The 288358-nt window shown below is 41.2% G+C and overlaps 5 protein-coding genes across 10 annotated transcripts; 3 read left to right on the top strand and 2 right to left on the bottom strand.

The window, feature by feature from the left end:
• Positions 1 to 1581: 1581 nt before the first annotated feature.
• CFAP74 (cilia and flagella associated protein 74) lies at positions 1582 to 41517 on the bottom strand. Its single transcript, XM_068414947.1, has 40 exons — positions 41459 to 41517; positions 40029 to 40179; positions 38913 to 39003; positions 38183 to 38329; positions 37324 to 37422; positions 35915 to 36019; positions 34655 to 34828; positions 33995 to 34105; positions 32696 to 32798; positions 31802 to 31959; positions 30506 to 30716; positions 29421 to 29606; positions 28073 to 28246; positions 27589 to 27707; positions 26165 to 26231; positions 25602 to 25691; positions 24469 to 24642; positions 23463 to 23622; positions 22015 to 22127; positions 21290 to 21412; positions 20031 to 20152; positions 17167 to 17295; positions 14527 to 14614; positions 13736 to 13909; positions 13397 to 13530; positions 12497 to 12773; positions 11899 to 12006; positions 11054 to 11208; positions 9735 to 9869; positions 9224 to 9333; positions 8788 to 8843; positions 7947 to 8066; positions 7512 to 7664; positions 6691 to 6820; positions 6002 to 6156; positions 4808 to 4946; positions 3888 to 4015; positions 3250 to 3384; positions 1914 to 2037; positions 1582 to 1627 (listed from the first exon to the last, which is right to left on the bottom strand). The coding sequence occupies exons 2-39, from the start codon at positions 40150 to 40152 to the stop codon at positions 1924 to 1926; spliced, it is 5091 nt and encodes a 1696-aa protein (XP_068271048.1). The 5' UTR covers positions 40153 to 40179; positions 41459 to 41517; the 3' UTR covers positions 1582 to 1627; positions 1914 to 1923.
• A 6999-nt stretch (positions 41518 to 48516) lies between these two features.
• Positions 48517 to 63668, top strand: GABRD (gamma-aminobutyric acid type A receptor subunit delta). Of its 3 annotated transcripts, none has more exons than XM_068414777.1 (9): positions 48517 to 49261; positions 54784 to 54896; positions 55350 to 55417; positions 55859 to 56079; positions 56899 to 56981; positions 58536 to 58673; positions 59548 to 59703; positions 60303 to 60514; positions 61274 to 63668. In XM_068414777.1, exons 1-9 carry the CDS (start codon positions 49194 to 49196, stop codon positions 61571 to 61573), a joined length of 1359 nt encoding a protein of 452 aa, XP_068270878.1. In that variant the 5' UTR covers positions 48517 to 49193; the 3' UTR covers positions 61574 to 63668. The 3 variants fall into 3 exon arrangements, with proteins under 3 accessions (XP_068270878.1, XP_068270879.1, XP_068270880.1); XM_068414778.1 differs by having other exon boundaries at positions 59551 to 59703; XM_068414779.1 differs by lacking the exon at positions 54784 to 54896.
• Positions 63669 to 72735: 9067 nt separating this feature from the next.
• Positions 72736 to 118164, top strand: PRKCZ (protein kinase C zeta). 2 transcript variants are annotated; one of them, XM_068414283.1, is made up of 19 exons: positions 72736 to 72883; positions 74247 to 74451; positions 77783 to 77904; positions 80538 to 80627; positions 81027 to 81077; positions 94997 to 95082; positions 98061 to 98192; positions 98882 to 98963; positions 99656 to 99708; positions 101684 to 101872; positions 104820 to 104917; positions 109084 to 109170; positions 109876 to 110011; positions 110672 to 110759; positions 111494 to 111613; positions 112548 to 112627; positions 113216 to 113305; positions 114206 to 114321; positions 114989 to 118164. In XM_068414283.1, exons 2-19 carry the CDS (start codon positions 74381 to 74383, stop codon positions 115074 to 115076), a joined length of 1779 nt encoding a protein of 592 aa, XP_068270384.1. In that variant the 5' UTR covers positions 72736 to 72883; positions 74247 to 74380; the 3' UTR covers positions 115077 to 118164. The 2 variants fall into 2 exon arrangements, with proteins under 2 accessions (XP_068270384.1, XP_068270383.1); XM_068414282.1 differs by lacking the exon at positions 72736 to 72883 and adding an exon at positions 73136 to 73393.
• FAAP20 (FA core complex associated protein 20) lies at positions 117296 to 122859 on the bottom strand. The gene is made up of 4 exons (XM_068414284.1): positions 122689 to 122859; positions 121661 to 121808; positions 120333 to 120961; positions 117296 to 119142 (listed from the first exon to the last, which is right to left on the bottom strand). The coding sequence occupies exons 1-4, from the start codon at positions 122790 to 122792 to the stop codon at positions 119070 to 119072; spliced, it is 954 nt and encodes a 317-aa protein (XP_068270385.1). The 5' UTR covers positions 122793 to 122859; the 3' UTR covers positions 117296 to 119069.
• Positions 122860 to 152744: 29885 nt separating this feature from the next.
• On the top strand, positions 152745 to 258750 carry SKI (SKI proto-oncogene). Of its 3 annotated transcripts, XM_068414962.1 has the most exons (8): positions 152745 to 153408; positions 153520 to 154441; positions 248239 to 248364; positions 248863 to 248978; positions 250734 to 251011; positions 251476 to 251777; positions 254088 to 254318; positions 257830 to 258750. In XM_068414962.1, exons 2-8 carry the CDS (start codon positions 153530 to 153532, stop codon positions 258016 to 258018), a joined length of 2154 nt encoding a protein of 717 aa, XP_068271063.1. In that variant the 5' UTR covers positions 152745 to 153408; positions 153520 to 153529; the 3' UTR covers positions 258019 to 258750. The 3 variants fall into 3 exon arrangements, with proteins under 3 accessions (XP_068271063.1, XP_068271062.1, XP_068271064.1); XM_068414961.1 differs by having other exon boundaries at positions 152745 to 154441; XM_068414963.1 differs by having other exon boundaries at positions 152745 to 154441; positions 250737 to 251011.
• Positions 258751 to 288358: the final 29608 nt, after the last annotated feature.

Here is a 288358-nt window from a genome sequence, read left to right on the forward strand (position 1 = left end):
ATGAGTCTTTCAGATTCAGTATCCAAGAAAATACCATTGGTTGGACCAGCTAGTCCTGGCGTATACACCTTCTTTCTGCTTACGAAGCCACCTTCTTATTCTCGCAAGCAACCTCTGCGTTTTTTTCCACATTGTCACAGTCTTTCCATGTATTCTTTATTTTTTTTTTTTTTTTTTTTTTTTACACTTTTTTTAATCCTTTGGATGCTTTTTCACAGTACCTGACCTCTACGAAGTAGAAGATTCCTGGTTTGTTGTTTCCTGGTAGATAATTTTACACTTATTTTCAGCACATTATATGGCTATGAGAGTCTGGAGACTAATTTATTCTCAGCCATTACTTTTCAGTTTTCAAGAGTGAAATCCAAAGGCTCCTCACATAACAGATGCCCCCAAATTAACTGCACAAAATAAACTTTACGCTTCAACATACTGTGCCCTTCCTTGCATTCTGAAAACTTCTCTATCATTAGGTAACTGGCAACAGTGCAGTATTATTTGCAGCAGTTTCATTTTATGTAGTGGTATTTAATCTTCCTTTTAGGGCTGCAAGGACTATAAGAGAATCATCACACAAACTGCATTGTCCTCAACTCCAACCCAACTGCCCCAGCTGTGCCAGCAGACACACTCAGTGCCTCCCTTGCCAAGGCAGAGCTGTCTCTTGCTAGCACTGCCTCCTCCCTCCCGGCTCCTGCCTCCTCCCACCGTGACTGTTTATTGCTTCGGCATCTCTAGTGCTTTAGACTGAAGAGTTAAGTAACTCCACAGCCACTTGATCCATTGTTAAATGAGAACAGATCTGAATGGAGTGAGCATACTGTCTGGAAAAACAAGGAATCCCTTTTCATCAGCTCTATAAGCATCCTCTATAAAAGGGGGCAGCTCGTTAAAATTGTGACAATTGCTTTCCTGCTTTTCCCTGCAGTCCAACTAGCTTGACACATTTTACCTTAGGGGTGTTTACAAACAGTCTGTCTCTATTTTCTTACTGCATCATCTAAATAAGCAATTTTGACAGCTACACAGGGCCAAAAGGCAATAAGCCTTTGCAGTGGTGGTGAGGGAATTTTGTCACAGACTTACTGTGGTTCAAGAAAGAGAGTGACATAATATTTAAAATATTATCCATGTTTCTAGATGTCTGCTAACTTCCTGGTCCCTTCATCCTCCGTAGCGTAGTGCCTCTCTACTTTTCTCTTCCCTGAACTAGCTACTACTTCCCGACAGAAGTTATACCCGCAGGGCACCCCGATTTCCCCACCAACAGGCAGAAATCTACTCTTAGTCTGAATTCAGAGAAAAGCAAATGTAGACACACAAAGTTCCTGGACAGCCATGATGTAGGGCAAATGTCAAACCATATCCAGCAATGCAGTGGACAGCGTGGTCACTATTTCCTCCTTGACCATGTGTCATCAGGAAGATTTCGTAGTGTATTGTAAAAATGACTGCTCAAACGATTTGAAGGAGACTGGAATAAGCAGCTTTATTGTGGTCTTAAGAAGGAAAAACACAAGGATTTTCCAAATCTATTAAAAATGCATCCAAAATTGGAAAAAGATATGTTGTTTGACACTCACCCATGTAGAAGTAAAAAAGATACTCCTCCTGAGGGAATGCCCACCTGTGGAAGACACTGTGATTCACAGCAGATGTATCGACTTGGCCCCTCATTAATTCTTTCTTCTACCACAAGATTATTGTCACAGAGTCAGCTTGAAAATGAAACTAGTGGAACCAGAGTTTGCATAGAATTTTGTGGGGAAAAAAGCAGAAATATTTCATGTCGCCTCCCTTCCCGCTTCCCTGCTCCCCTCACATATTTGCAACAATCTCAAAATCTTTCCATGTTTCAACCGAGATCCACTGATTTCCCAGTAACATAAGCCTCCATCTTCCCTTCTGTTTACCTTGGGTCCCTCACTCCGTGGGAGTATCTGCAGACACAACTTTTGCCACGAAGAGGATTCGGTAAGATTCCTTAATGTTACCTTTTAAGGTCAGGAGGGCTGTCAGAAGCAGAGGGTCATCCGCCTACAAAAAATCCACACATAAACCCAACCTTTTTTTTGTACACAGAACAGATTAGTTGATCAAGTTCTAAACTATGTATTTTACATCTCAGTTGTAAGATGTACCAGTTATAGCTATAGATCACCTCCCTTCCCACTGTGTGGGCCCTTTTATATTTCCACACAATGCTCACACTGCAGTAAGTGAAGTAGCAATGACTAAGCATTCTGTCATCTCCAGAGTGCTACAGATATCGTCACCACATTACAGCCATGACAACTGGGCACAGCAGCAACAGAGTACGCTGCAGTGAGGGCTGGGAAAGAAATGGATCCTGCTAGCCACCAGTTAGTGTTAAATCTTGTGTAACAACCAGTGGTTACCAAGAGGCACGATGTCAACCTGATACATCATGGCAGGAACTCTACTGCCTTCTTTCTGCACATGATAGCAGCAATCTTTTAATTTTGGAACAAGCTACTCATTCTGCCATCCCACACACAGCTCACAACAGAAAGCAGGGGAGTAAATTCTTTCAGTCTCCATGAGTGCCCAAGAGGATGAATCAGGAAGGGCAATCACAGCCCTGTTGAGCTGTTTGGACCTCGTACCTAGACTCTGCCATACAAAAAGGCGGACGTAGCCAGGGGAACAGGGTTCATAAAGCAATTCATAAAGTGGAAAATCAAAACGGCCCCACTGACTTCCAGGAACAAACCAAAGGAAAGGCAGCCCACAGCCAAAAGAAGCGTGAACACTGCAGCAGAATGATCCCTGTAACCTTAGTTCTGTGTCAGCAGGACTGCAGGTTTTCTTGCACAGGGGCATTAAAAAGCTCGCTTCAGTGGGATCAAAGCTGTTTAAACAGCAGCAGCATTTTTGGCCTTTTGGTGCTAAATAACGTAGTGACCTGTAAGAAGTTATTCTAGGCTCTGCAAGATGCAAGTGACTAATGCTTGTTCTTTTCATCACACAGATGAAGGTAAGTCTGTGGTGAGGCAGCAAGCCTCCAAATCACACATATTGCTCCTGGCTTTTATTCTCACATCAGTGGTTATACCAGCCTATGCTCGCTTTGGTAGCTACATGTGTTCCATCATCCTAAGGTGTCAAAGGAACCTGTACTGCTCATGTCTTCAAGATCAGCTTTTCTATCGCTCCTACAAGTCGGTGAAAGCAGCTGCCACCCACTTCCAGGTCAAGCCCCAGCATGCTGTAGCAACTGTAACTTACAGGGAAGTCAGCAGGTGGCACCCAAGAAACACTGATGCATTTTACTTGACCACGCTGAACCGATCCCTTCACAGGTTCAATGGTGAATCCCTTCTGCTGCAGCAGTCGCAGGCTGTCAAAACTGAACTCCATCTTCTGTGAGAGACACACACAACACCCTCGTTACAGCCAGTTCTGCTGCTTCACACACAATCACTGTTCATTAAAGGCTGCATTGCCCAGATGCTGTACGTGGGCCTACTGCGTGCCAAAGCGCTTCTGCCCTTTGACACTGCAAGTATCCATCTTGTTCATTGTGTCAAGTTGTCACAAAATACTGTACTGAAATCACAGGATCAGACTTGTAATTCAGCTCTGTGCCGAAACTTCTGTATTTCAGAATTAGGGAAGCAAGCTGCTAAATTAATTTTGTTGCTGACTTAATATGGTAGTGCTAATTCCTCATATTAGCACCTGAAAAATAATATTTTCTTTTCAAACACTGATGCTTTTATAACATAAAGTTTATCAGAACCCCTGAAAGCTGTATTTTTTAATTTATAGACTGAATTTTTGACAGAAAGAAATAGCAGCCATTTGTACATGGTCAGTATTTCTTATAGCATCTGTCATAAAACTGCAGTTTTTATTTTCTTCACCTTCTTCGATGCAGACTGAGCTGTCTGTATAGCTCCAATTTTCAGTTCTGTCATTGCGGGCACTGCAGAACTCTCTCCCTCCTTGTGCTCCAGAATGAGGAGAATGGACTTCACTGGTTCTTGTAGCTCTGTACACATACGAATCAAACTTCGAGACAGTCGAAACTGAGCGTTATCAGTTTGGAACAAGCATAAATCACACCAGGATGGTTCAGAACAAAGTGATGTCGTGGCAAATTCATGAGTTGGCATAGATAAGGAGATCCTTCTTACAGAGTTAGTGAAGAAAAAGGAGGTTTTGCATTATTTGCAATTGCAAAGTGTAGTTGTTAATTGTTTATCAGGTTTCATGCTCATTTTCTAGCCCCATGGCACATACATTGTGTGTACTATATTCCTACTTGTGTACGGTATGTGCTTGGATTTATTTATAGCTCAGGAGCTAGGAACTGTTTATATACTGTCTCTGAACACAGATCCTGTCCAAAGAACTTAAGGAAGGGTAAATTCAAACCCCTGAAAGTGTGTCTGTTTCATAACAGCGCGATCGGGACAGTCCAGGATAAGTTATTCTATATGAAATAATTCTATAAACATTCAGTACAAGTCAGAGAAGTGGAAGAAAGCAAATACATCTTAATAGTTTGTAGTAGTATTAAATTATAATAATTTTTTGCAAGGTAAGTTGCAAAGATGAAGATCGTCATTAAGATATAACTGCATTAAAATCAAGAGAAAAATCTTTCCTTAAGAGAAAGTTTCCTGCATTTTTGTGTTATGAATATAGGCTATACCATAATGCTTACTTGTTCTGATTCTGGAAAAGTTATCTTTAATTTACTTTTTCTTAAAGGAAGAGGAACATGCCCGTGTCTTATCAATCACTGCACTGTAATAGAGTGCAAGTGGTAGCACATTACCTCCTTTTAGGGCTTCCAACAACGACGCAGGTAACGTTAGAGCCAAGGACTCGACGGGCACATCTAGGGGAACTCCCCCTTCCACAAACATTGGATGATCTCTTGCTGCACCCTTTAGCTGGATCACGTGTACTATTTTCTAGATAAGACAAGAATGCTTCAAATGCAGGTTACAGCTGAAGTACCGATGTAACTGGAGTACTGACAACAGCATCAGTTCCATAGAAATGATTACATCACCTGCCTGTATAAATGCCCAGAGGCCCCGTACTCTAATGCAAGAACCCTGCATCTCCCCCTTGTCTTGTCCACTCAGGCACTTCTGGTTTAAACCACCTTTCATTCTGGGCAGCGTGCCTCAGGAGGGGACTGGGCAAACTATTTATACTAAAGCCACTAAAAGAGGCAAAACTTATCTGCTACCAAACCTGGCTAAAGTTTGTGAACTAGGACCAGTCTCCATTCATCTTCAGTCTATCCCGATTTGCATTCTTAACTGCAATTCCAAAGATAGTCTGGAGATACAAAACTTGCAAGGAGAGAAGTAGAACTTATTTGCTCACTACCAGTTTCTGCTCTGTGCTCGCAGTGCCTGGTGATGGTCATTAGTTGGCAGCTTCATTAACTTTTGGTCAGTCTCTTTTGGAACAGCATAAGGCCACCTGCTATGCTGCCAGACTGTGTATCCTGACTTGGGCTCCATCTAAGCTCAACTGCTGCTCTACAGATGGAAACCTCCTTCCTCACGCTGAGTGACTGCCGAAGCAGCTCCCTGGCACTCGGTGCACCCGTCAGTTTGCACCGTGCACGTGTAGCTCTGCTCTCCACCACCATTAAATGCTTCTTGTGGAGAACCCCCTTGGAGCTGCACTCAGCAGTGTGGCTGCAGCCTAGCTCCCATCACCTCTCATTTACACAGTGCAGACAGCTGGGTAGAAGACAGGACTGAATCCCAAGTCACTACTGTTATGAATTAATAACTGAATATTTATAGCCTAAAAAACAGTCAGTGGGCCCCAAACCTGCCATCTCTTACCTATATCAGTTAATCTAATAAAGATAATACTTCTGCCTACAAATGCTGTCCACTAGATACAATTGTTTGAAACCCTTACTAAGACCCATGCTGACAAAAATCACTGCAGGTCATATTTAGACTTTCATTTCATAATGCAGGTATCTTGACTGTCTCACCTGGCCAAAGAGCACAACCTCCAGACGGTCAGAATAGTACGAACTTTCATGATCAGGACTGAAAGTAACAACAAAATCCTGACTCTTCCCAGCAAGAATTTCTCCTTCTGTCGGAAGGATGCTGAACACACTTAAGCCATTATAGTTCTGTGTTCCTGGTAAATAAAAATGAGGATACAAATAAGAAAGGAGAACACCTCCATTTTACTACTTTGTATATTTTAAACCTATTTAATTTTTTGTTGGGACAGCAAATAAGACCTGATACATGGTTTTGCAGCAAAACAGGGTGTTAGAAATACCAGATAAATCCATCTATCAGTTTAATGCATTAATCTCCAGAAGAAACCTCACCAAACCCTTTCTATATTCTAACGTATTTTTACAGAGATGGACATCCCTGAATATAATAATTAATATTCAATTACTGTGTGGGTTTATTTAGATTCAAACACTCATATCTTCTTACTTGTGGATATTTGCTCAGGCTGCATAAATTTACAGCTCCCCATATTGAAAGAATTAGTACAGCTCCTACTGGGGAAACAAAGTGATGTCTTTAATTTCAGTGGTGTGATGCCCCAGGTTTTGACAGTTGTGTAGATCTAACAGGACAAAGTAATGCTGCTTTATACTTCCTGAGTCTTTAACAAAAGGAAAAGAAAGAGAAAAGAAAAAAACAGGTTTACCAACAAACTCTGTTCTTTGCAAAGAGGATGTAATAAAGGATGGAAGTCTCTGCTGATCCTCGTCCCTTGTTGATGAAAGCGAATCTAGTTGTATGGAGTATTGCAGGGTCAGCATGGAAGTGTTCTGTATCTAATGACATTAATTCACACAACAGCATTTTCATTAGGAAAATTGATTCTGAAGCCTGTAGGATCCACAGTTTGTGACTGGCTGAATTTACTTTGCAGCATTACTGCACTACTGTGTACCCAGACACCACCGAAAGCATGTTATTGCCATCCATAATGTGCCATGTCAGCCCCTGCCCTCCACCAACAGGAACCAGGCTCCTTTTAAGGGTCTTGCAGCAAGTAATGTATTTTAGTTATTAACATGCCTAGACAAAATCTGAGAGGAGAAAAAATATGCCTAGATCTTGGCCTGTTTCTGAGTCAGAATAAAGAAAGAGGGCAAATATTTGTAATGCTGGTAAAAGCAAAGCCATTTCTGACTTCACATCCCTCTGCATACTGGCTAGATCTACGGAGATCACACAGGCCAGTTCTCTTTTTCTGTTCTCAAGGGTACTGGATCTCGATTTTTTTCTATAGGCTGCAGGCAAGACAGAAGCGGCTAAGACCCTCCCCACACTGCTTTGTACCTTTGGCCTGAAACTGCCTCAGCGTCAAATCCCTCTGCCAGACGTGCTTTTACAGCTATGCTCTTTTGCCTACAGCTTGCCACTCAGCCTTACGTTCTGCCAGACTAGAAACTACAGACCTCCTCTTCCTCCTCACAAACATTGCTGCTGTGCTGTCTGGTTCAGCATAGAGGGATTTACCTGGAACGGGGCAGTCGCCTTCTCTCCGGCTATGACGTATCCCATATTGAGTACTTCTCCCACGGAGCAGACAGTTGATGGCACCACCCCATGACCAGTGAGACTTAGGGTTAGGCTGGATTTTGCCGTCTGGATGTCCAGCACTTCAGAAAACTGCCAAGAGGATGTCTGCATTAGCCCATGTGCTGAAGGAAAACACCCCCCACCCCTCCGACTGACCCCCCTCCCACAAATGGGCTGAATTTATTAAATTACTGCTGAATTTCTGGATTTAGTGCATAGACAAAGATCCAAATGTTGGGAGGGGCTATGCACAGCCAATGAAGTTATTATTATACAGCCTCATCCCAGTCAGTAATATGGGTATATTACACAGACCGTTACTTCTCCCCATCTCTCCTCTTTTGCCCCATCACTGTTGTATCTCTTACTCACCCGTTTATTCTCATTTGGACAAAAAGAGATGATGAGGGTTTTATTTTCACCTGGCTCAAGCATTACATCTGGTCTGACCAACCGGAAGGGACCATTGGGATTCAGAACTGAGAATCCTAGCTGAAATAGGGCAACTCAAGGAAAAAAGTTTATAAACAAAGACTGGGGAAAAAAATATAAGCACAGATTCTAATTATTGTTCAGACCAAAGATATATAAACCAACCAGCTATGAGCTTTTTCAGAGATCCATAACTAAGAAAAGAAGAACTAATACAATTATTTTTCCCACAGAATTCAAATAGCTGCAAGATCCTTTTCCAGTTAATAAGATCTCTGTGTAACTCCATTTTCACATTTTGCCTGGAATGGGTCATTAACACCCTAAGATCCAGGACGTGCCTTCTCCTATATTATCCCACACAGCTTAACCCAGACGAGCCAGTGCAGTAGCCTCTTCTTACACGGTATTCAGAAATTCAGAGCAGCATTGTGCAAAAATAGAGTTGTTGGTTCTGTTTCACACGAACATCACACTGAACTGAAACTAGCTTTGTCATCAGTGCCTTGTACTCTTTAGAAAGTGGTTAAGTGCTTCTCAAGTTGGGGTCTATGCAGAATTATTTCCAGTTAAAAGGGTGGAATAGAATTAGCTTTCCAGTAGGTCACCTAGGCTCGTCCAATATACTCTTCACATCATCTCCTGCCTCACTCTGAAAGATGTGTATGTCTGAAACCTGCTTTCTCCTCCTTGCTTTAGTGTCAAACAGCTCCTCCAGATAAAGACTCACATTAAACAGAAGCGGAATGGCAGATTAACTTACATTTCCAAACAAGGATACTTGCAGCTTCTCCGAGGAGATATTTTGTATTGTGATTTGCTTCATCATTCTGTAGTCTGACAGGAATGAAAACATTTCAAAAAGGGATGATGCTCACTCACACACTACCATTCCTGCTTTTTACTCATGCTTCTACCTGGACCAAACATTCATTCCATTTCTACAGCTAATACGTTAGTCAAAGCTCACCAAAATACTTTCAAATTTGGACAGTCACTTGTAGAGCTCCCAGTTCTATGTTTCAGGATCAAATCTGCTTTTTACATGCCTCAGCTGGCCAGATAGGCTCCTAATTTTCCACCTAAGTACCTATTACAGGGCTAATTTCTATATTGACTTTTGAAAATCAACTAAACAATGTAAAAGAAAATGCAAAACTATGCTCAGAAAAAATTAACGTCAGAAAAAATTCAAAACTTGAATTGAATTTTCATACCTACTGCAACATCACCAAAATCTACTGTGTTTCTTCCATTATCTGAAGTGACCACAACAGATGGTGCTACAGCTGGACAGTGCAACTCCAAATACAAGGTGTTGTAAGGGCTAGAGAGATAGTAAAAAGATATTTGCTCTTCGATCATACAGAAGTAAAAACTATTGTCAGAAATAGTTCTTATTCTGTTCATATCACAGGATATCATTAAATTGGTATTTCAAAACAATACATAATCTTTGGTGGTGGCTTTTTTGTGTATGCCTAAGCAGAAACATGAACTACATCTGGCTTAAATTTTTCATACAATTATTCTTTAAGCTGCTTTGATATTCATGTGTTTGATTCTTAACCAACTAGCAGGTTGTAAGCATGAGTTTCTACCAGTGACCTATGAAGTAATGAAGATCAGAAAACAAATTTCCTCCCCAGATGAATGAATTCACATGCCCACCATTTCCCTGTCACATTTTTGAACCATCGTGAACTGCCCGTATCTAATTGCAGATACCTGTAGCTCAGGTTTTCAGAGCCTTTCTTTTCATCGAACTGTCCACTTGCAACAAAGCATGGTATGATGTATTTTTCAAACCTCCCACTGAAATTCCTCATCAGGAATGCCCGGGCTGCCATATAAGCATCAGAACTAGAAAATCCAGGAATAAGAATCATCTTAGTAAGTGAGAAAGCAAGGAAAAAAAAAAAATCAAATAGATATTTACTGAGCTATTTGTGTTCACCGCTTCTTAGTCATACAATCAAAATTTGAACATAACAGTGAAACTAAGCAACTGTCTTGATGCACAGTAATGGACCCGCCCTAAGTGGTTTGCTTTTCTTGAAAAAAGAGAATAAAAATTATAAACCTAGATAACAGATGTTAAACTAAAGATCGCAAAACCCTCAATACGATTTCCTTACACTGAATACATTAAGTATTCCAGTGTCTTCCAGTACTCCTGCATCATTTCAATGATATGTAAACACACACGATCACATTTCTCTAATGCAATATGCCAAGCAATACTTCATAATGGGAGTTTTCAAATATAAATTTTATTTTTATGACCTGTACTGAAATTATTAAAAAATTATAATTAATGGATTGCAATGAACATGGGATTTTAGTCAAAAATGTCTAACATCCAGTACAGCCAAATGCCTGGTGTTTAAGCATGTATTTACTTCCAAACACTTCTGAATTCCTCGGATTAGGCAGAAGTGTGGTTCTAGAAAGTTGAATTATATGCTAACCAAGGGACCTCAAGTATCAGATTTTGCATCCAAGTATCCAAATTTCTAGGGAGCACACGCTGTTAATGTTAATTCTCACTGAGGCACACATATTGTAAAATGACTATTTAAAATGCACATTTTACAGAATTCATTACATTTCCAGGACTGAAGATGACCACGACTAATATGATGGCCTGTGTAAGCCCTCCAAAAAGAAAAAAAACCAAGCCCATGGATATGGGCTGTCAGATGGTCTCTTGGTAACTAAGTAGTTCAGCTTTCTAGTTGCCCTTTAAAATAACACCCTTGCTGGCTCAGCCAAATTTCCCCACACAGCCACATCTCCTGCTTTCTGATACATTCTTTGAAGTCTTCAATCCCTCTGATGCATAAAGGGATTCTTTGCCTTACATGAGAGGGCACAGCTGTGTGGCTTAAAAGCAGTCCTAATTTTGGAAACAGCCCTCACAACATAGCTAAAGCTATTTCTTCTCTACAGTTTTCTTTCTTGTCTACCAATAGGTTTTAGTAGATTTATTAAACTACTTAAAGAGAATGTTGTCTATGTAGTACAAGGTGCTTTTGCTGACTTACTCAGGCTTTAACTCTTCGGATTCTGGTTGTTCAGAACTCTGTAGAGAAGTCCGGTGTTTACTGCCTCCATCCGTTACAAGCTGTCTGGAAGACTTCCGTCTGGTAAGGGAAATGCTTGATTTCTTTCCCTCTCTCTTTTCATCTTTCTTCCTTTTCTGCAAATACACAGAGACATTATACGCTGAGGGTGATCACTGGTAATCCAACCAAGACATCAGTCTACAAATACCCAGTCCCTGGTCCAAGAATAGAGAACGTAAGAGGTGACAGAGTGCATGAAACAAGGTAACAGCAGTAGGGTTATGGTAACAAGCCATAGACACATTAGTTATTACATACATTTCTAATAATGTAAAATTAAGTTGAAATGGACATACTCTACCCCAGCTTAAAAAAAGAGTTCCTCTATTGGAGCAGATGAGTAAAAGACTGTATCTCTCATGGGAATTTAACCTATTTATCTCATAATTAAAGACAACCATAGGTGCTCACATAAATTAACTGACCCACAGCATTGCATATAAAGTCCATGTATGCTGTAAATCTGCAAGAAGTGTAGAAACTTTTTTTTTTTAAGAGTACTTGCAGTGAGCATTTGCAAGAAAATCCTCTAGGAATGCTTTTGAAATTGTTAGCATGAAATTAAATTATTGCTTAGTGAACAGACTACACATTAAGTGCAACGGTACAGTCGCACTCTTGTCCTTTACAGGCAGGTCTTACATGGATCATGAGTTGGGGCTTCATTAACATGCAAATAATTTTATGATAAAAATACCATCCAGAGAAACAAATATCTGGAAGCAACAGACCAACAGCATGTGCTGGTTCTTAGCATTCCTTACTTGTATTTCTGCCTCTGTCACAGATGCTCGGCAAAGCCTCCGAACTGCCTCTTCTCTGATTAGCTGATCTGACAGTGTTGGTCTGAAGGACACTTGAATCAAGCTTTTCTGGGAGTGAGAGCATACACAAGAAGGATGAGCAAAATTCAGCCCTCGTACATGTGTTATACCTACAAAGCTCAATAGGAGCATATAGAGGACAGCAAAAAATTAACAAATAAAACACAATTTTTTTCCAAGTGAATAAGATGATCCTAAGGATAAGGTCACTTGCAGCTTTTTTTGGAAGTCTGCTATGTCACAGTGGGCTGGTTTTACATGGCCAATATTTTTGATATTTAAACATTCTTCAAACAAATCATAATGATGACACTGGGGAAAGAACATTTGGGGTGAAAACTCCCATAAAGCATTAGCCAGATATGATGGTTAACCCCTCATGTCTGATTTAAAACATTATTTCAAACAATACAAAATATTGCGGCTAATATTCTAATAATGATTTACATTTTGAGCTTCATTTACAAGTGACAGCATTTGCAGGGATGTAGATGATCAAAAAATTTGGCAGGACACTTGACGTTTAAAGTGAATTTACCTTCCCAGGCAACACAGTTCCAACAGAAGGTGTGATTGTCACTGGACAGTCTTCTGGCACGCAGAATTCAAATGAAGTGGGTCCAACCGGGGCAACTTCCCCATTGCCAATTCTTGGGACAGCGTGAGTAAAGTGGTTGGTGCTCACATGGGAATTCATCACATACAGTATTGCTGTAGACACACTATCTAAAGCTGTTGCAGCAAACTGAACGAAGGAATGAGACAATTCAAGAGGTGGGTGGACTCCAACTGCTTTGCATGACAGCTTGAATTGTCTAAAAATAAACATATGATAAATTGTCTCAGCATAAAATAGTCTCTTAATCAGCCTGGAAAATAGGGAACTAATCCTGTAGTCCCTATTTAAGCAGAATTTCAAGCTTGCAATGGGAATTTTGCCTAAAGATGAACAATAATACTATCTATTTTTAATGCACAATTGGCTAGAGTCCCTACTTGAATTCTTCCTCTGTGAACTTCTGGAAATACATCCAGTCAAATCAAAGTTTATGCCATCATTATTTTAGTGGCATTAGCTTAATGTATGAAGAATTTTTAGAACAAAAAAAAAAATCCTTCAGTCATTCTGCTGAAAACGCAAGCAGAACATCCCAGGTTAAGATGACGTGGGGCAAACTTGCAGCTTGTGACAAGGATAAGTTTCATGTGGGATAAGAAAAATCATCTCAGTAAAGACAGACATGTAAATGAGGGATGAAACTAACAGGCATTGAGCCACTCCTGTCAACTGGAGAATTCCTACCTGCCTCATGTTTTTATCCTAGCCTTACCTCTTCAAAGTAGGCAGGGATTTAACTTCTGAACTAGCTTAACAGCGGAAATCCAGTGTGATTTAGACTTCTAGATTACCTACGACTCAATCAGTTTCTTAACATACCTATTAATCTCTGTCTTGCATGTTAGTTCAAAGCTGTACTCTTTGGCCTTGTTAGCTTTAAAGATTACGTCCAACGTCAGGCTTTCAAGGGGAAGAAGAATTCCAAGTCCGTCGTTGGGTTGAATTTCAACAAACTTCAAAATGGCAGGATAAGAAATTATTGTTATTAAAATAAGAAGTTATTAGTTAAGTTATCAAATTATCAAATAAATTAAGGCATTATTGTCAAGATAAGAAAATTTTGTTACTAAATGATTTACTTACACTCACATTGAAACATGTTTTCATAATAATTAAATACATTTTGATACAAGAGATGCGTGTGGGATAACTACGTACCTCTGGAAGTCCCACAAATCCAAACTCTTGTGGCAAGATGGATTTGTTTGTCAGCGTGATATTTGCCTGCACAGCTTCATAGATTGTGCAGTATCCAAAATTGATTTGTGCTGGACTGATTTCCAAATCAGAAGTAGTAACAATTGCATGGACAGTAAAATTAACTTTTTTAGCCTGAAACAAACGCAAGAGCACAGGATGAAAACCTCCATCTGTAGCGTTGTAAGGACAGGATTTAAGTGAAAAGCCATCCAAAGAGATAACTGCAGAAAAGTTATTCTGCTCTATTCCTTGACAATAACATGTAAATGTGACATATCTATCTTGAACTTCAGCCTCATTGTTCTCCAAAAATAAGCAATAGGAAATGTCGCTTTGATAAGCAAAACTTAAAATAAAAATCCGTATCTCCAATTCCACATGCTAGAACGGAATCACACCTGCATCTCCAGGAGATGTGAACTCTAAGAATATGCTACATCTGCAGTACAGATCAGAATAAAAAGATTGCACTATGGTATCTGATAACTCTGGTACCAAATAAACTACTAGGGAACAGATGAGCACTAACTGGAAAGGATTTAACTTTCTCTATTGTAAACACCCTGACAAGAAGAAACTATCAAATCTGTGTTATCACTTTAAGCACCCTTTACTATTATCATAGGACTTCAACTAGTAAAGAACTAATCTAAGATTAGGGATCATTAAGTGAACATTCACTAAAACAATTTACATCTATTGTCAGTCTGATAACCAGCATAAAAAAAAAAAAAAAAAAAATCACTAACCTTATCCACAATCAATATTGTCAGTGGAACTTCCAGAACTCTCGTCTCTTCATTAAAATAGCTCCCTGCATCTTCAGGAAGAGAGTGCCTAGCAATTAAAAAGTACATTCAGTTTAACAGGAGTTTAACAGAGTTATGCACAGGGGCCTGCATCCATTTATCCTTTTTTAAAATGCCATCCAGTCATTTAAAATTCTGAAAAATTTAAAGCTTCTGTTATAATCAATATAATCCTTCTGCATCTGCTGCAACCACAGCACGTAACCAACCCAACCTAGGCAATTGTTTCCTTTTGACACTAATGATAGTTAATTACCAGCCAGTTCAAGGCAGAACCAACTGTATCACAAAGCACGGAGACATAAATACAGTGAAACAAACTTGGAGACCAATAGTATCTGATTATACACCAGATCAGTAATTTATAAGAACTATGCAGGTTTTCTGTCGCCGAAGCATCTTGCTATCACAAGCTCAATTTCAGAGCTCCAGGCCAAGCCAATACACAAGCTCTAGCATTTTCAGCTCTGCTGGTCTATTTGTAGTGTCTTACAGCTTCAGAGTGAATTGCTTCTTCTCAGGTCTCCACAGTGATAATGGTCCTACTACTACTACTGGAATTACATGCAATTTTTTAATGTATTGTTACAGAATAGCTAATGAATAAATAGCACCCACTCAGTCACCATGGTGATCTGAAATCTTGCTGGCTGTTATTTTGCAAGTCTGAAATGTGACTTTAGAAGGTGATGTTCAAAGGTATTGCTAACTTGTTTAAAGATAGGAACTGGAGTTAAATACAAGGTAGGAATAAAGTATCAGCTTCACTTGTCACAGGACATTAGAATAGCAGAAGAAATTCATGTATTACAAAATAATCCAGAGGGAAAAAAAATAACTGTAACTGTACATACACAGTGAGGGACTCTAAATTAGCTGTTATGCCTTGGGGAAAAGATACTGAAATCCTTCAGATAGTTCTCTGAAAATGGCATCTTCATGCTTAAAAGCAATTAAAGAGAAGCATAAAAGACAAATCAGATTTAGACTGCCAGCATCTGCAGGACTAGTTCCAAATGCAGAAAAACAAAGAGATGTGGTATTGGGGAATTCTGAAAGTCAGCAGATTAGAGAACTCGCCTTCAAATAAACAGAAAATGTCTGCTTCAAACACCGAGAAACTTATGAGTATTGTAACATCTGACCAGGCATTTCAGTGTGCACAGAATACTCAGGAGAGCTTCCCGAGCCTGCAGTCATCTATCTGTTCACTCAGTGTTGCTGAAGGAGCGTTTCTTTCTTCTGAGAAAACCAAGCTTATAATACTGAGTCAATGAGGAGGCATGTACAGAGATGTGTCACTAGCCCAGGACTTCACAGCAGCTTGTGGCAAGCTCATCTTTCTCTCATGCACACACTCCCCCTGTGCATTAGGTGTTTTCAAACTGATCTGTATACTGAAACAGCCAGATACTTGTTTTGTGTGTCAGAAGTGCCTTAATCTCGTCAAGTCTCCTTTCTGAAGCTTCCCCATTTTCCAAAGGCATATTAATGTCCTAAATCCAAGCTATGCTTCTATCCACTCAGTAACTGTAACAGTGCTTTACAGCATCTCAAGTTTAGGAACTGAAAATGTCATCTTAATGGTTACTGTTGTAATCTGACAGGATTTGAGATGTTGGAAGAACTGTAAATACTTTCAGTTCTTTGCATACTAACCTGGGGAAAATTTCAAAATCAGTGAATAGACTCTCAATTGAGAATCCAGAGATGCTGAGCACATCAGTGAAAATCCAAATATCCATCAGTCTATCAATGGGACTAGATAACCTATATAAAAAAAAAGCAGCAGGTGTGCAGCAGCAATTAGTGCAGAAGCTTCCAAAGTATTTGGCTGTACACCAGAATTAAGATCTATATAATTTAATTTATATTTGAAAAGAAATGTCCTGCTAAATTCTTTGATGAGGTAAATAAAATTAACAGTGGTCAACAGAGGCCCTTGTATTTCAGTTTTTAAAAACTGGAATTATTTGTTTCCTATAACCAAGTTATGTTTGCATATGTAGACGTATCATGAAATGGAGAAGAGAAACTTGCTGGAATAAGGCTTTTAGCAGCTTAGAAGATGTTATATAAAATGCCACTTGAAATTCAGTATCAATACATTCATATTTTGGAGAAAAACATAGACAGGTAGGAGAGATCTGAACAGGAAGCCCAACCGCTCTTACCTTAATTAGCAAGCACAGGAGTTCTTGGCCAGAAATTATTTAAATCAGTGATCCATGAAGTAGCCACCTGCCTAGATAACCTCTCTGTTGTATAAGAATAGCTTCCCCACGGAAACGGGAGCAGCCTACCAGGAACGCAACTGCTAAGGCTTTCACACTGCTGCTGTCACCACAGGAGAAGCATTTCCTCACAGGTATGTGATCCAAGTTAATTTCCTTCTTGAGCATCTGGCAACTCTTAAGGGGGAGAGAGGGGGGAGACTAGGACTGCAGTGACACCAGCAGTGTGAAGTCCAGCCTGTGACAGTGTGAAGGAAGAAAAAGCTTTGACCTGCTCAGGTTTTCCACCAACAGCCTCCTACAGATATTGTCTTAAATACCGAAAAGATTAATGTTGTTAGGTTACCTGGGCAGAAACTTCAGTTGCACGCTGAAGGATGACTGAGCTTGAATGTAACCTGTTTTTGGAAGCAGCTCCATGTGCTTACTCAGTTCTTTGCACACTTCAAACTTCAAACGCAGCGTGGTTTTTGCTCTGCAAACAGATCAGACATGCTTAGGTGGCTTTGAGTCTACCCGTACTGCCATCTCCACAACATTTCTCTTGGAGTTTGGTCTCCCCTGCCTTGCATCTCTACTCTACATTACAATTATAACTGTTCCAAGCTTCCTTTGAAAATGATGGGCATGTAAAACTGCTACAGCAAAATCACACAGTTGTATTTTCTTTTAAGATAAGTATAGAAAACAAGATTTTGGAAGCTCTGCAAGTGAACCCAGCTGTATTTCAAGCAATGTACACAGCTGATTGGAATATAATTATCAAAGTGCAGCACAGTGGTAAGTCAGGTCAGGGGAAAGTCAAAGCCAAATTATTGTGAAATACCAGCCAATTATTTGCTCCTAACATATATTGCCTCTATCTGAATCAATAGGAATGACTCACATCATGTTTGGGACTCCTAATTGGTCCTAGCTGCAGCACAGAACCCACTCAAAATGGAAAAGGAGTAGCTTTTTTGTAATGCTGGATCTAGGTTATGTAACAATTGGTGGTGGGTGGGATGCAACAAAGAAAAACCTGTTATTCTCTCTGCGAAACAGAAAAATGAAGCCCAGTGACCCCTCAGTGGGGCCAAGGATACCTAGATGCTGCTTAAGCAGCTAACAAGCACTTAATGTCCCAGCCTGCAATCAGAAGAACCGAAAGAATGAAGCTGGAAAAGCATAATACACCTGAAACATCAACATGTACCCAGTTTGTGAATTCTATTCATCCTCATTATCATCATAATTATCTCAAAACCTTCAATACCAAAAATTAAGCTTGTACAGGCAGGAAAGAAACTCGGCGGGAGGGCGGCTGTCTTATGCCAGAAACCATAGTGAAATCTTTTAAATAGATGTGAATTCACAGGTCTCTTGAAACTTCTCCTCTAACAGCAGAGATTCTCCAGGGCTAGAAGTCATAGTGTGGCTGAGCTGGTACTGCCAGTTCCTCTGCTAATCTTTGATCAATTTTCCCTATGAATGGCATTTTGGAAGCCAGGAAACACCTCTGTTTACAGAATTCTGGCCATACTATAATACAGCGATAGCCACAAACCATACCCTGCTTTGGAATTTTATGCCTATGTGCAAAATTGCCAAGCAGTTTACAAATATTTCAGCTTGTCATTTTCCTTCTCTTGGACTGGTTTACAAGCTGTCAGTCCAGATGGTCTGCTCTAAATCAACAGCTATAGCATGTGGTACTGGGAGCCTGGAATGATTTCTGACTGTTGACAATCTAAGAGAACTATCTACTACTTCATTAAATCAGTGCAGGCTATAACCTGCCAAAGAAATTACTTTTCAAAGTGATTTATATTGGACAGGATTCTGATAAGACTCTTTCACCCTTTATGCTGCTTATTTATGCTTCCTGATTACCGAAAAAACCCCAAAACAAAACCCAAACCGAAAACAAAACCAGTACTAACATTTTGCAACCCTACCGAGCTTGCTGGGGCACTCAAGTGCCAGAGCTATCTATCTAACTTGAAAACTTGATCTTCTACTTATGCTACAGACTACAATGTCTACTTTTGCAGGATAGGAAGTTGAGACATGATATTCCTGCACATGAAATACATGAAATTTGGGCTGAAATTCAAAGTATAACAAAGACAGGTTTTGCTAACTATGGAGAACTGGGTGATAAAGACTTGGTTTGCCAAGGTGCTAAGGACAGTATACTACATATTAAGTGCTCTTAATTTAGTGAAACTTGGCAAAGACTCGGGAGGATTTTTCCCTCAGTGAAGAAGTTTTGCCCTAAGCAATTTGACAGCTTCTATCTTTGGGATCCCTTTGAAATCTTAAGTTTTCATTAGAAGAGTTATTCTGCTTCTATACTTAGAAGTTTTATCCCTGGGTTATCTAGACCAAGTAAAATCACTTACATAACAACTTGTGCTTGTCATATCTGTAAGCTGAATTTCTGAGATAACAGCTTTACTCATTTCTTTCCAACTGTGAAGAATCTCTGCAGTCTGTAATTCTGGTAAGAGGTTTAGAATGGATGCCTTCTACAGAACCAATCTCTCCCCCACCCTCCCACAAACCCACCCCAATCCTATTCAAATAGAATCTAAGAAATGCAAATTGTTAAAATAAGCATTCAGTAGTGACTGCATTAGATAGAGGGAAGACACCCAGCACCTGAAGACAATTAAGAGAGTAAAAGTTCATTTAACCACTCTCTAATAACATGAAATCTCTGGGAGCCTATGAGCTACCTATGAGGTAAAATAGCTGAGAAATGACAAAATATTCTTTCATAAAATTTCCTGGCTGAATCAACGATACCCAATGCGCACTTAATTTGAGACACACTTATCTCCCTAATGTTTAGTGTGCAAATTCCACACGATGAACCTCTCTGGGGCTGCTGTTCCCTAAGGACTTTACAGTCATACCACAGGTCAGACACAATACAGGGAATCCTGTAGGAGGGGAAAGGCAGCTGTTAACCCAGATGCTTCATTGCTACGGCTGGTCTTGGGAGTCCGGGACAGCGGGATACCCCAGTCCAATCTCCACAGCACTGTGAACTCAGAGGGCTTGTAACCAGGATGTCCTGAATGCCAAGGAGAACAACAAACTGTTCTTCAGCTTCCTATGATGGCAAGATGGGTCTGGCAAAATGGAACCCCAAGACATCACCTAGTGACTTAAGATCTCATTATTCAGCCACAGAAGGCAGCTGACAATGAAGGGGTAGCTCACCTGCTTCGAATGACAATGCAGTCCTGATAAAGTCGGTCATACATACAGATCTTGAAATCAATGTTGGGATTGAGCACCCAAACCGGCATGTCAAGAGAAACTCCAATGGCACTAAAGCACAGCTGTTAATACATAAATCAAGAGTGTAATTATTTTTGTTAGTCTCAAATTCTTACTGATCTACACAGAGCAAGAATTTCTGCTATAGCCTACAGCTGAGTAAAATATTTTATTATTCATATTGCAACAGGTGCTTTAATTAGGCAAAGCTAGGAAAATAATTTGTAAAAATAAAACCTAGGTGTTATCCTTCCCAGAAGAAAAAAGAATTATACTTTGGTTTGGATTCTTTGACAGAGAACATGAAGGAATAGCATGCTGCCCGTGATATTGAAAAGAAATATTTGAAGTGCATCCTACTTAAGTGAATGTGCCACAATTCAGAAACTCAAGAGACTGCAGCTTGTTTAGCCAGCAAAGAAACACACTAATGGCAGCACAGTGCCGCACTTCCTATAATGACCTTAGGTCTGACATCAGTGACCACACAGCTCAGACCTGGATAAAATGATCCCAAAAGAGATGGCACCCACAGGAGCCTGCAGCAGGCACCTGCAGCTCCGTCTGTAGACTGCTCCATCTGCAGACCGCAGGGAGAGCCAAGACTGGCCCACTGAGCTGCTTGGAAGTTTTTCTTTATTTTTCTGGCAAGCTTCTGTGAACTGTTCCCAGGCAGAATTTGGCTTCCAATAAAGTGTGGAATCAAAATATGCTGAAGTGGTGACTAAAGTTGTCATCTCTTCTAGCTTTCACACATCAGCTTCACTACTGCATGCTAAGTCATTCCAATTCTGATATATCAGAAAGAAAATAAACTGCATGGGTTGGGAACAGAGAGGAATACTTTTCTAATTGTTTCCAGGACATTAGATGTTTTCCAGTACGATGTCTGATAAAATGGGAATATCAGGATTATTTGCATAGAAATTTAAGAGAATCAACAGGTTTAATGACCATATTGCATCAGAAAAAATGGCCACGATTTACAAAGTTACCTCCCATCAAACCACAGAATACATAATCACACAGTACCTCGTTATTTCTTATAGTGTTCATAAACGTATCTGTCCTCTACCTCCTTCTCCTATTTCTAATACGGGATTCTGAGCTCTCTTAATTCTTGGGAAGAGCAGAAGTAGGAGGATTTCAAACTCTTTTTCTACAGTGTTTTGAAGCAAGTCTTGCACAAAATCACTCACTGGTTTGCAGTCTGAGTTGTCAAACACGATCTCAAACTCTGCCCGCACATCCCCAGGGACAGCTGGCACAAAGAGAACCTGGAGTTTGACTGAGCTGAAGGGTCCAATTTCACCTTCAGTAACCTAAACAAGAAATAACGTTTTTAATTAAAATCTGACTGTATTACTGTAGTTGGCTATAAATTGCATTGAAATAAAGAAGCAGTATATACTCATACTATACAAAACTCTATTACACCTAGTTTGTAACTAGATCAAATGCACTATGGAAGGGAAAAATCAGTATCAGTAGCTCTCTAGGAGGTCTGTTGTGGGGAAAAGACTTGGCATGACACATGGTTTCACAACCAGGCATGGTCAGAATCTTTCCAAGAGCCTCGTTTTACTGCCAGACTGTATAGATAGTGCTGTTTACCAAAGCGTTTCCATTGTATATTGGTGCACATGTAACTAAAACGTGGAGGAGCTGCCTTGTGCTACCAAAGATCTGCTCTACTGATTGCAGCATTAAGTCCACCTGCCTTCTGTACGCATAGGTAGAACCCATAAATGCAAGTATGAACTAGTAGCTGGACTCTCATACTCAGATTTTTTAATATGGCTCAAGTTTGACATTTCCCAGCCATACTTCCTGCCCCATCTTTTGTGTTGTTACTAGACTGTGCACAGTCAGTACAGTCACTGCACTAGTGAAAGTCTTGTCTGTATCTCAGGATACTCATTACCTTTCCAAGCATAATCTCAACTGGTGTTTCTTCAGGAGAAAGTTCCACTAAATTATGTGCATTTTCTGTGTCTAGATCTGATCTGGAATCTAATACATCTTGACCAAGTTGTTCTGTGGAAAAAAAAAAACACAAAGAAACCCCCACAAAATGCTGGATGTGGGTATCTATTCCCTGAACAAAAATATCCAACAGAGCAGAAGTACATTGAGTTTGGTCAATATTGCAAACCCAATAATGTACACCAATGATGGGGAAATAGACATGCTAGAAGGACATTTCTGTTTGGCCATACAAGTTTGCCCCAGTCCAGAAGTCTGCCCTAGGCACCTGAGCCCTCCAGTGCAGAACACCACCACTGATGTTTCAGTAGGATGAAGTATGTATATCAGAGATTGTTACGTCAAGGGATGAAAACTCAGCTGAAAGCGTGAACTGGGCTTTAAGAACAATTTCAGTGGGACAAAGCAATGCTGTCAGCAGGACCCACAAAGCAAGTGGAAGTGCTGCTTCACTTTACTTTCAAAACATCTGCAATAATAAGTACCTTTTAATTAAACAGTCTCCCACTAGGGCTTCAAAGTGCCTTAAATAAAGCATCACAAGAGAGATGTCGTTAACTCTGGACTGTATGGCAGTAATCAGCTGGCACCCATATGCTTCACATTAACCAGGAAAAACATCAAGGTGGCATGAGATATGTTAGTGTGCCAAAGCAAGGGACAGACATAGTTGGTCTTTTTTTTTTTTTTTAAGGTCTGAAAACATCTTTAAAGGTATGTGTTCTGTGCAGACAGCTACTGTGATTTATGGAATCATTCCATTTCACAATACAGATCATAGATGTGAAAAGAAAAACCACCCACAACCTTCTCATGGAACTTTTAGTTTCCTGCAATTGGAATTATCAATATCCAGAAGAAATATTAAAGAATACAGATAATAAAGAAATTAAGGAAGTCTTTCTTCTACAAGACTGGATTTTGTTAAGCACATAGTAAACATTAGGAATGAGATGGAAAATGTCTAAGAAGGTTCATCTTTCTGCTTCCTTGTTCCTAGAATTACAGACTATAAAAATAAACCTGTCACATGGATTTCTATTCTGAGAAGTGGGTATTCAGTTGCTGAGACAAGAATGATAACAATTTTGTGGTTTCTGTGAGCTAGTTGGCTTCTGTATTCTTCTGAGACTGAATTGCTGATCGCTAATGAGAAGTGAGATTCTCTGCTGCATTTGATATAATGGTGTCAGTACATTATTTTTAGTCATTTTTTTGTGAGGCAGCATACAAAGAAATGTAACATTACTACTAGAATGATGAACTCCTTAATTTACTGAGTAACTCTGCAAACTTCATTCCACAGTTCATTACAGGCAGCTCCACAAATGGATAACGCTTAGCCTGGGAACCTGCACTGCCAGTTTTCTACAACAGTCATCTCACCTGTGGGAGTCTCAGGCCTCTGCTGCTCCACCTCTGCTACGCAGTAGGTCATTCCTTCACTAGCATCAGGACAAATTTCTTCCTTCTTTTCAACTACAGATGCCACAGCACTATCGCTGACTTTCTTTTCAGGGACACAGTCACTGAAATCTTGAGTAACCTATTAGAAAACACAGAAAAAGCATGTTCTACTGTGGCTGTTCATCTAGCTTGCACCAGCTCCGATTTTATCAAGCAGCTGCAAACCAGACTTGTATTTTCTTGCAACTGTTCCACATTAAAAATGGAGAAATGTGTTGCACTCTCTAAAAACCGCACGTTCTACTAGACATTTATCAATGAGCAGATTTAATTTTTGCTGGCTGCCTAAAACAGGTAAATAATATAATGGGAGCAATACAACACAGTGTTAGTTACTTTACAATTAACAGAACTAACATTTTCTAGTGGAAACACAGGCAGTTCTATGTCAAAACTAAGTCTGCTAAAACTAGACTTCTGTTTATTACACACCTACAAAACATAGAATACAGAAGGAAAACCATGGATACAGATGGTGTTATTTCACAAATTCTTTATTTGAACCACGCTTTTAATGTAAGGATAGTATGAGAGTTGAAAACCACAGCAAACAGCTCAGCACTGTACGTACTATCTAAGGTAGTGTTTCAAAAGAGAGGTCAACCCTTTTCTTTGAACTTAAAACTGGGTTTCTTATTTTCAAGAATCTTATCATAAACGACTAAAATGTTAAAGCAAATTATCATTGTTGGTTCCCCTCTACCCCCTCCCCCATAACTGTTTTTAAATTTGTCTTGTGATATTTGGGGGTCTAACAGATTATATTAAGACATGCCAACCCAAACATAAACAAACGACTAAAACTGAGACCAGATGATCTTCCAAAGTCCCCTCCAACCTGAGCTGTTCTATGATCTGTATGATTCTACCGCACTTCACAAAGCAGAATGTTTCTATCAATTCAGGGAAATGCTTTTGAACCTACCATTCCTCCAGGAGAAGAGCTTGCTGTCGCTCTACATGTACTGCTGTCACTTGCTGACGTCTGAACTTTGAATCTTGTTCCCAAAGCCCCACTGTTTGTCAGATTGATGGTCCGTGAAATTGTCTCTCCCACCACATGGCTGCCAAAGTCAATGAGCTCTTTATCTAGTGCCAGCTGGGAGAAGACAAACCATTAATTACTACTGTCCTAGATAGTCAGTAATGTCAATTGAACAGCATCCACCTTTTCACGAACAGGACTTTAAAGTTCTTATTATCGTTTCAAAGATGGTATCAAATAACATGAACTGTGAGTATCCTTCTGCCTTCCTGTAGAAGCCAACTCATTAAAACAATGTCTTGTTAAACTGAGCCCCTTCCATTTCAGTCCACTATAGGACAATGGGAAAAACAGGTTAAATTATGTTCATTGTAGCAGCTTGCATAAGTCTTCAGGGAGTTACTCTGGAAGGAGGTAATATTTACATACCAGTTCAACAGTGTTGCTCTTGTGTTACAGTACAATGGTTTTACTAGCATCAAGCTAAGAAGCAAGCAGCATTTAGCATCATATAGTGACTACATACCAGTTCATAACACAACCTGTCTTGTTTCTTTCAGCTACCATGGTTTGCAACCAGTTTAAAAAGTAATACACTACTTCATATAGCATTCTTAATGACTTTGTGACTGGGTGTATGATAACAAAAGGCTTGTAATTCAAGTTCAAGCATCAAAAAGACAAAGACAACTTGGTTGCTTGCTAGTCTGGGGCAGGATTTCCAAAAATTACAAGCAGAAAAAGATAGCTCATTTCCAGCCACCCTGTCTCTTCCCTCCAGTCACAAAGTAACATTGTGTCATCCACTTCTAAAACAGAACTACTTCAGTTAATTCCACTCAAGTTAAAGTTACAGTTCAGGGTTAAGTAAATCCATCGAGGTAATTTTGTATAAATCTCAGTGTAATCTGGGAAGCTAAGGAATGAATCATTTTCTGGAAAGAGACTCTCCATTCAAAAGGAAAAAAAGAAAGAAATATAAATACCTCTTGCTAAATATTTTCAATAATGTTATCTCACATTTTCCATTACTGTTGTTATACAGACTCTGAACATACTTAAAAGTCACTTACAATGCATCTCTTGGTTGTACATTTCAGAGGAACAGAAAAAGAACCTGTCTGTGCCATAAACATGACTTCTCCTTCCAGAGTTTCATTTATCTAGAAAACAAACAAAAAAAAACCCCAACCAAGTAATCTGCAAAGATTTAGCCTATGTAGTCTGATGAAAAATATTTTCACTCATTCTTTGAATAATTCATAATAATGAACATATTAAAATGTATCTCTACAGATTCTGCATTTCCACTTTAAAACAGTCTTTGGTAGCCGCTTGTGTAACTTCAGCTATGCAATGCTATCAATCTTTTCATTTGGAGCAAGTTTTGAAACATACTCCAAGAATCCTCAGGGACAGGCATTTTTCTAAAACCTGCCCTTCAAATATGCCCTATTACAATTTAACAGAGCTTGAACACACACACAGTTGTCCAAGTACAACAGCACCTTTTCTAGAAATGTAGTTTGTTTTCTCGATAACAGTTAAGAAATTAAATTAATATTTTTTAAAATCAGACTAGTGGATCATACTAGGCTTCTCATCATTATGTAACTTAGCACTCAGGTGCACTTACCATTGGCTTAAATGTTACCACAACTTCACAGGACATTCCAGCAGCCATTTTGCCAGGTGGGTCAAAACTATGGAGATAATTAACATAAAACTCCAAATTAAAGCTATGCATGAAGCATCCAGCTCCTATTCTGGTAACAATGGCAGATGTTCTTTAATTGTTTTTCCCCACTTGGATTAATTACTTAGAAAAGTCAGAATGAGTGACAGATTAATGAAAAGCTACAGAGCCCTGCTGCGATTGTAAAACCACAAAGGCTGATTCTTTATTAATGTTTTACTCAGAAAGTCTTGAAGTGCTTTTAAAAGGCAAGAATTATTGCCTTCATGCTACAGACAAAGAGGCTGTAGCCAAGCAGATGAAGCTGAGACTTCACTTCATCATCAAGAACAGGGTGGACCAATCACCTGTTCAAACAATTAGACTTCTCCCATTACCCATTTGGAGTGTTGCTCTGTAACATCTCCCCTCTCCAAATGGGAAATGAAGAGGAAATAAAAAAAAAAGAAGGTAGCTGCAAATGCTTAGAGGATGTGTTGCTTGCTGCAAACTGTACCAAAATTATCTTGAATAGAAACTGCCACTCATTTCAGTGCCTCATTTCATGGTCTCTGTGATGCAAGCAAAATGCCCATCAGAGGACAAGAAATCTCACAGCTGCACTCGAAATGAAATTAAGGCACTACTGGGGACCTGTTCTGCCTGACAGAAACAGAAAGGAAGCGAGACAAAATAGATCACTAAATGTTGTTAGCCAGGGGAATACCTGAGCAAACTGAAACACAGAACATACACATTACTCACAATTTTATCCAAACAAAATTAAACCCAAACAAAAGCAAGATGAAATATTTTCAAAGGGAAACACTGTTTGGAATTCAGGAGCTTAATCCACCACAATCACTTTTTTTTTTGTTTCACAGAGTTCCAAGTAAATATATTATTTTTTCTTGACTTCATTTTTTAAATAAAGGCAAGCTGTGAAAAGTAGTATTTTATATTTACATATAGGTTTGCCTAGGCTTAAAGGCCCTTATGGTGGCCTAGGAAGAAGCTCGGGTCCTCTTTCACTTCTTTGTACCAACTAAGAGATCCTTTCCCCTTTTCAAAGGGTCTGACGTTTTTGAAAAAAGCTTTCTCCTCGTTCAGGGCCGGCAGTTACCACAGGTCTCTCCTGCTTTCCACAGGGTAGGGACTGGTCCCTTGCTATCACCACTGCAGAAACCAATGACGTGCAGCTCAGGCTCACTGAGCCTTTTACTCCTCAGCTGAGACACAGTTCCTTCCCTCATCTCACAAGAATGGAATATAATGATTTAGATGTATTTACTGAAATCTGTTTAACTTGCTACAGAATTTGGTTACATCTCCTGTTGTGGTACAAAGGTAAAACAAGCAACTAGGCTACAGTTAATTTTACTTACTGAACACTGATGATGTCCTTGAGGCATTCACTGATCCCCACTAGCCTGCAGAGATTAACACCGTAGGATGCATTTATCAAAACTATCTTCTTTTTGTAGATTTGACCAACATCAAAATCCTTGGAATACCAAACACGTGTGAATTACAGGAAGTAGCATTTACACATGGAATGACAAAAACAACAAGATGTTTCATCATTTGCTCACCTTTCTGACAGTATTTAAATTCCCCCAGGTAACGGAAGTATTTTAGAACTTAGACCTAAGTAGTAAAACTAAATTATTTAATCTGACTATAACTTACCTAAGCAATTGCTAGAGAAAAAGGCAAGTACTGTTTCAGGTTTGACTAAAGACCTATTAAAGACAACAAGAATTCTTTGTTTTCTTCCTAGTGCAACAAAATTTTGATCAAGACATCGGTATACACCTACAGTAGGTACATACATCATCTGTATAGATCCTGTGCAGAATGGCCACTAACCTTGAAGTGAATGCAACTTGGTTTACTATAGAAAGTACATCCCTTACGTTCAGGACCAGACACTATTTGCTTGTGCAAAATTCCAGTTTGGAATTCCTCCATTTTTTTCTCACAAATGTCTTTTTTCACTGCCCTTGTAGCCAGCTGCTTTGGATCCATTTCTTCTTTGGAAACCTAATAAGGAACATCAGTAAAAAACACCATGATCTAAGTAATTGTGATCACAGAATCCGTAGCCCAAAGTACAAAAGTCTGTGAACGGAATCCTTTAGTACCTGGCCAGCCTTTGGCTGCTCCTCTCCAGATCAAACTCAGCCTCCCAACTTCTATATGAAGAATTTAATTTGTTCTCAGCTGTCTGTTCTGTAGCTGATCATCACCCCACACTATGACATAGTGTTTTTAATGGCACTATTAGCTCTTCTGCACTTGAAGAGGTTTTTCCCCTCAACTTCTTAAATAAATACTCATTCAGAAAAAAAAACAGCTAACTTCACTGGAACATTTCAGTTATGCTGCAGTGCTTCTTAATGCAAGTATACGAATATGTATATGCAAGTATACCTTGGAATAACATTCAAGATCTTAACTACATTATTCCACTCTAAGACTGTATTATTTACTTCTGTTTAGAGTATAGGATACTACTGCTTTGCTAGAAGATATGCTTCTCTCTGCCTAGTATGATATGACAAAAGTTGTTTCCACATAAAGCAATCCATGCTGCCAACTCAACAGAAAGTCATGTTTAGTTTTCTTTAAACTCAAACAAGTGAACACGATGTGATGGATGCCTGCACACATCTCTGAACTAAAACTGAAGACTTGTTTTCTCTTTAAGAGAACAAACACGGCAAGAATAGTGTCAAACAGCAGTTACTCTGATGATATCCTCACACTTGAATCTCTACATCTACGTAATAAAGTCTGCATTTCAACTGCAAAGTAGATAATTACTGTTTTAAGCAAGGTTCCTAAACCAGCGCTTGCCAGTGTCATTACTTCACTTCTGAAGTCATTACTTCCACATTTGAAAATACTGATTTATGTTTTCCCTTTCCCAGTCTTCCAGAATGTGACCAAATTCTCGAACTGCGAGATGACTTTGTGAAGCCAGCAATGAAATCCATTCTGCTGACACTGAACAATTTTGGACTGATAAAGTCCAGTACTTTATCTACACTACTAGAGAGACAAATGAAACTTTTCTAATCCATTAAGATACTTTTATGGGTACTGTCAAAATTTTGTAACGACCAACTTTACCACGAGTCAATTACAAAAGGATCTCATCCACATATTTTTTTTCTTCTTTTCTATTTCTAATAAGAGATATCACAACATTTACCTTGTGCAAGTCACATTCCTGACTCTGAAGTCCTGGGAACTCTGGTTCTACTAGGGTCTCATCGCTCTCTTTCTCATCTTCACCACTTTCACAGAGCACATCATGGGGTATTTTTTCAGAAATCTCTCCTTCAGAAGCAGGTCTCTCACCAGCTGAGGAAGAAGCTGATGGAGAATACCACGACTTCTGTGAAAGAACATAAGTTTTGAAGATATAGTTAAAAATTACTAGAGGACAGTTACTTCAACAGTTAACAGTTTCTGAGGAGATCTTTTAATACAAAAATGACAGGTCTATAAAGCTCAGAGGCCAAAGATGACAGCTTAGATTGATCTCTTAAGACACTGAATACAGACAAAATCTTATGTTAAAAGCACCTATGTGACATTAACTCTATCCTATAAGAAGCTAGACACTAGTCCTCAGGCATGAGAACACTGGCTGTTGTTTGTGAATGTTCTGGGTGTCACAGGATAGCCAAGGACTTTGTCGTTTTGTTGCAGTATGACTATTTCTACCAACACCTCTCCCCCACCCCTTTTCTTTTAAATACCTAAAGATTGCATGATGCCACTAGTTCCATCAGGGAACTCAATTCACCTCCATTTTCCAGGCCAGTACCCCCTGGAATACTGCACAGATAAAAAAAAACATTCAGGAAGCTTATGTCTAGAAAGAACCAGTGTCTCCTTTCTAAGACAGTGGAAACATTTCCCTTGTGCTGACAAACTGATCCGATTCCTTACTCAGGGATGAAGGTAATTAGACAGGAAGTGAGGGCACTTTGCGTAGTCTTTGATGCCTGTTGCGATTCATGTGTTTGAAAAATCACCTCTTCTTACAAGTGCCCTTAAAAAACCCCCCACACCAAACAGGACAATGTCTTTATTCATACAAGGGTCAACGATCAAGAAAAGGGAGATGAACAGTCATGAAGAAATCTAATGGAGAAATTACTCCCCGCTATGCTGTACTGTCTGGTATTTGGTTGTAGCCTGTGCTATTCACAGGAAAATAATTCACTGCCCTGCACCTTTGACAAAAAAATAAATTTACATACAGTTCATTCTTAGGCCTTTGTTTACCTGTGATATTGCTGCAGCTGAAGGCTTGCAGGTCTTCTCAATATATCGCCATGTTCTCATTCTCCGCAGTACAGAATCCTCAAGTTTACCACCACGCTTAAATGCCTTCGTACAGGACTGACTTTTTTTCTGCTTGTGAACAGAAGCTTTTTCTCGCAAAATTTTAGATACAATCTCAATTTTTCTTGATTTTTGCCGCTCTCTAAATGCTCTGTAATCCAATGTTGTAAGAAATATTAAACCAACCATGGCTGTTTACTAATAATATTAACTACAGTTCAGTTTCTTTTGAGCCTTTAAGCTAAACGGCAAGTCTTTAAATTGGGTGCAGTGGTAATTTGTGTCAAGACACCAGGGGATTCAGAGGCTATTTATACATTTTTGTGGACTAAATATACTCAATTACAATGTTCTAGAAGCTGAGGAGTTGACAAAGCACACCAGTCACTGCTACTGAAAAAGTTTTAAAATAATTTTCCTAACCTAGTTAGCTATTTAAAGAAAACTGCGTATCTGAGATCCAGTGGATTTAATAAAGGGAGGAAGAATGGTTAAAAGTAAGGACCTAAGTACTGAACTTGGAGGATATGAATTCAAAGGCATGTATGACAACAAACTCCATGACACACTGGGCAGCATGACAAAAGTGACAGTATATCATTTAATCTCAGTTTTAATACCAGCAGTTTAATACACAATTTTCTGCAACAAATATTACTCACACCAATGATGGCTTTTAATGTAGACTTTCACCTCTTCAACTAATATATAAATAAGTGGTTAAAAACAATACTTAAGCTTTGCACTGGAGCAGATGAGATACAGGCACATTCCTACCAACTTTACTACAAAGGCAGAGGAGTAATTTCAATCGAAAAAAGCACAAAGGAGAGTACCGTGCTTCTGACCTTACTGCAGTGAAATCTTCCAGAGACTCTCTTAAAAGCCTACAAAAGCGATTCGATTTGTACAGGGACAGTGCTCAGGAAACGCAGAAGTACAGTTGCTTCAGGCACCCAGTTTAGGTTCACTGAATTTCCCTCCTGGAGTAGTTTTATCTTTGCACTAATCATAGAACATGGGCTCCTGAGTTTGGTTCTCTGAATAATACCTAAGCTAGAAGTTCAAGTCACTTAAACTATACAAATACCACACATACGGCGTATGAGAATGAGTTCACTCCCTTGAGACAGCATCACAGATGTTATGGCTTCAGAATCTGATTAAGAGCTCCCATATACTCCCGCATGAGCATCAGTAAGCGGCTGAGAGTTTGATACAGGTATGAATACTTACCGTTTCTCTTTTTCATGCTCTAGCAGTTGTTTATGGAGAAAAATTTCCTTGGCAACATTGCCTCCTTCTGCCAGAACAGCTTCCCTCATTTTCATCTCCCGCTGCTTTGCCTTAAAGGCCATTGCCTTGTTCCAAACCTGGAGAGTTTGGATTTTTTCCTATGAAGCCATACAAACCATAGTCACATATTTGATTCACATATTAAAGAACATAAAAGAGAATCTAGTGTTGGTCCCTTTATCTAAGTATAAATTTGTGGTAGATTTCTCTGAAGTAGAACTTATTGTTTTTAATATACACAGTAGTCACGGGGTGCTGAGATGCAGAAAGCTCTGACTACGTCAGAGCTACTTCTTCACCCTTCTAGCCTGCCCTTGAAATGCTACTCAATGGAGCAATGTCAAAAGACACAGTTTGAATCAAATCAGTGTTAATTTAAGATCATTCCTTCAGATTCTACAGAACAGAAGAGCAAAGTAGCATAGCTCAGAAATTCTTAATTTACATTATTTAAATTCTTAAGTAATGTTTTTTCTTCCATATGTTTTCTCCATATGAAATACTTCTGCACTGGGATCCAAATAACTGGAAATACTTTGGCCAAGTTTTCCAAGAACTTATTTGTAGCATGCATTATTTTCAAGAGTTACCCTACCAGAACAACCAGGTTGTTGACAGAATAAACTCTGTAAGTAGAACTGTCAAAATCTGCCCATACAAATCTAATACCATTACTCCTATAGTTAAATTCTCCCCAGTTTCAAGAGGGGTTTGGTCAGTGATCTGACAGCATCACGCAACAACTCCACAATGAAAACCAAAATTCCTTTCATTAAACCCAAGCAGTCCGACAAGTCCATTTCTCCGTTCCCCGTCTAAGCACCGCAGCAGTACCCTGTTGGAGGTGATGCTGTTTTTCAGGGAGAGCACAGCTTGTATCCTTCTCTCCATATGCTCCCGAGTTTGCGCTTCTTCCTTTGCAGTTTTTTCATGAATTCTGTAAGCAAAGTACAATCTTTCAGGCTCATATCCTGGAAAGCTTTTAGTATTAGAATGTTTAACCTGACAAGGAGGAATTCTCAATGTCACCATTCTCCCTGTAAGCCTCTGTGTTTACTATGCACAGGGTGGGGGTAAAGCAGAACAGTTGGAAGCCTCCTCTGTACACGGCACCGCTCAAGTTACAGGTGCCAACAGGCTTTCAACTAGTTTGCTCAATAACTTTTTTTAAAATTTTGAATATGAAGAATGTGTTCCACATTATGACATATGTCTAGTTGCTAAAATAAAGCAACAATTCAGGTGTTGCTCACATAACCGATATCTAAACAATTACATAGTGAACTTTACATGAACCACTTGTACCCACACTAAAAATAAACCCTACAAACTCTATGTGGGCATGAATCAAGTCTGAAAGTATTCCAGCTAATATAAAAAATTAGAAAAAAATTAGTAAGAACAATATATTTGACACATTACTCAGAGCAGGGCGGGGGAATCTATTTGGTTGTTTGTTCTTAATTACTATAAGTTTTCACATGCCATCTAATGAAAAATAAACCAACACAGAAACAGTACAATTATTTCAATCATTTTTTTCAATTAAGTCCTAATATACGAGTAAAAGTAAGTAACAAATGTTCAGTTTCTTTAGTAGCAAAATAATTCAACACCACAGTAATCATATAAACATAAACCTGTTTAATTTCCCATCAACCAAAGAACAGGAGCATAAAGAAATGGCCTATCAACCAATTTTACCAGACAGCCAGAAAGCTTTTTTACCACATTTCAGAGGGAATATAGAACGGCAGAGTGCAAGTTTCAAACCTGGAATGTAGTTATACTACTTCAAACTACTTCAGCTAATGACACACACACGTACAAAATGTTTCAAATCATTATTAGTGCCTACAAACAGTCAGACCCCTCTGCATCCCATCAAAAAGACAGTCCCTTCAGTGCCAGGGACTCTGAAGACCACACTAGGACAGTATGTGGATTTTCTTCTTTCCAGGTCCCTCTGTGCCACGTAAGACTGGAATGCTTCACAGCACTGGTACTGTGGCAGAAGATTCCCAGTGTAATGGAAGACACATCCAGCAGAAAAATGATTATTTTTCAAAGACTAAAGGATAAAGTATTGTACACCAGAGCATGTACAGTGACAGAAAAGGAGTGAACAATAACCTTGCCATGCTTTTTCTGAGGAAGCATACTGCTTTTTCATGGTTCCTTTTGGCATCTTCAAGCATTTTTTTTTGCCTTTCTTCACATTCTTTCCGGGCTTTCTCTTCTTTTCTACAAAACAGGGAAACCAACAGTTGCAGCAGGACTAAGGAAACCCTGATTCCAATACAATGACCTCTAAGGGTGGGGTTGGGGAGTCTATTAATATGTGCTGAAAGGAGGACATTAGTCTTTCTCCCCCCCTCCCTGTACAGTCTCTTGTTTTCATAAAGCCTACAGACAAATTGATAAACTGTTGCCCCCTTTCTCTCCAAGAAATCTTGATGTACTTTATCCTAAGTTCAGAAAGTCCTGGAGGCCAACAACAATGTAGACACATGCAGTTAGTCTGATCTAATAAACTTCATTTTCCTAAACAAAAAGCATTCACAGTTTTTGTCTTTAGCAAGTTTATTTTCATAGATCATAAATCTTTACCTGCATAACTGCAAGACTGTGAGCAATTCTTATTTAAATTCCATTTCCTCATAAAAAATATTCCTGAAGCAACACCCAATACCACTCATATTTGAATTAGCTAATCTTCTCAACACCTGAAATAGTGAATTGGCTAAAAATAATACAGAGAAAGGAAGCAGAGTCTGACTTATAGGCGCTTACTTTTCTCTAGACCACTGATTTGCTTCTGCTTGCAGTGCTGCTGTTTTTTCCTTCCAGATCCGTACTCTGGCTCGTTCTTGGTATTGCATCTCCAGCTCCTCCTCAACTTTTTCAAGGTGTTCACGAAGGATATCACGTTTTCCCTGCTCAGTTTCTATCTGCCACATCTCAAGCCTTTAAAACAAAGTGTGAGCTGTTTTCACTGATATACTGACATTCTTTCACTTACTTAAGGCTATTGAGTAGGTAAGGCTCTACGGTAAAAATGAAAATCTAGCCATTTTTATTTTTTTCTTTTAAATTATGGTGTAAATCATACCCTGTTACTGACACAGGTACTGTACCTTTCAGACTAAGACTCATATATAATAGCATATCTCATTTTAAAGACGTCAAAAACATCAGTCAAAAAAAAAAAAGTTAAAAAAATAAAGCTCAAGGTTCTGTTTCTCAAATTCACATTTACCCAGAAGAAAAATATGAAAAACCAAGAAAAACCAAGAAAAATAGCTTTTTCTTCAACAGTAAATAACTTCAGGGACAGGCCATAGCTTTTATTCTTCTACATTTTGCTGAAGGAATTTAGGTATTAGTTAATCACTTGGTTAATCACATCTATAAGTTGTGTTCTTCCTTTGATGTGATGCATTAGTAGTCGTACCTCTGGTGCCAAAAGATAAACACACTCGCCTGTTGCCTTCTGCAAAAGACAGTTTTATTCTGTCTTATATAAATAAATAATTTAGTATGTGTGAGCAACCAATTACAAGTAGCAATATTAGCTTAGCATAAGAATACACCGTACCACTACAGTGTCTCCATCCTTCTCAGTTTCAATCTTTTCCTTTATGCCCTATAAAAATCACTCAGAGGCATAAATTAGAAGTGTTTATGCTCATTCAGAGATCAGTATCACAGACAAGTCTACTTCATTCCAGCTTATTTTCCATTTAAAATGAGACCTGTTTAGGTCCACAATGTATGCACAACTCCAGATAAAAATCAAAACTTCATTTCTGTGTGCAAAACTACCTCAGGAGCTGAGCCACAGCAACCACTTTCCTAAGCAATAAACTGCTCAGGCTAAAAGTTGCTCTCGAGATCCTTTGCCTTACAGTCAACCTCACATGACCTCAAATTATGTAGTTCAGTATTTACAAGCAACTTCTGTAGTGATTAACTTTTGAATCCATTAAACAGCATATGAAGACCATAATAAAGATTGACTCCCATGACACCGTTTTCTCATCCCTCACTTACATTTTTTCTTGTAGTGTCAAAGCAATTTTCAACTCAAAATCCTTCTCTTTCTCCAGTTCAGTGCACAGTCGTCTGTGCACTGCCTGAAGGCGATACAAGGCTGCACTGTTAACATTAAAAAGAAACAATTAGAAAGAAATTGGAACTAAAAAAGGTTAAAAAAAAATCCCCCCCCCCCCCCCCGAAGATCAGCAACAATAAAAAATAGCTTTGAGGCTGAGATTTATGTATCAGAATTCCATTAATTTATGCAGTCTCTGATTTAGCTTTTTAAGTGCCCATTCTTCGTGCAAAGGCGTAGCTGTCTTTAAACTATCACACACTGGTTGAAATTTACACAGGAATATATTTTTCAAAAGCACTGACCAGTAGCTTAGTGTCACTACTCGCTTCCCAAGCTGATAAAAGTAGTATTATTAATGAAGATAAGCTTAGGCAAACCTAGAGAACCTCGACTGATTTTGCTTTTAAAATGGCATTACGATATTCCAGGTACTTTGTCTACAATGGCAACGTTGCCAACAGCTTTTCTGTCTTTGGTGGGTTTTGTTACTGTCTCTTTGAGATCCTGCTCAGGGAGTACTAGCACCCATCACAGGAGTCTCATTAGCATTCAACTCACCAGTTTTGGTTAGGCAGCTATTCCATTTTGGCATCTAACCTACCTTTATCATTCTAATACTAACTTGAAGATTAACACAGGTCATAAAATGCAGCTGCGAAGTTTGTTCACAATACACTGGCTCCTGGACACAAGCCACCCACTTCTTTCTATTTAAACCAAATCGAAGAGTACAGTAAATTGCCTCCCACTTTATAGCAGGAGTGTTTCAGAACAGCTCCTGTATGCAGGACTACTCCTGAAAGGCATTCATGAACTTCACAACATAAAACAAACAGCAAAAGAAATGGCATATATATATAAATTCTGATTGTAATAGTTACCAGAAGCAAAACCATGACCTCTAAAACTGCCATAGCACCTTGGTGTTGGTTCATCACACTGAACAGAAGTGATTGAGACCCTGATGAACACAATTGACAGCAGTGGGCTAGGCTGATTTAATAACCTGTTGTGGTTATATTTTAAAATACATGCCTCTTTCCTGTCCACTCCTAAGTTTCTACCTCTTTCTGCACTGATTTACCTAGCAGAATATTACCTCTAGACCAGAAAGCATAGAGATCAAGGATTCCCAAGCCAATGCACCATTATTCTTTACTTCAAAAGGAGGAATTATTGCTGAAAATAAGTGATCTATTAACATCTTTAATGTATGTGCTTGAAAATTCCATCAACTGTTCAACAACATGAAGAGACGGAAACAGGGGAGTTTATCTAATTAATTACACAGATCAGCATAGTGGATGCCTGTAATCTTTGATATCCAGAAATACTCTCTACCTACACATTGCCAGCCTCCTTCTCTTTCTCCATTTCAATGTCTACATGCTCCAGCTGCTTTGCCAGCATCTCGATCTGCAGCTGACAGCTACTCAGCTTGTCTCTGCAACAAACAAACAGATTCTTTATATTTTGTAAGTTCTTTACTCTTTCCCATGAAACTCTTCCTTTTGGGGGCAAGATTCACAGCCAGGATTCCTTCAACCCTCCCAACTCCCCCCCACCATCCCACTTTTTCTTTTAAGCCCTTATTATGAGGTTCTTCAGAAGCCCTTGTTAATGTCAAGCATTTTCTCCAAAAATCCAGAAAAAACGAACAAGAGTTTATTCCAACTTCATCCAGAGTTCAGCTGTTATCAAAAATAACAGCAGAAATGGCATCTTTTTACATTCTTCAGATATATTTGCTGCTAAAGAACATCTTTGTGACTTTAACACAGCAAAACACCCACAGCAGGTGCTTATCTTACAGTAACTTCACCGATTCTAATGTAGCATTTCCACCAGTTAAGAAAATGTTTACAATGAATTTTCCACTTGATGTTTCCAACTGACTGTTGAACCAGCAGGATCGTGCAGACATCACTGAAAGGAATTAGCATCTAATTCTCCCAAACCAAACATCTCTTCTTTAACATTCATTATTGTGTTTCATTTTTTCAAGTATGTAATTAATTTGTAAAGAATTGAAGATCAAGGATACAAGTGTTTGGGGATATATTGAATATATTATATTAAACAAGTGTTTGCATCACGTAACTGTAATGAAAAAATTCTATAAACTCTAACATTTATAATAGATGCAGTATCCCAGTATTTGATGGTGATTTATGCTGATGGATTATGTTTGCTTAAACACTAACCTGGCTCTTTGGACCACAAATTCCTTTTCTTTGGCTATGTCATTGAGCTCTTTTAGTTTCCTCTGTGTGGTTAATATGTAAATTCTGTCGGTATACTTCATAGCCTGATTATTATTAGTGTTGCCCAAATAGTGTTCCAAGCTTTCCCTTTGAATTGAAACACACAATTAACAATGAAAACATAACGAGAAACTTAAAAGTTCTGCGAAGTTTGTAGGTCATCCAGCTATGCATTTGGGGGTTGCTTTCTGTTTTACTCTTATTCTAGCAGAATGGTTACAAACATGACCAGTATAAATAAGGAAAAAAATGAACATAATCTGTACAAAAGTTTACATACATGCACTTAAGCCAAGATTTTTAGACTTGGATATCTAACGTTGAACGTTTATAACCACATTTAATGCATTAATTATATGTCTTTGTTTTGAAATGCCTGTGGCTCCTCTTGATTGAGGAGCCAATTAGCCCACATTAATGTGGTGCAATCAGTGTTATACGTACACACCTGCAATGGCTTCAGAGTAAGAAGTGTCCAGAGTCTGTCTTTATCTTACTCAGCTCATTGTTTTAGCAGCAGTAACCAATTGAATTTATTTTTTGTGGAAAGGTCTATATTGCCTATGACTAACTTGACAAGAAATGCATGGTCAAATTAACCAAACCTTCTCTTGAAAAGGTAAGTTAAAGGAAATTACTGTTAGAACTGGTAACAAAACAAGTTATTTACGTGCTAGAATCAGATTTGTTTCCAGCTCCTTCACAAGCATCCTTGTTTTCCATCTTGCCATCGTGAGCCAGCTCTTCTTCGAGCTTGTATTCTAACAGATATCAAACCAAGAGTTTAATAAAGATACTTCCAACTTCAAAATGCAAAGCTCTAGTACACTTGCTGTCAAGTCAAAACATGGAGAATCAGAGATAACATTTCATAGCATTACTGCAGCGTATATTAAAGAAATATGGCAAAGCACACAGGACTACTACTGCAAACCAAAACAGGGAAATGGTCTCTGCCACAGAAGTGTCACCAACAATCCAGTGGATGTGGAAAAAAAAGAAAAAAAAGACAAAACCAGGGTGGGGGGCAGGGGGAAGGCTAACGTATCGACAGGTTTTGGCCAACAGTCTAATATATTTATTTTACACTACCTTATCCTACTGTACTGTGAAGACAGAAATTTTTTTAAGTATTTATGTGATCAAGAAAATGACAATGAGAGAAGAAGAGCCTAAGAACTCTTTTTAACATAAAGATCAGTATTCGCCACTACACCATACATGATACTCTGTAAAAGGTAGTTATGTTGCCTCACATACTATACTGAAACATACTTTTGGACACAATTAGAGAAACCAGCTGCCTATTAAGAGGTATCTGGTGCCAGTTTAGGTGCCTTAGGATATCCAACATCTTCATAGAGTTGAATCTGTGGAAGACCTGTGCCATTCTGGAGCCAGATGAGAGTCTAGAGCCCTTCAACTGGCACTAGATGCCAATGTACGAGCAACTGAATCAAGTCTGTGCAGTGACATATTAGCTTTTCACTATCAATAACTCTGAATCAAAATGCCTTACACAGGTAAAAAGTAGAGAATTTACTGCTACAGAAAGAATGGGTTAATGGTTGGACTCGATGATCTTAAAGGTCCTTTCCAACTAAAACAATTCTATGGTTTGGATTAGTTACAGCTGTGTAGATAATGCTAGAGAACACCTACCGGAACCATTGCACTTCCCTGAAATATCATCCTACCCCAGAACTGTACTGTTCCCATCCACTAAACTAGCAGACACATCAATGTCAGGTTTTTGTAAGTTATCACAACAATTCATCATTTTCACCTTCGCAGGGCTCTTTCACATCAGAGAACTGATCAGCTGTGTCTTCTTTTTCTTCCTCTTCCAGAAATGGTACAAGAGATTTTTGCTCTTCTTCATTACTAAAACTGATCTCGTTATCTTCCATACTGACAGTTCTTTCAAAACAACCAGGCTAAGAAAGAGAAGAGTGCATGTTTTATACATATAATCTCCAAGAACGTGCACTAGTGGTGACTGTTTCTTGAGATGAATTAATAGCACGTAGTAAATACTTAATGCATGTGAAATAACTTGATACAATCACACACATTTGTACTAGTCACACATTTTGAGTTTCAACTTTAATAAATCTCCCATAGAGAAGAAAGGACACTGTCAATTATTTATTTTTTTAATAACAATCAGTTCAATAATAAAACAAACCTTCTGAATGTATTTTATCCACTTAGGCAACCACTTCACCCAGAATAATTAGGGAACAAGTCGAACAAATGCTACTTGCTCTTGCATCTTACACAGTTCTCCCATGTTAAGTAAACTGTTCTCAAATGTTGATACAATTTACTGAGTTCATTAAATACTATATGCCAAATGGAATGAGCTATTTCCACATGGTTGAGCATTTCATCAAGGTCTTACTCATACAGAGATTTTTATGTGTGATTAATTTGAATGAAGTTGGTGGCTCAGATTTGAGTGCATTTATGTAAATCCTTTTGCAGACCTCAAAAACATAGACCAGAAGAGAGTATCTATGTTCTGTAGTTAAGGAATGGAGGAAATACACCATGGAATCCGAAGTACAGAACAGACTAAATGATAAGAACCACCTTAATGCCAAGACAGAATTCCTACACTGGGCTATAGTTGATTTAAGGATGGTAGTGGCACAAAAAAGTAACACAAACATAAATCGAGCCGCCAACACACCAGCAGTAGCCCAAATACTTTCTGTTAAGCCACTTCATTGTCAAGAGGTGCAACTCAAACCTCAACACAACAGAGCGTTGGGTAAATCAGGCCAAAATCTACAGCACGGCAGGAGGCCCCAAGGCCTTCTCCAAGGAAGCCACAACCCCGACAGCGAAAGGCGCACCGCTTCCCCAGCCGGCACGTCCAGAGCGCCACCGGACACCGGACCCTCGCGCTGTGTGAACGCCATCTCCACACCGGACTCACGCCGTATCCCAGCGACACCACGCGCAACCACAACCGCCGGCAGCCCGCCCAGCGCCGCTCTGCGAACAGCCGCCCCAGGGTCAGCCCGCCAAGCGGGCCGGGGCGGGGCCAGCCGGCGGCCCACAGCGCTGCCCCCGCCCGGGGCGACGAGACGCCGTCACGGGAACCACGACACCTCCGGCGGGGGCAGAACGCGCCGGGCTGGGCCGACGGGCCGTTCCCGCGACCCCCGTCCCTCCGCGCGCCCGGCCCGGCCCGGCCCACAGCCTCACCGCCTCCTCTCCCCGCGGCTGCGCCCGGCGGCCGTTGGACCCGCTGCCACGGCAACGGAGCAAACCACCGCGAGAGCGCGGCGGGGGGGCCGGAGGGAGAGGGCCCGCTGCAGGAGCGCGGCGCTGATTGCGCGGCTCGCCGTGCCCCCCCGCCCCGCGGGGTGGTGCGTGCCGCGGCGGGCGGTGCCGCGTGCTCCGGCGGGGCGGGAGGAGCCGCCCGCCCTCAGGCCGCGCCTCACAGGGGCGGGTTTGGCGTGAGCAATTCCTGGTGCTAAACTCTCGCTGCTAAATTTGTACCCTTGTAAGTACGGCGAATTACAAGATGTAGGGCGGGTATTCATGGGTTTGTTCAAGCCAATGAATTACAAAGATTTGAACCAGCTGAGCCGTTGATCAGGTTTTTTTTCCTGCTTGATAATTATTTTATTTTTAGTAGCGTAAGTTAAAATATGAACTACTATGAAACACAACGTCTTCCCGGTTTTGATTGGCAAGAATGTTTTATAAATTTTTGTGAGCTTTTGACACGTTCTCTAATAGATAAAATGATGACAGACTTTTAAAATACGGTGGCGTTAACATTTCTGTTGCGTTAATGTGAATAGTTCCACAGGGTGACACCCGTTCAGCCTCTCTTGGGCACCTAGCTCGGGTGATTTCGGGTAAATCAGGGAAATTTTCAGTGAAATTTCAGCTCACTATTTGTTCTACATACATTTATAAATTTTAAACAAGTTGGTGGCATTATGATTTAAAAAAAGCGTCGTAAAGGTTTGAGGTTAGAGTGCACACCCTTCAGAATACTGGAGGTTTCTGAGTTTCCATCCAGAGTGAAGCTGTCTTAAACGTCTTTTCAGAAATAAGCCTGTACTATTCTGACAATCAGATTTCACCATTAGTTACTAATTAAAGGTTATTACAGCAAAAATCATGTGTACTGATCATGCGGCCCATTTATAATGTCACATTCTGAATGCTTCCCCTGGCTTCAGCAGAAACTACAGCCTTTGAGGTTCCTTGTAGCACTTTAATAATCGTTACAAGTACACACAAAATCACTAAATGAGGAAGTATTTAGATGATATTTCAGTAATTTACATAGTAAAGCTAAATGTCTGTATTTGGAAAATGTGTCTCAGTTGGAATACTCTGTTCTTCAGAGGATCTTCTGAACCTGCCTGTTTGCTACCATGTGTTCAGTTTCCAAATTTGAGCTCTTAATTGGTAATTAACTGGGTTTCCTTTCTATTCTACTCCATGTATTACCTTGATAACGTTAAGGAACAGTGCAGTTAGATTCACTGAAAAGCAGATTCTTGTCCCCTATTCTTGGCACTAGGCCTAAATGACATGCTAAATCAGCTATTCAAAGATTCAAAGTGATGCAGTTATTAAAATATTGGGACATCATTCTTTAAGCAGATACCGAAATAAACACTGATCTGTACAGAGAGACGGAAGGCATTCTCAGACTTATTTAACTGAAAATGTTCCTCAATCATAAGCAATATTTCTGTAGTTTTTTATAGTTGCTATGAGAAGTAAGGTCTGGTTTTTGGATACATTTTGATGGATATAAGCACGTGCTGCTAATTAAGTATTTATTTCCACTGGTACCCACTGTATAGAGTATGTGTTACTCACAGTGACCAATTCATTGTCCTACACTTATGCTATAGGTCCTCATTCTTCAGAAATATATGGACATTCTTAGCTCTATAGACAGAGGAATCTTGATTTTATGGCATCTATCCATATTACATAAAACAAATTACATACAGACACTTGCAGGATTAAAGCTACAAGATGTAGGCTAAAAATATGCAGTGATTAACTGTATAGCTCTCTCTGCAGCTCTAGAATAGATGTAACTGTTGTTAACTCTGAACGCGCTGGTTCTCACACTCCTGTAGTCAGGATGTAAAAGATCCAAGCCCCTTTTCTTCCCTCAAGAAAACACTTGTAAGAACACCGGGTAATATCACTGATTTTCAGTTTCTTGTGATATTTTTATTCAGGGTATTTATTAGTCCCAGTTTATAACTGTTTGGACAATTTTCGTAACAACCACCACAAAAAAAGATAACTGTAGTTTTAGCAATAAATAAATATGAGTTTAACCTCTAAGTTTCCTAAAAACCTTATTACTACTTGAGTCAAAAAAGAATAGCGGATTTGTAACTTTGGTGTAAACCATAATGGATTATAACCACTGCTGCAGCCAGAGACGTAGCATTGGCGATGATTAGAAATGGATCATCATTCGGTGGGAAATGTTGGCGTAGTGTTCACTCTGAACTGGAACAAAGTTCAAGTTGCTAATCCAGTTTAAGACAGAAAAAACAGCTGTTTTGTTATTACAGCTTTACAACAGCCCCATTCTAATCAGCACCAGTCATTTCAGAGTGCACGCTACCGGTTACATCTGACTGCGTGATTTCATGGCCACTGGTCATGCTTTTGTGTCACGTGAATAATTTGTCACTAGGGAAAGGCAATCTAGATTTTTATCTCCCACATAGATGTGAGAAGAGAGAAGATATCTGCAGTTCCTTTGAAGATGCTAAATTATGGCTCCCAGACAAGTTCATATCTCCCAATCCACAATTTATGTCTATCAGCTAAAAGGCAGTGAATCCATTACAGCTTTAAGCTCCAGGAGATTTACAAAAAGGCATTGGTTGATGCTACTCTTCTAGATTTTGTAAGCACTGACCACCAGTGACAGATCTCTAAGAAACTGGGTAGCGGAGTGAGCATGGTAAATGAAAATCCTGCTGGTTTCTTACTGTGAAGTTAAATTTAGAGGCATTTCAGTGAAGTTACTTCAGTACCACCTCATGATCAACTTGAGACTCAGTAGAACTGGGCAGTTCAGTTTGCTATATGGTTACACGCTGCGCTTCCACAGGCAGTTGGTATTTCTTTTCTGAACGTTTCCAAGGTGACAGTAGCTCATACATGGAGCTTTCTAGCTTTTAGGCAGGAAAACATGCCAATAATGGAATCTTAATTTTTGCAGTGTGGTTCATATCAGATTACATAAAACAACTTCTCTGCCCCTGTTCTATGATACGGATCAACGTTTGGGGCAAAACATTGATAAGCATCTTACCAATGAGCCATCCTTCCAGATGTAGTGAGAAAGAATGAGAGGGGCATTTGCTATCAGAGCACTCCACAGAGGAATGAGCAGGGATGACATCAGCTGGGAGTGCACCACTGGGAGCAACACATCTGGAGGCAGGCAGTTATCTCCAGCCCTGGAGCTAGCCCTGGCTCAGGGGCAAAGTGGGGAGTTTCATCCCAAATCTGCTCCACAGAGAAAAGAAAGAGGGCAAAGTGTCTGGCCACACTGCGCTCTATGATTATAAAAAAGAACTAGAAGGAGACTGAGGGAGGAACTGGATATTCTACAGAACATTTGAAAAATAAAAACTAGATTTCTCATCCAGCACTTTAGGTGAAAGGAAAATTAATGTTGTAGTTATACTGATATTAATTAAATACAGACACATTTGTGTTGGGGCCATGGGACATTCGTACAGTGCAAGTACAATACAACCTCTGAAATAAGCTGTTTATTCCCACCATGTGATTTCTAGTCATATTCCCAAATCTCATTTATAAAATTAGGTGTATGTGTGTAATTTATATATTTGGAGACATTTGGCGACGTTGCCACAACAGTCTTTCACGAGCTGTTCATGTGGAATCGTGGGAGAGTGAAACTAATTATCCGTGTGGTACATTTTTTGCCTCTAAAAATTATATGTGACAATATGGCATCTTTGCTGACAGTAAAACCACCTGTCCTGTCTAGAAAATGATCTGTTAGGAATATCAGGTAATGCAGTGCAACTGTAAAGTAAATTTAAATAATGTCCTTTTGATATGCTCTCAAAATCCTGAGGTAATAAAGGACTATGAAAACTTGTTATTTGGCCCAAATCACTGAGCATATTTCTCTTCGATCCCATCAAATTATGCTCTCCAATAAATTATTTTACAGTAGCAGTTAGAAAAGTGTGTGACTATGATTAGGAAAAAGTCACACCTGTCAGAAAAATACTTCACAGCTTTTACAACGTGGGTTTCTGGTTTTAATTATAGTAAAATATTACTTAAAAGTTGTGACCTTTGCTTACTACTTCAGAAAGGGTAAATACTTCAGAAATTAGTAATTGTTAATATAGTAGTAATAACAACTAATGATTTAATAAATAATAATGCTTAAATTTTATTTACTTGTAAAATTGTGCAGATGTGGGCAGAGCCCATCAACTTTTGATAGACTGCCATGGTCAGACAGTATGGAAATCCAGATCTGCTGTAGCTTGATGTGCACAACAGCAAAGGTGAAAGTTTGTTCCAAAGCGTGTGACTGACCTGACAACCTGGTCAGGTTGGAGACGGTGTGATCCCGTGTGGTCTCTGATGATCCATCGGGGCTCCACATGCAATGTCAGATCATCGGATGGGTATTTTCCTAAAAGCTAGTGCCTGCAGCCATAGGGTTTGAGGAGAGGTGGTAATTTAGTAGAGTCACAAAAAGGCTTAAGAAAAATTTAGTAGCATGGGCCATCTTTTTAAGAACATTTGACAGTTCCAAGCCAGTAGCTAAAGGAAAGCTTTAATCATTTTCAAGAGGATTAGATGCGAAAGATTTGGGGAGCTTATTTATTTTGTTTTGTTTTGATGTTTTAATAGCAATTTTAATTGTTTTTTAATCTATGTCTTGAGCAATTTTAATCTGTCATTGACTGTAAAGAGTTTGGGATATTCTGGTAGAATTGTAGGAAATTAAATATATTGTTGATCATTATTGTTTTAACCCCTCTCTTCCCCTTGGCTAGTAGGAATTAATTTTGAGTGGGAGTGTACATATACATGTGTATACATGTAACAGCCTGTTTTGCTTAAATACATATTTGTGTGCAGAATCAACTGCAAACAAGGCTGAATGACCTAGCATTTGTCCTTCTTCCATATAATATAGAGGATGTAATTAAGGCCCACATACATCAAATGTAATTTATTTATTTGAGAGAAATTACACATTTATTTTAGGATTCTGTGGGTATGGATCTTAGAACATCTCTTTTTCTGAAGAACAGACACAAAGGGGTAGCTAAATCAGTCCCGTGAAAATACCATGAGATTTTGTTAGACCCAGGCACTGTTATGGTGGTGGTGGAAGACTCCCCGTATATATATCTTTCACTCATGACGATATGATTAATCCAAATCTATAGTATAAAACCTTGATCATTCGAGATTATTTCAGCAATTGGATAAATATCCTTATGCAATGCCCAGCGAAATGAATGGGACAGTTAATTTTTGCCAGCAATAATCAGAACCTTGATAATATACCTTGAAAAAAAAATATTAAAATCCTGAGGCTAAACATACTCCCATCACAATTGCACTGACGATTTTGTGGGCACTCACCTTATTGGTTTTGGCTGTAGAGCTGCTGAAAAAGGACTTTTTCATGGGATCAAATTAAGTGCTGAAAGTGTAGTTGTTGTAGAAACACAATGCTATTGGTAGTGATTCTTTGAGAGCATTGCCATTGTATTTTGACTTGTCTTAACGGTCAGATTTGTAGCAACGTCTGTCCCATTAGAGCGTACGTTGCCATGATGTACTTACACCAACATACGAATACACACACACACATATATGTGTTACACATGTATAAAATACACATACACACACACTCATTCTAAATGTACGAATTCCCTTGGCTGATTTTTGCTATTTTTACAGATGTACACTGAAGACATAGAAAACTGTTCTTTTTTAGTAGTAAATTAGATGAGAGCTGTCTAGCCAGAGAAAAACTATACCAAGGAAGTCTCAGAGTAGGTCCATAGCTCATTGGAACACCATCCTTAAGAGTAGGAAAAATATGAAAAAATGTCAACTGAAAATATCCTGAAAGGTGTAACTCTGCTTTGTTATACAGAGAGACAAAATCATTCAGTTCTGTATGTCATCCTGTAAATTCCATTAAAAATCTTCTGGTTTCCCTCCTCCAAAAAAGCAGTATTCTTGCAGCAATCCAACTACTTGAGTTTAAATTTAGGTCTTTTCCTCCTTAGCATGCATTAGCTGCAGGCATGGCCATTGAGATGTGCAGAGGAAGGAAAAGATCAGAAAGAAAATAAACCCCACATCATTCTTACACGTTTATGACATATGATCTTGTCTGTGCACGTATGTATGTTTGTGTATGTGTTGTGTACATCTGTGCACAATCTGTAGATCATCTGTACACGTAGTCTCCTCCTGGATCCCACGGGGCTGTTAGTCACCTGCCACCCCTCAGCTGCCATTTGAAACACTGGTATTAAACAATAATACAAAATTAAGCATACAAAAAGATAAATTGAACACTTTACCCCCAGTGCATCCTTTCATTTAAGGTGTCTGCACATTCATTTTTTGCTTTACGATACAATTTCTTTAAAATGTCTCCTTCACAGTGTTTCCTTTGTGGGTTGGTTTTAAAAATGTCATTCTGGATTGAACAGCACCAAAAAGCAGAGGAGGCGGAGGAGGAGAGAAGAAAAGAGAGAATATGGAGGAGAAAACCGAGTTTGACCTGCAAGCACAGAGGAAACCAACCTCCCGACAAGCCTCCTGGCCGGGCTGCCCTGCCGGCCCTCCTGCTGGGGGACACGTTCCGTAGGAGCAAGCAGAGGTCCCCGGAGTCTGCAGGGCACCGGAGATGGGAACGAGTACGGCGTTACCGAGCGCTCCCGGTGCCAGCCCCCGAGCAGCCGTGGGACGGGGCGGTGCAAAGGCAGTTTCCCAGCTCCGCGCTTGCTGAAGGCACCTGGAGCGTTTCACTTCAGAGAAGCCCCTTAAGCACCTGAGCGCGACGAGGCAGAAGTTTGGCGAACCTTGGCTCTGCCCCTTTGGGTTTGTACCGCCAGCTGGGGACAGCTTTGAACAGCGAAGGGGTGGCAGTTACCTCGCACCAGAGCCCCCCCTATTTATATTCCCTCTTCCCTTGGAAAGCTGCTCCAAGACGGGCTGCAGCTGCGGTCGCCCCGGAGTTGTGCAGCCGGGATTGGCACGGGGAGGAGCGGGGGGCGGCAGCTCCCGGCCGCGCTCCCTCCCTGCCGTTCAATGCCCTTTGCGGTGCCGGTCCGCCCGCTCCTCGCCTCCCTCCGGGCTCACCCGGGCCGCCTGCGCCCCAGGGCTAAATCCCCTTTGCCCTTACCTCGGGCTGCCTCTCCCTCCTTCGCCCCGTGATGATTTGCACAGGACATGTCTAGTATCTCCGGAGCACTTTTAGTTTGCTCCCCCCTCGCGCTCGGTGGGATTAATGGATCATTTTGGAGGTTAATCGATCATTTTGGAGGTTATTTTCAGCAACCAGCCTTGCACCCGGGAGGACCGGCCGGAGGAAGAGCCGGGCGCTCCTGAAGCAGCCGCGGAGGAACGGCAGAGCCGGGCAGCGGGGCCGGGGGGGTGAGCCGCGGAGCCCCGCGGAGGAGGGCTGCCCGGCTACCTGCTCCCTGTTTCTGGCTGCCTGCACCGCTCCCGGGCACTGTGGAGATTGTGGGGGCTGCTGCTGCTGAGCAACAATACATTGCTTTAAACTAAGCCTCAACTTGTCACAGCAAGCGAGGATGGCAACACTCCTGGAGCTTTGGAGCTGCCAAGAGAGCCGGGGAACCTGGGTTTTGTTTGCCACTGACTAATAAATGGGAGTAAAATGGAATTTCTTACCTGGGTTTTTCCTGCCTTGGTTCTACTGTGCACCCAACAGCACAGGTGTATCAGGTAAGAAAACACCTTTTCATTCTTTCTTAGACTGGCCTTAGACAGACGTTCTTTCGGTGTGGCTGGGGTGAAAAATGCCAGGTCTGGCTGTAGCTGTTACTCTTTCCCCTGCCCGCAGCTCCTGCTCCCACTTTTGCCCAGGGACGCTCTCCATTTAAGGGCTACGACTGTCTGAGTGAGCGTTCAGTAGAAAAAGGGGGCTTGACTCAAGAGTTTCCTCAATGTGCCCCATAATTTTCCCCCCCCCTTCTTTTTCTAGCAGAAGATGCACTTATGCCAGTTGAGCAGCAGTTTCTTGGGTTAATCAAGGGGTGTGTTTTTAACAGGATGCCTGTGGAAGCCTTTTCCCGGGGGCATTTATCCTAAATTGGGGGCAATCACTTTTTGTAATGGCACTGCACATCCCAGCACAGCCTCATCCCCTAGAACAGCTCTGTAGGGGGCCTGCTTGAACATGAAACTCTTCCAGAAAACCAGCACAACCAGTGGGGTGCTAACTGAACATCTTTCCTTAGGGCCTCCATAGGCACAATTAAAAAGCCCAAAATACAGACATTCCTTTCTAAGGGGTCTCTTAAGTCTCCTGAACTTGAGATAAGAGGAAGAGACTGGCAGAGCTCTTAGAAAAAACATTTGAAGAACGCCAACCATTTCTTAAAATAATAAATTGTAAGAATATGTTTGCAATTCTCAGTCCCATTTATTCTGAAGGTGTTAGCTAGGCAACCAGCTATGTTCTCTATATATTCTCTACAGATCTGGAGGCTGTATGTGAAGAAAGCTTGCCATGATTATGCAATGAAAATAGAAGGGGGAGTAAAAAAGAACTTGCCGCATGTAAAAACATGCCTACATCATCCAGAGCAGAGATGGCTGGGGTATTAAAGGGGTCTTCCTACTTCTACATTATTGACATTATTAATAGCTTCAGAGGAGTATAAGCAGCAAAGTGATAATTGTAGTAAGACATAACATTGCTGCTATAGTTTTTGGAATTAATTAGTGAGATCTGATTTGTTCACTGGGAAGGAAAGGATCTTGCATTAGAGGAAGTGTCAAGTCAACTGCTCTTATTCAGGACTGACATAATGATCTATCCTGTGACCTTGAATCTGTTACCCAGAGTCAGACCCTGACACTCATGCTCTGAAGCAATCCAGTGTTACAGTGAAAGCAGAGAAAATACTGCTTATGACCTAAGGGCATCAGGACCTTGCCCATAATTTCAATGATCCCGTGTCTCTATCTGCACTTGGGCTGGCATTAAGTATTTTGGTTGAAAAGTGGAGTCTGAGCACAAAAGAAGGAAAAAAAAAGAATTTTAAGGAAGAGTCAGCCTTCTCAGCCTCTGTCTTCAGGGTCTGTTTCTAGGCACAGCAGCTGCCAGGATATGTGCAACCTGTAATTTTTTGGATAAATTGTTTTATATTTGGATTAATTACCTAGTTACTTGACTTTCTTCCTCCAGTTACACAATAGTGATGAGTTGTTTGTCAGAAATAGATGTACTTGTGGCAGAGAGTCAGGCAAGGCAAATTCTGGCTTGTGAAATTCCAGCTGTTCAGTTTGTAGTAGTTTTCCAAATATGCCAAAGTGTAAGAGGTTCAATGGCCAAAGAAAGCTGCTCTGTTCAGTGTGACAGTTTTCTGGAGGTTCAGGATTTAGCATGGCTATGGCAGAACATTGTTTAATCTTGTAAAAAGTGCGTAACCTTGCTTACATGTGTACTTTTGGTGAGTTAAACAGAACTAAACCAAAATTTTATGCTTGCATCAGTAAAATTACTCACACGTAGATGATCTATGAAATAATTGCCCTTGTAGGGGCCCAGGAAGCACATTAACTTACTTATTCTTGTTCCCCGGAGCTCTGTAATATGGTATTACATACAATTATTTTTGGTAAGAGTTGCTTTTATGAAGAGCAGTGTTTTATTAATACTGTGGGTTTATAATAATGGGCAAAACTGCCAACAGGTACATTTTATTGCTCTGATTTTGTTTTCTGAATGTAATGTGATCCCTGGTTACGATGACAGGCCATCCAACACCAAGGTCTATGGACTGTATATTGACAGGTGTAAGCAAAAACACATTCAGAAAAGGAAGAACGTTTCAGCGAGTTCTGAACTCAGTGGTATGACATGAGCCTTCCCAAAGGCAAAGCTACCTACTGAAATAATGTTAAGGTTGGCAGAGGAGAGAAGTGGGGAATACATGTCGCCTGCTTCCTCATAGCAGTTTGGAATATCCTTTCAGGGTGCTTAGAGAGCTGTATTGGAAGCAATTCCTCTGTCATGTGCTATTTGGCTGAAGTCAATGAGCCAAATTCAACCTGAGTCAGCACATCCTACTTATGCCAGTGCTGTTTGCAGGTAAACATTTTTAAAAAGTAGTATTTTTTGCTCTGCTTGAGGCAGTGATTAGTGGCAAGAAATCTGGCATTTATATGATTGACAGCTGTTTGGGACAAAGACTGTAGCTTCCACTATTTTATCAGAGTTTGATATGCTGTGGATGCTGCAATAATAAATGTGTCATAATGAATGAGATCATCTGCTGAAATACATTTAGTGAAATATTTCTTCATTTGCTTGGGAAAGAGTACTATTGATAGGAGTTTGGGGATGTATGTCCATACTTTGTAATTCTTTACTGAAAGAGATTTTAATTCTCTGAATAAAAATAGATATATCTTTTATATTTAAGATTCTACTATGTTAAATGACTTTTACACATTTGCATAGAATTGTCCTTCTGTTGTGTGTCTCCCTCAGCCTTTTACTTCTATTCATGGAAACAGAGCAGCTTTAACACGTGAATATATGCAAAGAGTGGTCCATTTTCTGTAGCTTAAAACTCACAGAGAGGAAATAAGGGCTTTTATGTTCAAAAGGTTGCCATGAATTAAGCCTAATGCTTTTTCAATTACATTTCAAAATACAAAACATATTTACAGTGAGCTTCACTTAGAGTCAGGAATGGCAGATGGGAAGGATACACATACTGCTCTGGATAATCCTGGACTTTGACAGAGGCCAGACCGTTCACTGACCTTGCAGGATATTCCTCATCTTTTTCTCAAAAAAAAGTTTTCTTGAGTGGTAATGACATCTGGGACATTTGCCCCCAAAAGATTATCTCAAAGAAAATGAAATGTACTCCATCCCAGTCCTCAGTATCAGTCACACTGGTATTTCCATCTACCAGGTTAAAAGATTCATGTAGCGACTATGTCACAGTCCCCAAAAGAATCAGGTTAGAGTTAAAGAAGAAACAGGAGATGCAAAAATGATTTTCCACTTCTTACTGCCATACACGTTTGTCAAAGGTTAGTGCGCTCTCCCTAGCCAGTGTGACCTAAAATCGGTATCTCATCGGCCACTGACTTAAAGATGCTGCTGAGCTTTTGGCACTGCTGTGCAAAAATAATATTGCTAATGTTATCTCTTGTCCAGCTGCTGTGGTGCACCCATTCTCAAGGAACATATAGATTGCCTCTTTCCTTGGTGTAATTTAAATACTTACCAGAGTTTTTCTAGTAATAGTGATTTACTAGAAAATAATAGTGCCAGGTTTATCGCTGGTGATTTCCTCTCCCCTTTGTCTAGTGTGCAAGAGAACTAACTCTTCTTTCCATGGTTTAAACAGCAGTAATCTGTTTTCTACTGCTAACAACTGAAGTTCTCACAATGCTTAAACTGCAGATATGGACAGAAGCAAATATATTCCCCAGAATACCTGCTTGAAATGAGATGTGTACAGTCAGAGTGTGCATGAAAAACCATCTTCTTCAGCTTTAGATTTGGGAATAATTCCAGAGTTATATTAGTGCACATGACTATGCTGCCATTCAGTCAGCCAGGCACCCCACTCTGGCCTGGCGCAAAGTAAAGATAAGCTTTTTGATGAGCTCTTATGCCCCTTGAATTTTACAAATAAATAGCTTAATTTTACAAAGTCCTTGTCTTACTAAAACAAGCTTTACAGCAGCTTATGTTAGGAAGTGAAGTTGCTGATTCAACTAATAGTAGTTTCTTTTCTTTTCATCTTTACTGCTTACACTATGAAAAGTTAATCCCTTCCAATGTGTCTTTTCTAGCTGGTCTTCCTTTTTCAGGTACAGTAAATTAATATTTTAGGCCATATATAATCCCAACTGCTTATCAGGGATGACTGAAATTCTCCCACCGTCCTTCTTGTAACTTTAAAGCACTGGATGTGAGGTACAGAAGCCTAGAGGAATGGCTCAAAGGAGTTGAGTGCTCAGTCACCCTCACAGGGAAAAAGTGTTTCCTGATGTTCAAGCAGAACCTCCTGTTTCAGTTTGTGCCCGTTGCCTCAGGTCCGGTCACTGGGCACCAGTGCAAGGAGCCTGGCTCTGCCTTCTTGATACCTTCCCTTCATGTATTTACACACATTGATAAGATCCCCCCTGAGCCTTCTCTTCTCCAGGCTAAACAGTCCCAGCTCTCTCAGCTTTTCCTCATATCAGAGGTGTTCTAGTCCCTTAATTGTCTGCATGAAAAAAGCCTAATATTAGCAAAGGCTTTTGGTAACTCAGTGGTATCTGTTTGCAAATAAAACTGTAGGTTATTCTGATTCATATATTCTCTTTGAGTATCTAAGAGCCATTCTGTGAGCACCACAGTAGTGTGTGAGGATGGCAGGAACTGAGTAAGAGTAATTTTGTTGCCCATTTCAAAGAAATTTAAAAATGAACCAGTAATATAAACATCAGCAAAGTAAATCTAGCCATAAAATTATTTCAGCTGTAATACTTTAATAACCCCCACTGGTATTAAGTGTATATAGCTCCGCTAACTTCAACACGTTTGTTACACTGATGATCTGACCCTAAGGCTTTATTAATAATAGAAACAAGATTCATTTTAATTGTGTCATGGATATTTAAGTAAAATTCCCTCTGGATTGTAATCTGCTTAAAACACACGGTAAGCTACAGCCCACAGTTTTTAACCCAACTTTTCACAGTATCAAAGATGTTAAATCCAAATTCCAGCTGTGTAATTTTTACTGTTTTCCCATCACATTTGACAACATACCAGCCTTCTCGATCTCAGCTGTTCCACAGTGGTACTAGGAGCTGTCACAGCTGCTGTGTCCTGCTACCCAGAGAGCTGCATTTCAGCAGCCACAGATGCATTTTATGCAGTATACAAAGTATACAAAGTATCTTGGGTTCCCTCATGTTTTCTTTACATTTCTAAACCTTTTTTTTCCTACTTTTTTTTTTTTTGGAAAAAAGAAAGCCTTAAAAAAGTGTGTGCTTATATTTCAGAAAGAGGCCATGCTCTTGCCTGAAATATGTTTTGATTTAAACAGCAGCATCTGAAATGGTTTTCCTATCTATACACAATATTCTTCCACTAAATTAACGATAGAGCTGATTATACTGTACGTGGTTTCTGGTGTAAAAGAAGTCAATGTCTTCCATTTTCTGCTCTTTTTCTGTTTGTAAACATGGCCAAGTTTTAAAAGATACTTATTCTCTTTACCTAGAGCTATGAATGACATCGGAGATTACATAGGTTCCAACATCGAAATATCCTGGTTACCCAACCTGGATGACTTAATGAAAGGGTATGCACGTAATTTCAGGCCTGGGATTGGAGGTGAGACCTTGAGAGTAATGTCTCTTTTGTTTCTTACAATCCTTCTACCCTTTGATGTTTATGTGAACTTCATCCTTCACATGATTAAAAGGCTGTGGTTGTCTACTACTTGGATACTGGAAATAATAACAATCCAATTCTGCATTTGAAGTGATGCTGTCTGAAACTAGATGATGTGGTTTCCAGAAGGGATTCCATATTTTTCAGTAGTTGTGATTGTATCTCATGTCCTTTATCACTGAAGTGAGGTGTTCTGTTGGAAATTGAGGATGCAATCTGTAAAAGATTCAAATCTCTTGCTCTAAGGTAGATTTTACTTGGAAAGTGTACTTTATCATGGAAAACACTTCTATGAATTCACTCTATATGAAAGAATTAACAGTCTTGCGTCATCTATATTTTTATAGGTACTATGATGATGTAAATCACCCCATTCAAACATTTTTTTCTCAGGTCCTCCTGTTAACGTTGCTCTTGCAATTGAAGTAGCCAGCATTGACCACATCTCAGAAGTAAACATGGTACGTCATCAGTTAAACCTACCGAGTTGTGAACGTACGTAGTGCAATGGCAGAAAGTGGAGAAAACTAACTAGAGAGACGGTTGATCCCCAGCATGTTTGGAGTGGAGAAATTACCACAAGAAGATACTGCAAAGAACAAACATTGTATTTTAAGACACAGGAGAGTCTCTTCTGGCAGACATTGGCCATCACAGGAATCTAGCCATGTATAAGCCACCGAAGTTCTTACTACCGTTAGCAAGGTTGGATCTGTGCAGCACTTACTAACAGAAAGCCTAATTTTAAGCATTAACTCCAGCTTCTGCTCAAATTCCTTTTCACCACAGACACTTCCAAAAGAAGCTAAGGGAACGATTGCTTGTGAGATGCTCCTCTTTTTTATGTAAAGACTTTGTGTTTGTTTAGCATCACTTTTTAATTGCGATTTCTCTTGTCACAGGAATATACCATGACGGTATTTTTGCACCAGAGCTGGCGGGATGACCGTCTGTCTTACAACCACACCAATGAAACTTTGGGCTTAGACAGCCGGTTTGTGGACAAGCTCTGGTTGCCAGATACTTTCATAGTAAATGCCAAGTCTGCCTGGTTCCATGATGTGACTGTGGAAAACAAACTTATCAGGCTGCAGCCAGATGGAGTCATTTTATACAGCATCAGGTGAGTGAGGAAGAGTGCAAGTGTACTCTGTCACGTATTAACTTTTTGGACAGACTATAAAGTAATCACTCAGTTTTCCTAGGATGATTTCCTAAAATAATTCTTAATTTAAACCAGAAGAAATACTGGTGACCCCCATCAGAGATCCCTTTGCTTTACAAGGAATACACTGCCAGGAAGGTATCTTTGGCAACACTAACACATTTACCATTCTATAATCACTGATCGCTTTCAGAATGTCCTTAATGGGAGATGAGCATCTCATAACTACTTGGTCACCAGGAAAGGAGATGCTGAATACAGAGCAAAGATTCTGTTCTCCACTCTCTCACTGTGTTCCAAGGGAACTACGAGCCTGATTTAGGCTCAACTTCGCCATCTTTCAAACAGAGAAAATAGCGTTGTTCCTCACTTTGGAAGAGTGTTCTGGTTAGAATTCAGTAACTGTATTTAAAGTTATTTGTGTAGTGTTCTAAAAATTGAGTGTGCACCTTTGAAATTTTAAATCCAAAGTCATCCTTAGGGTATTGGTAGTGATCTTGGGGACAGTGGAAGGGAGTAGATTTGACTCAGAAAAGTCCTTTTTGTCATCAGAAGTAGCAGAAGTGTCCTCTGACATTAGACAAGTCATTTGACCTTTCTTCAATTTTTCCCCACCTTTGGGTTTCCCACAGGCTTAGTAAAGACAATAGCCATGAGGATTTTGAAAATAGTTTCCTATATTAGTATTAAGGTCTCAAAGTTTTCCATTTAGTCTGAGTTCTGAGGAAAAGGCTCTATTTGAATGCAACTAACTGCTGTTCACGTTGCTTGGAACAGGATTACCTCAACGGTGGCCTGTGACATGGACCTGTCCAAGTATCCAATGGACGAGCAAGAATGCATGTTGGATTTGGAGAGCTGTAAGGGCTGAGTACAGTGTTTCATACAATCTGTATTTTGTTTAAAGCCTGCATATATGGTACTTAGCGTGCTGGAGTTTGCTGGAATGATTCTGCTTTAGTCAGTGATGTAAGGGGTGCCTTAGGAGTTGGAAATAAAGGGTACAAACAGGAATCCCTTCATTCTCTGTGTTGGGCATTAGACTATGGACTTCTCAATACCAGCTCAGCTCTGATCCAATTCAAAACTACAGGATTTAATTTAAGGAAGATGAACAACCTGTCCTGCTGTCAGATGTCTGGAACTTTGTGCTTCACGTAAAACCTAGTGCAACTGTGACAGTCACTGGCATTCCTGAGGTTTGCATCAAACCCAGTGAGAGTAAGTAGAGAAGCCCACAGGCAAAATCTGATGTGCTAATTATTCTTTATGAGAAAACAGGAAAAAGAAAGAATTCCCTGCTTTTACTGAATGCCATTGTGACTAACCCTTACACAGCTCTTTAGCTTGCCTAGGGATTCCTGTATCTGCTACACAGAAATCAATCAGAGTACTGCATGGATCGGCTTCAGTTCATTTGTACTCACAAAGGAGGGTGAAGAATGAATTTATATTTTGTCCAACCTATATTTTATCTGTGATCAGCATGTAATTCCCATGACCATTAATAGTCTTGAATGAAATTCACCACTGACACAAGCAGGGGCCACCACCCAATCAATGGCAATGAATCCAGCCTTTTGTGGCTTTTATATCAAGGAGTCTGCAGGTCCTGAGGGTTACAGAGATTTGTGAATAGCAGTTTCTGAGCACATTCACTGGCCTATTGATGCAAGCTTCTCTTTTTTAGCAATGACTGTTTTCTAGGCGATTAACCACAATACCATTTTATCCTGTCAAAAAATAGCAATCTACAGTTTTACTTATGTAATCACCAAATGCAGAGGCAGCAGACAGTGAACCAGCAATCAGTTCTCTCTCCCAGCAAGTTCTGCGGGGAGTTTTGGTCGTGGTTGAATTTTTTAATTGAATTTGAGGATTTTGATTTCCATGAAAAAAACATGTAGAAATAAAGCCTCTTTAAACAAATGAATGGTTTAGCAGTACAGAATTACACTCTGATCTCTCTTCACTACGATAGGCATAGGTAGATTAGATTTAGTAGTTATTTTCTTTTACAAACAGAAGTTTCTGTGACTCTGAGATTCAAGCACAGTGCAGGGGTAAGTAGGCTAGTTTGGGTGCTACAGTAACAGGTACTCTACTTTAACTGAGCATGCAAATGAGCTTTTTGAGAGATAATTTGAATATTTCTCATGACACTGGAGTGCCTTGTTCCAGACCACATATTGCTAGTCAGTGTGAATCAACTTGGATTATTCTCCCTGTTGGAAAGCTACCCCAGGGTCACACTGGCAACACTGATGTTGCCAGGACAGACTGAATCACAGCGTGTTTGCAATGGGACTGATGCAAATCAGTGTATCAGAGGAATCAGAGGACTTCCATGATGAGTCCTCTCAGTTCTTAATTTCTTCCTCAAACTTTGTGTTTATTCACCTTTCTTTTGGCAGATGGCTACTCTTCAGAGGACATCGTCTACCACTGGTCAGAAAACCAGGAGGAGATCCATGGGCTGGATAAACTGCAGCTTGCTCAGTTCACAATTACCAATTACCAGTTCACAACAGAAATTATGAACTTCAAATCTGGTAACGGGATCTGTCTTCAGTTCAGGGACAGTGTCTGACTTCTTCCTGCATAGGGAAACCTCCTATATCTATAATAGAAAGTCCTTCTTCTTAACTAACTAATTTAAGAATCTGTCAGGTTTCTTGTAAGAGTTTTCTTTAGCTTACACTTGCAAAAAATGCCAACCTTTGCTGAGCTTTCAGGTAGACACTGCAGCATATTATGTCCTTTAGCTCTGTATGTTTGACAAAATACTTCATGGAGTAGCCAGACAGCACTTGATAAAAAACACTTGAGGTAGAGCTCACATTTTCGTGACCTAATTTGCAACTTTGGATAAAGAAAAATTTCCATTAGCCCTGATGTTATGAGGCTTATGATGTACAGTCAGATCATTCTAATTCTATCCAGTAGAAGTCACTGGTGTGTATGTGTATCACTGGGTTTATTGCAATGTTTGTAAAAGACTGGAGTAATTTCTTTCCTGCTGATTTTTCATCCTCTTTCATGTATTCAGATTCTCATTTATGCTGCACATCTCCTCTAAGCTCTTTTTTTGAGTTTGAAATTAACTTGGCCTTTTAAAAAATCTAAATTTAGTATCTGGAGGACTTTCTACAGCAGATGATACGACAGTACACATTTTGAAGCAATACTGTTATTCGAGAAGAGTCATGATTTTATTTTCAGATCTGGCATTGATATGACCCAAGACAAATCATTTGACCTATTCTTAGCTAACAGATGAGAACTGCGGTACCTCGTGCCTTGTCCCAAAGATGTTTAAGAATGTAGATCTGTGTCATTACAGGAAATGTTATTCTGAATATCAGTTTAACTGTAATTCATACAGTCATACAGTCAGAATCTTTCTGTGACTGCTCTTTTTCCCAGCAGGTCAGTTTCCCAGGCTCAGTCTCCACTTCCACCTTCGGCGAAATCGAGGAGTTTACATCATTCAGTCTTATGTTCCTTCCATCTTACTAGTGGCCATGTCGTGGGTGTCCTTCTGGATCAGTCAGTCAGCGGTGCCTGCCAGAGTGTCACTAGGTAAAACGGGTACTTTGGGCAGCTAATGGGGAGGGGTGCGCTGAAGTTGTAATTATGCTCTCTAATAATCCTCATTTTCCATGAAGGTGCATTTATGAATACTACGTTTACATTGGCAGAAGAGAAGGTCCTTTAAAAGATTTCCTTCATGTTTTAATTTCTGTCATGCTATTGGAGCAGCTGCCTCAGCAAAGAACAGAAAATAACCATCTAAGGATGGTTAAAAGCAATAGTGAATGTGAGGCAGATGTGTAAAATAATTGATTTGAAGGAACTAGGACAGTGACAAAAAAATGTTCCTAGAGCTTGTGGATCTGTTTGCCTGAGTAAGGGTTGCAAGTCCAGATGCAAAAGTTTTTGAGGGTTAAGTCCTCTGCTTTTGTTTGTCCTGATCTAGAACCAAACCAAGGATAACATGTTCAAAGCTGCCTTAGTCATACAAATGCAGTTTTTTACAAGCTCCCCTGTTTTGAAAATCAGAAGCCACACTGTTAAGGGGCTTCTACTGTGAAAATATTCCTCAGCTTCAGATTAGTAAATACACTTCTTATAGTGTATGCTGCGAAACCTAACGTCAATTTTCTCACACTACACTGCAGGTATAACTACTGTCCTTACTATGACTACACTGATGGTCAGTGCCCGATCTTCACTTCCACGAGCATCTGCCATCAAGGCACTTGATGTTTACTTCTGGATTTGCTATGTGTTTGTCTTCGCTGCACTGGTAGAATATGCATTTGCACACTTCAATGCTGACTACATGAAAAAGCAAAAGAACAAGATAAAGGCGAGAAGGCAGAGTGGAGAGGTCAGTGAGCGTAATACTGTGAGTAACTTTGCAAAAACAATCACCCTGCGTTACGACCTTTTCCTACTAGGGAAAAAATTCTTCTACTCCTTTTAGGAAAAAAAATTCCTGGTTAATTCTTTTGTCACATGAATACGACAAGCATCCAACTGCAACTGGTAATTTCCCCTTGCATCATAGTTAGCACTAAAGACAACATATTCTTATATGGTTTGTTGCTGTATTTAAGATAGGAAATGGAGAATAAGAGAAAATGAGTATGAAGAGAAGCAAAGTATGTCTTGAGCCAGACTTGTCCAGGCCTACATATTTTTTAATTGTCTGGCACCCTGGGTATTATTTATCATTACTATTACTTCATTTTATTAAGCTGTAGCAGATACAATTGATCCATATTAATTTTCTGTCCCACCTCCACGTTCTCTCAGATTTGACAAGAGCCTGAGAACTGCCTTTGGCTTTGGCCACAGAACAGGATAACTGTCTCCTTAAAGTCAGTCAATTATTTTCAGTCAGGAAGGCCTAAGCGTGCTGTCTCAATGGTGCCCCGGTAATTCAGAGCATGTAAAATTACAACCAGAATTTAGATGTGGTAGCACAGTCTTTCAGCAGTCCTTCTGCCAAAGAAGTGATAAATACCATTCAGCATTTATGGATCTCATAGGTATTTCACCATGTCAGTATCATGGCTAGCTTGGATGAAGGACGCTGCCTTTGCCCTGTAAATTGCTATTACAGGTTCTCCTCTTTCCTTTGCAGATCAACGTGAAGAATGCCATTGTTCTCTTTTCCCTTTCCATAGCCGGTGTGAACCAGGAACTGGCCATTTCCAACAGGCAGCACCGAGTTCCCAGAAACCTGCCTGGATCGTATGGCACAATAGAAATAGAAACTGGAGAGGCAAAACAGCATCAATTAATGAAACTGGATAAAAAGAGTGGTCTGAAGTCCCTCTTTAAGCCCATTGATGCTGACACCATTGATATATATGCCCGAGCCGTGTTCCCGGCAGCCTTTGCAGCAGTCAATGTTATATACTGGGTTGCATACACAATGTAAAGAAAAAATAAAAAAGACAATTCACGTGAGGAGCTACAAATTGAACAATACCTACAGACTAGAAACTGTATTGATCCACCTCTTCTCACAATGTTTTCCAATGAGCTCGAGACATTTATGAAGTCAAGAAAGTCCTGCAATCAGTTCCTACTAAACGCAGCAGTTTATTACCAGTCTGATTTGGTACAGTAATAACTGTACTCTGCCAAACAATCCCAGCTCCTTTTTTCCTGTATTATCATGAGACAATTTTTCGTATGTACATACTTGCAGCAGAAGTTTAAATCTTAAATTACCGTGGTTTCCCTCCACTTTAAGGGTTGATCAGTAAGGAAGATTTGGCTTTTCACACTCGGATAATTTCCTTTTTTGTAATGGAAGAGCTAATTCCTCACTTCTACACATGAGTGATTTTCTGCAGCTGGCCTTCTGTGGGATGTCTAAGTTTAACAGTAGTGGTAAAGTTGGAGTTTTTAATCATAAGAATCTCATGAACAAAGTAAAAGGGAATAGAGGGGAGTGGAGGCTTTTTCTTAAATTATTGTCTTGGATAAAGTATTGAAAACATTTCAATGCTCCTAGTCACAGCATGAAATAAAATGTACTACATAAAATTCTACTGAATTGTTAATAATGACTGTATTACGTTTGAGATCTAAGCTAATGGAAGTTTAAACACTTAAACACAGTAATGTGTAATAGGCCCAAAAATAGACAAAAGTGATTCAGAAACACAGGGAAAGCTCAAGCTTTCTGTGTTGGATTGGGAAAAATTTTAAAGGTGCTTGATAATGAAGGAACTCACACTCCATTTTCAGGAAGGACTTTAGAATTCATTCTGTTAATTTTCAGTGAGAGTCTACCATGTGTGCCTCTGAAAATATCCTTTTTGCATCTGTCCCTAAATAGCTGAGGATTTTTTGGAGGATTTTGTTGCCTTGAAAGTGAGAGGTTGTTTCAAATATAGAGACTGACACAAAAGAAAATATGAAATGAGAGAGGGAGGGAAAGAAGGAAGCAAAGCAAATGGCTGAAAGCTACGATGGAAGGGAGCATGGGAAGGTGCGAAATTAAACAACCCAAAAATGTAGATAAGAGAAGAATTGCGCGGGGCTTTGAAGATGGGGATCTTGAATGTAGTGGCTGATGATTAATAGTTGCGATTGCAATAAGGATGGAACAAGCATTTGATCACAGTGGAGTGTGCACACATTCCTCCTGCCTTACTTATCTGTGACATATGGTTTGATTTCATATGACCAGCACTGAAAGATAAGAGCATTTTAACACAGATCTATAAATTAAATTAAGATTTGTTCAATATCACTAAAGTAAGAGAATGCTCTGAAGAAAAAATAATGATCCTGAACTGAGCTATAACAGAAAATGTGCTCCCATCATAAGTCAGGCTTAGGTTCACCTCAATCTTTACATTCTGTTATAACGGAAAAATCTATCTGCCAACAGTATGCTGGAAAACGCAAACGGACATCAAGCTGTAATCGTCCCACAAAGTTCTCACCAGTTTAGCCCTGGACTGAGACACCTGGATTCTGCTCCAAGATCTTGCCACTGACTTGTTGGGGAGTCTTAGTTAAGTCATTTCACTGCATCATCTGCAAAATTGATATAATGATACTGATTTCTTTCCTATATCTTTGAGTTTTACAGAAGAAAAACCCTTCAGGAGAGACAGAAACTCTTATCCTCCGACTAGGTAAGTGCATCCAACTAGTAATTATGTGGTGCTATTTACCATAGTTTCTGAGACTCTCACATAATTAAAGCAAAGTATCACTCAACTTTCACCTTATCCAGAAAGCTAATGAAATTCTGCATCTCCTTCAATACGTGCAGGTAATCAGGCTTCTCTTTTTTTCTTCTGCTTCTTGTCTTTCTATTTTGTTCTTCTTGGTGTTTGTTCCTGATGTTGATGAAATGCTACATTACAGAAATACACCTTTTTTTTCCTAAGTGCATTTTTGGTCATAATCACTTTCTCCCAAAGGAAGTTCAACCCCTCCTGCTCTCTTCTGAATCACTCTTACTGTTTTATATAATGATTAAGTGCAGAGTGGAATAAAACCAGCAGAAACATGACTTTACAATGCCTTTTCCTTACTAAGTTGTTGCTTTTTCCATGGATCCTGGGTCAGATCCTTGACATATCTTCCCTTTCTACCTCTCCTTTCATCTTAAAACTGAGCTTTTTCAATTTATACCCGTTCTAATTCCTGTCTGGCCTCAGAAGCCAGAGAAGTTTAAATGTAACTCTGGGATGATGCACTTTCATAGGCAAGGCAAGGTGGTAGGCAAGTCTGAAATACTCTGCGCAGCACTTTGAATCACCACAACAGTACTACACCCGGTAGAAAGGCCATAGTGCCTTATTCTTCCAAAAAAATACATCAGAAATAATCTTTGTTTTTAAATCAGTAGACTAACTACTTCTGTGAAAGCAGAATCTAACCTTTCTGCATCCTGATGGTTTCTCTAGCTATTAGTTTGTTAGATTGCCTGTCAGGGTTAGTATCTACTGCTAAGAGTGAAATTACTAACTAAACCAGCTGAAGGAATACTCGCAGCAAGTTCCAGTGGAGTGTAAATCATAAGAGAATAATCCATGATTTTGGAATTAAAGTTATTAAAGAGCAGAGAACAAAGCATTGACGTAGTCCCTCTAGTGTGCAGTGGCTGGTTATTTAGCGTAATTAGCAAGAAGGCGGCTACAGATATTACAAAGGCAGTGTCTAATCTAATTACTTCAGCAGTAATAGCTTGTAATTGTGCACCTGACATAACTCCTTACACTGAAGCCAACTGAGCAATCACATGGGGTTACTGGACAAAATTAGTCGCTTCTCCATCTGGGAAGCAGTCCTAGGCTGCATGCCCCGCTGACTTCCTCAAGAGATTTATTCAATGAATTTTTCTGTAGTTTTCTGCAGACCTTCAAGGCGCACAGCTCATTTGTGACTGATCAAAGTAAAAGGTGGCAACAATCTTTTCTTCAAAAAAACCCAAAGCCAGAATGTTAGACTATCACAATGCTGTAGGCAGAAGCATAAATAAAGGGGGGAAAAATCTCAGAACATTGCAGGCAGTCAGAACTGTGCCCTGTGAGCACACATATGGCAGTTGTGTCCGCTCCAGGCACGAGGTGGCTCAGAGGGGAGAACAGGTGCTTCAGCTCCTGCCCGTGCACTTGCACGAGTAGCACAAGACAAAACACCTCCATCATGAAGAGGTGGATTTTCTTAGATCTGTTTCCACAGCCAGAAATAGCAAAGTCAGATGCCATCAAAATTCTTTAAGGAGAAACTTCAGTATAGGAGTATGGTGTAATGGTTGGAGTTTTGCATAAATTTGAATCTTCTCTACTTTTGGGTGTGCTTTACTTTTTTTTTTTCATTTGAAATCATCATACTTAAAAATCATCAGACATTAATACTTTAGACGTATTAATGTCTAAAGGAAATGCCCTATTCAACTCTAATTTCATGATGCCCATAATAAACAGAAAGAAACTAAATTTGATGTCAGTTGAACGCTGACTTTGGATGGGTTGTGCTAGCATCAAGGGGGATGGGGGGGAAGTATGTAACAAATCAGAAAGCCCTTTTTCTGTGCTGTAACTGAAAGCATTCGTATTCCTTTCAGCAATTTAGAGTACTGCTCTATGGACTGACGTGTCTGTGAGAAAAAGAGTGGGATATGTGTTAATGTAATCATGCTAAATGTGGGGTGTTAATAAAATGTAGATATACAGAAATTGGAGCTTCTATAAACGGACAAAATAGACATTCGAACTATTGAGCTGGAAGATAAAATGCAGTAGAAGGAAAATCAAAATAACCTCAGAGATTTCAGCCCATAATGAAATCCTGCCTATTCAGTGCCCAAGGGCTTGTAAAACTCTACTTGGGCCTTGACAACAGAAGAGAAAGTACCATTCTGTACTTGTGAGTGCTTTCTGTGGGGCACTTATGCAGACTACTGTATTTATGTTAAAAAATAGCTCTTGCTGCCTCAAGAGGTTGAAAAGAATCAGAAAGCACAAGACGAAGAAGAGCAAGATACTGCATGATGTGTTTGAAAGTAATGCTGGCAGTGATAGCACTATTAAGAGGTTAATATACAGAAATGTCTGTCCTGTTTCTGGGTAAAAATGAAAGCATTTATCCAAGTTAAAGTAAGAGCTCTCACATCAGTTCTTAGCTGGTTTGCTAATCCAATAGATAATGTAGTGAAACCAATTTAACTCAATGAGGCTTCTGCTGTTGGTACAACAGAACACTTAAAACGATTGCTCTGATTTTAAATACTCAGAGTCATTAACCTAAGCAAGCACTTCACATTCGGAGGAGAACAGCACCCCTGCGTATTTGTCTGTGAAGTAGAATAGATAACAAAAAGCTTATTGAAAGTTACTGAGAATATTTTCATTAAAAAAAAGTCTGAAGCAACTCCCTCGTGCCCTCTTTATTATAGCAACTTAAAACACTTGCAATGGTTGAAAGCTTGTTTGTTGTTATAATAATACTGCGTGCAATATATGTTACAAACATACATAGCTAATTCTTCTGAATGAAAACTGAAGGAAAATTTGGCAATGAACAAGTCTATTTGGATGGATTTGGTAGCTGAAATGAGAAAGGCGTTGTCTCTTTCTGCCTTCATAGCTTGTGTCTTAAATGAAATGTCTTTGAGGATCTAAGCCCATCATTACATAATGCATTAGAGATCTGCTCTCTCCTTTTACCAGCTTTATGTCATGGCTATTCCTCTTTATGTCATGGCTATTCCTTTTACTAAGTCCTGCACAGTAAAAACAAATCTGAGAAGACAGTCAAACCCAGGCTGTCAGAAAATATAGGACCAACAGAAGTACTCAGATATTATTGGGAGTTCACTGTTCCGCAAAAAGATTGGCCCAAAAAAAGAAATCCAAATATCCCTCATTTCTGAGGTATCTGAAACCTCCAGATTCACCTAGAGCACTCTAGATTTAGGACCAACCAACACATAGGACTAATTCCACTGAACGAAAGATCCCTCTAGCCCGGTGTCCAGTCTCCACTTTTTGGTATAAAGTCTGTCATGGAGTTGCTGAGTACGTGCATCTTTTACTGAGATCAGTATTGGGTAAGCAATCTGAATGAGAAGGACACTGGGAATTACCTCTGCTAGCCCAAATATCACAAAACTCTCAATTTTCATGCATTGGTTTACCAGACAGGGCAAGGAGGACATTTTTGTTTACAGAGTAATAAATAATTGGCCAGCTTTAAGGGTAGGTATGTGGAACAGGCATAGCTGGAAGTAGCAAAATAATATATAGGCCATAGAGTTATTCCAGTATTACAATTACTACAGTCTTAAGATTAAATAAAGATTGAGTGATGAAATACAGAGTAATCTGTAAAACATCTGGTGTAATATTCCATCCAGACTGTTCTTCCTTTATTGCTACATTTCTTTCAGGGTTAGACAAACACAAAAGATCTATTTCTGTACATCTTAAACTTACCACGTTTTTCTAGATATATTTAAGATTATCCTACGCTCATCTTTCCAGGTTGTGTGTGCAACTTTTACATATACAAGCTCATATGTGTATGAGGATAAAAAGACAGAAGGATTCTAGATATTGTTTATAAACTATAGTGCATATAGTATTTTAAAATTGAACCTGTATTTTATAAAGAAGAAACATTTAATATGTCAGCTATGATTATTCTCAGGTTGCCTACAATGGTTGTTCTGTGCATGCTTATTGAAGGATCCATCAGGCACTTCTTGGATTTGGAGTATCTTGAATTAAGAATGCCTGTCTTTCAATCAAACTGAATGCTGGCTGGGCCAATAATGAGAACTTAGGACAGCACAATTAAGTCTGGTCCAGGGAAAGCAATAAAAAGAGGATTCTTGAGGAACCAAGGTGAAAACTTGGTTTTCACCAAGTTAAGGGTTAAGTCTTTTTTGTTTAAAATTACCACCATTTTCTTCCATCCTCTGAAATGACAACTGCATGTCTTCAATGGTAGAAGCATCCATTTTCTTTCTTCCACAGTTTCTTTCACTGTTACCTTTCAGAAGAGGGATCGTTGCTTTGTAAAGGATCAGGACCAGGTTATGCAGCAAGAAGAAAGGAGCTCCTGTGATTTACAGTGTGTGGTTGCTGGTGAACACATACAAAAGGAAAGTGGGCAAAAATTGTGTCTACAGAGACAGGTTGTTTAAATATCCTGAAAAAATAAATACAGAAGCATAGAGGTTTGATTTTATTTGCTTTTAAACATATGTAGCTTGGGCTACCCATAGAATTCTTTATTCTCCTGGCTAATGTGGTGTCAACAAAAGAGAGTTGGCTTCTGGGTGCTTCTATCTTATATAAGACAGACAAGTAAGGGAGGTGTTGACTTAAAATAGTCTTGAAACATTATTCATTTTGTCTATTTTAACATGGGCTAGAAAAACACTAATATTCAGTCTAGCAAGAAAATCTGCAAAGAATTACCATGGTGATTTCTGATGTTACGTAGGATGTATACTTTACTCCAGTTTATGTTAAAATATATTAATGCTTTGCCTTATAATTTTTATTCAGACTTAGTGGCATTTGGCCCAAATTCATTCCCACTGGATTCAATGATTTCACTGCTGTTGACTACAACAGAAACTATAGCTTGTCTCTTGCTTGGCAAAAAAAAAGAGTAAGTAGGCCTGCATGTGTGCACGTGTTGCTGGTTTGACCTGCTAAAGACAACATTCTGTGGGGATGCATTTTCGTTCTAGAGTGACACAGAACTGGTTAGTCACATTGCACATATATTTGAAGACAGCAGCCGTCTCTTTCCATTTATCTGTTGTTTAGTTCATAGTCTGAAATCATCATTCTAATCCCTACTAAATCTTTAAAACCTTGGAAAGTTGACCGGTCCTAATGAAGATCTTAAGTCTAGCTGAAGATCTTAAGTCACTAATTCAAGTAATAACAGGATACCTGTCTTCTCATTCTACTGAGGTAAAACTAGTACTAATTGACCCTTTTTTTCCAACAATTGTCTTTAAGAACTAATTATTATAATGATGTCTTAATTGAAGCATTTAGGAGGGAGAAAAGGAGAAGGATTTTTTTTGGTCAACCTTGTCAGAAACATACAACTACTTTGTGGATAGAGCAGTTAAAAAAATAAAAAGTAATTTCAGCAAAGAAAAGGTGGAAAAATCTGTGAGTCCTGCCACCCCATCATCAGGTTTAAAAACTTACAAGTCTATATCTTTTTGTCTAAATTTGTAAGAACTTTGTACATAATCTATTCTGTGAGGAGTCCGTATAGTGCAATGATTCTTCAACAACCTTCAGAAGTAGGAACATTCCCAATAGTTGTGGTCATTGAAGCAATGAAGGTCCTAGCTGAGTCACTCGCTAATTAATATCTTGTTTCAGACCACTCTTCATCTGATTTTACAACACTTTCTCCATTAACTGAATGTTTTAATGTGGTAAATATCCCAATGCCCATGTTGCATAAGTGCTTCATAAATATTTAAAGAGTTGCCCCACTTGTGACTTGTTTTAACCAAGAGTATTGTTCACAAGAATAAGCCACCACATTTGTTTACTAACTCAACTGCAAGAACTTCATATGCTGAAATACAAAATATGGCTTACTGCATTCTACTAAGAAAAAACATTCTTTTTAATGGCTATAAATTGGCTTTTATGCAACCAAAACACCCAGCACCATCTTCAAATCTCTCTCCCATTGTTTGTAGCCTGGATTCACAGACTCACTTTTTTTGGGTCTGTACTTATCTTTACAATACCAACTTGTACATACTCCTTTCTTTCTTTCTTTCCGCAGCAGCTGTTGCTGGCAGAATAACAATAGGTTAATATAAAGCACGAGCACTCTCACAGATCTGTACATCAAAATGTGAAAAAAAGAACTGCTGAGATTGTTTGCAAAGGGAGATTGGAGCTATTTGGAAAAGTTAAAATGCTTTTCCATTAGACAAATGCATCTATCCGTAGATCAGAAAGAGACAAACACACAGTGGAAACAATAGGCACAAGAGTTAAAATATAATAAAATTCAATATGCACAATCAGTTTCAGAGGCAGCAGGTACCTTCCAAAACCATGCATTACTTACAGGTCTTAAGCAGGATGAGTAAAGACAAGATAAAATTTGTTTCTGTTTCTTGGTTATGCTGAAGGCCAGCTTGAAGAGAAAACGGTTCCCTCTGACCTAAAAACAGAAAAAGAGTGTACATTGTTAGTTTTTTCTCCTGGTTTTGTAGGTATTTGTGCCAAAATGCCAGTTACAAGTACTACATCTGCGGTATCAAATTATTTTTACAGTATTTACCAAGCTACATAACTTTTCAATCCAGAAACATTCTCATTTCCTCCTGGCTGTAGTGTATAAAATTATATTTGACAATTAGTTGTTTCTTTTGAGTGATGCATGTAAAGAAAATGCTCTGAGATATTTTGGAATATTATTCCTTTCACTGAAAAGGTTAAAAGACACTACTTTCTTCATGTGAAGCCTGGAATAAATCATTTTGGTTTCACTCTGTGGATTCAGTGAGGTATTTAGGTGCTTCATTTTTTTAAGCACCTAAAAATTTAGGGCAAATTGTTCTCTGAATACCCACTAAGTAGCAAATGTTTTTTTGAATTTTAAAAAGGAAAATACAGCTAGAAAACCCTTGTGCTGGAGTGAGATTAACAGACATTAATACATACGTCTGGTGCCTAGAGCAGTACTTTGGATTAATGCTATCATTAACCCCAAATAATTTTTTTCCCTTTAAACCAATTTTTAAAGAACAGTTCTCAACAGCCTGTAGCATTAAAATAAAGAACTAGCACTTAGAAGAATTGTATATACAACTGTGTTTCCCAGACAGTTGCCTAGGAATATCTTGCCATCTGCTGGAAATGTGCGGATATACATGCTTAAATCAGGCTTCAAAGTTACTGTCAGAGACAATCGTACAATGAAATAACGAAGGAGACATGAAGTTCGAAAACCAGCACTCTGGATGTTCATAACTTTTAGCCAAAACGACAATTCAATAACGATGTCACATCAGACTACTAGGCTGCAGCAGTTGAAATACCAACACTAGATTCCTTAGCAAATTGGCGTTCTCTACTGCCACTCAAATTTCAAGCACTGAAAATGTACCTAATCTTCAGTTCTCAGTAAGTTGTGCTAGGAAAAAATAACCATAATAAACCCACAAAACCTCAAATCACAGTTGTGAAGAACTGCACCCCCTTTTATCTCCCAACCTAACAACTCAAGGAGCTGAAGTCGTCTAATTGACATGACAGGGAGATCAAAGTCTAGCTTGCCCTGAAAGAGTTATGTTTGAGGACATATCTTACATAATGTTCTCCATTTTAAGCAGAGCAAATCTGGAACACATGTAGATTTAAGGGCCCGTTTTGAAACCATATTGATATCTCCCACTAAGATAAAATCAACAGCGGATACACAAATAATTCAGATTAAAGACTGATAAATGAAACCATTTGGTGCATTTCCCTGCTGTCAGGGAAAACATCTAGACTGAGGGGAATAAGTTTTGCCACTTTACTGCTACTTAAACTAGTGTTAACTGTTATTTATTTGGATTTTGGAAGATTGCAGAAACACCAAAAGAAGGCTCAGGGCTACACTGATGCAAACTCACCAACACATACACACCCACAAACCCCCATAGAGATATTGTGAAAGTGCTAAACGGTGTCTAAAAAGAACCTGATGTAGGTGTATACGAGGGAGTAGCAGGAGACTAAGGACTGATTTTTTTTTTCAAAATACAGATTATGACTGCTCAACTCCAGGTAGTAAAAAAAAAAATCTAATCGTTGTGACACCTCGGTTTGGTTTATTTTTCAAATTAGGTGGGTTAGTGTTGCCCAATGGGAGATATAAATAGATCAACAAAAGGCCCAAGGCAAAGTTTTTGCTTGTGTAGATTATTTGCTTGGAAAATCGTTTTAAGAAACACACGGCAAAGAGCCGTTGGCCGGTAAAAGGAGCATTTCCACTAGGGGACACTCCGAGTTCACTATCCCACGGCTTCAGCTCAAGAACAGGGAAAGCCGCGGTCTCCTTTATACAGGAGACGGCTTTGCTTCAATCATAGCTGATTCACAGTTTGAAATCAAAAGTATCATTAGAAAAAAAAACCACTTTATAAAGCTAAGGGCATTAACCACTTCACAGACATGCTCTTGTGAAATTGTGGTCAATTCAACAACACCGCTACAACGTATTCCCTTGGCTTTCCTCTGCCCTCTGCTCTGGCCACTCGGAACTCTAGTATCGTTTATCTTTGGTACTTTATTTCCTCTTTATTATCTTGGCCGCGGTTGTCCGGCTTTAACAGTTTTGAATGAAACCTCTTAAGGCTGGAGGCTGTGTTTACCCTCACGGGAAATCATCCTCCTGTGGCAGTGAGGTGAAGCAATTCTGACAGCTTCTGTGCGGCAGCCAGGCCACCGGGTCGGGGGTGGGTGCTGGCGGGGTGTCCTTTGGGGGGCGGGCTGGTTTTGTGTCAGGGCGGGGGCTTTTTTGGAGGGCGAGCGAGAGCCTGTGGGCGACCACGGCAAAGACCCCCCCGGCTCCGCCCGCCCTCCCCTCAGGCCTCCCCGGGCGGCACCGCCGCCGCTCCCGGGCTCCGCCCCACGCCTCAGCCCCGCCCCGGCCCAGCCCTGTGCCGGCCCCGCGCCCCCTGCAGCCCGCCCGGCGCGGGGCGCCGCTTACAGGGCAGCCCAGGGGAGCCCGCCGGTGCCACCGCGCTCCTCCCGCCGAGGGCGAGCCCCCGCCAGAGGCCTGCGGCAGTCGGGACAGCTCACTACCTCTCCAGAGGGCTCCGGGGCGGGCAGAGGCGCAAGCTCGCTGCCCCCACAGCGCGGTAACGGCGGCAGCCGCCTCTCCTCTCAGGCCTGGGGCCTCCTTCCGCCACGGCGCTGCCGCGTCTCGGGGCGCGAAGGCGCCGCACGGGCACGGCGAGGCACCGACACTGTCCGGCGGGGCCAAGGCGAATCGCGGCAGCGGCGCGACCCCGGAGCGCGGGCGGCAGCGGCCCCGCCCGGGCGGGAAGGGGAGCGCGGCCCGCCGGCCCCTGCCCGCTGCTCCCGGCCCCCCGCACCTGTCACCTCAGCCGCCACCCTCACGGGAGCGGCGCGCTTGCCGCTGGCTTCTCCGATTGGCTGCAGGTGTTCTCCTGCCGCTTCCTCGCTGGCTTTTGATTGGCTGAGACGCTCCTCCTCCCCAGGTAACGGTTCCAGGTCTATGATTGGTCGCGGGTGGGCGGCATCCTTTTGGGGATTGGCTCCAGGTGAGTCGGAGCTCGCTATTGGCTGACAGGTAGTGTAGGAGGTGTTCTATTGGCTGTGGGCGCTAACCTTCTTAGTCCGCCATGTTCGGCGCGGTGGCGCCGTTGCCACTAGAGCCGGCGGGAGAGGGGGGCTGAGGGGGGCAGCGGGCCGGGGCTGAGGGGAGCCGGGGGCTTCTGCCGCCGCGCGCCGCCTGCGCTGCCGCCGCTCTCCCCCGGGGACCCGCCGGCAGGGAGGGCGGGGAGGAGCCCAAGTCCTACCGCAACTTCCTCGCGGGACTTTGAGCAACTTCGGGCCGTGGAGGTGTAGCCGAGCGCCGCTGGGACGCGGGCGGAGGCGCGGGCCCCGGGTAGGGCGTCCCCTCAGCTCCGGGGCGTCCCCTGCTCTCGGCGGGCTCGCGGAGCAGGCGGGAAGCGGGACCGCGGTGGGAGCTCCCTCGGTCGGAGCAGGTAGGAGGAAGCGGCAGCCCCGAAGGCGTTGGGGGGGGGGGCCGGGGGGAGCCCACTCCACGCGCTGTCCCCGCCGTCCCGGCACGGAGCGCGACAGCAGCCGGCAAAGTCCCGGCGCGACCTCGTCCCGGGCGACAGTGTCGCCTCCCGGTCGCTCCCCACCCGCGTTGCGCCCAGCCCGTGTCTCCGGGCGCTGAGGGGTCCCTGGGGCCGGGCGGGAAGGGGCTGCGTGTTCCTCCTCACCCCCCCGGCAGAGGCAGGGTCGGGGGGCCGGAGTCTGGAGGCTCTCCCCGGTGCCCATGGCCCCGCTTCCCCGGCCAGCGGGGTTGGGGAGCTGTCTGAAAATACCTCTGTGTGTGAGGGAGGGTGGTGGTGATCCCGAATAAACAGGATGTTTGTCAGCCTCCAGTCGTCAAGGTGACTTAAATTGCCCCTTGGAGTTCCTCTCCTGCTGTTCTTGGGTAAATTTCTAACCAACATTAATTGATTCCAGTCTTCCATGTATACAAAAACTATTTTGAATTAAAATACTCTTTGAAAGAAAAGAGCCAGAAGCTGTGTTGATGAATAAGTAAAGATTTCTTTGGAGTATTTTTGGCCAAGAGGGAACTGCTGGATGTTTTATTTAAAAACATCCTTAAATGTTTGGGATATTTCTGTAAGACTAAATTGTACAGCGTATTTTTAACTGATCTCGTTTAATTTCTGTGCGGGTCAATGGTCTTGTATGTTTTCCTTTTGATTTTGTGCTGTTCTATGTATAACTATTTGCATTTGTAAAATTTGACATAACTTGTTTGTTTAGTAGAGTGTGTGTATATTCATCTGTATTCTGGTTTTTCTTTCTATGCAGCTGGATTGAAAATCATCTGGAGAAGAAACGTGTATTTCACATCTGAAGCTGATTCAGAATTAAATGAGTTATCTGCCTTGAATGAACTTATTTCTATATATTTATAATCTCATTTAGACTGCTAAATACAGACCATGCCTAGCAGAATGGGCTCAAAAATTGATTTGAACAAAGACTTCATCAGAGTAAAAACACATTATAGTGGGTAAGTCAGCATGTTCTCTCATATGTGTTGTGTCTTGTCTAATTTTGAAGTGTGTTGAGCAGGAGTTCGTAGTCTGACCTAGTGATAGAGTAAACAGGGCATTGGTGGATTTGTAATTAATGTCAGATCAGGGAGGTAAACTTCTGGGCTATTAAAACACCAACCAGACTCCTGCAGCATGCTGATTGTGGAAAAGAGTTGATAGCTTATTTTTTTGTCTCGAAAGAAGGGAAAGTGTGCAAAACGAGCGTACAGTTGTGCTGGGTTGATGTGTTATTGATTTCTGTTTTGTTACAAGTGTTCCTGGTCACGGACAGGTGTAGATCCATCTCTTGCATCCAGATGCAGTTATAGATGTGTGTTAACTGCTTTGTGAACTCCGAATGAAAGATTTGTACCATACATTTGCCTTTACTAATGATTATTTTCTGCTCCATAGTTTTATCCTATACCTCTGAACCATGTCGTACATAGGCTTAGATTGAAGAGAACATCTGAACTTCAGATACTTGTGTGAGGCACTTCTCTGAGATGCACGGATGTGCGTGCTTCCCTGAAACAGCAACGGGAGAGCTGCCTTAGCTCTGTAAGGGAGGGCACTATACACACAGAGAACTTGGTGTGAACAATTTGGGATAGCTTCCTGGCAGATAGTGTTGATGTAAAGTGAAAGGAGTGTGTCTGTAGGGCATGTCTGCGCAGAAATGGAGGAGATGATAATACTTGTGGATTTGTAATCTCACTGTGATGTTTGCTTGTTTAATGCTATTCTCACTTGAGGCAGACCAAATAATCTGTCAATTTACAAAACAAGAGTTCCAAACTCAACGAATTTTTTTTTTTGTTCTACTGATCAAATTCTGTGAGTAAGAGCTGACTATTTCTGGCATTATAGACTGTGTAACTGATTATCTGAATATCTCCTTTAAAGTACTACACTCATCTTTTGAATAAATTTGATAAACTGCAGGAAATCATTGATGCTGGACAACTTCAGATTTAAGGACAAGCTCATTCAGGTAGCTGCTAAAAAAAATTAAAATAAAATAATAGTACAATATATAATTTTGAAATCCCAGTTAAAAATCTAAGCATGAGGAAGTTCTAAAACACGTGAATGTTGAGTCTGTCTCTGTGGAGTCCTAGTATCTTAGGTATTCGTGTTTCTGGGTGTGACAGAGTTCCTAACATAGCATAGTATAAATAACTGCATAAGTAGATTGCAAAAGAAAGTAAACTTGTGTAATTCCTATTTCATTATTACAGTTACTTAGTTTATCTGGTTTTTACCTGGTTACTTGAAATCACTTCATTTGAATAAATCAGTGATGCAGTATCGTTTGCTTTATGTTACCTTGGTTCTAAATGATGACACATTTATCTATCAATGTGAATGATTCTCTTCCTGTAACTGCTCATATGTAGTTACTGGTCGTTAGTTCTTCATATTACTTTGTAGTGTCCAGTTTCAGATACCTGACAAAAAAAAGTGTCCTGTCATATTCTTTAGCGTTAAACAATGAATTATTTTCATTTATATGTACCCCGATTGCCTAATGTGGCTATATAGACATTAACATTAAACACAGTAAATCTCAAAGGAACATGGATATAATTGGGATAATAATAATTTGAATAAATCTCATTAATGTTTGCAAATGCAATAGGTGCTATGTAGCATACTTCAGCTGTGGTTTGTCCAACATGAAGTTTATTAATTTACATGTAGAATGGCAGTGTCATCTGTTATAATAATTTTAACAAGTCCAGAGTTACTGTAGATACTCCTTGATTTCATGAGTAGCTTGCAGTGGTGGTGCATTAAATAATGAGCTGCATTTGTTAGTGACCTTGTCTTGGTGCAAGGCATTGCACCAGACCTCAAACACTACTTTGAGAACTGGTTTCTTACTTTTGTAAGTGCATAAAATAGGACTTTCTTGACAGGGGGATGTTCCTAAACTCGGCCTCACCTGACAGCTCTCAGTATTGTACAATAATATGGTTTTACAAGTTGGCAGTTAACATACATACGTCTTTTTCCATTGTTATTATGAAGAATTATTAAGTTTCTGTTCTTTGAGAACTTTACAAATGGTAGATTAAAGGCACACATGAAAAGGTAGCAGTGCTTTTAATCTGAAAGTGAAACGTAGTATAGTTCTTTAAAATAGTTGTTTTAGAGCTTTGCTTACTGTAATTTTTCTCAGCAAAGGCAAAATGCAAAGTCAGTGCATATAATTTAAAATGTAAGTAATAGAATTTAAGATTCTTAGTTCAGTGTAGTACCTTTCAGCTTCTGGTTGAAAGACTTAAGTAGGCAAAACATGTAATATAACGTGTTCTCTAAAATGACTTGTAACACAGTATGAAAATAGGAACACTCATTCATACTGGGAACCTTCTGGTATACTTCATTAAACTAAGAAGGCAAAGAATTGAATATGCTGGTAGCCATTAACTACAGAACTGTTTCCTGCTTAGCCCCTAGAAGGGTTTGAAAGCAGAGATGACTTAAGTACATCTCCTCTTTCTTCCTGCACTTGTTTAATCAGCTGGTTTCCTTGAGTCTGTCATTTGAAAAATATTTAGAAAACAGGAGGAAGTCTAGTTTGTATCCTCAGATTTTGATTTGCCTAATATTTTCTTTTTTCTTTTTTTTAAAAAATCTTCTGCTTTGACAGTACCGTGTGGGCTTTCCTTATACCAAGAGTTACTCTCACAAATGCCTGAGCATACTGTATGGTTCACATTAGCAGAGTTCAATATTGGGTTCATGTTCTCCAAACACTATAAAGGTAGAGCACAAGAATGCAGGATTTGAGTAAGATTTTATCTGATTTTTTTTCTTGTAATGATACCTTTTGAGAATTCACCTAATCAAAGCTTTCTTTCTAACAGTGTAGCAGATGTGAGCAAAAAACTACATTTTAAAAGGATTTTACGGTAATTGAGATTTTACTTATCCTGGTACTTCTTCCATCAGGAGATAAGATTAGATTCTTACAAATATTATGGGTTTTTTTACAACACTTAAAATGCTGACAGGTATAATAAAGGAACTTGACTCGCCCAAATAAACATGCATTAAAGATAGATCATTAACACAGTTAGTTCCTCCATACTGAAGTATTTTTAAGAAGTTAAACATGGTGAGATGTGATTCTGTTGGCTTCTGGCAACTCATTTACATTAGTGGGAGCATTTTAGATGAGGGATGCTGATTCTGTAAGTATCATTTTGCAGCTTAGAGTCTATGGATGGAATTGTTGGAATATGCAGGCTAATGCAGATATTTTCTGACAAAAGGTTCTGATTTCGTCTCGTGCAGGGACATCCTGATAACAAACTTGGATGCGTCAATGAGCTACGATGAACTTTGTGATGAAGTGCATGAGATGTGTAATTTACAACAGGAACAGCCAATTACCCTCAAGTGGATTGATGATGAAGGTATTGTACTGAAATACTACTTAGGTGTTCTTGGGTTTATTGTTGGTTGTGGTACAAAGAAGGGGCGTTGAGGAAACTGTCTAAACAAGTTTCATATTGTGGGGTTGCTTTTTGTTTCTAAATACCCTGTCTTACAAAGCAAAGAGCTTGGAGAAGTGAGCCTCAAAACATCAAGCTTGTGCTGCACTTGAACTCACTTCTGTAGAATTGAAGGCTTTGTAGAACTTTAGTATTTTACTATTCCATACTTACATGCTGAATGCAAAGTTTGTTTTAATTTCAGACTTTCATAGGCCTAATGCCATACTCCTCAAAAGTCTCAATTTCAAATTCTTGGAAAGATCACTTTGATTTAACCCTGTCAGCTTCCTGAATGACACAGGCATTTGTGTCTTCTGAATTGGGATTTGTCTCTTGAATGAGTATGCTTCTGAGAAGCAGTGCAATTGTGGTATCAGGAGACTGGTTTTAACTCTTCTGGGATTTTTGTATTTTGTGCAAGGTCGGTGCTAAGAATGCCAGTAATGGTAATTGGCTTTCTTTTTCTATGTTGATTATCCCTGGCAGCTGCATGATTGTCACTGATTGTAGTGACCAAAGAGCCGAAGAAAATGAATTTTCTGTTGGGCTTTTTTAGTGTTTATGTTTTTGACAAGATCCAAGTGTTTAAACTGTAATTCACTTATAATAAAACCCCATAAACATATAAGAAATGTGGATTGTTGATTTGCAGTACAAATAATTCTTTTGTCTTTCATGTTGCATTATTGCAGTGTTTATAGATCATCAAGAGCAGTGGCCTTCAAAGAGGGGTAGGTGCACCCTGGGGTGCATCTTTTTTAAAAAGAAGAATATTTTAAAAAAAAAAGAAATTAAGCTTTACTTGATTTAGTATGTGGATCAGCACTGGTGGTGTCACTTGTCCCATATGTAATATGGTCACGTGTCATATATGGTGGGCAAGGTGTGCTGAGGGAAGAGGGGATGTTCCACAAAGTTGTAAGGGTTGAGAGTGACACCCTCGCTCCTTTGCTCCCTTTCAGTGTATCGTGACGTACTGCAGTTTACACGTGCCTGGTTAAGTGGATTTATGGATTAATTATCTAGTTTTAACTAAAATAACCCTCACGAGGTAATGCTAATAATGTGAGCACAAGCAGACAACAAGAAAATGGTGGAGCTGATGTTTCTCTTACTCCTAAGTATGAACTCTGTCAGCCACACCACAGAGTAAAAACAATGACTATCTAATCAGATCTGACAAGAAGTCAGTCAAAAAGATTCAAAATTGTTAAGAACAGTATTTGAAATATATATTTACATCCACTATTTGTAATGATGATCCTTGCCCTAAGTGTATGTTGTGTTTTGGGATAATAATGATAGTATGAAGACATCATGATTAGCAAGACAGTTAAAAACTAAGTATCCAGAGGAAGAAGACAAACGTCTACCTCTTTTTTTCACTGATGTTTTAAGTCTTGGGATACTCAATTTGGTACTTCGCAAAACTTCACAACGCACTTCTTTCATTTGGATCTAGGTATCTTTGTGAGGTATCTTTTTTTAAGCTATGACACCATTAAAACCTAGGATTGAAATAAATGGGGCTTAGAACCAGACCTTTGAGTTACTGTATCATCAAATGTTAAATGAAGGTTTTCAAAAGTCATGAAGCATGTTCAATCACATAGCTTTCACTAAAAATATTTTAAATTAATTTTTAATATTTTGAGAGGTAAGTTTTTGTACCATTAATAAAAATACTAAAATTTTTGTTGTATTTATGTCATCCTTTTACAATTCCTATCTTTATGTATGTTTTTATAATATATATGATTTAGAAATGTACATATTGCGGGTTTGTGCTCAAAAATGATGGGATGTGCTGTCAAAAAAGTGTAGAGATTACTAATCTTAGAGGTTATCATGGGCTGTTAAAACAGTATTTCTGTCTACCAGAGAGGTATTCTGGTATTGTCTTCCAATTTAGATGTTTAAGTAAAAGTGTCCTCCCTTAACCTGATTAGGATTTATACCTTGGAAAGGTCATCTTCTGATAGGTAGGTCTCAGTAATGCGTGTGTTCTGGCTTAGCTTCCAGTTCTCCCAAGAAGCTTTTCCAGTGCCTTGTTTCTCTGGCACCGACAAATTAATTCAGTGTTTTTTTTATGGAACATCACCAATGTATCACATGATTAGTGCCAAATCCTCCTGAAGTCCCTTCTGTTAGCTGAGCAGGGCCATCTTTGGGCTATCGCTCCTTCAGAGCTTCAGAGAAATAGTTTTTTATTTTCACTGCTTCAAGGCTAGTACCCATACCACAGGTAGTCTTTAGTCTTCCAAATCTTACTATTTAATAATGTTTTGGGGGTACTGTTGACTGAATACTTGCATTCCTGCATATTTTCTTAATATAAACCTAATGGTATATGTCACATTAAATAGTAATAAGGTGTGGACAAGGCAAAAAAAATGTGTTGATATGTTTTGGCTTTGATCAAAATGCCAGCTTAATATCAAATGATTGACAGAAGAGCAATCCTGGAAGTTAGTGCATTTCTTACTGACTAATTGAAATTCTCCACTTAATTCTTCAGTCATAAATTTGCCTATGTGTTACTTTTTTGTTAGGTGACCCGTGTACCATCTCATCTCAGATGGAACTGGAAGAAGCCTTCCGTTTGTATTGTCAAAACAGAGACGAAGGGCTGATTATTCATGGCAAGTATTACACAGTTCAAGAACCTGTGTGCATTTGTTGATAATTCTAACAGCTTCTTAAATGTGAGACTGGAACAACTCCTTTGCGTGTCAAATAACATCATTATTTATGCAGCTGGTGCCCTATAGTTTGATGTTGTAAGGAAGAAGTGTTCTTCTGGTGCTGGAGCCCAAAGCTGGAACTGTACAGTAGGTTTTGAGGGGGCTTTGAGTTCTAAACTGCACAGATTTATTAATGCTGTAGTCAAGTATAAGATCTTGCTGGTATGGACCCAATTTTGATTGTTATTTCTCACACAGAATTATTTAAAGGCTTCTTTTTGTAAATATATTCAAGAATCAAGGAAAAAGTACTCCTGAGAATCTTCTCACTTAAAAAATCTAATGTTTCTGTTTTAGTTTTCCCAAGTATTCCAGAGAAACCCGGCATGCCTTGTCCAGGAGAAGACAGTGAGTACTAAAATGTTATAAAATTTTAGCTTAATTTTTCCAGTCACATGGAAAAGAAATAGATCAAAAGATTTTCATAAGCTATGTATCCATGGGGCCTGCATGGAAATCTGGTATTGTGGCCTAGTTGTAACTGTTTTCAAATTGTTTTACAACAGACCTATTAAATTGTATTGGTGCTTATTTAGCATAAACTAATGCCTTCAGTGCTATTGCTTGTTCATTAAAAGCATACAACAAACATCTGCATTGCACTTAGACTGTATGGAAATGTTATTGATAGTGGTGATACAGTTTATTTAAGGGACTACTTATTTTGACAGACTAAAATAGTCCTTTGTTCAGAAAATATTTAGCATGTTTCAAATTCTTGGTTTAGTTTGTGGCTTTATCACTGTAGTTACATTCATAGGAAATCCTTTTAAAAAATGAGAATATTACATGTGCATTTCTCTAGAGCATCATGCTTACACTATAAAGGAGCTTGGGAGTTTGCCTCAGGTTATTTCCAGAGACAAGTAAACAATCACTCTTCCAAAATGGGCCTCTACTTAAATTAGCAGTCTCTAAGTGTGGACTTCTAGTTTGTTACAGAACTGTAGACAGTTTGAAATGGAGTTTTTAAACAAAACTATTGAATTGCTAAATAATTCAATTTGCAATATATTGCTCAGACTTGTTCATATTAGGTCACGGAGTGACTGTTTCTAATAGTATGTGATCTTCTGAATCGCAGATATTTTTGTGCTGAATTTCTGTAGAATTGTAGGTTTTTCTTCCCAGTTCCCAATAATGCTTTGGAAGAAGAGTGCAGAAATCATAGTGAATGTTTTGCATTTATGTTGAAATCTAATAATATCATTGCTAGCTGTCCTGGACCTTTGTGAAATTGATATGACTTTGAGATTGCACCAGCCAGCAAAGCTTGAAATAAGTGCGTGTAATCCATTAATGGAATAAACCACGTGTCTAATATTTCAGTTCTATTTGCATTCCTTAAGAAAAGTTATTTTCGTGCTTGAAGAACCTGCCTTCTTGTATTGGTGTGATGCTGTCTGCAAGATAGAATTTGCAGCCTCCAGCATCTGAACTGATACTGTCTCTCTATTCCTTTTGCTCCTCCATCTCTGTACCTTTTTTTTTTCTGTGCCAGCCCCAACTCCCACTGTACATGTACGGCTGCTGTCGTAGAAGCAGCACCTTTTCCCTTCAGCAGGAGAGTTAAGCCATCCCCCCAGAGCAGAACGGTAGTGCTGCTGTGTGGGTGAGGTGGCAGGATTTCTAAAACATCTTGTGTCTCTTCCCAGACACTGAATGTCACCTCTCACAGGCGTTTCTAGCATCTGCTGACCTGGAGCCTTGGATACTTTATCACAATGTTTCCTGATAAAGATGGCAGACTTTTAGGCCAGTCTTTTGTATATAAAAATATTTTTTCTTTTTTTAGTAGATTAGGTGTTCTTCTGCAATTAATATTAAACAATGTTTCTGAAACGTTTAGGTGTGCATTTCTCTTCTGTGCTTACAAGGGATAGCCTTCCTGACACAAAGCGTGGTGTCTGATTGGCAGCTTCATAACTTATAGTCTCTGCTTATTTACACTGGCAGATCTTGATCTGATCTGTCACTCCTGGTGCTGCAGTGCATTGTGTAACAAAGCATGTTCCGCCGAACAATTTCTACCCATTTGTAGGACTTCCCTAATGGAATTGCCGGTTTTATCAGAGAAATACTTGTTTTTGTGACATCAGCTCCTTGACATCCATGCCATGTTTTAGTTTGTGCCTCAGCTGCTAGCTACAGCCTCTCAAGGGAGCCAGTACCACCCGTGCCTGGATACATGAGGCAGAGATGTGAAAGGGAGAGACGGGGGTAACCAGTCTTCCATTAAATATTTGCTCTTAATGTTCGGGCTGATCCTGCCTATTGTCCTTGGTGTCTAATGGTATTCAAACAGCGGCATCAGTGGAATAAAGGGAAAATGTTTCATTTCATACCTACTACATTGTAAAGCGTAAAGAATTACATGCTGAAGAAGCTAAAGAATAAAACCCAGTGAGTAATGCATGCTTTTTCTATAGATTTTATGTGTCATCATTGTGGTTGCTGTTATGAATTGAGGCCATTGATGCAGTATGTGTGTACGTGTGGTGCAGTAGATAATAGAACTCAGCATTTTGGTTATGATACAGTCGCTTTGCCTGCCACCCTCCTTTGCAGCCATAGATTGTTACAAATGCAGAGATTCCTGCTGCCTCTTGTGCGGAGGGATGTGGCTGAGAGACCTCTCGGAAACGCTGTGAAAATTGCATTGAAAGGACTCTTGGGGAATGTATTTTAGGAGGAAAAGAACAGAAGAGTGAGTGATGCTGCTGCTGCTAACGAGGGAGATTAATGAAAGAAATGTATCCAAAAAACCCTGACGGTATGTGTTCAGGGCCTGTTTATTGTAAGATTGCTGATGTAAAGATTAACTATTTAGAAGCATCATTTTCTAAGGCCTTTTTGTTGAGCTGTTTAGTGGGTTGTCTTAGATGGATGTGTTTTTATTGTGACTTATTTTGAATTAAGGTTTACTTAGTTTCTAATATTGACAGAATAAACCGTACTAGTACACTTCTGCATTTTCACATCTGAACAAATAGATACGTGTATTTAATGTTAAAATTCAGCTTGGATTTGGGTAGCTAGGGCTAACAAATTTTAGGCTTGTTTTGCTGTTGGCTTCATTAAATAGAAGAATGCAGACTAGGAAACCTTTGAATAATTTCACAAAAGAGAATGAATGTGTTTTTAATGTATAACTACTTATGGCATTAGTATGACAGCAGACTAATGTTTTTATTAGCTAATATTTCTGGAGGATTTTGCTGCCTTATTTTTTTTGGTAATGATTACACTGTGTTGTGGATGTCTCTTCTGCTCTTTGTTTATCTGCTCAGTATTTTAGCATTAAGTGTTTGGACTTGATTTTTCCTAAGCCATCTTTCTTGAAAATTTTATTATAGGGTTGAGTAAAGATATCTTACTAACCTAATTATTGTTGTGAGCTATTTTATTTTAGGTATAGATATTTGGATTTGCTTTATGTTCTGCCTGATACTACAAAACAGCTCTAAAAGGCTGCTTGCTACAGTAGCGTGGCCTGTAAATATTTTTCTAGCTCATAAGGCAGGTTTTTCCCTTCGTTTGTTACTGTATTGGCAGCAGTGATTAGGTTATTCAGAGCACGTGAGCCAATTTCATACCCCAATGAAGAAAGGAACTATTGCGACCACTGAGACTATTCTAAAGACATAGATTGGATTGCACTGGGTAATTAGGCAATTTTGAAACTGCTGGTAACCCTCTCCTGGTTTTTAGTAATTCAACTGAAAGAGGGTAAAATTGTACTGTTTTTAATGCAAGTTATATTGTTGCTTAGGAATGGAAAATAGCTGTGTCATAGTTTCTCAAGAATACCTGAAATCTCTTCCTCTGTGTAACTGTGTACCCTGTTTATTTCATACGTGGCATATTTGAAAAATGTACATGCAGATTATGAGACAGTGTAAGTTACAGAAGACAGAATTGTCGTTAAAGGTCTGTTTTGCTTATAATCATTTAATGTTTTTAATTCTAAAATAATTTCAACATTTTTCTTAGCTATGAAACATCCAACGAAGAATAAAAAGCTAGGCCTCCCTTTTGATAACTGAGGCATGAAATTATAAGGCATGCATCTGATTGTGGGGTATGATCCCTTACTCTAAGATACTGGATGTCTTAGCAGATATTGATATACCAGTAAGTAAATTATAAACTAAAAATACAATGGAATAAGGAATGCTTGGGCTAGTTTTTAAGGTGTCATAACAAATAGCCTGTGTTCTTTTTTTTTTATTTATTTATTGTGCCCCCCTCTCTTAGGTATTGCTCGGAATGTAGTATAATCATGCAGGAAAGATGTCACCTGGTTCTAGAAAACTTCTCTTGAGTGTAATGTCTAGCTCCATCCCCCTGTGTTATCTCCCATACTTCCAATCTATCTGCTTCCCACTAAGCTGGTAAATCCACTTTGGATATAGAGGCATTTGGCATAACTAAATTGGCAAGAAGGTGATGAAGCTTTTTGTTTTGTTGGAATTAGTGGGCATCTGTTAAACCTTTGTTAGGCCTGTCTGTTTTGGTAGCTTGAAAGAGCTATTTAGTGTGTAACCTTGATATGGTTATGATATGGTCAAGGTTAATGATATATTATGGTACTTTGGATTCTGTGTAATGCGTTTTAAAACTAGTTGCTCTATGCAAGTTATGGTTTTTGATGTTTAACTGAGCCACAGAAATAGCAACAGAGGCCTGCAGGGCAGATAAACGGGCTCTTCAGCATTGATCTCTTGGGTTTTTGAGTTGCTGTGTGAGAAACCAGATTTTGTGAGAGATTTCAGGTGCTGCTAATCTGAAATGGAGAACACTTCAGAAGTGAAGCCTTGTAGGACTAAGTAGTGCTAGCAGTTGGTTAGCCGCTGAGGGCTCACTGTCAGTACAAGTCTGGATGGTAAATAAATCTGAAGTAAAAAAGCAAAAAGCAGCTAACTTCAGGCATGCTGAAAGGGCGGTTTTCAGAAGAGGCATGTGAGAGTCCTGATCATCACTGTCAGTGCAAGAGTTAAGTGTTGAACAGACTGTGCAGTTCTGTCCTTAAACCACAGGGGGAAGGTAGTGACTTGAGTAGTGGAAAAATGAAAAGCTGAGATTCTCAATATTGACTAGAAAGCACCTTGTTTGTAATTCTGAAGGTCCTTTACTAGTTCTTCTGCATCTGTGAGTGCTTGTCCTTGAACTATTAGCTGGGGAGTTATTTAAAAGGAAACCAGAAACTATTTGAAGGCAAAACTTCAAGATTTTAGTATGGTCCTCATTATTTCTACAATAACATGCTCATTCTAATAATAATAGTAATGCTATTATATTCCTCTTCCAATAATTCAGGTTATCATCTACTGTGTTCTTCAGTAAAGCAGGTACAGATGCCCCGTGACTGGCACAGGTCTCCATGTTCTTTAGATCACCAACTCTGATAAAAACTATTCTTACCCACAGGGATTGCAAAGAAAGGAAAACCTGAGGCAGGCAGTGATAAAATTGATATTGTAGAGCCTGAACCAATAGGTCTGGGATTGGAACTGATCCATTAATTTCAAGGTACAATCATTGTTTTCAACAATAGCACTACAAGCTATCTCAATGTTACTTTAAACTTGTTAGAAGGAATAGCTATCATCAAATGATTTTACACAGCAGATCTCGTATTATACACAGATAATGGAGAGCACAGGAGAAATCAGAAGGGGTTTAGGTGGGAAGCAGCGTTTAAATTTTGCAGATCTGGTATAATTACCTTATTTTTTTCCGTGGGGTGAGTTGAAAGCCCCCTTCCAAAAGCTGAAAGACAAATACCATCATTAGTTTGAAAAATTCAAACATGCTTTCTTCTAACATGTTAAACATTATACCTTTCCATTAACGGACTAGATGACAGAGCAGGTATGTATCTTTCAGCTTGCTTTCCTCCTAATACGAAGCAGAAGAAGGTACTGTGAGGTACAAATGAGTCAAAACTGAAAAGTGACAGATCTGGAGAGTTAGTCCTGCTGCAAGGTAATAGTGTGCTCTGTCACACTGAGGTACTGCCTGCTTTTGTGGGTATAATATTTGCAGATGACTGATTAAATTGGAAAGAATTCAGAGAAATATGCTCAAGAGTCTTGATTTCTTAGGAAAGATAAAGCACACCTTTATGAAGTAATAGCTAAACTGAGTTTCTGTCATTCTATGAATACTGGAATAATGTAAACATTGGGAAGGGAAGTGGAACTGGTTTAGAGTGGATTGTAAGCTGAAGTAAAGGAATGATGCTGTGAAGCAAAACAGCTTGACTCAGAAAATGTGTCCTAACACTCAAGACTGTAGGAACCGAATAATGGTGTCAAGGGCATCGTGAAGGCCACCTTAAAAAGCCTTTATGAATTTGACATAAATGTTAAATCCTCTTTGGATAGCTGGTGGGTTTTCTGAACAGTTTTGCATTTTTAGTGTGATGTAATCAAATAGGTGTGATACCTATCACTGGAGGGCAAATCAAGTACTTTGATGTACACTGGAAAACTTGAGAAATAACATCAGTTGAATAGAAATGGTAATAATAATCTAAAAAAGAGGAACTCCATGCTTTTCATGAGAAGTAGGCAGGAACAGCCTGTGGTAAATGCATTGCTTAAGTTGGGGGAGTTTGGCTAATTTTAATTTCCATCATGCAGGTTACTGGTAACATAAAGTAGAACCAAATTCCTGCAGGAAACTTCATTGAGTTGCTCCTCATTTCCAGATTGTATAGAAGACAGAGGCTTTCTGTTACCAGGCTTTTATTTGTAATAGTAAGTAGTGCTTCATGTATGTACTAAGACATAGAAGTTTATTAAAAAAAAAAAGTGGCCTGCAAAGTGGATGCAGATGTAGCCTAGAAAAGAGGAATGTGTTCTGCTTCAGTAATCTGGGCTTTGTTGCATTAAGTGCTTACTAAATACAAATTATAGAGGTTTAGTTGAAGCTGTAAAATTTGTAAATGTGAAAAATGAGCAATGTGTGGATAAAAATATACCTAAATAAAGGTGTCAGTTTATTAGTTCAGGTAAGCAGAATACGGCTCAGGGATCTCTGTTGCATAAATGGAGTTTAATAGTATGGAAATGCTTCATCTCCTGCTGAAGTTGTTTTGCTACAGATTGCTTAAATATTCAAAACTTCATTTTGATCTACTTCAGTACTAAGTTAGGTAAATTAAAGAAATAATTTAAATAAGCACTGGTTCAGTACTGTTTCAGCTTGAGTAAAAAAACAGTTTAATGCAGATCTTAATTCATGTTAATAGAACATTAAATTCAGTTTTCATTATAGTAACTCTTTTAATGAAAGTTATTTTTGTTGTGGGAGAATATATGATGCAGTCATCAAAAGAAGCCTTTTGGACTTTTATTAACAATGCAATGCAAGCTTGGTTTTGTGGTGCATGTAACCACTGCGGTTTTGTAACCAGAGCAGCCAACCACACATCATGAAGGGTGTCAAGTTTAGAACTGCAGAGAAGGCCAAGTGACAGCAGGGAAAATATGAACTTTTTTCTTTCCTAAACAAAAATGCTAATCACCTTCAGAAGTGTGTATCCACCACCAGTTGTCTTTGTCCCTTTTCATAACATGTTCTTTCCAATTAGAGCAATAAATGTAGCATCCTTTTATTCTGTGTTTGGGACAGCCTTGCAAAACGCATACGTGTCAGCGAGACGCCGAGGACGTAGAACAGAGCGTGATCACTGACGTGGGCAGAGCGCCTCGTAACGAGGACATCCTCACTGCTGGAGTAGCATCCAGTCACTGAATTTAGGGAGGAGTTCTTGAGTAACGCTGTGTGCTCTGCTGTGTTATTTTCAAGTACGTCTGATAAATTAAACATAAAATCATAAAATTCTGGTTTTGGATTGCAAAATTGGGATCTTTGTAGACAAGCCATGACCCTTGCATAGAAAAATGTGTTTGAGTTCTGTGTTATTTCTTTGACAAGCAGTAAGAAGAAGCCTTGTGAAGTTATGAAGTCTCTTTTGGACGCTGAAAGCATAAATACCTTCAGCCACTTTAAAGTATTTTAAACAATCATATTTTTCATATATATCTGCAATCTTAAATTCTTGAGGTTTTTGGTTAAGAAGGATTTTTAAATAATGCTAGTAAAATAATGCTGTCTTCTATTATTTTGTCCTGTAATGCTGTCATATTTTGGCAATTAGTTCCGTAATAATTACCCTACTTCCAAAGAAAATGAAAATTTAAGTTCATTAGTGTATGCTCGAAAGACTACAAGAACTTCTGTAGACCCTGTATACTGGTCAGTGTATCATATATTTAAAATAAATCAACACTTTTCAGCAAACAACTGTCTTGATGCACGCATACCAAATTTGTTTTCACTTAATTGACAAACATTTTTGCTTTGACTAGATAATAATATATGTGTAAACTCTGGGCTGTTAGTCACTGAGTTGTATTCTTAACAGTTCTTAGTGATTAGTTAATAAATGGTCAGTCTCACAAGTGAAAAGAGAATTCAGATTCTGTGACTGACTTCAGTTGGCGTTCTAGAATTCAGTGTGGAAGCAGAGGGATCACCCAAACTTGATAGAACTTCTCCACCAGGCGCATCTCTGAGGCCTCATCCACAATATCTCTGATTGATCAGTCCCTCTGTTGGTCACATGTAAAGGGAACTTTTAAGGACAACTGATGTATTGTCTGAACATTTTATTTATTATATTTCTGTGAATATAAGATGGTATTATTTTTTTGTTTGAAAGCGAAAGCCTATATTTTTAAAAATAGTTTTACATCCCTTTGTTTCTTAATTTTCTCATGTATTTTGAATGCAATTGGTATTTTTAATTACAAGGCAATCCAGATTTTCTAATTGTCATTCAGAATGAGCTTTTTAACTTGGCGACCAAGAAGGAACATAAGGCATTAACAGGTGTGATGGATCTAAAGGGGCCTACAGCACCAGTGCAGCAGAGACTTTTCCAAGATGAGATGTTAGCTCTGTTTTTATTGGGTGGCATTCTGGTCGTAAATGGGACTTATCTCCTTGCAGTGGCATGGAGCCATTTTAACAGAAAAATATGAATATGAGCAACCAAGAGATCATGCATGAGGGAACAATGTGTATGGAGGACAGGTTTTCCACCTAGCAGCCCAGAAGTGGGAGCCAGTTGATGCCTTTCTAAATCAGTGGGGAATAGGATATTCAAACAGTATTCTAGCTGTGTTGCAATAAATGTAAATATTTCTGTTCTGGGAGATACAGTTTGATTTCCTTGTTGGTTCTGTGCTGATGCTCTCTGTAGTACACTTTCTTTGTCATTATTGCCATCTTAATTGTGCTTTATTTTTTTTTTTGTAGAGGTTGATCTGACTTTGTAGTTAATTTTAATGTCTGAAAAAGAAAAGGATGGGGATACAGTTCCCCAACTGCTAATCAATTTTAAATTAAATTAAATAAAAAATAAAATGCATCTTCTGACCATTTTAATAACTGCAAGAGGTGAAAGCACTTAATACCTATATATTGCTAAGGATACTCTCTTTTCCTTTTCTAACTTCTGAAAAGGAATGACAATTGTACATAGCAGCTTATTCATAATAAAAAGAAGGGCCAATTAACATCCCATACAATGTATGTCTGTTACATGCTTCAGAAAGCAGTTTTATTGTTTCAATTTAACTATTTGGGACATATTAAGGAAAAGATATGTGAAACAACATGTTATTGAAGTTCTTTAGAATATACTTTCCCAAAATTTGCTCTATCTTTATATGTAATTATTTTTATATGTTATCTTTTTATCTAATTCAGAGTCTATCTGAAATACTAATATCAATTTCCTACTTGTAATTCATGAGTTGGTTTTGAAAGAATGCTCACTTGTCTGCTCAGCAAAACATTAAAAGAACAAAACAAAAACTGGGCATTCTCATACTGTCCAGCTGGCAGGCAATGTAATTGGCCTGTAAACAAGTTGCATTAATCTCTGAGAAGTGATCTGCAGCAATAGCAAATTATCTCTGTGCTTAGTATAGTAAAAGATTTCATTATAGTTTGATCACATAAAAGCAGACTTTGGAATTGCATTTGTAAATCCAAATGCAGAGGAAATAATTGGTTTTGTGGCCATCTTACTGCCATTCATTGGTGTAAACCAGACTTTTCAGACAACTGGTGAATTCTCTTACATATTCTGGAAAATATAAGCATCTCTCAACTTTCAGATGGAAAAATAGTATTTTGGGCTTGGGAGCAGGTGAGGCCTGTCTCTTAAATGGTTTCTCTTCTCCAGTGCTGGGAAAGTGTGTTGTCATTTGAATAATAATTGTGCCGCCTTCTCTTTCTCCCTTCTTTACCAAGTTACATTTTCAAAGACAAGGTTCATGTCCCTTCTGCTACGTTCTGAGGAGGTCATTGAATTGGGGGAGTATCTTCTGTAGATGACTTAATTTGGAATGAACACTGAACAACAGACAAATTGCTTATCCATTTATATCCACAATTAATTTTTTCTTAAAAGTTTTTTCTAAAATATTTTTTAAAAGATGAAAAAAAAACAACCCTAGGGGAATGTCTTTGAAGGAACAATATTAAATATATTTGCAAGGTTCATTGTGCATTACTGTTAGTGATGTAGTTGCACAGCTTGACAACAGAGGGAAGAATTGCACAGCAGTACCAGTCAGTTGTTTCACACTGCTTTTTACGCAGAGACAGCTGGTTAATTTTGTTGCAGGCATTCAGTTTGAGTATTTTTATTTCCCTTGTAATCTTAACTTGAAAACCAGTCTCTCTTACCTCCCAATTTTCCAATCTTGGAAGTAGATAAAGTTCAATACATTCATTGTAATTAGAATATATATTTGTTTCCCCAATAAAAATATTATCCCTTTTAGCAGCTTAAAATATCTTTTGAGTTTTCCTCTAAACTTATTCACATACAAAATAAATATTCAGAAAAGTTCTTTGTTACGCAAAGGCTTGTCTTTAATATCCCTCAGAGAGGAAAGATTACTTTGTTTAATTAGGGGTATGGTATCTCCTTCAGCCTCCAAGCAGCTAACTCGAGGTCCTTTATGAGTTAACTGATGTGTACTGTAAAATAAATGAAAAAGCCCTTTTCATTAAACACAGTAATTAAATACTCATGCTTTTGTGATGGCATTCCTTTTTCCTCTCTTGTACTGTGGAGCCTAGAACTGGACACTGTATTTGAGGTGTGGCCCCACCAGTGCTGAGCAGAGAGTAAGGATCACCTCCCCTGACCTGCTGGCAATGTTCTTCCTCACGCAGCCCAGGACCCCTTAGCTCACGTGGGAGTGTTGCTGGCTCGTGTTCAACTTGGTGCCCACCAGGTCCTTTTCTTCAAAGCTGCTTTCCAGCTGGCCGGCCCCTAGCATACACTGGTGCGTGGGGTTGTTCCTCCCTGGGTGCAGGACTTTGCACTTCCCCTTGAACTTCATAAGGTTCCTGCCTGCTCAGTTCTCCAGGGGTTGAGGTCTCTGCAGCACAAGCATGTGGTGTGTCAGCTACTCATGTCAGTGTTGTACCGTCAGTGAACTTGCTGAGGGTTTGCTCTGCCCCATCCAGACCACTAATGAGGATGCTGAGCAGGGTTGGAGCCAGCATTGTCCCCTGGGGTACCCTGATAGTCACGGGGCTCCAACTAGACTTTGTGTCACAGAATGAATATGGATTACAAAAATGAATGCTGTTGTTGATAATACTAAGAACATGTTATTCTGTCATATAAATTTACCCTTATTGTATAACAATAATAATAGAACTTGTGATATCAAGGCGTGTCTTACAATGATCCCTGTTTTCTCTTTTTTTTTTAACCTTGGCCCCTTTTGGAGATGGGGACTAGGACCTGATTTGCCTCAGTCCCTACGGCGAGCCAGTGGCAGTCACAGTGGTAAATTGTAGGGGTTCCTGCTTTTTAAAGCTATGCTCAGTTTTTGTTAGACTGTTGCCTCACAAGTATATGATACAAAGCCCTGTCTTTGATTTAATATTTATCATTAATTAGGGAAGTGACTTGCTCCTTTATTTACAGACTTCATCAGCACAAGCTGCTTGTTAACTTACCATTCACTTAATATTCCTCATGGCAGTGATAAGCTAATGTTCAGAACACAGATGTATTGGGTTGCCTCCATATGGTGCTTTGTCTAATGAATCAATTAGCTATTTTGGAAAAAATCCTTGTGAAGCTTCTTTTCTCTTAGTGAAAAGTAATCCTACAAATGGTGGAACAGTTCTTCATTGATGCTTGTGTTTGAGCATAATTTTAGACAAAAACTTTGCAGTAGTTTTGCTAGGTTCTCATTTAGGCTTTCTTTGCACTCGGGAAAAGGAGGGGGTTTGTTTGCTTTAAAGTTTCTATTTGGAGGATTTTGAAGAGCCACTGGAGTCAAACATGTCAAGTGACACACCTCTATTCTAGGAACTGTATCTTTGCCACTTCTAGGGCGTGCAGTCTTTCAGCTCCTTTGAGAAGTTGGTGTAGATACATAAAACTTAACTGTTTAAAACTTGAGAGACAAACATTAAAGATGAAAAATTAGGATGGTTTTGTGTTAACTTCTGAGGATTGTAGATATACAGTTTAATACCTTGTCAGAATGTAGCAATGTTTTATCAATCAAGTCTATCAAAGTTTTTATATTAAATGTTCTTTGCTGCATTGTCTGGTGCATTTTACTTAACGTTACTATTTTTTTCTGCATACAATATTGGTTGTTACAGATTGTTTCACTTGTGTTAGACTGATTAAAGGACAGCTTGAACAGCTAACATAATACTGGTCTCAGTTTAAAAACAAACAAACCAACCCACCCAACACAACCCCCCTCCCTGTTCAGCTTCCTGACTGAGATTCTTACCGAGAAGTTGTGACTTTTCTAAAAGAGAAAAATAAAGCAATATGATAGACCCTGGTAAGGGGGCAGGGAAGAAGTGAGGATCACTTTATAGGGACCAAATACAATTGTTTTGGTTGGCAGAACCAGTGTACCTAGGTACCAGATACAGCATCTATGGAGCCATCCATGAGATATCATAAAAGTGTGTATTTTACTCTTGTCCTCTCAGATGGAGTTATTTGTACTTCTGTGCTGTGTAGTTCTCTATTCCCTATTCCAAGTAAGAGGATATTACAACACCCATAAAAACACTGTAAAATACTTTTCCTGGAAAAGTTTAAGGGGATGTGTCAGACTTGTCTCACTGTCTAAAATACGCTTGTTAACTTTAAATATTACAGTAAACTTTGAGAATTCCTAAATTTGAATCTAATAGGTATAATTAGAACTAATCATTCAGCAAAGAAAATCTTGCCTAATCTGACTTCTTAAAAATTTTTTTAGCCCCTTGATAGCAGGAGTATTGTCAGTTTTAAGATCACTGCTGAATTTTCTGCTTAACTCACCCCCCTCTTCTTTCCCCCCTGGACTCCCCACTCCACCCAGTACCCACTCGCATTGCCTGCTGTGGAAAGCTCGTGACGTGGGTATGTGGCAGGGCTTGGCTGTGTCACCAGTACAGCTGTGGGCAGCTCTAAATAGGACTTGTGTCCGTTTTTCAACACTTAGTATTAAATGATAAATTCTCTAATTAGCCAGTCACACAAATTGCACATATGTATGTGAAAAGTGACAACGAAAGTAATTTGGAGTAGATGCTAGGTGCTGTCGTGTGGCCTCTTGAAAAGTCTGGCTTGAACAGATTAAATATTTCTTGTTGTTATGTTTAGAATATATTAGAAATAATCGCAGACCTGCACTTGAACTGTTTCCCTAAGAGAAGAAATATTTTGGGTAATGTTTAATGGCAAGATAAAAATTAGGTCGAATAATGTAACTCAAGACTTGTAATGTCTTTAATATTGCATATCGAAAGCATCGTTAGCACCAAACATCCTGTATGTGTTTACACGTGAAGGTGATGTGTTGAGATAAATTTCCCAGAGGAAGCTGTTTCTTTACCAGTTATCTGTCCCTCTCACCTGAGCCTGAACAGCAAGCAGCCAAGAAACTGTAACAAGATTATGATCATGTGAGGAAAAAGAGACAGGGATGGAGAAAAGGGAGAGGCAGTGGTGAAAGCACATCCTGCAGAAGCTGTCATTTACGGCTGCCTTTAAAAAAAAAAAATCAGCAGGGATTTTAGCTGTGCGTTGATATTCAGAAAAGCGAGGTTGTTTTGAGCCACAACTTGCTTAACATAACGTGTCTGGTATCGCTGTGCTGCCATGCTGCTGCTTTACACCTTTCTGATTTCTTTCCTAGAATCAATCTACCGACGGGGAGCCAGAAGATGGAGGAAGCTGTACCGAGTGAATGGGCATTTGTTTCAAGCCAAACGTTTTAACAGAGTGAGTACTGTTGTATAAAACGTTGGGTTTGGTACTGTTCTGTGGTAATTGTTTTCTCAGTCTGCGCTTATTCTGTATCTGAGTGTTGAAAAGAAAGGGAAAGCAAGATGCTTATTCATGTGACTTCTCAGTCCATACGGTGTTATTCAGGTCATAACAATGAGAAAAACTTGGAAGTCTTTGAATCTGGGGTGGAGTTATTAATATATGATTGGTGGAAATTATTTATTTTTAAAGTCTGTAAAAAAAATGGGTTTTGTGACTATTTAAACTGATGCATACTTAAAGCAGCTTTTCTCCTCTCCCCTCTTTATGTGATTTTGATTCCTTGTTAGCATAATCTTTTACCTTCAGTACTTTTTGTCATACTTAAAGATTAGAGCTCTTGATGTTAGCTTTAACTGTTTTAAACCTGAGGTACTGCATAATCTAATTAAGAAAAAAAAAATCTGTTTTATTAGCTAAAATACAACTGCATTCAGAATCTGACTTAATCCACACAAGCCAGTGTAGCTTTAAGGCTGAGACTCCTCCTTCACTTATCCCTTTATGCCAAGTATTGCAGCATGTATACAAATGTATTACACACTTTGGGGGATTCCATACAAAACTGAGTACAGCGAGGTGAGTTAAGTTTTTGATTCAGCAGTAACATTTTTTTTTTAAGAAATTAGCATTATATTTTTTTCTAATGTTCCCCACCCCAAAACTGCATTGAAAGAAGGAAAAGCCCCTTAAAACTCAGTATCATATCACTGGATATGTGAAAAATAAAGTCATACATCTGAATTATAACATGCATTTGTATAATGTGGTGTACAGACTCAATTTTTTTAAATTTATAGTGTGAAACATATACTTTTGTGCTTATTTGCTACATAGTTAAAACATATTTCTTTGAAACATTGTGAGTGCATACCCGCCACATTAATAATCCATAATGTTATAGATAATGATGTTTTAATTGAAATTAGGCAAGTAGTGAATATACACATAAAGATTTTGAACCTCATTAGCATGCCCATTTGTCAACAATCCTAAACGAGACTACTTTGTTACAACTGTCTGTATACAGATGAAATCATAAAAAAGCCAGAACACAAACCAGATCCAACTGAAGTTAGTATTAAAGTTGACATAAGCTGTAAAATGTGACATTAAAATGTATAAATTAATAATAAATTATGGTCATATATGCATGTGTATTACTAAATTAGATACCAACTTTTAATGTTGACTGAATTTTTAAGACTTGAGTATTACCTTATGAATTCATTCCTATTTCCAAACAACCTTTTAAAACTTTTTCAGGTAATTCAGGTAAATGAACACATGCAAGAATCTAAACTTTAACCTTGTTGAATATAATGGTTAACTCTTTGTTATTCCTGTGTTTGTGTGCCCTTTGGGGAGGTATGAGAGGGTTACCTGTATTGCTGAAGGAGTTTGGGAGCTGCCCTACATCCTTTTTTTTCCCTTGCTTCCCTGCATCTGCCTGAAGCAAATGAGGTTATGTTCTTGTATGTCGTTTCCAGCACCTAAGATGCTTTATTTAGTCTTAATATTACTGCTGCCAAACCTATACAAGAATACTGAAGGAAGTCTGGTGGAGCAGGAATTTTGAAAGAAGTGGCTATAGATGTCCAAGGCTTCCTCTGTTATTAGGCAGAATTTTTTCTGTGTGGCTGTTTTTGGTGTTTGTTTGTTTTTTTCCCTGGGCAATGTGGTTTGGGTTCCTCCTGACCAAGGAGGACTGGCTGTACAGATGAATGGGATGTAGTAAAGGTTGGTTTTCTACAACTATCAAAATATGAGGAGGGCAATACAGAAAATATTTTTTAAATATGGTCCATTCTTTGATACTTACCCCTCCCCATACTGCTAGTAAGGAGTTATAGTAGCTTAACGCTTTTGGGCAGGACACCGTGTGTGATTCATTAGTCTGAGGATCTGAGTAACCGCACTCTAACTTGCAGTTTGCTGGGAGGAACAGACTTCCACTGTTCTGGGGCTTTGGGACAGTTACAGAGTTCTGCCTAAGCCTGAAACAGAGGATGAGTGCAGGACTTCATGTGAGGCTTGCAGGATGATGGGCAATGTCTTAGCCTGTTACAGTAATTACTGGAGAAAATTTGCAGAGGGAATAATGAGTAAGTCTTGTGTTGGCAACCTGTGCACTGTGTGGAGGGATAACTCAGGCTGGGTGACTTCCTGGCATGTAAGAATCTCAGATTGCTATTTGGCACTTTGGGTAAAGTGGATAAAATGACCACAGCACACATTCTCTGGAAAAATTATTTAAAGACCTGCCCTGTTACAGTCAGCAGTAGGATGTCTGGCTTCGTAGTTTGTGCTCGTTTTGATTTAATTTATTCAGATGCCATTTTGTTGCGTGTATAAAAAAGGCCATATATTTTTGATATTAAGTAGTGCAACCAATAGAGGTTTTACATCAGACTTGATAGGTAAGAGTTTTATTTATGCAAAGTTTCTACTGGTGTTCTGCCACTGTTAAAGTATATAGGTGCAGATATGGAATATCTTCATACTTTAACTTGTCTTTTGTAACATTTTGTGCCAGTGTTCTCCAAAGCTGTGCGTTTGGGTGCTTTTTATGCATAATTGTCTAGTACAGATTCCTGTGGGTTTTCTTTGGGTTTGTCAGAACCTGAAATTCAAAATATACTTATTGTCTAAGAATGATTTGCTAATGTCAGGCTGTAATGTCTTCCATATGCTTGAGAGCTTTGTTTTCTTAACATTCATTAAAAAAGGACTGCATTTAGCTGAATTCTGAGTATGAAGTGTGACCTTCAGTTATTTGGGAAACCCTGTATATACTAAAAGAATTAATATTGAGTATCTGTTAGGAGGTGACTGGGATGAGTTCTTGTAGGGTGGATTCTTGCTGCTAGATAACTACTTGCCTACAGAAAGAAATTGATAACTGAACTGATAATATGCATTCTGGCTTTTAGAGAGCGTACTGTGGCCAGTGCAGTGAAAGGATATGGGGTCTCGGAAGGCAAGGCTACAAGTGTATCAACTGCAAATTGTTGGTCCATAAACGTTGTCATATACTTGTTCCACTGACCTGCAAAAGGCATATGGTAAGTTTGTGTTCTGTATAAAGCTGAGATGTTCTGTTGTGTCCTGTGCTGCTGTTTGTGGATGTGCATCCTAAGTAATTAAATGCTGTGCGTGGTTGTAGATTTATAACACTTGGTGGTGTTTGGTTTTCAGTTTCTGAAATGTCTGTGGAGGACAAGCCTTTGGGTTGTGAGCAGTAGAGACAAAGTGAGAAAAGGAAACTTGTGATATGATTTAAGCGTGAGCAAGCTGGAGTTTGACTTCTCCAGTAGACATATTGTGTTTTACAGATGGATAAAGAGTTGTCATTGACAGTCTTGGTGTTTGTTCCTTCTAGTCTATGGGAATGTTTTAAGAACTAAGGTGCTTGTGTGGTTTTTGTACTACTGCTTGCAAAAAGGCTCGTTGCTTTCATGTTCTTGCCATCTCAGTTTCTCCAGTACTGTTCTCATTCTCTCTGTTCCCTTCATATATTCCAGTGACAACTCTAGTGTCTTTCCTAAGCTTTCCTACCTTTTGGTAGGCTGGTTTTATAATGCATTAGAAAATATTAATATTTGTAAATACTTCCTACAAAATCCAGTTTTTTTTCTGGAAGGTACAAACGTAAGGTTCTCATTATGTTGTAGTTATATGGCAAGACATACTCACTGAAAAGGGCCTGCATAAACCAATGTGTTTTTCCTCTGTAACTTGTGTATTTTGCAAGGATTCGGTCATGCCTTCCCAGGAGCCTCAGTTAGATGATAAAAACGAGGAAGTTGACCTCCCTGCAGAAGAAACTGATGGAAGTGAGTACTTGCCTGTTAAGTTGGAATTGATGTGGTTCCCCCTTTGGAGGGCCAGTTTCTACTCTACCCATTTGGGTTTTTTAAAGTTTGCTTTGGATTAGCTCTAGTTTAGTCCCAGGGACTCAATTACAGTAAACATATTTCTGAAGCATATCATCTGGTTCATTTCATCCTGAATTCATACGCTCTGAAACCATTGCAGAATGTGAAGTTAAGCACAGAGCAATTAGCAACAACAGATTTACTTTTTAAAATAAACAGAAAACCTGCACTTCAGATCCAATGATGCTAATATAAGTGCACCCTCAGACTTTAAGTATTTCTTAATTTTGTGCAATTTGGAGTACTCTTTCTAGGTTAATATTTTTGGTGATTTAACCTGTCTGGTTTTAAGGGCCCATTTATCACACCCATTCTCCAAAATGACTCTGGCCTTTGTCAGTCAGATACTATTATGAGCTCAAAGGTTCATTGGTGAGTTTCTTACCATCTCCAAGTTGGTTGTTTCTGCAGTGCCCTTAGGATCTGCTCTCAGGATTACAAGAATAAAGTGGAAAAATTTGATCAACTGTCCCATTGTATTTAAAGCAAACGCTGACCCTAAGCTACTAAATCCTCTTTCCATTTATCAATTTTAAAAATCATTTCTAATGAAGGCCCTAACCACGCTGCTTGTTTGATTTCTTTTCCAGTTCCCTACATTCCTTCAAACCGGAAACATGACAACATTAAAGATGACTCTGAGGTATGTTTTAAAAATACTTTTGTAATTCACACTTACACATTCTTAATCATACAACTTCTTATATAATAGCTAATTATTGGTCCTGTTTTTTTCTACTGCCTTTTAAAAAAAGAAGTCTGGGTTTTCTTTCTGAAAACTGATGGTTTTTTAAGCATTTTTGTTGGATTTCTCAGATTTCTTCTGTATATAGCTCTTGTTATCCCAATCACGATGTGAGAGACTTTTTTCTTTTTTTTTCCTCCTCTCCATTCACGTTGGAACAACAGTGATGGAGCAGAGGGTTTGACTTTGTTGGTCCTTGCAACAAATGGTGGCTTTGACATTGTCTTGTCTGCTCTCTCTAATGGATGTACACCCTTTATCACCCTCAGGCTACCTCTACAGGCCATCATTATGAGAGTTGGTTCAGTCTGATAATACATTAACTATCCAGCTCTCTGAGATGTTTCATATAAGTAATACCTAAAAAATTATAGATGGCTCCTGTGGAAATACAAGTAGAATAACATACACTTAAACTGTAGATGGTCTGACACAATCTCTGCATGCCAAGAATGTTATTCCCTTAAAGGAGTTTGAAAAATCCCAATACACTTTAATTCTAAAGGACTTTAAGACATTTCTTTTAAAAATGCTTCTGGCATATTTAATAAATAGGATGCACTCTGCAGAACACTAGGAGTTAGCTTGATATCCCACTTTTAACAAGCCTGCACCTTTTTTTCCTCTACCCCCACTACAATACTTGTCACTACCATTATTTCACACTTGAGTAGTTCCTGCTCTTGGGTAGGTGACTGCCTTACTTTCAGTCACGCATCTTTAGATTTTTATCTCAAATTCAGAGATGGAAGGGTATAAATTCAAAACACATCAAGAGAATTTTAATTGCTGTCCAGAATTGCAGCTTCTGCTATGGTTAGTGCTCAGGTAGATACTGTTTGTGTTTAAATTTTGATAGGTGCTGTTTGCTCAGCTGTCCTGAATTGTGCTGCTCTGATATTCCCACCTTGCTTTTGAGCTTTACTGAAATAATTCAAGGTATCCTACAGAGAGGAAGTGCCATTCTGGGAGCTTTGTTGACTAGAATCTTTAAGCTTAAAGCAAGCTCTTCTAATAGCAGTCAATCCTAGATCAAGATTCTTTATATAAGTACTTTCCATAGTTCAGCAGAATGCTGATCTGTCTACAAGTACAGCAGTATGAGGTCAGATAAAAATAGGCCACAGAAGTGTGTCAAAGCATTGTATATATTGGTGAAAGATGAAATGTCAAAGTACATGCTACATTTGTCTAGTTCAACTGCTTGATCTTCAGTCTTGCATGTTCAAATCTAATACCAGCAAACAGTCAAGAGAAATTGTATCTTTTTAAATAATGAATTTTAAAATAACATTCTTCATAGTGGAATATTTCCTGCAAATTCTCACATTTGAGAAATTGGCATCTGCTTCAGTATGTTCCCAGGCACCTATTAGAAATCTTCATTTTCATTAACACTGTAGTGAACTTGATACCAAGACAGGTATATTCATTAGCAAATTATTGTCTTCTTTTCAAATAGCCTTTATTAATTAGTACTAAAATATCTGTCAGAATATGAAAGATGCTTTTCACTTAGTGCAAAGATAATTCCCCATGGTTTGCGGTTCAAGAATTTAAATAAAACTTCATTTCTCAAGGCATTGCCTTCTGTTTTCCAGTAGGGAATATTTAAATGATTCATTGAATGAACTCTGCCTTCAAAAACACCGTACCTTTTAGTAGAGCAAAACCAACAGCAACCAAACATTTCTGAACAAATGTTACAATAATATGAACAAATATGTTACAATCAGCTGTTCAGATCTGTGTGCCAGTGACAACGGCCAGCAAACTCAGCCAGTTCTGTCCAGTGGTTAAAGACCTCTTTGCTTTAATAGTTACTTGATATGAAAATTTCTTCTGTTTCTAGCATCTGTTTCTTTTTATACAGGATCTCAAACCAGTCATTGACGGAATGGATGGAATTAAGATTTCTCAGGGGCTTGGACTGCAGGACTTTGATTTAATCAGAGTTATCGGACGCGGAAGTTATGCCAAAGTTCTTTTAGTTCGGTTAAAAAAGAATGATCAAATTTATGCTATGAAAGTAGTGAAAAAGGAATTGGTCCATGATGATGAGGTAAAAGTCTGTGTTAATTGCATTCTGCTACATGTTGTAAAAACTTACTGTGCTTTAACAAAAACCATTCAACTAAGAAAGCAGCTAAGGTTTTAGACAACATTTCTGTGATAGAAGTTTTACTGACTTTTGAACTCATTTGTCATCAACTGTCTGCATGAAGCACCAAGATTAAATCTGAGAGAAATGTCCCTTATTTTAATAGCAGTTAACAATTATTAATAGTCTTAGTAGAATGCCTGTGAAAAATATTCCAAGCTGGATGTGCTAATCTGTAAGTGATGAGATAAATAGGGCAGAATTTGGCCACTTAATTTTGAAAGAAGACAAAGATGTTTTCCAAGGCAAATGAATGTAGCTGTGAGTGTCTGCGTTTTAGAATAGGAGCTGAAACTGTGTTCTTACAGTCACGATCACAGAGCCTATATGCAAGTGACACAGTACTCTGGGATATTTTTTCCACGGGTTTATGCTACTACCATTCGAGGTCACTATAGTTTAACTGGCTTGTAAAAAAAATTCTGTCTGCCACAGAAATCAGTGCTGCATTTATTAATTAATTTCAAAATCCTGTTGAAATTTTTTTAATACAGGATCTCAAATGCACAAGTTGGGGGGCAGGGGATTAAAAAAAAAACCCCAACCCTTCATCTTTTTCCTATAATATTCACACTTCTTGAAAGGTATAGATTTTATATCCATTCTATTTTTTTTTTGTAAATGTGATGAACCAATCACAGCAAGCAAGGAAGGCAGATTTGAACCACCTACAATGCCACTAGACTGGAACCTGCCGTGTTCAGTAATGGAACAGGGGATGAGGTAACTGGAATGCATGTGGTCAGACCACAGCCCTGATAGAGCAACTGGTACCTGACAGAAGGATAACGAGTGTTGTCAGGTCCCAGCTTTAGTGGAACGCTGCAGTGTGACGTGCTCATGCAGGAGTGGCAGAGTGTATGACAGGGTACGTAAAGTATGATGCCATTAAATATTTGAAGAGTAAAGAAGTACTGTGTCATCCTTGGGGGTGGAATCCCAAACTCTAATAAAATAAAATAAAGAGGTGGACAATTGGTCTCACCTCATAGGAAACTCCTTATATAGCTGTTTTTACAATAGAAAGTGAATTTTTCAAACAGAATGCAATTTTTAAGATGATGATGTTATATTAATTTTGTGCTGTTAGGAAGACTGGATTTCTTGAAAGTAGGATGTTAGGAAAAAACCAAAACACATTGTTTTAAGTACTATTTGTGTTGGTAGTTTCAATCAGTTTTTCTGGCTGCCTAGCGAGAGGCTAGGGTTAGGAGAGTAAAGTTCTTAAATACTTTGACTTGCTCATTTGAGTTTTGTGTGGTTTATTTACTGTTTCCTTTTTAACATGTATTTTTCCAGGAAGGTAGAAGCTAAAGGAAAGTATTAGTTAAGGAGCTATGCAGTAGTTCCTGAGAATCAAAGGTAGATGAGAAAAGTCTTTCTTGAATAGTGGCTCTCACAGATAATCACATAGAATAGTGAGCTAATTGGTTTTTCTTTTCTGTAAGATAGGCTAATGAAATTCTGGGATTGATAGGAAATTCACTGAATTCTGAGAATGCATGAGATATTGCAAGTACTGGAAATTTCACCTAGTAAGTCTTTCATGGAGAAAGAAAATTAATTACATAGCAAGTATCAGTACATTTAAATCAGGTAGTGCTTTCCAGTAATGGTTGATCTTGGAGAGAAATAAAGATTCTTTTCTAAATGAGACTGAAGGAAATCAAATACCTGGGCTTCTGCTGTTAAATTTTCTAAGCTTAATCTTTCCAACAGTAGTGCAGTAGTATACTACTAATGTACTAGTACACAAGTGCAATAAAGCAGGGGTTAGCTTAAAGACTCTTAGAGCAGCTCATTCAGTAAAAACAAAAAGAAGTGGTCATGTTTATTGTTTTATTCAAAATTGGATTTTTGGCTCATTTTTGGACCCAAGTTTACCCTTTCAAGGTGATGCATCTTCAGGAGTGTCTGAACACAAAACCTAACAGATTTATTTAATTTCATGGTGACATTTCTTGATTTCCTTTGAGACTTTAGTTTCATTAATGATCCTTAACAGGAAGGCTGGTTTCTCAGTATCTTTGTTGTCTCCAGACTGGTGGGAAAGCTGGAAGTATTTGTTGGAAATGGAGAATTTTTAGAACAATTATATTTCTAGTTTGCTGGCAGGGTGCAGTGTTTGCAGGGTGGAACATGATCGGTGTATTGCACGAAGAGTGAATATCTACTGCTAAAACTAGTTGTCCGTAAGGTTTAAATTTAGTATGGTTATACGAAACATTAAATGCTTTGTTATTATGGATCTGAGTTTTGCAGTACTGTGCTCGTATCATTCAAATTTTGATAGGTTTTTATTATGTGGTGTTGCACCGGGTATGCAGGACTTCTCCTGTTGAGGTATTAAAGGCAGGCTGTGATACTTTTAAGAATGATTTTGGTTCGACAAACTAATCAGGTTTTGGTAGTTTCATTGAATTAATTTTGAGTTTCAGATGAGAAAATGAAGTTCAGGTTATTTGAACTTTTTAAAAGCTGGCGATTCACATTGTGTGTGTTACTGGCATGAGTTGCTTCAGCAGCCTTAGGATCATTTACCTAAGATAATTGAATTCATTTCTGTGAAGCAGTATGAGCAGTGTATCAAATATTGCAGATGTATGATATTTTGTAATGGCTTAAATTTTGTGCAGACCTTTCTAAATGGTTAAGAAACTTCTGAATATATAATTGAATTAAAATGTTTTATAACTTCCTCCAGATTTTAGGGGGGTTTGTCTTTCTGAAGAACTTATGTAACAATGACGGTAATGTAAGGGAGAATAGATGTTCACAATTTCTTTTCTGGGAATGCCCACAGTAGTTATCCAGCAGGAGTTCTGATTGTTCAATTACTCTATTTCAGGATATTGATTGGGTACAGACAGAGAAACATGTGTTTGAACAGGCATCCAGTAACCCATTCCTAGTTGGTTTACATTCATGCTTTCAAACAACGAGTCGGTAAGAAAGATCTGAAATTATTTTGTTTTGAAACTCTTGATCGTTGTACTAACTGCTTCTCATAAAGCAAACATAACCACTGCCATCACACAGTCAGTAATTCTTGGAAGGAGGCACTAATATTGTCAGGGACTCACTGCTACGACAAAGCCAGTTCTAGCATGGTAGCTTAGCCAGCGTGGTGTGGAGAAAGGTCTGGATCTGAAGGGAGAAGACAAATGAGAACGTGGAGGAACCGTGCGCTGTCTGCCTGAGCACGGGCCGTGTGGCTTCGGGAAGGGGAGGATGGTAGCAGGGTAGAACAGAGCTTTGTGAGAGTCCATAATCCCTGATTCTGCTGAGGAGGGCCGAGTCAGTGCTCAGAGGGCCAAACTGGAGTTCTCTGTTCTTCAAAATAGCATCAGAGTTGGCCTGCTCAGTAATAATAGTTTTTAATACTAACTTAAAAGCCTACATGTGTATGAAGTATTTTTTACCTATATGAGGCTTATGAGCCCTTAGCTCATATTAATGATGTGATTTCATTTGAAAAAGTGCTTAATAAACTCTTAGCTACTTTGAAATACCAGTTCTTTGTCCTTGTGTGCACAATCCGAAGTCGATTATTTGCTGCTTATTTTGCAATTGGAATGTGAAGGAAACCAAGGAGAACTTCTATGCCCATGCTTATGTATGTCACTGGGGAATTCGGATGTGTGGTGGTTTTGTGGTGGTTTGGGGTTTGTTTTTGTTTTGTTTTCACGGGCACCTGTTCACTGTTACCCTTTTATAAGGCCCAGTGCCATACGTAGTGTAATCAGCAGATAAAAGTCATTCTGTCTGGCTTATTTGAATGGCATGCAGTGCAGAGTGCAAACTGTTTTAAGAAGTTTTCATGGATTATCTAGTCATTTATCCTTAAGAGTAATCACTTGTTCATTACAATGTGTATTATCAATTTTTAAAATACAAAGGCACGCACTGTACCATTTCTTCAGTCCCCAAACTTGAAACCCCTTAATGGTTATAGTCACAAGAAACAGCATTTTCCTAGCAGGAAAAACATAGGATAAAGGAAGTAAAGCAGCTGTAGGAGGAGCATTCTGAAGGCACATGGACTAGGGAGTATTTTGGAGCAGGGAAAAAGAATGATCTCAAAGGTGACTGGCTAAGGATTTGACCAAAAGAAATCTGTCTTGCAGTAAGGAAAAAAAAAATAAATCTTTAGACGATCTTAAACTTTCTGTATTCCGTAGTATCTTCAGGAGTCCTGTTTTTCCAGCCTAGCTTCTCCTTGCAGGGAAACCGTAGTTTTATGTTTATAACTCCAGCCATTTGCCACGGGTATAGCCATAATGTCAGGAATTCCCCATTTGGTTATAGCTGTAATGTTATAAAATCACAATTATGACCTTATTACAGGAACAAAGAGAAGCACGAAACTGATTTAAAGTGAATAAATTAATCAACATTAGATTGTGTTAACTGGCCCAAAATAAACAAGTTGTAATATGAGTACAGTTTGTGTATAAGGGTACTAATGGGAGGAGAAGTTCCAAAGGAACATGTTCTTTCTCTTAAAAATAATTTAAAATAAATTTTTAAGATAAAAGAAGTGTGTACTTAAAAAAAGATGCTAATTGATGCTAAATGTAGCTGTTTACATAGTTTCAAATACTAGTGATTTGTTTTATTATCGTAATAAAATATGTGCCTTGGGCTTGCCCAGAGTTGCCAGGCAAGTGTCTTCCAAGGATGGCAACGATCTGAAACCTCCATCCTGCAAAACTGTTGGTGTTTGAGTAAATCCTTCTAAACCCAGCAAGGACAGCCAGTACTCACACACTTCTGTGCTTGAACATGACATGACACAAGCAACTTTCCATTGCAGGTTCTGAATGGTGATAAAGCATTAGAAGCTTCTAAATAGGATAGGAAAGTTGGAAAAAAAAATATCAGGAATGCTGTAATAAACTACTTGTGGCATTGCTATCTATTTTTTAATTGTTTATTTAATTTTAGTTTAGTGATTATATTCTTGTGGGGAGGCCACTGAAAGACTTGCAAGCTGGGAAGCTGGGTTGTGTCCAATAATTTTCCCTGGTTTACCTTTTAAGTTTTTAATTAAGTGTTTCAAATGAAGAATCCCTTTTAAAGGAAAAAAAAAATCATCTTTAATTGTTACCAGTTAGAATGGTCTGAGAGACTGGAGCATGTGTTTTCCAAACGGAATGTTTTCCAGTGTGTGAATATATGAAAAGGAGTTTTCAACTCATGGAAAATTAGGTGTATAAAGAAATACTGTCTCCTGGGACAGCCACAACCTTCATAAGAAACTCTCTCAGCGTGTTTCTGTCCTGTAGGTCTCTCTGACCGTGGCAGCATTGCCTGGATCATATTTTCCCAAGGATTAAACCTTTCCTGCAAACCGTAATAGAAGTCTTTTTATATGGCTGATTCCACCTAGATTTCTTTCCCCTACTGACTTCTCTTGTTTGTTTTGAGAAGACTGTTTCAAAAACTTGTTCTACAGAAGAACTCGTAGGCCTTGATGCCGCAGCCTTTCTGTGCCCAGATCTCCCATGTAGAGAATATCCTACGTAGAGAGGAGCACGAGTGGGTCCATTACACTTCTTTTAATTCAAGTTTTTCTACAGATACAGGTCTTGACAAAGTCAAGGGAGGGTGGGATTTCATTATCTGTCCAGCTAGCTCACCAAATTTAGTTTTCATCTGTGATAAATAATGGACATATGTAAATTGAGTCTCTCAGTCCTCAAATTCTTTAGTCTCAGTTTATCTATACAAATAAAATGGAACATTTTTTTTTTTTTTTCTTCTGGGAATGACAGTATGTTTCTTAACAGCATATCAGGAAGGGTGCAGTGATGATCATAGGGTTTAACAGAAATAATTTTGTATGTGTATATTAATAATATGGTAGATCATGTAACTTTAATCGGAAAAAGATTGTTGTGTCCTATGCTATTCAGATAAAACTTACATTTTTTGGAAGTAAATTTGGGTTATGTCCTTCTAAGTGAGTCTTTTGTCATCTTGCTTTCAATAGATCTGTTTGAGCATTTCAGGAACTGAACCAGCACAAATACCAAGCTTCATAGTTATATATTTAATTAATATCACAAATCCTACAAAACACATTGATCTGTGTAATGTTGCCAGATACTCATTAATTATTGTAAAAGATGAAGTAATTTTTAAAAGACAGTGACCTTTTAGTGGCAAAACTATATCAAAAATACAAATGGGAAGTCTCAGATTTTGTCCATGCAGAAACCTTGTTGACTTAGGTGTATATAAACTACATTCACCTACAAAGCTGTTCGGATTTGATGCTGCAGCTTTGCTATTAAAAAACCAATATTAGTCAAGCAGAGTAATAACAATTTAATAATTATTACATCAGGGAAATCTGTGTCAGATTGCTGATTGACTACTCTTTAGTAAGAAAGGTTTGAACGTAAATTGATGCATCTTTTAAAGTATTGTTTCGTTTTAAAACCTCTATTTTAAATATCAGCATTGTTTCGGGCAGGCTTTTTTTTTAGTCAATCACACGATGTGATTCAAAGCAGCGCATTCACTGAGCAAATTTTATACTGTGGAATTTTGTTCCATAAAAGTCAAAAGAATCAACGTCACTGAATAAGAGATAGTCGTGTAACTGTGTTGTTGTTATTATATCTTTTTGCAAAGGAATGACAATTTTACCATTTTTGGATAAACTTTCATTTTTGCCATGTGTCATCTCCTAGCATACTTCCATGGTGTTGCTGTTATTTCTAAATAACTTTTTAAAAAGTCTGTATATCGTTATATGCTTAGGAGTGTGTTTTTCATCTATCGCCGAGTGAGTACCTCATGTGAGGCAAATGCTGTTGTCTTCTGTACTGTTTAATAGTTCTGCAGGTTTCACACCAAATAGTAGCCTGTTGTATGCAGCTGCCTCTGCTTTACGTTTAGTCTGTCTTTTAAATAAAGGATGTGATCCTGCATAATAGGGATCAATAAGTACTCTCTTTTTTTCTCTTAGTTTCTGTAACTATAAGAAATCTAGAAGTCTAATTCAAGAGTGGAAGTGAAAATGGCTCAAATTGGAAGGATAAGAATAGTTTTTCTTCTTGAGAGTTTCCTTGGAATCCATTAATTGTATTATATACTTTCAGATTGTTTCTTGTCATAGAGTATGTAAATGGGGGAGATCTTATGTTTCATATGCAACGGCAAAGAAAACTTCCTGAAGAACATGCAAGGTATTTGACTAACACGGTTACAGTGGGGGGTTTGTGTTGTAGCTGGTTGATGTTGTATGAAATGCTTTCCAAACTTTATTGCATAAAAGAATATGAATAGCAATGAAAGAATGAAAGGTTGATAAGTCTTAAGTTTACAATGTACTGACCTGGGAAGAAATGTTCATTTTATCTTTTTGAAGGTTATGTCTTTTTTTTTTAAGGAAAGCAAGCATTTGATGAGTAGTAACAGTTATTTACTTTTGTTTATTGCTTCATACTTAGGTAATGCTGCTTTGATCTGTTGATAGAAGATGTAACTATTCTACTTATTTTGATCTTGAGTTGAATTAATATAGTGTTGATAGGAGAATACAAACAATCTATTTTACATGGCTTTGCACTATGTAAAGTCTCATCATAACTTAAGGTGAAAATACAGATCTCCTATGTCGTACTTGGAATTCTCAGAAAAAAATCTGTAGGATAAAGAATAAATATTTTCTTAATTAGTAGAATGAAAAAAATAATTTCCCATATTTAATTTAAGGAAGGGTTGTACAATAGGAGATCAGTGTCTTTATTCATAAGTGTGCCTTCTTTTTGTAACGCTGTTGATAGAGAAAAGCTGACTGTAAAGTGATGTTTTAAGAACAGTTTTTTTTAATTGTACTAGCTTTGGTACAATCTTAATGCTAATATGTATTTTCTCCTTTTTAATTTCAGGTTTTATGCTGCTGAAATTTGTATTGCTCTAAACTTCCTGCACGAGAGAGGCATAATCTACAGAGATTTAAAACTAGACAATGTTCTTTTAGATGCAGAGGGTCATATCAAACTAACAGATTATGGCATGTGCAAGGTAGGACTTTTCTTACCTTTCTTTTGTCACTTTGTCATTCAGTAATATATCTCTCTGGTCATGCTTCTAAGTCAAATACCGCATCCAGTGATATTAAGAGAAAACTGAGCCAAGTTATCCTTATTTTAGTGCTAGTGTTACTGAGCCCAGTGGTTGTGGAATGGGAACTTTATTCTGAAAAATGACTGTTGGAAGAATAGAACCACATTTGTAATTTTTTCCTTTGTGTATTTCAAGTTATGTGGGTCATTTTTGGGGACAGAAGTTTGGCCTGTTGGCCAAGTTAATTTCTTTTACCTATTTAAGTTTCCTATGTGACCCAAGTTAGAAAATTTATCTTTAAGACAAGTATGTTTTTAAAAGGGTCTTTTCCATCTCTTAGTAACTGTGCTTCTGTGAATGTGAATGCAAAATTTGCATTTGCAAAATGTTGTTACAAATGTGTTGTGATTCAGTTTTAATCAATTGATTTGCTGAAGATAAGTTGTAAAGTCACAAGCTAGCTTTGAGCACTGTGAGTATTTATTTTCCTCTAGTGTTGCCTTTTTTGAAAGGAAGGTCTTTAGACACCCTGAGTAACTTGGCTTTCTAAGTCTAATTAAGGGAAATTCCTGGAGAAGGAGGTCAGCTTTTAATTTATGAAATGATTTATGCATGTAGGAAGGTTTGGGCCCTGGTGACACTACAAGCACTTTCTGTGGAACACCAAATTATATTGCACCAGAGATCCTCAGAGGAGAAGAATATGGTAAGCTGTGACTAAACAATTTGTAGTTACAATAAATCACAGAGCAAAATTCTAATTGTAGGTTGGCTCAAATACAATTATTTTTACATTTCCAGATTTTTGTGCCATTATATGTTGAGAAAATTGAATGCATATTGTAGAGTTTAATTTTTTTCTGAAATAAGATTATTTTTTTCTCTTGCAATCACTCATTTCAGCTTCTTTTAAGTCATACTTTAACCTGAAAAATAACTCTTAAATGATACTGTAGCAAAACCAAATCCACTCCTTGAAGAACTTGACATCCCAGCTACTCTTGTCCTCCAGACAAGGTTACAGAATGCTATAACAAAAAGTTATTGCTTATGCAAAAGTCAAAAGTTTAATAGTCTTTTTAGCCAGTGGTGGTAGTTCTGAACTGATCTGATCAATAGGTTGAACCTGTCATTTAGTTATAAGATACTATAATGTTCGACTTTTTAAAAAAAAATCTGAAAATTTCCATCTTAAATACACTGAATTTTCACTGAAGCATTGCTGTCTGGCAGCCGCCTGCAAACTCCTACAGATCACCTTTTGTAATCCCAGCCTCAAGCCTCATCCAGTGATAGTGTAAGTCGTGATGGCTGTGGCTTCAGTGGAAGTAGAGAATTTCAGTGCTTTGTAGAACCAGGCCATTAATCTTCATTTATATGACAAACAACACCTGAATTCAAGGTGTCCTGGCTGAAAATCTGCTCTGCAATTATTTACAGGGTTCAGTGTGGACTGGTGGGCTCTCGGTGTGTTGATGTTTGAAATGATGGCAGGAAGGTCTCCGTTTGATATTATTACTGACAATCCAGACATGAACACTGAAGATTACCTCTTCCAAGGTATAGTCATCTTGATTTTTTTCTTTTATTTTTTTCCTTCTTGGGGGAGAAATAATGAAAATTAGCAGTTCTAGTAGGACAGTTAAATTTTCCTTTTCCATTGTTATCCCATAGCTGCCTGTAGATCAAGGGCCCCAGTATTTCCAGTTCTTCATCCCAGGAATTGATTTTGTTGAACTCAGATAAAATGGTCTGCAATTAGGAAGCCTTCTTCAGACAACAAAATATTTTTTTTAAAAATGTCCACAGTTCAGAAAGACAGAAATTGTCTGCAGTGGTATCTCTGTTGGAAAGCAGTCCACCGGCCAAGAATTCATTTTAAAATTCAGTGCTACGTGAGAGGATAGGAGATCTTCCTTGACAGAAACCAACCAACCTGTAGTTTTGCTCCAGATAACTTTTAATTATTTTTTTTACTTCTGATGAAATTAATATAAGTATTCAGCTTTACCTTTTGGGAATAGTTATGTACGAATTTTCCTAAACCAAAGTAGTAATACTTGCCATATTTATCACAGTAGAAACCCTGTAACAGTTTGGGGAGTTGCGAAGTTGCCTGCTCCCTAATATGCAGAACCATTCTTTAAACTAGTTACTGCAATTATGTAACAGGATCTGCCCTGGTCTTCTGGACAACCCTAATGTTAAATCAATCACTTCTCATATAGTGAGGACACTGAAAAGGTTTTATTCCCTGTTTATACTACAAACAGTAGAAAAAGATAATGAAGCTAACAATTCTTTTAGGAAGTCTTGACATGTCAGTATAACAGTGCCTTGAATTACTCTAGCTCCTTTTGTTTGCATTATTTTAATTACCATATATTCCCATTTTCCAAATAGTAACATATTTAAATAATACAGTGTTTGTATTGAAATCATGGTCAATGTCATAAACCAAAAAACAATATTGCTGTTTTTAAACCTGTAACAGTTATTCTTGAGAAGCCAATCCGGATTCCAAGGTTTCTTTCTGTCAAGGCTTCCCATGTGTTAAAAGGATTTTTAAACAAGGTAAATAACATTCTCTTATTTTTAGCATCTAAGATCTGGAAGTCAGAGCTTCCCGTTGAAAGCAATACAGTTAAGAAGTTAATCTGCTTACTATTAAGAAAATCTATAAAACCTTGGTATCCTGTATGTTAAAAAAACCCACTTCTTACTTGCTAATTTACTGAGGGAATTCCATAGCATGGATTTGATTTAAAAGCCTGCACCTAGTGGAAAAAAAAAATAACTATAGGCTTGTTTATAAACTCTTCTGTAATACTTACTACTCATTTAATTAAGCTGATTGAAATCCATAGAACCATTATCATTTTTTGATGGAGAAAAGAAGGATATGAATTGTACACTACTAGATAAATCTAGATTTTTTTTTTTTTATTTTAAGAAGTTGTAAAAATAATTTTAAAATGAAATTCCAAACAAACTTCATTAAAAAAAAAAAAAAAAAGAAAAGCTCTTGATAGCCATAATAGGTGTATCTTAGCAGCAGTTTGCGTAGTACTAGGGAATGCTGGAGTCATCTATGTGGGCTTTTGACTAACTGGACTGTAACTGGCTCAGGGTGTGTGATACGAGTTTCTGTGTTCTCCGCAGGACCCCAAAGAAAGGCTTGGTTGTCAGCCCCAGACAGGATTTTCTGATATCAAGTCTCATACGTTTTTCCGCAGCATAGACTGGGATCTGGTAAAAATAATTACTTCTGTTTCTGTGTGTTCAAAAGGAAAATTCTCGTAGTTTATTAAATGTGCAAATAAGGAATTTGATTGAATCCACAGGTTTTTTTAAAAGCTTCTGTTACTTGGTAATTGTGCCTACTTCTGTCTTCATCGTAGGAAACCATCACAGAAATGACGTTGTTACGTTTATTGACACTTGAGCAATAAAACAATTAAGTCAGGAACACCGTCTTAACCAGCATTACATTTTTTAATACCTAGTTGAACAGTGGAAAAATATGCACATACTATTTTCCTAGTCCTAGGAAGGCTACAGGAAGTGTAGGAACAGGCAGGCAGCAGTGCCTGTAATAACATGAGAGAGGTTCAGTGGAGGAGAGAAAACGGCACGATTACATTTTTCCTTTGAAGCCTGCTGTTCAGACTTTTACAAGAGGGAACGTTAGAGGAGCTTATAAAAGGGAAAAATAAGTTACATTCTTGGAAAGCATCTTGGCTTGAATGGAAAGCTTCTAGAGTATGTTCTCTGTTTAAAAACTGTTGAGCCAGATGTATATAGCAACAGTATTTTTCTTAATATATAGGGCAAGAGACTTGGGAAACAGCTTTTCTATAGTCTTGAACTTAAAATTTTATTAATTTCTGGTAATTTTTGAACTTACTGTCTTTAAAATACAGCAGTAGGGTAAACAAGATGGGCATATACCATTTAGTGTCAAAACCTACTAGTCTGAAACTTAATGTCAGATTGTATTTAATGTGTTTATATTTCCACCAATATTAAACTCAACTATAGTGACTTTGGCTCTGGAGTACATTCATGCTGATGTGTGTTGATGTTCTTAGGGGATTTTGTAAATATTCAATATTTTAATTTTTCCCCTCTCCCATTATATTTTTTTCTCAGCTGGAAAAGAAGCAAGCGACCCCTCCATTTCAGCCTCAGATCACAGACGATTACGGTTTGGATAACTTTGATACACAGTTCACCAGCGAACCTGTGCAGCTAACCCCAGATGATGAGTATGCTTTTCTTTTTCCCCAAATACAATTGTATATTAAGAGATTAATTTATAGATTACTTGAAAATTACTAAGAGACTATGTACTTAGCATTAGAACATAGTCAAGTTAATTTGAAATTCTTTATATCCTACATATCTTGCATAACTTATACTTCTTAGATATTAGAAGACTGCCTGGTATTCTAATAAAAGTTCAGACTACAGTATTGCTGTGCTGTTAAGTGTGCATACAATACGTATTTTTAAAAAAGTATTAGCTTTGTGCTTGACTCTTTCATAGTATTTATCTTACATATAACATGAGCAGCCCTTGCTGACAGCAAAATACCTGTTTCTTATTTGTAAATCGGTATTATAAAACAAGTCATTTATTATATGATTCTTTTTGGGCCCTGTCAGTATGCATGTCGCCTAACTGGAAGGGGAGCAGAAACTTTTTATCAGATGTCTCAAAATTTCCAGTTGTGTTGCTTTAGATATTGGGATATAATGTTAAGTATTTGTATGTTCTGAGACTTATTTTTTCGCATTTATTGTTGCTTCTGTACAACTTCATACCCATACATTTCTGTAAGGTATGTTGTTGTTGTTTGAAGAAAAAGTACAGCAACAACAATAGTATTTGCGATTGATAAAAGTAAATCAAGGCTTTCATTTGTTTTTCAGAGATATAATAAAGCGAATAGATCAGTCAGAATTTGAAGGATTTGAATATATTAATCCATTGTTGCTGTCAACAGAAGAAACGGTATGAAGGAATGACATCTTCGTTGTGGACAGTGTGAATGACCTTTAAATTTATCCTTAACTACAGTATATGCATGCAAGGCTGGGGACTGTCAGATTTTGGATGGAGACCAATGATTTAAAAAAAATTGCTGCTGAATATCAAAGAAGAGAAATAATGATTCCGGTGGGTGTCTTCTGCCACTTAGTGATCCGTAACGCCTGGGCACTGACAGAACTGGCTTCATTAATGAAGGAATTTGCATTTTGTGCCTGTTTCATGAAGGATTGAAACGTTCATTGCATCCCTGGAAAAGGAGATTCTGAAAAACTTTGAGATCTACACACTTTCTACAAACACTTGATGCAATGAGCTGCCAATTGAAGAATATTACAGTGTAACATCCTGAAGAATAAAATATATTACGGTGGTGTTGAAGCTTATTTTTGATGCCTTTTTTCACAAGTGGTACCTGTCTAAACGTCTCAGATATATTTAAAAGGAGTTGTGTTTTATTAGCAATCAAAACATAAATTTGGGTACAAGATTTAAGTGCCTAAATGGATAAACTGCATTGAAGAATTATTACATATTTGGAACGTTCTTAAACCTGGTAAGTTCTGCTTGTTAATATTAAGTAACCATTTACGTATGAAACCTACAGTTCATAGCTGCAGCCTGATGTTCATTTGCATCTTTATCGAATTTGAAATGCAGAGTGACTCAGCAATATTAATTCCAAATTAGAATTTACAGGATCAATTTAAAAATCTGTGGTTTTAAGCTCCAAATTTACCAAAATGTATAGATTGAAGAAAACTAAATTTGCACACAAGGGATCTGAAATTCTGAAAGTACTTAAGCAGTGCCTACACCTACAATGATGTTGTGTTGTATATTAGATTTTTGAAAAGTATTTTTATCAACAATACAATTATTCAGAAGTAGAGCAAAAGCTTAATAAAGCGTAGCCTTAAAGTTTAAATAGTAAATCTCGAATAACCATAATATAAAATACACTTTCCTGATAAAGCACACCTCCTACTTACTATAAACTGTCTGCTTACAGTTACTCAGTGTATATTAATAACTAATCATTCTACCTAAGAGAATGGGATGTTTTGGTAAAATGATTTGCATCAAAGTAGAAAATTCTTTTTAATGGAAGAAAAATGAATACCTAAGAAATTGGATAAAGCAAAAAATAACTATCAAATCCCTTCAGGTGGAAGTGGGGTGGGATGGGGCGGGCAGGGAAAGGGTATATTACATCAAAAAGTTTAACAATTTATCAGCTTGGAAAAGCTCCCGCCACCGTGTTTGAGGATTGGTGAGTGTGCACTGCTGTCGGGAGCTTCAGATGCTTGTGAAGATCTACCTGCCTCTGCAGGTAACAGCAGCAGAGGCAGTGTTTCTTTTTGCTAGATTTTGGTTTAACTATATTGTGTGGGTTGTAGAGATAAGAAAAAAAAAAATCATGTGGGAAGGAAAAAATGAGAAACCCTGTGCCATGACATCTCACCTAATTTGGTGTAAAATGCAGGATAAATTACAACACTCTCACTTTCTTTACATTAACATATGGTTTTCTCAGGGTACAGCATTGCATTCGGTGCTGAACATGACATCTTTCGGATTCACATCCAAGTCATGAGGTGCTAGGACGAGACTGCCAAAACATTGTTTAAAATTTTCAATTAATCATTGATTAACAATCTACATTTTGTATCCCCTCATTAGCCACAATTATGCAGACCTGTGGTTATTTAGTTACATGAATCCCATTCAGATTTAAGTTGTGGGTTTCTCTCTGTCGGACTGTAGCTTTTCATATTAAGCAAAATGTGTTTTAATCAGCATTAAATAATTTAACCTGTTAGAAGTACTTGCCTCAAATGCCTGGACTTTAGATACTTTATTAAGGAAACATTGACATTTTAAATGTAATCTGACATTTTTTAATTACTCCTTTTTTCCCTTCTCCCTGGCAACTACTTTATTTACCCTGAATACTTTTTCTTTCAGTGTTTTCAACTCCCCTGGTAATAAAAGTAATCAATAGTTGTCAAGAGTGACTGCAGGCAGCTCATGAATGGAAATATGACAGGTTAAGCTGTCCTTTGACATGCCAGGGCATAGGACTTTAAAATGGAAATATTAGAAACTTGGGTTGGGGGTTTTTTTTAACCTTTTTTCTAGGTTTCAGAACATTTTGGGAGGGAGGGAAGGAAGAACAGAAAGACACATTTGCTAAACATTGTAAAGACTACTTGATTTTATTTAAAATTTTACAGGCATTTACAATGTTGCTGTGTTGCCAAATAGTTTGCTGGATACGAGTTTGGTTGCTCATGTGCAAGTGTTTGAATAATGTTCTGTTCATGATGAAGGGGAAATTTTTTATATAAAGTACTTGTTTTATAAATAAAAGAAAATGAAGGATGTAATTAAATGTGTGGTTTGGAAAAAAAAAATCCTAATATATTACAAATGGATCTGGTAATGATATATAGTTGTCTTATTTGAAATAGTAAATGAAAATTCTAGCTAATTTAATGATTGTAAAACAGTAAATATGTTCTTGTAGTTTTGTATAATTAATTAGTTGGGATCTTTGCTGACCAGTTTTAATTGTGCAGAAGATGGTATACTAATCCATAACAGCTAAGATCATTTATATTCTTGCACATCTATTAAAGACTTTAATGAAAAATTTAATAGACTGTTATTATTTATCAGTCAACTGAGCTATGTCCAACTTGCACTTTTTAAAGAGACCCCATTGTAAATTAAATCCATAAGATTCTTCCTGTGTTTGGATACTGTACTCTGTGTTTATTCTGTATCTTTGGATCACCTGAACTGTGTGTTTTTGAGGTCCAGGGCACAGGTTTGTTGAGATAGACCATTCGGGTACTGAAGACTGTTAAGCTGAGCTGCACTCTTCCCTGTGTGCGAAGGCAGCTGTGATCAAAACAGCTGGAACAGGTCAAGTGTCCTCCTCTTGTGTGTGGCCCTTTGACAGGGAACTGGTTGGGATGGTAACGTGGTGACTGGAGACACATGGTGCACTGCATGGACAAGATCCCCTGTTCAGTGAACAGTGACCTGTGCCTGGGGGAAGTGAACAACCTGCTCTGGCTTATTTCAGCCCTTCCACTTGTTGTTAAACTATTGCTGAATGTCATTTATTGTCATTCATTGATGGTTTCTAAGGGGGAGGGTGGGGAACTGATACAAAAAGCAGCTGTTTCAGATGACTGACTACACAAAATCTTGCTTTGCATTTCAGTATTGTGAAACTGGCAGGAGAAATGTTCCTTCTGGAGCCTAGTTGAGACTAGTCATGTTAATCAAGTGGATGCTGACTGAGAAACCTACAAAGTAAGGTTATGAATTTAGCTGTGTTCCTTCAGGAAGGTAAAAAAAAACCCCACACCCTTTATTTGGTCTGGGTTGTGTTTCCTTTTAACATAGATCTACTCACAGAATCAACTGTACAGTCATAAGTTCTTGGATATTAAAATCATGAAAAATGGTAAGCTTGAATGACTTTTTAATTAAGCTTATTTTCACAGATTACCTGTTTAGAAAAAAAAAAAGGTCAGTAAACTTTTGGATTAAGTAATAGTTCTCTCTTGTTCAGTTGCTTTCTTGTACACTTAGAGATTCAGAACAACTATGGTGCATCAGACAAAACAGGTTCTTCAGGGATTTACAATAGTACGTTTTTTTCAGAAGTACCCAGATTCCAGGAGTACCAAGACTGATTTCCCTGGGGGTCTCTAGGACATCCAACAGCACCATTTTCAGAACTAGAACCTACTTTACAGGTATTTGAGAGGATTTAAACTAAAAAGACCCCAAACAGGCAGGTGGCACTTGACCTTCTACTAAGTTATTGGTTTGTGATTCTTAAGCAAGTCTGAGACAAGAATGTGCTTCCTTGACACATTTTTCCTTTTCCTTTGAGAAAGGTTCATCCTTGGCCTTGTTCCTTCGCTCCTCACTCTTCTGGATTCACCACATGACATCATCTGCACTTTCAGACAAGCACTTAGCAAGATGGCCATCAATATCCAGTTGGGACAGTCTGCAAACACAGAGAATTCCATCAGTGAGAAACAAAGTCAAATCTTTTATTTACACTATTCACCTTCACTCCCTCGTTTCCTAAGCAATCACAGAAGTGTTCTAGTAGCTTAATAGGCTAGTCCTTCCTGTGCTCAGATAGAGGAAGGAGCTTTCTCATGTCTGCTTTCAGTTTCCTTTTTTGGAGGACTATTTTTGTGATTGGGACGTGACCCTCCCCACTGCCACTGTTACAGTAATTTTTTGTGAAGCGGCTTCTATAGAAATCAAAACTAATCCTAATCAGCACAGAGTTACCAGCAGCACAGAACTGAACATGAAGAGCTGAAGTATGCTTAGTCTACATCTCTTGATATACTGGCCACGATTTTATACATATTAATGAAGCCATCCTTTTGTCTCCTTGTTCAGTCTCCAGAAGAAAGAAAACAAAGTTATAGCCAATAAATCTTGCAGTATTAGAGGACCTGTTGAAAAGCACATTTTCAGGATCTCTGACAGTCTACATACTATTAAATGGTGTAATTTCAAGAGACAACATAATTCTTATTGTAAAGTAGATATTCAGTTGCTGGGAGGGAGGATTTTTTTTTTTTAATAACAGCCTGACAGCAACAGGACTGAAGTCTCATTGAGTGGTTCTAATCAGAGCTCGCGTAAGAAAAATCTGCTTCCTTCCATCTTGCCCAGACCTTGAAAGCTAAATCTAAAATTAAGAGCACAGTTGCTCAGCCAAAGGCATCCAGGTACTTGCTGAACAGGCACCAGTATAGCTGTAACAGTGAAGTCCAGATCTTGAAGAAAAAGTGACAGGTATGAGATTAATCCATCTAGCTCTGACGTTAGCTTGTAACTATCGAGAATGGTGCACCAGAATGGTATTTGGATTATGATACAAATGTCACAAAGTCTTTTCATACTTGAGTATTTAACAATACTCATTCTGTATATACTAGCAAGGTTTACCAGAGCGTTCAGACTTAGTTTTTTGAAGCAGTATAACGTAGTAATCATTAACTTCTAAACTGAGAAGTAGGTAATTCTGACAGTTAAGTAGTACTTTACAGTAAAAGTTTTGTTTATTTTCATTATTTTGTATATAGAGAATGCATCCAGAACCATGTTGGGGTTTGTATACTGTGAAACTGTTGGGGAAAAAAAAAACAAACAAAACAAAACCAAAAAACTTACGTTCCACTAAAACTCATCAGACACATTGGACAGCTGTCAAGAGTTGAAGATCCTTCACTCTGATTTTCTGTCTTCTCCGTGCAGCTTTCAGTTCCAGGTATGCTCCCAAGAGGAGGCTGCTTCTCTGCAGGCACACGTCTGGCCTCACCAAATGACATAGTCCCTTGATGTGTTTGTATTTGAAGCTCTTGCCCATCGTTTTCTTTTCTGTTTTCCCTGCTCTTCTGTCCGGTGCCTCTGCAGTACTCTTGAAAGCTAAAAGCTTTTGCAGAGCTTTGCGGCAATGCCAAGTGGTGTGTAGAACTTCTGTGCTGAGTGAGTTTACAGGAGTTAGGACTTGCATCCAGGTTTGAAATACCTTTTGTGTCTTCCCCAACCATATTTTTGGCTTGATCTGTAATAGTTACACAGCATGTTTTTTCAGCTGTAGAAGGTAAACTTTTCAGTTTATCTGCTTGGCCCCGTCCTTGCTGTACAGGGTCGACCTGGCTCTGTACTAGCTGATGGGAGGTAGGATCCTTTGGGTTTAGACACTTTTCTTTGCAAAAAGATGGGAATGATACCCACTGAAATTCTTTCATTCCAATTGTAAAGACTTCTTGTTTTTGTAGACTCTCTTCCTCGGAACTCTGTGACACACATACACACACAATGTCTTCAAACAAATGCAGTTCAATCAATAAATAAACCCAAGGCTGAATATATTACAAATACTGAGAAGGCTACACTGCATTGAAGAAAAGAACATTTTATTTACATCCCTCTCTAGCACGTGTACAGCAATCAGGAACTTCCTGGAGTTTATGCAATATGTGTCTTCCCTTAACATTTCTAAATTGATACAACAGGGTACTTGTTTAATATGTCCCATAGAGACTAAGGATGAAAACCACAACCTGCTGCTGTTTGGGGTGGGGGGGGAAATCTATTTTAGAGGGACTGTGTTTTTTATGTTATGATACTGCCCAACTATCACAGCAATGTAATGCTTGTTTCTGTGTAATTAACCTTTCTGTTACAGTTTGCCTTTTCCAGTTTCATTCCGTTAGGGAGGTGGTAGTGCTTATGAGCAGTCAGTATACTTACACAGCTTACTTCTTTCCAGCAACATGTTGTAAAGAATTTGCCATACCACAAAAAAGTCCCTAGTAGTTGTCCTTACACTGCCTGCCCCACAATGCTGTCACACCACTCTGCCTCGAGACTAAAGAGCTGAAAACCAACCTCTAAAAGCTGTTTCAGATGTTTCCCCTGTTAGTGTCATCATTCAGACTGTCACTATTGTAAGCAGTACACAAAGCTCAAACAACAAGGATACAGCACACTACCTTTCCAAAGAACTCCGGAAAACTGGGCACTGTTTGCCAGTTTGTGCACTGTAAATCTTCACTGATGTCTTTCAGTAACAAAATCCATGCTTTTTCACACTCATTTAAGTCTTCCTTTTCAAACCAGGAACATCTTTCAGTCGATGTCCTGTAAAGACAGAGACAGTCCAATAGTCTGAGGGTGGGAGACAAGGAAGAAAATACTCTGCATTGCTATTAGTTTGCCTCTTAATTAACCCCTCCTGTAATCACAGAATCAACGGGGTTGGAAGAGACCTCTGGGATCATTGAGTCCAACCTTTGACCTAACACTTCTTACTGATGCATTTTCTTGGGTCACTGTCCAGGAATGACACTGCACTGAGAAGAAACTAGAGACAAGTCTTACAAGCCCTCAGAAAGCAGCGTGACCGGCCTGTTTCTGGAAGGGACAGAGCTGACAGCGTGCTTGCTCATCCTAACAGAACTGAACCACCGCTACTTCTTCACCCCGCCTCTCCTCAATCCTCCCCTAGTCGAGGGCTGGAGAAAATGGGAATTATTTCTGGTCTCCTGTGAGCTTTATTCTGAAGAAAGAAAACTTAATTTTCATGCGTTAACATTTCTCATGGGCCCCATCCTTGCCAGGGCCACTCTGTGCCTAAGAATGCACAGAAGGGGCAGGGCCCGGTGCACTTTATTTTGCGGTTCACTTCTCAGTTTTTCAGAGGCGCTACGGGCGGTGGTTTATGAAGGAGCCTTTAACACCTGCTAGAGGTGCGACTATGGAACGCTCCAGGTCGCAGCTGCGTTTGCGGACCCAGCTGCATCGTTACGGCAGGGCGGCCCCTTTTCTGCGGCGCCTGGCACAGGCGGGAGCGTGTGCGGTCCCACCCCGGCCCTGTCCCGGCTTGGGCGAGGCCCTCCGGCCCCCAGCGGCCGCCCAGGCCCCGGCGGGAGAGCGGAGGGCGGGCGCTCGGGGCGGCTGCGGCAGCGCTGCTCCCGGCCCCTCCGAGGGAGCCATTCCCTCCCCCCCGGCCCGGACTCACTGGCGCCGCCGGGGGGGCTCCCGGCCAGGGCTGGGCTCCCGGCTGCAGGCTGCCGGCGCCTTCCGGGGCTTCAGGCGCAGCTTGGCGGCTCCTTCCTGAGACATGGCCGAGGCGCGGGGCCCGCCGGGCCCGGCCTCCTCCTACAGCCCCGCGCTGGGCGGGCGGCGCGCGGCGCTGCGCGCGCCTGTGAGGCGGCGGCACCGTCTCAGCGCTTCCCGCCGGGCGGCCGCCAGCCGCAGCCTGAGGGGAAGCCCGCCCTTTTCTCGTGAGGGGGAGCCCGCCCTTTTCGTGAGGGGGAGCCCGCCCTTTTCCAGCCCCTCCGCTGAGGGCAGCGCCGCGCTGAGCTCGACGGGGACCGTAGTACCCGCCCTCAGCTGCTAAGTGCTTGTATGCCTCGAGGGTCATCTTTTTCGTATTACCTTTACTCCTTAAACTTCATGTATTTGTAGCGGTTTGGTGTCTGCGTTTGTGTAGGGTGAGGGCGGTTTACGGGGCCGTCCTCGGGCTGGGCCGGTGGGTGAAGCAGGACGATCGGGGCTTCGGTTGAGTTGGACAAAATGGCGGTGGGCGCAGCTCTGTCATGGCTCGGCTGGTGTTTGTGCTGATACCCTGGATCTGTTTACTGCGGTATAAGGTTGAAGCCAAAGGTTGCTAATCCAAATAGTAAAGTAGATTGGGAGTGCACCTCTGATCTGATTTCTTTTTCAGGAAAGAATCTGTTGAAGTGATGCAGTTTGTCTTTTTTGGCGGGAATGTCGCTGGGTGACTTGAAATGAAGCACTTGTTAGAGCGGAGCCGTCACTGGTGGTTTTTGAAATGGATAGACACACACTAATGGGGCTGCAGCCTTCTCAAAACCAGACAGACATAGAGAAATGATGACAGACTGCATAATTCTCCAACAGTAGATAAAAGGATCAGAAAGTAACTGATTAAATGCTTCACAACTGATATGAGAATAATTATATAAGGAAATAAAAAATTCTGTTGTCTGATAAGAGGTGTTTATGAGGGAGAGCAGGTACATAGCGCTCTTTTTCATAAAACCAATTTATTATTGGTAAAAGATGAATCCAAGTTCACATTCCTTTATGCAGCACTGAATGTCTTGTGGCCTGTTTCATCCTTGGACTCTTCAGACTAAAAAGGAGGTATCAGTATTGACTGCAGCACTGTATTCAAAGTTACGCTTGTGAATTATTGTGTTGGACACACAGACCACCAAAAAAAGTATTAAGTAACAGTTCACCTGACTTTCTATATGTCTTGAACAGATCTGAAACAGGAAGATGCCATTCTGATATCAGAGTTCATAGATTCTCATTTGAAATAGCCTGGTAGATATGACCTGAGAAGTGACAGGTACAGCCAGACAGCCACCTCCAGCCGTGTTACAGGCTGAAGATGATTGTTAGAGTGCAGCCAGAGATCTTGGAGGTGCTTCGTATATCTGTAGTGAGGTAATGTCTTTTACTTCATATAATAACTAATTTTTTAAGATTAAAAGAGCATTGATGGGTTTCCTTTTTGTGTAGGAGTGGGGATAAAAATCTTAGAGGTGTAAAGTGTTTGGTTACTAATAGAAACTGTGTAAACTTCTACAATAGATAGCTCAGCTGAAAAAATCAAAATAATAAAAAACAATAGTTGTACTAGAGTGCTAGCACTTCTGCTATGTGATAGGCAGACTAAAATAAGAATGAAATTCAGGAAGACGTAAATGACAATGGAAAAGCCAATCACTGTCATGCAGACTAACATTTTCCCATATTAGTATTTGTTACAGCTACTGCAGTGCCCAAGAAATACCAGGACACTTACAAACAGTGTTCTGCCTTTCATTTTTGTTGCCATTTAGAAGCTGCTTCCCAGTGAGATGAAATGAGATTCCAGGAAACAGGTCCTCCTTTGCTCTTTGGTAGGAAAGGCATGTCCCCAGAAGTTCCAGGCAGAACAAGGTAAGCTGAACAGAGGCAAGGGGCAAATTTGAATCTGAAGATTTTAGGCCTGCTGTGGAAGGAAAGGTGGTGATGGCAGCAGAGACAGAGCAAAGAACAGCAAGAGGAAGTGTATATAAATAAAGCAAAAGTGTAGATTGAAAGAGGGGATCAGCCGTTTAAGTGGTTGAAAATGAGATGACAGAGGAGGGGTAGGAACTGGATTTCATAACTGCTGATGCTAATTGAAGACAAACCAAAAAGTATTTCATTTTGGGTTTTTTACTTGCTGGCCTTAATGACTGCTATGAATTACAAGACACAGCAATGATTTTTGCCACTTGGCGGCAGCAAACAATATAAAAATCTTGCTTTAAAAAAATCTGAGGGGCAGTGAAAGCTATCAGACTGAGCTAATGTCTGCAGGCCTCTGTACATATTTCTAGGTGTATCTATGTTAATGATTGTTTATGCCACAGGGGTTCCTCTTTTGTTCCTGTGATGTTTGGGTTAGTGTTTTATGTGTCTCAGTGACCCCTTGGATACTAACTTGACAATCCTCTGCTCCTAAATCATGCATTGTACCAACAGAGATTTATTTTGTTAGATATGACTTCTCCTGAAACAGCAATCAAAAGTGTAGTCGTTTTCATGCTGAAAGTGTTTCTGTATGGTACTGTTAGTGCTGTGAGTCATGCATTATAGCATTTGCAAAAGCTTTATTATGGGCGAGCATAAAAATGGTTATTGTGCAGTAAGGGCCACGAATGAGAGAGTATAATAAAAAGAATAGTGAAAATTATTACTGCAGCTGCTGATTCTAAAAAGCAAAAGGGAAAAATGTTGCTTTGTAGCAACTATAACTTGTAGGTGTTTTTGTATTTTGTGGATTTAACTGAAAACTTGATGCTGTAAGATTTTTTTTTTTTCATTGTTATGTGTTTAATGCATACCCATTATAACCTATGAGGGCAAGCATGTCAGTGAATGTTTTCATTCTTGCTCTATCTGCTTTCTGTAACTGCCCGTAGATTTGAAACTAGCATTCTAGAAATCTTTGTCCATTATGTATACTCAGTATTTTTCATGTGCATCTTTCCAGAATTAATAATGTACTTATAGCATGAAGGTGAAGTGTAGAATAGGACCTGTTCTTGTTTCTGCCGCATTGCACAAGATTGTATCTGCTGTTTCCTCCGCTGATGTGGAAATCCTATTGCTTTTTGCTTGACTTCGGGTCTTGCATTATTTAATAATTAGAATGTTTTGTGATCTTAGAAAAAAGTTCTCACAGAAATGCAAAGAGTAGTCTTTATCATCATTGGCCTTGACTGGATTTGAGCCAGTGGTCAAGGGATTTGAGCTTTTGGAAGCTAGAATGCTTCCACAGATTATCTTCAGGGATTTCCTTGTAAATGGAGTGCCAGCATGTGTAGTTATCTGTTCCCTGTAGAGTCTCATCAAGCTGCACATGCTTAATCTTTACTTACATGGTCCCTGATTCTTGCTGTAAAGTGGGCCTCAGTTTTAACTTTTGCTCTCAGGAAGAAGGGGCTATTATAACAAATTCTAATCCTTTCGCAATTCCACAATCACTAAAGCCTATAAATTGCCTGCCAAACAAACCAAGTGATCTTTTCCTGGGCTGAGGGAAAGAGGAGAGTGTAAAACGCAGGTGCCAGCATTTGCTGGGGAAGAACTGGTACATTATCAACTAATCCGCCTTCTGCTATTTCTGATTTCCTACCCAACAGCTGCAACATTGAATGAGAGCTTCTGCATTTAGGAAGAATTAGAAAGCCTGGTAATGCAGGGTCTCTATTACAGATACAACAACTCACAGACAGGGAGGAGATTTTTGCTGCCGGTGTAGAATTTGGAGTGCTAGGCATTTTATAGCCTGGAAAAATTGTAATTTTCAGCTGTTGTTATGGAGTAATCAATGAAGAAGAGGTGCCATAGTTTCTGCTAGGTTTCTCCCAGAGCCTGATGTAATTGCATGCATGAGCTATTATTTTTTTTAATGTACCACTTTGAGGCTAAAGCGTATGCAGTTTTTATTAAAACTTTTTTTATGGCGACTGATGCTCACAGATGGTTTTAGTCTTTCTGAAATATCTTTGGTTCTGTAGTGATATCTCCTGTATCAGATAAAAATGTTCAGAATAAATTGTGCCTTGCTAGAAAATTGAAACATTATTATGTTTTAATTATTTTATCTAATCAATTCTTGGTTTAGGAGTATACGTTGATAATTTTTTGTCCTTATCAAGTAGTCTGTGTCTTCACTCATTGTCCATTCTGCTAAATGTCCTAAAGGAAAATGCCCCCAAAGATACTGTAGGAAACTGAAGTATGTATAGTGGAGCATCAGTGAAAGCTTCTGCAGCAAATGGACTTGACAGTATGTCTCCTTTATAGCCTAGTGGCAGCAAACATAGCACTGGAAGGAGTAACTCAATCACATTGTCTCACTCAGTATAGTGCTCATCACTGTCTGTAGTGAAATGGGGAAGTCTGACTATTTTCATCAACATGATGTGTTACAATTCAAGCCACAAAGTTACAAATGTTGTGTAAGGCTTCCTTTAGCATAGTCAGGAGAATAAAGATGACATGCAGTTTCAATTTGAGAAGTGCAGGCTCATTGCTGTTTCCAGAGAAAGTCAGTTGAGTGGAGACAGTTTTGTAGGCTCTCCCTAATTTTTGTTGTAGGTGACATAGTCTTTTCAATGAAAAGGCATTGCCTTTGAAACCTGCTTCCTCTGCTAGCTTACTAGAGCCTGAATTTGTTAATGTGCAGAGTCCAGTGCACAACTCATCTTTTCCATTCAGCCTTCCCTTTTTAAGTATAAGGACAGAAAAGTACCTGTGTGGCCGTATATAGAAATCAAGCCTTGTGACATTTATATGCCAAGATGGGAAGCCCTAAAAAGAGGACTAGGGAGCTTGGCATGGCATTTGTGGGTACCAGGTTGCCAAGGAGGCATATTGTATTGAAACAGTTGCCTGGGAAACATTTAAAAATACACTGAATGGAAAAGCATATGTGATGTGCCCACAAGTATTCTGTGTGAATGAAATGCCATGGCTGATGATGGCACCAAGAGACTGTTACTATTACATGTAAAGATGCTGCAAGTGATGTGGTGTTTTTTTTCTTTTGTGTTTTTTTTTCCTTCCCATACCCTATTTGTAGGAGGTGTGCCGAGGGAAGGTTGTTTTGCTCTTGGCCGATGGATTAAAGTAAATGTAGAGAAAGCAGTACATGGAGTCAGCAGCAGCGGGAGATGGTAAGAGCAATATTTGGCTTCATTTAGGTAACGTAAACCAATTGACAAGAAGCCTGCACAATTACCCCTCCAAAGTAACAACAGCACTGCTGATACTCCTACAGTATAAAGATAAATGGTTCTCTGAACAATTACCACTGTAATTTGTGCTAAAATTGTATTTGGAGGCTCTGACATCATTACAATAGGACTTACATGTAAACATCCTATAAAATGCAAAGAGTTTATGATCAAAGCAGGTTGGACAGCATATATGAAAAAGTCTCTCACTGACCTCATTTTTTGTTTGGGGCACTGAAATAGAGGGAGATGAAGTGAGACATTTTCAGAGGATAGCCCGACTGCTCTAGTTCTTCCTCAGATCAGATTCAAGTATTGAGAGATGATACTGACAAAAAAGAATGACAAAGGAGGGGAACAATGTCACTGGAACTAAAAAAAACAATTATATCCACTCTTTTGTTTCACAAAAAGAAAAAAGAAAAAAGGTTTTTTCTGCATAGAAAACTATGCAGCCAAGAAACAAGGGAGCTAGCAACTGTAATCTATGATATCATACCTTGGACAAAGAGGCTTCTGCTAGTAATTTCCAGATATTAAAATGCATCTCTCCTTCACTAAGAGTGAGTGGCAGGTGTGAGGCTGGTTAGGATTATAATCTACCTGCCTCATCCTCCTTCGGAGATTTAGAAACAAATATCCTACTCTTGATTTGCTAGAGGCTTAAGAAGCCTGTTTGGGAGCCAGTAGATTTAGCTTGGTCCAGCCTTTATGTGGTACAGGCTGAGACAGTAAATTTGTTGGAAGAGAGACTCAGTGGAGAAGAGTTCAGGTGACTAAGGAGGAAGGTCTAAAGGTGTTTTTGTTAGTAGTAGCTCTGCAAGGCTGAGTTGCCTTATGGGGAGAAGGCCCCAGGGGCTTAGCTTCTTGAAGTTGTTGCCTGTTTTAAGCTGCTGTTTATTTGTTAATGTTTGTGCTTTTCCCCAGCGAGGAAGCATTTTGACTGACAGAGACTCTGCTGACTTTGCTGTTATTTTGGCCAGCGAAGGGATGCTTGTTGGCGGGCTATCTGATTTGGGCACAATCTGCTCAAGGGTCTGAGGTGATCCAACGATTGTTTTGGAAAACCGTGAATCAGATGAAGTCTTCTGTGTGTCAGTCAAGTCTTAGTATCACTCATAATTTTTCTGGCCCACTATGTGTTTGGTTAAATCAAATCCTGATGTTTCTAGGCCCTGGGGTTAGTGTAAGAGAGGCGGGGAGAATCTGTCTTTCATCTTCCTCTCACAGTTTTGCAATGTGACTGAAAACTGTTGGAGAGAATGTTTCAGATCTCAAACAAAGATTAGGTTTGATGGCATGAAGCCGTGGGTTCTGTGGCCCAGCCTAGAATTCTGCTGAGGGAGTTGTATAATTTCCCCATGCTTTAAAGGATTTTGTTTCTGAATTCAGGATCAAATATGGCTTGAGGTATTCATGTTTCTTTCTGGCTTGCTTTCTTGGTGTTTTTTTGTTGGTGTTTTTTTTGATTTTATGTGTGTTTCACAGTATTATAGCCTATAGCATTTTGAGTTCCTCCTGTTTGCTGTGTATCCTTCCTTCATTTGAAATCAACATACTAAAAGGCTCCACAAAAAAAAAAAATCCACAAATAATAGCTGTAGTAATTACAGAAGATCACCTGTCTTGTTTACAGGTGTAAAACCACAAAACAGTGGGGCAAAATTACCAGTTAATGTGGTGTGATATTATCCATAACTAGAATGGTGTATAAAATCAACTTAAAATAGAATATAATTCAACAGATTAGTATATATTTATTGCTTCAACAAATATGGATAGTAGATTTAGTTAGTTTTGCAATTTTTTTAAGGACTAGCTAGTGTTTTAGAAAGAAAATCTAGTAAATCTGAAGGTATAATCAAAGCTGTGGAGGCAAGTATAAATCTTTTCACTGAGAAGGGTGTATTTTAGTTGCAATCTAGTGGTGTAATAATTTTGTTGCATTACAGAAATGTCTTGGAAATATGCAGTCTGTCCCTGCTACCCTTCCTAAATTCTTTCCTTTTTCATATTCATTCTCCCTCTGTCCGTTATTAGTACTTAACTTGATAAAAGAAATACAAAATAGGACTAATGTAGAAGACCTGACAGTAAAATATAGTAGAGCTATAGTTTCTTTTTTTCCATATCTAATTTATTTAATTGTGTCAGGCTGAGTTTGGTTTATTTACATTGTCTTGTACCCACTGAACTGAAACCATCGTGTGACATTGTCAAATGTGAGGGTCATTCTGCCTGGAATATAGCTTGTTATGACAGAATTGTGACACCTAGTTTGAGCTTTTAAAGTAGGTGTTTGCCTTCCTTCTTGTACCAGAGACTGGTTCCATTATTAGCCTATTTTTTATTAGTATGTCCTACCGTACCGGAATCAGATGTTTTATCAGAAGATGGTGAGGAAAAGTAGCAGCTTCACAGCTCTCTGTGGCTGTTCTGTATCCTGCATAAAATGAGTTGGTGAGCTTCTATCCAGATCCCACTGGGCAAGAGTCAACATCACAAAGAGCTGCAAAAAAAATTGGCACTGGTAAACCTTAATGTCAAAGGAAGAGATAAATCCAGGTCCTTACAAGAACCTGGTTTGGCCTAATTGGATTGGCTGGACATGATGAGACACGATCCATGACCAATGCAGCTTTGTAGGCAGAAATGTCAAATATAGATGCATTTAAGTGGTAGCTGCCCTCATATTCCCTCTAAAACCAAATAAGATTTAGAGGAGCCTGCTTGATATAGTCAGCTGTACAACGTTCAAAAGACAGGAGTGATCAGCAGGAAATTGTCATCAGTTGTTTTGGGAGTGGGTTTTGTTTCTTGTAATTACAGGGAAACTAGAATTGATATCCCCATTTGCTAGTCACATTACTTAGTAAGGGATGATTGTTTTCCTGAAGAGTTTATCTGTTCAGTGATGATTTAATTTAGGAATTAATTCAGGGAATTTCTACTGCCTGTAGTGTGATGCAGTAAGTCAGAATACTTAATTACGATGGTCCCTTCTGGCCTTAAAGTAGCCCTTTCTTATCTTATTTCATACTTACACCTGTTCATGAGACGGAACGCAGGTGCACAAAAATTAAGGATATTGCCTGAGATAATGCAAGACCTGGGAACTGAACTCTGGGCTGTTGTTCACTGGGTCTTTCCATAGGCATAAGACTCATCTTCCTTTCAAGCAGCGTTTTACTCCCAAGGGCTTTCAACACAGTGTCTTTCATCAGCCTTGAATTCACTAGAAAAAATAAAAAGATGGGACATCTTTCTGAAAGTCTTTGCCTAATAGCTCGTGTCTTCCAGAGTATTGATAAACACAAGTGCAAATATACAGTCTCCTTTGCCCCAAAGACGTGCTCTGGCTTTAGTACCACGCTTTTAATGACAAACATTCACCTAGTTTACCATATGCATTCTTTTATCTTAGCTGTTCTCTGTGCATGTTAGGAGATTTATTTCTAGTCTTAATGTATTTCATGTGTGTTAGTTGTAAATATTGTGCTCATAAATCAGCCTGGACCATCCAGCCCCAAGGATGCAGACAGCTTACAATAGGTCTGTCTGCTTCAGATTGTGAGACTGTACTGGTTCTCTGTTTTTTCCATTGCTTGGCTCTGTTAGTGGCACGTTGCCAGTCTCCTGTCTCACATTAACAGGAATATTATATATTACTGAATTTAAAGTGTTTTTCCTTCAGGACTAGAAGAATGTAATGAAGCATGCATCTGGCAGCATGACATTATTCCTGGGGTGTGCAGTGTGCCCTCCATGCAGAGAATCGTCACCATGGATTTCTGCTTCAGTCCTCTAGGCGTGAGGAGTTTTACTCTGTGCACAGAGGTAGGTCTTAGACCAGGTTGGGGACACGTTATGTCACGGACTGCATGCATATATACATAATGTGTAATGAAAAACCGATTCTTCTCCCTTCCCTTCACCAAATTCTCTAAATTAAATATCACAAAAGTAGCAAGTCTGGAGCATAATTCCAGAACTCCATTTTTTTCATTCCATTTCTAGAACCAGCTCCATCTGTGTTCACACCTACTGACCTCACTTTTTTGGGTTTTGAGAATTTATTAGTTCATAAAGTGTATCTATGAGGATGTATCAGTACTACAGAAGTATGTATGAAACTGCCTCAACACTAGGATTGTTACTCCTCGTTGTCAGGTGGTTTCATTTGGACTCCTCTCCATTTGTCCTCTTATTGGAAGCTTGTCTGCTTGGCAGGAACTGCAAGTATTTTCTGCAGTGCTCCTGAGAAATTGTTACCCTTTTTACTGATTTTAAGGATCTTGTGCTCTCAAAATTCCTGTGTTGCATGAAACAAGGCTGCATTAAATTGCATGGTCTAAAGCAATCAATATTCAATACGCTTCTGGTATTTTAATTGGCTTGTTTTTGGAAGTCTGAAATGGGCTGAGCTGCAGGGCTAAACTAAACAGAGTCTGTCATACCAAAAATACTCTCAAGGAATATATTTCTTCGTGGTAGTGCAGCTGAAAATACCACGTTTACTCTAATTAGTGCATATCACACTTGTGCCTATGCTTCCTATCTTATATATATGTACTTAAGTATGTTTCTAGGTATTTGATTCTTGGAGGCCATGTTAAACCAGTGTCTTCTGTTGTTTATTCTGGTCTAATAAACCGACCCTTGATTTGCCTCACACAGTACATCCCAAAACTATAACCCTACTTAAAAAAAATAAAAAAGTTCTCCAGAACAGTCTGTGACCCAGAGCACATGATGCATTTCAGGAGAGCCGGAAAGGAGAATGGTGTCATCACCTGAGGGGAAACAAAAATCAGAAAGAAACGAGGAGGGGAAATTTTGGTGCTTATTTTTAGACTCTGTGGGTGAGTATTATTTTCAGCTTTGTCTATATTAATTTCTGCAGAACACAGTGTTAACGTGTGATTAGGCTATCTACAAATAGAGTATTGTGAGTTCTGGCTAAGGCTTAAGTAATCGCTCACTAGCAATGCCTGAAGACTCAATATACCCATTTGTACCAGGATAAGGTAGCAGTCAAAGACATGACCACAGACAGCGTAGGTAGGTCTGAGACAGCTATAAGCTAGCTAGTTAAGAAATAAACCTTACACGTGTATTTGTACTTAACGAGTTCAGAAAAGTATGTCCATGACACTGGGTCAATCCTCCATGTAGCTGAAGATACTCTGTTACTGATATTAGTGTGAGTGAGTTTAAAGCTGACTTTCCATATGTTTATGTGGAGCTGTTCTTACCCTGGTGACTGCATACCTTCAGCATCTTCTCTGTTTAGCACAAGACTACACACTCATGAGTTTCATTGAAGAACATGCTGCTTGGTAATCAGTACTTTATTGTCTCAGTATGCTTAAAATAAGCGTTTTGTCACATTCAAGAAGAAGAAACTTTATTGGTTTGCATTCTGGCACCGTGCTTCATGTTGTCAAGTGCTGTCAGTTGGCTTCTTTCTGTAACTTATTTACAGAGAGAGGGAGCTTGAGATTGAAACATTCTGGTAACAATTTTCACCAGATATATATTGGATATGTTATAGAAGTATCTCTAATGTTAGAAAGAACAAGATACTTAATGGGTAATAATCTGATCTTATGTGTTAGAGGTCCCCTTTAGAGGCTTTGATTGCTGTACATGACAGGGAACACAGCTAGAATTCCCCTGTTTTGCACAGTGAATACAGTGAGAGGAAGGAAAGAAGATAGTATCTTATCAAAGGATCTTCTGGTTTCCTTTATCAACAACTAAGAAGCAGCTTTACCATTTCCCTCACTCAGTATTAAGCAAAGGACCTTTGAGAGGACAATAGATGTTAGGCCTACCAATATTCTCGTTGACTGTCTTAGAATGGGTCTGTAGTCTAAGTAGCAATAAAAGCTAATACTGTGTTAAAGCCAGATGTTTCTAGTTAGTCTGCAATGTTGTCTTTTAATCTGATGTGAAGGCAGAAAAGTACAATGGAGTCTGATCTTTGCTTTGAGAAACCTGCTTTTGTCACTAGCCCTGAAGCTGGCCTTTTGACTAACTCCATGAGAGTCATTTCATCTCTACATCACTCCCAATACTTTGCAAACTCCTCAGCGGAAGGACTGCTTACTGGCAATGTTGTACCTTACACAATAAAGACCAGACCTTATTTGACATGATCAGATATCACTGTCATTAAATTTAATAATATACAGAAATTTATAGTCAGAGTGTTCTAAATAAGGATCAAGTGCAGCAGACATGTTAAAGCTATTTTGCTAACTTATATTGTAAATGGAGCATCAGAAATGGCAGCAGAGGAGGCCTGATTTTTGCCTTGGTGTACACAGGAGGAGCTAAACTCTGAAGTGATAAACTACTAGTTCCCAAAGCAGTCTGTGGAACCATAAAGTATATTAATTCCTAAGTTCCAAAAATCTGTGAAAAGTTTTGAGGCTTGACTGCGGCAAAATAGCATAGAAGTTTGGGAACAATGGAGCTGAACAATGTATGTCCTCTGCAGAAGATCGCATGTAGCTTTTGAAAAAGGCTTCTGTAAACCTGTTCAATCTGCTTAGCTTCTTGGATAGTTCACTGTTGTAAACAGATAGGGTTAGGGTCTTTATTAAATGCCATATGCAATAGCATTTAACTATGGGTATATATCTTTAGCCTGTCACAGAACACATCCCATTGCAGCTTTTTTTTAAGAAAAAAAAACAAAACAAAACAAAGAAAGCTTTCTTAGGGCAGGTGTACACAAAATATAGACATGAGATTTTTGTCTTGGAAAATGCAGCAGATTATAGCTAATCTTGAACTCTTATTAGAAAAGAAAGCTGTGAGAATTTAACAAAATGCTATGCAGAATTACCCACGTTTCCAATGTTTTTTGGGTTATTTATTGAGTTTTATTGTGCAGCAGCTTTTTCAGAAAATTGTGAGGGCCAGGAACGTACAATTAAGTCTTGTTTTGAATCACCCAACTGAGAACAAAATCTAGAAAAAAGAAATTACTTGGATTACAAAATGTCAGAAGCATATTGATATAATTATCCTTAAAAGGAGATACTGTAGGAAATAGGATGGATTAAGTTATTACAAACATTCGTGGAGTAAAAACACTATTAAAGCATTATAAGAGTCATACAACCAGTGAACCAAAAGTGTAAAAACAATGCTTTGGAAATGAATATTTTCCCAAGAAAACTTTCCAGTAAGAACCTGGGAAACTGCACTTTTTCTTGTGGGTGAAAAAAAGTCACATTCCTGCTTTAAAGAGACAGTGCTTCTGAAGAACTTACGCATTCAAAATATACTCCATCTCCTTTAAAACTATGAAAGAAAAAAAAAAAGAAGTTTAAGGACTTAATGTAGGGCTTTTTTCCCCAGTGAATGCCTGTTATTCTTTTTGTGTGTTTTACCATGTAGATGGTAAAAGTATACGGGACAGTTTCACAACTGCTTCCATGAGATGTCTTTTTCTGACTCCTGTGTACTTGTGGAGTTGCTGCTAGTGGAAAAATAATAATAAAATCACTCTAGGGAACTGAGTGCACAGCATATTTTGTGGACATTTTAACATGTATGTCAGTAACCCTTTTCGTACCCTAGCTTCTGTAAGCTTGCTTTTGGTGAGGACTGGTGTGCTTTGCTAGCGGACTGCTTTGCTAGTGAAATGAGAAACTTCAGTTGCTGTTTCAAATCCAGTATGTGCTATTAGTAACTTAATGGTTGTTTTCTATAGGGTTATTTTTAAGTGACCCATAAACAGTTACATAGTCTCAGATGTGTTCCAGCCTAAATGACGAATGCAGTTAGTCCTAATTGGTTTCCTTGGTAGTTCTCAGAAAGGGTTCTCGGTGAGAACCTTGACTAGTTAGTCTTAATATTGCTTATTCCTTTGATTTCTGCTGGTGGTTCTTGGAAGTTTCTCAAGGCATTGTTGATTGAAACACCCTGTTGAAATAGTGTAAAAGTGAAGTCCCACCCTCTTGCTGTACCCTTTTGTGTAGACAAAGGACTTCAGTCTCCAGGGCTGTCACGTCCGATATCCTTCATTGGTAAGAAATGCACAGAAAAAAAGAGAGAGTGCAGAAGCAGACCCTTCCTGCTTCAGCTCCCTTTCTATGTGGAAGCACAGACTTGAGCTTATAACATGTACTATGAAGCACAAATACATATATATATATTTAACTGTGTGCTGCTGCATATACAGTTGGGAGTGTGGAAGGATTCAGAATGATGGGATGTTTGTATGGCTAGCAAGAACACCCAGATTTGTTATAGTAAATGATCTTTAAAACAAAACACAGCAACACCAGAAACAAGAGAACCCTTTTAACTCTTGGTGGTGAAGGAGGGACTTCTTTTTTGGATTGGTGCCTCTTGAAATATCTTAAACTTTTCTGTAAAGCAGCTACTTATGGCCAATGTCAGGAAAAGGATAGTGGACACTATGTGATACATTCCAGCAATTCCTGTGCTGAAAATATCACCAACAGCATGTTATGTCAAGACACAAAGGCTTGATCTCAAAATTATTGTGGACCAGAGAAGTAAGCTTTTGAGAGAGGGAAAAAAAATGGAATATAAGGCCTTATATAAGACTTTTAAAAATGCTTGTTCCTGTGGGATTTTTGACAGTGTTATTCTATCAGCATAAATTTATTTTAATCCAGTAGTGGTCATCCTCCTCCCTGCCTTTTTTCTCTTTTTTTTTTTTTTAATTTGGCTGAGCTGACTGTACAAATTACTCAGTTTTCCCTGTGTAGAAATTCAAACAGAGAGAAAAGAATCCAATCCCTGGCTTTCTAAATTCATGTAGCTTTTAAATCAGAGATAGTTTTGAAGCAAGAACAATAATTTTTCTGGTAGTGGGTGGCATAAAGAGACTGTTTTTTCCATTCCAGGGTTTTTCTTTTAAATGTATTTGATTTAGATTGATTTAACTTGGTGTGGGAATTGAAAGTCTGACTGTGAAACTTCCTGTTCTGAGTTGTGGCTTAAGCGAGTTGCTGGATGAATGTGTCTTAACCATTCTTGTATCCTCTTTCTTGCATAATGGTCCTTGATTCTGATGAGTTTCCATCACATGCGTGGGCTTGATGAGGCAGTGCACTCAGGGCTGGTTAAAAGCACAGGAAATCTGCACTTCTATCCAGACATCCTATGTTTTTTGAGAGAATTACTTCGTTTCTTTCTTTTGCCTCAGTTTGTCAGTACAGTATAACTTTTCTAAGTGCTTTGAAACCCTGATGGAGGACTTGTTGAAACACTTAGATGGAGGTTATGCATTCTATTCTACCAGGTGCTTCTTTACTGAGCTGGTAAATAACCTCAGTACTTGGAAGAGGAAGTATTCTACCTTGCCTTTCATTCTTAGAACCCATTTCATTGTTCTTTCAGTAAATTGATACTTTTCCTGTTTCCAGTACTTCTTTAAAGATTTTGTGGAATGCTGTAAGATGTCCGTAACAGTTCAGACCTAGTCCTCCACTTTGAGCTAAGCCACGTCAAGCAGGTTGGCACCAGAGATGCTTGAGTTAAAGCACATGAGAGACAGTTGTGTCTTTCCAGGCTGTGTAGTGATAGCCTTTAAGTTACGGTAACATCTACAGATGTTTCCCCTCTTCTGACTAGTTGTGTCAACAGGAAATAGCCAATATGCATAGTGGCTTCCAAACTTAAAACTTCTGCAAGCAGTACAGAAAGAAATCAGAGGCTACAGGTATGCTGGTAAATTACCAGTTCAGGGAAGGGTTTCTGGGCTCTAGAACTTCATTGTACACAGATATATTGTTGAAAGAGCTTTTGCATGGTTTTGGCTGGGCCAACTAGCACTTCCCCCGTTTCTGACTGTGGTTCAAAAGCTGTTGTGAGCCAAGGCCCATTCATACAAGGCATTTTGCATTCAGCCATCCTGTTTTAGAGGTGGGTAACTTGATGTTGTGGACATGTATTGTGGCCATGTGGCATGAAATGCTCCCACCCTGTGCCAGTGTCATGTTTCTAGAGACTGTACGCTCCCTCTGGGCGTGTTGTATCTAACCAGTCAATACAGTTTTGCTTCTTAGCTCCCCTTCCATTACTCTGTGAAATATTTGCAGAACCTGTATTTCATGATTGGCTCAGTTACTGATTTGTCTCCTGTACTGTTTATCCCACTGGGATCATGTTATTTTTTCAGATATGACCTCCCTTGCTCACAAACCACAGCTAATTTGGTCTTATTTCCCTCCCTGCCCCTTCCTTCTGGCATGCTAATAGCGATTCTAACTTCTACTCTGCAGTTGTCACCAAGCCTTTCCAAGTTAAATATTGCAAATGAAAATTAGAATATGCTTGGCACTCTCTTCAGTTGGAGGTGCAGTCTGCACTTTAGGAGGTGATGGTCATTACCAAATGTCAGCTTTGGAGAGATTCAACAGATGGGAATGCTCTGTTTTAGATTATCTGCCCATGAATTTGTTCAGACAGATTCAGAGGCACTTCAAATGCCTTTGGAAGCCAGCATTCCAGTGCACTGCAATGCATAGCACTGGAAAGGAAGGGAAACATAGAGGTATAAGGAAATGTTTGTAGTGCACATAAAGTGCTTTCAAATAAGATTTTGAAATTGCACAAACAGTGCATGGTCCTATTTGCTTAAACTGTGTAGCAGTAAAATCCATTAAAAAAAATTGGACGGCTGTTCACTCAGGTGCCTGAGACCAGTGCAAACAAACTCAACTCATCGCCCGCCTCTGAAAACAAGGCAATCAGACCTTCTGGTTACTCAGTTATTGATGGATGTCTGTGGGAACAAAGTGTAAGGAATAGTAGTTGAAACTTTTTAGAAGCAATTTTTTCTTGCTTGCTTTTCCTAGAACTAAAACAAAATGAGAACAGGATCTGTGGCCTGGCATATCTCCAGAGGCATTTCAGGGACTTTATTAATCAATTATATAAGGAAAAGCATTGGGTAATGGGCAAAAATGGGAAAACACCTATGTGAACTTGTTGCTGAGTGAGAAGAGTCTCTCTTCACAGAGGCAATTTAAATGGGTAGCTCCTTTTGATGATGGGTGTGAGAAGGAATAAAAACATGGTGCAAAAACTTGCTTAAGATAGGTAACACAGTAGGTCACGACAAAGCTGTCCTCTTATTTCTAGTGCTAAACATGATCCAGTGGACTGTTTCCTCTTGTAATACACAGCTCTTTATATGGCCCCATGTAAAATTCTAACAAAGGAAGTCATCGTATGCATTTCCACTTCATGGAAGAAGGAAGGGAGAATTGACTTGCTGAAAATGGCCTTGCCAACCTGGGGAAGAATCAGAGATTCAATTCTGAAGTTTAAGTCCATTATGCCACGTGTCTCTGTAATTGTTTGCAACTGATAAAAATGTCAATGATCAGAGTATAGTAAGTAGGGAAGGGAGGCATGAAAAAGATTACATGTGGATAAATTGTAGGTGAATCCTGAACATACACAACTCCAATGTGGGTAGACTGAACATTTCAAAGAAAGCATTATTATTGATATTTTTAGTCACTGAGCTCTTTTAGGTACAAACAGAAAATGAAAGGCAATATAAATCTGTATCACATACCTCTGTTTTGCATACTTTCTTTAACCTGGATGTGCTCTTCATGGAGCTTCTGTAGGCCAGCACAAAATAATCTGCATTGATCCAAACAGTCATTCTCTATGTGTAAGAAGACTAAACTCGGCATTTCTGTATCTTACTAAGCTTTTCTTTTTAGGGTTAAACACAGGAAATACTTCAAACCTAATTTCTTAGTTTATCATGCAAATAAAATTCTGAATCTTGCAGGATCATAACTTTGTATAAAGCTTTCCAGCTGTTTTCTGTTGATAAAAGACTGAGCTGGGCACCAAGAGATAAGACTGTCGGACTGAGAAATTGCTGACGGAGTCTTGTAATCTTCCTGCACTGCATTCCCATAGGGAAGTTACGGATAGGTGTAACTGTGTACGAGTTAATGTTCTAATCCTTGAATCCCATTCAATGGCTCAGCCATTGGATTTGATGAAAATTTTGGGCACCCGACACATTACAGGGTTCAGTTTTATATATAGGCTTTCGATTCCTGGGAGATTGTCCCTGTAGAGCTCAGATTGGTTAACTTAGTGCTGTTACTCTGAGTATGTTGTGTTCTGAGAGCAAACCTGAGTGGGAACTTCAGTGACACCTTTTGGAAGGACTCTGAACTTCCCGGATCCAGATTAGGAAAAAGTGTCAGGATCAAACATGATTTATAGCATCAAGAACTTTCTTTAGCATTGCCAGCTGAGAATGGCAATGGAGTTTGTGATAGCCTAGAGCTGGTATTCTTTGCTTCTGAACGAGTATGCTATCCGTACCCCTCTGAGATAAAGGCTTGTCTTGATGCTCCAGATAATTTTATCTCTTTGTCTATATAATTAGAGTTAAGACAAATTAATTGAAAATGGAAAATTAGTTAGAGAAGTGGAAAAAATACATACGGATGGTTAGAAGCACCTAAAAGCCCATGTGGTGCAGTGATTGCTAAGTCAGCTAGCAATTTTTTATGAATGAGAAATCTAATAAGGAAGGGAAACCAGTTAAAATTTGCCCTAGAGCAGTTGTAACTTACACACCTCTTTTTTTGGTTCATAAACACCTCTGTCTCCTGCAAAAATACTTGTGAGGATACTTTTTAATATGGTTTGCTAAGTTTTGTTGCTTGACTTCATTGTTCCTGCAAATCAGCAAATGAATTCCATTTGCAGTTCGATTTTTTTTCAAAGAGAAGGAATGTTTATGCCAGATTGCTGTTTCTACCTTTACCCTTAAAACTCACACACCATAGGAACTCTCTGTCTTGCAGAAATGTACAGCTGTAGCAAAGTGTAATGTGCATGTGGAAAGATCTCGTAGGGCCAGACTGTGTTGCATATTTTGCTAGTGCTAATCCATTAAGTAACTTCAGACATACATTGAATAGCATTTTATTTAATTGTTAAATACAATCAGTGAAGTTTAGATGTATGTCACAGTCCCTTTGTCTCAACTTCACGTGACAATTCTATTCATTTCCCTATAGCTGTCCTATAGCTGATTTATATAAACACGGCAGGTAAGACTCTCATAGAGTGATTATAGTCAAATCATTCCAGTTTGATGCCAATGTAAGACAAAACTGGGTCTCTGAAGTCAGATTTTTCCCTAGACTAGGGGAGAAGGTGTTCTCCTTAGCTGAGGCAGTTGGTGGGGTTTTTTTGTTTGCTTGTTTATGCAGAAGTTTGTGACTTCTTAATATACCCCACTGTAGAGAAGAGGACAGTGCTGTTGCAAATCACATAAAGAAAATAAGAAGCCTAGAGTAGAAACAGTCTAAAACTCAGAGGCGGCTATGGAGCTGATGAGAAAATGAGAGGTGACATGAGAACAGGAAGGAAAGGGGAAGGTTATGTCATTAGAGACTGGAATTCAATGTTTTGATGAAACTCCATGGATACAGGAAGGAGCAGGGCGGGTAAAAATAGCGAAATGAAAATGGTACGAGTTCCAAGAATTCAACTTGCTGAAAAGAAAGAAATATATGTTCTTGCTTAAAAACAGGCGGAAAAAGTTACGTGTTTTGTGAAGCATTAGAAAGAACGAAGGAGAAAGGAAAGGGGCAAAATTTGCTGACTGCAATTTCTTTTTCTTTTCTCCAACCAAAACTTGAAATTTTGTGTTATTATACACATTTCATCCAAATCCTCCGTGGCTTGGTTCCCAAGAGAGAGAACACTTTTTCAGTAAAGTCGTCTCATCAGAAGACCTTGGAGGCTGTTCAAATTAGAGGGGTTTTTTGGGCTGAGCACATGCGCCAATGCTTACAGACACAAAATCCTCTCACTCCGTGACTGATACAAAACACTACTGATCATTGTTACGAGAAAATGGCCATAATGTATAGAATAGTTGACTTAAACTTGCCCAAGGCCAGCAAGCAATTAGATTCTCTATTTTTTTGGTACTAAACTGTATATGCTCACATCCCCCCCATAGAGATTCACATCCTATGTATAAAACAGAAAGCTCTTACTACAAGAAAAGGAAAAAAAGAAAATCAAGCAATTTACTTACTTAGATTTTGTTTTTGTTAATTTCTGAACAGATGGTAACATACCACAATGGAAGTTTTATAAAAATTTCCATCTTTTAACTGAGTGCAGGCCTGAAATTTTTCCCTGGTGAAAATGCAGAGCGTGAGTCATTAAACACGCTATGCGCTATCTGCATGGGATTTTCACTTACTGTATTCAGAAAAGTCAGAAAGCCTTTCCATTACAGTAACTGCTTTTTTTTTTCCCCCCTTCCATCTGGGCAAATGGCCAATTCCATCATCTCAGGCTCAGCAGCATGAACAAGGAAGGTACAGTCTGAGGAGGGGATGCAACGCACAGACAAGGGGAGAGGCGTTACTCCACAGTCCAAGAGCAGGAGTCAATTTCTAAAGCTTAAACAACTGTCCAAAGAGGTGGCCTGAGTTATGATTTCTCCAGTCCAGTCTGAATTCACTAATTGAAAAGTTGTGGCCTGGTTTTACAAGGCAGAGGTTATATTGCCTGCTGAGCGTTCAGCACCTACTGCATCTTGGCCCTAAATTATCATTATGGAGATAGAGTCTAAACTTAATCTTTGTTTGGACTCCATTTGAAATTTGGCACTGATTGCTGTGGGACAAAAAAGGTCTGGAGATGCTGAGTGATTTTCTGCAGGATTACTGATTTGACCTTGGAGAGCTGGAGGAGTTCAAGCTCTCCAGTCTATGGTACTGTTCATCTTAGTGAAGTTATAGAACTTTGCGGAGGGGCAGGGGAATATAAAGGGATTTTTACATTGAGGCTTCAAGGCATTTGTAAAATCCCCTGGTTCTCTCCAGGGCCTTGACTGAGTCTGCTGCCTCAATACACAGCATCTTCCTGAGGAGCGCAGTGCTTGTCGGTTTGTCAGCCTGCTGTTTCTTGTATTGGACTTTGGAACACATGTAGATCAAAATTACCGTGGAGAAGTCAAATCAAGGTCTGAAATGTGCCGTTTGGAATTTCCTTTGTATCATCTCGAGGTGGTATATACACCCATTTTGGAGTGGAGATGTGAAAAAGGCATGAGATGTATTGCCCCTTAGTTACTTATATTAATGGGTGTGTTAGAAATGCAGAAAGATGAATGGATGGCTGGGTGGGTGGATGGATGGATATGTCATCTTCTAAGGTCTCTGTCTTTCAGGAAAAGATTAGCCAATTATTCTCAGCCTGTGTGATACTTAATGACATCTAGAAGAGAGGTGAATGGCGTCTTGTTGGATGGCAAAGATAATATAGAACACAACTTCCCCTGAAGAAATAGCTCACATACCTTATATAATGAATGAGCTCATTTTGCCTGTGTTTGCCAGAAACAATAAAAGTTAGAAAATGTCCCAGTAATTAAAATAAAGTGTTACCCAGATTTATGGTGAGAAATGTGAAATGTCAGGCAATTGAGTGCAGCTCCACACTCACAAATAAGCTTCACATTCGTTAGAACAGGTTGCATTCATTACTAAGAACAGTGTGGGTCCAGTGCTAGCCCCAGAAGGCAATGAATGGTTTCTCCTGCTCAGGGAAGGAAAGCAGAGGGGAGGGAAGGGTGCCAGCTGGCAGGTTAGCTGATGGATCTTGGGTCCTAGTGGTAATGCTGCAGTATGCACGGCACAGACATGATCATTGCTTCAAGATGGGCTTTGGATTACATGACGAATAGTAGGAAGAAGGGAGAGAGAGTCTGAGGCCTGCCTCAGAAATCTAGCAGAAATTTTTGAAAGGGTGGAGATGAAAAAGGGGAGTCTAAGCAAGGCCAGCCTTTCTGCAATCCTTCCTCTCACAGTCACTGTTTATTATTTTTTTTAATACAAATGCTATATCTGTGAATATTGTAGAAGCTTATGAATATGAGTTCATCACTTGCTTAAAATAATCTTAAAGCCCTAACCCTAATGACCCTAACCCTAACCCTAACCCTTATTCCGGAGACCTTTTTTTTTGGTCAGAGGGCCACATAAGACAAGCGAAGTGGGTCCGATCTGCATAAGTACTATGTGTATAGACATAGGGAATGTTGGAAGTGTAGGTCTGTTGGAAACACAAGTGGAGCTCACTGGAAGTCTACGGTGTAAGCTCTTCTGAGCAGTACCCATGCAAGTCATGCTGAAACGTGACCATTGCCTTTCTGCTCTGTACAGCTAGAAGAGGGTAGGCTGCTGAAATGTCCTTCTGCTGTGACACAGGGGTTGCAATATTGAGAACCTGCTGCCTTAGCATCTCTTACTGCTAGCGTTTGCATTCCTCTTTTCTGACATAGCTAATTAAAAATTGAAGAAACTTAAAATGAAAATGCTTTACATAAAAACTAGTCTGACAATTTAAGCTGTCTAGAAACTAAAATGTTAAGTGCCTTTTCCTGAAAAAGAGAATGGGGCAATGTTAAGTCGCAGACGCTTCAGTGAATACCAGTCTTGGGGGGGACTTTCAATACCTGATTCTACCAGACTGAAGGTGTCTGGAGGGTCTGATTCAAAAAACAACCTGTCCTGCCCACTGCAGTATGAAAGAGGCCTTATGGACAGAATGAACAAACAAACCAACCCCAAAACCTTCTATCTTTTAGAGTTTGATTCTCTTCTCACATAAATTTCATTCGGGGATAGTTCTAGGAATAGCAGTGGAGTTTTGTTAGGAAAAAATAGTCATTAAGTTAAAGCGTTTGATTTTAACTTGGTAAAAGATATGGATTCTGATAAAGATCTGCAGGGTGGCCTTAAGCCAGTTGTATATCCTCGTTGTTCCTCAGTTCCACATCTATAAAATGACAGTATGAATTTATTTCTTTTTCATTACATGCTTGTAAGAAAAATCTCATTATGCTAATGAGTTGTGCATATGCTTTAATCACAGGTTCATTCAGAAAGCCCATAAATAAAATAAGTAGGAGACCAACCCATGAGAATTTGTGAGAAAGCAGTAGAAATTCCAGATTTTTAGGACAGCATGTTCTGAATTACTGAAGTGATGATGCAGGCACTTATCTCCATAGAGTGCCTAGTGCTCTGTGTGTTATTTATAGGAGACACAGGCCTTTAAAATAAATGGCAGGTTCATATGTCAGACCAGCAGATAAAGGATCACTTTACAACAAGGGATAGATATCATAAATTTCAAGCAGACGATGGGGCTCATCCCCCACCCTTATTTTGGATCTTAAATGGTTGTAAAGTACGTACCAAAGAACACGAGAAAGGAGACTGGAATCAGAAGCCTTAGTGATAACCCAACTAGCAGATAATAAGGTCTTACAGAGTCTTTCTAGCAAAGGTGCATTTAAGCATATCAGTATTTTTTTGCAAAATATGCAAAATATGAGAAATTATCGCAAAGATGGAAGAGATTACAGAAAAGATATGTGAATTCCCTGGAGTCTGTGAGAGGCTATCGAGGAAGGGAGTGTTTGGCCTTAAAGTTGCACGTGGGTTTCAGGTGAAATGAAAATGAAGCAGTATTAATCATACGGTCATGCAAGTTGATACATGCTAGTTGTAGAGCCCAGCTCTGTTGCCCTTTTACTCACCACGGCAGCTGCAGCAGATCAAATCAGTATTCCCACAGCTTCTCTGCATGATAGAGTGTGTGTGGGAGGGCAAGGGAGGGGAGTTAACCCACTTTGTTTTGGTGAAGCTCAAAGCTGAGGTTTTGCTAATCAGTAACTCCTGTAGTGCAAGGTTGGCACACTCGTTTCCTTTGATACTGATTGCTTTGGGATACGCTACACAGCTATAAGACCTGAGCTAGGGGAGATACTTTGCTTAAGTCTTAACTTTAAGACTTTAAGTTAAAGACTAAAGTCTTTAACTTTGTCTTAAGCATGTTGGTTTTTCTTCCCTAGAATGGTGATAGTGACTATTTGGTAGTAGCCTGTGTAAGAATCATGCTAGGAGGAAATGCTGAGGGTGGATAGCAACAGTTCAGTTGTTCTTTTTCCAGGGACAAGGCTTTGGCTTGGTATTCTTGTCCCTTCCTCTGTTGGATGTGTATGCTACGCCTTGTTTGCTTATTGCTGGATGTGCTGAGAAATAAAGATTCTGTGTTAATACAAATGACAAAAAGTCTGTGCAGCCCTGAGTCACCTAACAGGACTATCCTGTACACTCCTTTGGGAATCCCAACAGTTCCAGCTTGTATTCCCCTCTCTGACTCTGACTTTTTCCAGTAAATTAATTTTTTTATTGGCGGTAGCAAGCATGTATTTTTTTTTTTAATGAGGTGTTTGGCAGCGTCCACTGGGGCATGTAGGTACAGAGTGTGTGGGTGGGAGGGGCAGCCGTGAGCAACATACCAGGCAACCTGGGATGAAAAAATTCTAAAAGATGGAGAGCTCTTTCATGTGCTTTTAACAACCCCTCACCTCCTATATTTCCTAGGATGCCTGATGATTTCTTGCAATTTAAATGTGAATTTTAGTTGTGAGAGCAGGTCATGTTTTAAACAGGTCGTATGTTCATTACGTATATTAATCATGGATGTATGCCCATTAGTCAAACTCTGTGATGATTCAAGCTAGTTCTTAAGTTCACTAGAGTCAGACAGCATTTGTTCTGATAGCCTGGAATTGTGTTAGCGTGATAGCTGCTATCCTGGCCAGCACCAGGGACTTCTGGAGCAAAAAGCATCAGTTGCTGTAACCTGAGCTTATTGTGAATGGGGTTAAGAAAATGATGACTCCTGAATCCATGGGATTCTTTTCTATAGTGGTGTCAGAAGCTGCTATGAACATGGTAAAATATAATCAGTTAGCTGAACCAAACCCGTAAAATATAGCATAGCTAGCTGCCATCACGGAAAAGATCAGATATTAAACCCGTATGTTTTGCAGGTAACGGAGAGGGAAGACCCTGGAGAGGAGCAGCATTCTAGAGAGAGGTTGCTTTATCATCTGTGCCCAGGTCATGGATGCTAAAAGGGAAGAAGGTAAGATCTCTTCTGTTTTATGTATGCCTGCTGTGTGCATATGCCTCAGAGTATGTTTCCAGCATTCTCAAATCCTGTCATTGTGATTTTTTTTCTTCGTTTTATTCCTTGGTCTTGAGTTTCTCTCAAACTGTAAAGATTGTATGTGGCACAGTCAAGCTGGCTCTACCTTTCAGGAGGTAGAGGTCAGCTCTGTAGCTCTTTAGCCTTTGTTCTTCGAAATATACAACTTGAGTATTTTCATTGAAACCACATAGCATGGCTGGAGTGGGAATAACCTATGAAAGGGGACATCTGCTTTTCTGCCCTCACTGTGGACTTGCTTTCTCAGTCTTCCCGTGATTTGGACCCTACAAGACTTTCAAGCTACTGGGCAACTGAAGGTAGAGATGCTGCATGATTGCAGTCTTGCTCTGTGCATTGGATTATCCTTTTAAGATGGTTAAACCACACCACCTTCAAAATTTGGCTCAAAGGAGCGAATGACAGAGCCTAGATTTTTTTGACTCTTACTATCTTGTAGCACTGTTACCTCAGACATACAGTTACACATCACATCTTTCAAGCCATATCTTTAAGGAATCACTAAGAGATTTGGTTGCATGTCCTAACTGAAAATCAAGACCATTGTTTGGGTACTTAATGTTAAGAGCTTAGGTCTGATCTTTATTGCCATAAAGCTAATGTGATCTTAAAAAAGAGAAAGGATTAAGTCCAGTAAATGATAAGGCATCTGTTTCTTCAGCCAGTGGTGGAAAGGGCTGGAGAGTAGGACAGCGAGGTGAAGTGCTCATTGTTCTGTGCCATCAGGCAAGTGAAAAAATTCCCCTCACTTGTTTTTGCTGCTCCTTGAATCAGGCTAGAGACAGTAAATAAAATGTGCTGCTGTTCTCCTGTTTTATCTGTTAGTAACTTTCTAAATGCTGAATGGCTTTATGAAGAGAAAGTGATCTCTAAACCCTGAGCTCATTAGCTTATTGATCCAAATAGTGACGACTGATTTTCACTATAGCCAGAACACTGCAGTAAGATTCACAGAGGGTGCCCTGGGAACAACAGAAGAACCCAGATTCAGTTCCAGCTCTGCTTCCCATTTGCTTTTTTGAAGGTGGAATTCCCTGCTGGAATGACCTCCCACTTATCCTGTTACCCCAGGTTATCGTAAGAAGTCTTCACCAACTGCCAACTCATGTAACTCAGCAATTTCAGAAAGTTTTTCATCTGCCTATATATCACCTCCCCACTTACAGTCTCATTATTACCAATTTTGGTTTTACTGCTCCCAGAATAGGTCTTGCCACTACCTGGAGCACAGTAAAAGCTTAAAATAACCTTATAAATGAGCTATTAGTATGTAAATCAAACCTGTAACCAGTCTGTATGAAGTGCAGGATAGGGGGTAGATTTTCAAGGCTCTGCAGCGTCCCAAAGCTCACCTAGAAAATGGTAGGATTTGATAGGTGGTAAATACCATAAAAGTCCCAGCCACCTCCTGAAAGGTGTTGTGTAAATAGTTGATTTTTCCATTAATTAAAAAAAAAGAGAACATTTTTGTTGACATGAGTCCATTGCTGACCTTCTCAGACAGTGAAATTTTTTGTTTGGTTCATCTTACATATGACTGATTCATTAAACTTTTTTTTTCTTGTGACTTTTTAGATGTTTCAAAATCCACTTATTTCAGTACATATCTAAGAGAAATATGTACCAAAAATTGTGGTCTCTTTAAAAATAAATGTTTCAAAATTTGTTTTAGCCAAAAAGATAAGAAGTTGGTACATATTTGTGAAATAATTTTCTGCGAGCAGAATCTGTGTGTTGATGAAAAATCGAAATATTTGATTGAAAAGACCACCTGACTCTCAGATACATCCTTTTCAACAGAGAGTTGAAACCTTATTCTGCAGGTTCTGGATAGTTTGGCATTCCCCAGTCTCACTGGAAGGGAAATGATCAATGAAAATGATGACATTTAGGCCATGGTCTCTAAAGGAAAGGAGGGCAGGAAATATCCTGGTCATGCAGAAATTGTTTTACTTCAGAACTGGAATGTCACAATTAGAAATGAATATGTATGATACAAACATGGATAAATTAGCTGTTCACTGCTATAAAGAATGTACTGTCTAACGTGAGCTAAAGCAGGGATTTTGATGCGTCACGTTTGCACCCACGTTTTTATTTTTCACTTACTTTCCTTCTTCACAATCCTCACAATAGGCCCTTCCCAAATGTTTTGTCAAATAGCTGCAATATGCAGCACAGTCCTTGATAATCCCCAGTTCTTCCTGACTAAGCAGGCATCTAAAACCAGAGGGGGACTGGGGTGAATTCGTTTAGGATATACTTTTCATATGCCTGTATAAACACACGCATAAATGTGATACCCTCCACTTGGGGAACGTGTAAAAGGAGGGGCACGGTACTTGTGAGAGGCACCGAGTTCTGCAAATGAAGGCGATGGGGAGGGAAGCGAATTGCCTGTTAAATATGGAAAATGGAGTCTGCTTTTTGTTCTGGGCCTTTGGAATCTGTGGGTGGATTGGAGCTGGCAGGCAGGGAGCAAACACCCACCCACCATAGGGCTGTGTGGTTCAGAAGTTTACAAGAGTGTTTGTGTTCCAGGAGCTGTTGGCCTTGAAGCTGATGGAGAGGGGGAGGAGAAGAGGGAGAGAGTGAGAAAAACACTGTGGTGTTAGGGCCCTTCCTCAGAGATATTTTTCCCCTCTCCTTTCTCCAGCTAGAGGGCTTTGGATCTGGACCAAGACAAACAGTTACTGGGGGAAAGATTAATATGATTTTAAGATGCGCAGCACTCACGGCCCGTCATCAGGGGAGACAGAGACTTCAGAAGCTGCTGCCACCTTGATCCCAAATGACAGCTCTTGTCGCTCCCCCTTCTTCTGCCCTGCTGCTGTTTAATTCTGCAGTCTGTGGAATATAAAGAAACTGAAGTTTTACTGCATTGTTACTGCAGGAGTTGAAAATTGGTTTCTGTCCCATCATGAATTTAGGTTCAGAAGCTGCCGCTCTAACTGGTCACCATCTGGATAGTGCAGATACAGAAACTGAGGCACAGAGAGACTAAACAACTTGCCCAAGGCAACAGGAAGTCTGTGGGAGATCTGGGAATAGACCCCAGATGTCCCGAGTTTTCTGTCTTAACCACAAGACCATCCTTCCTGCCTCTTTGGTAGTCCCCTCTGCTTCAGGAATTCCGTTTATGAATTCCACCCATAAATAATCTGTTGCATGATCCAGTGATTTACTTGCATAAAAGAGTCATTTGGAAGGGAAAATGGCACCTCTCTTAAGCTGAACTGCAGTTACTGCTGTCCTTTCTTTCTAAGGGGCAAAGGAGAGGGAGTGCAAAAAAAAAAAAGCTCCCAGAGCTAAGCAGCTTCTCCATTGCTATCCAGACTTCCTGCAAGCACTAATGTTGTTCTTCAAAAGAATCAGGAGCTTCATACATGATGTTTGAATATATCTGGTCATTTATATTCTAGTAAAAAAAATGACTGTGACTGGACTAAATCCATCTAGGGAATTATTCTGCTGCCGTTCCCCATCATATCTGAGTTCCTTCGATGACAGTCAGTTTGATTGCCGTATCCGTAAGGGACGTCACGGGTGTCTGGTGCTGCTCCCTTGTCGTAGTCAGAACTTTTCTCAGATGAGGCTGAATGGTGGGAAGGGTTTTCCTTCTAATAAAGTGCACCCTTTGGTTTGGAAATGATGGGATGGATGAAACGTCATAGATGTCCTTCATATTATCAAAAGGTGCCGTAGATAGTTTCTGAAGAATATTATTGAAAATCATTCTTAACTAAAACCTTCTAGATGCCCCTGTTACTCAGTGAAGAATATTCCTAGCCCTGCTTTCTCCTGATGTGGTAACCTCTCTAGCATCAGGAATCAACAAGGCCTGTATGGCCTAGATTGTTAGATCTTGTCTTTAGACATTGGTATTATGGTAATATCTGATAAAGATTCTCTAAGCATCTTCTCTCAGCACATGAAGACACAACTGATGACTTGGACCAATGTATTTGGTTCTTGCCTTCTTTGAACTACCCTTTAATACTTTAAGGCTTGATGTCTAAGTTGGATATGTGAGAGTGGGTTCCTCTCTGGAGAAATGCTGATTTGGTTACAAGATCAAAGCTCTTTTGCAATGCTGTGACACCTCTTTCCTTTACTGTGAATAGGATTTCAGAATATAAAAATACAAACAAAACATGAGAGCTTGCTGTGTTCCCTGCCCCGTTACATTGGTTCTGAGTAAATTGCAACCTTTTTGTTTTCTGCTTGCTCTTTTAAACGGGGTTTGTGTATTTATCTCTTTGTTCCTGCTCTGTTGTCCTCATGTACCTGGTTTTTCTGCTTTTATACTGTAATGGCAAACCCTTCAGAGGAGACTATCCGAATGCTCAACTTCTGCGTCACTCGTGTAGCAAGATTCTGTACTAAGAGTAGTGCTTACAGTCACTGTTGCGTTACAAATAATGTTTTAACAATTGTATTGGTGTGAAACTGCTCTCCAGCCTTTTTTTGGCACGCACAATTGACAAGAATATAACAGACGTAACCTTTTAAGCCTGTTTCTTATGTTTGCACTTAGTGCTGCTTGAAATATTTTTTACAATTCTAGTTATGCAGCCCAGGGAAAGAGGGAGGAGGCGATTCTTTTTGTCTTTGAAATGTGGTATTAATAGCGGAGAGCACCTCGCTCCCGAGCAGAAGAGTAAAATCGTAATAAACTTCGCGGCGCCGATGCGCAGAGGGCGCTTTGCTTGCGGCTCTTCCCAGCCGTGCGGGGCCGGGCCGGGGCCGGTCGGTGCGGGGCCGGGGCCGGCCGGTGCGGGGCAGTCCTCGGCTCGGAGGATGCGCGTCGCTCGGTAGAGGGCGCTCGTTTCCGGGTCAGCGCTGGCGCGGTCCGCGTGGCCGCCGGCCTCGGCGCTCCCCCGCCGCCCCGCGTTGCAGTGGAGGTACCGACTTGCCCGCGTTGGCGATAAATGTGTTTTTTCTTGCCTGTCTCTGCGTTACTGCTTCAGCGAGGGCTTGGGCAGCTCCCCCACCTCCCGCACGCCTGTCTTGCAGTTGTGCCTCACGCTCCTTCCACGTGTTACACGCGCACGGGCGTCGCGGGTGAGGCGGGCGCGTGGCGTGCGTGTCAGCAGAGCAGGAAACGCGGGTGCGCGGCCCGCCACGTTGTGCAGCCGAGGATGTGCTGGCTTCGGCCATAAATTGTCTTTGTACGCGTGCGATTTCGGCTCGTAGAGAGGCGTGTGCTCGAAGTTGGACTTAAGCGTTGTAAGCGGGTTTTTCGACGGGCAGGGTTGCGTGGCGTGCTTGCGCTTCGTGTGCGTGCGAGCGTGAGGCGGGCGCGTTCTCGCTTGTTCCCTTGTTACCGCTCTCCAGAACGCGGCCAGAGGAAAAAGCCCTCGCCCTACCGCCCCTCCTTGGCGGCGCGGCGGTCTGTGAACCCAGCAGTTTACCTCCCTCCCCGGCGCTGCCGCCCGGGGCCGTGCTGCGCGCCTGCCTGTGCCGAAGCGGAGCGCAGCGCGGAGGGGGGAGGCGGCCGCTGTTCCTGGAAGAGCCCGGCCTGGGGAGTTGGTCACATTCTTGGCCGGGATTCAATGACTGAGGCAGACACCAACAAACAGAGGGGGGGAGGAGGAGGAGGAGGAGTGAGGGAGGCTGAGCCAGCCTGCATTAGCTCAGCTCTGAGGCACTCTCAGTCTCTGCTGGAAAGAGGAGCTGGGAGGATGTGCGCTCTGTTACCGCGGCTCCCCACGGCACGCCGAGAAGACCGAGAGAAATAAGGGAAGAAAGGCGAACCGAGAGACGAGGAGTCCTCCCAGATCAAGCTGCGGGACCACGAGGGGGAAGGGAGCCTGCTTATTGTCCGTCCGAAGCCCCCGCGCCGTTTTGGAAGTGCCAGAGATTTGGGCCTTTTCCTTTTCTTCTGCGTTGTTCCCTTCCACAGACCAAGCTTTCTTCCTTCTCCTGCTTTTTACTTTCCTCCCCCGCGCCTTCCTTTCGGTGGATATGGACAGAAGGGTGATTACTGCAGAGAAGCAGCAGCCGCCAGAACGTATTTGAGCCGCTGGTGCTCGGAGCGTGGCACAGACTTTTTGTATTTCTGTGGGTGGCGTGTGTGTGTGAGTGAGTGTGTGTGGTGGAGGTGTGGGAGGCGGGATTGGTTTGCCTGGGGGGTTGGCTGAGGCGGTGAGTGCTCGGATGAAGACCTCTTTTTGCCGGGACTCTGTGCTCCATCGGGGCAGCTTGGAGACTTGGAGGTTTTGAAATTTTAACAAACCAAGAGAAAAGAAAGAAGAGAGAGACACGCATACAAAAGGATTTATTTCCTATTCGTTAGTGGATTGCTAAACCTGAGTGGGAAGGAGAAAGAAAGAAGGGTGGGTTGTTTTATTTTCTTCATAATTTTTTTTCTTAAAAACAATCCCTTAAGTGGATTTGTACCGGGGTGGAAGATAACTGGGGATTTTTGTTGTTTGTTTTGGGAATAGAAACTAAAAAATGGAGACTGTAAGTAGAAGCAGCTTCCAGCCTCATCCAGGACTGCAGAAGACCTTGGAACAGTTTCATCTGAGCTCTATGAGCTCCCTGGGTGGCCCTGCTGCTTTCTCAGCACGATGGGCACAGGAGATGTACAAGAAGGACAATGGCAAAGACCCAGCAGAACCTGTACTTCATCTGCCCCCTATCCAGCCTCCTCCCGTAATGCCTGGTCCCTTCTTCATGCCCTCGGACAGATCTACAGAGAGGTGCGAGACCATCCTGGAAGGGGAAACCATCTCCTGCTTCGTGGTGGGTGGAGAAAAGCGGCTTTGCTTGCCCCAGATCCTGAACTCGGTGCTCAGGGACTTCTCCCTGCAGCAGATTAATTCGGTGTGTGATGAGCTGCATATTTACTGCTCCAGATGCACTGCTGACCAGCTGGAAATCCTCAAAGTCATGGGCATCCTGCCCTTCTCTGCTCCTTCCTGCGGGCTCATCACTAAAACTGATGCTGAGAGGCTTTGTAACGCCTTGCTTTATGGTGGCACCTATCCTCCTCACTGCAAGAAGGAATTCTCTAGCACAATTGAGCTGGAGCTTACAGAGAAGAGCTTTAAGGTGTATCACGAATGCTTTGGGAAGTGTAAGGGACTCTTGGTGCCAGAGCTTTACAGCAACCCCAGCGCAGCCTGCATCCAGTGCTTGGACTGCAGGCTTATGTACCCACCTCACAAATTTGTGGTCCACTCTCACAAATCTCTGGAAAACAGGACTTGCCACTGGGGCTTTGACTCCGCAAACTGGAGATCCTATATCCTCCTCAGCCAGGATTACACTGGGAAAGAGGAGAAAGCTAGACTGGGCCAGCTCTTAGATGAAATGAAAGAAAAATTTGACTATAACAACAAATACAAGAGGAAAGCCCCCAGGGTAAGTGAAGCCTTCAATTTTAAAGGGGGTGGGGGGAGAAAGAGAAAAGGAATTTTCTATAATTTCAGTAACATCCATTGATACACCGAATTTGTTACCAGCTGCTTTTCCTTTGAGTCATTTAGCAGTCTAATCGTGTTCTTAATTCTCACCACGTGTGTGTTAATGTGGACAAGCAGTGTTTGAGATGGCACCTTTTTTTCTCCACTTTTGTTTTGAACACGGTAGTTGGAGTTTGTTTAAATTATATATGTCTGTTTGCATGTCTTACTGTACATTGAACCTGATCTTTGAAACCCATCACATTACCCCAGACTTCGGCAGGAAGTTCTGTGATTTCGGGTCTTCAGAGCTTCAATTAGGGGTCAAGACAAGGAAGAAGCCAGAAAAAGACAAGTTACTGATCGCTTCAGAGGCAAATACATACAATTTTCTGCTCAACTGCATGCCGCCAGGGACGGAGGTGCGGGCTAAATTGTCCAAAGCCGCCTATTGGAATAAAATGTGGCTGCTAAGAAAAAATCCTGACAGTAATGCAGGTTACTGGTGTTCAGATTAAGTGTGCGGAATGTGAATGGAGAAGTCCCTGCTTTTAGAGTATCCCTATGGAGTCTGAATCTCTCCAGCAGACAGGCTTTTGTATATTGGATTATGTATACGTTCAGTAAATGAATCTGTCTAGGGCCAGCTGCAGCAGCTCCTTACGGTATGCCATGCTGTGCTGAGCCAGACAGCTACAGCATATTTTTTTTTTTTAGGTGTCTTTTGTTTTTCTTTCAGTCTGAGCTGCCTTTAGATCCCAGAATCCCTGGTGTGTGGGTGGGAGGCTGCCTTGGCATCTGGCAGGGTCCTGATGGGCGGGCAGCACTGCAACAAGGCCTTGAGGACTTTGCTTACAGACCCCAGGATGTCTGGCTGGCTGGCTGGTGCAGTTGGCTGGGGGGTGAGCAATTCACTTCCCGCTCCTTCCCCCCAGTGTAAGGTTAAAGCAAACTCTTGCCTACTGAGTTTTACGCAGCAGGTTTGTTGGTTAGATTCTGCCTCATCTGTCAGAGATTTCCGAACTTTTCTTTGGTTCTGTGTGTCTGGGGTGGAAGGGCAATGACACACAAGCTTCGAAAAGAGAAGCAACGTTTAAAGCCCACTGAGAACGTTCAGTAAAATTCTTAATTAACTTACCGAATACCTGTTTAAAGGGGCAGTCACTCGGACTTAGGTAGAGCTTGTCTTTGTAAAACACGCAACAAAAATATGCAAACAAAACCAAGGGGTTTTAAAATATGCTGTGCAAACAATGCGGTAATTCCTCCAGCTAGCGTAAGAGGCCTGGTTTGATTGGCCTCCGTGTTTTTCGATTAAGAGTCTCACTCGTTCAAGTTTCTTGTGCTTAGCCCCTGTCTCAGTCCTTGTCCTCACCCCCCCTTTTCCTCCTGCCTGAGTGTCAGAACCGCTGTGACAAAGCTCGGCAGTAATGAGCCACATTATCTCCGTGGTTGGAGGTGGATGTGTTTTTAATGGCTTGTCTATTCTCCGTCAGTCATGTGCTAAGATGGAATGGTGGGATAGATGTGTATGAATGTCTGCGAGAGGAGAATACGGCTCTGAAAGTGGAGGTGTTTTTCATGGTGGGAAATGAATTTTCAAGGGCGTACTTTGGGAAGCAAAATTAAGACATCTCCACATTCTTGCCCCAGAAAGGTAGTGTGCCCCTAGCTGGGTCATTTCCAGAGTTTAATTAAAACGAATGTTAGTGGAGGTGTGCTTTCCTTTTCTTACAAGGCTTTTATGGCATTCTGTTCAATTTTATGATTTATCCAGCACCCCGCTGAGGTTGCAGGTGGAGAACAAGACAAGACCACTAAATCTCGGCTTTGCCTGACTTTTTTGGTGACCCTTTAATAGGTCCTGGTTCAGAACAACTGAGCTAGGCAAGCCCTCTTCCCCCACCCTCCAAAATCGGCTTGCAGCGCAGCACTACTTGCAGAGTGAATTCAAGATACATAATTTTTGGAGTTCACTATTTGGTAAGGAAATCGTGGCCATCTATTTCTCACAAAATTTTGCCAAAATTCTGTCATAAAATGTTAAGTCTCCTGCATAGGTTCATTTGGGAGGTGGCAAGGAGTTTGATGGGGGAAAACAGAGTGGTAAGTGTGTGCTCAGATGATGGGGTAGGGAAAAAAGAATGCTTTCTCATACATACTGTGCAGAATTGGGCTTAAGTTTCAAGGCTTTTGAGCTGTCTTTAGGGCTCTCCTGTTAATGTGGTGCAGTCTTGAGGAGACTCTGACGGTGCTGGCAGAGTTTTGTACGCTTATCCTTCCTTTTTCTAAAGTCTTTTTCCATTGGGCTTAGCCAACGGATATCATATGCTAAGGTCATTTGAGTTGTAGCAGTGTGTGCAGATAATTACGGAGAGATTTAATCAGGCTCTAAGATTGGTAGACTGTGGCCAGGGGCAAGTAACATTGGAGTAAAGTTTAGATGCCTAGTAAGGAAATAAAAGGATGGTCCCATGTCTGTGTGTTTGTGCTAATTACTGTCAGTCTCTGTGGGTTTTGTGTGTCTGTTGGGCTCTGTGTCTCTCTGTCTGTGTGGATGAAAGGCTGAAGCATATGTGTCTTTGTGGTGGTCTTCCTTTTTGATGTAGATCTCTCCATTGCTTTGTTCTGTTTTATACAGAGGTGTTTGTGTGTGTTGTGTGCTGTAGTCTGCTGTGTCAGATATTTGGTCTTCTACTTTCAAGACTGGGCTTTTTATCAGTTTCCCTATTTATTTATTTGTGTGTGTGTGTGTACACATTGCTTTGTGTGTTGTGTTTTCCTTGGCGCTCTGTTAGTATGTTGGTAGCATGGGATGCATATGACCGTTTTTATGGCTGTTTAAGAAGCAGGGAGTTTTTTGACCTCTTTGTGTGTCTTCATGAGGTTTATGTGCTGAGATGTGTAGGTTTCTGCCAGCACAGCTCTGCCCTTTAAGGATCTGACTTAAATGGAGGAGCTGGGTTGGCACAAGCCCCAGTTGCAGATCCAGCGTACTGGCAAAACTGCCTTTTCCCCTGTCTCTTCTTTTTTTCCGTTTTTTTTTCCTTTGTTGGTTTTAAAGCATTGCTACAAGGCATAGCTTTACCTAGATGTTTCATTCCCAACATATATTTCTATATGCATCAAGTATCCATTGTGCATATCTGTATGTCTCTCTTGAGAGCTGGATACATACGTGCCGATACGTTGTCTCTCAGTCAGCCTGGTTGGTTGAACAAGATGCGTGTTGCCTGCTCTTGCCACTCGCAGAAGCAGCTTTCGTCTAGATCTGTATGAGGTTAGCAAAGGGTCCTGGCCAACAACTGGAGGGAGTAGTGGCAGTTGGAGCCCCCACACGAGCAGGAACCATAGAGACCTTGGCCACTTTCCGTACCCTCTTCTAAAATTTTGATTTTTATATCCTCCCTGTTCATCTTTGGATGAGTGATTGACCTCCCATAAGCTTCTTCACCTTTTTGCCACTTCCCAAAGCTCGCACTTAATTCTTGAGTCATACAATACCTTCTCCGTTTTCCTTTGTATCCTTCACTGGGCTTTCCACCTTCTCACTTGCTCATGCAAGTGTGTTTTCAGCTTTGTTTTCTCTCTGGTCTTTCAGAGTCTCCATGTACCAACACAGCTTTTACTTGAGTGGGTGGCCTGTTTCCCTACCTGTCTCTGACTTCATCCACCATTACTGGCATGGAGCATAACCATTACATTCTGGGGTGTTTGTAGAAATTTAAAATGTGTATAACCTGACAGCGTTGCAAAACAGGGTCCTAGAAATCCATCATCAGTGCCAAAGCCTTTTTTATTGAGCTCAGCAGCTGGTGCATGTTGAGTGTTCACTTGCTGGGATAGATATCTCTTGGTGTGTCTCTCACACTCTTTCCACTTCTGTGTGACAGACAGCTCTCTGCTTCCTTAACATCAGTATGCCTCCACTGTGGTTGAATTAGTTCAAAAACCAGGCCTGAAGGTTGTGTTGGTTGCTGTTTCCAGTAAAGGAGGGTGGGTTCTACTCTGTTTTGAACCTTTTTTTTTTTCTTTTTTTAAATATTGAACTGAGCAACGTGTGACAGTGCTTTCATATTTCCTACCTGTGTGCCAGACATCTGTACTTTTAGCGAAACTGTGTGTGATCAGACACTAAAGAAGAGGGCTTTCCTTGCACACGTGTGAACACACCCACACGCGCTAGCGCTGCGGTGTTCCCACGGTTCAAGTCCCAGCAGCACTTCTATGAAGTAGCTGGAAGCTAGAAGCAGCATTCTGGGTACTGACACACAAATGAGCATACAAGGCCTCCCACTTTATTTCACAATGCCTACCAACCCGGTGCTGCCACAACATGCAGCTTTCTCAGCTGGAGCAAGGTTTAGCCAGGTCAAGTGTGCAGCCAAATCAAAGAACAAAAATTGCTGGAAGTGAAATAGTGCGGTACTGCCTGAGCTGTAGGGTAGCTGTGGACTGCTAGGTGCTGTGCTTAATGGCCACCTGAAATGCTGCAGTAGTAGAGCTTGAATGTGTATCTTTCTGTATCCTAAAGTCCTGCCTCCTGACAGTAGTAATCTTCTTTATTTGTTGATAGTACATGTCCTATGGTAGGTGTGGCAGAGAGATTCTGATTTTATTCACAGGCAGTGGTGTTCAGACTGCTGGATGGATTGATTCTTTTTGGTACAAACTGACTTGATAGATACTCTTGGAAAATTTTGCCTAAGAGGTAAGGGTTCAATTGTTTTTCCATGGAGCAGTGAGGTAATTTGTTCTCTTACCTGGTGTTCAAGAATTACATTAGAGATTTTCCAGTAAAAATTTTGAAGTCCCTACAGCAAAAATGTTGAAGTCTTGAGGCAGTAGTTTAGGTCAGAATCCTTTTACAGCTTAAAAGTTGAACTTCAAAAACAATACTATGCTCAAAGAAAATCCTGTGTACCTGAGGAGATGTCAGTGTTTAAGCAGACATCAGCATTTTTTCCCAAGCGTGCAAACAGTTTTACAGATGTTGTAGATCAAGAACAAAGCAGCAGGTACGTGCATGTGTGTTAGACAAAGAATATGCTGCAAATAATGATCTAATGATGTTGAGTCAACTATGGCTCTCTGTTGCCCCAGAAGAGTTCCTAAGTTCTTGAATTCGGTCCTCTTGAATTAGGGAGGGAATTATATGCAATCTCTTCTTTTGAAAATCACTGCCTCAGATATTTAAACATACGCCTCTCCCTTCATTGTCTGGGCGGTCTCACTTGCCTCTCCATTTCTGTGGTTTCGGGCTTGGGCGTATGTTCTGCCCAAACAGTAGCATGCTTTGAAGATGCGTGTAAACACAGTTTATTTTTTGGATGTTGTAGGAGCCTGACACCTGGTCCCTCTGCCAGGATATGAGCGTGGTTATCACTAGCTGCAGCTGAGTGACCAATGAGGGTGTGTTTTCACTTGCTGAGAGGCGCGTTTAGCTCAGTGTTGTAAAAGCATCTGGAGGTGTCTGTATGAGGCTGCTCAGAGCATGTCTAGACAGCGCAGTGGTTAAAATTCTGGCAGCCACTTGTACCTTATCTGCACCTTCCTTGATTCTCAACGCTGCTAGAACAAGGGGAACTTTGGGGCTACATCTAAGTGGTTGAGCCCAAGCAAGATTTGGGTATCTAAAGAGATGCATTGTCCATTCTTATTGAAAACTCATGCTATTTTCATCTCTTAGCAAAGTTGTTTTGCCAAAGTTAAGGGGTTTGAATGGTACTGACTGCAGTAAGGAGTGGGCCGGCTGTCTGTTACTGCTGATAACTGATGATTGGAACTCACATTGCTGGCTTAGCTGGCCAAACTGCTTTGCCATCGCACAAAGAATTATCTCAATGTGCGCAGTACTTAGACCCAGAAAATTTTTTAATTCTCACTTTTCTCGTTTAAAAAGGGAACTTTGAACTTGACACTGTGACTCTTATTTAGAGGGAGCTGTCCTGGAACAGTTACACTAAATCCAACAGGGGGTTCTTGGAAAAAAAATTAGAGCTTAGACAAAAGTAACTTAGACTGAATTGTAGAGAACCTATCGATGGAATACTGTCAATTACTGGGCTAATCTATTTTAGCTGAGTGGCCATAGAGCACTTAATTCAAATTGATCTTCACGTACAGGAAGCATTACTTTAAAATGTAGCAATATAGCATGGTTTTGTTTTAAATTTGTCAATTATAGTATGTGTGTTAATGATACAGTTTATTAGATAATACCTAATTTGTTTGCATATGTTTTCTGAAGCTGGGTAATACACATTAATAAATCTGCACCACTTTTTTTGATGCTATTCCACACTCTCAGTCTCTAATACAGTCAGTATGTGTTCTTGGAAAATAATTACAGAGAAGCAAGCTTGCTCTGAAAAGATGTGCTCTGGTCCCTCATTACCCCTTGGGTAGTCTTGCCTGTCTTTCACATTTCATTGTCAGTGTAGAGATTCAAACGTATGGGATTACTAAAATCACCTGTTCCCATGTCTTCTGGAACATACGAGGTTAATTTGAAGATTTGGGGCTAGTTCTACAGTTCTCACTCCAGCAATCAGCCGACATAGTAATTGGAACCAGTTCACCCACAAACCACAGCAGACTTGTGTGTGCATCAGACTTCTGCCTGCGTGTTGACTGGCAGTACTTGCAGGCATGGACTAGCGGGACAGATCCTGAACCAGAATGTACCAGTGTTGAGACAAAGCAGCTTCACTGAATCTGTGGCCTTACCTGGCATTTACAGCGCGGTGCTAAAGCTGAGAGCAGGACCTGTAGTTCTACTACTGCAGTATTTTTATTTTGCTCATTAATGAGGTTTTGGTTTCATGGATGTTTGATGGTGCTCTGATCCTGACAGGTCTTCTGAATGGGGCGATAGTTTCTGCAGCTGGGAGCTGGCTTCAGACTGAAAGGATTTTGTCTGCTGGCCGCTACATGCAAGGTTGGGTTTTAAGGTTGCAGTAGATGTCTTAACAGGGTGGGAATTTTTGTTCCTGTATTTAGGATTTGTCAATTATTTTTTTTATTTTATTTTTTTTTACTGATGAGGAAATGTATCTAAAGCTGGGATAAGGACCAGCCTTTTTTTCTGATGCAAATTCGAGGACCAAAAACTTGGCCTCAGAATTGCATCAGGTGCAGTACTTTGAGCGTGCCTGTTCTGTCGGTATTGGGCAAGCCTGCTGGCTGAGAGAGATTGGCCCTTGCACTGAGCTCATTATTTTGCTTTGACTTTTGGTTGGACGAGGTAGCAAAAACACTGATCCAAATTCAGGCTCTGATGCTGTCAGTGTTTGATGGACAGAGCTCTTCTGGAAGCCAACGGGAATTCCCACGCGTGGAGCCCTTATCATTGGCTCCATCTATGGTTTTGTTGCTCTCACATAAAATTGGGCTTCTCCAAGCGGTGCATGCATATTAAAACAACCTGATAAGCTGCACAGCCATATGTTCTGTTAAATGAGACAGGTCCTGCCACCCTCACTCATGTTAAGTAGTCTTTCCTTGTTTTAACAGTCTTACTTAAAAAGTCAGGGAAGACGTGCATGAGGATAGAGATTCTGTGTATATGTAAAAATTGCAGCAGCGTTCTGTATACTGGAGATAAACAGCAAAGGAGCTAATCAATAACTTGGTTTCTGGCTTTGTTGTTTATTGATTTATGTACAGTTACCTTTGCACATGCTTTGTAGAAAATGTGACTTTTATGTTTGGTTTTCTGTTGTGTTTTTTTTTTTTTTTTAAAGTGAAACTGGTTTTGTTTTGGTATGAGAATCAGTTGCCCTGGAAGCACAAGAATTGCTTAGGCTTTAAGGATTAAAAGACAGCAGCAACCTTAACAAAATAAGGTACAGCCTAGTGCTTGTCTTTTCCTGCAGAAGATTTCAGTGATGCATTCAGAAGACGTGTACCCCTGTGCTTTGTTCTTCGTCCTCTCTCAGTTAATGGTATCGTTTTCTAGAATAAGGTCATTGACTTGGATTGCTTCTTGGTTTCTCAACCCTTTTCACCAGCCAGTTTGTGTAATGTCTGTCTGAAACGTTGAGTAAGGGCATTGAAATAGCAGACAGGATATCAAGTGTTAGGAAGTCTGGGTTAAGTATAACCGACAGTTCTGGCTGGTGAAAGGGGAGCAGCCCCTTGCACTCGGTTACACACCAGTCTCTGTGGAAACAGCAGACTCGGCTTTGCAGCCCTGTTACAGCTTTTCCCCTCTGTTCCCTCCACACCCATATAATTAATTTGTGTGGGTGCACCTCTTCAGAGATGTGTCTTCCTTGTTTCTTAGTGGTACAGAATTGTGTGTAATAATGTCTCTTTCTAAGGATTACATAAGTTGAAGATGATTTCTCCAGTGGGAGAATTATGCAAGTTTAAACTGAAATGTATTTAGAAGCTTTTATGTACGTGTTTTCTGACTTGCAATGCAGAGGGTGATTTATTTGCATCCTTAATTGGACAACATCTGTTAGGGCTGGAAGAAAAACCATTTCATATCTTTTCACTGTCATATCGTGCATTTTTATGAAGTCCTCTGCCCCCTCTGTTTCCTACATTACCTGTGTTACAGGCTGTGATTCTTCATGCCCAAGCAGGGTCAGCCAGGCAGTCAAGTTGGACACTTTTCCAGGGAGGGGTCTGCAGAATTTTTAATGCGTATCTGCATTAGTTATGTGCCAGTGGTACTGTTAAAGTCAGCAATAATACCACCTGTTTTCTTTCAATCTTTGGATTTTCTCCTTTTATAAGAAGTTGTTGCCTTTACTACTGTTAAACAGAAGATAATGGTGGTGAGGCTTCCCAATTCTGTCAGTGAAGAAACAGTCTAAAATATTTCTGTACTGCAGCTCTTAGTAATCTTTGACCATTTAGTAAAAACTTTCCTGCTGCTTTTCAGCAAAATTAGGCTGTTTTGTGTCACCTAACACAGGAGAAGAAAGCTACTGCAGTCAAGTGCATTTATTGAACTTGAAGAGGCCAAAGTAACTTCTCGCTAAAATGAGAACTTCTGCGTGAGGCTGTTTGTGTGAGTGTACCCCGCAGTGCGCAGTCCGGCAGCTGACCTGGGCACACCGCGCTTACCAGTTCTGGTGGGAGAGCTGCACGGATCTGAAGAGCTGTCCATGCAGTTCCCATGGCAGAAATGGGATCAAGATAGTAATTTTCTTTCTATTATTGTGTAATACTGGAGTACTGCCTGTCTTGGACTGCATACGCAATGCTTGTAGGTGCTGTTTTCAGGATGTAGCTAACAAAATTAATCCTGCAGAGTATTAAAAAATACAGGTTGCACGGGGATCCTGCTGCTTACTAAAACAGAGATTGTAGTAGTACCAGTTAAAGCAGTGAATTACTATAAATAATTTTTAAAAACTCTAAGTATTAAATTTCTCTAGGTCCTATGTTTTTTGACAAGTATCTTTTAAAATAACAAAACAAAAATCCTCAAGGTTGTTCAGGTTTACGTATTTATAGCAGTAAAATAAGTTCAATAGCTTTTATCCAGAGTAATGAGCTAGAAAGGCAGAAAATAGACTACAATGTGATCTGATTGCAGTAATCTTCGTTGATGTAATGGATTTTGAGCTTACACTTTTGTTATTAAGAATTTCTCATGAAGTTTGATGTTAAGTGTGCTTTTCTAAAGTACCATCATTCCACAGCTGAAGAACTTAATCTGAGTTGAAAGATAATGGAGTGTCATTCAAGGAACCAAAAAAAAGAATTCACCATTCTTAACTCCCCACTAGCAGTTTCACTTTATTCAGTGGGTGTGAATTATCTCACCCATGCTGGTATGATTTGGAAATATTCCTTTGAAATAAATGTATTTAGAGTGGTGCAGAGCTGCTGTGAGAAGTAAATCAGATTCAAAAGAGTACAGACTGCAGCATTAGGTGCATTATTGATATTTCTTTGTTCCCATTCACTCACTATTAAGAACCATGCCATACAATGAGTCCTTGCACTAGTATAGCCAACGGCTTAGTTTTGTTTGGCTTTTTTGCCTTTTTTTTTTGCCACAGCAGTGTAATTTTTTGCAAAACTGGTGAAGCCAAATAATCCTTGGACCATATTCAGCAGCAGATAGTGATATGAGTGGTGAAGTGGTGTGAAGTGCTCTGTTACACTGGTCAGTGGATATGCAGAACTACTGTTCAAAGGCCTTGGCCCTCACAGCATAGTGAATTAGGAGCTCCCTTTCTACAAACTTGATTCTAGAAACATATTCATGTGAAAATCTTTTTTATAATGGATTCATTGATCCTTCTTTAGCCCTGATGATTCTAGAGCAAAGATTGTGTGCGTAATATTACTAAATTCTGAAGGAAAAAAAATATTTTTATTATTATATAATCTTATAGTTTAAATTATTATATAATTTTATTATATAAAATAGTGTGAATGCAAAGAAAAAAGAAAAATCAGTGATTTGGAGAGAAAAAGGGGTAGAGGGAGTTGGCAGTGGTGTTACTACTATTTGCTTGTATTTACCATATGACTTGTGTTATTATTTATAGCATTGTTTAACTTATCCATGTGTCTTTTAAGTAAATTTGGTCTTTTTACAGTTTTTTTAGCAATTAACCTAGCTGTGATGAGGCTCGAATGAATATCATCTGCACACCTGTTTAATATTAAAGATCAGGCTTTCAGTGCTTTGTGGCTTTAGCTTGAAATTCAAGTTGCTTTGAGTCATCCCTTTCGTCTTTTGTTTGGGTGGAAAAAAGGAGTGGCAGTAAACGGCCTGCAGCTAAGAAATGAAAGAGTTGAATTAGGTTTTAGAAATGTTAGTTGTGGCATTTGGGCCATTTGCATTTGTACAGATTGTCACGCTTTGCTTTATTTTATTTTGAGTTTAGCAGTTCAGTGCTCAGGATGAAAAATGTTACGCATCTTTTTCCCAGTTGCACGGCACATGCGTGCTGCACTGGGGGAGTGGGAAGGAGCTGGAGTATGAGCTCACGTTTCAACCAGACTACTGGTAACAGCAGCCCATGGATTATTGCCCCACCTGTAGTTCCCATGCTGTGCTGCACAACTGACTCAGGTTTTTTCTGACAGCAGCTTCTAATTCTGTGAACCAGAGGACAGTCCAGTCTCTAAAAACCAAAACGAGTCAATGAGACAGAAATTGCTAAGAAAGGATTGCAGTGTTCTCTCTGTTTCACTTCATTTTGGTTTGGTTTGTAAATCTTCATCAGTTCAAGTGTAGCTGTAGCTGTAGGAGAAGCTGCACTCAACGCAAGTGGAGGGGACGGTGTGTGAGGACGTTAACAGCAGGAGTATCTTCCTCTGGCCTCATCGCTGAGTATTGTGTAAACAGCCATGGCTTGCGTTACCTTCCTGAACCACTTCAGTGTGTCCAGTTATATTTATGTATTTATAGATGTGTAGATGAGGTTTAACTTCTACCATTTTAGAAAAGAGATAGTATTTCAAATGACTCTGTGGTCTAGACCTTGAGGGTCTTTAATCAGTTTATTTTGCCTGGTATGCAGTAAGAATGATCCCCTTGACATCAGTGTAGTTGTGCTGTCATGCAAACCGTGCCAGGAACTGATTCAAGGGAATGGAAGAAATAGGAGCTTGTTTGAAAAAGACCCTGAAGTATAGTCATAATTGGTCCAAATGCCTTGCGTTAATTCGGGTAAGGTCGTTGAGGCAGCATTTTGCTCTGTGGTTGGACTCCAGTGAAGTCAATGGGCTTCGTCCAAGTTTATCAAAATGTCTATTAGCGTGGAAATCACTTGTCATAGCTTCAGAGTGTAGCCAGTTTTTCCTCACTGGTTAGAATTTGAGGGACAAATTCTGCTGAAAACTTAGAGTAATTCATGGGATTTCAGTGGAGGTTATCTTTTCAGAAGTCTATTGCTACATTTAAATTCTACTCATACAGATTTACATGCATATTTATAATTTAGGTTTCTAAAAATTTATCAAATTTGCCCTTGCTAGCTGGACTAATTTATTAGTGCAGTTTTCTCTTACTATAACTTGATTTTATTTCATTAGATTCCCATTAATGAAACTTCATGTATTTGTTTGATTCTAAGAGGGATGTTCATTCATGTTCTCATTAAAGAGCAGCTGGATCCCATCTTCACAGATGTGAAAACCCTTACATTGAAATTGCTGTATTTTTTGTGTGGGGTGGTTTTGCTTGAAAAAATATCTTTTATTAATTTGACCCTCCTCTCTTTTGAACTCTTTTACTCACTCAGTCAAAATCATAATCCCTTCTGTCATCAGAGTTAATCGCTGTAGACAGTTTGGATGTCACAAACTGAGCATGAGGTCTCAGGGAGGAGAAATATGGAGACACATGGATCCTGTTTGAAACAAATTTCTTAACTAAGAAAAGGTTGCTTGATTTTTGTTTTCATTTTAAAAAATAGAAACAAATTTTGCTTTAGATTATAATTGCAAAGTAACAATTGAGTTGCTCCATATTCACCTCACTAAATCTACCTCAGTAATCATGTAAGAGATTGTCCAAACTGCCTTTCTGTAGTGTCTGTTTTGGCAGGGGGGAACTGCAGTTCTGTGGGTTATGTTACTGTAGGGCCAAAACTGAATTGCTACCCTGGAAAAACTTTTGAAATGACTGGCATGGCAGATCCATGTCCTAAAGTAGTAGTTTGCAGAAGTAAATTCATAATTGCCAGCTCTGTTGCTCCTCTTCCTGCTGTTTTGGACACACTGGTAGCTTGCTTTTTTTTTTTTTGAGGGGGGTGTGTTTTTGTTTATTGGTTTGTTGTTTTTTTTTTTCCAAGCTCCTTCTGTAGGCTTCTTGCCCGAGTGCATCTTGGGATTTCCCTTTTGCTGAATGAGCTGCTTGTTTGAGAGGGAGGAAGTAAGGTCCCTTCTGGATTAGGAGGGAGTGGGGGTGGAGGGTGGGGAAATGTCCTGTTTCATATGCAAAGCACACTGAACTGGAAAAAAAAACCCCACATGAAAACCTTTTAACAAAACCATCCATGTCACAGACTGGCAGAGCAGCTGCTGGCTTTGTTAGGGAGAATATTAATGTTTCAAAGACTTACAGAACCTTTTAAAAATGATATAAAGGATGGAATTTTTTTTTTAAGATACAAGCTGAGGTAAAAAAAAGTCTCCTTATCAATATCTGTGAATGGAATGTGCTATCAACTGATGTGATATAAACTTCCACAACAGAGTCATGAGCTCTGTGAGATACATTGTTATGATCTACTCTCTTCTTTCTGAGATTTGAATGTAAAAATGGCCCTGATTTTTCAGTTGCTCATATCAGAATTAGCTGCGTGTAATTTGATTGCAGTTACGTTTCTCCTGCTTGGGCTAATAATTGATCTAGCCAAAGAGAAAAGTAGCTTTTCTGATCTTAACATAATGTAATCAATTAGAAGATCAGAAATGATAGAAGTTGATAGTGTAATAATAACACTTTTCGACCACGAAAATATCTCCGTCACCCAAGTCCAACATTCAGAGATAGAAGGAAGAGCCCTACTGCAGGCCTGGCAGATTGCTGGTTTGTCTGCTGAACCCTTTTCTTGCACAACATTTTCAAATGCTATAGAATCTCATCTCTTTAAAAGGGAAGTGTGTTAGTGTCGGTTCTGCAGTGGTAACCTTCCAAATGTGAGCAGGGATTAACTTTGGCTCTAGTGTCTGCCTGTGTCTGTTAACCAGCCTGGAACAATGAGTCCATTTTATGTTGTGGGGAGGTTGTGTTCTTGACTCTGAATCCTTATCCACTTAAATAAAAAAATCATAATCTGACATCCTTGGAGTAGGGCTTTTGACAGGCTAGTTTTGTCCTGAACACTTTGGGTCACTTATGAACAATGCAGCTGGCAGATAATTGCATGTTTTCCTTGACTCTAGTTGATCTTTGAGTCAAAGGGTTTTTTTCCTGCTGCAGGTCTGAAAATTTTCTCAAACCTTTCTTTAAATTCATGCTAAGTTTAGTGGCAGAGAGGGGCAGACATTGATACTTTGTCACTGAAATGGAAGTATTTGGTTTATTAAAGCAGGAATGAATTCTCTTGGATGTAAACCCATTTTTGAGAGTAACTGAGAGCTGTATATATGAGCAGACAGTAGCGATCACAGGTTAAAGCAGGGGAATAGCACGGATATAAAATATTTGCTGTAGTTCTGAATATTACTATTGGAGTAGTAACTGATGGGGATCAGTTACGTTCTAATGTTCTTAACAAAAAAATGTTGAAAATCTCAATTGAAAACTTCTGTTTCATTCAGAAACTGTCATTGCTTTTTCTTATTACCCTTAGCTTATCTTACTTAGCTGCCTTCTGTACAAGGAAGCACTTGTGTAATGCCCAAGCCGTTCCCATTCCTCACTGAATGGTATGCAAATCTAGTCAATTAAGCAGGGGGGATTTAATTAGCAGTTTAAGTTCATGTGTGAAGTGTCTTGCCTTAATTACTTAACAGTTTTGTTGCAAATTTGCTAATTTTTTTTTCCCACAGAACTATCAAAACTGTGATTTTTTTTTTTTTTTTTTTTTGGTAACATTTTCAAATACTGAGCGTTGCCCAGTGCGTTTGACCTTTGCACTACGTGTGTGCGTGCATGTGTCCCTCGATTCAGAAAGCTCTTTCCAAAGCTGTGGGGACGATGCAAAACTATGTTTATTGTCTCGGAGTAGAACAATACATGAAAAAAAAGAAAAAAAAAAAAAGGATTTTTCTACTTAAAATTTGGAGTGAAAGGCCATTTATTGGTTGTTCTTTGTAGCTAGATGACACCAATGTAGTAGAATCTGTGTAACTGCCTAATGATGCAACTAACTCAATACAAACAAGAACACTTTCGTGCTGGTGCAAAACATGGTGGGTTTTTGTTTCACATCTTCTCCTTTGGAGTATCTGAGTGTGTGAGAGTGGCACCATTTAATTCTGTGACACTCAGGCGGCCAGCCCTGCTGTTCTGATTTATGTGTCAGGATGGTGCTGTCTTGTGGCCTTGTGTTTGGTTTCTTAAAACATTGAGGGTGGGAAAATGTGCTACGGAACGATGTGGTATCACCCATTACTGTATCACCACTCATGACTTACATATACATCAGGACCATAAGACAGATTATCAATTGCTGTAGCTTCATATTTTATTACTTTTCAGTTTTATATTGGCAGGTGCTTTGTATTCTTGAACTGATAACCAAAGCAAGAGGACTGTTTTTGAGAAAATACTTTGTTCAAAAGGCCCAGTATGTTTTTTAGGTTGGGAAATCACAAGAAAAATACTTTGAGTTCAAATGGATCCCTCCATAGTCTGGCCCAGGACCATCTGATTTAAACCATCTAGACTCCAGCTAGATGTTGGTTCTTCTCTTCCTCCCTTTCTTTAATTCCACCCCTCTGCCCCCAATGTGAGAATCTCTGGGAATGGTAGAATTAGGGCAAAAACCTAGGAGACAGAGGGAATGAGATTAATTTCTATAAATTCCTCCCTTAATAGCCCCAAATCACATTTGAATGTGTCCCGGGACAGATAACGAGTATGTGACCCTCCCTGCCTCTGGCTCGGCACAGCAGATGGTCTCACTGCTAGGTTTCCTGGCCCATTGCAATTTTTAGTAGAACTGGGTGCACTTGTGCTGTTTTGATACCCATTTTCATCAACAAATAGTACTTATCCCTATGATAGCAGATATATCAAAGCCAGATCTGAATTGCAAAGCAAAGTTTATAGTCTGTTGTCATTGAGGCATAGTGGCTCTAGCGAAGAACCTGGCTAACATGCACTTATCCTGTAGGTATTTCTCTCTTCCTCGCTCCCCACCCCCTCTCCTCCAGTTGCCAAATACCGGGATGCCACTATAAATGCACGTGAACAAACAGGAGGGTAACTCGTGAAAGGTCTGTAGGATGTTCAGCCATGAAGCACCATGCTGCACTGCAGCATTGGGTTTGGAAGGTGGGGTTTTGGTACAAAGAGCTTCCCCTGACCTCCCAGCTGCGTTATTTTAAACGTTGCACTTTACATAGAAGTTGAGAGACAGCTGCCTCCTCTGTCTTTACAGGTATCTCTAGGCAGTAGTCAGGTGATGAGTGGCGAGGTTTGAGTTTGGATAGTCTGCTTAAATTCTATGCTGACATCATATGTGCAAATCTGCCATTATTACATGGAAACAAAGCTTGCTCTGAGACCCCGCTCTCACTATGGTCAACACTGCTCGTTTCTGCAGTTTGAAGATGACACAATAGGGTTACTTGGGAAGTCAGGGAAGAAGAGTGACATCCTCAGTTTAAAGCTCTTAGACTTGAAAATGAGGTTTCTACCAACCAGGAGTTTGAGGCACATGGATTAGAAAGTACTGCATTAGTTCTAGTGACTAGTTCTTGCATCTGTGCGTCTTGTAGAGCATAGATTGTAAATAATTTATCGCACAGATTAAAGTCTGCAGTAGCAATGTTGTTAGAATCACTTTAGTCAGCAGACATCCAGTCTGGGCAGAAGGCTAGGATGCTCGAGTTTCCTTCAGGTCCTTTGATTAAAGGATCCTGTTTGACGATTTACTGTAGCACCATATGATGGGAAATTCACCCTATTAATAATTCTTTTTATGAAAACAGAAGAAACATTTCTAAACCAGAACTCCTCATTTCGTATAACTGCTTTTTGTGAGCTGCTTTTGTGAAACAAGGCTATGGTAGAAAGAAGGAAAAAACCCCACACTTGTTACACTTGGGATTTCAGTCTTTGCTGTATCTTCACCACCCCAACACCAAATATTAATGGAAATGTCACAGAATACTGTAATACAAAGTACTTCTCCCTTTCCACAGAGGTGCAGTACATTTTATATCATCCAGTTGAGGTCTTACTTCCTAAATGTAATGTAAGGGCATCAGGAAAGCAAAAGTTAACAAAACACATGGAGTCAACTGACCCGTTTGGTTTCCAAATAGAAGTGTAAATGCAGTGATTCAGAGTTTTCGTTTTACTTTTCAATATCATACTGCTTCTAAAAATGTAATAATAAACAACATCCATGTTTTAATTGGAAGTGTTCATTCCTTCATTTTTTCTGTGCTTTTACAAGCTAGGTTCTGGAGGCACTTCGTTCAAATTTATTATTACTATTAATCTTACTAAGATCTTGCATTGGTGCCAGGATATTTTTTAATAGAATTTCTTTCCAGTTCAGCCAGGACAACCCTTTTGTTGAACCTTCTTTTGGAGAGCGTTCCCATGTGCTGTGAAGGCGCTGACACATGACCTCGTTACACATAGAAAATCCTAAATGTCCTGCCCCTTGCCAAACCTATCACAAAACTACCCATCACCCCCTTTTCAGGATCCCAGATGGTAAATAGCAGCAGGAGGTGAAAGGGGAGCTTTGTCTCCATTCTGAGTCCTGTTTTAAGTATTCTGTGTCTGTCTGTATCCCTTTGCTTTTCCCACTCTGCCCATAAATTAGCAAGCCAGCTTTTCTGACAAGGGAAGACAAAATGTCCATAAGCTGCAGTAACATCACCTACTCAAGATAACGGTTTTGAACAGTCTTCAGTTCCATTTTATCTGATTGTGATCTCTCTTTCATTTGGGTAGAACTTCTCTCTGGCCTGCTCACTACAGCATTTGGGGAAATGCAGCTTTGACCGAATATCGGGCTGCAATTTGTAATTTCTGTGGCACCGTCAAAAAAGAAAGTACCCTCACATTGAGGTTTACCTACACCCTGCATGGCTGAGCTCTGATTATTAAAACAAACCAAACAAACCCCCAAAGCTCAAACCAAAAAAAACCCTCTACAAAGATGTGCTTGTCTTGTTCTGCTGTTTTTGTAAAGCCAAAGTTGGAAGAGGAGCAGCAGTTTCTGCTAGCTGGGGTGTGCTGGGAGCAGCTGGCTTTGTGAGTGTATTAAAGGGCTTTATCAGGCAGGCGGTGAGAGGAGCAAGGGGGCCTGGTCAGTGGATGCAGCAACAGACGGAGTTGCCGTGCAAATCTGTGACCATTTTTAGAAGCTGTGCTTGGCTGCTGGGATTCACCGAGCAGGATATTGTCTCTGCATGCTCTTCCCATGGAGTTCCCCTCAGTGGCAACAATTTCCTCTCACTTTGTGCAGGAAAGCTGATGTGGGCTTTTGTACGGGTGGGGGGGAGTTCTGTCCTATGACCTGTGCTAGTGTTGCTTCTGGAATAGTCTTGGTGGTACCTGTTTGTACTGAGATGATAGCTAGGTGTTCGTGATTGGGTTTGGGTGGTAGGTGTGAAGGATATGTAAAATTTATACACTGATCATCTCTCAAAACGAGGTGTCAAATGCAAGTATGCATACAAGTGTAGGAAACTTGAGGGGTTTTGCCATAGTCTTTACAGTTTGTATATTGTGTGGATCTAGTGGCTTCTACTAAGAAACACTCTTTTATGCTAGCTGAGTATATGTCCTTGTTTGTTGGGGACAGGTTGTTTGGTTTTCCTTAATTAAGATACTGCCTTCTCCTTAGCCCCTTATAATTCCCAAACCACCCTGCATTCATCCTGAACCGAAATCTGGCAGCTTGGTGAGTGTGAGATTAGTCTTTCCTCTGACCTGGGCTGCAGCTGAAGTAATGACTTTCCAGTTTCAGCTGATTGAAAATCAGAGACTGGTGAACTGAAATACTGAAGACTTAATGAATTCCTTGGATTCCCTGGTGGTTTTTTGGTACATCTTTATTTTAAACTGTTGAATATTAATGAGGAAAGGGGAGTGGGAGTGCAAGGCCTGCTCACTGTCTAGTACTTGAAAGGGGTGTTCTTTTTTGTTTGTTTGTTTCATTTTATGTTGCAAATATTATAGAAATCCTGTGTGGTTGCCAAGTTCCTACCTAGCCTTTGCATGCCAAGGGATTGTCAGCTGGGAAGCTGCTGAGAGGGATTTAAAGCAATATTGCCTCATTTGCAGATGTTGGGGCTCTCAAACCTGGAGTGGGTGCACCTTTGACCATTTCTTAATGAGCGTTCACTTTTAAGTGATGAGTAGGATTATGAGAAGAGAGAGAAAAGCTTGTGTGTCTTTTGCCCCGTTTTCTGGGTAACAATACTCTGCTTTCCACATTGTAAGTTAATTAGCAAAGGGTTTTTCCTCCTCTGGGATCTCCTGTGTTTCTCGTGACCTGTAATTCTATGTATAGTCATCAAGTAAAATAGATCTGATGGGCTCAGTTCTGACACGTTGTGTTTTGACAGCACATTTTGTTCATACTGAGTCAATACTTTTGAAGCTGTAGTTGCTTGGTCACTTTAATTTGACGTATACCTAGTTGCTGCCAAAACTCCTTTTGGCTTCTGCCCTAACACCAGCCTACTGTTCCTGTCACCTTCTTTGACTGTCACTAGTGCTTTTATGGCTGCACAATGTGCAATAACTCACCAGGGAATCGATCTGCCTGAAAATTAGTCATTATATAAGGGAGAGTCACAAAAATTAACTGAACAAATGTGCTGTTGAATGTACAGAAAAAGCAGGTCGGGGTTGATCGGTTGGTTTGTTCACTGGCGTTACGTGTTATTATTTGAGATTGCCAAAGGTATGAAGGTTTCAGTTAAAAGTATGGTTTACGTGCTGATGCTTTATCCTAAAAACAAACAATATAAGGAAAAGACTAGCAATGGTGGGAGTGTGAATTAGATAGAACCAAAGAGTACTTCTTCAGCCCTAGCTTCTGTAATTTGTTAAACTGCAGTGCAGTAGATGTGGCTGCTAAAGATAAGGTCAGTATCTTTTCTTTAACACCTTATTAGGCTGTTGCTCTAAACCATGAGCTTCTGGGAATGCATTTTTCATTTTTTTAGAAAGGCTTTTGATGGATGAAGCTGTAAAATGAATAGAAATAGTGTCTCCCTCTTCCTTTTTCCTCCTACTCAACGCTCACACACAGTCAGCCCTGGGGTCTTTTCTTTCTGTGTGGTTGGCAGAACAGAGAAAAAGAGAGAGAGAAAAGGAGACTGTCTGGGCCCCTAGTGCTGTCATGAGAAGAATAGCAGTGCTGTTACTGCTAAATCTAAAGGGACAAGCTTGTATATGTATGCTGCAGCAGCCAGCGGGCTGAATTAGTGGCATTTAGGCACTGCTAAGAGGCTAATTGAGTCACTGGTACTTGCTGATTAAACCAGCAAATCCAATAATGTATGGATGTGCATGTTTGTGTTTGGTTCTGTGCTCTCTGAAAAATAAGCATGCTAGGTTTTCTTTAACCCTTCCTATTTTTGGTCAAGGAATACCAAAGCACCTAAGTAAATGTCTTGGGGAGATCTGTCTTACTTTATTCCATTCGTTCCCTCCTGCTCTGTGCAGTAGGATTGGATGAGAAGGCATTAATACAGTTCCATTAACGGCTGCTGAACTCTACCAGTTTTAAAAATGCCGCCTTAAGTGAGCCCTTGTTGTAATATGGGATAATCTGAATTGTGAGGTGACAGAAGGTAAAGAACTGAAGCCATCCATGATGGATGATACATCCCCGCCACGCAGGTATGACAAATGAAGCCTGCGTTGGAATTTTGGTTGGCATCCATCTCGAACCACTCCACCTTCCTCAGAATTGTGTTAGTAATGCACAGGTGGTGGTTGCACCACTGCTTCTGAATATCTAATCTAGTAAATGCATAAACAACTCAGCTGTCATATATAATGATGAGGATTATAATGTAGGTAACGAAAATTCTAGTTTTAAGTGGGTTGTCAGGGGAGTATATAGAGAATCTGTAAAGCTGACCTAAACTTTGATACACCCTTGCAATGTATTTTCTAATCCATTGTCATTCCTGAAATCTGCCCACAGGCAGGCCCTGCTTTGCTTTTGCTCACAGTGGTTGTTATAATGATTGTGGCTTGATTGACTTCAGTAGAATTATTCCTAATTTACAGCACTCTAACTGGAGAGCAGAATTAGATTCTTGTGTTTTTCTTTGAAGTATGCAGTGCTCTCAGGGAGGCTGTTGTGCTGAGGGCATATTGCTTTCAGTGATTCTTTTTTAATTTTGTTTTTAACGTTTAAGAAGAATAAGACGCCTCTCAAGCTAAACCAGAAGGACATGTATGAAAAAATAGTAAGACTCACAGAGGCGAATGGTGGGTTCAGAACCTTGTGAGTCATTGCAGAGAGATTGACAGTTTGGGAACATGAACGCGGAGGAGTGAGGATGGGATGCTCAGGGGCTGATGAGATACGAGAGTCTATGGAATGTCAGCAGAGGGGTCAGCAGCAGCGTGCATCTCATTCCAGAGTTACACTCAGGCATTGGGAAATGGCATTCCTTGATGGCAAACACAATCTGACAGTTCTCAGCTAGCTACAGTATTCACCTCCTCCTCCTCCCCCCAATTGCATATCAGTGGATGCTTTGGAGATCATGTCTGTTCTTGCCTTCAAAGCAGCAACAAGAGAATATTTAAAGCCACAAGCACACCTTGGAGGCTTTGTAGGGTAAGTCAGGTTAGCAAGAAACTTATGTGCTTCAAAAATTGTGTCCCTATTCAGGCAGCTGGTTCTTGGGACAGTCAGCCTGTTTTATCTCCTATTCAGAGATTATGAAGCTTTATTCTATATGTAGCACTTCACTTCTGTCTGTCTTCTTCTTTCTCTCCTCTTTCTTTCTCTCCTCTTTCTTTCTCTCCTCTTTCTTTCTCTCCTCTTTCTTTCTCTCCTCTTTCTTTCTCTCCTCTTTCTTTCTCTCCTCTTTCTTTCTCTCCTCTTTCTTTCTCTCCTCTTTCTTTCTCTCCTCTTTCTTTCTCTCCTCTTTCTTTCTCTCCTCTTTCTTTCTCTCCTCTTTCTTTCTCTCCTCTTTCTTTCCTTTCTCTCCTCTTTCTTTCTCTCCTCTTTCTTTCTCTCCTCTTTCTTTCTCTCCTCTTTCTTTCTCTCCTCTTTCTTTCTCTCCTCTTTCTTTCTCTCCTCTTTCTTTCTCTCCTCTTTCTTTCTCTCCTCTTTCTTTCTCTCCTCTTTCTTTCTCTCCTCTTTCTTTCTCTCCTCTTTCTTTCTCTCCTCTTTCTTTCTCCCCTCTTTCTTTCTCCCCTCTTTCTTTCTCTCCTCTTTCTTTCTTCTTCGTCCTGTGTGTGTGAAAGAATTTCCTTCTGTTCATGGGCAGGCCTGGACTGGATCAGCTCCTGGAATTAACTACACAGGAGTTCATTCATTCCTCCTCTGAAATTACTTGGTGTTTGCTAGGTATAACTTGTTCATGGGTGGTGGGGAAGGAACTGTCCTCCCCTTGTTATTACCAAAGGTGCAGGGAGGTAAGACTGCTTTAGTGGGTAGGGCAGAAGATTGAGTCAAGAGAACTTTTCTACAGTCCCAGCTCTTGACTCCATTTAACTGGGTGACCGTGGCCAAGTTAATTCACTTCTCAGTGAAACAGGCCTAACAGTGTTTACCTCCCTGCCCAATAGGTGTGTTAAGAGGATTTTTGGAAGCATTTTACATATATACAGGATTGTATTATTGCTGAGAGTTGTTGTTTCTTTATGAATATGTATGAAAGGTGCTAAGACGTTACCTCACTTCGGCCTTCACACGCAACTCGTTACAGGCTTGTGGTTACTCTGAATTTAGGTAGTGGAAGAGACAAGGAGCGTTGTCCTCAGAAGAGAAAGTGGCAAACCTAATTTCTTCTTCTCCAATTAGCACTGTGTTAAAAGAAAAATCTATATATTCTGAGTATGCAGTCCTTTTGGTAGCATTTTGGGGATGGTGCCTAGGAAGACTCCTGTCAAACTAAATATGTATTGTTTTTCTGTAGACCTGTTTGTGAGATCCTACAATACAGCTTTTATTGCTGAGGGAGAAGGGGAAAAATAATGATGAGACATTGTGCTGTAGTTTTATTTTTGAATCCCGACAACTGAGCTTTGACAGGGGAATCAACAGCACAGAGACCCACGAGAAGGTTGCACAAGCACTGTCTCCAGGGTGTCACTCTTGTGGTGTCAAGGAAAACTTCCTCTTTTAATCAATACTGCAGTGGAGCTGTGCTGCTTTGGAAGAGTGGTCATAGCTGGGAGGGTTTCCACTTGGTAAAGGAAAGAAGGATGTGATCCTCATCTCATTTGATCTTTTACACAGAGTGGGAAAAGGACAGGAACATTGTACTTGCGTTGTGGAGGGAGAATTTTCTTTGGCAGAAACTGGAAAACATGGCCGTAAGCTTGCCTTATGTGCTCTTCTTGCAAACTGTGAGGATGGAAACGTGGCTCAGCGTGACTCGATATGGCCATGACTTTAATTTGAACTATTGCACTGATTCGTAGTGCTGCTGGTGCCCATATAGCCAAACACTGGTTATTTCATCGTCTATATGCGTTCCCAGATGCCACGTGAAGAATTAGTGAAATTTTTTTTAAGGTTTTATGGATATTACTCTTGATCTCTGCCAGTATTTAATTCTGTTTCAATTGTCCTGTCTATTTAAAAAAAAAAAAAAAAGCCTTTTTGCATTGAGCTGTCATAGGACTTCATGTTTGGGTTGAACTTGTTGAAAGACAGATGTATGTGAGTACCAAGTGCTTTATAATAAATGTTCCAGCCTTGTGGTGTGTAGGTCTTTTCAGGTGATATGAGTCAGTTGTATAATGACAGCTATCAGATAACATCTTCTGTCCCTGCTCAGAGCCAGCAGTCTTAGATTTTAGTCTGCTGTGTTGGTGAGGCAAGTTTAGGTCAACTAGAAACCGGTCAAAAGCTCTGATCTGGATAAAGAACTGTGCTTCCTCCTGTTCTGAGGAGCCTTTTAGTTTGTGCTTTTTGGCCAGGGTGTTAACACTCATTTCTAAAATCTCATCGTATTCACTGCGCACATTGTGGGTATAATGAATTAAAAAGTGAACTTGTGATGTAAAGAAACATAAACTGGTGTAGAACGGATTAAACATCACTGTTGTTCTTACCAGTTCGTTAGAAATTTCTAGAGTGTTATAGGCGTCTCTTCCACCAGTCCTGTCAAGTTGAATGGTTCAAGAGGTGCAATGGATTTTCACACATTTTAGGGGAGTTCAGTGTAAATGAGAAATAGTTTGTACATTTCTTACTAGGAGTGATATTGCCTTGAAAGCACCACTCGTAGCAGTGCAGATGGTTACTGGAAAGGTCTCGTTCTGGTTTGAGGTTGGAATTCTTACCTTTGAAAGCAAGAGGGGAATTTGAATATGGGCAATTATTCTCTATTAAATGTGCTATCTTAATTTGTAAAGCGCTTGAAGATACACTGGCATGAATGGTGCTATAAAAGGGTACGTCTATGGCAATAAAAAAGGAATTTGGCAAATTTCTGTTCTGTGAGAGGGCTGCTTCTAATGGAATTGAATTGTTTAGTTGAAACGTTCTTGTTCAAGAAAATGAGAAGGGCTTCATTCCTGTCATAACAGAACTGGGTCACTGTCTTTTTTAACTGGGTCACAGGAGTTTCCAGCATGGGAGGCCTCTTACCATGTTTGATGAGGGTGAAGTATTACAACAGCCCAGTCCTGTTAACTCTTTCTGCAAGGCATTATGCTTTCTGCCTGAAGTAGTCATGAGGAACCTGCCTGCCCTCAGAAATGCAAGGTACTGCCCGTTAGAAATGTTTTCTGATAACTGGGAGCCTGGTCCACTTGATCTTTACTGGTATGCATCTGACCTGGGCCAGAAGTGTGGAGGTCCAGCCTTTCCAAGTTAGCCTTGTGTTTTGGCTTCTGCTGTGGCCAGAAGCTGTCAGTATTTCAGTGGAGGAGGGGAAACATGCAAATATATGGAACTGTGACTTACGTGCCGTGGGCTCTTTCAGTTCACTTACCTATTTCAATGAATCCTGCTTTAAAAATACTGTGTTAGTGTAACACTGCGTGAGGGTGGCTCCCGCCCTCAAACCACCGTCTGGGAAGGCTTGAGGAGTTACCGCGTAAACCCCCTCTCATTAGGGAAAGAGAGAGTCTCCCCTGTTTGTCTGCTCCGTGTGAAAAGAGGCAGTGTCTGAAAACCAAAACAAAAAAACCCCGTAGCACAACAACTGGCCTCCTTCCATGAACCAGCCTTATTTCCAGCCTGCCCGCCACAGTACCAGGGGCACAGGCTGTTATTGAGAGGCTGCTCTTGTATGTACATAGAGCCTTGTGATTTGTGTTAGAGCCCAGAGTCTCCGAGAGTTCAGCTCTGCTGGAACAAAATGTTCAAGACAATGCTGCGGGATCCAGCTGGAGGTTTAGCATTAATGCAGTGTCAGCCAGATGGAAATGAGGTGGAGAGGGCTGCAGAGGGCTGGGGGATGGGGCGTCGCGTCTCTTCAGAGGGAAGAGAAAACAATAGTAACACTGAAATACATACTCACGTGTATCTATGGTGTTAAATGCTAGCTATGATAGGCACGCTCTCGTCCAGCTAGGGGCCAGTACGATGTCAGTTGTGCTTTGTGTGTGGTTGATGCCGTAAATAGGGCAGAGACTGCTCCCAGTGAAACGCCCGTGTAGCTCCGCTGGTTTTGGATGTACACTGACATAACTAGAGCATAATTTGCTCATTGCTTATGATTTTCAGGAGGCCTTAGTGGGTTTGTGTTGTACATCTGGACTTGCTTGGTACTTGCCTGCTTTTCAGAAAGTGCCGAACGCATACATTCTGGAATTACCAATGTTGAAAGAGACAAGGAACTTCTTCAAAACAGAATTGTTTCTAGATGCAACATGCAGCTGGTAAGCAGCGATAGCCCAAATTTGTCCTTCCTGACGCCTTTTATTTCTGCTGATGTGAATGGACGTGCTTATGGATAGCTGAGCTCAGAGCACGGTCCATCAAGTTCTTCAGCCTCTTTTTAAAGGATTGCTTTGTCCTTTGAAATGGCTGTGATGGGGTAAGAATAAGAAGATAGTGAAATGAAGCTTCCAACTCCTATTCGTGCATGCCGATGCAGTTGAATTTTTAGATATCTCTTTGCACTTGATGCCAAAATTTGATATTATGCAAGTAAATTTCACATTGTAGTTCCTTTGAAGAAAAATCTGTTCTGTGTCATCTCTTGCTTGCCATATAAGACTGGAAATTGTGAACTCCACCGAGCCTCTGGAAAACCTGCAGCCGTGTCACCATGGAGAAACAGAGAGCATTAAGTTCAGGTTTTCTGTAGTTAAGTCATGGTGGTCCTGTCCAGGAGTGTTGAAAGAAAATAAAGGGGGGGTGGAAGGAGAAGCCAGTTGGAAAAGGCAAGGTAACTTTCTTCTGTTCCATGTTTCTTGGACTTACAGCCTTCTGCTGCTTTCCTGAGGAAAAGCAAAATATTCAGTAACCTGCTCTCCTTTACAGCTTGCTTTAAGTGAGCCAAAATCCACAGTGTTCATCTAAGGATATTTGAAGGAGCTTGGTCGGTGGCTCTTCTGTGGAGCCACAGAGGCTGTTCATATTGTTTCTCTCTCTCTTTTTCTATTGGTTTCCCATTTGAGCTGAGCAAAAGCAGAACTACCTGAATGAAGATTCGAAGAGCCAGTTCTGCTTCTGCAAAAAAAAAGGATTCAGCAAGAAAGAATCTCTTTTCCCTCTCTTTTATTGGCATATTTTGCTCTTTCCTCTTTAAGAGGAGAGGTCAGCAGATTCTAGTGAAATCTACTTGAAAAGATTGAGAAATACTTCATGGTCCATTCCTGTAAGCAGTTTTGGTTCAGCAATACCTTTTAGAACATCTCTGGAAGCGCTGTGATATTCTAAAACGTGTTTCAGGGCCCCTCCAAGTAACATCATAGAGCCTGGATGGCTGCAGCTGGATGGACAGTGGTACAGCGTTGCTCTCACTCCTCTGAGGAACGTCTGTGGGGGGAGAACGCTTCCTTCATGTAATAAAGGAAAAACTTTTAATGTAAGAAGAAGAATGAGGAGAGGAGGCACAGTGGTATTCCACTGAGTGACCTTGGCTAGGAGCAATCAGTAACCAAGAGGAGGTGTATTCTCTTTCTGGAGTATTCATAGGTCGTTCTCCACGGGACTGAAGACTTGCAGTATCAGAGTTGGCTGCGGTCATGTGTTGGATGCTGAACTGTTAATTAAATTACTCACAGCACAGGTCCCTGGCTAAAGCCTTTAAAAGTGTTAAGCACTCTTTCATCTGTGCCCTAGTATCTTCTGGGAGCAGCTTGCAATTAAAGTCAGATACTGATGAGAACTGTTGAGGCTCTCAAACGGGGCAGTACTAGTAGTAGTAAAAGGCCAGCAAACGTAGTGATTTACTGGTGGCAGGTCAGTGCTGGGAAAGCCTGTGCCCCCTTCTTTAAAAGCCCCTTTTAAAGTTCTCCCAAACATGCTGTTCCCAGGCTCCCATTCACTACTCATTTAGAGAATGAATGTGTCTCTTTTCTCCTCTTATGTATGTTCCTGTGGTCTGTGTGATCATAAGTTGTGTTGCTGTGCTCCATTTTCCACTGACTGTGGCTTCTAGGCTTTTGTGCGGCTTCTTTAGAATTTCACAAGTACATCACAAGATGCTATTTTGGGTCGTCGCTACCGGATAAAGAACGTTAAAGATCTTCGAATGCCCTTTGCCACTTTCCATTAAGACACTGGAGATACTCAGAAAACAAAATGAATAAACCAAAACCCTTGGTAAATCTTAGTCCAGCCTGTTCACTTTTACTTGCATAGAAGAGTTCAAAAGGTGTAATTTTTTTTTTTTTTCCTCCAGAGCTTATTGTGATCCTGGCATATACAGTTTTTCCAGGTAGCTCTTTTACTCCCCGAGTCAGGAGCATGTGCTTAATCAGCCACAGAACTTAAGCGTCTATCTCAGTCCCTCAGACAACATTTCTTAAACACTGTACTTAGGTGAAGGAGTGGGGCCAAGCAGGAACAAATGTGCTGCATGTATGTTTTTTTTCTGTCTGGGGGCTTCCCGATGACCGTGAGTGAGGGATACTTCCGATGTGTCTGAACATGTAGTGGGCTGTATTTTGTGTGACTCCTCAGGTCTGACGTACAGAAGAGGCTGTACTTTACTTTGCTTCTCTATGAAATGTGTCCTTTCTTACATTTGTGGTGCCACTTCTGTGGAGTAGGGTGGCCAGCTGGTAATTAGTGTTGCTTTTAAAGGGCAGGCCCATTACAGCAGAGCATGTTGGAGAAGTACCTGCCTGTGAGCAGCTGAGAGGAGCCTGTTGGCAGGAGAGCTTTCTCCTTCTGCCCTGCCGCATTCCTGTCGGTCCCTGCTCCTGCACAAAGCTTATGTAACTGTCTCTGAAGCAGAAGAGGGGTCACCTCAGGTAGCTGTTTTGATCTGGTCCTGTCTCCTCTCCAGTGCTGTCTGGAAGGGTTCATTAGATCCTTTTTTCAGAAGGAGAGGCCAGGCGTGCATGCACTTTCACACACGGTGCTGCCGCGCTGGGATTTAAGGGCAAACGAAGCCAGGGCTGTGACACGAGGCGTGATGAGGAATACAGTCCTGTCACAGTGCGTTGCTCTTGCATTTAAAGACACTTGTGTGTGCTCAGCATTCAGATTCGCTGCCCCGGTGACATCACACGCTGTCAGGACTGCAGCTCCAGCAATACCACCAGCAGTGCTCTGCCTTTCCCGCTTAGTTTGCCTGCGACTATTAGACTCATTTACATATGTTAAACAGCCATTGTGTGACCCTGTGACAAAGAGTTTTATTTTATCTGCTCCTTCCAGGAGTAAACTGAGATAGAGGATGACCTGCTGGCTTGTCTGTGGCCACACAAGAAGTTATCTGGTGGACCTGCAATTAGAACCCTAGAGCCCAGGCTCCGCTGTGTTCTGATGACTTGATAAGCTCTTCCTCCTGGCATGCAGCCTAGGAGCAGCGAGTCTTCACCTCCAGTGTGGTGTTCTGACCTCCCTATTGTATCTCCAGACCTGAGAATAAAAGCTGGGTGTCATGACTACCCGTCTCTTGTTTTAAGCAGCAAGCTGCAGTATGAGTGCCCAGAGGAAACGGTGTAGTCAGTGGGGAGGCTGACCTGCCAGCTTCCACTGAACTGGTGCAGCCGTGGGTTAGCTGAGTGGGGGCTTGGGAGCTGCCCTGCAATTGATTCCCTCCCTAGACACTGCTAGAGCTTTTTGGATTGCTTGGATCAGTACTGCTCTAGATAAGTACAGATATTCTCCCCTCCCTGCCCCCGCTCAATTTTTGGGTTTTCAGCTTTGGAATGCTTCCTTGGGGTCTGATTTTTGGATGATGTATGCCCTGCACTGTGAGAACATCCCAAAATCATTCATCATTTTAGGAAATCCGGATTCTTTCTGAAGTTATTTTACCTCCACCCCACTTAGGTTTTCCTGTCATTCAAGACTGGAGAAAGAAAAAAACCAGATATTTTTAAGAGGTGGTTTTTATAGTGCAGAACTAGATGCAATTTATCTAATCCCTCTTTTGTCTTTGGTTCTTCCCTTCTTCCTCTCAGTCATTTCCCAGGGATAAAAATAGATGTTATGCCATTTCACTTTGGAGGTCCCAATTAACAAGGCTATAAAGGAAGCTTTGTGTCTAGGATCTCGTCACTTGGGATATAGGTTTTTCTCTTAATGGGCCACAAACTTTTAAGTTACTGCTCTTCCTTAAAAGGCTGCTGGGACTGGTCAGAAGTTAGGATGAAATACCATGCAAATATAATTTCAGGTTATACATGAACAGTAATCCATACTGAGGTATCCACATTCCCCTCTCTCAAACTGTTTCCCAGCAGAGTGTTAAAAAAAAACCCTTCCTTTTTCCCCCCTGGTGTTAACTTATTTATAGGCGAAGTGCATGTTAAATTCAGTAAATAACATCCTGCATTTTTGTAAGTATTTTAAAAGTATCAGACTCCTTGGCAGTATTGGAAGGATTCATGTGGTCTTTGTTTAGTGTTGGGGTGTAAGTTACATGCGTGCAGTAAATAAGAGGGATGTATCAGCCCTTCTGCTGACCAGATGTTAGATGAAAAGAAAAACAAAGTACAAAATCCTAAACCAGAAATGGCAGAAAAAAGGTGTGCTAAGAATTTACTTTTCAACTCTGTGTAGGTTTTACAACGAATAGCAAGAAAACTCAGTGTGTCCAAGATAATGTATCCTTTGACATAGGAGTGAATGAGGAGAACTCCGTCATGGGAACAGAATTAGAAACCCTTCCGTTTTTCTGGAAGTAGGGAAAGGGGAAGAGCTAACAAGGATGAAGCTGAATTTCCCAAAGAAATCAAGGCTCATTTTTAAGGCAAAGACATTTTCGCTTGCAGAACCATGTAGACCTCTAAGAGAAGAGGTTAGCAAAGTGTATTCATCTCCAAGTGGAACAATTGGGAAACCGTGTTCATATTCTTTGGTTCTGGTCATTACTGAACAGTGGACTACATTGACCATTAAACTGATTTCTTTTTGAGACCCATTCATGAGTTATTTACAGTTTTAATTCTGTGGTATCAAACCTACAGAAATTTGTTTGAAGTTGTCTAACTTACTGTGCACCTGTATGGGTTGGGTTTGGTTTGGTTTTGTTCTGTGAAGGACTCTGATGTGTTCCCTTGAGGATGCCTGCTAACATTTGGGCTTGTTATTTAGCAAGAGTAAGATCAGGATCACAAGGAAAAGAAAGTAATGAGTATTGCAAAGTCTTCTGGGACTGTCTTGTGTAGAAAAGCATATCAGACCAGAACAAATGCATACATGAAAAATAAAATTTAAGGGATGATTGAACCTGACCATATCTGCATGTAAATAAGAAATTCTACCTAAATCAACCACAGGTACTCATTTTGCATGTGTGACTGGGGCTTTCTGCTAGCATTGGTGAATCTGTGCTACAACCGTGTACTGTACCACACTGAAGAAAGAGAACACCAAAGGGAGAAGAGGGAGCGATAAAATCCAACTGAAGTTTGTGAGAGGAGAATCAATCCCCTAATTAAATCTAGGTGGTAAAAATTAAGATACCTTCTGAGCTCCTGTCTGTGCATTTCCTAGTTAAGTTCATGAGAAGTTAAAGATGTGCGTAACTGAGAAGCATGGAGTTGAGGCTTTCTCTGGTTTTGAAAGGCTGAATTCTTTTCATTTTCTTTCTTTCTCCCCCTTCTCTGCTCATTAAAAAGGTGCTATTTGTGGTCATTAGGAGGCACCCAGAGCAATTAGGTCCAACTGACCTTCGTGATAGCTATTCAAGACAGAAGCTAAAGCAGGATTGTATTGTAAACAACAACAGAAAGGGGGTCACACTAAACTTTATGGCTTGTTGGTATGTCGGGGGGGGGTGGGGGGGGGGAGATTAGAGGATGATGCGGTCAGCATCACTATAAATCTTATTTATCACTGATGTGGGGGAGGATACCATATCTGAGGGGAATCCTAGGACAGTGAGGTTGTGAACTTTGGGGGTTTATCAGTTAAAATGGCAGAGGGAGTAATGGAAGAAGGAGGGAATGAAATAACAGAATAAGGCCAAGCGACTCAGCTCTGAGTGTGGACTGCTTGTGGGCTGGAGTTAGAAGGAAAAAAAATACCTTATTAACTGTGGTACGTAAGAATGACCATTCTGTGCCCCATCTAACCCACTGTCCTGTCTCAGAAAGTGGACAACAGTAAACGCTGAAGGAAAGAGAAGAGACTAGGCTAAGCATGCAGAGATACTTTCCCCAATATATACTCCAGTCATGTGTGTCTTGAGGGCTTCCTGAGTTGAAAGTTACGTCTTTGTGTTTAACAGCCTTAAGGGACTTTCCTTCCTTGAGTTTGTCAGTACTCCATTTTATCAACGTTGTTGTCTCCAGTGAAAAGCTAATTCTGACTGAGAACTGGAAAAGTCAAGTTATATATAAACGATCACTGGCATTTGAATTGCCATACCTCATCATCAGCTGAGCTGTGATAAGCAAGTGGGTATACGTCGTCCCAGGCTGTTATAAGTGGATCTTAAACAAAACATATTTGCTTGTATCACCCTCGTGGCATTTGCAGTAGGATAGTGGTGTACCCACCCACTTCAATGCAGATTAACTGGTGATAGTGGTTCCTTTAGTTTCATAATCCTGCCTGTCCCTGTAGGAAGAACCGTTGGTGTCAGGGCTTTGTTAGCAATGAAGATCTGTGCAGCTGCATTAGTTGAAAGAAGCTGTGCTGATGTACAACAGCCCTTGAAGCAGAAGCAGCATATGACACTGTTAGGGAAGGAGGTGTCCAGAGGAACATGGTTAGGATGTATCAATAACCAGATTTGCTAAAATGGAGCCGTGGATGGATCCACTGCCTCCCTAGTGGCAGTTCCTACTTCTTTGGGAAATGAGTCCATGAGATTTTTTGAGTTTTGCTGAGGGGTTTTTCAGTTTTGTTGGTGTCTGCTTGGGAGAGATGAAAATGATCTTTGTAGCGTATTCACAAGTTGAATGGTTATGGCGACGGGTTAGAGCAAGAGGAAAAAAGAATTCAGGGAAAAGAATCTGGACAGTTCTGGCAAAAGGAGATATCAGAGTTGTGTGCAACTGAACAGAAATAGGAGTGTCCTCCCTCCCTGCCCTGGGCTCTGCAGTGGGGCTTAGTCTTAGCACAAGCAGGTGTGGTTGGAAGTCCGGAGCCTGTCCATGCGGGGAAACCGAGTGCAGTGGAAAGGAAGGTAAGAGTCTGGTGTGTCTTCCACAACAGCTCCCTGCCGGGGCTTTCTTCTGGAATAAAAATGACTGTATTGCAGAGCCCTGCTGTGGGAGCTCCCTAGTCGCCAAGGCATACAATGCCTTTTATTCCGGAGTACTGTATCCCCACGGGAGCCATTCTGGAATAGGTGTTGCGATTTTTTTTTGTGTGTCCCCAAACCAGTATCTTTCAAATGGCAGTTTTGCTTAACCTGTGGTGATTATGTTCACTCATTGAACATCAATCAAGAGAAATAGTTGCAAAATGCTCCCTAAGACGGAGTATCTCTAGCCTTTGTTTACACGGCAGTAGCAAAGTTTAAATCTGCTTTTCGGGGCAAGGAGAAGCTCGTCTTGTGTTTGCCTCTTAAACATGTTGTATACTTTTGGTACACCATAAATGTTTTACGAATAGCTAACCTGCTGCTGCTTCTACAGCTGGGCGTGAATTCCTTGCACAGAATTGAAAACACATTGGTACAAATGGGATCGGCGTCTTTAAGGTTTGAAGGTCTCTGCATCCTCCCGTGGTGGGATGGGTAGAAAAAGGCTCGGCCCCTTCCAGTTTTATGTGGGGTCAGGCAGTCACTGGGGATGGAAGAAGGTTCTCAGTAGAGTCCACCATCTGGCAATCATAAAACAAGTAATCAACATTTTTTTGAGGAGGATGGTGAGGAAACAAGCTGCAGACGATTGTCGTGAGATCACGGCCCCGCACAGACACCTTTATGACTCTCCTCTGTTCTGGTTGGGTGTCTGTGCTGCGGGTCAAAAGTTCAGGCTGTCCTCTGCCCCTTCTTTTTTCTTCCAAAGATGGGAATTAGGCAGGGGACTGGAATGCTGAGAGACTGTAAAATGGCTTGTCCTCGCTAGCCCCTCCTACCCCCTTCTCTCCTTTGCCTGGGCGGTGGGTGGGGGCCGGGCAGTGCAGGCTCCGGGTGCTGAGCGCTTGGGGAGCAGAGAAATTAAACACAGCTTGAACTTTGTAAGTGCTGTAGTTCCATGAAGCAGCCAGGCAGCCTCCCAGACAATGAACTGGCAAGTTCAGGCTTTTTGGGTTACTTTTCTTTTTTTTCCTGAGCACAGTTAGTAGCTTATAAAAGGTTGTAATGCTGCTGTACAAGATCTTGGAGGAAAACAAGCAGATGAAGATTTCGGAACCTGCTGGTTAGAGCAGTGCAAAATCTTTTTGAAAGAGATGATGCGTTGTCAGTAGAGCGCTTGTGGGCAACGCTGTCACAGCAGCAGGTGACATTTGAGGGGGATACAGGTCGATGATTCAGCAGGTCGGATACTTCTTTGAGTTACACCATAGGAAAGTAAAAGTTGGAATAACTATATAAGGTTTTCTGTTCTGCTGACTTGCATGTTGTGTACGATTATAGCTCCTCCCTCTCGCTGCTTACCCAGTAGTGTAGCGACCCTCACTTTAAGGGTGAAAATTCCAGTTTACCAGATGTTGTGATGGGAGTAACATGACCGATACGCTTTGTGCATTAAACGAATGCCATAACTGGTCGGCCCGAGTCTCCTTCTCATAACGAAAATAAGGAGCGTGAGTAACTGCATCAGTGCCTGCAGCTCCACCCGCTGCAGGGTCAGTGGGCAGGCAGAATGAGGTTTGAGGTACTACAACAACAAAATTCAGAGAGAAATGTCTGAAACCAGGAGCAAGTATAAAATACGAGGAGGTTAAACTGTGAATATGGAACATTTTTAAGGTGTTGGATGAGCTTTTTCTAAACAAGGGCACTCGATTAATTTCTTTTTCTGAAAAATAAAGACCATTTTAAACCAGCCGTACCTGGTTAATGTGAATCATCCTGTAAACTGTTCTTCCCCTCCGCACAGCACAGAACCTCCAGATTAACAAACGCGCTGGAATGCAGCATGCACATCTGGTCTGCATTACTGCGGACCCGGCTGTAACCACATGGAGAAAGCTACCTTGGGTTTTTATGGAGAAGTGTTTGTATTATACAAAACCCCTGTTGCCAAGCAATTTTTATTAAAACGGCCAGTTTATGCTCAATAATGTGTCCTGCTGAGGAGCTCAGAATACCATGAAAATCTATGCACAGCTTCACTCCCGTTGTTAAAGCTCCAGGGGGTGAGAGTAACCAGTGTACTAGGTGATGGGTGAATGCTGTCTGAGTTTTTGTCTACACCAACGCTTTTCTGTTATTTTCTTTTTGGAATATCCAGTTGTTGCTGCCATCTTGACAGCCTTGCCTGTCATAGTCATAGCGGATTGCTAAGGAAGCTGGAATTATAACCACCATTTTGCCTGAATGCTGCAGCAGATCTGAATGACGTGGAAATTAAAATATCACCACCTAGACTGAGCTAGTACTCCTGGTGGACCTCTGGTCTAAAAGCGGAGAATTAAACCAAAATGTATAGTAGCCAGGGGGAGCATGGCAGGGGTTGGTTTTGAGGGCTGGAGGGTTTCTAATGATGCATGGAAGATTAGAAATGCTTACTTTGAAATCCCAATTCTCAGGACATAATTTTAGAAGTTGCTTAGGATAATTCTCTTAGGGATTTAAAATGATTAAGATTTACCATGTGCTTTAAAGATGCCTCACATTAGAATACTGATCTGACCTGACTAGCCGTGCTTTCCAGAACTTGAGTCTAAAAGTGTTACTGGAAATCCAGAAGTTTGGCTCAGTGAAATTTGGGTTAATAAATATCCGTGAAACTTCTCACACACAATGCATATTCATCTAGATGTACTGGGGGGGTGTCCAGTAGTAGAAAGTTAGAAATAAATACTAGCAAAACTCTGTACTACTTTTATTGCCATCCTGTAAGAGTTAGAAGAGTTGGTGCTCTTGGTAGATGAGGAAAACTTCCACAGCAGTTGTCAAGAACTAAGACTCTCTTGAGTTAAGGAAGTTATTCTGTATTTCTAACCAAAAGCATTGTTTCATAAACTCTTACGTACAGTAAACCTTAACAAGTGGCACTAAAGGTCACAAGACAGGAAGGGGAAGAAGGAGGGCTGATTTCTTAGCCTTGTGTCAGTCACAACTGTCTACCGGAAAACCACAGAAGCCTACCTTAATCCATGCAGCGTCCAGTCACAACATACTTTGTTGGCCAAGTGTTTTCTTCCTGTCCAGCAGTTCTGCACGTCCTCATACCAAGTACTTCCTTCTCTTACCCAGCGTGTCCAGTGGGCGATCTAGGAGCTGTTACAGAATGTGTGCAAGTTTATATCCTGGTCTGGCATAAATTGTCTTGTTTTAAAATGCTGTTGCGTAGAGAAGCAAAGACTCTGATGGATAGAGGGGCTGCAGGTAGTGTGTCTTCTTCCAGTGCTGTTTCCTTCATTTCGCAATAGGGGCATATTTGCATGCGGATGAAGGAGAACTTACACAGTTCCTGTCCAGACTGGCTAGAAATTGAATGTTTTTTTCAAATAGATGCTACAATCCTTGATGGTTTTTGTCACTATTGTGACTTGTGGGGCTGTTTCCTTCAGTTTCAGTACACAAAGGTTTGCCCTACCCTGGAAATCAATTTGAGCTTCAGGTGCTCTGTCTGCTCACTTGCAGAGGTGTGCAGAGGTGGTGGAGCAGCACAGGGCATGCAGGACGTTATGCACGTCTAGAAGCGCATGACTTGCATGCTGGTCACTTGGCAAAAGTATCTGTGGTTGAACAACACTGGAGTATGGCATGTGAAGTGTCTGGAGGGCAGCACTCCAGTGCTGTGGCCACATCTTGAGAAAAATGAGCTTCCCCTGCTGTTACTCAGTTGTGCCTTAGGGGAAGATGCCTGCAGCGCTGTCTATAGCAACTCGGTAAGTCACAGGCCTGCTCTAAATATGGAAACACGTGCTTTGGTACAGAAGCCATTTCAAACCTGCTCTGTTCTTCTTGTTTCACCAATGATGGCATAAGAACTGGCTTAGCAGACTAGATCAAGGGTTGATTTAGCGTAGTCCGTTCCTAAGAGTGCTTGGGTAGAGGCACCAGGTACAGTTATTACAAAGGCAGACATCCAGTGATACCTTTCTAGGATACCTTTCCCAGATGCTGCGTGTGGATCCAGAACTTCCCGGCCTTTTTGTTATGTCTCGCTGGATTTTTGTCTTCCACAAGTTCCTCTGATTGCTTTTGGAGCTTTTACAAGCTTTTGGCACGCACCATATCTTGTGGCAGTGAATTCCCCAGTTGTGTTTGAGATCCGAAAAACATCTCCTTTTGTTTCTTCCCCATTTTCCCAGATGTGAAAACCTTACCTAGAGGCAAGGGAATTTCTGGCACCTTCGCCTTATAAAAGAAAAGCTCTCTTTTACACTGGATTTTCTTGGAAACGTAGCATTTACAGGGCCTTGCTTATTGTGCTTCTAAAAGCTGCTCTGCAATATTTTTTTTAAAGTGGTGGTTGAAATATTTCAACTTAGTGATTTTAATGCTTGTATGGGGTATAAGAAGTGCCAGCAAGGAAAAGAAAGTATATTGTGTGCTGTGGAAAATCTGCTTAATACTTAAACTAATGGGTGAATTTAAACCCATCCAGCTAAGTCAGTGCAGCTGCACTGGGTATGTGTGCAGAGAGACCTGATAAGAATGGCCTTTTTGTTTAGATTTGTCAGTTAGGAACATCTTAAAATTAAGTATAACCAACACAAAATACGAGGCCATTGTAGTTGACACCAGTTTAGTTTGAAACTAGTGCAGCTTTTCAGTGTAGAAGTGATGTCGGTGTTCCTCTCCTCACGCCCAGTTTAATTGCTCTCCTTTAAAGAGGAAGTTTAAATCTCCAACTGAGTGTGTGCCAGACTCTTGACACGCATGACAATTGAGCTGTGGCTTTTTCTGCTGGCTATTTAACACCACTATTGGCATATAAAAATCACTTGAATTGGATGACTTAGCCTAGCTGAAAGTGATGTTAGGTGCAGAGGTAAAAGTAAGGGAATATGAAGTTGCCTTGTTAGCATAAAACTGAATTTTGCCCTAATACTCTTACTACAGTGATGATTTAAAAAGAAAATATTACCCCGCCCTGTAACACTAGTTTGTACAGCTTATTAAATCCATATACACCGTGCAGTGAGGTGCTACTTTCTCTTCATTTATATTGAACTTACTCATTATATTTATTTTTTTTTTTTGTTATTGCAGAAGCCCTGTTAGAGCTTTAGATGTACCACCTTTTCTGAACACATTTTCTTGGCACAAATTGGTGTGTTTTGTTGGTCTGTCACATCAAGCAATATCCTTGTCAGTGCCAACTAATTGCTATCAATCAACTGCTGAGCGTGAAAGGCTGGTCTGAATGTTTATTAAAGCATGTTAAAAAGCCCAGGACACATGATTTCTTGTAAAATATGAGGCTAGAAGGGTGGTTCTGTAGGAAATAGGCTGACACATCTACACTTTGCATTTAGGAACTGCCGTGCAGGTGGGTAGATGAAGCGGGCGTGAGTGATTTATGTCAGGATTTAGTGCCTGTCACTTGGGAGTGAGTGTGAAAGTGGTCAGGAAGAAACCGTTCCTCCTTGATTGCTGCAGGGACCATCAGGGACCATCTGCTGGCTTATAAACTCTGCTGGCATAGTCGTTACTGGTAGAATGATAGTACAGGGCAGCAGAGGAATGCAGGTGATGCTTCATGTAATATAGCTAAAATAACCCACTAGCATCCTGCGTGGACAGTTTAGGGCACAGTCGACTTTGAGTCTGAATTTTCCCCTCTTGTTAATTCATTTTCAGGCGGTTCATTCTGGCGTACGCCTGCCTCTTTGGTTGTCTTGGCATCCAGCTTGGCATTTAAATTGCGTGTAATTTATTAAGATAAAGGTAGTTTGTAGCCTAGTTGTCCAGGGCTGTTGTTTTTTTGCCTGCCTTCATCATCAGTTCAAATCCAGGGATCTCCTAAAGGCTTGCAAGCACTAGGAGGAAGGAGCTGTAGCCACTGCAGCTACCAGGTATCCTTCCCCCACGGAGCTGTCATGTCTAGTACCTTTGTATGGATCCAAAGCTCAAAAGGTCATAGCTCTTTTTTTTTTGTGTGTGTGTGTGTGTCTGTTTATTACCTTCCGTTTAGTTCTCAGGAGTCCCATTTCATGACCATCATTAGTCCTGGCCAGGGCATCAGGCAGGTCAGAGGTGTTATCTCTCTCTTTATGACTCTTGGATGTTTTTTTTAGGAGTAGGAGCCATTCTTTCTCTTTCTTACAAGCTCATTTGAAAGTTCTAGAAATAACATTGGCTATCAATGTTTAAAACATTTTTATTCTTTAGGAGAAGCTGAATTTTAAGACAAAAACTTCAAAACCCAAAGCAATTGCGAGACTTCACAGCTGCCCGGAATAACAGCCTGAGTGTAGGAGAAATAGCAGGGTTGAAAATAGAGGAGAAACAGCTCTGCATCGTTTTTGCCTCTCTTTTCTAACAGGAGTCCTTCCTTTACCCAGCGAAGGACTTGTATACTGCTGCTCACTGATGCCCAGTACATTCACAAATCATTTCAAGGGTCCTAAGGATTTTTTTTTCCCCGCCTTGAAAATGTGAAACTTAATTCTGGGAAATGCGACTTGCTATGACACAGAGGCACAAAGAAAATACCCCTCAATTCTGACGAGAAGTGGACAGGCTTGAGGAGAAGGAGAAAGAATCACACCCCCATCCTTTTGTTGCTCTCTCTGTGCTGGATGGTGGAATAGGCAAGTGATGCCTAATGTGTGTCTTGTATTTAAGTTGTGATGTTAGCTTGGGAAGATTCTTTCCAGATAAATGTCTTGCTTGCTCTGACAGGAAGACATGCTTTTGTCCTCACCGTGACCTTTGAAAGGTGGAGCATATCTGCTGGTGTTTCACAGGGGATTCCTTGTGGGTTTGGGACTTCTATTTTTTCATAGAAGTAGTTTAGTTTTGCCACTCCCAATTTGTTTAAAACAAGCAAACAGGATGTAAGCAAGTGATCATTAAAGCACTTGAACACCAGAGCTGTGTATTATTCCTTCTTGTTAGAAGACATCTGTCTTACCATTCCTGTGCATTGTGATCAAATTACATTTTAGTTTCCTTGTAAACAGTATAGGAAAATATTTTCCAAATGGATTCCTCTAGGGCTTTGTAGATAAAAGACCATAACAGGACGTTTTTCTGCAAAAGCACGGCAAAGTGCTGTGGTTCTCTGTTACAGAATTTGTGTGTATGTTTAGAGAAATATCTAGAGCACTGATTACTTTACCCGGGTGGACTGTTTGAGAAGTGCGTGTTCCCCAGTTGCATATTAGCTTTCATAATTCACTAGTATCTTTTCTAATCCGTCGCAGTTACCTTCTAAGAAAATCCCTGAAAAGTTAGTAGAAGGAAACCTGCTCTTTTGCTGAGGTAGCCTGACTAAATAGGTGATGGAAAATAGCTTACGTGTTGGAATAGGTCTTTAAATTTCATATGCTACTTTAAAAACAGGCTGATGTTTTGGAATAGTGTTTTTTCCTTAAAAATGAAAATTTGGTCATCAAGGTGTGAAAAAATTAAGGTATGAACAGGCAGAAAAATGAAGATGTGTTTAATTAAGATAAGGATCTCCATAGGAAAAGCAGAGGGATTATAGTACATTCTGGTTTTAATTTTTGCTTTCTCTTCTACTTCTAGGGGAACCTCCATTGTCTCGATTAGAAGTGTTGGCTTTTATTTTCAGTAAAGTTGTGCTTTGCAGATGGCGTTGAAATAAAAGGTTTTGCTGAGATGCTGTTTAAAAAGCAGCATCCCAAGAGAGGACAGAGGCACACACTATATTAGTCCATGTGATGTTAGTGTTGTGGTATTTTGGTTTTTCGTTGTAACCCGTTTTCTTGAAGAACGTGGCTTCAAGTCGGTTGACTTCAGGCCGCAGGGCTTGTAAAATGGGCTTTTCTGGGGTTTACCACTACCAGACGAAGCTTTGTTTTCTGCATGCTGGAATTTCGTATTTTTAAAGACAACTAAATCAGAAGTATTTAAAATAGCATTTTTTTTTTTTCCTAATGAAAAGAAGGCCAAGTTAAAGTTTGTCAGATCTCTACTTTCCTCCTTAAGTCTTCCTTTTGTTTGTAGGCTGACAGCCTGTCAGCCCGGGGCTGGACTAGACCTGTCCTAGAACTTCCCAGCTGCTACTTGATGGTGCTTTAGTGGAACGAGTTGCTGTCTTTGCTTAGCAGCTCACAATCAAAGTTCAGCATCTTGGCTGCTGTTGGACTTTCCCCTTTTTGTCACAAAATGTTGAAAGTGAGGAAGTGAATATTTGTTTTTCGTTGTCCAAACCAAAACCACCTCAAAGGGGTTCAATTTCTGGGAAGCAATGAGCACTTTTGTAGGTTTGTAGATATGTCATACAGTGTTCCACAAAATGTTATTCAATCATTGCATATATTTTTAGTCATAGTTTATTTGTATTATGGTCGAACTTGGAGGTACTAAAGACAGAATAGGTGTTCCCACTCCTGAGAAGTTAGCACGTAAGCCCAAAGAAAACTAACTGGATGCAGTAGATAGGTGGAGGGACAAAACCTACCTCGCCAGTCTGCAGTGGTGTATGTGCCATAAAAACCAGTAATACCCTCCAGTTTCCATTTGCTTGGTTATCAGGCTAGGGCAATTTACAGACTGCAAAAAGCAGAAATGCCATGGTGAACCCACTGGCATTGTGTCCCAGGAAATAATGATATTGCAGCATTCGGGTCACCCCAGCTCTGCCTGTCACTGTTTGAACGTGGAATATATCAGATTCCCAGCTGCGCTTTCAGAGGGAACGTGCAGAAGGAGGGGTCACGGGGAGGCGTCCCTGTTGGCTGCATAACTACTTACAAGATTATTTGCTTTTTTGGTGTATCCAGTGACAACTGCCTGGTCTGTATTTGTACACAACTTGAAAGCAGAATGATTTGCGGTAGATAGCACAGACACAAAAATGGACATATGGATTGTTTTGAAGGAAGTGAAAATTGTTTTGTTTCTGCAAACTGGTGCGTTTAAAAATATGTTGTCAAAAAAATTTCCAAACCTGCTTTTCCTTCAAACAGTTCTGTGAAAGCTTTTTTAGGGGCTAATACCACAGGCTTGAGTGACTTGAAGTTGTAAGAACCCTTGGAATGTGTAAAGAGGGGAAGGATTCCGTAGATAAGGCTGAACTCTGAACTCGGGGCACAGTCCAATTTCTGTGTCAGTCTCCGCCAATAAAAGCAGCATCAGCTGTCTGATTGAGTCAGGACGCTACTCCTCTGGTTTACGTTGTTCAAATAAAGTAGGCTATTACACCTGAGAGGAGGGCAAGGAAGGTGTATTGTGCTCTTCTTGAGCTCTGAAGCACATGAAGTAGTAGTGTAAAAAAAAATAGAGGAAGTGTTCTTCTGAGGGTGCACAGTCACTTCAGTCTCCTGAAGCTTAGTCCGTTTGCAGGGGAGTAGGTTTTGTTTGCTTGTTTGTTTTAATTAGAGCATTGCTCTGACACCACCACCGCTCCCCCTGTCCATTTCTGTTCATGTATACCTCAGCATTTGCAGTGTTGCAGATGGATGAGCAGTTGTGTTAAAAATTGCATGAAGAGAATCAGGTACTTTTTTTTTTTAAACTTAAAGTTTATGCTTAATGTGACTGGGGAATGCATTTTACTGTAGCCAGCAACAGTTTGTCAAGGGCAGCAAAACAGGCTTGTGAAATAGCTCATCAATGGAAGGTGTCCACAGAAGAGCTTCTGGTGTCACTGGGAACTTGGTCAGTGACTTACTGTGCAGCTACGGAAGCAACAAATGAGGAGCTACCTGCTTCTGTGCAAGCAAGGGAGAGGGGAAAGAGAGACATCAATGCTGCTGTGCTTTCATTTGGAAATATTTCAATGTCAAAATGCTAAAAATCTGACTTGGACATGACTCCAAGCCCAATATTTTATTAGTGGAGGCCTGTTATTTAGTTTGCATGTTAACGTGCTTTCCTTTTCATGATTGTTATGGTTACCTCCTCCTAACTTCACCCCTTGGTGATGTTCTGAAGAAGTTGCCTATGTAGAAAAACATGGGAATGAACAGGTTTGTGTGGGTCTTATTTTCTCAGACACAAAACTTTGATTCTTTACAAATATGAACAAGACTGATTGCTAGGCTTAAGTATTTATGTGAGGAAGACCTCTTTAAGGAGATTCTAGGACATGGAAAAAATGGTTTGTAATTGTAACACAGAAGGAGGATGAGACTTACTCGTGGGTCATAGTTGTATCTGGATTATAATGGTCACAGAGTGAACCTGGGGGTATTTGAAATGTGGAATTACTTGCTGTTTGAAAAGCTGCAAGAAAAAATGAAACTACATAAACTTTAAATCCAGGAATTTATATTCTTTTCCAAAAGTTGCTTGTGAATTTGAGTGGATTACCTTAAGACAGCCTGTGAGCCTTGATTTTTTTAAGATGATAATGACCGGGCAGCTGTTGAAAATTAGATGTCTTTGTCTTGTTTTAGGATCTGATTTTAGTTGAACGTCACTCTTGGCCCCAGAAATGAGGGCATGTAAAATCATAATTTGTTCTCAAACTTTTAAACCAGTACTACAAGCAGAACAAACTGTTATTTGGTCATTCTACCTGGAGCAACATCTCCTGACCTTATTAAAATCAGGAGGTGGCTATGTCATTCTGATTCTCATTTACTCAGTGTCTTTCCTTTTTACATCATTCCAGCTATTTTCTGACCTAGGACATCATTTATTTTCTCACAGTCAGAGTATATTGTGATCTTAAGAACTGGGCATGGCCATGAAGGTCAGAATAATTGGTTTCTATTTCTGTCTGTTGCTGAGTGATGGACTCAGAATCCTTGCCTCTGTTAACCTATCTGCAAAAACAGAGATAATGCTGCTTATAGACTTAGATGCAGCACTTGGAGGGTTATCTTTTTTGATAGGCTGCTTGTTAGGGAAGGATAAAATGGCGTGAGTGCTTGTGCCAAAACTAGACTGCACTGAACATTTGGAGAAACGGATTTTAATGTAAATTTTCACTCTTGCTGCTAGTGAAAGCCAGAAGGGAAGAAGTACTTTGCAAAGCGAGTCTCGCTGGCTTTTTTTTCTTTTAGGGCTCGTGGAAAGCAGTAGGTGCAGCAGTTCCCATGAAGGAGCTGCAACCCATGTTTTTAATGAATAAGGCTGGAGGATCACTGACAAGACTGCATTCTTGTTTAAACTGAGTTTCAAACTCTGCTACTAGTGTTGAAGGATCCAGTCCTATGAGGTGTAAAAAATACTCTCTTCCTCCATTCCTTTTCAAATAGGGACTGCTCAGCACTCTGCTGATTTCAGCTAAGGCTCTTGCTTAGAAGATTCCTAATGAAAGGATTGGACTTTGAAGTGGAGACAAGACCAGCAAAAATAATCAGAGGACTCTAAACTATACACTGCCTTTAGAGTATATAGGGCAGTGATGGCAAAACTTCTTATTGTCAGACAAAAAATTTATTAAGAGATCATTATTATTAGTACCAGCTTCTTTTTAGTGCCAGACGTGGTGGTGATGCCAAGGGTTCCCTATTGCTGATCTCTACACATGGCATATTTCAGAGGAGGCTCCTGTGTCCCACTGGAATCGATGTTACGGGGTCCGGTCTGCCTCACGAGTGGCTGTGCTGCCCCGGGGCTGTGCTGCCCAGTGCCTGCTGTGCCCTGCCTATTTCCTGCTTTGCCCTTACAGCTCTTGCAGAGGGTTGAGGGTTTTGAGGGTTAGAACTGGGTAGCAGTTGAGGTGAGGGAGTGTCTGCTTGGTTGCATAGAAACCTGTCCCTTATCACCTGCCACCACTTCTTTGAAAGGTTGCTCAAGGTTTAAAGTTCTGGGTTTGAGTAATCAGTCCGGCATAAGACCTTACAAAGGGAAACAATGGCTGAATACAGTGCTGTAAATGCTGTCACTAAGGAAGTGACTTGGTTTGTCTGAATTTACAGCCTTCCTGAGACAATCCAAAATGCAGTGCTTAGATTCTGCCTTTAAAAGAAATGTGTCCTCTTGGCTATATTTTTCAGTCCAGTTTCTGCCCCCTCCCCCCATATATATATTTTTTTTTTAAGCCACCATTTTCTTCCTATGCTTGTCTCTAGGGTTTTTTTTGTCATTATATCATGTTTCTCAGTGGAGATGCTTTTTTTTTTTTCTTAAAAAAAAAAAAGCAGCCTCTCGTCAGAGGAATGTGCAAGCAGAGTACATTTAAGAGCCACATTCTGTGCTGCCATGGCAACCAGAGTTTTAAAAATGATACCGTCGGTGTTCCAAAATGATGCAACCTACAATGAACATCAGGAATAATTAAGAAAAGTGGAGTGTGCTCTGTGCTCAAGAGAACAAATGATGAGGGGGACCATTTCTCTATTGATTCCCTCCCTGCCCTCCAAGTGACATTTACTGTTCGGGTATTTTTTTGCCCTGGTAATACTCTCACAGTGGTCAGTGGCAGGTTTGTTAGAGACCTTAACATGTTGTCCCTCGGTGGTTTTATAAGGTGGCCTGCTGGTGATACTGCTGAACCCATTTATTTATTGTAGTCACTGCAGTGCTGGGGTGCAGCTCTGCTACGTACTGAGGTCTGACCCAAGGGCCCAGTGCCAGCTTTCTTCCAAGACCTTCCAGTCAGTGACGGCACCAATAGCAAGGTGCTCTTGTCACAACGTACAAGCTCTGTCATAATATAAAGGCCACGCATTTAGTATCATCCCTTTTTGTTTCATTTCCATCTTCCATTATACTACCAGTAATGCAGAGGGAGCAATAAGAAATGGAAGTCCCAGGGGTAGGTGATGGTGCATGGAGGAGTCAAGAGGGCTTGAAAATGGCAAAGGTCACAGGTTAAGACCCTTCACTGGGAAGAACAGAAGCAGTCTGAACTTGTTAATGAAATGACTGGGATTTTTAGTGTTGGGTAGAGAAAGTGAGGAGACTGGGGAAGAATAGCAGTGCAAGCATTCTGTGAAGTCTCACGAAGCCTAGTTGTGAATATGGCTGTTAATCCAATGAACTGGATACCTTCTCCTACCTCATTTTTTTCCAAACCAGAAATTAACTTTTTTTTTCAGATAAACTGTTCAGTCTGTTTAGGAGAATTAAGATTGAATCCTGCTGTTTCCTGGACGCCAAAGAAGAAAACATACCTGCTAATTAAATTGCTAAGGTCCAAATAGCCATGAAACTTCCAAACAGGATTGCTTACTCTGGGGATAATCAGTACATTTCCAGTTTGAGGACAAACATTCCTTTAATGGACAATGGAAGGTTCTGCTCTTTTGCTGGTACATCACATCTCCATTACCAGCCAAACTAAGTATCTTAAACATAGGTTTGTGCATGAAGGTAGTGTAAAACACTGAAATTACCCCTGACTTCAACTTCCTGAAAAGCTGTTAAGTTTGTCTTTCCTTTTCCTGCTATGCATGGTCTGCTTTCTGCGCCCTAGCAGCTCAAACACAGAGATGCCTTGAGAAACAGATTCTGTGTTCTTTCAAGGTTGTTTAATGATGTATCGTAAACAACAACAATAATAATAAAAAACCCCAACAGCCAGAAGTGAATAGTACAAGGACAGCTCACTCGTGGATGTTACAGAATTAGTGAGATCACACATCCCAGCAGTGTAATTGCCACCCACAGCTGCACCTCCACACCCCCATGCTCCCTTCCCCCTCCTTCCAGCATCCCCACCCGGAAAATAAGAAAGAAACATCTTTGTGGTAATGTGGAGTTTCTTGTTCTTAACTGTTCGGGGTGAATCTGTAAAAGAACACTGAGTTCATGCCCCAACCACTTCCCTAGAGTCTGGTATTATAAGAATCTGATTTCTTTTCTCTTTTGCTGACGAGACAGATTGAAAGTGTATTTTACGGGCACACCCTTTCAGGTTTCTCTATCTCCTAGCTTGCATTAATTTTTAATCACTTCCTCCAGTTGGTATGCAACAACGCCTCTAAGGACTGGCTGCAGTTATTCTCAGGCAAGCACTACTCAGCCTTTATCAAAAAATCTAAGGTGACATGACCTTAAAAACTTCAGAAAATGGATTCTAATTTCAGATACACTGGTATGCATTGGCTTCAGGGGAGCAATCCGAGCCTCACCGAGATTGGAATCTGTCCACAAAAAAAAAAAGCCTCTTGCATTTTAGAGCAAATTCAGGCTTCTGGATTATCTGGACTGTCGTGTGTGTCTGTTAGCAGAGGATTTATTGTGCAATTATGGAACTGCTGCCCAGTTTTCAGGCAAGAGGGAAGGTCCTGCTGGCCCATTAACCCTGTTGTTTTGAAGTTTTAAATTCATCATATTTCAGCAAGCAAAGTGAATACTTGGGAGGATGCAAATGTCTGTATATGGATACGTACTCAAAAGGTCCCATATGAAACCATGTCATTTCCCAGGTGATGTGCAAAATTGATTCAAATTATAACATGTAACTAGAAAACCAACATGGGGGAAGGAGGATTTGTAGTATATTGAGTGTGAGTAACCTTTCCATGTGCAGTGTATGTCCACGGTACTTTGAAAAGCAGCAGGTACTGTGTTTTTGTGATCCAAACACTTTTTTTTTAATAATTCTGTTCCCAGGCACTATGGTGGGAGTTTTTAGTGCTAGAACTTTGCTCTCTGTCTAACAGCCTTTGCTGCTAGTTTGTAGGCTGAGAATTCAGGTCAGAAACCTGAAAGAAGCTCAAGGTAATGTTTGGGGTGGAGCACGTGGGCACGTGCACTTGCATACACAGAAATACAGAAAGCAGCGAGCTTCTTCCATGCAGATAATTCTGTAACCACTGGTAGGGGGTTGCCTGTCCTGGAGGCTTAAGAGGAAGTCATGCGGTGCTGGTGAATGGGTTTGCCTTGGACATAGTCCCAGCCAGGGAAACTGTGTGACAATTTTAGGGCAAAGGTTCCCCTTGGGTGACATTTGACAGTATTTCAAATACTCTGTGTGCGTTCCTGAGCCTGTGCGTGTTACTGCTCTGCCTTGAGACAAATAAGGCTTCAGAGAATTAATGATCTGTTTGCTGGGGATGACCCTGCTTGTCGCTGAATGACAAAGGAGCGGCTTATGTCTGCAGACGGGGTGAGTGGATGCCGTCAGCACAGGACGGCGCTGTCAGAGGCACGGGCAGGTCTGCAGATCTCTGAGTGGGCTCGTCCTCAAAGGCTGCAGTTACTCAACCGTGTCTCCAGGTACGCGTACACGGAGCACTGCGTGTCCACTGCACGTAGCACAAATGCCTATGAAAGAACACGCATCCCGCATACCGGCCTGTCATGCTGGAAGACCACATATGGATTTACCAGGCCATCAGGGGAAGCAGCCTCTCTCTGCCGGGCCTCCCCGCTGCGGCTTCGAGAATGCCTGCGAAATGCGTCAGTGCTGGCGCGGCGACGGCGACGGGCAGACGGGGCGTGCGAGCGCAGGCCGGAACAGCCGCAGTCTGGGCTCCCAGCCTCCTGGCTAGACTGGAGAAACTTATAATTGAGTTCCTGAGCCTCCCCTCCCCTCCCTGCAGCTCCGCTGAAAAACACCCTGGCTCCCAGCCATGCCCTTTCACAGTGACCTTGCCTGCAAATAGCGCGCAGGAATTTTTACAGGCGCTGTGCACTTGGAAAAAGGGCTGGGGGGTGTCGGGGGGGAGCTGGGAAGGGGGCGTGCGGGTCCCTTCGGTGTAAAAACCAAATCGTGTCGGCTTCCCTTGTCCCTTACCCCTCACACAAAAACCACTGAGCCCGTGGATTGCAGATTTCGTTGTGCTTGCTCTTTTTTACAGCGCTGTAGATCAATTTCTCTATTCTGATGGTATGACAAATTGTAAGACTCTATAAAGATTGATGTAACTGATTGGTTTAAAGGAACTTGTTTAACATAGTGGCAGGATGGTACCCTGTATGTACATCTAATTAGTCTTTGGCATGTATGTAAAAAATACGTACATAAAATGGAGGGAGAGTGAGTGCATGTGTGTGTATATGAATGTATAAAAATGTTCATACATCCAGTTATGCACGAACATAATGTAAAATGATACTGGTCATGGTTGTCTACTTAGTGTATATATACGTAAAAAGCAGCAGCAGCAGCCACGGGCTAAAAATAACCCCAAATTCTTCTCTCAGATTACATCAATTAAGCTTAGAACATTTGATGTAAGAAGTTGGGCTGTTGAACTCAGTTTAAGTATTAGTGGTTCTTCTGGGACACTGTGGCGCAGGCTACAGAAATCTCTGGGCCAGGGGCACAGGAGCTGCGTGTAGTTCTGCCTCTGACCAGCTGTGTGCCGTTGAACAGGCTGCCTTGACTCTTCCACCTTCTATCAGCAGTATTAAGTCAAATTACAAGCTTTTCTGGGAGGGATGAGTACGACTGATGTCAGCACAGGCATCCCCCGAGCCCTTGCTGGAGCCTCTGGAGGTGCTCCTGGAGCAGCATTACCACCCCTGCATTGAAAGTAACAGGGAAATATTCCTGCTGCTCCATTTTGCTGTCGTGAGAGGTGTCCTCGCTATAGCTGCATTGTGCAGCCTCTTGGATTTGAAGGCGTTCAGCACTTTGCAGGATCATGCTATTCACACGTTGCCACCTTGCAATCACTGAATCAGCTCATCTAACCTGTCGGTTGTATCACACTCTTCAGACGTATACTAGAACTTCATGATACAAAAGGGAAAATTGATTATCTAGAAGTGGCTTTAATTAAAACTTGTTTTTCTTGTCTGCTCTCCGGTGTTTACGTCTGTGGCAGCCCACTCCCTGTAGTCAGCAAGCTTCTTTTCACTGCTCTCAAAAGTTCAGCTGTTGCAATCAAAGGTAATTTTGTTTGTGCAAGATACTCATCTCCAAAGGAAGGGCCAAGAGTAGGGTGAAAGAGAGGACAGTAGGCAGATGACTTAATCTATTAGGCCTTTCTGACAACCCCAATAATTCTTTAATGGCTTCCTAACAAAGTGTAACATCATTATGTCTGAGAGGTTTTTTGGACCACTTTTCTACTCATTCACTAAAGGGTATGAAAAAGAAGCAGTCAAAGTCAGAAGGCCTCTGTCTGTGTCTCTGTGCTGTGTTGGTACGATGCTACAACAGTGTCCAAGTTCTTTTTATCTTTTGTACAGAAAGGGAGTAATGGACTAAATGTTGTTCCATGTAAATTCAGCTGTAAGATTCATCAATACATATTATGCTCTTGGCACCTTTTACATAAGCAACCCCGAGGCTCCCCGGAGGGTTTTGATACCTGAGGGATCAAAAAAGAAAGAAAAGGGATTCTTCTGTTGCAAGATAGAATTTGCTTAGTGTGACTTTCTGCGAGACATATGGTGCAGCAGCACCTGTTTTGTAAGTATGATCTCAGTGCAGAGAGAGCAGATCCTCGAGAATAGAGGAAATCTCATCTCTCCTTCCCATGATTCCACCTGGCTGCCACCTGCTCCCACATTTAATTGGCCCTGCTCCCTTGGCTCCCCACACCGACCGCAGGGTGAGCAGGAGGAAGCAGAGACAGACAGTGAGTATGCAAAGTGTGGGGAAACAAAAGGGACTTCGAAAGAGCAGCTCAGATAGAAGCCAGGCTGGTTCATGTCAGACTCATCAGTCATCGAGGGGCGGTGACGGGCCAAAGTGCCCTAGCCTGTCACTTCGTGTGAAGACACAGCACAGCTTCTTGTCCACCTGGGCCCAGTAATCTCAGTAACTGGGTGTAAAATGTGTGGCAATTCACACTTGGAGAGAGATCCATTGCCATTTGATACCAGACTAGTGGTTCGGAAGTTTCCATCCTTGTAGTTTTATAGCACAAAATAACGGTGATAACAGCTGGGAGTATCCAAGTGTAGTTGGCAGCAATATCCACACACCAGGGATAAACATCCTGACAAAACTGAAGTGTTTATTTGCATGTGGATGTCACTGCTTGGTAAATTCCAACACATCTGGTTATCACCACTGAGATTTGCCAATAAAAAGGAGGGTGTTTTGCCTCATTTTTCCCAGAACAAAGTGAGCATGGCTGCTCATGTAGAGAAGGTTTGAGAAGCTGATATTTAACAGATTTCATTCCTCCTTGTCAGTGTTCACCCCCACCTCTACTGCGTTCAACCATGTTTTTTCACTTACTTAGTACAACCACAAATATTTAACCACGGTTTCTTAACTTAACCTCACCACACTGGTAGCCGTGGTAAAGACTAGCGACTTCGTAAGGAAAAAGCTGTTAGTGATACAGTGAACCTGTGTGGATCTGTTCTGTGAGCTGAGCACTTGGTTGAAACACACCACACTCACGGTGGGGTAAGTGATGAACAGTGCCCGCGTGCTTCATTACTCAAAAGTGACTATAGGTTGTGGAATGTCAGACTCTGAAACGAGTTCAAAAATGAAGTTGTTAGTAATAATTTCAAAGCCTTATGTATTCCACGGGTCAGAGTTTTATAATGGCAGATCGCTGTTATCCCTGTTTCTCCTCTGGGAAAACTGAGGCAGAGAGGGGAACAGCGCAGGGTCATTCACTGAATTGACATCCAGAGGAACCCCCAACTCCTAGTGCAGTCTGTGTAGAACAATCTGTTCCAGCAGTTTTGTCCTTACAGATCATTTCTATCTCTCTCTTTTACACATATACACTGGACAGCAAGCTGGAGTTAAAGGCTCAGAACACTTGAAATAAGGACTTTTTGTGCAGATGGGCCCTGAGTTACAAGCATAGTTGGTGTGGCTCAAATTAATTCCTGGTAACGTCAGGATTCACATCAGTATTGTGCTGTAAAGCGAGCGAGCTTTCCAGGTCTGAGTGAGGCCTACGAGTGCTGACTGTCACACAGCAGCTTTCTGAAGTGTTCTCCATCCATTTCTGCCACTGAAAATACGCAGGTCTAAACTATTCTAAGTTCTTGAAGACCAGAATTTCACTGACAGACGGTAGGAGATGCTTCTCCATTAGCTCAGGGGAGCCATTCTCCATGGTACTGTTCTTCTTTTGCTGTGCGATGGAGCTGTGGATTTTGTTTCAGCACCTGGCTGGTGGTTAGTGGAGGGACACCTTCTCCCTCTCAACATGCAGCCAAAGGGAGAAGGAGGACATCTGGAGGGAAAAAAAAGTTGCTTACATGGTCTTGGCATGACTGAGACTGTCTGCAAAGAGTTTGCTTGATAGTACTGGATGCTGAGGCCACAACAGACACCCAGACAGCGTGGCGTAGCTCTTGCTGATTTGCAGCATTAATTTAAGCTTCTTTCTGTGTTACTGCATTTTCACTTCCTTTTCTAGAAAAAGAGCAAACTGTAGATAGGTGCTGTTCCCATTGCCTGCACGGCCTGTATGGGTGCTGGTAGAAATGGAGCTATGCTGCAGCAGTGGGGAGAAGCTGTGGAAGGAAGAGATAGAAAACCACCTCAGTTTAATGAGAATTAATGGCTTTTGCTTTGGTTCCAGAACATTCCTTTCCTATGTATAAGGCTCTGATGGTTGCTTTGATATGTAGAGCAATATATGAAATTGTCTTTTATTTTCTACTCTGGGAGGCTTTGAGTTTTCTTTAACGCATGCCTGCATGAGATGTCAGAAGGATGCAGGCAGCAGGCCTTACTGAGCTTTCCTATAGGTTGTACTACTTACATGAAGGAGTATGTGTGCTGTTCTTCAGGTGCAATGCCCAGTTGCCAGTGTTTGGGACACTGTTGGATTTAGCAGAGGAAGGAAGAAGCCAAGATGACCCTTCTTTAGCTCTCCCTCAATAATCTGGCTGGGAGCTTCTGCCTCTCACCTCTCAGTTCTGAATTTATTTTAAAACATTGTAAGTATTTAGAAGATGATGGACGTGAGGGCTCAGATGTCTGCGTATGTGGAGAAGTGGACATCCACAAGCAGCATCCTTAGTAGTCATTCCAAGGTGAGCTGTCTTTCTTGGTCAATTAGCAATTTAGAGCAGCCTTAGGGCTGCTCCGTCTTACTCTTTCTGGGTGTAGACATATCCTTGAAGTGTGCAAACACAAACACAGGCCGTTGTTACACCTGTGGTTGGGCTGAAGCAGAACTTGCACCATTACAGAAACCATTTGTATGGAATCTGTTCTTGCGGGGCCTTTTTGTTTACTTTGAGGCTCCTTTGTGCTGCTGTAAAGAGGTTTTAATGCGATTTAGAAGGCACTGCACAGTCCGTCACCAGCTTCCAAGCACACAAATGGGAAAATTAACAGCTGTTGGCAAGTGCAGCTGATTTCCTGAGGACCACCTCTCCCCCTCTCTAATGGAACACAGAGATGATAGTGAAATGCAGTAGCAGAACAGAACGGCAGGAGCTGACCCTCTAAATCATCTTGAAGTCAAAACAGCATTAAACAGTTCCCGATGCCGCCTGCCAAGTGCGTATTATCATTGCGTCTCTGAGTAGTGCAGCCATTTACAGATAAGAAAAGGTTAGTGCCCTCGGAGGAGTGGGGTAGTGTTTACAGAGGTGTCGGTACCAAGTTAGCAAGTCAATACAATATGTGTTTCTTTGCCTTTTTGTCGTGTTTAAGGGACAGTCCAGCTCCAGGTGAAACATCTCTCGTTCTGAGCAGACAGAGGCAGGCAGCCAGGCAGCGTGTCTCGAGTGCTGTGGGTAGCCCGAACACGGTGCTTGTATCTTGGTGTCTCTTGCTGGTATCTAGATAAAATTTTCAGTGTGGTGCGTGTGATATTAGAGTACAGTGAAGAGCCTTGCAGTCGCTCCAGTGGAAGCTGGGACTAAGGATGTGTAAATTTAATTCCTTTGCCACATAAATCCTCTGTAAGCATGATCCAAATCGTGTTAATCCAGATCTGTAAAAACAGGGCTTTGCTATTCTCTTTTTTTGGACTGTAAACTCTTTGGGATAGGCATTGCTCGTATATGCGTGTGTTTGTAGCACTGTGCTCTTGGTTGAGATATGTAAAAACTTCTGCGATGTTCATACCGGAAAAGTGGGATCAGTTGGAAGTTTTTGGAGAGAGCAAGGTCTTGTCAGTGAGCTGAGAATTCTTCCCCTCTGCCAAGGAGGAAGCAAGAGTACAGATAGCCTAGTACTGTTATTTGATTGCAGAACAAAGGAGGAAGTAATTAGGCCACACCCTTTATATGTTCCCTTCCCCTGCACGGATGTGAATTTCGGACTGAGACATAAAGAATCTTAAAGGTAGGGGTGTACTTGTTCCCTAGGAAACAATAGACTGAATGGTACAGAGTCTGTGCAAGCTGTTGTGCACCAACCTGATGTGCTTCTGCTGCCAGCTGAAACACAAAGTTACGTATGATTCTGGTTTTCTCCTTCCCATATTTCTTTTTTCCATTAGCTTTAGAGTCAGTTAATGTTTATACAGACTGAGTCACCCATCCCTACCCAGGCACCAAAGAATGCATTTAATTCACAGCTCAAGAAGCAAACTGAATGTTTAAATTGACTCAACCTTTGTGGAGGCTTTGATCCGTTCTGGAGGAGAGTGACTAAGTGAAACCAGGGGAAGTCAGCTTGCAATACCCCAGCTTACAGCTTTTGCTGTAGGATCATTTTCACAAAGAACACTGAATGTTACGAGCAGTTTGGGAGTGGCACCATGAATTCTGGAGCTGGGACAATGGCAGCTTTCTGCAGGGCGCAACAGTGCGAAATGACTGGGCAGCAGCCGGTGTCACAAAACATTTGGGGTTCTTCAGACTGTTTTTAGAAGTGCCAGCTCCTTTGAGTGCTTGGATTTGGATACCTTAGAGGGATGTAATTTTCATAAAGTGCTGAATACACATGTTCTGAAAACCAGGACGCTGGAAACTTGTCATATGAAAAGCCTTCGCTGTTGCCTTTTTCAAAATACGTGCTCTTTGGTCAGGTTTTCAGATGTTGAACCAATGAGATTAAAAAAAGTCGATCAAATATGGTCAAAGGCCATAGCATTAAAAAGCCTTTTTCTCTGTGTCCCGTCCTGTCCCCCCATCCCTGTGTGTGTGTCCCAGCGTTATTCGTTACACTTTTGGAGCACTGAAGGATTTTGATGCAGCTGGATTTAAGGTGTAAATAACGAAGCTGCATGTGGCTGGTTATGGGAGGCATCCTTGATCTCTCCTCTAGGGACTGTCCAGTGTCCTTCCCAGGATGCAATGCCATGCCCATGTCTCTGACCGCTGTTCCATACTGAACCAAGTGCTTCATCGACTTGGTTTCAGAGCTTTGGAGAAAGGGGGTAAACTCTCTCTTCTGAGTCGTGCAATTCCTGTTGTACGTTTTCTGGGGAGTAGCCAGAAATCCCTGCTGCCTCTCTTTTCTCCCTCTCCTGCACACTCCGTCTCTCTAGCTTTTCCCTTGCCTTTTGTGCCAAGAATGTGGTGGGGGAAGGGGAACCGCACAGGAAATGCCTCTTCTTTTCTCTAACGACATTTCCAGCTGCATTTGGATGGGAGAATTCGAGGAGGGGGAAAGCATCAAATCAGTGGAAACTTGTTCAGCTGCCAAGTCAAACTGGTACATTTTAGCTCTGGAGACAGTAGAGCCTTTTCTCCTGAATTTTGGCCCATTTTTAAAGTTCCGTTTTTGGAAAAGCAGGGGGAAAAGAAGTTAGTGACATCAGTGCTCCTGGTTTTTATTTATATGCATTTTTTTTTTTTTCAGCAGAAGCAAAGCTAAATTGTAGCTTTACTTTTAAAGGTTGTGAGCATGATAGATTTAGGAAGGCTTAAGAAAGGTGATGCCTTTTTCTTTCATAGTAAGGAGTGTCTGCCTGCTGATCCAGCTTGTATTTATCCATCCCCCCACCCATGTGCAGTGCCAGAACCTCCTGCTTACTGCCTTCCCTACTCCTCGGTGGTGTTCTTTAGTAACTTGCCTGTCACACCTGGGACATACATTAAAGCAACCCATTGCAGTGCAGGATCAGCCCTTGTGCAGGTCCCTGTGGGTTGATCAGTACAAGGCTGGCCTTGCGATTGATGAGGTGCCAAGGAGCAGAGGGGTTAGCTGCAAAGTAAAGAAATGGGAGAGATGTAGATAGGTCAGGAGGTGAAAGGTGTTCTAACCAGATGGATGAGTTCTTTTCTTCATCTCAGCGCAACAAGAAGGAGTTCTCCCCAGATTGTCCCAAGTGTTGCAGGAGGAGGTGGACTTTACCTGTGGCATGCTAAATCTGGAGTTTCTCTCTCATTGATTCAGTGCCCAGCATCCTGAGAGCTTTTGTTCAATTCATGTTCAAATAGTATTCTTTTTCTGGCTTGCGAGAGTGAGATTTGTGGTGGACCTGACAGACGGGGCAAGCAAGAACTAGAATCTTTCCCATGGTGAATGTTACAGTCTTAGGAGTTCGAGTGCTCTGTATTTTGCAATTGTTTGCCATATAAACAGCGTTCCTTTGAGTAAAGTGCAGTGAGACATCAAAGCTCTGCAGCAGCTTTACCTTGTGAAAAAAATTTTAAAAGGAGGAGGAAAGAAAGAAAAAAAAAAAAAGCTTGTTATTAGCAGCCTGGTTGTCTGCGTTTAGAAAACCTATTAAAAATGCATCATGCTGAGGAGACAGTCTGCACAGTGTGTAAAAAAGATGGGTAGCAATAATTCTGTCTGGGCGTTTTGAACCACAGCCTCAGACAAAATACATAGGGTGGGGAAAGGGGGTTGGGAATAAAATTCTGAGAAAAGTTGTTTATTGCCAGTGCAGTTGCATTCTGGACTGAAACCAAACGCGTGGCTGGGTGAGGGTCACAGAGGAACTGCAGCAGGCAAGAGGGAGAATGGGAGCAGGATGGGGAGCGTGCAGAAGGAGATCTCTTTTGTGATGCTGAGATGATATATTGGTGAAGTTACAGGATGAGAGCTGGAGTGTAGCTCAGCTGGATTGATCCCAGTCTCTCTTGGGCTAGGGTAAATCAAAGAGGACTTCCTGGAAGTCACTTTGCAGTATGTTGATGGGAATCTCCAGGATAACTTAGCTGAAACACAGAAGTTGTTTGATTTTTCTTCTCTTTGCATTTGTTAAGGTTAAAAGTAGTGCACAGAGGCAGCAGAACGTCCTGGGGAAGTGCATGGGGGAAGGGAGAGCCCAGTCTTTTAGTTCTCTGCGTTTGAGAGAGTTTGCATCTCTGCTTCACACAGGGGTCGTGGTTAACGCCCTGGCACAAAGCTTCACCTGCACAAGCAGCATCTTCATGCGTGTGAGCATCCTGACTGCCATCGGGAGCATGTGACATGTCAGTGTGTGCTGCAGGCCTGGCTAAGTTACAGGCACGGTGTGTAGCATCTCACAGAATCCAGCTGTTAGTCCCAGGGCTCCCCCCCCCCCCAATCTGCAGTTGCTGCATTTGCCACATAACCATATTCTTTCTCTGACAGCATGGAAGAGCAGATGGGGTCTAGTACAATGCCAGCTTCTCTGGTGGTGCTCTACAGCCTTCTGTCTCTCTATCCTTAAAGAGAGGGGAGGGAGTGTTGGAACTTCCTTCTTTCCAGGGCTGAATCACCATTTACCCTGAGGGACCCCACAAAAGCAGGAGTCACCAAACTTGTCCGGCACATGCTGTTTTCACAGCCTACAGGGTCATGTCGTCGGCTGTGAACAGTCTCTGCCCTTCTTCTCCTCTCCAAAAAGCTGGATTCCTTTAGCTTTCTACTTGGAAGCCTTCTGTGGCGTATTCTGTTGGCCCTTACTGCTTTCTGAGTGCACGAGGGAGGCCAGTGAGTGCATCAGGGAGGCTAGTGAGTGCATCAGGGAGGCTAGTGTTTCCTGCAGACTGGGAGGGAAAGAGCAGCAAGGGAGCCTTGAGCCTGCCTCTGCTGATAGCGGGAATTGTTTTTGCTTGGTATTTCCCTACTCTGTAGCTATGCTGGTTTTCTTACTGTCCTGGTTTTGCAGGGATAAAATGTGTAGAATCCCTTTTCTGTTACATTTTGTTCAGTCTGTGGCCAGCTGTGGTGATCAAGGCCATCAGCAGTTAAATCCAGGGCAGCTGCCCCAGGCTGGCCCACAGGTGTATTCTGCAACATTAACCTCATGTTCACCATAAATGGGAAAGCTGGTGGGGAGGGGGGGCTCTTTGTTCCACTCTCTTCCTTCTTTTCCCTCTCTTCTCAACGGCTGGGATCCCTGGAGGAACTTGCCACCACCCTGTGGGCTGAGTATAATTTTGTGTGTTTTGTATTAGTATTGATATTGGTTTTCTTATTTTATTAAATCTGTTTAAATTTCAACCCACGAGTCTCCCTCCCTTTCCCAATTCCCTTTCTCAGCTGGGGAGGGGTCTTGGGTGATAAAACAACTGGTTAGTGTTTAGCCCTGGGTGCACGTTAATTTTTCTGTCATGTTTGAATTTGTCCTTAATTATCTGTGATAGGTGCTGTTTCATAATGTTGTTATGCTGATTTTATATATGCATGAGAACATTCTGGATAGGTTCAAGGATCTGTCCTTATACATCAGGGTGGAAAAAGAACTCTGGAGTTATGATGCACAGTGTTGTGTACTAGTCAGAAGACAGTGGAACATATCATGTGTCCTCCTGGGCATCCTTGCCTTCTGCTCATAAAATTCTGTGTTTAAGGTGTGAAGTCTTCTGTGCCCCCCCCCTTCTATTATTATTTGTTAGCTGCAACCATTGACTTACTATAAGCTGTGTTGGAGGGACGTGACCCAAATAAAACAGCCGTTTAAGGTCAGTTGGTGATTTACAGTGTCCTTTTTGATACTTGGCTTAGAGAGATTTGTGGAAGGCTCTGACAGTGGTGCCTCAGAAATGCTTCAAAGGCAGTGGAGTGCTGATGTCTAGTGGGATGTGCTGTGAAATTCACCCTGGGCCAGTGAGCACTGTGGAGCTACAATGGAGCAGCAGATAGCCGAAAAGACTGACTTTTACTTTGTTTTCAGTTTTCTTCCATGTTGTCTCAATTTTGGAATGAGCTGTTATTTTTATTGGCACATGGAGATTGATGAGGCGAGAAGAATAGCAAAAGTATATGATTAGCTGAAAGGTGATGAAGCTGTTCTTTTTCTTTTAATTGCAAAATTGTTCTTAAGATGACTTGAGGCAGTAGAAGTTCCCAAATAAGATACTGTGCTTGTGTCAGTGGAGTACAATGCACACTAAATCCTTTGACCTCTCTCGTTAAGTTCACCTCCATACTCTAAGGGAAAGTGAGAAAGGAAAAGATAATATTTACTATAAGAGATAAATATTTACCATGTTTGGGTTGGCCCACAGTGTGGTTGGAGTCCAGATAGAACCTCCAGAGCTGTGTAAGCGTCTTCCAGAGCGAGGGCGGTGCCAGTCAGCAGCAGGCCTCTCGCATTGCTTGTTGGTGCAAAAAACTCCGAAGAAATGTCCCATTTGCAAGAGCAAGTGTGTCAGAAGTGTTACGGGAACACAACTGGATGAAGAGTTCAGGTTTTTTACATAGTAGAGGGAGTCAGCCTGTCCTAGGGCAATTTCCAGGCCTTCTCAAGGCCATCTCATCAGGGCAGTCCTGCTCTATCAGAGAGGCAGAACAAATTCAAGTAACCGTGCTAGCTCACCACTGTACAAACCGGCATTGTGGAGCTGCTGGCGTTGATAACCCCTTTCCAGAAACATGGATGGGCCCTTTTGGTGTGGATGGGAAGACACAGAAGTCCAAAGGACCGAGGACGTGGCTCCTGGATGGATGATCTCTGTACGTGCTCCCCAAGGCAGCGGTGGTTTTGCTTCGGTTGTATTATCACTCAGATGCAGGGCAGATACACCTGTGAGTTAGTGGTTACTTAGAAGGGTTGTCATGTGGAATAGAGTGTGGGAGAAGGAATGTTACTTCTTTTAGACCAGCTTTACACTGGGAATCTTTGCTGGTCTACCATTGCCACTAATTCTGTTTCTCTTTGGAAACCAGCATAACCTTTTTGAGAGTTGCCTTTTTATCCCATGTCACAGATGTCCTTTTAATAGAGAACAATGTATTTAGATCCATTTTTGTGCAAATACTATTTGCAAAGAAACGTGAATGAGCTGTTGGTTTTTATTCAAAGGTTTTAGGATTATGCAGTCTGGTTAGTGTTCTGGAAGACCCTCTGAGCCTGCTACAGTCCGCGCGTGGATACCTGATCCCTCTCGTTCTGTAAGTGTTCGTTCTCCTGCTAACTGCTGGAGGCAGATAAAAAGCAAGACGTTAGCAACGCTTTTGTTGCTGTAAAATTGTGTGTATGGTGTGGTGTAGAGGGCACAACATTCTGTTACTTTCCTGGCTGGGCCTCACGGTACTGGAGAGATGGGACTGTTGCCTTTATCCTGGGTAATTTAGAACAATACCTTGAAGGATCAGATGTGCTTGGCAGCCTGCGGGTATCCTGGACATTTCTTTCCATGTCTTCGTGTTTCTCTTGAGTCTGCCTTGGGCCAGGCTGTGTTTGTGGAGCTGGAGGCTGGCTCAAACTTGCTGTTATGTCGGTTTCTATGGAGGAAAAAAAAAACATACGGGTTGCCAGACCTGGAAGAGTATTAAAAAAGGAGAAGAAGGAAGGGGGAGGAGGGTGGTGAGGGGAGTGTGGGGTGGAGAAGAAATGTGATCCTCGTGTGCTCTGAAGATGAAATCTTGATTTCACCCCTCTCCCCCCGTTATTGAATTGTACGTGGTGGGTTTTGTCTTCCCAGGCCTGCAAAGTCAAACTGAAATACATGTATCTTTAACAGAGGAGTGCTCTTTCAGCAGGGGTGGTTTCTGACCCTGAAGCCCGTTTAGTTGATAGCTGAACCCAGCTGGTATGTCCAGTAGTGTGGGAAACAGCTTAGGGTTCACCCATGGCAGATCACAGAGGTGCTTTAGGTTGTATTTCTGTCAAAGCCCCTGGGTGATCTGCAGAATTACAGATTAATGGAGCGAGTGTTTCATGCGAGTCGTTCCAAACTCTCCCTTGCCTGCCTTAGATTTTTAAGTCAATCTTGGCAAGCTCTGTGCTCCGCTCTTTTAGGAGTAGTTTCAGACTGCTACCCCTCTCTTTCCATCTACATTGTAAGTTGCATTTTGGTAGGTATGTTTCAAGTGTTTCAGTAGCAACCTCTGGCATCAGATAAAAGCCCCTGCAGCTCTTCTGTTAATGGAAGTGAGCGGGTTTTATCGTCTTGCTCTCCATCTGCCTGGTACAGAAGACGTCTCTGAAGATCTTGACTCCAGGGAGTTCTTCTAGCTTCCTGTAAAGTGGCGAGGCATTATGTGTTCTGATCGGGATGCAGAAGGAACCAAAACAAATCAAGAAGAAATTATCTGCCCTCGGATTAATACTCTGGCCTCCCTCCCCCTGAGCGATGCCAATTTTTAAATGTATCACTTCATAGTTGTGTGTTTGGATGATTTCTGAAACTGTTTGTAGTCTTATTAATACGGATCAACTCCAGCCAGCCGTGGTTGCTAACCTGTCCCTGTAAAGCCTTTACCTGTGTTCTGTGTTCAGTGGGGATCCTGCAGCCTCCCAGGGTTCGATCCTCCCTTTGGAGCTTTGCGCTGCTGTATAACAGGGGGGACCCCCCCCTCCTCGTTTCACTGGTGTTCTCCTTCAGCCGTGTCCCAGCCCTCAAACTAGAAGCAAATTCTGGGGTCTTCAGGTGTCGTTATAATAATTCAAACCTGGACTGAGGTTGTTGAGATTTGGAAACTTGTTTTCTGACCAGACCTGGAGCTGGATTTCGGGGAAGCTGGGAGCAATTTATGGTTTTGTGTAGAAACCAGACAGAATTTCTGTGTTTTTTTCCCCCGAGTTTTAGTTTTATTGCCTTCAGAAGTAGTCAAAGGACATCCACAGGCATATATAGCCGAAGTAAAAAACCCCATCAGTGCAGTTTCTCACGGTAGAATATTCAGTTGTTCCTCATTATAAGGAATTTTCCTCCTTTTAAGACCTAAAGGTACCTCTCTCAGAAATGCTGAGTCATAGAACTTTGCTATCTTTGCCTTTAAAAGAAATCATTAATTCTGGGTTGTGTAAACTTTCCTGTGCTGATAAAAGCGTGTCACATTTTGGGCTCTTCTTCCTTCCACGTTTTACGTTAGAAATCAAGACAAATCGAGGAACAAATTCTGTACTCTGTGGACATAATTATTTGCACCTTAGGGCTCAGCAGACTGCTTTTACAGGTAGATAATCTTCTCAGCAATATTCACAAAGCATGCTCTATTTTATGTATTGTTTTTACAGATAAAAGATTGTTTAAAAAAAGAAAATAAACCCATTGGAATGTTGCATGTTAAAGACAATCTCAAGATAAATGTATGCTTGCTTCAGGCAGTCCGGTGTATCTTTTCTTTTTTACTAAACAGAGATATTTTTCTTTTCAAACAATGTTGCCTCTGCCTGTTGTATGCTGGTGTTTTTACCTGGGGATAAGTCAGGTGAAAGCACAGGACAACGTACAGACACACACGGGATCATCATCTGTGTGGCTGACAGTGGAAAGTAATTTTGTGGTGAGAAAAGGATGGCCTAGCTCACGTGGGATTTTGTTATTGTTGTTTTAAATTGTCCATACATAGCTGATGTGGAATCTGGCTGTTCCTGTCGGATGTCCTGATCTCCTGTAGGATGTCCTGACATTTCTGAGCAGTGTCAATTTGAAGAGCATTTTAGCTGCAGACCAAAGGTCAGCATTGAAAAGAACCTGGGAAATGGGAGTTTTCTGCACAGAGTAGTTGGTTTTAGAACAAAGCCTAGAACACAAACCTAACCACGTTTGCCCTTTTATTTTGACAGTTCAGACACTGACTGCAGGAAAGGCAGTTTCAAATACCTCAATTGCAGCATGGTCTGGAGGCGAGACATTTCTGTTGTAATCGTCCTTATTTCAACAGCCTCGCCCTGGACTAAGGGATAAAGGCACAACGATCTGGTGCCATCGCACGCTGAAGGATGCTGCAGTGGTGGGGTGTTTGGGACCGAGGGGTTGGACCTGAATATCAGCACACTAGGGAGGCTGTTCAGTTCACCCTTGTACATGACCACAGTAAATATGGTTATTTGTAATAACTCCACTAAGAATGTGTAGCTGGAAACGTTTGATGAGGAGGCACACGTGTGCAGAGAAGGGCACCAGTGGGTCCAAGCTGCTTACTTGGAAATTGTGTGTGTGGGGGCACAGGCCAGCAAGGCTGCTGGAACTCTTCCACCCTAAAATCTCCTTGGTTCCTAGCACTCCCCTCAGTAAACATTGGCCTCAGCTGGCAGCTAAAGCAGGGCAAGAGTTTATTTTTATTTCTTGGAATTCGGTAGACCTGAAATCTCTGTTAAATGTTAACTTTCAAAAGACACATGCATCAGCATTCTGAGCCACCGCTGGTATGAAAAAAGAAGAGATTATAGAGAACATGAGCTAGATTTTGTCCTTTCCCAGCCTTCTGTCTCTTCCTTCCTCTCCATGCAGTTCTGTATGACCTGTAGAAGACTCTGCAGACAACTGTGCACCCTCTAGTACCTATGTTTTTTTTATTTTTAGTTTGATCATGGAAGAAACAGAGCTGGCAAAGATTTAATCCCATTCCCCCTTTTCTTTTTTTTTTGAGTGTTTTCATTTAAGTGATTATGGTGGTTGCCATAGGAAAAAAACAGCAGTTTAGAGAGTCAGTTGCTGAAGTGTTGACTCACAGATTGAGTGCTAAATAGGTGTTTAAGTCTTTGCTGAACTGTTATAAAAATGGCACAAAATGTCTCTCTTGACTCGGTTTGTGAACTGCATATGCATATATAATTAACAAAGAGACCTTGTTAAATAGACAGTTTTGACCTCACAAAGGAAAAAAACATCCGGAATTTTGGATTAAGTTTAAGCAGTTTCTCATCCAGATTAAGCTTCATTCTATAAAGACCTGAGGGAAGAAATATCTTCTTACTGCGTTAGTTAATTTGTTACTTTTAAGAGTTCCAGCTAGTCATTTTAATTATTTTTTTCTCTTTCTTCCCAACAACAATTTGGAATTACTCCAGGTTTATGTCAAACTAGGACACTGGATAGACAATTGAAAGAATTGAATTTGTGTTGAATCCTCTCCTACTTCGGAGTATTTGTGGTTAAGGAGGATAATCTGTGCAACTGAATGGTCTGAATTTTTTTCCCCAAGTTTCAGATTTTATTTTCTATGACAGTTCTGTAAATCTGGAATGGCTCCATCGACATTGTCTTGGCATTCATTTGTCGACATTTGTTTCTCTCTATGCACAGTAGTATGTCCCTTTCTGGGCTTGGGTTGTGACTGTAGGCTCCATTTCACAGTAGTACCAAGACCAGATTCATTATTATTCGTACTGTAGTAGAGGCTGGTAACCAGAATCGTGACCTTCTGTGCTCTATAAATGCACAGAGCAGCATTTACTTCCTTACTTCTTGAAATCTAATTTAGCAGAAAATGAAACAAATGAATGAGGCTGTTCAGAGGAGGACAGAGGTAATGAGGAGGTGTAGCAGTAGTCAAGATAGCTCTTGTGCAGCCCGGTTGTTTTCTTGCAGTACTAAATACGCATATATAAATGTAAACGGTATCAACTCCCTTCTCCCAGTGCAGTCTTTCAGTTTACCTGAAATCTTCAGGTATGAGAGCAGAAAAGTGTTCTAAATAGAGGGATATAGAGGTCTTGTGGGTAAACCCAAGCAGGAGAATTCCATCCAGTGAACGCTCTTGCATGCCAAGATGGCACGTCCGTGCGACGTCAGCACGTACCAGTCGTGTTGTCTTCTGCAAAGATTCTTCCACAGGCTGGAAGACTGTGCCCCAAACTTTTTCTGTAATAGATACTGTCTGTATTTGGGAAAGAACAGAAGTGATGGGAGAATCGAGAGTTTTTGGAGTTTGGATTTTTGCTGCTGTTTGTTTTAAAGAGGAATTCCAAAGCACCTCAGCTATGTAGTAAAAGCAATAATACCTACTTTGCCCTCTTTCACTTTCCATATTATCTGTGCATTCCGTTATTCCAGCTGTTCACACTGAATTTGGGCAAAAACATTTGCTTCTCAAAAAGACTGTTTCTACTAAAAGCACTTGCTACCTTACTGTAAGTCTGAATAGCAACAGTAAACTACATTGACAACATCTAAATGTGTAACAGCTGTCTGGAAGTTAGTGCAACTACAGGAACACTGCTTGGAGTGGTTATAGTGCATCCTGGAATCTCAAGTAAGGCTCCTCTGGCTGTAAGTATCCTTTTAATTTACACAGATGTTTCTTCATCATCTATTCTTTCAGGCTGTTGGAATGATCAACAATTTAGTCTAATTGTGCTGGATGTTTGGGTTGTAAGGCTGTTTATTTTGTCTGTATGTCTGGAATATTCACTCTTTCAAGGACTTGACTCCACTCCACAGACCGCACATGATTTAGGGAGGAATGGGTTGTGTGTTTGTTAAAACCTTGGAGATGATGTTACCGAGCTTGGTTTCAAGCACTGTTCTATTCCTGGCTCTGCCCCGTGGCAGGTTGCTTCTCTCATCTGCATGCCACATGTGTAAAATGGTAGTGATAGTAATTACCTGTTAGTGTAATGGCTTGAGATCTATGGATAAGAAAGTGGATTACTCTGCTCATTGAGAGTAATTGCCCTTTTCTGGACACTAAGATGCCTCTAGTCAGTTCCTCCATTACTGTGTCTTTTCTGGGTCTGAGTTTCTTAAATGAAGCCCAAATTTGGCAAAATAATGAACTGAGCATGCTTTGCCAAGCTATGATCATCCTTGTCATTGAAAAAATAAACTATGGTGCAAATACTGGAGGAACTTGGGCATTTTACTGAGCACTTAGAACATGGGTTGCAGAGTGCACGGTGGCAGGTCTTGCAGAGGAAAGCTGTGAAGTCTGTCCTTGAAGACTGTCGTGGGATGATTTTTCCCATTGCTTGATGCGTTTATACTGAGTTAACTCTCTAGGAACAGGATTCGTAGAACGTTTTGCCTACTTTGAATTTATTTTCCACATTCATTTAGTTTGTTTTCACTCTAATACATAAATTCTGTATACAATGCAAATACAGAGAAGAAGTTATGCTTGCAGAGGACAGAGGTAAATATTTGACTTTTGTATTGTTCTTGAATCCTTTACCCATAGTACATGTGGGAAATTATTTTAGCATCTAGAATCTATGTCTGTCTTTGCTGGAACAGCACTTGCAGAAGTTATGTATTAAACCATCCAGTACAAGTACCCCCAGTTTTTGCGTTAGCCTTGGCTTCGTGCCTGTGACATTTCAGGGGGATCCTTTCAGGTGCATTAGCTGCAGTTTCTCGGTTCAATTGGTATTGCCTGGTAATAAAAGAGGTGGGGTTTGTTCTGGTTTGTTTTCTAAAAAAATTAAGCTTACATTATTAGTAGTATGTTTCTTGTTTCATAGTCAACATACCAATTGTGAGTAAACATTTATGATGGCTCCCAAGGCTGACAGAGCAACCAGCTTGGTGGGGTGGTGGTTCCTGGAGAGCTCAGTCTGGCCCCCCTCAGTCAGGGAGGTGATCCCCTGGCTTGCGCCTGGGATCCCTGATGAAAATGGACTTTATAACTGAGGAAGGGAAGAGAGAAGAGAACCTAAAAAAGCAATGGAGTAATTATTCCCTTTTTAACAAATCCTATGGATCTTTAATAGCTGTAGTCAAACAACCTTCTTCACCTCCCTTGATCGTGATAGATAATCAATTGTCTAGGACAACTGATGTGTAATAAAATACCAGTTAGTGCAAGAAAACCCAATGCATGGAGAAGCAAAGAGCCTTTAATGACTATAAGACTATTATTTAATCCCAGTATGTTCCTTGGAGAGTTCTTGAGTTTATAGAAGTGTCTCAGTCTACAATACATTAGGTTTGCAATTAATAGCTGGTTTTCACCGATTAAAAGTATTTGTAAAGTGACTCAAGTATTGCTTTTTAACACAACTAGTAAATGTAGACGTGTGTGTGGCATTTTGTGTTTATAAAGAAGGGTGGTGTTTTTGCCATGGAGTTATTAGTGTCTGTAGTGTACACGCAGTTGCATCGGTGGAGATGGGGCAGAGGTGAGCAAAATGTACTTTCTTTTTCTAGGGGTGCAGTCTTCAAGCTCTCCCCTAGACACTGTGACTTTATTCAGTAAAAGTGTTAGTTTTCCTTATTACCGAGAGTAATAATTTGGAAGGCTGCAGACCACCTGATACAGGCTGTTTATGAAGTAACATTTAAAAGATGTAAAGTTAGTGGGCTGGTTTGTCACTGTTTTTTTCCCCAGTCAGCTGTGGGACTTGAGGAGCTTTTGGGAAGATTGGGGAACTGTGTGTATGTTGGGTGTGTTTTGCGCTACAAAGCTGCTCGGTTGCTTACGTGTTGTCCTAGGTACTTCCAGTGTAAATGCATTACCTTGGTTTGTGTTTATTCCTGACAAGCACTTGGAGGAAATTTTCTTGGTAACATTGTGGTGGTGATTGATGGTCCTGCAGGTTGCAGTTCGGTCTGATGGCCGGAGCACAAGGACAGCTGCATGCTGCATATCTACTGTGGGGACTTGGGGCTCCCGGAGCCAGTGTGAGCTCTGAACTTAAAGAGCGATCAGTAATGAGACTTGATCAGTGATGAGACTTGACCTCTTCAAGACTGGGGCAGCCATGAAGCATCGTTAGAGCCGAATATTCCAAGTGACGCAGCACGGGACTGTGGGTAGTGAACAATGAAAGTGTGTGTCTGTGTTTCTGTGCAAGAACAGTAGCCAGTAATAATAGTGTAAGCAGTGCTTTTGTAGTGTTTCAGTGACACAGCCTCCCCCCGGTAACTGTCAGCTGTAGATCCTGTGAGCTGACAGCTGCTATGAGCTTTTCTCATTACATGAACTATTACATGAATTGATCTGGTTTTTAGGTAAAACTCCATTTGAAGAAAAGCACTAAACCATTTTGAAGACAACCTGTAAAAGTGAGATTGCCTCTTTACTACGGTATTTTTTTGTTCTTTTCTGAGGGTGAAGTAGACAAGACACTTCATTGGAATATCCCAGAGAGTCATACTGCCTTCTGGAGAAGTTTTTCTGATGGTGTGTGCTGTCTGTGGCTTGTGATATGTAACATTCTGGAAAATGAAATAGTTAAAATCTGGCAGCTAAGCAGGACATGTGCGAAGGGGAATGTTTGTATGAGATGTTTGTGTGAGGGAGAAGTCACCCCCCCTGCACCCTCCCCGTGCCCTGGGTGATGGGTGCAGTGGCAATTCTGTCATACGGTGTCCACGTGGAGAAAAACATGCCGTGCTGTAATGACTGTAGTGGCATTACAGAGTGCTTCTTAATCTCCTCTTGCATGGTGGTAAAGATCAAAACTTGTATAGTTGAGGCACATGCCTTTGTTTCAGTGGCCTTTTACAGCAAACAGGTACCGTGGAAAAGGAAATAATGGAATACTATAATTGGGATTTTCGTCTCCCACTGCGTGTAACTTACACTTGCAAGTTGTGGTTTAGTTACCCCAGCCACTTCCCCGGGGGATGCACGTGCTCCCAAACGAACTGCATGGGACTTCTCCCTGTCAAATGTTCAGTAACCTGCAGGGTGAGCAAGGCCCTGGATGCATTTTGATGTCTAACTTAAGGCCAGTATTGTACGTCTTTGAAATCTTTCATTCCCTAGTCTGTTTTATTTGGCTTTTCTTCTAAAACTGTGAGCAGTAGCACGTCCTGCCCTTTCTCAGCTTTCCAAAAGTTCCTTGAGTTCCCTTCTCTTCTCTTTACCTAATGTTCTCTTCCTTCTTCTCCTCCCCCCACCCCCAATTTTGATCCCTCCTTAGCGTATTTCATCAGAATTAAGCTATAATGTGTAATTCATCATTTTGTGCCAAACTATGAACCTTTTACATCGGGGGGGAGAGAGAGAGAGAGAAAATTTGAACAAATAAAAGGTTTTATTTTGCATGGAAACTTGGCAGGCTTTCATGTGCCAGCTTCCAGACACAACTAATACTGGGCTTATTTTGCACAGGGGGATGATTTAAAGAAATACACCTCTTGCTAGAAATACTAGAACTTATTTTCTTCTTGTTATTCCTTCTCCTTTACCACCTTCAAAATTGTATATTTTGCAACAGATTACTTGCACTAACGTTCCTCTTGTATGTCTTTAAGGATAATAGCCAGTGGAAAGAGCTCTTTCCTGTTCCTCTTTTTTCTGTGTGTGCAAGGAGTGATAGTGCTTTGCAGTTCTGTCTGTGCATCTCGGAACACTTAGCAAATACATGTTAATTACAGACTCCTGATGGGTGGTCTTAAAACGTTACTGGAATGAGCAGAAAAAGAATGGTAATGCCATCCAGTGCATGACTCTGCTCTGGTTTTTAAGCCCTGTTCATAGTACAGACTTCAGCTGTGCCTGTGTACTACCCAGAAGTTGTCCTCTGACTCTGGTGAGTAGCTGCTCAAGACAGCAATGCTAGTCCTGTCACAGCTGGATGTGGTACGTCTGAATGTACTCTACAGCCTCTCAGTATCAGCATGCCATGAAAATGTGGCCAGCTGTCCTGAAGTGTAGTAATATCAGATCTCAGGAGGAACAGTTTTTTAAAATACATAACATTACTTTTCTGATTCTTAAGGTGCTATGGTATAAAATACAACACATTGTGGTTTCAGATCTTTCTGGTTTTCTCTGTTGGTCTCCCATAACTCTGAAATGGCTTGGTTTAAAAATGTTTTGCAGGCCCCTTATGTATTTCATTTCATTGAAGGTGGGAAAATGTCCAGCCAGTGATTGATGGTTTTTTGGAACTTGTTCAGACATTTTCCTTAGCTGGGGTGGAGAGGGTTCTTACATTTGAATCTGATCCAGCATTCCCTGTGCTGCAAAGCTCCTGCTGGCTTCTGACTGACTTTTTGCTCTTAAATTTAAAAAGAAAAAAGAGAGAGAAAAAGCAGCAAAAAGTACAGCAGACCTGAAATAATCCAGTTGATTCTGTGTCGAAGCTGAGATGTAAGACTTCAGAACAGGGAGGTTTCCACTTTCTGTCTTCCTTCCCATTGTCTTGTTGCACTGCCTGGATTCCTGGGCGTTGCCTGGGGTCTGCTCCTGCAGCGCAGTGCTGGGTGATCCGGTGATGTAAATGTGAGCAAGCAATGTTAGTGGACGGTCTGTTCTGTGAAGTTTTTGGTGAAAGGTAGAAAACTTGCAAATTAAGGATTTCTGAGGACCCAGTTAAGCCGTATTCTGAAGCTTGTGCTAAGTGCTAGGCCTGAATGGGGACCTCATTCCAGGAGAAGGAGATGTGAGCATCCCAGAGGGAGTTTGGGACAGGTGTGTCCCAGAAGCAGCAAATTTTCAACAGCGTAGCAAAAATGACAGCAGAAACCCTTCTGATATCTTTGCAGAATGGGGTTTGGAAAAATGACTTAGAATGCAGGCCTGGTTGCATCCTTAATGCTGGAGCAGCTTTCAAGCAGCTCTATAATTTGGAATGTGAGTGACGTCAGTTCTTCTGGCCATCTGCTTAGAAAATCTAGTTGTAACTGAAAATATCCAGCCCTTTTTTCTCCATTGCTAGGTGGTGACTACACACTTATGTAATTTAACAGCTCAAATTCTTTTCCATTCTGGTGATCTCTTCACAAAGCCGTAACAGAGGGGATGCTACTGAAAGGATATCATCAACCTATTCAACGGTAGCAATTTGTCAGCTAAAGGGTAACTGCTTCCGAGGAAAGTACAAGGCTGCAGGTTAGAAGATACGATTCTGTTTGTTCTAGTACTAGTTGGTATGTGACCTTGGACAAGTACATCCCCATTTCTCTACCTCAGTTTCCCTCACTTACTAAAGTGATAATGACACTTCCCATCTTACAGGCATTGTTAGGATCTAATGACTCATGCTATGAAACACTTAGGAAGGCAGCGAGGTATTGTTAGAATTGCTGCCTGCCATGTTCTGCTCATTCCCTATTTTTTTTTTCTGCTCAGCACATCCAAACATCCCATTTTAGTGCTGCTCTTTAAATACTTTTAGAGCCTCATGCTCCTTCTGCAGAGGTTGTAGACTGGGTTATAAAATTGTATTGATGAAAAATATGCACGAAAAGGCACTCTCTGATAGCATATGAAAGATAAAGGGATGCAAAACTGTCAGCCATTTCGTAAAGCCTTTTTAATGGCAAACCTCAGAAGAGCCCAAGAACAGGTTGTAAACTAAGAAACTGTAAACATAGCCATGCAAATGGTATTCTTATAAAACACGCCTTTTTGATTTACTCAGATTACTAGTAAATACATTTTCCAAGCAGAATAACCACAACACCCCATGGCCCATTTTTATGGTTAGTGTTTCCTCTAATTCGTGATGGGAAAGTTAAGTCTTTTTGTATTATTGATCCTTAATGCCAGCAGAGTCCTGAACCAAGCATCCCTTTAGTCCCCCCACTGCACTAGCTCAGCCCAGTCGTCTGGCTGAAATGACAGATATTGTTAGTGACCGTGAAAAGAGAACTGATACCACTAGGGAAACGTGTGATAAGAGAATTTGGCAGGGAGGAGCTGAAGTTTTAGGATCTAGGGAAAAAACAGGACTTTCTGCATATTGTTTTTAGATTCTCAGGTCATGCATATTAAAATTTAACTTGGGATGGAAGGAACCACTCCATTTTATTATTCCAAAGAGTGTGTGAAGGGAACAGCATTAAAAAATGATAAATAAAATAGAAAGCAACTTGCTCAATGTAAGTAGGAAATGATCACATTGTTCTGCCCCCTCCCCTTTTATTAAAGCAAACAAACTGTTGAGGTAGAGGGATTTAGAAATGAAGAATGGTGTGTAAAATCAGTCAGCAGATCTAATCAGTCAGCAGATCTCCTAAAGGAATAACAGGCACACGAACACATTGCTGCAGGTAAGCTGGGGTTTGTGCTTGCCATACACCAGCTACCTTGATAAAAAGACTCTTAGCTTCTGTAAATACAAGGTAGCTCACCCTTTAGTGGTGAAGATCTATCACCGAACGGAGAGCTACCCAAGGTGTACTCTGGTGTTACAGGAATATATGGCTGTTCTGTAGAGGAGCTCAAGTACTGTGTAGTTGCTCCCTGACATACTTGCTTGTGTGCCACCGCTCCTGTGCTCTTAAGGAATAAATTAGAAGTATCAGTTGTCAGTGAATAATGAAGAGGAAAAACTCCCAGTCTTAGGGAAGGTTGTGATAGGCAGGAAATGTCCTCATTTGTATAATATCAAAAACATTCGCTGTACGATAATATTTTTCTTTTCTTCCTAGAAAGCTTTTCCACCTGTCATGCACAGATGAAAACTTTCAGTGAGGATTCAGCTGGCCATAGCACCCACTGCTGTGGAACAGTCCGTCTTTGTACTACATCTCCTGTTACAATGCACCATTTCTATACATTAATACTGAGTTGGAGCTCTAGAGCTTACATTTATTTTCCTAAAGCACTAGAAAAAATGCTTTCATATTAGGGAGAAAAAGGAGTGGGAATTACTCAGTGGTTGGGTTTAATTGTTCTGAATCCTTACAGTATTTCATGAGAAAATGTACTGAGGGGATGTGCAGTATAGTGGGAAATGTGATGGAAAGGTATAATTTGACCACCTACCACTAGCAGCTGAAAAGTGATTCTAAGGGCTGCATGCCTATCAAGATTAATCACTATTTCATGTTTGAAAATACCTTCTTTTTCACTCCTGCGATCCTTCACGATGGGCTCTAGGCATCAGAAGGCGTTTGCTGAGGTAAATAGGAGTTACAGTCCAGCTCTGTGCTGTGAGGGGCACAAGAGCACCTTGTGTTTGGTGAGTTTTGAGCCCTTTGCTGTGGAGATCGCCTTGGCAGGAGAAGGGGAGGAGGGCTGGGAGGGCAGGGCTCACCCCTCGCAGAGCAGCATCCCATCTGAGACAGTTTATGGCCCCCCCGTCTAGTCGTTTACCTCCAACTGAACTCTGGCGATGGACATGGCCAAGTGTTTCATTTGGACAAGGAAAAAAAAGAGCATTATTGAAAGGGACTGACCTTTCCATCACCCTGTTCTGTCGTCATGGTGCTTTTATAGCATTTCTCTCGACCAACCCCTTCCCTTTTCTAAACCACAGTAATTCCCCTCCTCCTCTCAGCCCGTCCTCCCAGGAGACTTGGTGGTTTCTTTTTATTTTCACAGACACCTGCACTGCTGCCCTAAAATCCTGTGAGCTTCTGGCAGAAGCTAAAATAATCAGCTTTGGTCCATCAGCAAAGCTTGGAGCCACTGGGTTTCCCTCTTGTCTGGGTACACACGCGGTGCCTTGCTGAGCAGGCCGAGGGCAGAGACCAGGACCAAAGGAGCCTTGGAAATGGGTTTCCTCTTCTGCTCTGAGAAGGGCTGAGGGATTTGGCCTGGCCCTTGCGCTACCAGAGCCTTTGTTTTATAGACAGAGTGCCTTTTAGCTTCTAGAGCAGGGAGTCTAGTGCCTTTCCTCTGATCTAAAATCCATTTTGATAGTGGGAAGTAATCCTGTTGAGCCCGGCAGTCTCTTCCAGAATTGACTGTTAACTGTGTCAAGGCACGAGGCTGTCAGCAGTGATGTGATAATTCAGGCAGAGCAGATCTGTCCTGGACACCTGGCTGTAGGTGAGCGATGGATAGAGAATATGTGGCCATGGAAAATGTGTTTGTTATTCGGAGTGAAAAGTCGAGGCTGAAAATGAAATTACTTATGTTCCTTGAGCACATAGTAAACGTATTCTTGTCAGTGCAGGGGTAACAGTGAAAATTTCAATTTACTGTATTTCATTGTTATTTTCTTTACAAAAATTCCTGGCCAGTCTAGAAAGTGAATAGCTTTTGGGGAATGGGGGTGTGCTTCTATGAATCTGTATTGATATTCACAAAGTACACAAGTTGTGCCAAGTAGCACATTAGCCATTTTCAGGGAAACCAAGGAGCATCGGGCATGGTAATTTGCATTAAAGTGTGTTGGTTGTTACTGGATTCCGGGGATTATTCTATATTCTGCGTGCAACAATTGTACCTGTTCTGCTTCAGCATCTTTTGCACGATTGGGACCTTTGTGCAGATTTGCTCTGACTGTTCTGGTCACCTAGGCTGTACCTGCTGTGCCCTCCTGGGTTTCACATGGACCCAACAGGAATGTGTGCACAGTTCCAGGTGATCCTTTGTATTGTTCTTCTTATTGTACGTTCAGTGTTTACAATACTGGAAAACACTGCGAGCACAGCTTTGGGAGACCTGCTCTTCTAGATGCAACCCCTTCCTCAGTTGCACTGATTCTTCCTCCATACCTGACACTAATGATGTCCATTCCGAGCAGGCAGGGTGGTGGGAGAGCTCGGGATCCAGCCTTCCCGTGACCTCGCTGTGACGGAGGGGTACCAGCCTGTTGGGATCTCGCATGAATTTAGGGGGGAATTGAAACACGCAAGATTAAAGTCAAGACACAGGCTCAGAGAGGTGGGTGTTTAAATACTGATCAAGCATTTCTGCCTAAGAACCTGCCATACCTGTGGTGAAGTAAGAAGTGCAATGAAAGCCTCATGTTTTGCGTTCCTTAAGGGTTCATCTCTGCGTGCTTCGAGGTGGAAAAACTGGATTTTGCTCAAACTTCAAAATGACCATTAGCATCAGTAGTATCCAGCTGATCTTGTGCTTGGGCTGCGATACTCACCTGACAGTTCTGTACAGCGCCTGTTTGACCATTTGAAACATTTTTATTTAAAATCAAGTATGATGCTGAAATCATAACAAGGGGTTAATTTTGTTCAGTCGCTCAGGTGAAACCTTGGCTGCTAAGACAGCTATGTCTTTGTCCAGGTTGTGCGTCCGCTATTTTCATTTTGCACCTCTGCAAATTTTAATCTGTAGTAATCATACTTACTGGGCGTGAGGCTTGAATATAAGCCAATAAAAAGAAGAAAGAAGACAAACTGCTGCCAGGTTATTCCGCCAGCCACGTAGCTGGCTTATTGATGAACTGAGGGCTGTAAGCCAAGTTTCCTGAGCCTCTAAAAGATTCGGGGGGGGGGGAGATGGTAGGGGAGGGGGGTGCTTGTGCTGTGCAGGAAAGAGCCAGACAGAAAAATTGATTGTTACTTCAATGTGATCTGACATAAGAGAAAGTGGAAGTAGAGGACAGAGAAAAACTGCAAACTCAGCACTACGTTAGAAGCACTTTGACTTTATAGAACGTGTTTATGTCCTCTTTCTCTCGCAGAGATGAATTTGTAGACTCCTTTCTAGGGAAAAAGAAAACAAGGGAGTGAGTATGTGTAGTTGAGTTGCACAGCGTCCTACTAGGACTGTATGTACAAAGGTGACGTGAGTCACACTGCTGATGGCTCTTGCAGAATTGTAACCTCCTCTTAATAACGCTGTAAATAAACCCATCAGCACGGGGAAAATCACAGCTCTAGTTTTCTGCAGCTGTTTGGAAGTTGCAGAAAAAGGTTTAAAATCTGAACGCTCAACATGTTGAAGGCAAAACTCATGAGCTCCATCTTGAATTATTTCCCAGCTGGAATTAATGGTGCTTAACCCTATTAAAGAATTATGAAAATTAGATTCTTTGGGTTTTGTTTTCTATGAAAACATTAGTTTCATTTCTGTAGTGCCTTTTATTTGAGAATCTCAAAGTCCTGTAGAAATTCTGGTACTGTTTACACTAATGTAGTTGAATGAAACATGTGCATTATTTGATTTACCTAAAGCCATTCAGTAGCAGAGCCAGGAATAAAATGCAGTAATCCTGACCTTCAGGCCGTTGTAACTATTACTCTTGCCCTAAAGCAGCTAAACAGATCATTCTCCAAATGTCAGAAGGGGGAGGGAGGGGGGTGTTGTCTTCTTCTCTTTTAATATTCTTTCTGTGAAAACAAGGAACGGTTATTGAAAAGATCCACGAGAAGGGCATGTGCCCTTCACATTAGCTAGAACGGGATGAAAGTAGCTAGAACCAGTGAACTTTGCACAAAACCTATGTCTGTGACCCCAGATTTAAAAAACAAGCGTGGCTGGTTTAATTCAGTGGATCTTAAAATTAGGCTTTTGGCATTTCTTTACTCGGTGTCCCTGCTCACTCCCAGCAGTGCTTGAAGACCGCTTCATCACCCCTCATTAGGAATTTTGGTTTTAGACTGATAGCAAAGTAAGGAAGTTGACTATAAAAAGAGTGAAGTTGAGGTTTAGGTTTTTTGGTGAGATTTTTGTTCAGCTTTAATATTACTTCTAATTAAAAAGGGGAAGGAAAGAAAGAACTACCATGAATGCTTTCCCACCCACCTGAAAGCTACCCCAGCTTACATTCCCCATCAGTCCTGTTAGCTCTACAATGACTAGCTAACAGCACATGATTTTAGTATCTAATCCTATTAGTCATGACCCAAATCAGCTTTAAAATGGTTAAATGCATAGAAGAGGAGTAGGAGTAGAGTGTCAAGAATAGCTTGGAAGAAGATGTTATCCCACATACCAAGGAGTTGGTATCTCAAAGGTGTCACAGTGATGGAAGTGAGGAGAGGACTAAACTGCCAAGTAGGCTTACCAGATAAACACTGACTTCCAGTGGAACATGCGCTGCTCCATTAATTGGAAATATCCCCTGGTATTCCTGATGCAGGGCTTCCGTGAAGCTCAGGAGAAGCTGTTCTTGTTCTACATCTTGAAAATAATACCCATCAAAACTGCCAGTGATTTCTTGTGGTTAGAGAGTAGGATCCGGAGCCAGCATGCAGCAGCTTCATCCTTAGCTCTGGCACGCGCTGGAGTGAGTCACTTGGCCTGCTTTTGTTGTGCAGTATGAAGATGGGAACAGGGCTTATGCATTTGATGGCACAGCTTGTTGGCTCTTCATACAGGTCATGATTGAAGTTGCTGTAAAATTAGGCCTAATTTCTGAAATTAATTGTCACTAAAAAAGCATTTTTGTCCTTAATGTTTGGTTCACTCTGTGTAGAGCTGTGGAAATGCTGCTCCATTTACATTTTTTATACTCCTGTTTCTCACCACTCTAAACATGCTATCGTGCTGTCTTTGGATGGATGAAAAGAACCACAGACCTACCAAGTAGCAAGTGGAAAACTGTAGGAAAGAATGTCAAGAGCACTGACAGGGTCTGAGGTAGCTGCTGGAAATTTACAGTGTATGTGTTGGAGTACAAGTGAGTGTCAGAAAACCCACCTTCGAGGATGTCTTGATGGTGTTAATGCATTCACATTAAGTGCAGCCCTTAACCATTTGCATATCTTAGTTTCTTGGTACTTACCAATAGCTTTGCACCCTATCTAGAGGAAAGGTGACCCAGAAGGTAGGAAATTTTCAAGATATTTTCAAAGCATACCTTTGCCAGGGATGGATATTGCTTCACTTCTGATTTTAAAGGGGAACAGGGAAGGCTTAGTGTTGGAGCTATCCCTTTAAGCATTGTGGTTATCGTCCATGTTTTAATCGCTACTTTGATCTGATTAAATCCTCAACCACAGAGAAATCAGCTTAGAGAAACATGTCTCCTGTTGAACCTAAGAGCAACAGCAGTTCAGAAAACCAAGCCAAGCCAAATACCATTACAAAAAAATAAAAGCTTTAGCTCTCACAAATAGTATGGTGATGTTGTAAATCACGTAGCACTGCTTTACAACAGGATATTTCAGGTCTCCTGATGGTGGATATCCAAAACGAAAATCACCTAACTATAGTGTGGTTTCATCTCCTGTCCAAACAGATTAAACTCGTCCCAAACATAAAATGAAACCTTCTGGATTTTGCTGTGTTTTTATTCTTGTGCCTTCTGCCTCTTAATAGGGTGTCAGGAATCAGGTATGTGAAGGATGGAGGAAGGGGAGGAGTCTCCATGCTTTGCCTGGGAGTTGGGGATCAAATGAAGTTTTAATCTTCTTTCGATCTGTCCACCTTCTTAGGACACTCAATCCCCTTTCAAGGTGTTTTTCAAATCCATACGTGGGTCTCTACCAAGATTATAACACAAGAAATATCCCATTAAACAATTCTGGTGGCACCCAACAAAAATCCTTATTGTGTGGATCAATATTAAAGCTATATGGAGAAAAAAAAAGTGGGGAAACTCCACTTATTTAAAACAAGAAATGTTTTTTCTCTATCTTGGATTTGCCCTAGTATTACTCTCAGTGTAGCTTCCGGCAGGCTCTGTGTTCATCCTTACTACTACAGGCAAGAAACATGTACCACTGACTGCTAATCCTAAATTAAAGTTACTACATGTTGTTACGTTGTTTCACTTATCTTTTGAGTCAGCAGTACTACAACAGTTTCATCCTAGAGTCAAATTGTTTCTCTCCAAACTCACATGAAGTAAGAGTCAGGATATGTGAGTCTTGGTTATAAAAATTCTGCAAGAAAAATCAGTCTTTTCGGCCTGTGGCTTTATCTGAAATTGTGAGGAAGCTCTGTTTTGCAGTTAAGTCCTTGTTTACACTCTCACTGTAGCTCTACTAAGCCAGAACAGTTAGACTACACCTCCATGTAAGGATTGCCATTTTAAAGCTCTTCTGCAAATTAATCAGCTTCATAAGCATTAGTTTGATCAGGGTTAAGCGACTCGCCCAAGGTCATTCAGGTCTGCAGTGTGAGAGGCAGGACAAGAATCGTGTTTTGCCGTGGTGTCCAAAACCTTAACGAACCAATTTTTGGCCGTTTTTGTTCACTAAACTTTTTGAACTGTTAACAAGCCCTTTTTAACCCTCAAGATGCTTAGAGCTCTGCTATACTGTATACAAACAGATCGAGCATCTCCAGATGCATAATCCAGGGGAGGCGGGGGTGTCACTTTTTTAATTATGAAGCTGCAGGAGAGAGAAGGCATGTACAAAACCAAACCTAGATCTGCCTTGGCCGGCTATTCTGGGAAGGCAACAGCTAACAAAAGACATGAGAAAGGCAAGAAGACAGAGGGCCCCAACCTATTGTTTCCCCTCTTCATTCCAAATAATCATGACTTCCATGACCTTCTGGCTTGTTCCCTCCAATGAGGATTTCGGGACAGCTGCTGCCCTGAACAGCTGAGCCAGGCATTATTTGCCTGGTTTCCCGCAGTTCCTTCCTCCCACTTCAGCAGCAGCAGCAGTTGAAAAGATAAACGTCTCTCCGACAAAATTGATCTGTATTCTTTAATAAAGGTTTGGGGTTCTATTTGGTATTTCAAATAATTTTTCCTTGCCTTCTCCTGAAATGCTTTACCTCCATTCGCTGTTCCATCTGCAGAATTTTGTTTCCATACAAGAGTGGCTCAGCCTGTTTCTTATGGAAGTTGCCTAAACTTGGCCTTGTTGAGAACAGGATTGCAAGTTTGTTGGAGAGAGTTTCAGAGGTGGTGGATTTGCAGCATAGTTCAGTGCTATAGTCTTCCAGAGCTACAGAAGAGAAGGAATTTCTCTTAGCAAGAAGCAAAGTGGTTTTGGTCCTTTTTGGACCATTTTTCCACAGTCGTCTTCCTGGTCTTCATCCTTGTCTCTCTGTGGTAACAATAAATGTGGATGCAACAAGTGCAAGTGTCTAACTGAATGCCTCAGCGTGGTGTGTGTGGTGCACATACGTACTGAATTGTCCAGGGATACACTGCAAAGACCAGCAGCGTGGGACCTCGTGCCCAAATTTGTCCTCTTGAGTACGACCGGTATTTCTCTTCTTCCTTCCTTCCTTCCTTCCTTAAGCAAGGGAGCATGTGTCTGAATGCAGATGTGTGACAGTTCTCATGCCACCCCACAGATCCAAGTCCTTCATCTGTGTTATCAATCTCCTGTACAGCACTCAGCCTATAGTTATCAAGTTCCCTTCTGTGCGTGACCTCCCCTCACTTCAGCTTCTGTCTAATGAGACAGAGATCTCCTATGCCTGTTCTAGATGGATCCACACCATCTCTTCCCCTGATTTATTTTTTAAATTTGTTGCATACTAGATGTATGAAAACAGCATTGCAATGCAGACCCTGTGAAACTGTTGGTGTTACTGAGCAGTTACGTTCCCTTCGCACAGGTCTGATCCTCCTCCTGCTCGTACTGATGTTACGGTGTTTGCTTTCATGGAGTGAGGGCCTGATTCAGTCTTTTCCTTGACCCAAGACTTTTGGGTCAGGCATTTATTGCTAATTTATACCACAACTTTGGCAAAAATGTAGCACAGTTCCACTCTGCCCAGCATATGGAAGGCCACAAAGCTATGCTTGTGTAAGGTTTTGCCTGCTTCGGTTTGGCCAGGCTGCTCGTGATGGGTTTTAACATACATCCTTCTCCAAGTTCTGTGTGTTTCCATCACTGCATTGTAGGCTTCGTTAGGAAAGTTCAACTCACAACTGGTTTTGAGGCATCAAAGTTTCAGATGAAAGAAGAAAATAAAATGAGACTTTGAAGCCATCACGATCCCAGGGCTGAATTTCAGTTCTGTGTTGATTCCCATGATGCGTTTGATGCAGCGTCAGTGTTGCGATAGCGTAATTCCACGAGAGGGAAGGAAGGCAGACTTAGAACGCTACCTTGGAAATCTTGCTTGCTTTGCAGGTTGTAAGTCAGTTGTGTTGGCAATAAAAAGGAAAAAAACCCATCCCATGGTTTAAGAAAAGGAACGTGGGGGAAGGGAAGTTGGTGCTTATAGCTCCAAACTTTATCTCAGCTCCTTTCTTTGTATTTCTGATCTCAGGCTGCAGTCCAGACTCCATGGTGGTTTGTAATTAAACCCAAATTTTGAAGGTTCTGTGGAGTTCTCGTTGCCTACCAGGTCAAACTGAATCTGGTTTCTATCATGGAATGGTTCAGTTCAGTTACCCCTTGAGGAAGTATGGGAACAGACAGGCCATTCATATTGAACAGATGACTGAGGCTTAAAAAACCCCTTTTTGTCTATTAAGCTTATGGCTAAGATATTATGAAAACGGCTTAATAATGTGCCCTAACATTTATACCACACTATTTTCTTACTTTAATTTTCCAGGCAATTAAAAATAATTGAAAGTTACTGCCAAACCCCCTGAAGATATACTTTTTCTTTCAAATAAGCTTATTTTCGTACTTGTGAGGTCACCAGATATTTATTTGACCATCTTTATAGGGGTCAGGCACGTTACACACAGAAGGGGGATGTGGAATAGAACTCGCATTGTAACAAGAAAGTGAGAAGTAAGAGCAAAAAAACCAGTACATGTCATGCCCGGTGGGGGTTCATAGTCATTATTTGGGCACAACGAACAGAACTCGTTATACATACACCAACCAGGGCCTAAAGCCTGCACTTCACTTAAGTAGTAAAAGTTAAATCTGTGTTTAAAGCTGATTAATTTTGAGCAGATGTAAACAAAAGTTTGAATGCTCTGTGGAGTGTGCAAGGTCCAGCCTGTCTCCAGGCTCCTTTTGGGGTGCTCTTGGCGTTCAGACGCCCCAGGAGTCTCTGTGGCAATGAGGAGAAACGGAGCGGGGAGAGAAAGTAGGAATTCTGTTGGTAGGTATAGATTGTGTATAGCCAAACCTCTCTAATCTTCTCTCCTATTAATAGAGTTGTAGCAGACACGACCCATGTGGCCGCGCGGTCACGCTGCACTGCGATATTGCTTAGCCACTTCTGCCCCTAAAGGCTTAAAATCTGTCACGTTACACAAGAGCTGAAAGCCTTCTTGGCTTTCCTCTCCATCCCATTCCCTTTCCATTTTTCCCTTCAAATTACCTTTTGCTGCTTCATTTGGTGTTACACAGAAGTTGTTTTGCAGTATGTTGTGTATCTCTCTCTGTACATATTCACATACATTCTCTGGGCATTTCCTCTTACATCTCTTATCTGTAGCCAAAAGGTGAGTTTATGTTGGAAAAAGAAGAAATACTTGTGGGCTTTTAATCAATATCTTGGCTATTAAATGAGACAATTTGCAAAAGGCTGCTTGTTTAGTATTGGTGTTCGTGTTGATCGTCCCAGTGTAGGGGTAATATTTTGGTCAGTTATTTTATTTTTTTTTTGTAACTGTTGCAAATGTTTCTCTTTTCTCAATGGTACTGGCCTTTTTGAAGGACAGAAGATCTCTCCTAAGTGTATCACTCCTGCATGGTAAATGTCCTAGCTAAAATTAGTTCTACTTACTAAGTCACTCACTGGAACATAGAAGGTTCTTCCAAAGCAGACCCTTTTTGCCAGAGGAGGACTGATTTGCTGCATGGGTTTGCCTGAAAGAGTAAACTGAAGGGCCCTCTCCTCTCCTTCATTCCTCCTCCTCCCTCCCTCCCTCCCCTCTTAAACCACCCCCTTAACTCAGCATCTGGTGGAAAGAGCATGTGATGCTTATTTCTGAAGGCAGCAAAAGAAGCTTGGAAAGTCTCGGACTGTAATTGGTTGTCTGCCTTTATCCTTGGAGCTCTGGGGAGGTTTCAGCAGTAATAACCGTTACTTAAAGTAGATGAGCTTCTTGTGGCTTTCTTAGAATTGTAGAGCACGTTAGTTGTCGGGTGCTTAAGGAAGCATCTGCCTGTCTGTAGCTTTCAAAACATTTTGTAAGCAAAGAATTTAAGTTTTTCCTGTCTTCTATATATGGATGGTGAAAAGTTACTCCTCAGAAATTGTGTTCTTACAGAAGTGGCCTGCCTTGACTGAAAAGATACGAAGGAAAAACAAGTTCCTTTTAATGATATTAAATTTGCTCAGTTTCTTACTTACAGCTATTAGCACCTAAAATATCCTTAACCATATGGTTACTGCTCTTCTCCTCCAGTAAAAAAGTAGTCATCTTCTGATAGAAAGACTCAAGGTGGTAATTTCCACTAGAAATGGGATGGATAACTGAGGCCTTGCACCATTTTGTTCCACTAGGACTAGGGGGTTTCCGTGGCACTTTTAACCTTAATAGGATTTGTAACTATTAATCCACCATCAACGCATTGGCAGTATACTTTCACCAGTGTATATTTAAAGCAGTCTTGTTTTTCAACTGAATTGTGAGAGACTGTTAAATATGCACTGCTCATTGACTTTACTATTTTGTATGCTATTTTCTTTTCCTCCCATAATTACTCCAATTTAAAACTAAACACAGACCTTTGAGCTTTGTCTTAAAAAATGCACAGCCAATTAAATATACAAAATTATTGTATTTTTGCCTGATGTGCGCTGCTGTAAGAGTGGTAGGGTTTCGAATTAACATCAAGGTGCCTAATGAAGTTTTGGCACAGAAGGCTATAGATGGGAGACAGTTGCCCTGAGAACTCACCATTGCGATTATTAACTGCGCTAGAGGTGTCGTGGCTTTAGGCATGCACAGCTCTTGGGCTTGTCTGGGAGAAACCAAGTATGTTGTCATGGAGGTGCTCTGAAGACACCAGATTCTGGCAGGATGGGACTTTGTAACTGCAGTGGTAAATTTATGTGTCAGCGTAATAGTCACGAAACCTGTGAGCATGGCTTGTGCTTGGGAAAGATGCCACAGTAAGAGAGATGAAAGTCAGATGAACCCAAGAGGAAGAAGCTCTGAAGAGCAAGAAGGTCTCTGTTAACAATTGCCTGTCCTTGTAAGTAAAAAAAAAAAAAAAAAGGTAGGGTGCTGGTAGCTTTTTAGTTGCATCACCGTGTTGAATCAGGGGCAGATTCTGTGCCCTAGGGAGCTCTGCAGGCACAAGAGGACTTGGGGAAGAACCCAAATCAGGGCAGTGTGGAGCTTGGCAGATGCCTGCCTGGGTACTGCAGGAGAGTTTGACAGAAGAGCACCCAAAGCCCATCTGTGTTCCCCCAATTGCCCCCTCTCCCCTTTCCTGCCTTTATAAACCGTCTGGTTGCTGCAGTTCATTGTGCATTAGCTGGTACTTGGGGGAGAACACCATGCCTGGTAGAGAGCTGGTATTAGGGGCGATCACAAGGGGAATACTTGTCCTTTTATGTAACATTTGAAACCAAAATGAGATTCTTGGCTGGCAGAGTGGACATGTCTCCACAATACAGGAACTGATGACTTGGAGAGAGTTTGCAGCTGGAGCTGAGGTGCAGTTACAGCAAGAGAGCCTGGTTTCATTTCAAAGAAAATGTGAGGAGAAAATTTTGTCCGCAAATGGCTTTTTAATTCCCACAACCATGACCCAACAAACAATTCAGCAAAGATTGGGCAAAGCAAATGTGTTCAGAGAGGAAATTTTGATTTTCCTTGATGAATCTGGTGGCATAACTTCCCTCGGCTTCAGTTACAACAGGAGCCGAGCCCGGCGTTCCCTCCAGCTGCCAAACCTGCGCTCTGCTTTCCTGGAACACCCACGCACGTGCGGGCGCGGGCGCCTGCTTCGATCCTTGTCCTCTGTCGGTCGCGCTCTCCTTCCCTTCGTGTTGAGGGGCATCGGGGGGTTCCTGGGCAGCTGTTGCCAATAAAAATTAGAGGAAAAGGGGCCGTTCGTTCTTCTTAGTCCCTCTGACCTGGTTTGTACTAGAGTCTCGATCACCGGCTCTGGTCCACCAGTGGGAAGTGTGAGTTGAACTTTTTTGTTTTGTTTTGTTTTAAACCACAGGGCAGGGAATTCTTTCAAGCTGTAACTTTTAGTTTCCACTGGAAGGGCAAAACAGGCTCTTAGCCAGTGGAAAAGAGGCTTCCAGTTGCATCAGCCAAGAGCCAGAACGCAAATACATCGCGTAACGAATAATCAGCTATGTCTTCAGGTGTTTCTTTAAAAGAAAAATAAAAAAAAATAGGGGTACTTTATTTGAGGGGTTTAAAATTGACATTGAGGTAGCTGACAGCCTCATTCAGGCACGGCTCTTACTTTGTTTCGGGCTCTGTGTGGCTAATTTCAGTTTTTCCCATCTGTGCAGTGCTATCATACCGCGATGGTTTGTGCTTCTTATCCTTGCCCATAGCAGAGGGGTTTCAACTAGAAGAATCAGCGAAGCAGAATCACTTTAATGGGCAATACTGATTTTGTTGAGCAGCTACTAAAGATTCATAGAATTCTGAGACTAGACGAATGGCTATTAAAAATTCAGTGTTTGTGGGAGATTTGGAGAGTTTTAAGGATTTATAGGATCAGACCTTTATCAAATAGTAATTTTATATGATAGATTTACAAGCAGAAGAGTGAAATAAAAGAGTAATTGTTGAGCTCAGGGATTAAACACCCAGTTGAACTGGCTGAGCATTTTTTCTCAGTGCAAGTTTCCAGGTAACACTAGCTGCATCTTCCTGCTAACCAAGCTCCACTAACACTGAGCTCAGGAAAAAGTTAGCAAGTTGCAGTAAAGTTTCCAGTGGCCCAGAAGAATCCCAGGAGGCTTCCCAGTCTTTGTGGCATTGAAAAGTGGTGAGATTATTTGCATTTCCCCCTCCGTTTCAAAATCAAGTTTCTGGATCTGGGGTTTACCTGGGAAGCTGTTGCTGGTTTCACTATACCACGGCTTACTGGGAATGCCGTACTGTTTGCTCCTCAGGATAAGTGCAATCAGCAGATGTCATCTGGCCTCGTTTTTGTACTAAAAGAATAAAAGGAAAGAAATGTTGAGACAGGAGAGAGAACTTTTTTCTTTCTTTTATGCTAGCCAAGGAGCTTCGAAAATGGATGATGACTTACGCCAGGGGTTATGTAGTGTTCTAGAAAATAATTTAAAATTGCCTTTAGAAAATGAATTCATCAAAGGGTGCTCTGTAGGAATTTGCTTTAAACTGAGATAGTGTCTGAAATAAAATAGCCCAGTCCCTTTTCACTTCTTCTGTTAGGGAATCACATCCAAAATTTATAGAAATTAAAGATTTTTGCACAAGTATGAGAAAAATTTCCCAGTTTTAAAAGATGAGCTCCCTGTATTACCATATGCCCAAGACATTACCTCTTTACAGAGCATCCTTTGAGACTAGCTGGGGAGTTGCGTTTACACTGCTATCAGTGAAGTGAAAGTGGGGCTTTGCACAATGAGAACATCCCCTCCCAGGAAGAGACAAAGGGAGTCCTTGGAGGCTCATCAATAGGAGGGGAGAGCAGGTTAGTTCCAGTGAGGGGTTTTTCACAGCTCCTTTTTATGCCTGTACATAACAGGCGCTCGCCGAAGCGCTCTCAACTGTGGTTTGTGAAGATTCCCCACAGGTCAGGCTTGGGGGACACGCTGGCAGCCAGCATGTGTGCTGTGAAGGCAAGAATAGAAAGCAAATACTTCCCATAATCACACGTCCCAAAATGACAGGGTAAAATGAGTACTTAGGCTTCCACCAGAGCAGTGAAAAATGGGAAGATGGAAAGTCTGGATTCCTGCCCAATGAAACCAAAATTGTGGGGGGAAAAAAAAAAAAAGCTACATACACTCCCTAGAACTGACACTGCAATGTGGTAGTTTTTTCTCTTTTAAGTGTATACAGTAGACAAGCAGTAAATCTTCTTACAGCTCCATAGAACAGCATTATTTTTAGCTTTTTTTATTATTGAGACAGCCCTTCATAGCTTTCCATATGTAGCTGAATATATTTATTTTTTTAATCCACGTGAAAGTGCAGTCCTTATAAAGACCTCTAATGCCTTATTAATCATTTCTGGACCACGTCACAAAGAGGCTTTAGGAAGCAAGTGTTCTGTCCATCAGTTGATGTGCTTGTGAAGGCTTAAAGGATGCAGATAAAGGGCCCTTTTCCCCACAGGGACGATACCTCTCATTTTGCATTTTTTAGTTTGATTTTAACTAGAAATCTGAAAGAGGTCCTAAGACAACCAGAGAAGCACAGAGCGCACTCCGTTCTCACGTGGTTCAGCCTCTTCTTAGACTCAGGCCTGTGGTTCATAAAAGCACCATGTGGAGAATTCTCAGTTCAGCTCCCAAGTTCAGGAGTTGTGGTCTGGGTAACCTCCAGAAGTAGCTTTGAATACTTGTCACCAGTAAAGGTACACTTCTTCTGAAATGCCATCTTACAAGGCTGTGCAGTGTAGTACCATCATTGTGCCAGCACGAGTCTGAACCAGTCTTGGGGCTCTGAATAAAAAAAACTCCATGGGTAATACCAGAGGAAGAGTTACCACACAGTGCCATGACCTCATTGTGCTTAAAATAAGACTTTGCATCCTTTTCTTCCAAGTAAAAGTAGAAGATGAACCTCATAGCACCCTTCAAAAATGGGTAAGTAATGGTACCCATTTTATATCTACAGGTCAGCTGAGTTTAAGTGGTCCATGGTCACACAAGTGAACAAGTAAAGCCATTTCGAATAGAACCTAGAAGTTCTGTCTTTCCGTTCCCACTTGTATTACTCAATGTGCTCTTCATGGGGTAGGAACAGGACTCGCATACTCTGCTTTCTCAGCCACGGTCTATGCAGATATTTTCTGGAGACTTTTCTGGGGCTTTTCAGGCGTTACTAGTAGCATGAAATACAGAGATTGGGGTAGTTGCTTAGATTTGCTTTTCATCACTGAGTAAGAAGAGCCATCAGTTCGTGTAGAAAGGTACTTTCAGAGCTTCTCATGCTTTGTTTATTTTATTGAATAGTTGTGCAGGTAATGAGAGCAATAATCCCTACAATTTTTTGTTCCCTGTCTGTGCTTCAACTCCCAACATTTCACTTGTTGTAGTGCCTTTTCTGCAAGGAAACGTTAATAAAGTATTAAAAGCTTTGTTCTATTTATGGTTAACAGCTAAATTGCCAAGTCAAATAAGAAGCACCAGCAGCATTCTCATATGCTTCACTTGCAGATGCCATAATTGAATGCAGTGCAGTTGCCTGGAGAGGTAGTTTCAATCCATCTTTTTCACTGTGTATAGGGTTTTTTTGGCTATTGGATAAGTTTATTCTTAAGAGCAAGCTAGTGTTGGTGAAATAAGCTTGGCAAAACCTGGAGAAGTAAATAGAGCATCTCAGTAGTGTGACTCCTCCTGGCTTTTCATGTGCTTTTGCTCTGGTACAGCTTAAGAGCTTTTGAAAATGCCATCTGTCCTGCCTGAATTCTGACCCAGAGGAAGACCTCCGAAGGGTGAGAGATTGTTGACTAAACTCCCCCTTGGTCCTTGACTTCCCTGAGTATGTTAAAATCATGCTGAGTACCTGTCCAGTCCATTCCTTGTAACCCAGCAAGGACCTAACGGATGGGTCTGTATAAAGTAGCTCAGAAAAACAAGCCTCTTGCTGGCATGAATTTGCTAGACATGATTCCACTGTTCTTTTGGTGCTCAGGCACTTTTGTAACATTTGTACTGGTATATCCCTAGTGCCAGAGGGTTTTATTCTTGACACATCTTTTGAAGTAGAACAGAATTAGTGTTAGTTTCCTAGGGGAGGGTAGTGGAAATTATTTGCTTAGGAGCTTAGAAATCAATCAGTAGCCAAACTTGGAGTCACAAGCCCTTTTGTGTTTGTGTGTTCCACCCGTGTCCTCTACAAAATCATCTTTCCCATCCAGTTTACACAAGGAGGAAAGTGTTATTAAGAATAGGTGTTTGGGTGGCCTTTCAGAATTTCCGTGGCCTGTGGTGCAGATGTGTTCGTTGCCCACAGGGTCTTTCACCTTTAGTAGGGCAGGTGCTGGTTTAGGTGTTTGCCCAAACTCCACGTTCCCTTGGAGTAAAGGAGTAAATGTGAGCTGAGATGGTCAGGTGATAGTTTTTAACAGGAAAAACATATTAAACAACCAGGTAATTTTTCATCAAAGGCTCACTAAGGTGGTGGGAAGACCCTGCTCACCCAGTGGGCCCTACGTGAACTCGGGTACGGACCCGTTGGGCCTGTGGTGGGGCACTGCCCGGCACAGAGCGGGCTGCGGCTCCAGCACCGAACCCCAACACGGGCGTTTGCTGGTGGTAAAATGCGCTCGCTGTCAGCTTTTTGTTCTGTCAGTGTATTTTTATCTTCTGATGTCTGACACATTGTGAACCCAAGCAGTTTCTCTCTGGGGTTTCTCCACACTTATATCAGACCGGCGTCTGGGCTTGTGGTTTGTGCCCCTAATGAGAAAGCTGCTTAATTTTCACACCCAGACGGAGTATCAGCTGGGGCAGGAAGCCCCACCCTTTCTCATGGTGTAACTGAACTCAGCTCTGCATGAGCCAGCAGCAGCAGCAAGAGCTTGAACAACATGATAGTATGCTCTCGGTGGATTTACAGCCCGTTTTGAAAATTTTGCCTGCTCTGGTTGTACGTGCTTTTCAATGGAGATGTTTCTGATTTACACCGGAGTTAGGAATATCAAATTGAATTCTTCAGCCTCCCAGTATTTTCCCAATTAATTTTTTAAGAGACTGAAATACAGATTTCTCTGTGTTGGGATGGGGGGACATTAAATCTTTCCTTTCTAAAGAACGCCACTTAGGATGCCGTGATTCCTGCAGGTATGGTATCCGCATTCCCAGTCCATCTTTAAAAGGAGTGGACGGGGCCAAGGGACAGATCCCCGGCCCCATCAGAGTACCTGTCCAGGGCACGCTCTCTCCCTTCACCTGTCTGGCTTCTGCGCAGGGGTGTTGGCAGCCCCATGCCCGGGGGTCACTGCAGCTGCTCCCAGCCTGGCGCACGTTCTCAGGGCTGCAATAATAGCTGCTGCTGCACCAGGCTGGCACTGCATCGCGGAACAGGAAGAGAAGCCTGGAGTTTTTATCCTTCCACTCATATCCTTCACCACACATACTGGAAATACATGCACACCTAGCCTGGGAAAGGTTACAGACACAGATAAACATATGCCGTTACCCCGTTTTAACAGATCTGTGTTTTCAATTAGGTTTTGGAATTTGATGTCAAACTTAGACCCATTTATGGGGAGATTTTATCAGCAGAGGGTAGATCAGAATCTGGAGCGTGGGCTGCTTTTCGGAAGGTACTTTTCTAAGCTAGAGGTTCCACAGGCAAGGCAACCTCCTAAATATTTTCAGCTCCTTTCACCTAATGTTTTCCATTCTTCACAAGGCAAAAGCAGCCCATTTTTCACTACCACATGCATCACTACACATCAGCTGAGCAACATAGCGAAACCTGGGCTGACAAAGAGCGCACTGAAGTTCGAAGGATACTAACAGGGTCCTTGGTGTTTTGTGAACACAGAGTTGCACTTGAGCTCTGGCCCTGTTCAGTGGTGCTGGCTGGTTTTCTACACAAGATGGGAGTGCGCGCATTTGGCAACGCATGCCTTTGTGTAGGCTGAGTGTCAGTTGTATACGACCAGTTGCAGTTCTATTGACTTCACCATTTTGCAGGATTTGGCCTGGACTGGGGTTCTGTCCCTCCCAGAGAGAGTGCTGACCTGTGTGTGGTGGTCTGGGCTCGTCCCTGGAGGAGAGCTGCAGAGGGTGGGCAAGAGAGAGCAGGCGTTGGCTGGTGCAACGGAGCAAAGCGTGAGGAGAGAACAAGGGCATCTGCTCAGCCCAGTTACGTAGTGTTGGAAATAAGGGAGGGAAAAGAAAGTGAATTACTTCAGGAAATGTATTTTGGTAGGTCCTCAGGCACCAAGAATCATATCCATGAGCACTCCCAAAGCTTAAAGAATTTTTTCTGGGCTCATTTTCCATTCTAAGTTGCAGCGACAAGGACCGGTCAGGTACCGTGCTGGCCTGGTGCTGCTTGGTCTGCTGCTCTGGTCGTGGGACCGAGCACTGGGGAAGGCCTGTCTTTTTGAGAAGTAGAGGGTCAAAAATTCTTTCTCCTGGTCTCAGGGTTTGTTACTGTAACACTTAATTGAAGTAGAAAATTTGATCAGACATGTCAAACGTGGCCCTGGTTGGCTAGAGGCCAGACTGGGCTGCTTAACTTCAGTTTGCCTTAAAATGGCTGACAGGGAAGTTCACGTGCCACATTTCCCTTTGGAATGTACTTTTAAAAACCTTTTTTTAGTAACTTTATAAATCTTTCTGTATCTGTTTCTCCTCAAAAATAAATTGCTTCAGAAAACAACAGTCCAAAAGCTTAAGTGGATGTTTCACATAGCATTGCTGGGCCCACTTTGTATCGTGAAGTTTCTTACGTCTGTGGATTGGAGCAAATGGATATTAACAGATCACTTTGCCCAGCGCAGAGCCCCTTTGACAACAAATTATTGCGTTGCCTGCAGTGGAAGGAAAAATGAATAGGAAATAAGGAAATATTTATTTTGGTCTCCTAGGGTTTGGGTTCAAGTTTTTTGTAAGACATTTATGAACATGGCAAAAAAGTTACATCAGATTTTCAGTATTTCTTTTGCGACTTTTCATGTTTCATTATTTGGCAAAGAGAGAAAACGAAATCAAATCATCCCTATTTGAGCCAATACCAAGGTTTGCTGGCTGCTGTGGCTGGGTTGGAAGTGTCAGAGTGGGGTATATTGTTGCCTGGAATGTGTCCGAGAGTGGGATGTAACCGGTGAGTCATGTGGAGAGAAGATTTTGTGTTCGGTGTCTGGTCTTGTTCCGCATCTCAGTATCTTCCTGTAGTTGGGAGCAAATGTGCTTCTGCGTCTTTGAGCGCCAGAAGGCTGCACAAACCAAGAGGAGGGCAGTACAGCACATCGCTGACCTGCTTTGGGTGTTTATAGGGGGGATTTTTTATGAGTCTACGACACAGCCACAGTATTTCTGTGGAGGGGGACAGAAGTGTCTTCAGTGGGTTGTCCAAGCAGATAGAAATAAACAAGCAAAAATTCAATCAAATGGCTAGAGGTTGTAGTCAGGAGCCTTCTTTTTCAGGAGTTTCAGAGATGAACCTCTATTTCTTGATGAATAGCAACGTGTAGTGCCTCAGTATATCATAGACAGGTGGGAAACTACTAGTACTTACTCCATTTTTGCATTGTTAAAATGGACCCTAAATACATGGTGGGTTTTTAAAGCGTGTACTGAGAGGCAACTCCTGCCTCAGAAGTTATGTTGGCAGCAGCCCTTCTCTGAGGCCAGCTGAAGTGCTTTACCACTTTAGACAGCACTAGTGTGTTGGGAATACTGAAGAGTCCTGTGGTGGGAGATGAAGACAGAAAAATCTACGTGCCCCATTTAGCTCCTGCTTTTCTCTCCCCCTTTTTTTCACCCCTTTTCCATTTGTGGGGAAGGCAAACCTATTTTTCCCCCATGCACACACCTTGTTCACTGCTCTTTTTTTCTAGCAGCAGCTCGTGTTTTCAGATCCATACTGGCTCCTGGCAACAAAAGGTTAAGCATCATTTCCCAGGTCTACTGAAACGTTTTGTGCTCGGAGCCCTCCTGATGGCTGGTGTCAGCCTTGATTTAAAGGGGAAAGAAGGGGGACAGTGGAGAGAGCTGGACATGAGACATGATTACTTTAAAAATGCAAATGAGATTATTCTATTGAAGTATCTCTCCTGGAACCTTTCTAAAACCTGCTACTTGCTCTCCTTTTCCCAGAGCTGCTGGTTTTCATGCGTGCCCCCTGGCACCGACCCCGCTGGGGCAGAGGGGTGGCCGTCTCCACGCCTGCCCGGAGAGCGCGTTCTGCGGAGCGCGGCTGGTCGGGGGAACGGCTCTCCCTGCTGAGCTTTGCCACCTGTTGCCTTTTCCATTCCAAGCCCCCTTCCTCCCCACCCTCCGCCCCGAGCTCCCCTCCCCACACAGCTCACCATCCCCAGTGGATAGGGTTGGGATCAGGAGTCACTTGCCAAATACCTTTCGAATGCTGTCACTAATTCTGCACAGACAGCATCTCCGAAAGCAAAAACAAATCTTTTCCAGTGCATTGTCCTGCGTGCTCTACAAAAAGCGTGTACAAGTGCCTTTTCTTAGCTGAGCTCGCTGGGAGGGACCATGCCATAGCCACTGAACGAGTCCAGCCTAGGGAAGCCTGAAGCCGTGCCCAAAGAACCCTCTGCAAATCCATTGAAGCTGGCATTTGGCACTGGCACGGGCTAATTTTGTACTTGGGGTTACACATACACACCCATGTCATTCTTCTTCATCTGCTGCATATGGAAAGCTGCCCCAAGCTCCAGAGTGCCAGGGAATGCTTGACTAAAACCTCCAGCCTTGGTTTGATTATGTTACTGTGCACACTGGGCTGCAGGAGCAGCAGGAGTGGGGTGTGCTGCCAGTGAACTGGTATTAGCTTGGATAGTCATCGGCTTGAGCCACAGCTCCCCACGACTGCCCTGCTTCCATGAAAGCAGTAGGCTGTTCGTGGACTTCAGGTCATAATTTCCTCCTAATTAAGGTGTGCAAAAGGGATGGCATTGCTCTAGTTACAGAGCTGTTGGGTTTGCCTGGCAGTCAGCTGGGAGTCTGGAGAAGTGCATTTCAACAGAGCTCCTCCCGTGCTCTTCAGGTAGAGTCATTTAGATCACAGTTTTCAGGAGTGAATGATCATTTGGAGAAGCAGTCTCAGAGTTCCCAATTTCAGATGCCTTGATGGGGACTGATTCTCAGAACACAAGATACTGGCAAGTAAGAGCCTTCCTTTCACTGATAAATAGCCCTGGTTTTGACCCATTTTGGGCTCTCCAAGTGTTGCCATGCCTGTGTTTTACAGACACACCTGTATAAATACTTGTTTGCCCACAAAAATCACAGTAAGGTGTAAGGATGAAAAAATTTAATGCAAATATGAGCGATTGCTAGTTATTGCAGCATGGTTGTGCCACCTAGAACCAGGTTGAATGGGAATAGGGAAGGGTAGAGGGTTCAGAACCGCGAAAAGAAAGGAAAGAAAAAGGAATAGAGACTGAGGTGGTGTGTTTCTCTTATTATTTCTAGTCGTGATGCAGCATAAGGTCCAGAACCTTCTTCCTCCCTGCTGATAGACGTGTTTTTACTGGCAGGGCTTCAAGCTGGTATCCCCACTGCACCAGTTAAACCAGTAGTTACCAATTTTTTTGCAAGCCACGCTGGGACTATAGGAATTTTATTCCTTTGCAGTGTTGAAGGAAAGGGGTTTTGCTTGCCAAAGGGCTTTCTTATGCTTGAGGATGATTTATGGGCCAAGCTGAGCCACTTGTGGAAAAGGCAAAGCAGCTTTTGGCAGCACCCCCAGAATCCACTGCAGCTGTGGGGTAGTGAAGTCATCGGCATAACAACCACTGCAAACAGAATAACAAAGTCTGTTCTGTTCTCGTTTAAAATAATCTTTCCAGTTCAGCAACCACATTAAACCTTACCTTTCTGCATACAAAAATAATAAAAGGCAGATAGTTCTCTGCAGCATGGTGTGAATGTCTCGCTTATATTACTGCCTCTCACTCCTGCACCATCTACACTTTCTTGAAGTATCTTAAATGAAGGAATGACACCGCATCGTGTCCTCGTTTGTGTCTGTCCCTTGTTTTCACGCCTTTGTTTTTCATTAGGTTCAAAAACGCAGAAAAAAAACCCCAGTGTGTATTTCTTTTAAATACAAAATTTGCCTTTGCCTTGTAACCTGTTTCTAAGCTGCGTGCCTGTCTCTGTTTCAGGTCCCTTCAGATCCTCCTGCTTCCAAAAAGCCCAAAATAGATGACTCTGCTTCCCAATCTCCAGCTTCTACTGAGAAGGAAAAACAGTCCAGTTGGTTACGGTCCTTATCCAGTTCATCTAATAAGGTGATTGCTGAATATTTTGTAATCAAAAGAGAGATCTTATTAGCCTGTAGCATCCCTCTACTGAAACCAGAAGAGAAAATGAGAGAAAGAACTTGCCCAGGTTTTCTAAATTAATAACATTTCAGTCCTTCTAGTAAACATTGAGCTATACAGTCCTCCCAGTTCCCTTGCCATCTTCCAGTGCTCACTGACCTTGATTGTGACAATGCAGTAAGCAATTCCTTCATGCCTTTGAGGTACAAGAATCCTGAAAGACTCAGGAGCCTTTTGTGGTCTCTGCAGCCTGCATACAACTTATTGTCAAAGAAAAAATGTGTGAGGTTCTACATTAGTACAGTTCACCTCTTCCCCTGGAATCTACTACGTAAGCAGGTCCTAGGCAGTGGGGGAGTAGTTTCAGAGATAACAGAACGTGTACTGAAAAGCATCCCTAGCGCTCCCTGTGATTTACAGTTTAAAAGATTGTATTTACTTATTTTTCTTTCCCCTCCTTCCCAGAGTATTGGCTGTGTCCATCCCCGTCAGCGTCTCTCAGCTTTCCGGCCCTGGTCCCCTGCTGTATCGGCAAACGAGAAGGAGCTTTCAGCCCACCTTCCTGCATTGATCCGGGACAGGTAGGGAGACACGAACTGAAGGGAGAGTGGGGTTAGCAGCCGTGGAGATTGATCTGGCAGCAAGTTGCTGTAGGTTTGTTCCCTTGCACTGTTAACTGGTGGCTCTGTAATTCAGTCAGTCCACTAGTATCAGGTTAAAAAGCATTGGCAGCTGCAGTGTTTTAATTTGCAGAAGGGAAACAAAAAGAAGTACTGATATTTTGTGCATTCATTAAATGGGTTTTCTTAGGTGAAACGTGCCATAGAAGTCTGAAAGGAAGGCTGCTTTGTGAGCTTAGGATCATTTTGGGGTGCAGTCATCAGAAGTTCTCGGGCTTCACTGTTTAAAGGACAGTTGAGTTCCTCTCTTAGGGCGGGTGGTCAGGGACCAGCCAGCCATTTCCAGGCGACTGCCAGCGGGTACCTGCAGCAGCTCGGTGACACTGCCCGGTCAGCACGGTGCCAGCACAGCTGCGTGCTGCCTCCTGCCGTGACACACCGTAGGAGGGCGAAGGACTGAATGGGCACCACAGGCTGCCCCGTTCCCCCTTGATGGCCAGTGGTCCTGGGGGGCCACGGCAGAGCACACGGGGCAGGGGAGCCTGTGGAAGACTCCTCAGCTTGTCAGACCCATTGGAAAGCTGATGTTACTGGCCAGGTTGTGCTCTTGGATAGGAACATAATTAAACTGGTACAAGAATGAGTCACGACCCATACTAGGTGGGACTGCTGGTGTCACAGCTAGAACGGAAAGTGTCAGGGCAGTTACACAGGCCTTTGCCAGACTTGAACTGTTCGGTCTGAGAAATCCTTGTGCCAGATTTCTGCCTAAGGGTAATGGTTTCTTTGGAAAGTTTGACTAAAGAGGCCAGGTGTTCTTAGGGAGCGTTATGGAGAACATATTTTGCTGCCCTTATGAACAAGTTTCTTAGAAGCTGTGGGGATTGATTTTAAAAAAAAACAAAGGAAAAGACAAGAAAGCCTCCTAGCATATCCTTGCTTTTAAACAGATTTTTCAGTTAGGCAGGGAAAGAAGGGCTAAACTGGTGTAAGAGTACACCGTTGGTATCCCTGTGAGAAATTTGGCCAGTTTAAGTCTTGGAAAAAAACCACCTTCAACAGGTTCAGGAGAAATGTTAATATATTGACTGAAGATACGTCATGTAGTAGATGCTGAAAGGAAGTTGCAAAGACAGTCTTTGCTGTGGTTTTTTTGCAAAATTCTGTGTATTTGACAATGCAATATTGCTGTCCCTTAACATAGATTTGTTGGGTTTTTTAACTGTGCTTTTACATACGTGCACTCAGGTGCATGCTGTGTCAAAAAATTAAACGATACACAAGAATACGCTTTTTGTGCTCTGGTGGCCTTTCGTAAGGAAGTGCCATTTCCAGGTTTACAAAACATTCGTGGATAGACTGAAGTAAAACTGTGCCATTAGGTAAAACAACAATGCGTGAAGATCATGAGGAAACATCACAATAATTTTTAGGCTCTGAGAGATCTCATCTCCGTGGTGCTCTTAGAATATGTGGCACTTCGAGTAGGATCCCTTGTGAACTGGGTGGAGATCAGCTGTATAAATCATCTTCACATTTAAATGAGTGCAAAACGCTGAGCAAATATATAGGCAGATTCTTAGCTGGTGTAAACCAGTGGAGCTTCACTGTCACTCCAGTGAGGGTCTTGCAGTTCCAGTGTAACACGTGGATTGGGAAGCATTTTAAAGCCAAGAATATGACTATTTTCTCCTTCCTTTTCCTCCCCCTCTGAAGCAGTTTTTACTCCTACAAAAGCTTCGAGAATGCTGTGGCCCCCAACGTGGCACTTGCACCTCCAGCCCAACAGAAAATTGTCAGCAACCCGCCCTGTGCCACGGTGGTGTCACGGAGCAGCGAGCCCCTGAGCAGCACTGTCCAGCCACGGAAAAGAAAACTTGCTGCAGAGAACACGGCTGTCCCAGAAGCAGCAGCCACTGTTGCAGCCACTGTTACTGCCACTGAAGAGGATAAGGAATCAGAAGCAGAAATCGAAGTAGAAACCAGGGAAGAATGTAAGTGACAGTTATATCTGCCTTTATTTTCTTTGGTTTGTGCTGGATTTTCCTCAGTAATCCACAGGAGTTAGCTGTTCAGCTTCTGTTGTGTTTAAATATAATTCTGGAAGCCTAATACCTCAATGGGATGTAAAAATACAGCGTTATCCAAAAAGAAGGAATCTGACCCACTGAAAGGGGCAGGATCATGTGGGTTTCCCTGAAGAACGACTATGGAGAAAACACTGTTTGTGACATAAATTCCAAAGTCACAATTCAGGCAGATTGTAAGTTGGGGCCTTAAGTCAGGTTTGCATTTTCATCACATTTCATGTATCAAAGTATAAAACGAGGATTTTCTTTCTTCCATTTTTTTCATTGAATATTGAGTATCTCCTCTGTACAAAAGGGCCTCAGCATATTTTGAGTTATATTAGTTTTAGACATTTTTTTAATTAATTTTCAATGTTTCTGTTTTTCAGTCACCTCCTCCTTATCCTCGCTCTCCTCGCCATCCTTCACTTCATCCAGCTCTGCAAAGGACATGAGCTCCCCTGGGATGCAAGCCCCAGTCCCAGTCAACAGTTCATACGAGGCTGCAGCACATTCTGACTCTCACAGCAGTGGGCTGGAAGCTGAGCTGGAGCACCTAAGGCAGGCCCTGGACAGTGGCCTGGATACAAAAGAAGCCAAAGAAAAATTCCTCCATGAAGTTGTTAAAATGAGAGTGAAGCAGGAAGAGAAGCTGAACGCCGCCTTGCAAGCCAAACGCAGCCTACATCAGGTAATGCTGAACAACAGCTTTCTCTTACCTCTGTCTGCAAATACTCTTCAGGTAGAACCCATTAGGGAGTCTCGTGTAAAATATTGCCTCGTTTTTCCCGGCTAGCAGCGGGCTTTACTGGGGTGCTGTTTGTGCAGTCAGCTGGGAACCAAACTATACAGGAACCATTCCCACGTTTTTAAGCTTGCCACCTGTTGTTGCCTTAGGCTGTAAATCCATGGTTACCAAAATCAACAGCTTTTCATGACTGAAAAAATCTTCTAGTCCAGCACAGTTTATTTTGTTTTCATTTCACTGAACTAGAAACATTTCTGTCCTTATGGAGGCTTTATCTGTAGTTTTATAAGATTGTAAAAATCCTGCCATTGCCCAGCTGAGGGAGGACGCAGAGACCTGAATGTTTCTTGCTTCATTCAGTGAAGCAGCTTCTTATTTCCATCCTTGATACATCAGTGACATCAAGGAAAGAGCAGTCAGACAAAAGACACCTCAGATAAGTACAGGCCAGGAGCAAACCACAGCGGCCAAGGGAATGGCAGGTGAACTTCTCTTCACTTGGGGAACGAAACAAAAGGACAGTAGCCCCCAGGGGTGATCTGTGTGCAGGGTGACTGCTGCGTTTAAAAAGCCACCAAAACCCCCCAATCCTTAGAAGCCCAGTAGTAGATTCAAGTATTCTTCTAGCAGGCAGGAGGAGGTGAGAGAGAGATTGTGTGAAGTGCGCAGATATGATCACAATTAGAATTTTAGCAGCAGTTTTCCAGCTCGGATTGCTGCAAGAGCTGCGGTGTCAGGATCCCGTGTCCGTGGTGCAGACCCCTGGGGTGAAGGTGGCAGGTCACGGCCCAGCTGCAGGTCCCTGTCCCAGAGGGGCAGGCCCAGAGCTGTCTTTTCAACTGAACTCTGCTTGTTCGTTGTCACCTTGAGCAAATCACTTCATTCCCTTGTGTTTCAGTAAATACACGTTTTATTGTATGTATTTAAAAGTAAAAGTAAGTATTGAAAAATTAGCTTTAAATATATTAGTTATAAATATCTAAAATAAATACACCGTGTGTGTTTAATGTAAAGCAGGAGTTGTGTGAAGTAATTGAAGCAGCATTGAGTGTTGAGGCAGTAAATCAAGCAGCATGTCAGAGCGAGAGGCAATCCGGTCTCTGGCCATCGTTTTCCATCTGGGCAGCTGTGGGTTTCCAGTTCCACGGACGTGTGTGCGGCTTCCAAGGCAGGGCCGGGTAACAATGGCCTGGCTGGGAAGTGAGATTGTCAGGAGAGTGAATTTCCCATGACCCGACTGCAGCGTTACTTAACAGAAACACATTGCCGAGAGGGTTTGACAGGGAGGAAATGCTGCTTCTGGGGAAAAAAATGTCGAACTTGAGTTTCTAGTTTAACCATTTAGGAGACAGACCTTTAGGGAGCCACAGTTTTGTGCTTATGATGAATGTGTCTTTTAACAGCAGCTTTTTAACAACTTGGGAGTTTCTTCCTTTGTACCTGTAGGTTCCTTATCATTATCACTTCAATTAACGGCTCTCTTGGATTTGAGGTTTCAGGGGAGCAGCTCCTGTTAAGGACGTGGGCAGTGAGAGTGGCCATTCCCAGAGCAAAGCGTGGTTTCGATTTAGCTTGAGGTTTTAGGCTGGGGTTTTGCAGACGCTGTGACAGAGCGGTCTGTTGGCTGGTTGCCAAGAGCCTCAGGGCTCCCCCAGTCACCTACAGCAAACCCACAGGGCCTTGAGTTAGAAAGCAGATACACAATTTGGTTTTTCTCATAATTGCCCTAAGTGGGTTTTTGGGGGCCTGATAAAGTGGAACCACTGACTCCTTCAGCAAGTGGTGAACTTTCTTGTTCAGCTTTGCTGTACACAAAGGCGTTCAGAAATTGCATTTATCATAACGTGGTGTGTATCTTCAGTGTCTGCAGTTGAAGTGCAGGCATTGCAGTTGGTTGGTTTGAAACTTCAAGCGAGTGTAGAGCACATTGCTGGTAGCTCTCTCCAACTGCAGTTCATCTTTATTCAGTCACAGATGGTCACAGCTATTTTGCTTGACAAAGCAAAATGTGGCTGTAGCCTATAGCTTGTTATTGTCCAAGAATTCAGGGTCTCTTGAGCGTTGAATCTCATGTTGATTTAAAGGGGAAAAGCTTGTACAAAGTTCAGAGTGAGGTTTAGCCAGGAGCCTTCTCGGTCATCACCACCAGAAGGTGGGGATTTAGTTTGGCTCGCTCCTTCGCAGGGCTGGGTCCTTGCACTAATTTGGTCTCTGCTCCTCCGTCCTCACAAGGTAACGGCTTTTGTGTTCTAGGAGCTGGAGTTCCTAAGGGTGGCTAAGAAAGAGAAACTGAGAGAAGCAACAGAGGCGAAGCGCAACTTAAGGAAAGAGATTGAACGTCTGAGAGCTGAGAATGAGAAGAAGATGAAGGAAGCCAACGAGTCTCGGATACGACTGAAGAGGGAACTGGAACAAGCCAGGCAGATCCGGGTGTGCGACAAGGGCTGTGAGGCAGGCAGGCTCCGCGCCAAGTACTCAGCCCAGGTAAGACCCGGCCGCGGAAAGCTGTCATAGCAAGTAGGCTGAGTATTGCTGCAGCTCCCAGGGTCAGTTCAGGTGTCTGTCTGTCCTCTAACCAGTGGCCTTGTTTTGTCTAATGTGAGACAAGTCCAGCTCCTGTCTGTGTCATGTCTGTGCCCCCATCACGGCAGGGTACAGCCCCAGTCCTAGCGCAAGGTTACCAGCCTGCCTGCACTCCACCACCTCTGTCAGGCCCACAGTTCTGCCTAGAACTTTGCACATTTCTCAGATGAAAATCACCATTTACAGAGAAGTGAGACACACGCTCAACATCATTTCAGTTCAGCTAATGCTCTGTTGGCACTGCCAGGGCATAGGGATCCATTTCAGTACTGTAAATATTAGGCAGAGCCACTTTCTCTAGTAGTATTTTTCCTTGAAGATCAGCCTAGACCTACAGGAACCATTTAAGACAAGAGAAGAAACTAAGGTCCATCAATAAGCAAACTGCAGTGCTGGGAAGGAGTCGTGTTTACAGCTGTAAAGCACAAGAGCAGCAAACTGTCAGGGCTAAGAAAAGACTTTGAGTTTGATCTCGGTGAAAGTTCTAGGAATGCAGGAACATGTTGTTACAAGCAACATGTACGCTTTAAGCTTTTGACCTAAAAATCCTTCCCCGCCCTCTCCGCATCAGATTCTCTTGGAATAAAGGATTTTGAAGTTTATTTAAAGCCAAGAGAACCAAGAGCTCAGGCGGCACATCCCTAAGTCGCCTTGTTGTGTCTCGGTGTTGCAGGGCACGTGGGAGCGAGGCCGTCCACTGCTCCGAGCCCCCTGACATGACCCAGCGTAACGGGCTGAGCTGAGAGCACCAGGGCAGCCTCCGGGATTTCCGTGAGAAACAGCCCTGAAGAGGAACCCCTTCATGCCCTGCCTTCCCCCGCCGCCAATAAAACAGTCCCAGTTGCCCAGTAATGCATTTCCTATGAAAGGGCACAGTCCCACACCCGTTGTTAACCCCCTCAGCCCCCAGCCCCTCTCCTTAAGGCTGACCCCTTTACTTGCCGTGGCTGCCTCCCCTGTAGCCTTGCTCTGACCCACTCCCACCCAAATGTCCCTCTGCCAAACCACTGTCCCCAGCACTGGTTCCCCAGCTAAAAGCCTGGCTGAGAAATGCATAAGTAACAGGCAAGGGTCAGCAGGCGTTCGCAGCAGGCGGCCCCTAAAAATGGGGCACTCTTGCCTGAATTTAAACTCTGCAGCAGAGGTATATCAGTCACTGACATGCCAATGCCATGTAGGTGTCACACGTTTGCAGGATGAACTTGCATGTTGTACCAGACCTGAAGTACTGTTAAAGGGAGCTCTCCTAGACTGTGTTTACTGTAGCAACGGTTCTGCCCCGCGTGTTGTGGCACTCACATGCTTCATGGAAGTAGTGTTAGGCCTAAAGCACGAGCAGCAAATATCTGGTGTGGTTACTTTAAGGGGCGGGGGGCAGGAAAAGAAAAAGCAACAGCGCTCAGAAATTCTTCTAAGCCAGACTCAATAACGGGAAGGGGAGTGGTCCCGTGTGCCACCATGAGCCACCGCTAACCAGGAGACCAGAAGCAGGAAATGATGTGGGCTTCCTCTGGCATCACAGGATGTCTCACTGATAAGGGCTGTCCAGACTAAACATAACCAGATTGCGAGCTGCTGCGCTGGGCGTTGCCGGCAGTTGACTTCCACTGGAGCAAAAAAAAAAAGGCGACAGCGAGCGCAGCTAAAAGTCAGCACCACACGTAGGAAACCCGCAGGTGGGGCCGCCCTGGCGTTGGGATGGGCAGGACAGTTTGTGACAAGGTGGGTTTTTTCAGTCTCCTGCTAGATTCCCTCCTTGGGAGAGGGAATAAATGAGGTTTCCTAATACAAAGGGCTAAAGTCACCTCAAAAGACTTCAAGTAGCTGAATATTCTGCAGGTTTGTCTTTTCTAAAGACACTAATAGGACATTTGCAGTATCAACTGCAACGGCCTCTTGTACGTACTCAGGCTTGCTGCTACAGCCCCAGAGTGCGGTGCAGCGACACGAGGACATGCGTTCAGTATGACTTAAGAACTTAAGTCATGTAAGAGATTTTAAACTAAAGCTTTATCCATCCTTTTATAGTTAATTTGGGGTGCACGCAGGAAGTTTGTCACTTACTTACATTGTGTTTGTCACTTATTATTTTTGAGGAAACCACAATTCTCTAGACAGGTTTAGTCTTGAGAGAAGAGCATCAGGCAAGCGTGAAAGGAAATAACAAATTCAGGAGTGTAAATGTCTCTGTGTAAGATGTTTAGTATTAGATGCTTAAAGTATTAGATGCTTAATACCTGCTGAGTATCAGTGTGGTTTATGCCTTTCTTTTTTTCTTACCTTGATACTGGGATCCAAATGCAGCTGGGATCCAAATGCAGTTTTCCTTCCCTTCGTTACATGGCACTTTGGGAACTGCTGCTCTCACCTGTTCGTGGCCTAAAATTGCGTATCTCAAACCAGTGCAGTTCTCTGCCATTTACACCCTTGAATACTGGGGCTTTTCTCTGCCTTCAGTATCAGTAAGTAACAAATAGGCAGATGGGCTGCCGAGGCCTTTGGGGAGGCCGAGGGCATCTGCGTGTCTTGCTCTAATTTGGAAAAAGCCTGTTAAATCTCAGCCAGGGATCTCTTCTAAGGCTGGTTGGAATGTGCATTTCTGTAAGTCTATTTCTGTGCGTAGTTACTACACATCAGGACCTGCTCAGTCCCATTCCTGACCTCTAAAGTCCAGCTGCTGCTTTATGGGTTGAAATGGTGCAAATTTTCCCTGTTTGGAGAGTTTCTGCCCGTTCAGAGGCTCCCTGTGTCCTGACTCCCTCACGCCCATATTCACAATCCCCCTCCCGTCTACACTGCGCCTCCACCTCCTCCAGGCCTGTCTTTGCTCCTTACAGTTCCTTACTTTGTGTATGAAGGATAGAATGGTTCTTGTACAGGAGAGGATACAATTGCCTTTGTTGGACGTTAATTGGACATTAATCTATAGCTGAGACAGGGGCCTTTAGCACGGGCAGCGGAGCACGGTTCTGGTCACTCATTCAATACCCGCTGTAACATCTGAAAGGAGATTACTCCTGTGCAAACTGAGCTTGTAGTTTGCTGTGCTGAATTTCTGTCTGCCTGAAGAAATACCAGTAGTGGCTTAAGTAGAGTCCCCAGAGTTCTGTTGCACTGAGGCACTCTGAACTAGGCTGTCTTTCACCCCCTTTCTGGAACTGAAGCCTCCAGAAATGTGTGAGAATTTCAAAGCTGAACACTTCACGCAGCGCCCGTGCACCATTGTCCAGGAGTGCAGGGAAATGGGAACTCCTTCCTCACCTCAGCTTTGCTAATCTCAGGTCTGGAAGTACGTGGGTTTATTACTCTTCTCCCTCTGTGCTAAGTACGAGTCTGTGTTAGTCTACAAAATCACAATGGAACTGAAAGATTAAAATAGTTTATTAATGTTTCTTAATCTGCTTTTCTCTAGATCGAGGACCTACAGGTTAAGCTTCAGCACGCAGAGGCTGACAGGGAGCAGCTCCGAGCTGATCTCATGCATGAACGGGAGGCTCGGGAACACTTGGAAAAGGTGGTCAAGGAACTTCAGGAACAACTGTGGCCTAAGGCAAGCAGCCAGCCCGGCAGCGACAGCACGGCGAGCAGCATGGAGAACTGAACCGCCAGCGTCTGCTGCACGTTCAGAATGACATTGTGCACAGTAAGGGAGGGTGTGTGGGTACGTGTGTAAGTGCATGTGTGAGCAGTTGTGTCTTGGCACACAGATCTCTGAATATGGATTCTTATTAGTCGGAAGGCAAATGTTACTCTTTATAACAGAAGCACTGAATTACGCCTCTTTTTTTTCCAATCCGTATAGCACAACATCTTACTGTGCCTATGAAACACAAAGTGTTTGTAAACAATGTACTTTTAAGTCCACAGCAAATTTTCTACTGGCAAACTCCAAGCAAGCAGCATCGTCCAACTCCGATCAGAGTACAAGGCAAGCATGGCAGTGTTTTTATGTTGCCCTTCTGCCTGTTGGAACATTTTGGAATTTAAACAAACTTTTCTTATAAGCTATTTAAAATAATTCATTACACAGACTTGGTATTAAAAAATTAAGAAGATTTTTATAATGAACCTTTAAAAGCAAAACAAAAAAAACCTTCGATGCACAATTTTTAATGACTTGTTCTAGGCTTTGGGATTCTGAGCGCAGAAGCCCTCTGGTGATGACGCCATTTCATTAGCAGTTTTCCAGCCATCTAGGAAGCCGTCACAGTTTTAATCCCCTCACGTGGGTGTATGAGAATTTCAGAGTACTTTTCAAAGTTGATTTTTTCCTTAGAAAGAATTACCTTCAGTTCCTGTCCTGGACACGAAAGGAAGATGCAGGATTGTACAGGGGTGGGGAGGGGGAGCGGGGAGGGGAAGAGAAGGTGGATGCTTTCGAGTTACAGACCCAGCCTTACAGCCGTCAGTGTTTGCGAATCACGCCGGCTAAAGCCATCTTCATTAAAGACTCACTTCATCCGAGAGCGCTTCAGCTTGAGGAAGAGGACGAAGGAAATGGATGGTCTGTTCAGGAGGTTGAGAAATAAAGCCGAAGACACACGTTTTAAAGTCATTCTGAAATCTTTACTTCAGTTTTCTGGAAAACTCACCTTTGTTCCACCATCTTACCATAAATTCAGTATTTACCTGCTTTTATTATGAACTGTCAGTCAGGATTTCTGTGCCCAAGGAGTGTGCAACATCGCATTACTGGATACTACAGAAAAGAAAAACACCATTTTTGCTGCTGTGAATAAGCCTACATCTTTTTAAAATAAAAAAACTTTTTTGTTTTAAAAAAAAGGAATTACTTTAATTTTGGGATCCAAGCCGCAGCCCCGGAATAAAAATGCAGCATGCCCTCACTGCGTCCTAGTGTTGATGTTGTCGTTGTGGTAGATTTTTTTTTTTAAACTGCACTTTGTCAGGATCTTACTCTGCATTTTATTCCATATTTCTAAAGTTTACAAGTTGAGCATTCTAGATTCTACCCTGCCTCGCAGAGGTGCAAATCATCAACCCCGCTCTCCACCACCTGACCCCCGGCATCCTCATGTCCACGTGTGCAGTGAGGAGTCAGCAGTTCCCCAACGCCACCGCACACCTCACCCGAGCAGAGCTGCCCCCCGAAGTGCTTCACGCACACGGTTGGTGCTTTAGTGAACAAGAGCAAAGTTGTTTTCACCCACACACACTCACCTCTTGCACACTCGAGCTGATCAGCGTGAAGTGAAAATTTGACCTGGGGCTGCAGACGTGCCTTCCAGCTCACTTTTCCTCGCAGCATCTTCTAGAGGTGATGCTGACACTTTGTTAAAGAATAAAAAGAAAAAAAAAAAAAAGAAACCCCACTGCATCATCGTACACAGAAGTTATTCTACACGAAGTAACATATTTCCAGTAATCTTTATTTGCTTTTGGACATTAATGCAAACTATGTAACCTTAAAAATGATTTCCCAGTAGACAGAAAGCGGCTTCCAATCCTAAAATTATAGTATTTACTTACAGTACATTAGAGAGAGTTGGTTTTTTTTTTTAAACACGAGCTGTTTGCTTGAAACCATTATAATAACCATTATAATAACTGTGAGCATTAACAAAGAAGTTCATATATATGTTTTAGGTACAAAAAGAAGAAATACGAAAGGAGTAGAATTACGGGGACAATGTAAAACTGTTGGGAGCAAGAAACAGTTACACCAAGTAAATCACACGAAACTGTCCGTTTACACGGGGTTTGCCCGCGTGCGTTTGGGATGCTGGAGACTGAGTCTCGCTGCAGATCTCCTCTTCTAAAGTGCAATGCAAAAGGAATTTTGATTATGCTTAAGCAGGTTTTTTTTTTTTAATGTGGTTTTGTTTTTCTTTTTTTGCTTCTTTGTATGTTTTTTTTTTCTGCAATTATTAAATCATATGCATGGAATTAAAATCTCTGCCATACGTATATTCATTAATGGGCATTATTACTGTCTTATGTAAAGGGTTTATTTTGTTATGCAGTATGCATAAAAATGTTCTCAGCCTTATGATTTCCAGAGCTGTATTATTCACTTATTTCTTCAAGGGAAACTAAATCATTGTAGCTGTAGTTGACCGTTGTGCATTTCAAGTCTCGTGCTACGCTTTACCGCCACGGTAGGAAATTACACATAGAACAAATGTATTCCCACCCCACTGTCGGCTTCTCAGAAGCCTCACTTTTACATTAAATTGTGTTTGTTGGGGTTTTTCCCCCATCTCTGCTCGTGTCTCTGCCCTTGTCACTCGCCAAAAATGGCACATCCCTCGTGCGCTGTTTTTCACAGGAAAAGCAGCCCCTTACCTGCAGCACGTGCCAGTCTCGTTGCTTCTGTGTGTCTAGGGCAGCATGTGCTTCACTGGCGCAGTTCCTTCTGTGCATATGATGCTTTTATCCTCCAAAATTAATGAATTAATCTGCAATTTTTTCAAAGGAAAAAATAGAGCAGTAAATAGTCTTTATCAGTAGTGAACAGTCTTGTCAAACACTCGGCATCACCTGCGCTTCACACGTAAAGGGGATAAGGTGGGCAAGGGGTCGGCACAGGGACGTTACAGCTCCTGACACGGTGCCTGCTCTCGCCGTGCAGTCGTAGTTCTGTAGTGTCACCTGTGACAAATGAACTGCAGTGTTTGAGGCTACAGCTCAATAGCGTTGGATCCTTGGGAGTGAAAACATCCCAGCAAAAACATTTCTAGAAATTAAGGTTTACAATCAGTAAGATTAAATAAGGTGCAAGAAGTCTGGGAACAAACGTTCTACACCAGCAGTTTATCAGCAGGAGAGGTTTACAGGATAGGAGTCTATCTTAAATAGTTTTGTCTTTTCTAAATACGTTTTAACAATAAAACCTGTAGTATTTCTGCAGAGTAGATAATTTATTTCTAATTCAGAATTCCTGTGTGTGTAATTTATTTTTAAATTGTCCGAAGACGGCCCCAGAGACACTACTGCTAGAAAAGGGCTGTCGAAACGGTGGGAATCTTCAGAGAAAAAAAATCGTGAAGGTGCTTGAGGTGAGGGAGTTCTGTGTGTAATTTCTGTGTCTGCGACCCTTCCGTACACCAGTGTGAGCCCGTTCGGGTGGAATCGCTTCCCTTGACTTACCGCTGAGGCCCCGCCGCGTCCATTCCACCTGCACTCCGGCCCGGGGGTGTAGGAGCTGTAAAGTCACATCTCGTTCCATCAGCTCTTTAGTTTCCTTTAAGAAGTTAAAAGGGAGAAGAGGTGTTTCATACAGGCTGTTGACTCTCCCTGTACTTAAAAATATATTACTTAATACTTGTATATTCAGTTTAATTACTCATTGTTTCTATTACTGAAAGAAGACTTAACGAAGGGAAAAAAAAAAACCAACAGCAATAACATTCATATCTATGGAGCAGCTAACTCGTATACATAATATTCTGCTTTTCAAACAGAACTAGCCAATGTAAAAAACAAAAAAAGTTAAAAGTAAATTCAACATGTAAATACTTTTTTTTTCATTTTACACTGTTGTATTATAAGTGTATATGGTGTTTACTTTTTCAGAACTCTTTTCTTACCTGGTAGTTGTCTTGTTTTATGAGTTGTGTTTTTAACTAAGAAGAACCTTTGCTGTCTGTTAGGAAAAACAAAACAAAATCGTTTTGCAAGTTTTACATGTGGGTTAACCTTCCTCCATCATTTGCATTTTATTTGTCCTTATTTTCACTGTAAAGTATTTTATTACCAAAAGGTTGACTTTCCATTCTGCCCTCTCATCAGTCCATGTGTTTTAGAGAGAAGTTTTTTTGTTGGTTTGGTTGTTTTTTGTTTTGTTTTTTTTTTTTTAAATCAAAAGAACTCACAGAAATGACATTTTTTCAATTGAAGAAAAATAAATCTTTACATTTATAATAGCCAATAGCATTTCAGCACATTTTTGTTATCCTGGTCTCTCCTATGCTGCTGCTAATGACAATATTATGACTTACTCTACTATTCTAGAACTATTTTTATGTAAGTAATGTATGCTTTCTTGTTTATAAATGCCTGATTTAAAAAAAAATAAGAAAAAAGCTTGGCATATTTATCTATTTCGCTGTGTACCTTGATAGTCCTTTTCCACCCCCTTTTCCACATCCCCTCCCCTTGAGGCAGATAATATTGTAAAATAAAGGACTTTATGAGATTATGTATGAAAATAGCTATGCTTATATACCACAGTGACTGAATGTACAGTGTATAGACGCATTACCTAAAATAAAATTGTTTGTCCAGAAAAAAAGAAACAGCTCTGGTTCGTTGTTTGAGTTCTCTGTGCTGGGAGCTGGGACCGTGCAGGGACCTGGAGGGCGCGAGGAGCCCCTGTCTGCGATGCAAGAGCTTCTTAATCTTCAGTTAAACAGCGCACACTGGGAGAAGCTCACGCACACGCGTACCGGCCTGATCCTGCCATTTGCCTTCGATTAATTTCCCAGGTTGCACGTGAGGCTGGGGGGGGGTGGGACAGCGCGGGACCATCCCATGGCGGGGCTCGGCCAGGGCCGACACGGACACACGGACACAGGCCAGCGCTGGGCAGACAGACAGCTCCGCAGGGCAGCCGCCACCTCGCGAGGCTGATGACAGAAAAATTTATTACTGTATGCTAATACTGTATGTATAGTTATTGCATGCATGTATAGCCGAGCTGTATTTTATAGTGTGTCCAACCCCCTTTAGCCTGAAAGCCCGTTTCCAGTGTTGAGAGCATGGAACTTATCCACAAATTCATCCTCAGACACCCCCCCCTCCACCCCCTGCTAACAACAACAAAACCCACTTTGTCTATAGGTGGAAGTAGCATTAAATCTCTTAGCTGGGGGAAGCTCAGCTTCCTGCCACACTTTATCTTTTCTGGCCTACCAAAAACCAAATATCTGCCTTAGCACCTTCAATGTGCTGAGGCCCATCATCAACCACCTGAGGCTGAGCCTTCAAGCAGCACCTTCTGCACAGCGTCTCTGCCCAGCCCAGTCCCAAGCCTCTCTAAGGCATCACTGAGACAAGGGTCTCAGGTCTGCACATGACAATACTGTAAGGAGAAAGGACTTTAATTGGAACCAATGTGTACAAGCTTCGTGGGGAACACTAACAACAAAGTGATATTTCTTTTGAATAGTGAGAATTGTGAGCGTATAAAGTTTGAACCAGGTCAAAGAAAAAGAAATACAAGAGGGGAAAAAAAAAGAAAAAAAAAAAGCAGAAGATGGAAACATATGTTAAAGTAATTCTCTCATGGTTTTCTGAGAAATGGCTGCAGAATTTCCACAGCTCTGGTACATTTCTTAACATGCCCTTGTAAACCAGTGGAAAAGCCAGAGAATGATTGAACAGCTTAAAAAAAAAAAAGTCTCCTCCTATTTCTGCCCAGGCAGCCTTGCTTTCGAAGGGGTGGGTTTATTTCCTGTTCCTACCATCTGGACACTAACAGTGGGCAAAATCCAGCCAAGTGCAGCTCCTACTAAGATTTTTGGTTTCTAACATCAAAAACAAAAGTGCAAATAACTTCTCTCTCCTGACAGCTGTCTTCTGTAGCTAAAGCATACAGCTGACCACTCTTCTAAGTGTTCTGACCTACTGCAGCGATACTTCAGTAACTTTGTTCCACAGATTTTTTTGTACACAAAAAAATTGGTCTGCCAAGCCCAGCTGTGTTTCTGTCAGCACCTCACCTACTGACGTTTGCTTTGAACTTTTTAGTATCTCTGGAAATAAATAGCCCATCTTGAAGCAAAATGGCTTTAAAGAAAGGAAGATGGTCTCGCGTCACAAGGGGCAGGCGTCACACTCCCAGCTCTTTAAAGAATTCACCAGCTCATTTTCTTAACTTGAAATAGTGGAATTCCTTCAATTAGGAACATGGGGGGGAAATCTTCATGTACCATTCGACTGCAAATCGGTAAATTACCTCAACTCCACAGATACAGCTCCTATGACCCCTACACTGATAAAAGAACGCTTCACAATTATTACACAAGGTGACAAAGACAAGATACAAATTTTCCCAGCCCACAGACATGGCTCCAAGCTCACTCGGCACCCAGGGCTCCATCAGCCCTGGGGCAGGGCCAGGCTTTGCACCAAGCAGCCCCTCCTGGCAGGAGGAGGCTGATTCCCTCCGCAACCGGGCTGTACTTGTGCCGTTACAGACAGGGCCGCGCCTGTCTCAGCCCTGGGTCACTGCAGAGTTGCCAACCCAGGTAAGGAGGCCATAACGCTTCTATGGTTTTCAAAAGAATTTAGGAGTAAAACCTTGTTTGATTTAGTTTCCTTCTGAAGTTAGCTGAGGCTAACTTGGAAATAAGGCTTGGCCTCACACGTGGAAATCTCCGATGCCTGACTCCAGCTGTCCAGTCCTTCTGGACACCTTCCTTATTCTCGGACTATCCCTTTTCAGCCATCCCAAATTTCTCTGGCTACTCTGTGTTCTGGGAGCTTTCATCTAACTGACTCAGATGACAAGAACAAACACACAAAGCAAAAACCTGTACATTTCATTTGCCTCCTCCACTGTCCTGAACTCAAGTCTGTCAGAGGGGAGATGTGTACTGGACTGTCACAGATTGCCATGGAGCTGGGGTAAATTTTGGCAGAACTTGAAAAGACTCACAAAATTGCTATCAATATTTTTTTTTTTTTTGCTAATGGCTTATATAAAAAAACAAAAATCGCAAGAAAAAACCCCCCAGACCTTCTAATTTGCCAGCTACAGCTGTGTATCAAGGACGCCAGTTTAATTTGACATCATAAATTAGGTGTTGAGAAGTGGTTTGTGAGTCTAAACAGACAGCTGGGGACATACTGAGAAGAGCCACATTTTCCAAAGGCCTTAAGTCAGGTGCCTCTCAGAGAGTTTCTTACTGGGCAGCAGGAAACTTGAGATGTCCAAAGCGCTCATGGTCGCTCATGAAGAGCTTTCCTTTTACTCCATTTTCCTCACCCTTTCTGGATTTTTATAGTCTTTCTCTTGGCACCATGCCTCTACTGACGCAGCTACAGTCCACACAGAAGTCATCACTACCTCAACTCCATCAACGCATCACCTGAAATGCCCATTTGCACAGAAGAACCAGAGCAAGAGAGTGCTCTTAAAACACAGGGCAAATACAGACAGTGACAACAGGAAAATGAAGCCAATTCTTTGGCATTGCTTGTTCAACAATTAAACAAGAGTTAATGAAGAATTGTTTAATCTCTTTTGAGGACGTGGTTCCACAGAAATTCTTACTGCCTAACACGTCGTATTAAATCACACAGCACTTGTGACCATCTGAGGAACCTGGCTCTGTCCAGAGCAGCGTTGAAGAGATGAGCCACCCCTCCTGGTGTTACTTCTCAGAGTGACTGACTTGTCACGCTACTCCTGTTACAGAAACAAAATATAAAACCAGATTTGGATTGATAAGTCTTAAAATCAACAGCAGAGTGAGATGAACTGACCCAAGCTCAAACTAGCTGCTGGAGATCAGAGACAAAAATAAAATTTCCTGATGCCTGAAGTAAAATGCCTTCGTGTCCTGTTCAATAGCTCACGTTATTCAGCCATCAGGGAAAAGAAAAAAACAAAACCCAAACCAAACCCCCCACATAGACACACTTAGAGCGGCTCATTCTGACCATGGTATATATGTAGTAAATTAAAATGCTCGTATGGAGCACGACGGCAAGAAATGGCTACAGACCACCAAAACGAGGATTAAACAAGAGCTCAGCGCGGCACCTCCGTCACTCCACCGTCTGGAAGCAGCCCCCTTATTTATACCCAACGGACGGAGCAAAGGGAGAACTGAACACCTGCACGGCAGAGCAGGGGTTTGATGGGGATTTTCAGTGGAAATTATGAGAGCCCTTGTCACTGCCCAGGGCATCCAAACCATGCTTTGTGTGTGCTCTCACGTTCATTTGCTGAAAAGACGTTAAAGAAATACATCTGGGCACATCTGCGAGGAGGGGACAGGACTCGCAGAAGCTGATAGGAACCAGGGAAGCAGTAAAAACCCAGGAGTGTCAGAGTTAATGGTGATATGTGAGCAATCCAGTTATAAAGGCGCTGTCAGTAGGAAGGGAGCACAAATATAATAAAACGCAGCTGTGTGACGTACACACCAGTGGAATTTTTATTAGATGGCTTATGTGCACTTTAAGTATACCTGACTGCAACGCAAATTCCCACACACTTTTATTTGGGAGGGAAAAAGTTTCCACAGATCTCTGCGCTGAACTGATTTAGCTGAATTGTTTTGTACAGTTTCCACGGGTTTTCTGGCTCATCTTTTTGGATTTACTTTTGTATTTCTTTTCTGCTGAGTCAGCTCCTTAATCTGGAACCTTGAGAATTTCATGCTTTTAAGTGCTTCCCCAGAGCACTTCTGCCCAGCTACCCATGTCCTCTGGCCCTTCTACCGTTTATCCCAAAGGACTACTCTTGTATCTCCCATATGGATGAACTGTAACAGGAAAATCCCACAGGACAAGAGGAAACCTACATGAGTCAAAGGAAAATGAGGTTTACTGCTTCAAAGGAGGTCAGATTTGTTCCAAAAATTTGCTCATTTCTGTAAACACCATACAGACTATAAGCTTGAGTGATCATTGTTATCTCGGGAAGAAAGCTTACAAGCAGAAATTTATAAACCCAGTTTACCAACATGACGTTTTGAGTTCATGAAGCAAGAGTGGCTACACGTGCTGTCAGCAGGACTCAGTTCCAAGACCTGTAACACCAGATGCTCTTGAGATGCAGAAATGCCTTTATTGGCTAGTTGTCAAAAAATGGCATTAACCCCCCCGCCTTCACATGGCCAAGGTATAAAACCAGGTACCACACAACACATTAACAAAGGTGTTGGCCACACAGCCCACAGATGAAACCAATTTGACCAGCACAAAGGGATGCTTTTTTGTAGCCCCCCAAGTGAGAATCTCCCTGCTATTGTCTATATGGATCTACATTATTATTTGTTCATATACCAAGGAGGAAGCACCTACCAAACACCTCCACAGATGTACTGGTGGGCTTTGCAATGTCGACTGCAGGCCCAGGAGGGGAAAGTGTTGTTTCACAGATGGTAATACTGGTAAGCACTCCTAAATCGAGCTCCTGGATTCCAACAGTGCTTTGCAAAGTAAGTAACCAGTCAGACATACAGAAGTCAAATGCACTTCACTTACTACTTTTCCAACCCATAAGGTAAGTGAAGTGAGAAGCAGATACACTAATGAAAGCAAACCACCAAAACCCACAGCAATATGCAGATTACAACCCCCCCCCAAACCCTCTGCAGGCATTGCCTCTGCCCCTGAACTCAAGACCCGCTGACTCCAGTAGATCTCAGTACCGCATTGCACGTGACGCAGCATGACTGCGTTGCCAAAAGATTCAACATACGCATCATTTTTAAGCAATGGAGCTTTACTGGTCCTGCCTCTGAAGTGTGCAATTACTGTATCTCTGCTTATGCCATCAGAGTCGCTTTCTCTACGATCTTTTGCATGTAAAGGCTGGGATGTGATGAGCAATGAGACACTTGGGCTACACCAAAAAAAAAGAACAAGAACAAGGAACGATACATTAAAACCTCAAGCAGACAGAAGGTTCACAACTGCAACTGGTGCTGTTAGGTTAAAGGCTCTGTGTGGTGTTAAGTTCTGAACTCCTTTTGCACACACAAGTCCCACTGACATTAGTGGATGCCCAAGAAATTGCAAGCGAGTAGTAGTAAAGCGAGTAGTAGTAAAGGGAGTAGTAGCAAAGCGTAGCTCCCCCACCTGCCTTGCCCATGAACTGAGCTTACTATAAACAGATTCTCGAGGCTCTGGCTCTCCCAGTGTGTGAAGCAGGGATCCCATGCTGCTTAACTCAATTTGGCAGATAACACTGGTGAAAGGCATTGATTTCTTCCCTCACTCCCCCTTTCTCTTCCATCAATTTTCCCAGATAAGGAGCCTGTGGCTCAGACCCTGCTGGTGACGGATGCCTTGTAATTGCTTTGAATGGATTATCACCAGACATCTAGCAGGCATTTACAGGGCTACAGCTGTAATCAGAAACAGTCTCACCCAGTACAAGGGCTCAGACAGCTGTTTCTGGTGCCTCTGCCTCGTCTCTCTGCTCTTATATTAAGCCCAAATTTATTTATTTATATTTTTATTGCAGTAATATCTAGGACATCCACCTGAAATCAGGGTCCAGAGGGGCTAAGTGCCATTCAAACCCCAAGAACCTCTCTCTGCTTCTGACAATGTACAGTACAACTCAGGCTACAAGGGGACTTCCATACTGCTGAAATCTTGCATTTGGCTAAAGAAGTATCCACCCATTTCAATGAGCAACATTAGCAAAAAATTGGGAAATCAAAAAATACATATTCTGTTCTGGCAATTACTGGCTAAAAGACATTGGACAAGACCCTTCTTGCCTCAGCTTACTGCTGCTTTTCTCACTCTGCGTAGACTAAATTGTCAGTAGTTTGTTTACAAAGATCACAGCGACATTCTAATTTGATATCTGGAATTCAATTTTTATGGGGGGGGAATACATCAATAAGTAAGCAGGAGACAGACTGTTACAGAGGAACAAAACTAAGCAATTTGATCTTCAGCAGACCTTCTCCCCTCATCAGAGAAACACCCTGATAGGCCTCAACAGGGCGAAACTCATCCCGTTCTACATTTTCTGTCACTGTCTGGAAGGTCTCATTCACTAGGGGTTCTTCCTCCAACACCAGTTCTACATTAGGATTCCTACACTACCCACCAGAAACCGTGCATTCTCCTCCTCAAAGAAACGGGACTCAGATGCTTTAATCCCCTTTGTGTTCTTGATGTGTAATTTTTTAGTGCTCACGTCACACTGTCAGCCCTGGTTTTAGTTCAGTCACTCGTGCAGCATCACAGCTGGTCAGTCTGTACAGGATTTACATGGCAATAGTACCGTGACAGGAAAGGTTGTCATGTTTAGTATGAACAGTACGAGCTTTGCGCTTCCAATCTTTAATTCTAACAAAAAATCAATTCTACTTTGAGACAAGTTTCATCTAACACTCTGTTCCAGCTCAAAGCTCCCTCTGCTATCTTTGAAAGCAACATGAAGTGTTTCTTGGAGCAAATGAAGAGTTGCTGTCAGCTTGGTGCTTGGATCACCAGTGAGAATCCCTCCCGGCGTACTCACACCTACTTGTCTAACAAAACACTGAAGGGCCTCATTTTAAGTGATGCTAATTTCTCAGAACTCCAGGAAATGATAACTCAGAATGTTTTATACTGGCTTGTTACATGTGCAGAAGTTGACTAATATAAAAAGGATGTTTTAAAAAAAAAAATCATATGACACAACAAGTAACATGAAAATCCTTTACAATTTTTGCACCTTGAAAAGCAGAATGAAGGCAGGGAAGAGGGGACAGTGGATTTGCTACCACACATGTACAAACCGACTCTGCAGGGCTTGTGCAGCTGGGAGATAATGTGCTTTGCAGGTCATTGGCTCTTAAGCACCGTGTTATCTCTCTGTAACATACACCTTGTTGTGTCTCACTGCTTAATCACAGCTGATACGCAGGCCATAATATTGCTTATCATTAGCCAGAGGATGACAATTACAATTTAAGATTAAACTGTTTTCTTTTTTTCTTCAGCCAAGTCTCTGTATGACACTTCCTTAGCCCAAAAAAAAGATTTGCACATGCAGAACAAATCCATATACTAATTGGTTATGTGCCCCTCATAATGATGTGTAATTTAGGTGGCATGCATTGCATTATGAACATCACAAACAGGACTCGACACAGCGTAGAGCCTGTACCTGAACTTGGGGGGTCAGCTGGTCAGCTACACATGCCTGAAAAAACTCAAGACAGCAATAAAGACAATTAAATGCTGTGATCTTCTACATGGGACAGGTTCCAGCCTGGCGACTGCCAAGAGCAGTGCCTCAACTTGCAGTAAGCTCAGTCCTTCCCTTTAGCCATTACTTTTCAACTCGCCTTCTACTCCCTCAGCTTCACCCTCTCGTCATTCCTCTCCTCCCTGTTTTCTAAAAGGTTTGATAATGTTTTAGGTGACATCTGTCACACAGGCAGAGGAGCAGCTGCATGCATCCTCTTCCCCCTATCATTCTCCTGCATTATGATGCACTGCAGAAATTTGGGGCTTAGTTCAGCAGAACACTGAAGTATATAGTTGATTTGAAAGCAGCATTTCATACATCCCAAAGTCTTTTTGCTTTATCAGGGCTTTTGTTTCAGAAATGGACACAGTTAACAGAGATCCTAGAGCTGGGAAGTAGTTTGAAAGACTGGACTGTTAAAGGATCAGCACAAAATGATGAGTCTGCTCCAGCTGAACTGGCATGAAGTAGCTACGCCCTTTTCAAGAAACAGAGATGTGTTGTTCTGCACAAACAACATGAAGACTTAAAGATTGCTTACAAATATTCTGCACTAAGACCCACAATGGCCTGAGAGTGAACTATTGATCATGCAATAAAGCTTAGAGACTGAATAAGAGCTGTGTTTCTGCACCTCTGCTAAGCACTGATGAGATTCCCTCAGAGCAAAGCCTAACTCCTGAACATAAACGTGATAACGTGCAGTTGTGATGACTCTTAATGTCAGAGGTCAATGGTTTAAATCTTGTGTCCTGTAGTTTCTCAACTCCCATTTATCCTACCCAGCACAGCACAAGGGTACGACACATAAATCTTCCAAAAATGTGTTCTGATCTTTCACCTACAGTAGATTAAAAATAGCCCAGAGCAAGAGCTTTTAGCATTTTGTCATAGCAATTTCTCCGTCAAATATGACAGATAGCCAGCTACACGGCAAAAGAATGAACCAACCCCGAGATCAGATAGTGAAAAAGTCTGAATTACACCTCCAAGAAGCAGGAGTTTTACTCATGGTGGAAATCCCCCCTTAGCTCACCCCGCTGAGCCTATGTGTTCCAGCCCAGAACACGCCACAAGACTCATCCAAGACAGACATTTCTTTCCTCCCTGCATATTTTTCATTTAAACCTCGTAACAGTTTCGGGAGCTCAAGCAAGAGTCATGAGTTCTGTTTGGGATTTTCCAATCTTCTAGCACGATTTTGGGCAGAGTGCTCATTTCAAGTTTTATTAAAAATAATAATTATTTAAAGACAGGTGCTAATTTTGGCTATCCAACATAAGAGCTTCAGCCACTCAGATTTTCTGAAAACCAGCTGCCTGAAGTGTCTCGAGTTAAAAGCCAGAAAGTGAATACCCAAACAGAACGTCTTCCTCGAATAATCTTGCTGAACTACTCTGCTGTTAAGCCTTGCAGCTCTTACTTCCAGGCATCTTCTGGTGACCTTGCAGCAATGAGATATATATCACCTTTATTAAAGCATGGAACACCTCTTCACTACCAGTGAAAGTGTAGTGGGGCAGGGGGTGGCACAGGCTCCTCTAGTCCCAGATAATAACAGTACAGATTTCTGTCTGATATTACAGTGTTTTCTGGCTAACATAGTCATGTAAGAAACTGTCTGTCATACAGAAAGCTTCAATTTCACATACTGCAGCAGAGAGAACACACAAAAAAAGGTACAGCTGCTAAACTTCACACCAGAAGCCAACCCAAACGGAAGAAACACAGGTGATTCAAGCCAGACACAAAAGCATCATTAAAATGAAAGATGAAAGAGAAAATAATGGAAAACATGTTTATCACAATCATACTGAAAGCTATTTGTGATTTTTATTACTCATGTTTTGGTATATTGTTGATTATTTACATTTGGGTGGAATTTGGAGGATCGAATTGAGTATGAGATTCAGCCCCAGCCCCAAATGATTTGACGTGGACAGATATGTCAAACACACCGGCTGGAGGAAGAAAGGCATTGCGAAAGGAAGGAACTGACTCTTCCAACACCACACAAGTCAGCAATGGAAATTCAACACATCTCCAAGACCCATCCCATGCCTTCCAGCACTGAAACAGGCAGCGTTTCCCCGTTTTCTCCCAGCTGCTGGTCATCATAATACATTCTTACCTGTATTCTCAAGATGAATCCCATGTGCGATAGAGACCAAAGGGCTCTGACAAATTCTAGCTAACGTACACTAAACAGCACAAGAGCCAAGGGAGATGATTTTCTGCCTCTGCTCACAGAGCTACACAGGGTCCCACATCCCTACCACGTCATGAGAATCCACTGGATCTAATAACAGAGGCCAAACACCCTGTCCTCTCCTTCGCTGTTCCTGCGCTCAGTCACACGTCATACAAAGTTTATATGGAGGCAATAAACTATTCACAGATGTTATAAACATTTTTCAGGTCAGGGCACTACACACGCTAGGGTTAACAATTATTTACTAAAGGAGCAATTAATCATTTACAAAATGTATATGAATTGAAACTCAGTAGAATTCACTACTATGTTTAATGGCTGTTATCGTGGCTGCCACACTGGAGATCGGTCCAAGGATCTCTGCAGTTCAAAGATTAACCACACACCTGAGGTTGGAAACAGCTACGGTCCCCACCAAGAAGCTGTGACCGGCTCACACCTACCACAGGCTGGATTCACAGAACTACAACCAACACTGGGAAGTTAACCAGGGCTCCTTATCGAACAAACCAAAATGGGGCTTCTTCAACAACATACCAAGTTTCTCAGTCCTGATTTTTCATTATCCACGGTTTGGGTGATCAAAGCAATCAGATGCTGACCACTCATTTGTATGGATATAAATGCACCCAAGTCCATGGAAGAAAGGCAGGGATATTCCAAGTCCCCTGAATTTTAGGCACCCTGTTACGATTGGGAATATTTCCTGTCCACTTTGGAAGGACACAAAGGAATAGCTTTATTTCTTTGGCACTTTTAGTGGGATGAGTAACAAAGTCACAAGTGAACTCAAACTGCTGAACATACTGGTGTTTTCAGACACCTCAAATGTTTCTCTATGCCATGAACGATACCTTTTAAGCCAGGATGCAACGCCAGATACATGTGTCATCTCTTTTTAGACACTGCTATTTATCTGTCTCAGACTTGTGTCCCAATCAGTCACGAAGCAAGGTACCCTATCCAGGGAAATTTTTCTGGAAGAAAAAATTCTCCTCCCTTTTCACCAAAGACCTGGTTTTATCTCCTGCAAGCAGCTGAAATTCTGGGGAACCAAAGCCCTAAGCCATCTGGCAGAAATCACCAAGGCATGTTTTTGACTCGCTGTCACAGGTCATGACCTACAACCATTGCCAATGTTCCAGGGCTTTTTTCTCTTCCCCTCGTCCTCCCCAAAGCAAACTCAATTACAAATTGGAAAAAATCCTGCAGCGAAATTTTTCCCTCGTGGGTCTGAATGTCTGTCACCTCTGTACGAACACATTTCTAAGAATTCCGCAGTTGTGGGTTAGCTGTCAGGCCCAGTTACATCAGTGATTACAGAAATATTGAGCAGTTCAGGTTGGAGGGCAGGAGCACAGGTGACCTACTATGTCTTCCACTGAATTTATGCCTTGATTGCTAACCGCACAGGCTGCGTTAGCAGCGAGCATTGGTGTCATCTCTGGGTTTCTACGACACAAGAGCCTGATGAAATATAAAATGTCTCTTTACTTTAAAAGCAACATTACTTTGTCCTGGCAACAACCTGCCCATTGATTGGGTTTTTCGGTGGATTTTTTTTTCCCCTCAGCATGAATTCAAATCATGTGCACTGATGCCATATTTCAGTTATCCATTACATAAGTGATCTTCTTGCATTAAATCTGATTTAGTTAAGAGTTTACAGCACAGTGCATCTGCACAACAGCACTTTCTTCAGCACAACACTTTCCTCTGCCAATATTTTTCATGCTTCAAAACTACTTGTGCGCTCTCGGGAAAACCGACACTTCCCCTTCCAATAACAACACCTGCAATAGGTACGTGCTTTTCATTTAACTATGCAACTTCAGAACCTATTTCTTTCTTGACAACAATCTCCTTTCTGCTCCTGTACAGATGCATACTCCTACGATAAGTCAGCTAACCTCAAGCTCTAATCCAAGGAAATGTTTAAGTATATTCTTAACAAAGCAAAAGAGTAACTGTATTACCACTAAATCGGACTATTCACTTGCTTAAGCATGTGCTTAAACACTTTCCTGAAGGGAGAAGGTGTTAACCTACAGGGCAGACTAGTCTTTAATGTAACCCTGGAAGGTTAAGAAGGGTGTCCAGGCTGCATTTGTGCAGTCTGATAAGCGCTAATCTGATAAAGACTTAACCACACAGGCTATATGCGTCAACGAGGACAGTGTAGCAAGTGGATGCTACAAGGATATTGCTTATCTAGCCCAGAACAAACGAAAATTCATTCAAAGAACTCGCTGCTTTAGAGATAAAAGCTGGGGAGGTCTTGTAGGGTGGACACAAAAGATGAGGTTATCACAGCAACAGGCAGGCTTAAAAAAAAACCCCACCTCGTTATTATAGTGGCAATTAAAAGACAAAGTCGCAGGGCTTCAAAAGATGTAGAGGTGTCTCACTCCACTTTAAATCATTGGACAGTAGAGCATTGGGGGTCTTTGAAAATCTGGATCCCAATGGCACCGATTTTAAAGTGCGATCAAATTTCCAATATACTTTTCTAAAAAATTGTCTGTTCCACGTTAATTCTTCATGAGTTGTTGGAACAAATGAATCTGCAGATTTAGGTTATAAAGGGAAGAATCATAAGGGAAGCATGCTCCATATTTCGTATTGTCCCCCCCACAGAGCAAACAGCTAGAAAGCATATTGTAATCCTTAATGTGATAGTGCCACTGACATAATCCAGGAGATGTTTACATGTGCTCAGGGAGCCTGCGTGCGTAGCAAAAATAACAGCTAGTCTGGTAAAATGTCCATTAGACAAAATATCCTAGACAATCAGAGAAAAGGGACACTGCAGGGCTGTGCACCTGCCTGAAGCCAGATTTTTTCCTAACAAAAATCCAAAGCACCATCTCTCTGAATGCTCCTCATATGGACCCTTTCACTGGGACGCAATTCAGCTGTGACGCAGGGAACGAACGCACTGTAAAGTGTCCAAGGCTGGAGCATGAACTAGTGAAGAAAGCGAATCTCCCAAGCCACTGGGCTCAAGAACAAGCTGCAAATATGTAATTATGCACCACATTGGCATCTATCTTCCTTGAATTCATTGCTCCGTGCAAAGATAGCTTTGGTTACCCAAGGAGCTTCAAAACAGGGGAAGAATTCAGGGTTATCTCAGGCTTCTGTCAGAACTGGTCTGCACATGATTCGGGAAACCAAAGTACGGTTCAGGAGCTGCAGGCTCAGCTCCACAACGCTGCTTTCCATGGAACGCTGCACAGAAACATCTTTCTTACACATTTTAACACACATCTCCAGTTTCACACCACTGTGTAACTTAGCGTAACAGGGCACAGACACAGAAAGGGCTAGTCCTCCTCTTATTTGTTAAAGTGGATTTAATAAATGCCTGTAACATCATGAAAATGCTTTATAAACATTCTTTGGTCAATTTAATTTTGTTTTCCAGATCATATTTCAGGCTTTTTTCTACCCCACTATCCTCTAGTTTCACTGACATATGCAAAGTCTTCACGTAGTTTTGCTCCTGTGATAGAATACCAGTTCCCAGCAGGATCCCAGCACCGAACATGAGCCCCTCAGTTTGGAACAGGGCAGCAATGTAGACATCTTTGTTCATTCATCATATGATGAACACCCATGTCTCTCTCCAGCTGACTGACTCAGTGGCAGACAGGGACCCAACGGTTTCAAATAAAATGCTCAATGTCTCAATTAAGCCACTGGTGATTAGTTCTGAGATTTTAAACAAAAATATTTCCCTCTCAGACGTGCCAGGGCTAAAGGAAATTTAAAATAACTCTTTCTTCTTCCTATACCTTGAAAACCTCTCTGTAATGAAGCCCAACCATACAGCAAGGCCTGCTTTCTCACCTAGTGAAATAGAGCCCTGCCCAGTTTCATTTCCCCAACACTGAAACGCTTAAATTCCCTGCTTTACAGAAGAACTGCAACTCTGAGCTAGACTCGGAGGTTTCAGTTCTCAGGAGGTTTGTTTCCCACAGCTGCTCTTCAGCCAAGCTGTGAACAAACCTGAAAATTCATTTGAAAAACCCTCTATGGTTTCTCATGCTTTCACAATTACATTAGAGCTCTTTCCTCAACATTTACCACCACCCCCTGCAGGGAATTCCCCTGACACATGGGTAAATTTACCAGGAAGGCTTGTAAACCTTGATAAGCGTTTCATCTCAAACAATGCAAAAACTTGGTTTCAAATAAGTCTGGGAAATTTTCTTTTACAAGCTCTGTGATTTTGTTATGGAGGCTTGGACTTCTGAAGTTCTGTGAGCTGGATTTAGAGCCCACTGAAGGAACTGGAAGGACTCACAATGTTCACGGGCTCCAAATTCTCAGTTGCCAGTGACTCAGTAGGAAAGTCCTCTGAGCTAAGGGTGAGGATAACCCTCCTCTCTCTGATCAGCAGTTGAGTTAGTGGCTGGGGTAGTTTACGTGAAATGTCAGATGAGCCACTGTGCAAGGGCTTCCCTTCCGCCAGACAGGAACAGGGTGTGCAGGTCTCAGCGCGACAGGGTCGGACCTAACTCTTTACCAATTTTACTTATATTAGTCCTCAAGTGATCACTGAGGTCGCAGCATTTGCACATCAGAGTAGCAGTCACCATGGAAACCAGTAAACTGGCATCTGCTTGATGTCTTGTTTTAAAGGAGCTGTGAAGCTGCTTGCACTCGGGTAGGAAAATCCCCCCCGAGCATGCAGCTCCCATCGCTGGAGTGTTTATTTATTTCATGTCTCAATTCGACATCCCACTTCCCAGCTCTGCCCTGTTACTGGTACATCATTTACTCTACATGCACCTGACGCTCTCGTTCACCAGAATCACTCAGGCCCATTTACCACCACTTTGTTGTTAGTGGGTTAAGATTCTGCCAGAACCTAACATGGAGTGAACCCCCACATTCACACCCCAGAACCCAAAGAGGGAAGCACTCATTTTTAACTCACATTGACAAATCAAACACATTTCAAATTATTCAGAATGTGTAAGCAAAATCTTGATCATCATCATCTTATCATAATTACATGCTATATATAAAAATATATCTTATATTATCTATAAATCTATGTATAATCAAGGTAATAAATTTAAACAATTGTAAAATGAAGAGCCTCAGTAAGTGTTGGTTTCTGATGAACACATACAAAAAAAAGATGCCTGCAATCTATATATTGAGCACACACCTATCTCACATGTTCATTTTTACAACATAGAAGTGCCTGAATTTTACATTAGCCACCACCCTGCATTTCCTGGACCCGCAAATAAACAAAAGGATGAACCTAAGACACTTCTTTTGTAGGTTAGTTCTCGAAACTGTAGTAATTTTGGGGGCGGGAACTTCCTACTACACACAAACATAGCTCTAGGAGAGTACATCTTTGATCTTTCTTTATAGCCAGCACATCACAAAATAATTAATATTGTTCAAAAGTTTATTACATATTCACACAGTGCTGCACGAAGTTCATGCCCGTGAACACCAGTTTAAATCACCATCAGTATTTCTGCCTGATCAAAGGAAATTACTGAACACAGAATCAGCTACAATGACACACGCTGGAGCATAATTCAAAATAAACACCACGTAAACAACTTCCTGAAATACATTCAGCGGTACTACCACATTCTTTAAAAAGTAAAGATGACGTGAAAAGCAAAGGGGGCGGGTTAGCCAGATTTTAACTTCGTGTAACAGACACTTACACTAGTAAATTAAATGTGTGTAGGAATGTTCCCAAACATTAAGGGCAGCTGACAGACGCCTATATTAGAAATTTCTCTTAAGTTTCTGAAACAGGGTGACTGCATATAAACCACCTACTGGGAACGGCCTCCAACTTCAAAACATACCTGGGAACAGTTTAGAAAAATACTAGCTGGCATGGGCCAAAATTCTGCCAAGAAACATTCCAGCACTTCAGTAGTACAGTATCATGTTCCACGTTTGAGGAACATTCCTGGGAACATTCCCAGGCATCCCTGATTTTACTAGTATGGACACAGCCTAAGATTTCCAGATGCTTACTAGAATAAAGTTTTGCTACTTTGATATTATCTTCGGGACAGAAAACCCATACAAAACAAAACAAAAAAAAGGCTTTGTTGTGGCAGAAATTAGTATTACAGTTAGCAATACTTCTTATAAGGCATTCCAGGTCCAGTTTGGAACAAGCACCATTCAGCACGTGCCAGAAAGCCGTACGCTCATTGGACTTTTACTCTACACCTTCACTCACAACTTGCAGATTCAACTCAACCACCACTGGCAGAAGTTCTTAACTTGGAATTAAAAAAGGGATTTCAAAGCACAAATCAATACCAGCTATAATGAGAAACATTAAGAAGCGTCTCTGCTAGTGAAAGTACAAACAGAACAATGCTTCCTGCCCACAACTCCGAGGCTTGCCTCTTCCTCCTTTTCACCCCTTTCACCCTCTTTTGATCAGTACAACAAAGGTGTCATTTTAACACAGAGAGAGAAACTAATCCTACCTGGGGTACAGCTACATCTTCGGGTCGTAACAAAAAGTTCTATGAAAACAGCATAACGCTCAATGACGTGCAGAAAAGCAAACAGAATGTGAGGAATCACTAGAAACTGAAAACAAAACAGACTGGGTTTTTATGTCACTAGGTAAATCTATGAGTATGCCCCCATTCGGATCCAGTACTGCCCCCTTCCCCCCCATTCAAAAAAGAAAACAGTGGAACTGGAAAAGGTACAGAAAATGGAGCAAAGGATGGGTAGAGACACAGAACAATTTCTATGCAGAGAGCAGTTAAGAAAACTGAAATTCCTGCCACAGAATGTTGTGGATGCTAAAATTCAAAACGCAATTCGACAAATAGAAGAAGAAACATTAACAAACCCTACGTAAAAAGCAGCACTTTTGGCTCAAGACCTTGAAATGTGGAGACTGGGAGTCTATACCGGGCAGGTATCCCTATACATTTGCTCTGCTCTCCTGCTCTTCCCCGGGCACATGACATGAGCCATTCTCTGAGGCAGGATATTCAGCCAGACAAATCTTTTGCCTGACGCTGTGTATCTGTTCTCATGTTGATTTAATTTCGCCAGCATGGAGAGAACCAGTGGTAAGGAGCTGTTATCACAGGCTTCCTCACAGCCCACCACACAGAATGAGTCTCCTGCGTGTTGTCCCCCTCACAATGGTCCGTATGCTACCCCCTGCCATGTCACCCTTGCAGCTCATCTAGACCTGCTAGAACAGAGCTGTTTGGTGCTCACATGTCTGTGCTACAAAATACAACATGGAGACATATTAAGATCACACAAGTGTTTTACATACTTCCAATAAATTTTACCACAGCCTGGTAAGGGAGACATCATTATCACTCACTTCACAGCAGAAAATTAAGGTGGTTTGGTGGGTTTGGTTTTGTGTTTTTCTTGTTTGTTTTTTTTTTTTTTTAACATTCCTTACATAATTTGGTTAACAAATCATACATGTGAAATGTATGCAAAAAAGCACTATCAGAGAAACGTTTTCAAAATAATTAATCAGACCATGAAGCACTTTCTATATAGAAACCTTTTTTAAATGGCTGAAAAATCTTGAGAGTTATTTGAAACAAGAAAACAATTTTCATTTGCTGCCTTTGATTTCTAATTCTTGATGTACTTGGGTCGCATTTGCAGAAGTGTATTTCCTCCAACTTCAAAAGCCATAGAAACTCAGCTTTTAAACATGAAGTTAATAGTCCTATGACATGAATCTAGAGGTGGGCTTGACAAAAGCTCCCAAGTATCACAATGTTAAAAACCAAAGAGTTGGCAAAATATCTCAGATTTGAAGAGGTGAAGAAATATGAGTGGCACTAGACGGACTTGAACAGCTGTACATATTTCAGCCCAAGATTTTAAAATTTCTGTCAAAATATTGCAGTGAAAAAATAACGTTCTCCCTGGAAAGCAGCTATTTTTGGTGAAAATGCTATTTTATCAAAACTCTATTTTCCATTAAACACAGTTTTGACAGAAATTTTTCAACTATCCTTATTCAGTGTTATGCTCTGTAGTTGAAAATGTTAGCAGTTTTTTAGGCTGTCTCTACAACTGCAAAGATTTATAGGGACTTGGCAAAGATGGAAAACAGAAAAAAAAAGTCTGATTTAAAACTAGCATCTCTGTCCCTTCATATTACACACATTCCTGGAAATTATTCTTACTTAAGTTTAATAGAATACATAACAGTGACACAGCACAGCAACGCTACTTCAACAAAGCTGTTAATACTTCTTTTCATGATTTTCTCCCCCCTAAATAGTACTGGCATCTCTCCTCTATTAGTAAAGCACTGGAGACTTTCATTTTGGCTTAATGAACTAGGGGGTAATTTTGCAACTAGTTAGGTCCTGGTACCACTGGTCAGTGGGTTGATTTCGGGAGTCCTGTAGGTGGAGTTGCCCCTTCCTCAAATCCTAAGGAAAAGTATTTGGGACAGGACTATGCAGACCTGTCTGCTGGAATTACGCAGGCCTCCCCAGGCTGGGCTCTGAATCAGGCTGCTGCTGCTGGCTGGTTGTATCGTATTGCAGCTCAGCCTGAAGTAAAATGGGGGAAAAAAGAGAATCAGAGGGCACAAAACAGAGGTATTTGGAAAATCAGAAACCTACTATTGGAGAAAAGGAGAAAGAAGGCTAGAGAACTTTTGAGCATCGTATTTTATGCAGCACTTTTTTTTAAGCTTTCCAAAATGTATTTTACAAGGTTTTGGGGCTCTGCAGCCTCCCCCATTGCCGGCTGAACCTTGCCTAAACTAGCAAGCACTTAGGAACAAGGCTGATCTCCTTAGTAATGAGGTGAAAGAGAAGCTCCAGTGATGACCTTCACACAGCTTAGTCCTGGCCTTGGCCTGAGACTGCGAAGGGAAGATTAACTGGCCGAGGCCTGGAGGACACTCACAGCTATTCCATCCTTAGTGCTCCCGGTAGGGCGCTTCTGTGGCACAGAAATGAAGTGTGGGGGCATGAGCTGGTGTAAATCAGTGGATCTCCACTGACCTCGGGGGCCACATTCATAGCTGCTACGAACTAGTGAAACAGGAGGGTCAGTGGAGTCATACAGTGTTAGAGCAACTGAAAATGTGACCTGGATTCTGCTGCCAGTATTAGAATACATACTTGTCGTGCCCCTCCTTCCTCTTCATCCCCTGCTCAGATGACCTTAGGTAGTCACGATTACGAGCAAAGGTACCTAAGCTCACATTCAGCGATCGTGTGACGAGAGCCAGTCTGTACGATCTTTTTAACCTGACACAACTGCTCATACAGCCCATTTGCAAGATAGGCATATGCCAGCAAAGGTAAGGCATAACCCATACACACAGCACTTCGGACCTAAGGGAGGGCAAAAAAAAAGAAAGCCAAGTCTGGAAGCAGATCGGAGAACAGGAATACTTCATATAGTGACTCTCTCTGACTAGACTAACTAAAAAATGATGCAGGGGAACAACAGCCTGTTTCCAAATCAGAGCGATGTGTACACATGTACACACACAGATTTTTTGCTAATTGTCTCTATGGAACCCCTAAATATCCACTGACATTATTATAAATCCTTCCTTCCTGCAAGCCAGCATTCCCCAGCCCGTTCCATCTCTCACTTCCCCCACAGAAATGACAGACTAACTCTAATCTCCCACCTGCATAAATCTCCTACAGACAACCACAAATATTTTAGCTATGCTGATTTATGGAAGCACAAGCAAGACTAAACCAGGAGATAGATCCTCCATGCACAATGACTGATGGCTTGCTGCAAATCTTTCCATTTAAAGCGCTGTCACTTTCGCAGTTCCATAGAGAGAGAAAAAAGAGGAATAACAGAACATACAGTAATGCAACTTATGGCAGCTCCTGGAAAAAAAAGCATTTGTGCAACCTGATTTCTTCCAAGTTTTCCTGCATAAAATCCTTGCTACTAATTGGAAGAAATTCTATTTGAGAGAGGATGGGAAAACAGCTGCAAGACCCCACAAGCCTTCCTCCTCTCTCCCCCTCCTCCAACCATCCCATTTTCTGACTTTAACTGACCACGGCAATCTTGATTTACAGCCAACGGGAGGCTGCCTTTTTAACCAATGTTTTGTGGCTGATGTTGCCTGCTTTAGTACCTATGGATGGAAAGAATGAATGAATATGGGGATTCCCTACTCAGATTTAACTACAGCAGTAAACAAAATCAGGCTGTAGCTCCCGATTCCAGAATAGTTAATGGCAAAGACCTCCCCAAATTCAGTGGACTAAGCCTTGAAGGCCACCAGGCACAGGCAGCTCCCCTTGACCTCAGAGAATACCCATCACAGACAGGATTAGTCTGACAAGAACAAGACCAGGACCACTTAGTTTACTCATGGCAGATAAACAAAAACGACACAAACTGTACACAACAAGAGACCTGTCAGCATCTGGTTCAGTGTTTCCATGCTGTGTAAGGACCCCACAGAGGCAAGAGCTTTCAGAGGAGATTGAATTCATTTAGCTGCTCTGAGCCAAGCTGTTTTAAGATTTGTGTTTTGCACAAGGACATCAACAGGGACAAATAATGCTGTTGTGGCAACACATTATTACTCTTCTGCTGAGCACTGACAGTTGCAGATTCAAAGAGCTGCACTGAGAGCTAAGTCAAAGAGCAAATAAAGGGGTTTCTGCATTCTCAGCCCCACGACACCATTTTCCTGGCACTGTTTCCTTCTCTGCACCTTCCTTGCAGTGGGCTAAGTCTTCCCTGCCAGCCTGCTGAAAGCCCCAGTTCCACCTGTTGTCACAAGCATGTTAGTAGCAATGTGCGATTGAACAGCTGTATGCTTCCTGCCCTACTACAACTAATTAACTAGTTAGGAAAGCCTTACAGCAGGATCACTGGCCATACTCCTTTTGTTCAAGTCTGAAATTTAATTGACTTACCAAAAATTCTGCTGGGCGGAAGTCATCTGTGTTTTCATATCCTGGCTCCAAGATAGTAGCGGCGGGGCTGGGGAGGGAGAGAGAGTTGGTTAAAAAGAAGAGCAACAGATATTTTATTTCTTTGGAATGCAGAGCAACACAGGCATATCTGAAATGCAATGGTTATTTTAGGGCATGTTACATTGTCTACACGGTCTATTATACAGAATTCTGGACTCAATTTCCTCTCCAGCCCCTGTGAATAATCACTTCCTTTCTCTAGACCTTAACTTCCTCAGTCAGAAAAATGGGGAAAATTATATACACTCTCCTTAGAAATGCATTTAATGACCAACCTTTATGTAATAGCTAATTGTGCAATATCAAGGCCAGGTTGGATGGGGCTTGGAGCAACCTGGTCTAGTGGAAGGTGTCCCTGCCCGCGGGACTCCGACAGCGGAGTTCTCAGGAACACAAAATGCAAAGCCCACATATCACAGCACTCCCCATCTCCATTCTCTTTGTCTCCTCCCGAAGCCCTGCATGATCTCACTGCTAAAGCACTGATCTTGGTGCTGTGCACGAAATGGGTGTATGCTGGCTGACTTGTTAGCACATTTCTCTTGTGTTGCTGGGTGCACTTCTCTCAGCATCCAATATTTTTTGGTTTTGCCTTGAAAAACAGCATGTGTAATGGAGAGGGTGGGAATACTTTTTGTGCAGAGGAGAGGAAAACGTGTTTCCAACTGAGCAAGAAAGCTGCCATTCCACACACTAAGAGGAAAGGTTCATGCAAGAAAACTGTGTACAGGATTTTGCACATGTAAGAAAATTCTGACAAATTGAGGAATTATAACTTTGCAACTTGGGTTTTTACCCCCTGTACAGGGACGAGGGACACTGCTGATACGTTCCAGGTGTGGATTCTGCCTGCCAAGAGAGACAGATTTGTTCAGCATCAGCTGAGAACGCATCTGCCTGCTCCTTTCGCTGCAGGTTGCAGAATTGATGTTATAACAGGCAGACTTCAAAACTGCAAAGAACGTTTCTTCAAACACGAGGGTCAGATGGTTCTGATCAAAATAAAATAAATCGGAAAGGCAAACAAATGCACTCAGTAAGGCAAGTTTCACCATGAAAGGCAAAAAGGTCTTTTTTCTTCACCTGCTATTGCCCTTATTATCCTGAAAATAATGGTTCTGGGAAGGAGATTTCAATATATGCCATAAAAAAGCTGTGGCCAACCTACAGAGCACGTTAACCACAGGGAAGGGTAAACTACTCTGGATGGTCTAACGAATGAAATGATTTAATAACATCAGCTAGTATAGCTCACTTATAAAAACTTTCATAAGTTTTAGCACTGTATTTTACTCACTTGAGAATTCTTGACAGCTGTTAAGACACTTTCCAGCTATCCAGTTAGGGCAGAGGAATGGTACAATTCAATAACTAATTTCAGAATTTGTCAGAAAATTAGAGAAAATTATCATGACTTTTTTTTTTCCTTTGAAGAAAAAGGTATTATATCTGACATCTAAAATATTTCTTGAGGAGTGGTACTAAGGAAACATTTGCACATGGCAAACAGGCTGAAATCTGGGTAAGAACCACAATGGTTCACAGGGCTGATGGAAGTACTTCTCAAGACAGTCACAGACAACTAGGAAGGTCTGTTGCAGGTTTTATTTTTGGCTTGGTTAAACGTGATCTATAAGATTATCAGATGTACTGCAGAGAGATAAAGCAGTATAGAACAGAGACAAGAGCTGGGCTATTTAATGAAACACCTTCTGTTAAAAATTCAGCTACATAAAAGGGCTGTATCCTGCAAACCTCCACAGGCCCAAGCAGAGGGTCTGACCAGCAAACTGCTGTTTGTATTTATTGATGAGTTCATCTAAGCACAAACCTCTTCCCATCTTTGGATAAAACCATAGAGTAGAGGGACATACTACACTAAGACCTGGGCAAAACGGGGACCACCTCTCTGTCTTACTACCAAAGGCAGTTTATGGCTCAGCTCAAGGATGACTGACCTCCAGATCTACTCAGCACAACTAACTGCTCGCACCAGGCACGTGGCCTAGACTTAAAAACTATCCAAAATAGATAGCTTGGGAAAGATGGGACACGCCGAGCCTTGTAGTTAAATTTGGTAGTATCCACGCTCAGCTCAGGACAAGACAAGATCTTACGCCATGTGATCTGTATTTCTATTATTTATTTCGCTTCAAGATCTTTTGCAGTATATCGAAGGGTAACACAGACAAGCAGTTTACACAAACTGGAAAAGGCAACTCCTGAGCTCAACTTGTGGCTGCGATACCAGCTGTTCCTTGCAAAATTTGACAGGTCACTTGCTCTAATTTCTGCAAGCAAAGTTAGTTTCAGACGCATTGGGAGAGCAAGATGAGCACACAGAGGTGAGCGGAGGTTTGTAAAGTGCTTCAAACTCCTTCAGCTGCAGACACCGAAGAAAAGTAAATATTGAACACGTTAGAAAGATTCTGGTGTTCAAAAAGCTTTTTTCCATTACAACTGGGAAATTCACACATCCAAAAGACAGACTGCCCCTTTTCTTGAACCAAACTCATTTCTGTTACTACTGCAATCACAAAGCCTGATGTAGGGCTTATATCCAAGTTCTTGGCCTATGTATTGTGGTCACCAGAAAAAAATGTAGTCTATTTCTCTGCAAGGTACGCCAACTGCATAATGTTGTAAATGCCAAGAGTGGTGAAGGTACAGGGCCTGAGAAACAGAGAATATGTTACTTCATCGTGCAGACAGCTAACCCAGAATTGCTTGCAGCAGGGCAGGAAATCCTGTCAAAGATCTCTCCATGATCTTGGCACCTCCTACACAGATCCTCATCCTCCCTAGTAATGCTCATGGAGCTGGAAGATCGCAGCAGCTCCTGTGCTTGTCCAGTGGGACAAGGAACAAAAGGCTTGAGCAAAATGAACATGGACATGAGCTGCTGATACTATGTGCTAAACTCGACCATTTTTCTAACATCCCAGCTTAAGAACAGTCAGCTGTTCTCTGTGTGGCCAAGATAACGAATCTCACTCACAATGCAAGGCGAACAGAGGCATTCAGAAGAAAGAACGAAGAGATCTGAAGTCAAGATACACATTTTAAAAGGTTGGGGCAAGTGGCATATGTCTGTCCGGTAATTCCTTCTGCCTTCATCTTCTGAACTGTGTAATAGCGTGTGACTAATATCAGTCCTCCCACTTCTTCAGCCTAGTCATTTCAGCTGATATTTTAAAGTGTACCACACTCGGTGCTGACATGCCTCCACCCTCTGCTAGCTTTCCTGTTCTAGAGAGAGACAGAGAGAGAATGACTCACGCATCTCTCCTACTATTCAAGCCTTTTAAGCAAATTCAAAGGAAAGGTTTAAAGGTGCTCTCTTGATTTGGGAATGCCTGGGTGGGGTTTTCTTTTCTGTGTGTGCTTGTTTTGTCAAATGTCATTTTCCAACCTCTATGATGCTGAGACATTCTAATAATTCATGAACCTTTCTGACCCTGTCAAATTGCAATTTGGAAATGTCAGAGGTACCCACTGGTATGGGCATTCGTGGATGCCTATAGGAAAGGAAACGGAAGAAAAGACGGATGGTAGAATTGGGTTGCTAAATGCCACATCTGGCTTGTACTCTAGCCGCAATTAAAAGCTGAGGTGGTGGAAAGAAGAAAGTGAAAAACCTGAAAGTGAATGCATTTCAGATCTGATACCAATGCTAACTGACTTCAGAATGTTCTGAAGAAAAAGGAATACCATAGATTGTTATTTAACTTCCAGCTTATTTATATCAGATTTAAATACAAAGTATTTTATCACCAACTCTGGGCATATTCAAGAGAGAGCCATATGACGATTACAAAACCAAAGGTAGAACAGCAATCAATCCTGACTGCAAAATGAGCAAAGAAACAACAAAACCGTCAGGAAACGTGGACTTGAAAGTTTCACAGAACTTGAGCTGTTTTGAAGGAGCATGCTATGTTTCAAATGCAGATTAAAACCCTCATCAGGAAACTGCCTGCCTGCAGATGCTGCTTGCAGCTTCGCTCAAACACAGCTGATTATAACAGTAATGGGATCATACAAAAAAAGAGCTGGATCACTACAAAGGCAGATCCTCATCCCTTATGGCTTTACAGGTCAAACTGACCTCCACCCGGGAGCCTGCATGCAGCCAGGGGATGTGCTACGGTCATGTGGCCGTAAGGAAACAGATGAGTTGACACTTTGCTTCTTTCTCATGTAGAAGTGTAGCACTAATAAAACACTTTTTTTTTTTTACTTTAAAGAATGAATAAAGTTAACTCATGTTAGGAACTCTTACATGGAACAGAAAACAGCCCTTAAAAGCAGCTACTTAGAAGCTAAAGAGAAAATGCTGAGTTTGGAAGAACCATGTTATTTTGTTTTTAACTTAGATCCCCAGAGAACAGGGAAAGGAGAAAGTAAGTCATTGGGGAGACCACCAAGAAAACCAGGCAGCTCTGTGAAGTGCTGTTTTCTCATAGACTTTTTTATTCCAGGTCAAATCTTGACCTCAGACGTGATCTAGAGAAAAGCACAATCCACTGATAAAGGCAGCCTTGCTCAATGGCATCTGATGTTGTCCCCAGGAGGACTGCTACCTTAAGAAACCCAGATGTAGTCTTCCTCTCCCAGCAACATGCTCCTAAGGATTGAGAGATGTTTGTTTTTCTGGAACCCAAACATCTAGGAGAACGAGGAGATAGGGGACTGATGTTGGATAGCTTGCTTGAAGGGCTGAACATCCACACAATTAAGATGATAAACTAAGAGGTACGTCATGCTTTACGGGACATGTCTGATCTTCAAGTACATGGTCAACATTTGTTTTAGGGGAAGATACAAGTGGCTGGAAAAT

This window comes from Nyctibius grandis, chromosome 17 (assembly GCF_013368605.1).
Source record: "Nyctibius grandis isolate bNycGra1 chromosome 17, bNycGra1.pri, whole genome shotgun sequence".
Taxonomy (NCBI): Eukaryota; Metazoa; Chordata; class Aves; order Nyctibiiformes; family Nyctibiidae; genus Nyctibius; species Nyctibius grandis.

Coding starts and splice junctions, on each gene's coding strand:
- CFAP74 (XM_068414947.1), bottom strand. CDS start 40,152: ATGGAAGATAACGAGATCAGTTTTAGTAATGAAGAAGAGCAAAAATCT. Junction 9,870..11,053: donor TCCGAAGAGTTAAAGCCTGA/GTAAGTCAGCAA, acceptor TGGATTTTCTAG/TTCTGATGCTTATATGGCAG. Junction 3,385..3,887: donor CTCAGTCTGCATCGAAGAAG/GTGAAGAAAATA, acceptor TGTCTCTCACAG/AAGATGGAGTTCAGTTTTGA.
- GABRD (XM_068414777.1), top strand. CDS start 49,194: ATGGAATTTCTTACCTGGGTTTTTCCTGCCTTGGTTCTACTGTGCACC. Junction 59,704..60,302: donor GCCTGCCAGAGTGTCACTAG/GTAAAACGGGTA, acceptor ACTACACTGCAG/GTATAACTACTGTCCTTACT. Junction 60,515..61,273: donor CGAGAAGGCAGAGTGGAGAG/GTCAGTGAGCGT, acceptor TTTCCTTTGCAG/ATCAACGTGAAGAATGCCAT.
- PRKCZ (XM_068414283.1), top strand. CDS start 74,381: ATGCCTAGCAGAATGGGCTCAAAAATTGATTTGAACAAAGACTTCATC. Junction 74,452..77,782: donor GTAAAAACACATTATAGTGG/GTAAGTCAGCAT, acceptor CGTCTCGTGCAG/GGACATCCTGATAACAAACT. Junction 111,614..112,547: donor TGAAGATTACCTCTTCCAAG/GTATAGTCATCT, acceptor AACCTGTAACAG/TTATTCTTGAGAAGCCAATC.
- FAAP20 (XM_068414284.1), bottom strand. CDS start 122,792: ATGTCTCAGGAAGGAGCCGCCAAGCTGCGCCTGAAGCCCCGGAAGGCG. Junction 121,809..122,688: donor GAGCCCCCCCGGCGGCGCCA/GTGAGTCCGGGC, acceptor CTGTCTTTACAG/GACATCGACTGAAAGATGTT. Junction 119,143..120,332: donor CTGATGAGTTTTAGTGGAAC/GTAAGTTTTTTG, acceptor CTGTGTTTGCAG/ACTGTCCCAACTGGATATTG.
- SKI (XM_068414961.1), top strand. CDS start 153,530: ATGGAGACTGTAAGTAGAAGCAGCTTCCAGCCTCATCCAGGACTGCAG. Junction 251,012..251,475: donor AGTAGAAACCAGGGAAGAAT/GTAAGTGACAGT, acceptor TCTGTTTTTCAG/TCACCTCCTCCTTATCCTCG. Junction 251,778..254,087: donor CCAAACGCAGCCTACATCAG/GTAATGCTGAAC, acceptor TTTGTGTTCTAG/GAGCTGGAGTTCCTAAGGGT.